Consider the following 285,542-nt stretch of genomic DNA (forward strand, 5'->3'; position numbering starts at 1 on the left):
TGCTAATCCCTCCACTAGCTAGCAGCGATGCTAATCACCCCACTAGCGAGCAGCGATGCTAATCCCTCCACTAGCTAGCAGTGATGCTAATCCCTCCACTAGCTAGCAGCGTTGCTAATCCCTCCACTAGCTAGCAGCATTATGCCCAACCCTCCAGACAGCATTATGTCCCACCCTCCATATGGAGCCTCCAGACAGCGTTATGTCCCACCCTCCATATGGAGCCTCCACACAGCATTATGTCCCACCCTCCAGACAGCATTATGCCCCACCCTCCGTATGGAGCCTCCAGACAGCATTGTGTCCCACCCTCCATGTCCCACCCTCCATACGGAGCTTCCAGACAGCATTATGTCCCACCCTCCATATGGCGCCTCCAGACAGCATTATGTCCTACCCTCCATATGGAGCCTCCAGACAGCATTATGTCCCATCCTCCATGTCCCACCCTCCATACGGAGCTTCCATACAGCATTATGTCCCACCCTCCATACGGAGCTTCCAGACAGCATTATGTCCCACCCTCCATATGGAGCCTCCAGACAGCATTATGTCCCACCCTCCAGACAGCATTATGTCCCACCCTCCATATGGAGCCTCCAGACAGCATTATGTCCCACCCTCCATATGGAGCCTCCAGACAGCATTATGTCCAACCCTCCATATGGAGCCTCCAGACAGCATTATGTCCAACCCTCCATATGGAGCCTCCAGACAGCATTATGTCCAACCCTCCATATGGAGCCTCCAGACAGCATTATGTCTCATCCTCCATATGGAGCCTCCAGACAGCATTATGTCCAACCCTCCATATGGAGCCTCCAGACAGCATTATGCCCCACCCTCCATATGGAGCCTCCCGACAGCATTACGTCCTACCCTCCATATGGAGCCTCCAGACAGCATTATGTCCCACCCTCTGTATGGAGCCTCCAGACAGCATTATGTCCAACCCATAATGCTGTCTGGAGGCTCCATATGGAGGGTGGGACATAATGCTGTCTGGAGGGTGGGACATAATGCTGTCTGGAGGCTCCATATGGAGGGTGAGACATAATGCTGTCTGGAGGCTCCATATGGAGGGTGGGACATAATGCTGTCTGGAGGGTGGGACATAATGCTGTCTGGAGGCTCCGTATGGAGGGTGGGACATGGAGGGTGGGACATAACGCTGTCTGGAGGCTCCATATGGAGGGTGGGACATGGAGGGTGAGACATAATGCTGTCTGGAGGCTCCGTATGGAGGGTGGGACATAATGCTGTCTGGGGGCTCCATATGGAGGGTGGGACATAATGCATGTCTGTATGGGCCAACCCAGCCGAGTCACGGTACCGGACAGATACGGCTAATGTTGCTATAGGATGTCGTTTATTCATCGCCCAGGGGTAATAGGAGAGATGTTTCCTGAAAACACTTTGAGATTAGGTAAACAAAACAAAACAAACGCATATCCTGGATGGCAGAGTAACAGTATTCAACGGGAACATTGAATGGACGTTGATTTATAGGTAGTTTAATGCTATGATACTAAAAGTACATTTACTTAACAACAAGAAACTGTGCGTCCTAAATCAGTCCATTTTTATATTCTTCGATTTCCAGGTTAAAAACAGTATCTCAGCTGTAATATGTCTCCAGTTCAGTCAAACAAAATGTGTCGTGTTCTGTGATAATGATGAGTCTAAAAAAAAAAACATTTACATGATTGTTGACGTTTTAGTTGTTCTGTTACCACTGAGATACAGATGTGTTTTCAGCCTTCGAACACAGAGGATGACCACCCAAGAACCTACTTAAACAGGCCACACACACACACCCACACACTCTCTCGCACACACTCTCTCGCACACACACACACACCCACACACTCTCTCGCACACACTCTCTCGCACACACACACACACACACACACACACACACACACACACACACACACACACACACACACACACACACACACACACACACTCTCTCGCACACACTCTCTCGCACACACTCTCTCGCACACACACACACACACACACACACACACACACACACACACACACACACACACACTCTCTCGCACACACTCTCTCGCACACACTCTCTCGCACACACACACACACACACACACACACACACACACACACACACACACACACACACACACACACACTCTCTCGCACACACTCTCTCGCACACACTCTCTCGCACACACACACACACACACACACACACACACACACACACACACACACACACACACACACACACACACACACACACACACACAATCAGGAGTAGGCTACAGAGCCACTTTAATAGACAAAGTGCATCCATGTGGATATTGAACAACGAATGGTGTGGATTTCACACTGAATTACTGTCTGCAGGAATGTGATGGGGTGATTGTCCCTTTGGAAATTATTCTCATGTTATTTCTGTATATTATGTTGTTTATATTATGTTGTTTCTGTATATTAGATTATAAAATCAAATCAAATTTTATTAGTCACATGCGCCGAATACAACAGGTGTAGACCTTACAGTGACATGCTTACTTACGAGCCCCTAAACAACAATGCAGTTAAAAAAAAAATTAAAACAAATAATTAAAGGTAACAGCAGTAAAATAACAATAGCGAGATATATACAGGGGGTACCGGTACAGAGTCAATGTGGAGGCTATATACAGGGGCTACCGGTACAGAGTCAATGTGGAGGCTATATACAGGGGGTACCGGTACAGAGTCAATGTGGAGGCTATATACAGGGGGTACCGGTACAGAGTCAATGTGGAGGCTATATACAGGGGGTACCAGTACAGAGTCAATGTGCGGGGGCACCGGTTAGTTGAGGTAATTGAGGTAATATGTACATGTAGTTAGAATTATTAAAGTGATATATAGATATAGATATAGATATAGATAGTAACAGAACGTTTTAGCGGTGTAAAAAGGGGGGGGCAATGCAAATAGTCTGGGTAGCCATTTGATTAGCTGTTCAGGAGTCTCATGGCTTGGGGGGGTAGACGCTGTTTAGAAGCCTCTTGGACCTAGACTTGGCGCTCTGGTACCGCTTGCCGTGCGGTAGCAGAGAGAACAGTCTATGACTAGGGTGGCTGGAGTCTTAGACAATTTTTAGGGCCTTCCTCTGACACCGCCCGGTATAGAGGTCCTGGATGGCAGGAAGCTTTGCCCCAGTGATGTATTGGGCCGAACACACTACCCTCTGTCGTGCCTTACAGTTGGAGGCAGTTTCCATACCAGGCAGCGATGCAACCAGTCAGGATGCTCTCGATGGTGCAGCTGTAGAACATTTTGAGGATCTGAGGACCCATGCCAAATCTTTTCAGTCTCCTGAATAGGTTTTGTCGTGCCCTCTTCACGACTGTCTTGGTGTGCTTGGACCATGTTAGTTTGTTGGTGATGTGAACACCAAGGAGCTTGAAGCTCTCAACCTGCTCCACTACAGCCCCGTCGATGAGAATGGGGGCGTGCTTGGTCCTCCTTTTCCTGTAGTCCACAATCATCTCCTTTGTCTTGATCTCGTTGAGGGAGAGGTTGTTGTCCTGGCACCACACGGCCAGGTCTCTGACCTCCTCCCTATAGGCTGTCTCGTTGTTGTCTGTGATCAGGCCTACCACTGGTGTCATCGGTAAACTTAATGATGGTGTTGGAGTCGTGCCTGGCCGTGCAGTCATGGGTGAAAAGGGGGTAAAGGAGGGGACTGGGCACACACCCCTGAGGGGCCCCTGTTTTGAGGATCAGCGTGGTGGATGTGTTGTTACCTACCCTTTCATTTATTTTTATTTTTATTTCACCTTTATTTAACCAGGTAGGCCAGTTGAGAACAAGTTCTCATTTACAACTGCGACCTGGCCAAGATAAAGCAAAGCAGTGTGACACAGACAACAACACAGAGTTACACATGGAGTAAACAATAAACAAGCCAATAACACAATAAACAAGTCAATGATACAGTAGAAAAAAAGAAAGTCTATATACAGTGTGTGCAAAAGGCATGAGGAGGTAGACAATAAATAGGCCATATTAGCGAATAATTACAATTTAGCAAATTAACACTGGAGTGATAGATGAGCATATTGTAGCGACCCGCACAGACAGTTGTGGGTTATGTGTTAGGCTATTAGTGGGTTGTGTCGTACTTACCAGTGTTCGTGGGGTCATGCCATTCAACCTGCTATCTGCCAATCACGGGAATGCCTGGAATGTTAGGATACCGGGCAGCCTGGTGGTTGGCGGAGTGGCGTGAAGGGGGGTTGGACAGGGGGATGGAGCATTGGAAGTTAAGACCGGGTTTAGCCATTGTTCTCTCTCTTACGTCTGGGCTTCACAAGAGAAGGTCACGGTTCGTTTGTAGTGTACCTTTCATTCATTTGGCGTTGGGCTACGGCCAAACAGTAGCCTGTGTTAAGTTGTGTTAATAAACCGTCCATTCGTTAACTCCATCCTCCGTCTGGACAATTGTTCCTTCATGATCTAGTCAGGTCATTACACTGGTGTCAGAAGTAAAAACGTGTATAAAAGTTAGCCAGCTAGCTGACTTCGGTGGCTAGCTAACATAGGTGAGAACGGGGTTGAAAATGCTTCAAGGGAATCCAAAAGTGAAGGTGGAGGTAGGGGACGATTATGGCCAAGGAGGTGCGTGTGCATGGACGTCGGAGGATCTGGCTGAGGAGATCGCCAGGGCGTCGGATCCCAGAGGCCGCTTGAGGGAGGACGTTAGAGTGATGGCCGCTGAAGCGGGCATGAGTGCTTCGTCTAATGTGTTTCGCGCGGATTCTGGTGGGCGGACCGAAGGGGTGACGTCGACGCGGCGGGACGAGGAATCTGGGGCTCAGGATGTAAACAAACATGGCGGCGCCCAGCCCCCGGCTGCGTCCGTATCCGTTAAGACCCCAAAGTATTCCGGTAAGGCGGATTGGGAAGCTTTTCATGCTCAGTTTGAACTGTTAGCTCATTTTAGGGGGTGGTCGAATGAAGATAGGGCACTGCAGTTGGCTTTATGCCTGACGGATGATGCACTGGCCTGTTTGATATTGATTAGCCCCGAGGACAGACGCGATTATGGTGCCTTAGTGGGAGCACTGAGGAGGCGCTATGGACAGTGTGTATAGCCCGGGCTGCTGCGCTCCGAACTGAGTAATAGACGCAGGCAGCCTGGAGAGCCTCTACGGGTGCTAGCTAATGACATTGAGAGCCTCTCTCGGCGGGCATATGCTCACATGCCCCCCTACGTGCAGAGCGAGCTAGCACGGGACCAGTTCATACAGGCGCTTTCTCCTACGGAGCTGCGCATACAGACCCAGCTGGCTCATCCTGAGTCATTGCAGATAGCCTTGGAGATGGCTTTGGAGAGGGAGCTGGTGTGGGCTGGGGCTTCAGCTGGGTCTTTGGTGGGGGCGCAGGGAGGCAGACCCTCTGGGAGAGCTGGGGGGCAGAGCAGCCCAGAGCCGGAAAAGCCTGCATGCGTGGCTGATATGACAGAACTCATTCGTGCTGTGTCGCTACAGGTGGAACGAAACACACGCCGTGGTCCCCGGGTCTGCTGGGGTTGTGGCCAGACAGGCCATCTGCGCCGAGATTGCCCCAAGTCCCCCGGAGCTCAGGGAAACGGCTCGGGGTCCGCATTGACCGGGTAGTGCGGACCCCTGGCTTTCTATCCCAACCACCACCATCTTCTTCAGGAGGAGCCCACCGGCCCAGACGGGGAAGCAAGGCTCCACTTCCCCCAGAAGCAGACGTGGGCAAGCGGACGGAGCCTGTTGTCGTGGTGGGCCGGACCTGTGTTGGGGACTTTTGTCATGTCCCTGTCACTGTGGAGGGGGTGCCCTGCTCTGCCCTGGTGGACACTGGGTCCACAGTAACCCTGGTGAGGCCAGATGTTGTACCAGGTTGGATTCAGTGTGAGCCCACAACTGTGCAGCTCCGCACAGTCACAGGTGAGCTGGCATCCATGAAAGGGAAGGGAATAATGACTCTGACAGTAGGGGGCAGGACTGTGCGTCATCCCGTGTGGGTGGCGGCTGTGCAGGACCCTTGCATCCTGGGGTTGGACTTTCTTAGGAGCACAGGCTGCCAGTTAGACCTAAATGGGGGCACACTGAGCTTCCAGGGAGGGCCTGCAGTCACCATGGCCCCCCCTAATATCACATACACTCAACCCAACAAACCCTTTACTCCAACAGTTAAAGCAGCAGAGACTCATGGCTGCCCCCCCTCCCCCACATCTGTGTGTGACTTTTCTCCAGCCTCCCTGTCACCTACGGCTGTGTGTTACATTCCCCCAGCTACCCCACGACACAGCCCTCCGTGAGCCTGGGCCGCACCCCCCCAGTCCAGCTACCCCAGATGGGAGAGGAGAGGACACTGTCTGCAGTGAGGGAGATATGGGGGAGGAACTGTGTTGGTCTTGACCCTGAGCAGCAGGAACGGTTGTGGCAGTTGCTGTTTGAATTCAGAGACAGCTTTGCGCTGAGTGAGGGAGAGGTGGGTCAGACTCATCTGGTGCAGCATGAGATCGACACAGGTGATGCTCGACCCATCAAGATGCGTCCCCGCCGTATCCCGCTGGCACGCCAGGAGGCGGCAGACAAGGCTGTGTTGGAGATGCAGCGGGCAGACTTCATCGAGCCCTCAGACAGCCCCTGGGCGGCGCCGGTTGTCATGGTTCCTAAGAAGGGGGGCAAGCTGAGGTTCTGTGCGGACTACAGGCGGCTGAATGAGGTAACCAGGAAGGACTCATACCCCATACCACGTATCGATGAGTCGCTGGACCTGGTTAGGGGGTCCTCCTGGTTCTCCTCACTAGACCTCCGCAGTGGCTACTGGCAGGTGCCCCTGTCCCCAGAGGCCAGAGCCAAAACTGCGTTCTCCACTAACAGAGGACACTGGCAGTTCAAGGTCCTGTGCTTCGGCCTGTGCAACGCTCCAGCTACTTTTGAGCGTTTGATGGACAGGGTGCTGGATGGCATCCCCCGACAGCAGTGTCTGGTATACCTCGATGACATCCTGGCCCATGGCAGCTCCTTCCAGTCAGCTCTGGTGGCGCTACGGAGTGTGCTGGAGCGGGTGGCTGCCGCAGGTCTGAAGCTCCACCCAGAGAAGTGCCACTTCATGAGGAGAGAGGTGTCCTTCCTGGGCCACCGAGTGGGGAAGGAGGGGATCAGCACCATGGAGGACAAGGTGGGGGCTGTCCGAGACTGGCCCACCCCCACCGACCAGCATCAGCTGAAGAGCTTCCTGGGCCTGGCCTCGTACTACAGGAGGTTTGTACGGGGCTTCTCAAGTGTCGCTGCTCCCCTGAACCGCCTGCTGCCGAAGGACAAGGCCTTCACTTGGACAGGGGAGTGTGAGGAGGCCTTCAACACCCTCAAATGTGCACTGATCGAGGCCCCTGTGCTCGCCCCCCCTGACCTCACCTTGCCCTTTATCCTGGACACAGACGCGAGCAATGTGGGCATGGGTGGGGTGCTGGCCCAGGTGGGGCCAGAGGGGGAGAGAGTGGTGGCGTACTTCAGCAGAACATTTGACAAACATGAGCGCCGCTACTGTGTCACCCGGCGGGAGCTCTTGGCTGTTGTGGCTTCCATCAAACACTTCAAGTACTACCTGGGTGGCCTGCCATTTACTGTGAGGACTGACCACTCTGCTCTCCAGTGGCTCATGTCGTTCAGAGAACCAGAGGGGCAGGTGGCACGCTGGTTGGAGGAGCTTCAGCCGTATGACTTCACAGTGGTGCACAGGGCAGGGGCACACCACTCCAACGCCGACGCCATGTCCCGTCGGCCCTGTACTGCAGATGGCTGCCGCCACTGTGAACAGAGAGAGGGACGGGAGAGAGCGCTGAGTGCAGAGGAGGGGGTCTGTGCCACAGTGTGTCGGGTGAGCGGCCCTGTCTGCTGTGAGCTGCAGACTGTCGACGTGGCTGAATGGGGGCAGCAGCAGGGACGGGACACAGACCTACAGCCAGTGCTACAGTGGGTAGAGGCACAGGTGAGGCCACCATGGGAAGAGGTGACAGCGCTCTCACTCGCGACCAAAGGGTTGTGGTCAAAGTTTGAGAGACTGCGGCTGGCTGATGGCGTGCTACAGCGGGCATGGAAGGAGTCAGCTACGGGAGAGGAGAGGTGGCAGGTGGTGGTCCCAAAAGCATTGCGGGAGGCGGTGCTCCAGAGTACTCATGGGGGGGTGGGGACTGGACACTTTGGGGTCACAAAAACACTCCGCCGCCTCCGTCAGGGCTTTTACTGGGTGCAGCACAAGAGGGATGTGGAGGACTTTTGCCGCCGCTGTGACAACTGCACAGCGAGAAAGGGCCCCCCAGGCCACTCTCATGCTCAGCTCCAACAGTTCCCAGTGGGGGCTCCCATGGAGAGGGTGGGAGTGGATGTAGTTGGGCCGTTCCCCACCACAGACAGTGGAAACCGCTGGGTGCTCACGGCTATGGACTATTTCACAAAATGGCCTGAGGCCTATGCTCTGCCTGACCAGGAGGCAGAGACCATCGTCGACGCCCTGACAGCGGGGATGTTCAGCAGGTTTGGAGCTGCGGAGTCCATCCACAGCGACCAAGGCAGAAACTTTGAGTCCCGTGTGTTCGCCACCATGTGTGAGAGGCTGGGTATGCACAAGACCCGCACTACTCCTCTCCATCCTCAAAGTGATGGCCTTGTGGAGCGCTTCAACAAAATGCTTGGACAGCAGCTGGCCATCGTCTCTGCCAAACACCAGCGTGACTGGGACAAGCACCTGCCTATGGTCCTCATGGCATGCCGTTCCGCTGTCCAAGACTCCACCTCCTGCACGCCTGCCCTCCTCATGCTGGGGAGAGAGATCCGCACCCCTGCGGAGATGGCGTTTGGTCGGCCCCTGGATAGCCCCTCATGTTCCCCCGGGGCCGGAGTATGCCCGGAGACTCCAGGACCGCCTGGAGACAGCCCACAACTTCGCCAGAGAGCAGCTGGTGAATGCAGGTGTGAGGCAGAAGAGGAACTATGACGTGCACACCCAAGGAAGGCACTTTGTGGCTGGGGAACTGGTCTGGGTCTACAGCCCCCTAAGGAAAAAAGGCAGATGCCCCAAGTTGGACAGTCACTGGCTGGGGCCCTGCAGCATCCTGGAGAGGGTAGGGGAGGTTGTGTACCGGGTGCAGCTTCCTTCCAGGGGGAGAAAGGTGGCACTGCACCGGGACAGGTTAGCCCCATACAGAGGGGCCGCTTCTCCCCAAACCTCAGGGACCCCCACAATTCCCCTCTCTGGCAAGGACATTCTCCAGGCGCCCACCCCCAGGGGCCGTCGACAAGGCTCCAGACGGCCCACTCCCCCTGTCTCCCTCCCTGTGTCACCGCGTGGTTCCCCGGAGCCACGGACTGTATTCCCCGTTCCCGCTTCCTTGTCCCCCATATCCCTTCCTTCATCCCCTGGGTCCCAGAGGGGCAGCCCCCTGCCACGGATGGAGCCCCCTGTTTCACATCTGGACACTCCGCGACCATCACGGCCACGCAGGCAAAGGAGACCTCCGGGTCGCTTCGGAGACTTTGTTTGTTCCCTCGGGGACGAGGGACTTTGTGGTGGGGGGGCTGTGTAGCGACCCGCACAGACAGTTGTGGGTTATGTGTTAGGCTATTAGTGGGTTGTGTCGTACTTACCAGTGTTCGTGGGGTCATGCCATTCAACCTGCTATCTGCCAATCACGGGAATGCCTGGAATGTTAGGATACCGGGCAGCCTGGTGGTTGGCGGAGTGGCGTGAAGGGGGGTTGGGCAGGGGGATGGAGCATTGGAAGTTAAGACCGGGTTTAGCCATTGTTCTCTTTCTTACGTCTGGGCTTCACAAGAGAAGGTCACGGTTCGTTTGTAGTGTACCTTTCATTCATTTGGCGTGGGCTACGGCCAAACAGTAGCCTGTGTTAAGTTGTGTTAATAAACCGTCCATTCGTTAACTCCATCCTCCGTCTGGACAATTGTTCCTTCATGATCTAGTCAGGTCATTACAATATGATGATGTGCAAGTAGAAATACTGGTGTGCAAAAGAGCAGAAAAGTAAATAAAATAAAAACAGTATGGGGATGAGGTAGGTAGATTGGGTGGGCAATTTACAGATGGACTATGTACAGCTGCAACGATCGGTTAGAAGCTCAGGTAGCTGATGTTTAAAGTTGGTGAGGGAAATAAAAGTCTCCAACTTCAGCGATTTTTGCAATTCATTCCAGTCATTGGCAGCAGAGAACTGGAAGGAAAGGCGGCCAAATTAGGTGTTGGCTTTGGGGATGACCAGTGAGATATTCCTGCTGGAACGTGTGCTACGGGTGGGTGTTGTTATCGTGACCAGTGAACTGAGATAAGGCGGAGCTTTACCTAGCATAGACTTATAGATGACCTGGAGCCAGTGGGTCTGGCGACGAATATGTAGCAAGGGCCAGCCGATTAGAGCATACAGGTCACAGGGTGATATAAGGTGATTTGGTAACAAAACAGATGGCACTGTTATAGACTGCATCCAGTTTGCTGAGTAGAGTAATGGAAGCTATTTTGTAGATGACATCGCCGAAGTTGAGGATCGGTAGGATAGTCAGTTTTACTAGGGTAAGTTTGGCGGCATGAGTGAAGGAGGCTTTTTTGCGAAATAGAAATCCGATTCTAGATTTGATTTTGGATTGGAGATGTTTAATATGAGTCTGGAAGGAGAGTTTACAGTCTAACCAGACACCCAGGTATTTATAGTTGTCCACATATTCTAGGTCGGAACCGTCCAGGATGGTGATGCTAGCCGGGCGGGCGGGTGCGGGCAGCGAACGGTTGAAAAGCATGCATTTAGTTTTACTAGCGTTTAAGAGCAGTTGGAGGCCACGGAAGGAGTGTTGTATGGCACTGAAGCTCGTTTGGAGGTTAGTTAGCACAGTGTCCAAGGAAGGGCCAGAAGTAGACAGAATGGTGTCGTCTGCGTAGAGGTGGATCACCGGAGAGGGAATTGCCCGCAGCAAAAGCAACATAATTGATATATACAGAGAAAGGAGTCGGCCCGAGAATTGAATCCTGTGGTACCCCCATAGAGACTGCCAGAGGTCCGGACAACATGCCCTCCAATTTGACACATTGAACTCTGTCTGCAAAGTAGTTGGTGAACCAGGCGAGGCAGTCATTAGAAAAACCAAGGCTATTGAGTCTGCCGATAAGAATACGGTGATTGACAGAGTCAAAAGCCTTGGCCAGGTCGATGAAGTGGCTGCACAGTACTGTCTTTTGTCGATGGCGGTTATGATATCGTTTAGGACCTTGAGCGTGGCTGAGGTGCACCCATGACTGGCTCGGAAACCGGATTGCACAGCGGAGAAGGTACGGTGGGATTCGAAATGGTCAGTGATCTGTTTATTAACTTGGCTTTCGAAGACTTTCGATAGGCAGGGTAGGATGGAAATAGGTCTGTAACAGTTTGGTCTGTAACAGACGGCAGCCTTACAACCCGCGGGTGGCCCGTTAGGATGTCCAGGATCCAGTTGCAGAGGGAGGTGCTTAGTCCCAGGGTCCTTAACTTATTTTTTTTGTTGAGGGGCATAATGACAGATTTTTACCTTGTCAGCTCAGGATTCGATCCAGCAACCTTTTGGTTACTGGCCCAACCTTTAAGCACCTGCCGCACCTTATTGATGAGCTTTGAGGGCACTATGATGTTGAAATCTGAGCTGTAGTCAATGAATACCATTCTCACATAGGTGTTCCTTTTTTCCAGGTGACAGAACAGGAACAGCGTCAGAACATGAGGGAAACAAAACGACATGACGACAATAATACAGAAGCGGGGAACAACCCAAGGAACAGACAGATATAGGGGAGGTAATGAGAGCAGGTGAATGAGTCCAGGTGAGTCCAATGAATCGCTGATGCGCGTGACGAGGAAAACAGGTGTGCGTAATGATGGTGACAGGAGTGCGTAGTGCTGGGCAACCTGGCGCCCTCGAGTGCAAGGGAGGGAGAGTGGGAGCAAGCATGACAGTAGCCCCCCTAGGGGCGCCACCCGGTGTCCGACCTGGGCGAGCATAATGCGCCGGCCGAAGTATGGGCGCTGGAAAGCCGGCTGGGGCGTAAAAGCCAGACGAACCGACAGAGGCGTGGGAGCCTGGCGAACCGGCTGAGGCATGGGAGCCTGACGAGCCAGCTGAGGCATGGGAGCCTGACGAGCCAGCTGAGGCATGGGAGCCTGATGAGCTGGCTGAGGCGTAAAACCTGGACGATCTGGCTGAGGCCTGACGTGGGATGGGAACCTGCCGAGCCAACCAGGGCAAGGAAACCTCTCGAGCCAGCTAGGGCGTAGAAGCCCGACTAGCCAGCTAGGTCATGGAAGCCCGACTAGCCAGCTAGGTCATGGAAGCCCGACGAGCCAGCTAGGTCATGGAAGCCCGACGAGCCAGCTAAAGCACCCCCGGTTCCATATTATGTTCTTTATATTATGTTGTTTCTGTATATTATGTTGTTTCTGTATATTATGTTGTTTATATTATGTTGTTTATATTATGTTGTTTATATAATGTTGTTTATATTATGTTGTTTATATCATGTTGTTTATATTATGTTGTTTATATAATGTTGTTTATATAATGTTCTTTATATAATGTTGTTTATATAATGTTGTTTATATAATGTTGTTTATATAATGTTGTTTATATTATGTTGTTTATATAATGTTGTTTATATTATGTTGTTTATATCATGTTGTTTATATTATGGTGTTTATGTTATGTTTTTTTTGTATATTATGGGTCTTTGCGCCGACAGAGATGGCCTCCTCGCTTCGTGTTCTTAGGAAGCTTTGCAGTATTTTGTTTTTTTAATGTATTATTTCTTACACTGTTACCCCAGGAAATCTTAAGTCTTATTACATACAGCCGGGAGGAACTATTGGATATAAGAGCAATGTCAACTTACCAACATTACGACCTGAAATACGACTTTCCTGAAGCGGATCCTCTGTTTGGACCACCACCCAGGACAATGGATCGGATCCCAGCAGGAGACCCAAAACAACGACGCCGCAGAAGAAGGGGCAGATGAAGCGGTCTTCTGGTCAGGCTCTGTAGACGGGCACATCGCGCACCGCTCCCGAGCATACTACTCAGCAATGTCCGGTCTCTTGACAATAAGGTAGACAAAATCCGAGCAAGGGTTGCCTTCCAGAGAGACATCAGAGATTGTAACATTCTCTGTTTCACGGAAACATGGCTCACTCGGGATACGTTATCAGAGTCGGTACAGCCACCCAGTTTCTTCACGCATCGCGCCGACAGAAACAAACATCTCTCTGGTAAGAAGAAGGGCGGGGGTGTATGCCTTATGATTAACGAGTTGTGGTGTGATCATAACAACATAGAGGAACTCAAGTCCTTTTGTTCACCTGACCTAGAATTCCTTACAATCAAATGCCGACCGCATTATCTACCAAGAGAAATCTATTCGATTATAATCACAGTCGTATATAGCCCCCCCAGGCAGACACCTCGACGGCCCTGAAAGAACTTCATTGGACTTTATGTAAACTGGAAACCACATATCCTGAGGCTGCATTTATTGTATCTGGGGATTTTAACAAGGCTAATCTGAAAACAAGACTCCCCAAATTTTATCAGCATATCGAATGCGTGACCCGGGCTGGCAAAACCCTGGATCATTGTTATTCTAACTTCCGTGACACATATAAAGCCCTCCCCCGCCCTCCTTTTGGCAAATCTGATCACGACTCCATTTTGTTGCTTCCAGGCTATAGACAGAAACTAAAACAGGAAACGCCCGTGCTCAGGTCTGTTCAACGCTGGTCCGACCAATCTGATTCCACGCTTCAAGATTGCTTCGATCACGTGGACTGGGATATGTTCCAGATAGCCTCGGACTACAACATTAATGTATTGGCTGATTCGGTGAGCGAGTTTATTAGCAAGTGCATCGGTGATGTTGTACCTACGGTGATTATTAAAACCTTCTGCAACCAGAAACCGTGGATTGATGGCAGCATTCGCGCAAAACTGAAAGCACGAACCACTGCTTTTAATCAGGGCAAGGCGACCGGAAACATGACCGAATATAAACAGTGTAGCTATTCCCTCCACAAGGCAATCAAACAAGCTAAGCGTCAGTATAGAGACAAAGTAGAGTCGCAATTCAACGGCGGACCCCGATGTCTTGCTCCCAGACAAACTTAACAACTTCTTTGCTAGCTTTAAGGACAATACAGTGCCACCGACACGGCCTGCTACCAAAACCTGCAGGCTCTCCTTCACCGCAGCCAACGTGAGTAAAACATTTAAACGTGTTAACCCTCGCAAGGCTGCTGGCCCAGACGACATCCCTAGCTGCGTCCTCAGAGCATGTGCTGGTGTGTTTAAGGACATATTCAATCAATCCCTATCCCAGTCTGCTGTTCCCACATGCTTCAAGAGGGCCACCATTGTTCCTGTTCCCAAGAAAGCTAAGGTAACTGAGGTAAACGACTATCGCCCCGTAGCACTCACTTCCGTCATCATGAAGTGCTTTGAGAGACTAGTCAAGGATCATATCACCTCCACCTTAGCAGATACCCTAGACCCACTCTAATTTGCTTACTGCCCCAATAGGTCCACAGACGACGCAATCGCAATCACACTGCACACTGCCCTAACCCATCTGGACAAGAGGAATACCTATGTAAGAAAAACAGCTCATCGACTACAGCTCAGCATTTAACACCATGGTACCCTCCAAACTCGTCATTAAGCTTGAGAACCTGGGTCTTGACCCCACCCTGTGCAATTGGGTCCTGGACTTTCTGACAGGACGCCACCCAGGTGGTGAAGGTAGGAAACAACATCTCCACCCCGCTGATCCTCAACACTGGGGCCCCACAAGGGTGCGTTCTCAGCCCTCTCCTGTACTCCCTGTTCACCCATGACTGCGTGGCCATGCACGCCTCCAACTCAATCATCAAGTTTGCAGACGACACTACAGTGGTAGGCCTGATTACCAACAACGGCGAGACGGCCTACAGGGAGGAGGTGAGGGCTCTGGGAGTGTGGTGTCAGGAAAATAACCTCACACACAACATCAAGAAAACAAAGGAGATGATCGTGGACTTCAGGAACCAGCAGAGGGAGCACCCCCCTATCCATATCGAAGGGACAGTAGTGGAGAAGGTGGAAAGTTTTAAATTCCTCGGCGTACACATTACGGACAAACTGAAATGGTCCACCCACACAGACAGCATGGTGAAGAAGGCGCAACAGCGCCTCTTCAACCTTAGGAGGGTGAAGAAATTTGGCATGTCACCAAAAACACTCACAAACTTTTACAGATGCACAATTGAGAACATCCTGTCGGACTGTATCACCGCCTGGTACAGCAACTGCTCCGCCCACAACCGTAAGGCTCTCCAGAGGGTAGTGAGGTCTGCACAACGCATCACTGGGGGCAAACTACCTGCCCTCCAGGACACCTACACCACCCGATGTCACAGGAAGGCCAAAAAGATCATCAAGGACAACAACCACCCGAGCCACTGCCTGTTCACCCCGCTAACATCCAGAAGGCGAGGTCAGTACAGGTGCATCAAAGCTGGAACCGACAGACTGAAAAACAGCTTCTATCTCAAGGCCATCAGACTGTTAAACAGCCATCACTAACATTGAGTGGCTGCTGCCAACATACTGACTCAAATCTCTAGCCACTTTAATAATTAAAAATTGGATATAATAAATGTATCACTAGTCACTTTAAACAATGCCACTTTATATAATGTTTACATACCCTACATTATTCATCTCATATGTATATACTGTACTCTAGACCATCTACTGCATCTTGCCTATGCCGTTCCTCCATCGCTCATCCATATATTTATATGTACATATTCTTATTCATTCCTTTACACTGTGTGTATAAGGTAGTTGTTGTGAAATTGTTAGATTACTTGTTAGATATTACTGCACGCTTGTAACTAGAAGCACAAGCATTTCGCTACACTCGCATTAACATCTGCTAACCATGTGTATGTGACCAATAACATCTGCTAACCATGTGTATGTGACCAATAACATCTGCTAACCATGTGTATGTGACCAATAAAATTTGATTTGATTTATGTTGTTTCTGTATATTATGTTGTTTATATAATGTTGTTTATATTATGTTGTTTATATTATGTTGTTTATATTATGTTGTTTATATAATGTTGTTTATATTATGTTGTTTATATTATGTTGTTTATATTATGTTGTTTATATTATGTTGTTTCTGTATATTATGTTGTTTATATTATGTTGTTTATATTATGTTGTTTCTGTATATTATGTTGTTTCTGTATATTATGTTGTTTCTGTATATTATGTTGTGTATATCATGTTGTGTATATCATGTTGTTTGTGGATATTATAGTTGTTTCTGTATATTATTGCATCTGCTTCCTGACTCACAGCCCCGTTATTATAGTTGTTTCTGGATATAATGTGGTTTTGAGGTTTGAAAGACAACATACTGTAAGTGGTTAGTCTCCTTCTTTTTTTTTTTTTTAGTTTGTCCGAGAAACCATAAAAACAATGCACTTAACCTTAATTGCTCCAGGGTTGCGTTGATAATGCAGAACCTGGCCGTGACCCCTCTCTCCCAGGTTGTCTCAGGGGGACTTGGGATATGCCAACGAAATACATTTCCAATTCACACATGCGTATTAATACACACTTGTACATGTGTGAAATAGGACAAATATAAGTACCCATCAAAATGATGATTATTATTATTATTAGATAACAAATGGAGAAGACAAATCCGGTTCAGTAAATGATGTAAAGTTTGAAGTGACAGTATAACGTGGCAGTAGATAGACTACTTCAGGTTTCATGTCAACTCTCTAATATTGATCCTCAGTTGTAGTTAACTAATACAATACCACAGTCTACAATCTCTCTCATTTCTTATTTGGATGTGTAGTGAAGGAGACAGCCGGATACTGTTCCAAATAACCACCATCACCCATCCTGCACCGCTCAGCCGGGTTCATAAAACTGCTCTGTCCATTTGGTTCAGGTTCTCCTCCCTCCCTCCGTGCCTCCCTCCCTCGTTCCCCCCCTCCCTCCCTCCCTCCCTGCCTCCCCCCCTCCCTCCCCCCTCCCGGCCTCCCCCTCCATTTTTTACATTTACATTTTAGTCATTTAGCAGACGCTCTTACCCAGAGCGACTTACAGTAGTGAATGCATACATTTCATACATTTTTTTTTTTTTCTGTGCTGGCCCCTCGTGGGAATCGAACCCACAACCCTGGTGTTGCAAACACCATGCTCTACCAACTGAGCTCCCTATCCCCCCTCCCTCCCTGCCTCCCTCCCTCCCTCTAAAGGAATGGATGAATAATGGATAAAGACAAGTGGTTGCTGAAGATAGGCCGTCCATCCATCTGAGGGAAGGATCTTTCAGGCATCATGGTGATGACTCGTTGTTACTTGCTGAACAAAAACCTTCAGCCTGGTTCCAGATCTGCTTGTGTCGTCTTGCCAACTCCAATGGCCGTACACAGCACAATCTGATCTGAGACGAGGCTCAACCTGGTAACCCCTAGTAACATCCAGGCTAAACCTGGTAACCCCTAGTAACGTCCAGGCTAACCTGGCAACCCCTAGTAACATCCAGGCTAAACCTGGTAACCCCTAGTAACATCCAGGTTAAACCTGGTAACCCCTAGTAACGTCCAGGCTAACCTGGTAACCCCTAGTAACGTCCAGGCTAACCTGGTAACCCCTAGTAACGTCCAGGCTAACCTGGTAACCCCTAGTAACGTCCAGGCTAACCTGGTAACCCCTAGTAACATCCAGGCTAAACCTGGTAACCCCTAGTAACGTCCAGGCTAACCTGGTAACCCCTAGTAACATCCAGGTTAAACCTGGTAACCCCTAGTAACGTCCAGGCTAACCTGGCAACCCCTAGTAACATCCAGGTTAAACCTGGTAACCCCTAGTAACGTCCAGGCTAAACCTGGTAACCCCTAGTAACGTCCAGGCTAACCTGGTAACCCCTAGTTACATCCAGGCTAAACCTGGTAACCACCTAGTAACATCCAGGCTAAACCTGGTAACCCCTAGTAACGTCCAGGCTAAACCTGGTAACCCCTAGTAACGTCCAGGCTAAACCTGGTAACCCCTAGTAACGTCCAGGCTAAAACTGGTAACCACCTAGTAACGTCCAGGCTAAACCTGGTAACCCCTAGTAACGTCCAGGCTAAACCTGGTAACCCCTAGTAACGTCCAGGCTAAACCTGGTAACCCCTAGTAACGTCCAGGCTAAACCTTGTAACCCCTAGTAACGTCCAGGCTAAACCTGGTAACCCCTAGTAACGTCCAGGCTAAACCTGGTAACCCCTAGTAACGTCCAGGCTAAACCTGGTAACCACCTAGTAACGTCCAGGCTAAACCTGGTAACCCCTAGTAACGTCCAGGCTAAACCTGGTAACCACCTAGTAACGTACAGGCTAAACCTGGTAACCCCTAGTAACGTCCAGGCTAAACCTGTTAACCACCTAGTAACGTCCAGGCTAAACCTGGTAACCACCTAGTAACGTCCAGGCTAAACCTGGTAACCCCTAGTAACGTCCAGGCTAAACCTGGTAACCCCTAGTAACGTCCAGGCTAAACCTGGTAACCCCTAGTAACGTCCAGGCTAACCTGGTAACCCCTAGTAACATCCAGGCTAAACCTGGTAACCCCTAGTAACGTCCAGGCTAAACCTGGTAACCACCTAGTAATGTCCAGGCTAAACCTGGTAACCCCTAGTAACGTCCAGGCTAAACCTGGTAACCACCTAGTAACGTCCAGGCTAAACCTGGTAACCCCTAGTAACGTCCAGGCAAAACCTGGTAACCCCTAGTAACGTCCAGGCTAAACCTGGTAACCCCTAGTAACGTCCAGGCTAAACCTGGTAACCCCTAGTAACGTCCAGGCTAAACCTGGTAAGCCCTAGTAACGTCCAGGCTAAACCTGGTAACCACCTAGTAACGTCCAGGCTAAACCTGGTAACCCCTAGTAACGTCCAGGCTAAACCTGGTAACCTCTAGTAACATCCAGGCTAAACCTGGTAACCCCTAGTAATGTCCAGGCTAAACCTGGTAACCCCTAATAACGTCCAGGCTAAACCTGGTAACCACCTAGTAACATCCAGGCTAAACCTGGTAACCACCTAGTAACGTCCAGGCTAAACCTGGTAACCCCTAGTAACATCCAGGCTAAACCTGGTAACCCCTAGTAACGTCCAGGCTAAACCTGGTAACCACCTAGTAACGTCCAGGCTAAACCTGGTAACCCCTAGTAACGTCCAGGCTAAACCTGGTAACCCCTAGTAACATCCAGGCTAAACCTGGTAACCTCTAGTAATGTCCAGGCTAAACCTGGTAACCCCTAGTAACGTCCAGGCTAAACCTGGTAACCACCTAGTAACATCCAGGCTAAACCTGGTAACCCCTAGTAACGTCCAGGCTAAACCTGGTAACCACCTAGTAACGTCCAGGCTAAACCTGGTAACCCCTAGTAACGTCCAGGCTAAACCTGGTAACCCCTAGTAACATCCAGGCTAAACCTGGTAACCACCTAGTAACATCCAGGCTAAACCTGGTAACCCCTAGTAACGTCCAGGCTAAACCTGGTAACCCCTAGTAACGTCCAGGCTAAACCTGGTAACCCCTAGTAACATCCAGGCTAAACTTGGCAACCCCTAGTAACATCCAGGCTAAACCTGGTAACCCCTAGTAACGTCCAGGCTAAACCTGGTAACCCCTAGTAACGTCCAGGCTAAACCTGGTAACCCCTAGTAACATCCAGGCTAAACCTGGTAACCACCTAGTAACGTCCAGGCTAAACCTGGTAACCCCTAGTAACGTCCAGGATAAACCTGGTAACCCCTAGTAACGTCCAGGCTAAACCTGGTAACCACCTAGTAACGTCCAGGCTAAACCTGGTAACCCCTAGTAACGTCCAGGCTAAACCTGGTAACCACCTAGTAACGTACAGGCTAAACCTGGTAACCCCTAGTAACGTCCAGGCTAAACCTGTTAACCACCTAGTAACGTCCAGGCTAAACCTGGTAACCACCTAGTAACGTCCAGGCTAAACCTGGTAACCCCTAGTAACGTCCAGGCTAAACCTGGTAACCCCTAGTAACGTCCAGGCTAAACCTGGTAACCCCTAGTAACGTCCAGGCTAACCTGGTAACCCCTAGTAACATCCAGGCTAAACCTGGTAACCCCTAGTAACGTCCAGGCTAAACCTGGTAACCACCTAGTAATGTCCAGGCTAAACCTGGTAACCCCTAGTAACGTCCAGGCTAAACCTGGTAACCACCTAGTAACGTCCAGGCTAAACCTGGTAACCCCTAGTAACGTCCAGGCAAAACCTGGTAACCCCTAGTAACGTCCAGGCTAAACCTGGTAACCCCTAGTAACGTCCAGGCTAAACCTGGTAACCCCTAGTAACGTCCAGGCTAAACCTGGTAAGCCCTAGTAACGTCCAGGCTAAACCTGGTAACCACCTAGTAACGTCCAGGCTAAACCTGGTAACCCCTAGTAACGTCCAGGCTAAACCTGGTAACCTCTAGTAACATCCAGGCTAAACCTGGTAACCCCTAGTAATGTCCAGGCTAAACCTGGTAACCCCTAATAACGTCCAGGCTAAACCTGGTAACCACCTAGTAACATCCAGGCTAAACCTGGTAACCACCTAGTAACGTCCAGGCTAAACCTGGTAACCCCTAGTAACATCCAGGCTAAACCTGGTAACCCCTAGTAACGTCCAGGCTAAACCTGGTAACCACCTAGTAACGTCCAGGCTAAACCTGGTAACCCCTAGTAACGTCCAGGCTAAACCTGGTAACCCCTAGTAACATCCAGGCTAAACCTGGTAACCTCTAGTAATGTCCAGGCTAAACCTGGTAACCCCTAGTAACGTCCAGGCTAAACCTGGTAACCACCTAGTAACATCCAGGCTAAACCTGGTAACCCCTAGTAACGTCCAGGCTAAACCTGGTAACCACCTAGTAACGTCCAGGCTAAACCTGGTAACCCCTAGTAACGTCCAGGCTAAACCTGGTAACCCCTAGTAACATCCAGGCTAAACCTGGTAACCACCTAGTAACATCCAGGCTAAACCTGGTAACCCCTAGTAACGTCCAGGCTAAACCTGGTAACCCCTAGTAACGTCCAGGCTAAACCTGGTAACCCCTAGTAACATCCAGGCTAAACTTGGCAACCCCTAGTAACATCCAGGCTAAACCTGGTAACCCCTAGTAATGTCCAGGCTAAACCTGGTAACCCCTAGTAACGTCCAGGCTAAACCTGGTAACCCCTAGTAACATCCAGGCTAAACCTGGTAACCACCTAGTAACGTCCAGGCTAAACCTGGTAACCCCTAGTAACGTCCAGGATAAACCTGGTAACCCCTAGTAACGTCCAGGCTAAACCTGGTAACCCCTAGTAACGTCCAGGCTAAACTTTTCAGTCCAGCTGTAATACTCTTGGCTGTGAGGACAGCTTTTCAGTCCAGCTGTAATACTCTTGGCTGTGAGGACAGATTTTCAGTCCAGCTGTAATGCTCTTGGCTGTGAGGACAGATTTTCAGTCCAGCTGTAATACTCTTGGCTGTGAGGACAGATTTTCAGTCCAGCTGTAATACTCTTGGCTGTGAGGACAGATTTTCAGTCCAGCTGTAATACTCTTGGCTGTGAGGACAGATTTTCAGTCCAGCTGTAATACTCTTGGCTGTGAGAACAGCTTTTCAGTCCAGCTGTAATACTCTTGGCTGTGAGAACAGCTTTTCAGTCATTGTTTCACTGTATTTCAAGTACTACTTAAGTCGTTTTTTGGGGGTATCTCCACTTTACTTTACTATTTATATTTTTGACAACTTTAACTTTGACTCCACTACATTCCTAAAGAAAATAATGTACTTTTTACTCCATACATTTTCCCTGACACCCAAAAGTACAAGAATGCTTAGCAGGACAGGCAAATTGTACAAATCACGTACTTATCAAGAGAACATCCCTGGTCATCCCTACTGCCTCTGATCTGGAGGACTCACTAAACAGAGAACATCCCTGGTCATCCCTACTGCCTCTGATCTGGAGGACTCACTAAACAGAGAACATCCCTGGTCATCCCTACTGCCTCTGATCTGGTGGACTCACTAAACAGAGAACATCCCTGGTCATCCCTACTGCCTCTGATCTGGAGGACTCACTAAACAGAGAACATCCCTGGTCATCCCTACTGCCTCTGATCTGGAGGACTCACTAAACAGAGAACATCCCTGGGCATCCCTACTGCCTCTGATCTGGAGGACTCACTAAACAGAGAACATCCCTGGTCATCCCTACTGCCTCTGATCTGGAGGACTCACTAAACAGAGAACATCCCTGGTCATCCCTACTGCCTCTGATCTGGAGGACTCACTAAACAGAGAACATCCCTGGTCATCCCTACTGCCTCTGATCTGGTGGACTCACTAAACAGAGAACATCCCTGGTCATCCCTACTGCCTCTGATCTGGAGGACTCACTAAACAGAGAACATCCCTGGTCATCCCTACTGCCTCTGATCTGGAGGACTCACTAAACAGAGAACATCCCTGGTCATCCCTACTGCCTCTGATCTGGAGGACTCACTAAACAGAGAACATCCCTGGTCATCCCTACTGCCTCTGATCTGGAGGACTCACTAAACAGAGAACATCCCTGGTCATCCCTACTGTCTCTGATCTGGAGGACTCACTAAACAGAGAACATCCCTGGGCATCCCTACTGCCTCTGATCTGGAGGACTCACTAAACAGAGAACATCCCTGGTCATCCCTACTGCCTCTGATCTGGAGGACTCACTAAACAGAGAACATCCCTGGTCATCCCTACTGCCTCTGATCTGGAGGACTCACTAAACAGAGATGCTTCGTTTGGAAATAATCTCTGAATGTTGAAGCGTGCCCCTGGCTAGCCATACATTTAAAAACAAGAAAATGGTGCCATCTGGTTTGCTTCATATAAGGGAATGTGAAATGATTTATACTTTTACTTTTGATACTTAAATATAATTTAGCAATTACATTTACAGTATATTTAAAACCAAATACTTTGACTTTTACTAAAATAGTATTTTACTGGGTGACTTTTTTCACTTTTACTTTTACTTGAGTCATATTCTATTAAGGTATCTTTACTTTCACTGAAGTATGAAGGTTGGGTTCTTTCCCCACCATTGTTATGTAGTCCACACCAAAGCCAGGATGCATGCAGATTCAGGTAAGAAACCGATGGAGCAAATCTTTGTGTTTGAGCATCCTATAATGTGTGGGGCTATTATGTGGACACACACACACACACACACACACACACACACACACACACACACACACACACACACACAATAGTAGTAGTAATAGTTTCAGTTGTGGTGGTCCGTGGTTGAGATGACTAAATATCTTGTGTGATTTAAAGAGGGGTTTTTGTCACAACATTGGACTGTTTCTTTTTGTCGATAAGAGTAGTCTATCATGGCTTGGCTCTGTTTACAGTCATTACAGTGGGAAGTGTCCCATCCTTCCTCTCCCTTATTACCAAGGGGGATAAACCACTTACACAGACAAGCCCGCGGAGTGGCTGAAACACCTGTCAATCACTTGGTGGTCCTGCGGAGTTCGATCGAGGAACCAGAGTCAAAACTGAAGTCGGGAAAGTCGCATTTCATCAATGCGTCAAAGCCTGTGTTTGACCAACTGAAGAGGGAATTATAATCATAACTTCATTAACCGGAGTTAAATAATAACGTTACCGTTTTTCTTGTGACGGCTGTGATCTATATGGTACAGCATTCTTTCCTTAAACATGTTATTTTGGCGTAAAATGTTTGTTACACATGACTAAATAACTTGTTGACCATTTGGAGTCTGAAGACTTTACTGGAAGGGAAGCCAGGCAACCAGCGTGCGTGAGACCATCCTCTCTCCTTGTACCTGGTGGTTATACCGACTGGCCAAAGCGATGGCGTCCGAGATGGTCTGCGGGCTCATCTTCAGATTGCTTCTTCCGATATGTTTAGCAACAGGTACGTTTTATGCATAAAAAAAGGTACCGCATCTCTTGCGCATCTAATGCGCCATCCAAATAGTCATGAAAAACAGTCTGCAAAAAAAAAAAAAAAAAAAAACTCACATGCATTGCAGATGACAGCCTGCAACAAAATATGAGTTTTATTATGTTTATTACCTTAATAATAACAGTCATATTTTTATGAAGGAATTAATATATATACCTATATTTTCTAAACGTTAGAGTAGGCTAATCAATGTCTGGGTACTGTGTTACATGTTTGTGATTCTTCTTCTACTGACACTAGAATTCAGTCTTTGATTTTGTACTAACCGTGTATTTCACTGAAATCCATTTATTTATGGAAAAAAAATAATAATTAATATGACCACGTGTTATTTCACAGTGGCTGTTGTGCCACACACTGAAACCTTTCAGTCGTATTCCATACCCTTCTGTTGATTGGCAGGTCAGGAAAATGTATTTTAGGGTACTTTATAAAGTTTATATCTTTTCCCATTCCTTCACCAAATGTTCAGATTAGGATGGGTCTATTGTCATAAACTGCATATGGACCAGTGGCGGTTCTAGACCATTTGAACTGCGGGGGGCCAAGCTGGGGCCAGTTGTACTGTTAGAGGGGCCAGTTGTACTGTTAGAGGGGCCAGTTGTACTGTTAGAGGGGGCCAGTTACATTAGACGTTATTGTTGTCATATCGTTTTCTTCACTGCATTAGCAGGCAAAAGACCATGTTCATAATCATTAGTGTTCCGCGTTGCCACTGTCTAATAACGGATGTAAAAAAACAGAACGATAGCAAAAATTAGTTATGGAAAAATTATTTCAAACTCCACATTTAGGGGGGGCAACAAGGGGGTCCAAAATGGTTGTCACAGGGGCACTGCCCCCCCAGAACCGCCCCTGGTATGGACGTCATGTGGAATTGATTGATCTTGAGCGTCTTTGGAGTGTTTTATTTCTCCAAGCATCTGAAAAACACTATGTGAGATTTAAAGTACCAAATATTATACCATTTGGTTATAACGTATAATAATTAGGAGATTGCTTGGGTTCATCTATTTTGAAGAGGCGTATTCAGTGTCAAAGAAACATTCGACTAAATGATGGATTTTTTTTGTAATTGTGTTTCTCAACCACAACTATCATTTGTAGTAGACCATATTACTGTAAACAGTTTCAGTATTAATTCAGTAAGCATGTCCAGTGTTTGATGAGCAACGTCATTGTCAGCATCGCCTAGGGCGGTAGGGTTAGGGTTAGGGGTCAGGGGTTAGGGTAGGTAGGTACTAGGTAGACAGATAGACCAGTAACTAGGGGGAAGGTAGACAGGTGGACCAGTAACTAGGGGGTAGTTAGTAGACAGGTGGACCAGTAACTAGGGGGTAGGTAGGTAGACAGCTAGACCAGTAACTAGGGGGTAGGTAGGTAGACAGCTAGACCAGTAACTAGGGGGAAGGTAGACAGGTGGACCAGTAACTAGGGGGTAGGTAGGTAGACAGATAGACCAGTAACTAGGGGTAGGTAGGTAGACAGGTGGACCAGTAACTAGGGGGTAGATAGGTAGACAGGTGGACCAGTAACTAGGGGGTAGGTAGGTAGACAGGTGGACCAGTAACTAGGGGTAGGTAGTTAGACAGGTGGACCAGTAACTAGGGGTAGGTAGGTAGACAGATAGACCAGTAACTAGGGGGTAGGTAGGTAGACAGATAGACCAGTAACTAGGGGTAGGTAGGTAGACAGGTGGACCAGTAACTAGGGGGTAGGTAGGTAGACAGGTGGACCAGTAACTAGGGGGTAGGTAGGTAGACAGGTGGACCAGTAACTAGGGGGTAGGTAGGTAGACAGGTGGACTAGTAACTAGGGGTAGGTAGGTAGGTAGACAGATAGACCAGTAACTAGGGGTAGGTAGGTAGACAGGTGGACCAGTAACTAGGGGGTAGGTAGGTAGACAGGTGGACCAGTAACTAGGGGTTAGGTAGGTAGACAGGTGGAACAGTAACTAGGGGGTAGGTAGGTAGACAGGTGGACCAGTAACTAGGGGGTAGGTAGGTAGACAGGTGGACCTGTAACTAGGGGGTAGGTAGACAGGTGGACCAGTAACTAAGGGGTAGGTAGGTAGACAGATAGACCAGTAACTAGGGGGTAGTTAGTAGACAGGTGGACCAGTAACTAGGGGGTAGTTAGTAGACAGGTGGACCAGTACCTAGGGGGGTAGGTAGGTAGACAGGTGGACCAGTAACTAGGGGGTAGTTAGTAGACAGATAGACCAGTAACTAGGGGGTAGGTAGACAGATAGACCAGTAACTAGGGGGTAGGTAGACAGATAGACCAGTAACTAGGGGGTAGGTAGACAGATAGACCAGTAACTAGGGGTTAGTTAGTAGACAGGTGGACCAGTACCTAGGGGGGTAGGTAGGTAGACAGGTGGACCAGTAACTAAGGGGTAGGTAGGTAGACAGATAGACCAGTAACTAGGGGGTAGTTAGTAGACAGGTGGACCAGTAACTAGGGGGTAGTTAGTAGACAGGTGGACCAGTACCTAGGGGGGTAGGTAGGTAGACAGGTGGACCAGTAACTAGGGGGTAGTTAGTAGACAGATAGACCAGTAACTAGGGGGTAGGTAGACAGATAGACCAGTAACTAGGGGGTAGGTAGACAGATAGACCAGTAACTAGGGGGTAGGTAGACAGATAGACCAGTAACTAGGGGTTAGTTAGTAGACAGGTGGACCAGTACCTAGGGGGGTAGGTAGGTAGACAGGTGGACCAGTAACTAAGGGGTAGGTAGGTAGACAGATAGACCAGTAACTAGGGGGTAGTTAGTAGACAGGTGGACCAGTAACTAGGGGGTAGTTAGTAGACAGGTGGACCAGTACCTAGGGGGGTAGGTAGGTAGACAGGTGGACCAGTAACTAGGGGGTAGTTAGTAGACAGATAGACCAGTAACTAGGGGGTAGGTAGACAGATAGACCAGTAACTAGGGGGTAGGTAGACAGATAGACCAGTAACTAGGGGGTAGGTAGACAGATAGACCAGTAACTAGGGGTTAGTTAGTAGACAGATAGACCAGTAACTAGGGGTAGGTATGTAGTAGCGGTGCGTGGGTAAAATGACTGGAGAATCCAACCCCCCCTCCCATGAAGAAGCCATCATGTTATTTACTATGTGTTGTGATAATTGCGTTGTTTTCTCTATAACCTGTTAGTTCATAGACCTAGACACTGTGATATATACAGGCCTAAAGGCCGAGACAATAAGAAGACAGCGGCAGAATAAATTCAATCAAACCTTTTGTTTCATCACATAACCGGAGGGCAACATCTGTCCGGTGAAGTCCACAAAACATATTACATGTAACCAACAAGTTACATGATCTACAGCAGGGGTCAAGCAAGGTAATGGTCCCGTGTGGCTCAGTTGGTAGAGCATGGTGTTTGCAATGCCAGGGTTGTGGGTTCGATTCCCACGCGGGACCAGTACTGGGGGAAAAATGTATGAAATGTATGCATTCACTACTGTAAGTTGCTCTGGATAAGAGTGTCTGCTAAATGACTAAAATGTAAAAATGTAAATGTAATGTTTCAGACATTTTCAGACCACTAAACAACTAGTGATTTAGAACTAAAGAGAGTTACCGCAAGTCACAAAGACAACAGGAGCTGCCTCCACTATTCCAGCACCACTTCAACATTTCAACATGTTTCCCGTGTCCAAGGGCATTGAAATATTTGATATTGATTTATACACTTTGTTCTGTTGGAATTTAGAATTCCCAAATCAAAGCTTTTGACAACTAAAAGATACCAAAAACTATTTAGTCCAATCAACGTAAGCTAAATATGATGTGGCTGTCCATGGTTCTGATTTCTGTGTACGTGTGCGCGTGCGTGTGCGCGTGCGTGCATGCGTGCGTGCGTGTGTGTGTGTGTGTCCGCTCGTTCGTGGAAGTATAGAAAACATATTGACACACCCTACTGGTAGGTTGCGCGGGGGATATGGTCGTTAGTGGAATTAGGAGGAGAGGCCTCATTTAACTCAGTAAATTCATCAGGTTTTAGCCAAAGTTTCAGACAGGCCAATCACATCATGTTTATGATCAGTGATTAGTTCATTGGCTATGACTACCTTGAAAGGGAGGGATCTAACATTAAGTAGTCCTGTTATCACAATCTCTTTCAGTTATCTACAAATTCTATCTTTTGGGGAGGTGCAGAAAACAGTTTTCAACTGTAGAGCTCATCACTCCCCCTAACTGGGAGGGGGCCAGAGACTCTCTGCTGTAGAGCTCATCACTCCCCCTAACTGGGAGGGGGCCAGAGACTCTCTGCTGTAGAGCTCATCACTCCCCCTAACTGGGAGGGGGCCAGAGACTCTGCTGTAGAGCTCATCACTCCCCCTAACTGGGAGGGGGCCAGAGACAATTAATCGATGCCGACACATCTTTCTAGCTGATTTACACGCTGAAGCTATGTTGCGCTTGGTGACCTCTGACTGTTTCATCCTAACATCGTTGGTGCCGACGTGGATAACAATATCTCTATACTCTCTACACTCACCAGTTTTAGCTTTAGCCAGCACCGTCTTCAGATTAGCCTTAACGTCGGTAGCCCTGCCCCCTGGTAAACAGTGTATGATCGCTGGATGATTAGTTTTAAGTCTAATACTGCAGGTAATGGAGTTACATGGGGTTTTCAATTTGTCAGAGCTAATGGTGGGATGCTTTGGCCTCTGACCCCGTAACGGGTGGAGGAGGAGGGACCAGAGAAGGATCGGCCTCTGACCCCGTAATGGGTGGAGGAGAGACCAGAGAAGGCTCGGCCTCTGACCCCGTAACGGGAGGAGGAGGAGAGACCAGAGAAGGCTCGGCCTCTGACCCCGTAATGGGTGGAGGAGAGACCTGAGAAGGCTCGGCCTCTGACCCCGTAACGGGAGGAGGAGGAGAGACCAGAGAAGGCTCGGCCTCTGACCCCGTAACGGGAGGAGGAGGAGAGACCAGAGAAGGCTCGGCCTCTGACCCCGTAATGGGTGGAGGAGAGACCTGAGAAGGCTGTCAATACTGTGTGAAACTCAACATTTCAAGGATGTTAAATATGTTGTTTTTTCTTTACTGTCACTACTTTTCATTACATTACTAATATCTGTGTGTGTGTGTGTGTGTGTGTGTGTGTGGTGTGTGTGTGTGTGTGTGTGTGTGTGTGTGTGTGTGTGTGTGTGTGTGTGTGTGTGTGTGTGTGTGTGTGTGTGTGTGTGTGTGTGTGTGTGTCTTTTACAGCTTGTTTGTTCCGGTACAATGGGCTATCATTCATCTACCTCATCTACCTCCTCCTTATTCCACTTTTCTCTGAGCCCACCAGCACAACCATGCAGGGTAAGTCTCCCTCTTTCTCTATCATCCTCTTCGCTCTACCTCTTCGCTCTACCTCATCTTCATCCTCCTCTACCTCCTCCTCCTCTACCTCATCTTCATCCTCCTCTACCTCCTCCTCCTCCTCTACCTCCTCCTCTAACTCCTCTACCTCCTCTGCCTCATCTTCATCCTCCTCTACCTCCTCCTCCTCCTCCTCTACCTCCTCCTCCTCCTCCTCCACTACCTCCTCCTCTACCTCCTCTACCTCCTCCTCTACCTCATCTTCATCCTCTTCCTCCTCCTCCTCTACCTCCTCCTCCTCTACCTCCTCCTCCTCTACCTGATCTTCATCCTCCTCTACCTCCTCTACCTCCTCATCCTCCTCTACCTCCTCCTCCTCTACCTCCTCCTCCTCCACTACCTCCTCCTCCACTACCTCCTCCTCTACCTCCTCATCCTCCTCTAGCTCCTCTACCTCCTCCTCCTCCACTCCCTCCTCCTCCACTCCCTCCTCCTCTACCTCCTCATCCTCCTCAGCCTCCTCTACCACCTCCTCTACCACCTCCTCTACCTCCTCTACCTCCTCCCTCACCTTTTCTCTCTACCTTCTCCTCCTCTTCGCTCTACCTCCTCCTCCTTCTCCTCTTCTCTCAACCTCCTCCTCCTTCTCTTCTTCTCTCTACCTCCGCCTCCTTCTCCTCTTCCCTGTACCTCCACATCCTCCTATACCGCTACCTCCTCCCCTTCTCTCTACCTCCTCCTTCTCCTCTTCTCTCTACCTCCTCCTTCTCCTCTTCTCTCTACCTCCTCCTCCTCTTCCATTTACCTCCTCCTCTTCCCACTTTTCACAGAACCAACCCGCCTGACAATCGACCTTGGACTTTGCCTCTAACTCATCTCTAAATGTCACATAGTCAATGGCGCTCAAAAATACATCACCTCCAGAACCATCCACCTTCACAGAACTCTCTGTTTCAGAAAAGCCAAAGGGGTCTGGAAAATGAAATCGTTTTTCCATAATTTCCTTTCCTCCAATAGAGATTAGGCTTGGAAATGATTGGATAATGCAGCTAATTTGGCCACTATGGTTTGTCCAAGAGAGAAATGTATTGCCTATTTGGGCTCCCGAGTGGTGCAGCGGTCTAAGACAATGCATCTCAGTGCTTGAGACGTCACTACAGACACTGTGGTTTGTATCCAGGCTGTATCACAACCGGCCGTGATTGGGAGTCACATAGGGTGGCGCACAATTGGCCCAGAGTCGTCCGGGTTTGGCCGGGGGGGTAGGCTGTCATTGTAAATAAGAATTTGTTCTTAACTTACTTGCCTAGTTAAATAAAGGTTACATTTAAAATGTAAAACATGTATTATTCAATTGAATTGGCCCTAATCAAATCAAATCAAATGTATTTATATAGCCCTTCGTACATCAGCTGATATCTCAAAGTGCTGTACAGAAACCCAGCCTAAAACCCCAAACAGCAAGCAATGCAGGTGTAGAAGCACGGTGGCTAGGAAAAACTTCCTAGAAAGGCCAAAACCTAGGAAGAAACCTAGAGAGGAACCAGGCTATGAGGGGTGGCCAGTCCTCTTCTGGCTGTGCCGGGTGGAGATTATAACAGAACATGGCCAAGATGTTCAAATGTTCATAGATGACCAGCATTGTCAAATAATAATAATCACAGTGGTTGTAGAGGGTGCAACAGGTCAGCACCTAAGGAGTAAATGTCAGTTGGCTTTTCATAGCCGATCATTCAGAGTATCTCTACTGCTCCTGCTGTCTCTAGAGAGTTGAAAACAGCAGGTCTGGGACAGGAAGCACGTCCGGTGAACAGGTCAGGGTTCCAGCAGGTCTGGGACAGCAGTTCTGGGACAGGTAGCACGTCCGGTGAACAGGTCAGGGTTCCAGCAGGTCTGGGACAGCAGTTCTGGGACAGGTAGCACGTCCGGTGAACAGATCAGGGTTCCAGCAGGTCTGGGACAGTAGGTCTGGGACAGGTAGCACGTCCGGTGAACAGGTCAGGGTTCCAGCAGGTCTGGGACAGCAGGTCTGGGACAGGAGGCACGTCCGGTGAACAGGTCAGGGTTCCAGCAGGTCGGGGACAGCAGGTCTGGGACAGGAAGCACGTCCGGTGAACAGATCAGGGTTCCAGCAGGTCTGGGACAGCAGGTCTGGGACAGGTAGCACGTCCGGTGAACAGGTCAGGGTTCCAGCAGGTCTGGGACAGGTAGCACGTCCGGTGAACAGGTCAGGGTTCCAGCAGGTCTGGGACAGTAGGTCTGTGACGGGAAGCTCGTCCGGTGAACAGATCAGGGTTCTATAGCCGCAGGCAGAACAGTTGAGGGGTTCTCAGAATTCAGATGAGGAGAACTGATGTAAAAGCTACTCAGCTGTTTTGAATACAGAATGAGATCTAAGAGGTCACTGCTCAGTGTATCATATGTAGAAGTTGTCCTGAACTTAATCGTGCAGCTGACCAATTAATGACATAAGTTCTGGGTTAACTTAGAATACCGTCCTCTCTATCTCTCCTCTGGTCCAGTGTGGTTTAGTGTGGCACTGTGGTCATGAAAGGAGCCTAGAGAGAGGTACTCCTTCCTTTACCACAGATGGATAGTAAACTGGATGGTTAAGATGGTTAGAAACCCCCCCCCACCCACCATACCTTAAACCACTCAACACTGTGCTTCCTGGAAAGACCACGTCAATGTTTAACAAATACATACAGCTAGATTGGCTCAGGAGAGGAGAGGACTCTGACGGTGTGTCCTCTCAGGAGGGACACGAAGGAGGGAGGGAGAGAGAGAGAGAGGGAAATAACAGCCTGTCTGTCAGGAAGTGAGAATAGATGAAAGGAGGGATGGATGGAATAGAGGGTTAGAAGGAAGGAGAGAAGAAGGGATGAAGGGAGGGAGATAGGGAAGGAGAGAGGGATGGAAGGAGGACGGGATGATGGAATGGAGGGATAGAGCGGTATGGAGGAAGGGAGAGAGAGAGAGAGAGAGAGAGAGAGAGAGAGGAGAGTCTTTAAAGTGTACTACTTACCTTTTAAAGTGTACTACTTACCGTGTCTCATCAATAGGTAATGAGAGAAGAAGACTTCTGAAAGGTAATGTCAGGGAATGTATGACTTCAGGATCACATAGTGTCACATAGGTCAGTCCAACATTATAGTTCTCCCCTCTGCCTGTAAAGATGTGGTGCTCTACCTGCTGGGGTCCATCCCCCATCCTCTACACATAGACTCTATTGAGCATCCTGGTCCTGGTCCCATCCTCTACACATAGACTCTATTGAGCATCCTGGTCCTGGTCCTGGTCCCATCCTCTACACATAGACTCTATTGAGCATCCTGGTCCTGGTCCTGGTCCCATCCTCTACACATAGACTCTATTGAGCATCCTGGTCCTGGTCCCATCCTCTACACATAGACTCTATTGAGCATCCTGGTCCTGGTCCTGGTCCCATCCTCTACACATAGACTCTATTGAGCATCCTGGTCCTGGTCCTGGTCCCATCCTCTACACATAGACTCTATTGAGCATCCTGGTCCTGGTCCCATCCTCTACACATAGACTCTATTTAGCATCCTGGTCCTGGTCCTGGTCCCATCCTCTACACATAGACTCTATTGAGCATCCTGGTCCATCCCCCATCCTCTACACATAGACTCTATTGAACATCCTGGTCCTGGTCCTGGTCCCATCCTCTACACATAGACTCTATTGAGCATCCTGGTCCATCCCCCATCCTCTACACATAGACTCTATTGAGCATCCTGGTCCTGGTCCTGGTCCCATCCTCTACACATAGACTCTATTTAGCATCCTGGTCCTGGTCCTGGTCCCATCCTCTACACATAGACTCTATTGAGCATCCTGGTCCATCCCCCATCCTCTACACATAGACTCTATTGAACATCCTGGTCCTGGTCCTGGTCCCATCCTCTACACATAGACTCTATTGAACATCCTGGTCCTGGTCCCATCCTCTACACATAGACTCTATTGAGCATCCTGGTCCTGGTCCTGGTCCCATCCTCTACACATAGACTCTATTGAACATCCTGGTCCTGGTCCTGGTCCCATCCTCTACACATAGACTCTATTTAGCATCCTGGTCCTGGTCCCATCCTCTACACATAGACTCTATTTAGCATCCTGGTCCTGGTCCTGGTCCATCCTCTACACATAGACTCTATTGAGCATCCTGGTCCATCCCCCATCCTCTACACATAGACTCTATTGAGCATCCTGGTCCTGGTCCTGGTCCCATCCTCTACACATAGACTCTATTGAGCATCCTGGTCCTGGTCCTGGTCCATCCTCTACACATAGACTCTATTGAGCATCCTGGTCCTGGTCCCATCCTCTACACATAGACTCTATTGAGCATCCTGGTCCTGGTCCATCCTCTACACATAGACTCTATTGAGCATCCTGGTCCTGGTCCCATGGCCCATCCTCTACACATAGACTCTATTGAGCATCCTGGTCCTGGTCCCATCCTCTACACATAGACTCTATTGAGCATCCTGGTCCTGGTCCTGGTCCCATCCTCTACACATCGACTCTATTGAGCATCCTGGTCCTGGTCCTGGTCCCATCCTCTACACATCGACTCTATTGAGCATCCTGGTCCTGGTCCATCCTCTACACATAGACTCTATTGAGCATCCTGGTCCTGGTCCCATCCTCTACACATAGACTCTATTGAGCATCCTGGTCCTGGTCCCATCCTCTACACATAGACTCTATTGAGCATCCTGGTCCTGGTCCCATCCTCTACACATAGACTCTATTGAACATCCTGGTCCTGGTCCCATCCTCTACACATAGACTCTATTGAGCATCCTGGTCCTGGTCCTGGTCCCATCCTCTACACATAGACTCTATTGAACATCCTGGTCCTGGTCCCATCCTCTACACATAGACTCTATTGAGCATCCTGGTCCATCCCCCATCCTCTACACATAGACTCTATTGAGCATCCTGGTCCTGGTCCCATCCTCTACACATAGACTCTATTGAGCATCCTGGTCCTGGTCCCATCCTCTACACATAGACTCTATTGAACATCCTGGTCCTGGTCCTGGTCCTGGTCCATCCTCTACACATAGACTCTATTGAGCATCCTGGTCCTGGTCCTGGTCCCATCCTCTACACATAGACTCTATTGAACATCCTGGTCCTGGTCCCATGGCCCATCCTCTACCCGTTTTACTGCCGATGCGGAGCCCCATCGGGTCTTCACGACTGGACCACCGACGTTATCTGCCCGAGGGAGTTATCCAACTGGCCCCTCCGTCGCGACGTAACCTGATCGCCCATCTGCGGCCCGCTAATCGTTAGCTGTCTTTTCGGCTGCGATCTGAATAGGTCTATCGGACACTTTTCTTGGGCCACTATAACTAACTATTTTGCCAACTTGGACTGGTCCCCCCTTCCACACGGAACCCCACTAACCCACAGACGGAAACGCACGAGGTGGCTAAAAACAGACCTCCCTCCCATCTTCCACCAGCTTGCTACCTATGGCCCGGCTAGCTGTCTGAATCTCACTGAACCCTTTGATCACTCGGCTAAGCATGCCTCTCCTTAATGTCAATATGCCTTCTCCATTGCTGTTCTGGTTAGTGTTTATTGGCTTATTTCACTGTAGAGCCTCTAGCCCTGCTCATTATACCTTATCCAACCTCTTAGTTCCTCCACCCACACATGCTATGACATCTTCTGGTTTCAATGATGTTTCTAGAGACAATATCTCTCTCATAATCACTAAATGCCTAGGTTTACCTCCTCTGTACTCACATCCCACCATACCTTTGTCTGTACATTATACCTTGAAGCTATTTTATCGCCCCCAGAAACCTGCTCCTTTTTCTCTCTATTCTGGACGTCACAGACGACCAATTCTTATAGCTTTTAGCCGTACCCTCATACTTATTCTTCTCTGCTCCTCTGGGGATGTAGAGGTGAATCCAGGCCCTGCAGTGCCTGGCTCCACTCCTACTCCCCAGGCGCTCTCTTTTGATGACTTCTGTAACCGTAATAACCTTGGTTTCATGCATGTTAACATTAGAAGCCTCCTCCCTAAGTTTGTTTTATTCACTGCTTTAGCACACTCTGCCAACCCGGATGTCCTAGCTGTGTCTGAATCTTGGCTTAGGAAGTCCACCAAAAACTCTGAAATCTTCATCCCTAACTACAACGTTTTCAGACAAGATAGAACGACCAAAGGGGGCGGTGTTGCAATCTACTGCAGAGATAGCCTGCAGAGTTTTGTCCTGCTATCCAGGTCTGTACCCAAACAATTTGAACTTCTACTTTTAAAAATCCACCTCTCCAAAAACAAGTCTCTCACCGTTGCCGCCTGCTATAGACCCCCCTCGGCCCCTAGTTGTGCTCTGGACACCATATGTGAACTGATTGCCCCCCATCTATCTTCAGAGCTCGTGCTACTAGGTGACCTAAACTGGGACATGCTTAACACCCCAGCCATCCTACAATCCAAGCTTGATGCCCTCAATCTCACACAAATTATTAATGAACCCACCAGGTACAAACCCAAAGCCGCAAACACTGGCACCCTCATAGATATCATCCTAACCAACGTGCCCTCTAAATACACCTCTGCTGTTTTCAACCAAGATCTCAGCGATCACTGCCTCATTGCCTGCACCCGTAATGGGTCAGCGGTCAAACGACCTCCACTCATCACTGTCAAACGCTCCCTGAAACATTTCAACGAGCAAGCCTTTCTATTCGACCTGGCCCTGGTATCCTGGAAGGATATTGACCTCATCCCGTCAGTAGAGGATGCCTGGTTATTTTTTTTAAATGCCTTCCTCTCCATCTTAAATAAGCATGCCCCTTTCAAGAAATTTTGAACCAGGAACAGATATAGCCCTTGGTTCTCCCCAGACCTGACTGCCCTTAACCAACACAAAAATATCCTGTGGCGTTCTGCATTAGCATCGAACTGCCCCCGCGATATGCAACTTTTTAGGGAAGTTAGAAACCAATACACACAGGCAGTTAGAAACGCCAAGGCTAGCTTTTTCAAACAGAAATTCGCTTCGTGCAACTCCAACTCTAAAAAGTTCTGGGACATTGTAAAGTCCATGGAGAATAAGAACACCTCCTCCCAACTGCCCACTGCACTGAGGATAGAAAACTCTGTCACCACCGATAAGCCCACTATAATTGAGAATTTCAATAAGCATTTTCTACGGCTGGCCATGCTTTCCACCTGGCTACCCCTACCCCGGTCAACAGCACTGCACCCCCCACAGCTACTCGCCCAAGCCTTCCCCATTTCTCCTTCTCCCAAATCCAGTCAGCTGATGTTCTGAAAGAGCTGCAAAATCTGGACCCCTACAAATCAGCTGGGCTTGACAATCTGGACCCTTTCTTTCTAAAATTATCTGCCGAAATTATTGCAACCCCTATTACTAGCCTGTTCAACCTCTCTTTCGTGTCGTCTGAGATTCCCATAGATTGGAAAGCAGCTGCTGTCATCCCCCTCTTCAAAGGAGGTGACACTCTTGACCCAAATTGCTACAGACCTATATCCATCCTACCCTGCCTTTCTAAGGTCTTCGAAAGCCAAGTCAACAAACAGATTACCGACCATTTCGAATCCCACCGCACCCTCTCCGCTATGCAATCTGGTTTCAGAGCTGGTCATGGGTGCACCTCAGCCACGCTCAAGGTCCTAAACGACATCGTAACCGCCATCGATAAGAAACAATACTGTGCTGCCGTATTCATTGACCTGGCCAAAGCTTTTGACTCTGTTAATCACCACATCCTCATCGGCAGACTCAGTAGCCTTGGTTTCTCAAACGATTGCGTCGCCTGGTTCACCAACTACTTCTCTGACAGAGTTCAGTGTGTCAAATCGGAGGGCCTACTGTCTGGACCTCTGGCAGTCTCTATGGGGGTACCACAGGGTTCAATTCTTGGGCCAACTCTTTTCTCTGTATACATAAATGATGTCGCTCTTGCTGCTGGTGAATCTCTGATCCACCTCTACGCAGACGACACCATTCTGTACACTTCTGGCCCTTCTTTGGACACTGTGTTAACAACCCTCCAGACGAGCTTCAATGCCATTCAACCCTCCTTCCGTGGTCTCCAACTGCTCCTAAACACAAGTAAAACTAAATGCATGCTCTTCAACCGATCGCTGCCTGCACCTGCCCGCCTGTCCAGCATCACTTCTCTGGACGGTTCTAACTTAGAATTTGTGGACAACTACAAATACCTAGGTGTCTGGTTAGACTGTAAACTCTCCTTCCAGACTCACATCAATCATCTCCAATCCAAAGTGAAATCTCGAAATGGCTTCCTATTTCGCAACAAAGCATCCTTCACTCATGCTGCCAAACATACCCTCGTAAAACTGACCATCCTACCAATCCTCGACTTCGGCGATGTCATTTACAAAATAGCTTCCAATACCCTACTCAACAAGCTGGATGCAGTCTATCACAGTGCCATCCGTTTTGTCACCAAAGCCCCATATACTACCCACCACTGCGACCTGTACACTCTCGTTGGCTGGCCTTCGCTTCATAATCGTCGCCAAACACATTGGCTCCAGGTCATCTACAAGACCCTGCTAGGTAAAGTCCCCCCTTATCTCCGCTCACTGGTCACCATAGCAGCACCCACCTGTAGCACGCGCTCCAGCAGGTATATCTCTCTGGTCACCCCTAAAGCCAACTCCTCCTTTGGTCGTCTCTCCTTCCAGTTCTCTGCTGCCAATGACTGGAACGAACTACAAAAATCTCTGAAACTGGAAACACTTATCTCCCACACTAGCTTTAAGCACCAGCTGTCAGAGCAGCTCACAGATCACTGCACCTGTACATAGCCCATCTATAATTTAGCCCAAACTACTACCTCTTCCCCTACTGTATTTATTTATTTTATTTATTTTGCTCCTTTGCACCATATTATTTATATTTTATCTCTGAACTTTCTTCAAACTACAAATCTACCATTCCAGTGTTTTTCTTGCTATACTTTATTTATTTTGCCACCATGGCATTTTTTTGCCTTTACCTCCCTTATCTCACATCATTTGCTCACATTGTATATAGTCTTATTTTTTTTATTTTTTTTCTTCTACTGCATCATTGATTGTATGTTGTTTTACTCCATGTGTAACTCTGTGTTTTTGTATGTTGTCGAACTGCTTTGCTTTATCTTGGCCAGGTCGCAATTGTAAATGAGAACTTGTTCTCAACTTGCCTACCTGGTTAAATAAAGGTGAAATAAAATAAAAATAAAATAAAAACATAGACTCTATTGAGCATCCTGGTCCTGGTCCATCCTCTACACATAGACTCTATTGAACATCCTGGTCCTGGTCCATCCTCTACACATAGACTCTATTGAACATCCTGGTCCTGGTCCCATCCTCTACACATAGACTCTATTGAGCATCCTGGTCCATCCCCCATCCTCTACACATAGACTCTATTGAGCATCCTGGTCCATCCCCCATCCTCTACACATAGACTCTATTGAGCATCCTGGTCCTGGTCCTGGTCCCATCCTCTACACATAGACTCTATTGAGCATCCTGGTCCATCCCCCATCCTCTACACATAGACTCTATTGAGCATCCTGGTCCATCCTCTACACATAGACTCTATTGAGCATCCTGGTCCATCCTCTACACATAGACTCTATTGAACATCCTGGTCCTGGTCCCATCCTCTACACATAGACTCTATTGAACATCCTGGTCCTGGTCCCATCCTCTACACATAGACTCTATTGAGCATCCTGGTCCTGGCCCATCCTCTACACATAGACTCTATTGAGCATCCTGGTCCCTGGTCCCATCCTCTACACATAGACTCTATTGAGCATCCTGGTCCTGGTCCCATCCTCTATACATAGACTCTATTGAGCATCCTGGTCCATCCCCCATCCTCTACACATAGACTCTATTTAGCATCCTGGTCCTGGTCCCATCCTCTACACATAGACTCTATTGAGCATCCTGGTCCTGGTCCTGGTCCCATCCTCTACACATAGACTCTATTGAACATCCTGGTCCTGGTCCCATCCTCTATACATAGACTCTATTGAGCATCCTGGTCCATCCCCCATCCTCTACACATAGACTCTCTGGTCCTGGTCCTGGTCCCATCCTCTACACATAGACTCTATTGAACATCCTGGTCCTGGTCCATCCTCTACACATAGACTCTATTTAGCATCCTGGTCCTGGTCCCATCCTCTACACATAGACTCTATTGAGCATCCTGGTCCTGGTCCATCCTCTACACATAGACTCTATTGAGCATCCTGGTCCTGGTCCCATCCTCTACACATAGACTCTATTGAGCATCCTGGTCCTGGTCCTGGTCCATCCTCTACACATAGACTCTATTGAGCATCCTGGTCCTGGTCCTGGTCCCATCCTCTACACATAGACTCTATTGAGCATCCTGGTCCTGTGAATAAATGTGGATTTTGACACTCTTATGTAGGTGTCATAACCAGTCATAAAATAATGCAATATACTGTATGGCACCACAGATGTAAATATATGGGTCCTGACAGTGTTATGACCATATTATGACACGGTTATGACAGTATCATAATGTGTTATGACTGTTATAATGTGTTATGACATATAATGTGTTATGACATATGTGTTATGACATATAATGTGTTATGACAGTGTTATAATGTGTTATGACAGTGTTATAATGTGTTATGACATATAATGTGTTATGACAGTGTCATAATGTGTTATGACAGTGTTATAATGTGTTATGACATATAATGTGTTATGACAGTGTCATAATGTGTTATGACAATGTTATAATGTGTTATGACAGTGTTATAATGTGTTATGACAGTGTTATAATGTGTTATGACATATAATGTATTATGCCAGTGTCATAATGTGTTATGACAGTGTTATAATGTGTTATGACAGTGTTATAATGTGTTATGACAGTGTTATAATGTGTTATGACAGTGTCATAATGTGTTATGACAGTGTTATAATGTGTTATGACACTGGGTGTCAGGTAAAGCGTTACCATTACTTTTGCCCGGAGAGCTATGGAATGACTACTGTACCTTTTAGCGCTACGTATACTTCTGTAGGTTCAAAAAGGCTCCTTAACAGCTTCTACCCCCAAGCCATAAGACTGCTGAACAATTCATCAAATGGCCACCTGGACTATTTACGTTGACCCCCCCCCCCCCCCCCCCCCACACACTCACACTCCAGTGTTTAAATAAGGCTGAATAGTAGAGATGTTGGTAGGTAGTATTTAATAGAGATGTTGGTAGGTAGTATTTAATAAGGCTGGCTAGGAGAGATGTTGGTAGGTAGTATTTAATAAGGCTGGCTAGGAGAGATGTTGGTAGGTAGTATTTAATAAGACTGGCTAGTAGAGATGTTGGTAGGTAGTATTTCATAGAGATGTTGGTAGGTAGTATTTAATAAGGCTGGCTAGGAGAGATGTTGGTAGGTAGTATTTAATAAGGCTGGCTAGGAGAGATGTTGGTAGGTAGTATTTAATAAGACTGGCTAGGAGAGATGTTGGTAGGTAGTATTTAATAAGGCTGGTTAGTAGAGATGTTGGTAGGTAGTATTTAATAAGACTGGCTAGTAGAGATGTTGGTAGGTAGTATTTAATAAGGCTGGTTAGTAGAGATGTTGGTAGGTAGTATTTAATAGAGATGTTGGTAGATAGTATTTAATAAGGCTGGCTAGTAGAGATGTTGGTAGGTAGTATTAATAAGGCTGGCTAGTAGAGATGTTGGTAGGTAGTATTTAATAAGGCTGGCTAGTAGAGATGTTGGTAGGTAGTATTTAATAAGGCTAGCTAGGAGAGATGTTGGTAGGTAGTATTTAATAAGGCTGGCTAGGAGAGATGTTTGGTAGGTAGTATTTAATAAGGCTGGCTAGGAGAGATGTTGGTAGGTAGTATTTAATAAGACTGGCTAGTAGAGATGTTGGTAGGTAGTATTTAATAAGGCTGGCTAGGAGAGATGTTGGTAGGTAGTATTTAATAAGGCTGGCTAGGAGAGATGTTGGTAGGTAGTATTTAATAAGACTGGCTAGGAGAGATGTTGGTAGGTAGTATTTAATAAGGCTGGTTAGTAGAGATGTTGGTAGGTAGTATTTAATAAGACTGGCTAGTAGAGATGTTGGTAGGTAGTATTTAATAAGGCTGGTTAGTAGAGATGTTGGTAGGTAGTATTTAATAAGACTGGCTAGTAGAGATGTTGGTAGGTAGTATTTAATAGAGATGTTGGTAGATAGTATTTAATAAGGCTGGCTAGTAGAGATGTTGGTAGGTAGTATTAATAAGGCTGGCTAGTAGAGATGTTGGTAGGTAGTATTTAATAAGGCTGGTTAGTAGAGATGTTGGTAGGTAGTATTTAATAGAGATGTTGGTAGGTAGTATTTAATAAGCCTGGCTAGTAGAGATGTTGGTAGGTAGTATTTAATAAGGCTGGCTAGGAGAGATGTTGGTAGGTAGTATTTAATAAGACTGGCTAGTAGAGATGTTGGTAGGTAGTATTTAATAAGACTGGCTAGGAGAGATGTTGGTAGGTAGTATTTAATAAGACTGGCTAGTAGAGATGTTGGTAGGTAGTATTTAATAAGACTGGCTAGTAGAGATGTTGGTAGGTAGTATTTAATAAGCCTGGCTAGTAGAGATGTTGGTAGGTAGTATTTAATAAGGCTGGCTAGGAGAGATGTTGGTAGGTAGTATTTAATAAGGCTGGTTAGTAGAGATGTTGGTAGGTGGTATTTAATAAGACTGGCTAGTAGAGATGTTGGTAGGTAGTATTTAATAGAGATGTTGGTAGGTAGTATTTAATAAGGCTGGCTAGGAGAGATGTTGGTAGGTAGTATTTAATAGAGATGTTGGTAGATAGTATTTAATAAGGCTGGCTAGTAGAGATGTTGGTAGGTAGTATTAATAAGCCTGGCTAGGAGAGATGTTGGTAGGTAGTATTTAATAGAGATGTTGGTAGGTAGTATTTAATAAGCCTGGCTAGTAGAGATGTTGGTAGGTAGTATTTAATAAGGCTGGCTAGGAGAGATGTTGGTAGGTAGTATTTAATAAGGCTGGTTAGTAGAGATGTTGGTAGGTGGTATTTAATAAGACTGGCTAGTAGAGATGTTGGTAGGTAGTATTTAATAGAGATGTTGGTAGGTAGTATTTAATAAGGCTGGCTAGGAGAGATGTTGGTAGGTAGTATTTAATAGAGATGTTGGTAGATAGTATTTAATAAGGCTGGCTAGTAGAGATGTTGGTAGGTAGTATTAATAAGCCTGGCTAGGAGAGATGTTGGTAGGTAGTATTTAATAGAGATGTTGGTAGGTAGTATTTAATAAGCCTGGTTAGGAGAGATGTTGGTAGGTAGTATTTCATAAGCCTGGCTAGGAGAGATGTTGGTAGGTAGTATTTAATAGAGATGTTGGTAGGTAGTATTTAATAAGGCTGGCTAGGAGAGATGTTGGTAGGTAGTATTTAATAAGACTGGCTAGTAGAGATGTTGGTAGGTAGTATTTAATAAGGTTGGCTAGGAGAGATGTTGGTAGGTAGTATTTAATAAGACTGGCTAGGAGAGATGTTGGTAGGTAGTATTTAATAAGACTGGCTAGTAGAGATGTTGGTAGGTAGTATTTAATAAGGTTGGCTAGGAGAGATGTTGGTAGGTAGTATTTAATAAGGTTAGCAGTCCCCACTTGCTGCTCGATGGTACTGCCAAACATGTACACACACACACACACACACAACACACACACACACACACACACACACACACACACACACACACACACACACACACACACACACACACACACACACACACACCTAGGCCAGGAATAAGATGATTAAGGACGTGGTGCCAAGTTTTCCCATGGTAACATAGCATATTAAAGTCCTAAGTGTTCCCATGGTAACACAGCATATTAAAGTCCTAAGTGTTCCCATGGTAACATAGCATATTAAAGTCCTAAGTGTTCCCATGGTAACATAGCATATTAAAGTCCTAAGTGTTCCCATGGTAACATAGCATATTAAAGTCCTAAGTGTTCCCATGGTAACACAGCCTATTAAAGTTGTAAGTGTTCCCATGGTAACACAGCATATTAAAGTCCTAAGTGTTCCCATGGGGCCATAGCATGTTAAAGTCTTAAGTGTTCCCATGGTAACACAGCATATTAAAGTCCTAAGTGTTCCCATGGTAACACAGCATATTAAAGTCCTAAGTGTTCCCATGGTAACACAGCATATTAAAGTCCTAAGTGTTCCCATGGGGCCATAGCATATTAAAGTCCTAAGTGTTCCCATGGTAACACAGCATATTAAAGTCCTAAGTGTTCCCAGTAAGGATGCATTGCATTTAATGTAACTGTTTGGGGCTGTTGCTGCTTGCTGCTCTGTGTGGAAGGATTACTGGATATCTGTCAGTCCGTCAGACCAGCGCTCATATGTATCCAGGTGAACAGGTTACCTCTTTCCTCTTTCTAGAGGAGAGACCATAAGAGTAGCCCATAGGGCAGAAGCCTGGTGGATTTTCATTTGATCACTCTTTTGTTGCTGAGGATTTTCCGGCACAGCAGGAAAATGCAAACTTGTAGTCTATTTGAGTTTTAAAGTTTGTAATTTCCACTTTGAAATATAAAACTTGATATGCCCTAATGAAAAATGTGTCAACCCCTACAAACATTTCCATGAATAATAATCCACATAATAATGTCTCAAACAGGCTCAAATTAAGATCCTGTTTCTGTAGCGAGACAGCTTGATGTACCAGTACACCCCCTGGACAGGACACTGTTACTGACTCACCTCCCATACACTGCTCCTGTTACTCAAGCATCATAACAGCTAACAATTATTCCAAATACCTGTAGGTCAATAATAAAACCCTGGAAATGTGTGGAGCATTTTCTTTCTCTCGCTCTGTCTCCCTCCACTCTCTCTCTCTCTCTCTCTCTCTCTCTCTCTCTCTCTCTCTCTGTCCCCCCCTCTCTCTCCCCCTCTCTCTCTGCCCTCCTCTCTCTCTCCCCATCTCTTTCTCTCTCTTGCTCTATCTCTCTCGTTCTCTCGTTCTCTCTTTATCTCTCTCTATCCTCTCTCTCTCTCTCTCTCTCAGTCTCTCTCCTTCCATCCCTCTCTCTTTCTATCTCTCTCTCTCTCTTTCTTTCTTTCTCTCTCTCTCTCTGTCTCTCTCTCCTTCCCTCCCTCTATCTGTCTCTCTCTCTTTGTCCCTCTCTATATGTCTCTCTCTCTCTTTCTATCTCTCTCTTTCTCTAAGTCTCTCTCTTTCCCTCCCTCTCGCTGTCTCTTTCTTTCTCTCATCCTCAATATGCAGTATGGGGATCCTGAGGCGATGAAGATTACATTCCTTCATTTCGTGATTCTGTTTCATCCTCTTCTCCCCACTTCTCCCTACTGACTGAACTCGTTCATTCTCTCCCACTCAACAATTTCATTTAAAATGCACTGGATTGGTTGTAGTATGCTGTATTGTGCTGTAGTGTGCTGTAGTCTGCTGTAGTATGCTGTAGTGTGCTGTAGTATGCTGTAGTGTGTTGTAGTGTGCTGCAGGGTGCTGTAGTGTGCTGCAGTGTGCTGTAGTGTGCTGCAGTGTGCTGCAGTATGCTGTAGTATTCTGTATTGTGCTGCAGTGTGCTGTAGTATGCTGTAGTGTGCTGTAGTGTGCTGCAGTGTGCTGCAGTGTGCTGCAGTTTGCTTTAGTGTGCTGCAGTGTGCTGCAGTGTGCTGCAGGGTGCTGCAGTGTGCTGCAGTGTGCTGCAGTGTGCTACAGTTTGCTGCAGTGTGCTGCAGTGTGCTGTAGTGTGCTGCAGTGTGCTGTAGTGTGTTGCAGTGTGCTGCAGTGTGCAGAGAATATAGTGTTTATTGAAGTCACATATGGTGAATGTCAGTAATAGATGTCACATACAGGTCCAAAGTCTGATCTCCTTCTCCTCCAGGCCACACGGGGCGCCTGCTCATGTCCCTGTGCTTCAGCAGTCTCAGCTTCCTGCTCTTTCACATCATCTATCAGATCACTGTCAACAGTCTACTGGCCGGGAACAACATAGACCCTGCCTTCAACTGTGAGTACTGAGTCTGTACCCTGATTTAACGCTAACTCTGTTTACCCCCGCATAAACTGTTAGTACTGAGTCTGTACCCTGATTTAACGCTAACTCTGTTTACCCCCGCATAAACTGTTAGTACTGAGTCTGTACCCTGATTTAACGCTAACTCTGTTTACCCCCGCATAAACTGTTAGTACTGAGTCTGTACCCTGATTTAACGCTAACTCTGTTTACCCCCGCATAAACTGTGAGTAACTTCACACCTTATGCCTAATTTACACCATAGGGCCAAACTGAGCCGAGCCAAGCAGAGCTATACTTGCCTGGTTAGTTCATGTAACCATTCTGGAAAGGACAAATACATTCGGCAACACTGTGGGGTTCGGGGTTACCCTATAGTAGGGCGGCTGGTTCAAATCCCAGAGCCGACGAGGTGAAAAACCTGTCGATGAGCCAGACACTTAACCCTAATTGCTCCTATCAGTCGCTCTGGATAAGAGTGTCTGATAAATGACTGAAATGGAATCGGGCTTGACCACAACAACAACAACAACAGCAGCTGTTCCATTCATTTCCTGTCCAGTATATGTGTAGCTTGATGCCTGACTTTTGACCCTCAGCATTGAGACGGTGTTCCAGAGTTGTTCCGGTAGTTGACTGAGAACACATTCTTAGTTACAGCAACAACCTGGGGAATAGTTTCAGGGGAGAGGAGGGGGGATGAATGAGCAGCCAGATTGGGAATTTAGCCAGGACACCAGGGTTAACACCCCTACTCTTACAATAAGTGTAATGGGATCTTTAATGACCTCAGAGAGTCAGGACACCCGTTTAACGTCCCATCAGAAAGACAGCAACCCCCCAATCACTGCCCTGGGGCATTGGGATATTTTTTAGACTAGAGGAAAGAGTGCCTCCTACTGGCCCTCCAACACCACTTCCAGCAGCATCTGGTTTCCCAACCAGGACCAACCCTGCTTAGCTTCAGAGGCAAGTCAGCAGTGGAATGCAGGGTGGTATGCCTCAGTACAGGTGTAGCTCTCCTCTGTCTCTCCTGAGGGTAGATTAGTTTCAGTCAGGACATGTACTCGCCACCAATGCAAGGAACAATAGGATCCAAGGCAGAGAAGGGTAACACATGTTTTCTCAAATATCATCTTAGACTAACCAGAACAGTACCGCTTGCTAGCATACCGCTTGCTATCTCCAGGAAGTGTTAATGTGAGGTATGTAGTCAGTCCAACTGACCTGTTCTCCCATACTGTTAATATATGACCTGTTCTCCCATACTGTTAATATATGACCTGTTCTCCCATACTGTTAATATATGACCTGTTCTTCCATACTGTTAATATATGACCTGTTCTTCCATACTGTTAATATATGACCTGTTCTCCCATACTGTTAATATATGACCTGTTCTCCCATACTGTTAATATATGACCTGTTCTTCCATACTGTTAATATATGACCTGTTCTTCCATACTGTTAATATATGACCGGTTCTCCCATACTGTTAATATATGACCTGTTCTCCCATACTGTTAATATATGACCTGTTCTTCCATACTGTTAATATATGACCTGTTCTCCCATACTGTTAATATATGACCTGTTCTCCCATACTGTTAATATATGACCTGTTCTCCCATACTGTTAATATATGACCTGTTCTCCCATACTGTTAATATATGACCTGTTCTTCCATACTGTTAATATATGACCTGTTCTCCCATACTGTTAATATATGACCTGTTCTCCCATACTGTTAATATATGACCTGTTCTTCCATACTGTTAATATATGACCTGTTCTCCCATACTGTTAATATATGACCTGTTCTCCCATACTGTTAATATATGACCTGTTCTCCCATACTGTTAATATATGACCTGTTCTCCCATACTGTTAATATATGACCTGTTCTCCCATACTGTTAATATATGACCTGTTCTCCCATACTGTTAATATATGACCTGTTCTCCCATACTGTTAATATATGACCTGTTCTCCCATACTGTTAATATATGACCTGTTCTCCCATACTGTTAATATATGACCTGTTCTTCCATACTGTTAATATATGACCTGTTCTTCCATACTGTTAATATATGACCTGTTCTCCCATACTGTTAATATATGACCTGTTCTCCCATACTGTTAATATATGACCTGTTCTCCCATACTGTTAATATATGACCTGTTCTTCCATACTGTTAATATATGACCTGTTCTCCCATACTGTTAATATATGACCTGTTCTCCCATACTGTTAATATATGACCTGTTCTCCCATACTGTTAATATATGACCTGTTCTCCCATACTGTTAATATATGACCTGTTCTCCCATACTGTTAATATATGACCTGTTCTCCCATACTGTTAATATATGACCTGTTCTCCCATACTGTTAATATATGACCTGTTCTCCCATACTGTTAATATATGACCTGTTCTTCCATACTGTTAATATATGACCTGTTCTCCCATACTGTTAATATATGACCTGTTCTTCCATACTGTTAATATATGACCTGTTCTCCCATACTGTTAATATATGACCTGTTCTCCCATACTGTTAATATATGACCTGTTCTCCCATACTGTTAATATATGACCTGTTCTCCCATACTGTTAATATATGACCTGTTCTCCCATACTGTTAATATATGACCTGTTCTCCCATACTGTTAATATATGACCTGTTCTCCCATACTGTTAATATATGACCTGTTCTCCCATACTGTTAATATATGACCTGTTCTCCCATACTGTTAATATATGACCTGTTCTCCCATACTGTTAATATATGACCTGTTCTCCCATACTGTTAATATATGACCTGTTCTCCCATACTGTTAATATATGACCTGTTCTTCCATACTGTTAATATATGACCTGTTCTTCCATACTGTTAGCATCTGACCTGTTCTCACATACAGTACATTCAGTGGATGAGGCAGAGTGCTGTTAATATCTATTTTTTGAGACGAGGAAGGAATACTTACCTTAGTTGCATGCTATGACTGTAAGTCGCTCTGACTGTAAGTCGATCTGACTAAGAGTGTCTGCTAAATTACCAAAATATTATGTAAATGTAGGAAAAATGACAACTTTTACTGCCTGTAAAGGGAAACAAGGACAACGTTTTGTCACGTCCTGACCATAGAGAGCTCTTATTTTCTATGGTAGAGTAGGTCGGGGCGTGACTGGGGGTTGATCTAGTTTATTTATTTCTATGTGGGGGTTCTAGGTTTGATTTTCTATGTTGGTGATTTGTATGATTCCCAATTAGAGGCAGCTGGTTATCGTTGTCTCTAATTGGGGATCATACTTAACCTCTTGGGGCTAGGTGGGACGCTAGCGTGCCACCCGTGGTGCACTCCATCAACAGCAGGTGCATTTCAAGAGCGGCAAATTTGAATCCAAATAAATGTCAAAATTCAAATTTTTCAAAAATACAACTATGTTACACCATTTGAAAGATAAACATCTCCTTAATCTAACCACGTTTTACGATTTCAAAAAGGTTTTACGGCGAAAGCATAAATTTAGAGTATGTTAGGACAGTACATTTACAAGAGTTGTAATGTTTTGTCAAGTCAAAGACAGGGTCACCAAAACCATAAAACCAGCTAAAATGATGCACTAACCTTTTACAATCTCCATCAGATGACACTCCTAGGACATTATGTTAGACAATGCATGCATTTTTAGTTCTATCAAGTTCATATTTATATACAAAAACAGCGTTTTACTATGGCATTGATGTTGAGGAAATCATTTCCCTCCAATAACCGGCAGTCAAGTCAGCGTCAGAAATTAAATAATTAAAATTAGAAAACATTGGTAAAATATTATATTGTCATTTAAAGAATTATAGATTTACATCTCTTGAACGCAATCAACTTGCCAGATTTAAAAATAACCTTACTGGGAAATCACACTTTGCAATAATCTGAGCACTGCGCCCAGAAAAATACGCGTTGCGATACAGACTAGACGTCATGTTGGGGAGATCTAAAATCGAAAATACTATGTAAATAATCCATTACCTTTGATTCTCTTCATCAGATGTCACTTCCAGGTATCACAGGTCCATAACGAATGTAGTTTTGTTCAAAAAAGCTAATCATTTATGTCCAAAAATCTCCGTCTCGTTAGCACATGATGTAAGCCAGCCGGACTTCTCGTCATGAACGAGGGGAAAAAATATATTTCCGTTCGTTCAAACATGTCAAACGTTGTATAGCATAAATCATTAGGGCCTTTTTTAACCAGAACATGAATAATATTCAAGGTGGACGAATGCATACTCTTTTATAACGTATTGGAACGAGGGTACCCAACATGAACTAGCGCGCCAGGTGTCTAATGGGACATCACCGTTCCATGGCTCTTGTTCGGTCAGATCTCCCTCCAGAAGACTCAAAACACTTTGTAAAGGCTGGTGACATCTAGTGGAAGCAATAGGAAGTACCAAAATATTCCTAAACCCCTGTGTTTTTCAATGGGATAGGTTTAAAGTCAATACAACACATCAGGTATCCACTTCCTGTCAGAAAATGTCTCAGGGTTTTGCCTGCCAAACGAGTTCTGTTATACTCACAGACACCATTCAAACAGTTTTGGAATCTTTAGAGTGTTTTCTATCCATATATAATAAGTATATGCATATTCTAGTTACTGGGTAGGATTAGTAACCAGATTAAATCGGGTACATTTTTTTTATCCAGACGTGCAAATGCTGCCCCCTAGACCCAACAGGTTAAGTAGCATTTTTTCCACCTGTGGGGTTATGGGATATTGTTAGTGCGCGTAGCATCTCTGTTAGTCACGGTTCGTTGTTAGTTTGTTTATTGGTTTTTGTCGTTGCTAAGTTTCACTTTCTAATAAATAATGTGGAACTCCACATTCGCTGCGCCTTGGTCCGACATTCATTATTACAACGAACGTGACACGTTTACTGCCTGTAAAGGGAAACGATGACAGCGTTTACTGCCTGTAAAGGGGAAACGATGACAACGTTTACTGCCTGTAAAGGGAAACGATGACAGCGTTTACTGCCTGTAAAGGGAAACGATGACAGCGTTTACTGCCTGTAAAGGGAAACGATGACAGCGTTTACTGCCTGTAAAGGGAAACGATGACAGCGTTTACTGCCTGTAAAGGGAAACGATGACAGCGTTTACTGCCTGTAAAGGGAAACGATGACAGCGTTTACTGCCTGTAAAGGGAAACGATGACAGCGTTTACTGCCTGTAAAGGGAAACGATGACAACGTTTACTGCCTGTAAAGGGAAACGATGACAGCGTTTACTGCCTGTAAAGGGAAACGATGACAACGTTTACTGCCTGTAAAGGGAAACGATGACAGCGTTTACTGCCTGTAAAGGGAAACGATGTGAGCGATACATTTTGTGGAGGTGTTGGGTGTGAATAGTTGGCCCTGGACTCACTGGAGCGCTCAGTAAAGCCAGTAGTCTGTCGGGGTAAAGCCAGTAGTCTGACAGGGTAAAGCCAGTAGTCTGACAGGGTAAAGCCAGTAGTCTGACAGGGTAAAGCCAGTAGTCTGACAGCGTAAAGCCGGTAGTCTGACAGGGTAAAGCCAGTAGTCTGACAGGGTAAAGCCGGTAGTCTGACAGGGTAAAGCCGGTAGTCTGACAGGGTAAAGCCAGTAGTCTGACAGGGTAAAGCCAGTAGTCTGACAGGGTAAAGCCGGTAGTCTGACAGGGTAAAGCCAGTAGTCTGACAGCGTAAAGCCGGTAGTCTGACAGGGTAAAGCCAGTAGTCTGACAGGGTAAAGCCGGTAGTCTGACAGGGTAAAGCCAGTAGTCTGACAGGGTAAAGCCAGTAGTCTGACAGGGTAAAGCCAGTAGTCTGACAGGGTATAGCCAGTAGTCTGACAGGGTAAAGCCAGTAGTCTGTCGGGGTATAGCCAGTAGTCTGACAGGGTAAAGCCAGTAGTCTGACAGGGTAAAGCCAGTAGTCTGACAGGATAAAGCCAGTAGTCTGACAGGGTAAAGCCAGTAGTCTGACAGGGTAAAGCCAGTAGTCTGACAGGGTAAAGCCAGTAGTCTGACAGGGTAAAGCCAGTAGTCTGACAGGGTAAAGCCAGTAGTCTGACAGGGTAAAGCCAGTAGTCTGACAGGGTATAGCCAGTAGTCTGACAGGGTAAAGCCAGTAGTCTGACAGGGTAAAGCCAGTAGTCTGACAGGGTAAAGCCAGTAGTCTGACAGGGTAAAGCCGGTAGTCTGACAGGGTAAAGCCAGTAGTCTGACAGGATAAATTATATTTCAGGATCAGTACATATCATAATATGACGGCTCAATTAATAAAAAGGGATTACAAATTATTCAGGGAATTTTAATTTAGTTTCAGAACAGGTGTTTTAATAACCATATCTCACCTAGCCTCAAATCTCTCTGGTCTCAGTGGAAAACAGCACTAGACCACCAAAGTTTATTGCTCATGTACACAGATCTGCAGTTGTTATAGCAGGGGCAGCGAAATGCTTATGTTACTAGCGCCAACAGTGTAGTAGAATGTCTAGCAAATACAGAAATAATCAAAAAATCGAACCAGGAAATCAAGAAATGTCAGAATGAGTCCAAATAACAATCCAGGGTAGACATACAGTTGAAGTCAGAAGTTTACATACACTTAGGTTGGAGTCATTAAAACTTGTTTTTCAACCACTCCACACATTTCTTGTTAACAAACTATAGTTTTGGCAAGTCGGTTAGGACATCTACTTTGTGCATGACACAAGTAATTTTTCCAACAATTGTTTCCATACTGATTATTTCACTGTATCACAATTCCAGTGAATCAGAAGTTTACATACACTAAGTTGACTGTGCCTTTAAACAGCTTGGAAAATTCAAGAAAATGATGTCATGGCTTTAGAAGCTTCTGATAGGCTAATTGAAATCTTTTGAGTCAATTGGAGGTGTACCTGTGGATGTATTTCAAGGCCTACCTTCAAACGCAGTACCTCTTTGTTTGACATCATGGAAAAATCAAAATAAATCATCCAAGACCTCAGAAAAAAATAGTGGACCTCCACAAGTCTGGTTCATCCTTGAGAGAAATTTCCAAACGCCTGAAGGTACCACGTTCATTGGTACAAACAATAGTACACCAGTATAAACACCATGGGACCACGCAGCCGTCACACCGCTCAGGAAGGAGACGCGTTCTGTCTCCTAGAGATGAACGTACTTTGGTGCGAAAAGTGCAAATCAATCCCAGAACAACAGTAAAGGACCTTGTGAAGATGCTGGAGGAAACAGGTACCAAAGTATCTGTATCCACAGTAAAACGAGTCCTATATCGACATAACCTGAAAGGCCGCTCAGCAAGGAAGAAGCTACTGCTCCAAAACCGCCATAAAAAAGCCAGACTACGTTTTGCAGATCGTACTTTTTGGAGAAATGTCCTCTGGTCTGATGAAACAAATATAGAACTGTTTGGCCACAATGACCATCGTAATGTTTGGAGGAAAAAGGGGAAGACTTGCAAGCCGAAGAACACCATCCCAACCATGAAGCACGGTGGTGGCAGCATCATGTTGTGGGGGTGCTCTGCTGCAGGAGGGACTGGTGCACTTCACAAAATAGATGGCATCATGAGGGGGGAAAATGTGTCAATATTGTGTGTGTAAATATTGTGTGTGTAAATATTATGTGGAAATATTGAAGCAACATCTCAAGACATCAGTCAGGAAGCTTGGTCGCAAGTGGGTCTTCCAAATGGACAATGACCCCAAGCATACTTCCAAAGTTGTGGCAAAATGGCTTAAGGACAACAAAATCAAGGTATTGGAGTGGCCATCACAAAGCCCTGACCTCAATCCTATAGAACATTTGTGGGCATAACTGAAAAAGCATGTGCGAGCAAGGAGGCCTACAAACCTGACTCAGTTACACCAGCTCTGTCAGGAGGAATGGGCCGAAATTCACCCAACTTATTGTGGGAAGCTTGTGGAAGGCTACCCGAAACATTTAACCCAAGTTAAACAATTTAAAGGCAATGCTACCAAATACTAATTGAGTGTATGTAAACTTCTGACCCACTGGGAATGTGATGAAAGAAATAAAAGCTGAAATAAGTAATTCTCTCTACTATTATTCTGGCATTTCACATTCTTAAAATAAAGTGGTGATCATAACTGACCTAAGACAGGGAATTTTTACTAGGATTAAATGTCAGAAATTGTGAAACACCTTAGCCAAATACATTTAAACTCAGTTTATGTAAACTTCCGACTTCAACTGTATTAGACTGAACAGTGTCAGAATCAGAATATAAATACGTGGTGTGTATTGACAGTATATCATTTGGAAAATAAATCCCTTTCCTCTGCTAGCTATCCTGGATGAGGCTTAATTCCCCTCACATTACCCTAAGACATGTTGCATGTTGCATGCATAATGCTGTGTTATGATGCTAATGGCGCTCTAACATGGCTGTTACAGAATGTTGTAGTGCCATGTTAATGGGGTTCTAACATGGCTGTTATAGAATGTTGTCATGTTAATGGGGTTCTAACATGGTTGCTATAGAATGTTGTAGTGTCATGTTAATGGGGTTCTAACATGGTTGCTATAGAATGTTGTAGTGTCATGTTAATGGGGTTCTAACATGGCTGTTATAGAATGTTGTAGTGTCATGTTAATGGGGTTCTAACATGGCTGTTATAGAATGTTGTAGTATCATGTTAATGGGGTTCTAACATGGCTGTTATAGAATGTTGTCGTGTCCTGTTAATGGGGTTCCAACATGGCTGTTATAGAATGTTGTAGTGTCATGTTAATGGGGAGTTAACATGGCTGTTATAGAATGTTGTAGTGTCATGTTAATGTGGTTCTAACATGGCTGTTATAGAATGTTGTAGTGTAATGTTAATGGGGTTCTAACATGGCTGTTATAGAATGTTGTAGTATCATGTTAATGGTTTTCTAACATGGCTGTTATAGAATGTTGTAGTGTCATGTTAATGGTGTTCTAACATGGCTGTTATAGAATGTTGTAGTGTTAATGAGGTTCTAACATGGCTGTTATAGAATGTTGTAGTGTGATGTTAATGAGCTCTAACATGGCTGTTATAGAATGTTGTAGTTTCGTGTTAATGGGGTTCTAACATTTTTTATCTACTACACTTGCTTTGGCAATGTTAACATGTGTTTCCCATGCCAATAATGCCCTTAAAATGACATTGAAATTGAGAGACAGAAAGAGAGTGAGAGACAGTGAGAGACAGAGAGAGAGAGAGGCAGAGCGAGAGAGAGACAGACAGACAGATAGAGAAATTGAGAGTGGTTGTGAGAATGAGAGCGATCGAGAGAGAGAGAGAGAGAGACAGAGAGAGAGAGAGAGAGAGAGAGAGAGAGTGAGTGAGACAGTGAGAGACAGAGAGAGGCAGAGCGAGAGAGAGACAGAGAGAGAGAGAGAGACAGAGAGAGAGAGACAGAGAGAGAGAGAGAGAGAGAGAGACAGAGAGAGAGAGAGAGATCACCAATTTGTAGAGCGAGAAGAGGTAGCCTAAAATGACTAAGACCTGTCAGAAGAAAGATGTGTCTGTGTTGAGATAAAACTGTCTGCCTATGTAGTGTCTGAACCATAGAGATGGAATGTATAGAGCTGACCTTCCCATTCAGGTCATAATGGGTGGAGATTCTATTTATTTTTATTATTATTATTTTACTTTTTATTTAATTTTTTTAGTCATTTAGCAGACGCTCTTATCCAGAGGGACTTACAGTAGTGAATGCATACATTTCATACGTTTTTTTTTTTCTTCCATACTGGTCCCCCGTGGGAATTGAACCCACAACCCTGGCATTGTAAACACCATGCTCTACCAATTGAGCCACACGGGTCTACAAATGCTTATTTACAATGACGGCCTACCCCAGCCAAACCGGGACGACGCTGGGCCAATTGTGCACCGCCCTATGGGACTCCCAATCACGGCCGGTTGTGATACAGCCTGGAATCGAACCAGGGTCTGTCGTGATGCCTCTTGCACTGAGATGCAGTGCCTTAGACCACTGCGCCACTCAGGAGCCCTATTTCAACGGTCTCCACAACAACACTACCATTAGTAGGATATTCAACACCTAACTACTCACATAATAAACCTCCACATTGATTTGTCATTAGTCTAGATTAGTCTGTAGTCTCCAGTCACAATGTGATGGTGTGTTTTCTCTGGAACTAAGGCATTATCAGCCGTGGGTCATTTCCTGTATGAGGTGAATAGAAAATAATAGAATACCTGGAAATGTGTCTTGAAATACACAACGGAGATCAGGAACACTTCAGGTAGCAGAGAAACATAGCCCTACCTGCAGAGAAACGAAGCCCTACCTGCAGAGAAACATAGCCCTACCTGCAGAGAAACATAGCCCTACCTGCAGAGAAACATAGCCCTACCTGCAGAGAAAACATAGCCCTACCTGCAGAGAAACATAGCCCTACCTGCAGAGAAACATAGCTCTACCTGCAGAGAAACATAGCCCTACCTGCAGAGAAACGAAGTCCTACCTGCAGAGAAACAAAGCCCTACCTGCAGAGAAACAAAGCCCTACCTGCAGAGAAACAAAGCCCTACCTGCAGAGAAACATAGCCCTACCTGCAGAGAAACATAGCCCTACCTGCAGAGAAACATAGCCCTACCTGCAGAGAAACATAGCCCTACCTGCAGAGAAACATAGCCCTACCTGCAGAGAAACATAGCCCTACCTGCAGAGAAACAAAGCCCTACCTGCAGAGAAAACATAGCCCTACCTGCAGAGAAACATAGCCCTACCTGCAGAGAAACATAGCCCTACCTGCAGAGAAAACATAGCCCTACCTGCAGAGAAACATAGCCCTACCTGCAGAGAAAACATAGCCCTACCTGCAGAGAAAACATAGCCCTACCTGCAGAGAAAACATAGCCCTACCTGCAGAGAAAACATAGCCCTACCTGCAGAGAAACATAGCCCTACCTGCAGAGAAACATAGCCCTACCTGCAGAGAAACATAGCTCTACCTGCAGAGAAACAAAGCCCTACCTGCAGAGAAAACATAGCCCTACCTGCAGAGAAAACATAGCCCTACCTGCAGAGAAAACATAGCCCTACCTGCAGAGAAAACATAGCCCTACCTGCAGGGAAACATAGCCCTACCTGCTCTGATGATGTTCTTCTGTGTTTTCTCTCCAGGTTCCAGGTGGGAGAGATCCATACGACAGATCGGCTTTGAGAGGTAAGAGATAAAGAAAACATGTACAGTACGTAGATAAAGTGAATAAAGTTATTATTATATACGGTATTTCTGCTGTATATCTCATGTGCATCATTTCTGACGTTAATAAAATATCAAACCTGAATCAAAATGTCACACATTAGATGACAGCAGAACGTACCACAGATGAGAATATACTGTGAAATATATCTCCCGCTATCTTTTTTTTTTGTGCGTATGGAACATTTCTGGGATCTTTTATTTCATCTCATGAAAAATGGGACCAACACTTTATTTTTGTTCAGTATAATTATTTAGGGCTCTGGTCAAAAGTAGTGCACTATGTAGGGAATAGGGTACAATTTGGGACACAGACTATGTTTCTAAATGCTTCTGATGGTTCTGACCTGTCCTTCTCAACCTGTGGTTTCTGTTGATGTTAAACCTCATTATGTCTGTTGATGTTAAACCTCATTATGTCTGTTGATGTTAAACCTCATTATGTCTGTTGATGTTAAACCTCATTATGTCTGTTGATGTTAAATCTCATTATGTCTGTTGATGTTAAATCTCATTATGTCTGTTGATGTTAAACCTCATTATGTCTGTGAGTCTGTTGACGTTAAACCTCATTATGTCTGTGAGTCTGTTGATGTTAAACCTCATTATGTCTGTTGATGTTAAACCTCATTATGTCTGTTGATGTTAAACCTCATTATGTCTGTTGATGTTAAACCTCATTATGTCTGTTGATGTTAAATCTCATTATGTCTGTTGATGTTAAACCTCATTATGTCTGTTGATGTTAAATCTCATTATGTCTGTTGATGTTAAATCTCATTATGTCTGTTGATGTTAAATCTCATTATGTCTGTTGATGTTAAACCTCATTATGTCTGTGAGTCTGTTGACGTTAAACCTCATTATGTCTGTGAGTCTGTTGATGTTAAACCTCATTATGTCTGTTGATGTTAAACCTCATTATGTCTGTGAGTCTGTTGACGTTAAACCTCATTATGTCTGTGAGTCTGTTGACGTTAAACCTCATTATGTCTGTCAGTCTGTTGATGTTAAAATCGATTAAATAAATCTATTTCCCTTATCAATCTACACAAAATAGCCCATAATGACATCACAACAGCCCATAATGACATCACAATACCCCATAATGACATCACAATACCCCATAATGACAAAGCAAAAACAGGTTTTTAGAAATGTTTTGAAAATTTTGAAAATATAAAAAACTGAAATACCTTATTTACATAAGTATTCAGACCCTTTGCTATGAGACTCAAAATTGAGCTCAGGTGTGTGCTGTTTCCATTGATCATCCTTGAGATGTTTCTACAACTTGATTGGAGTCCACCAGTGGTAAATTCAATTGATTGGACATGATTTGGAAAGACACACACCTGTCTATATAAAGGTCCCACAGTTGACAGTGCATGTCAGAGCAAAAACCAAGCCATGAGGTCGAAGGAATTGCCCGTAGAGCTCCGAGACAGGATTGTGTTGAGGCACAGATCTGGGGAAGGGTACCAAAAAAATATATATTCTGCAGCATTGAAAGTGTTGGATTCTAGCTTGAAATATACATATTCATGTTACCATAGTAGAACTAATTGATTACTGTACATGTATACAGAATGTTGGAATGTGTTGGGGTCAACGGAGGGTGGATAAGAACTAGGTGTATGGAGAGTTACTGAGACAAGAGGGAGTGCAGAAAGTCAAGCATTCTTTCAAACACGTTATTGTTAAAAAACCCATGGCTCCTAAGGAAGGAGGTGAAAGGCAACAGATAAGTTAATAACTGATAACTGATAAGGTCGGACAGCCGTGATTTAGGGAGGAGTGAGGAATTCGGGCCGAGATCAGGTCAGACAAAGTGAGTAGGAACAGTCCTATTATACACTTATACTTAATTATGCACTATACTTGCCCACGAAGGTTCTAGCATGAGGCAGGGCCATGACTACACCAGTGAGAGAAACCCATTATGTTCCTGACTAGCAACAGAGATGTATTGGCTGTCTAGATGTGCAAGGAGTAGGAGGGTATAAAAATATGTGTTTGTGTAATCATGTCTTTGTCTTTGCAGCTGTTTGACCCAGTGGGTGAATAAACTTGGTTTGAGCTTTTTTAAGTTGTCTGTGAGTTTAACTCTGTTTGTTCAGAACCCAACAAAGGTCCCCAAGAACACATTGGCCTCCATCATTCTTAAATGGAAGAAGTTTGGAACCACCAAGACTCTTCCTAGAGCTGGCCGCCCGGCCAAACTGAGCAGTCGGATGAGAAGGGCCTTGGTCAGGGAGGTGACCAAGAACCCGATGGTCACTCTGACAGAGCTCCAGAGTTCCTCTGTGGAGATGGGTGAACCTTCCAGAAGGACATCCATCTCTGCAGCACTCCCCCAATCAGGCATTTGTGCTAGGGTGGCCAGATGGAAGCCACTCCTCAGTAAAAGGCACATGACTGCCCGCTTGGAGTTTGCCAAAAGGCACCTAAAAGACTCTCAGACCATGAGAAACAAGATTCTCTGGTGTGATGAAACCAAGATTGAACTCTGATCGCCAAACGTCACGTCTGGAGGAAACCTGGCACCATCCCTACGGTGAAGCATGGTGGTGGCAGCATCATGCTGTGGGGATGTTGTTAAGTGGCAGGGACTGGGAAACTAGGATTGAGGGGAAAAATGAACAGAGCAAAGTACAGAGATCCTTGATGAAAACCTGCTCCAGAGTGCTCAGGACCTCAGACTGGGGCGTAGGTTCACCTTCCAACAGGACAACAACCCTAAGCACACAGCCAAGACAACGCAGGAGTGGCTTCGGGACAAGTCTCTGAATGTCCTTGAGTGGCCCAGCCAGAGCCCGGACTTGAACCCAATCGAACATCTCTGGAGAGACCTGAAAATAGCTGTGCTGTGACGCTCCCCATCCAACCTGACAGAGATTGAGAGGATCCGCAGAGAAGAATGGCAGAAACTCCCCAAATACAGGTGTGCCAAGCTTGTAGCATCATACCCAAGAAGACTCGAGGCTGTAATCGCTGTCAAAGGTGCTTCAACGAAGTACTGAATAAAGGTTCTGAATACTTATGTAAATATGATATTTCAGTTTTTTTTTATTAATTTGCAAGCATTTCTAAAATCCATTTTTTTGTCGTTATGGGGTATTGTGATGTCATTATGGGGTATTGTGATGTCATTATGGGGTATTGTGATGTCATTATGGGGTATTGTGATGTCATTATGGGGTATTGTGTTTAGATTGATGAGAATTTGTACATTTTTTAATCCATTTCAGAATAAGGCTGTAACGTAACAAAATGTGGAAAAAGTCAAGGGGTCTGAATACTTTCCGAACGCACTGTATATTATATCCATGAACCTATTGAACTGTCTCCATGTCCCAGAGAGGTTGTAAAGACAGACATAATGAAAAGTAATAACGGTAACTCTGATCTGTCTCTCTCTGTCTCTCTGTGTCCAGTGTGATACTGTAGGTGTAGGTATGACTGTACTGTTTGTCTGTCTGTGTGTCTGTCTACAGTGTGATCTGTGTAGGTATGACTGTACTGTCTGTCTGTCTGTGTGTCTGTCTACAGTGTGATCTGTGTAGGTATGACTGTACTGTCTGTCTGTCTGTCTGTCTGTCTGTGTGTCTGTCTACAGTGTGGTCTGTGTAGGTATGACTGTACTGTCTGTCTGTCTGTCTGTGTGTCTGTCTACAGTGTGATCTGTGTAGGTATGACTGTACTGTCTTTCTGTCTGTGTGTCTGTCTACAGTGTGATCTGTGTAGGTATGACTCAACTGTCTGTGTCTGTCTACAATGATCTGTGTAGGTATGACTGTACTGTCTGTGTGTCTGTCTACAATGATCTGTGTAGGTATGACTGTACTGTCTGTGTGTCTGTTTACAGTCTGTTTCTGTCTGTGTGTCTGTGTCCAGTGTGATCTGTGTAGGTATGACTGTACTGTCTGTGTGTCTGTTTACAGTCTGTTTCTGTCTGTGTGTCTGTGTCCAGTGTGATAGGTGCAGATGCAGGGAACGGGATTCGTGTGTTTCTCCCTGACATAGGGATGTTTCTAACTGGTCTGGGCTGCTGGCTGCTGTGTCACAGTCTGGTCCAAAAGAGACCACCGGAGGACGTGGTTTACGACTTCGAACCGGAGGACGGGGTGAGTGGAGGGACACGCGCGCGCACACACACACACACACACACACACACACACACACACTCGCACGCACTCGCACGCACACACACACACACACACACACACACACAGTCGCACGCACTCACACACACACACACACACACACACACACACACACACACACACACACACACACACACACACACACACACACACACACACACACACTTTTAGGTTTCTTCCATTTATTAAATTGAAGTTGAACTCTTAATGAAAACATTTACAACAATAAAACTTTATATTTTTCTATTATAAACTCAGTTTATTTCCTTTTATTAACATTAATTTATCATCACAACAATTACTTCACAAATGTTATGAATTGGTTATGAAATACCTCAATGCTTTAAAGGTTTATTAAACCTTATCAAATCAAGTTAAATCAAATTGTATTGGTCACATACACATGGTTAGCAGATGTTATTGGTCACATACACATGGTTAGCAGATGTTAATGCGAGTGTAGCGAAATGCTTGTGCTTCTAGTTCCCGACAGTGCAGTAATATCTAACAAGTAATCTATGCTACGGGGCGGTAGTCATTTAGTTTAGTTTATCTTTGCTTTCTTGGGTACAGGAACAATGGTGGCCATCTTGAACCATGTGGGGACAGCAGACTGGGATAGGGAGAGATTGAATATGTCCGTAAACACTCCAGCCAGCTGGTTTGCTCTGAGGACGCGGCTAGGGATGCTGTCAGGGCCGGCAGCCTTGCATGGTTTAACACGTTTAAATGTTTTACTCACGTCGGCCACGGAGAAGGGGGGGGGGGCAGTCCTTGTTAGGGGGCCGCGTCGGTGACACTGTATTGTCCTCAAAGCGGGCAAAGAATATGTTTAGTTTGTCTGTAAGCGTGATGTCGGTGTCCTTGACGTGGCTGGTTTTCTTTTTGTAGTCTGTGATTATATATATAGACCCTGCCACATACGTCTCGTGTCTGAGCCGTTGAATTGCGACTACACTTTGTCCCTGTACCAGCATTTCGCTTGTTTGATTGCCTTGTGGAGGGAATCTCTACACTGTTTATATTCAGCCATATTCCCAGACCTCTTTCCATGGTTAAATGCGGTGGTTTGTGCTTTCAGTTTTGCGCGAATGCCGCCATCCATCCACTGTTTCTGGTTAGGGAAGGTTTTAATAGTCACAGTGGGCACAACATCTCCAATGCACTTATTTATAAAACACACTCACCTAGTCAGCGTATAGGGCGATGTTGTTCTCGGAGGCTGACCGGAACATATTCCAGTCCACGTGATCAAAACAATCTTGAAGCGTGGCTTCCGATTGGTCAGACCAGCTTTGAGAGGTTCTAGTCACTTGTACATCCTGTTTGAGTTTCTGCCTATAAGACGGTAGGAGCAAGATGGCGTCATGGTTGGACTTGCCAAAGGGAGGGCTGGGGAGGGCTTTGTATGTATTGTGGAAGTTAGAGTAGCAGTGATCGAGTGTATTACCCCCGCGCGTAGTGCAATCAATATGCTGATCAAATTTAGGTAGCCTTGTTCTCGAATTTGCTTTGTTAAAATCCCCAGCTACAATAAATGCAGCCTCAGGATATATGGTTTCCAGTTTACATAGAGTCCAGTGAAGTTCCTTGAGGGACATCTTGGTGTCTGCTTGAGGGGGAATGTACACAGCTGTGAAGATAATTGGCGAGAATTCTCTTGGGAGGTAATATGGCCGGCATTTGATTGTAAGGAATTCTAGGACGGGTGAGCAGAAGGACTTGAGTTCCTGTATGTTGTTATGATTACACCATGAGTCGTTAATCATGAAGCATACACCCCCGCCCTTCCTCCTCCCAGAGAGGTGTTTATCTCTGTCGGCGCGATACATGGAGAAGCCTGGTGGTTGAACCGATTCCGACAACATATCCCGAGAGAGCCATGTTTCCGTGAAACAGAGAATGTTACAATCTCTGATGTCTCTTTGGAAGGCAACCCTTTTCTCGATTTTTGTCTACCTTGTTGTCAAGAGACTAGACATTGTCGATTAGTATACTCAGCAGCGGTGGCCGATGTGCACGTCTATGGAGCCTGACCAGGAGGCCACTCCGTCTGCCCCTTCTGCGGCGCCATAGTTTTTACTCGGCTTCTGGGATCTGATCCATTGTCCTGGGTGGTGGACCAAACAGAGGATCCGCTTCGGGAAAGTCGTATTTCTGGTCGTAATGATGGCAAGTAGACGTCACTCTTATATCCAATAGTTCTTCCCGGCTGTATGTAATAAGACTTAAGATTTCCTGGGGTAACAATGTAATAAATAATACATAAAAAAACTAAATACCGCATAGTTTCCTAAGAACACGAAGCGAGGCGACCATCTCTGCCGGCGCCATCTTGCTACGTAAAACGAAGTTGATATCCACCATGGATGTATAGTTAGCAACCTGTTTCAGAGTTCAGTTAAATAAGAACATTTGAGGTCTTGAATGTTTCCCGAATCTTAATGTGAACATTACGATGTATCTGAGGTGTTTTTCCTTGGAAAAGTTTGTCTCTCTCTCGCCGTTATTGCTCCTAGACATTTCCACTTCACAGTAACAGTGCTTACAGTTGTCCTGGGGCAGCTCTAGCAGGGCAGAAATTTGACAAACTGACTTGTTGGAAAGGTGGCATCCTATGACGGCGCCACGTTGGAAGTCACTGAGCTCTTCAGTAAGGCCATTCTACTGCCAATGTTTGTCAATGGAGATTGCATGGCTGCGTGCTCGATTGTATACACCTGTCAGTAACGGGTGTGACAAAAAAAGCTGAATCCACTCATTTGAAAAGGTGTCCAAAAACTTTTATATAATATACACAACCGGCCAAAAGAGGGGTATTCCAGCGTGTATGCATGTACAGTACCGGTCAAACGTTTGGACACACCTACTCATTCAAGGGTTTTTCTTTATTTGCACTATTTTCTAGGCGGGTCCCATTTAGTCATGTTTTAGAACCATTTAGTCGTGTTTCAGAACCATTTAGTCGTGTTTCAGAACCATTCAGTCGTGTTTTAGAACCATTTAATCGTGTTTCAGAACCATTCAGTCGTGTTTCAGAACCATTCAGTCGTGTTTTAGAACCATTTAATCGTGTTTCAGAACCATTTAGTCGTGTTTCAGAACCATTCAGTCGTGTTTCAGAACCATTCAGTCGTGTTTTAGAACCATTTAGTCGTGTTTCAGAACCATTCAGTCGTGTTTTAGAACCATTTAGTCGTGTTTCAGAACCATTTAGTCGTGTTTCAGAACCATTTAGTCGTGTTTTAGAACCATTTAGTCGTGTTTCACAACCATTTAGTCGTGTTTCAGAACCATTTAGTCGTGTTTTAGAACCATTTAGTTGTGTTTCAGAACCATTTAGTTGTGTTTCAGAACCATGGACAGCTCTAGCAACAAACTCAATGTGCCACACACTAAGGGAGTAAACGTTATTTATAATAAGGGTTACATGGAAGAAAATCAGATCTCTCTAATTAAAATGTATAGCCCTCCCTTCAGCAATATATATTTTACCTAAACCCTCCCTGAACACAAGTGACCATCTCCTATACACAAAATAATTATTAAAACATAAAATGGATAGTAGAGAACATGTCTACCGTTTACCCTCACCTCTTGGACAGACCAGAGCCTTAGATATGCAGTTTTAGAATCTGTTCTTCGTCCTGTCAGCGTTACATGGCAACGCAGGAATTTTGATAGCGCACAGGGCTGCGGGCCAGAAGGTTGTGAGTTCACAGACCACCGTGGACAAGAGTAGGGGTGGAAATATCTCCTTTATAGTAAAAGCATTGCATGAATCTATAATCCTATTTGCAGGTCCGAGAATGTAATTTTACGTAATTTTAATATTTTTTTATACCACACAAATTACAGAAATTACAGGCTAGGAACGGACAGAGAGATAGACCTGTGTTCATCTTATCATACTTCTCCAATGCCAAATCAGTGTGTCTTGTTAAATCTGAGACTTAATTAGGAAGCTGAGTACTTTTCAAACGTTAGTCCTACAGAGTAGGCCTACCGACACAGAAAAAAGTCAAGCTTTAACTGCTGGCTACTTTTCTTCTGTGGTTTAACCCAACGAGAGAAGTTCACAAGTGTTTCCCTAAAAGCTGTCTGGTTTAAAAATCTTAAAGTTTCAGGACCACAATATAAGTTACATGAATCTGGCTTATTGTGAGGTTAATAACTCTGAGAAATCCATCATGGGCAAGAAACATTGTTTTTAATCCCCCCAAAAATTGTACACTCAGTCTCAGTGTATAGACTAATAAGCAATTAATTCTAAAATACTGAGAAATATAGAAATGTCATCAACATGACCCTCCCTTGGACTAGATTAAAAAAACTAAGAATACTGAACCCTCGCCTTGACTGAGCATGTCCCTCCCATTTTTACTCGGGGTAAATGTACTATAGATCCATCCCTAACCAGTAGTTCTTCATGAGGAGGTTTGGCCACCTCTAACCAGTAGTTCTCTATGAGGAGGTTTGGCCACCTCTAACCAGTAGTTCTTCATGAGGAGGTTTGGCCACCTCTAACCAGTAGTTCTCTATGAAGAGGTTTGGCCACCTCTAACCAGTAGTTCTCTATGAAGAGGTTTGGCCACCTCTAACCAGTAGTTCTCTATGAGGAGGTTTGGCCACCTCTAACCAGTAGTTCTCTATGAAGAGGTTTGGCCACCTCTAACCAGTAGTTCTCTATGAGGAGGTTTGGCCACCTCTAACCAGTAGTTCTCTATGAGGAGGTTTGGCCACCTCTAACCAGTAGTTCTTCATGAGGAGGTTTGGCCACCTCTAACCAGTAGTTCTCTATGAAGAGGTTTGGCCACCTCTAACCAGTAGTTCTCTATGAAGAGGTTTGGCCACCTCTAACCAGTAGTTCTCTATGAGGAGGTTTGGCCACCTCTAACCAGTAGTTCTCTATGAGGAGGTTTGGCCACCTCTAACCAGTAGTTCTTCATGAGGAGGTTTGGCCACCTCTAACCAGTAGTTCTCTATGAAGAGGTTTGGCCACCTCTAACCAGTAGTTCTCTATGAGGAGGTTTGGCCACCTCTAACCAGTAGTTCTCTATGAAGAGGTTTGGCCACCTCTAACCAGTAGTTCTCTATGAGGAGGTTTGGCCACCTCTAACCAGTAGTTCTTCATGAGGAGGTTTGGCCACCTCTAACCAGTAGTTCTCTATGAGGAGGTTTGGCCACCTCTAACCAGTAGTTCTCTATGAGGAGGTTTGGCCACCTCTAACCAGTAGTTCTTCATGAGGAGGTTTGGCCACCTCTAACCAGTAGTTCTCTATGAGGAGGTTTGGCCACCTCTAACCAGTAGTTCTCTATGAGGAGGTTTGGCCACCTCTAACCAGTAGTTCTCTATGAAGAGGTTTGGCCACCTCTAACCAGTAGTTCTCTATGAGGAGGTTTGGCCACCTCTAACCAGTAGTTCTCTATGAGGAGGTTTGGCCACCTCTAACCAGTAGTTCTTCATGAGGAGGTTTGGCCACCTCTAACCAGTAGTTCTCTATGAGGAGGTTTGGCCACCTCTAACCAGTAGTTCTCTATGAAGAGGTTTGGCCACCTCTAACCAGTAGTTCTCTATGAAGAGGTTTGGCCACCTCTAACCAGTAGTTCTCTATGAAGAGGTTTGGCCACCTCTAACCAGTAGTTCTCTATGAGGTTTGGCCACCTCTAACCAGTAGTTCTTCATGAGGAGGTTTGGCCATCTCTAACCAGTAGTTCTTTATGAGGAGGTTTGGCCACCTCTAACCAGTAGTTCTCTATGAGGAGGTTTGGCCACCTCTAACCAGTAGTTCTCTATGAGGAGGTTTGGCCACCTCTAACCAGTAGTTCTCTATGAAGAGGTTTGGCCACCTCTAACCAGTAGTTCTCTATGAGGAGGTTTGGCCACCTCTAACCAGTAGTTCTCTATGAGGAGGTTTGGCCACCTCTAACCAGTAGTTCTTCATGAGGAGGTTTGGCCACCTCTAACCAGTAGTTCTCTATGAAGAGGTTTGGCCACCTCTAACCAGTAGTTCTCTATGAGGAGGTTTGGCCACCTCTAACCAGTAGTTCTCTATGAGGAGGTTTGGCCACCTCTAACCAGTAGTTCTCTATGAAGAGGTTTGGCCACCTCTAACCGGTAGTTCTTCATGAGGAGGTTTGGCCACCTCTAACCAGTAGTTCTCTATGAAGAGGTTTGGCCACCTCTAACCGGTAGTTCTTAATGAGGAGGTTTGGCCACCTCTAACCAGTAGTTCCCTATGAGGAGGTTTGTCCACCTCTAACCAGTAGTTCTCTATGAGGAGGTTTGGCCACCTCTAACCAGTAGTTCTCTATGAGGAGGTTTGGCCACCTCTAACCAGTAGTTCTCTATGACGAGGTTTGGCCACCTCTAACCAGTAGTTCTTCATGAGGAGGTTTGGCCACCTCTAACCAGTAGTTCTCTATGAGGAGGTTTGGCCACCTCTAACCAGTAGTTCTCTATGACGAGGTTTGGCCACCTCTAACCAGTAATTCTCTATGAAGAGGTTTGGCCACCTCTAACCAGTAGTTCTCTATGAGGAGGTTTGGCCACCTCTAACCAGTAGTTCTTCATGAAGAGGTTTGGCCACCTCTAACCAGTAGTTCTCTATGAAGAGGTTTGGCCACCTCTAACCAGTAGTTCTCTATGAGGAGGTTTGGCCACCTCTAACCAGTAGTTCTCTATGAGGAGGTTTGGCCACCTCTAACCAGTAGTTCTTCATGAGGAGGTTTGGCCACCTCTAACCAGTAGTTCTCTATGAGGAGGTTTGGCCACCTCTAACCAGTAGTTCTCTATGAGGAGGTTTGGCCACCTCTAACCAGTAGTTCTCTATGAGGAGGTTTGGCCACCTCTAACCAGTAGTTCTCTATGAGGAGGTTTGGCCACCTCTAACCAGTAGTTCTCTATGAGGAGGTTTGGCCACCTCTAACCAGTAGTTCTTCATGAGGAGGTTTGGCCACCTCTAACCAGTAGTTCTCTATGAGGAGGTTTGGCCACCTCTAACCAGTAGTTCTCTATGAGGAGGTTTGGCCACCTCTAACCAGTAGTTCTCTATGAGGAGGTTTGGCCACCTCTAACCAGTAGTTCTCTATGAGGAGGTTTGGCCACCTCTAACCAGTAGTTCTCTATGAGGAGGTTTGGCCACCTCTAACCAGTAGTTCTCTATGAGGAGGTTTGGCCACCTCTAACCAGTAGTTCTTCATGAGGAGGTTTGGCCACCTCTAACCAGTAGTTCTCTATGAAGAGGTTTGGCCACCTCTAACCAGTAGTTCTCTATGAAGAGGTTTGGCCACCTCTAACCAGTAGTTCTCTATGAAGAGGTTTGGCCACCTCTAACCAGTAGTTCTCTATGAGGAGGTTTGGCCACCTCTAACCAGTAGTTCTTCATGAGGAGGTTTGGCCACCTCTAACCAGTAGTTCTCTATGAGGAGGTTTGACCACCTCTAACCAGTAGTTCTCTATGAAGAGGTTTGGCCATCTCTAACCAGTAATTCTTCATGAAGAGGTTTGGCCATCTCTAACCAGTAATTCTTCATGAAGAGGTTTGGCCACCTCTAACCAGTAGTTCTCTATGAGGAGGTTTGGCCACCTCTAACCAGTAGTTCTCTATGAGGAGGTTTGGCCACCTCTAACCAGTAGTTCTCTATGAAGAGGTTTGGCCACCTCTAACCAGTAGTTCTCTATGAAGAGGTTTGGCCACCTCTAACCAGTAGTTCTTCATGAAGAGGTTTGGCCACCTCTAACCAGTAGTTCCCTATGAAGAGGTTTGGCCACCTCTAACCAGTAGTTCTCTATGAAGAGGTTTGGCCACCTCTAACTAGTAGTTCTCTATGAAGACGTTTGTCCTTCCCTTTCTTTATACACTGAATTGTTGAAAGAAATACAAAATAAAAGCCTGTGCACCGCAGTATGTCTAGAACCAGGTGCTGGTTTTTGCAGGAACAAGTATGTATCCATTTTGGATGGGCTTTGAATCGTTTAGGCACACTGTCTGTGAACTTTGAACTCTCTGTCTACCAACCAGGTGGAAGAGGAAGATCTTAGCCTTGATGACAATGTCCTGTTGGATGAAAACTTTGAGGCTGGGTACGAGGGCGGAGAAGAGGAGGAGGAAGAGGAGGAGGAAGAAATGGAGGAGGAGGAAGAGGAGGAGGAGGAAGAGGAGGAGGAAGAAGAGGAGGAGGAGGAAGAGGAGAGCACCAAGATGAAGATTCTGGGTCGCGTCGCTGCCGTGGCGTCCAAAGTGAAGGAGATCATTGGGAATCTGATCAGCACCGCAGGGAAAGTGGTGGTCACCATACTACTAGGACTAACAGGTCAGTGTCTTTCAGTGGTAGAATCAGCCTCCAACTATCTTACTGTGTACCAACCCTTTTTTATAACTGTTATTATATTTAGTGAAATAGTGAAAATAGTGAAACCAGGGCCCAGAGAGTTTGTATTTCTTAAATATGACTATAGTAAAAATAGGGCCCAGAGATTTTCTTAGTCAGGTCAGGTGGTCTGGAAAAACTTCTGGTCCTATCTGTTATATCTGAATGCTCACATCTCACCCACAGCGTAGCTTGCTGTATATAAACTTCTGGTCATATTTCTTATATCTGAATGCTTATTATTTTTTCTGTTTCCACCAGGTATAATTCTGCCCTCTATGACGTCGGCAGTCTACTTCTTCGTGTTCTTGTTCCTGTGTACATGGTGGTCGTTCTGTCGGACCTTCGACACCCTCATCTTCAGCTGTATGTGTGTCCTCATGGCCATATTCAGCGCTGGACACCTGGTCGTCCTTTACCTCTACCAGTTCCAGTTCTTCCACGAGTTCATCCCTCCAAAGGACAGCTACATCAGGTTAGATACTGGAACTTTCTTTCTTTTTAAATGACTGCATTAGGTGAGTTGCTCTACATGTACCCAGGCTGCCATGGTTCTAACTTTGTTTGATGACAGATCTTCAGTTGCTACTATGACTTCAGGGTGCACCACCTTGGATGGTTAGCATCGCTAACTATAGCATTAGCACCACCTTGGATTGTTAGCATCACTACCTATAGCATTAGCACCACCTTGGATTGTTAGCATCGCTACCTATAGCATTAGCACCACCTTGGATTGTTAGCATCGCTACCTATAGCATTAGCACCACCTTGGATTGTTAGCATCGCTACCTATAGCATTAGCACCACCTTGGATGGTTAGAAATGCTACCTATAGCATTAGCACCACCTTGGATGGTTAGCAACGCTACTAATAGCATTAGCACCACCTTGGATGGTTAGCAATGCTACCTAAATTATCAATGAACCTACCAGGTAAACACAGGCACCCTCATAGATATCATCCTAACCAACCTGCCCTCCAAATACATCTCTGCTGTCTTCATCCAGGATCTCAGCGATCACTGCCTCATTGCCTGCGTCCGTAATGGGTCTGCGGTCAAACGACCACCCCCTCATCACTGTCAAACGCTCCCTAAAACACTTCAGCGAGCAGGCCTTTCTAATCGACCTGGCCGGTGTATCCTGGAAGGATATTGACCTCATTCCGTCAGTAGAAGATGCCTGGTTATTCTTTAAAAGTGCTTTCCTCACAATCTTAAATAAGCATGCCCCATTCAAAAAATGTAGAACCATGAACAGATATAGCCCTTGGTTCACTCCACACCAGACTGCGCTTGACCAGCACAAAAACATCCTGTGGTGTACGGAATTAGCATCGAATAGCCCCCGTGATATGCAACTTTTCAGGGAAGTCAGGAACCAATATACACAGGCAGTTAGGAAAGCAAAGGCTAGCTTTTTCAAACAGAAATTTGCAACCTGCAGCACAAACTCCAAAAAGTTCTGAGACACTGTAAAGTCCATGGAGGGTAAGAGCACCTTCTCCCAGCTGCCCACTGCACTGAGGCTAAGAAACACTGTCACCACTGATAAATCCACAATAATTGAGAATTTCAATAAGCATTTTTCTACGGTTGGCCATGTTTTCCACCTTGCTACCCCTACCCCGGTCAACAGCACTGCACCCCCCACAGCAACTTGCCCAAGCCTCTCCCATTTCTTCACCCAAATCCAGATAGCTGATGTTCTGAAAGAGCGGCAAAATCTGGACCCCTACAAATCAGCAGGGCTAGACAATCTGGACCCTCTCTTTCTAAAATTATCAGCCGAAATTGTTGCAACCCATATTACTAGCCTGTTCGACCTCTCTTTCGTATCGTCTGAGATCCCCAAAGATTGGAAAGCTGCCGTGATCATCCCCCTCTTCAAAGGGGGAGACATTCTAGACCCAAACTGCTACAGGCCTATATCTATCCTACCTTGCCTTTCTAAGGTCTTCGAAAGCCAAGTTAACAAACAGATCACCGACCATTTCAAGTCCCACCGTACCTTCTCCGCTATGCAATCTGGTTTCCTAGCTGGTCATGGGTGCACCTCAGCCACGCTCAATGTCCTAAACCATATCATAACCGCCATTGATAAGAGACAATACTGTGCAGCTGTATTCATCGACCTGGCCAAGGCTTTTGACTCTGTCAATCACCACATTCTTATTGGCAGACTCAACAGCCTTGGTTTCTCAAATGACTGCCTCGCCTGGTTCACCAACTACTTCTCAGACAGAGTTCAGTGAGTCAAATCGGAGGGCCTGTTGTCCGGACCTCTGGCAGTCTCTATGGGGCTGCCACAGGGTTCAATTCTCGGGCCGACTCTTTTCTCTGTATACATCAATAATGTTGCTCTCGCTGCTGGTGATTCTCTGATCCACCTCTATGCAGACGACACCATTCTGTATACTTCTGGCCCTTCTTTGGACACTGTGTTAACAACCCTCCAGACGAGCTTCAATGCCATACAACTCTCCTTCCGTGGCCTCCAACTGCTCCTAAATACAAGTTAAACTAAATGCATGCTCTTCAACCGGTCGCTGCCCGCACCTGCTTGCCCGTCCAGCATCACTACTCGGTTCTGACTTAGAATATGTGGACAACTACAAATACCTGGTTAGTCTGGTTAGACTGTAAACTCTCCTTCCAGACTCACATTGAGCATCTCCAATCCCAAATTAAATCTAGAATCGGCTTCCTATTTCCCAACAAAGCATCCTTCACTCATGCTGCCAATCATACCCTCGTAAAACTGACTATCCTGCCGATCCTCGACTTTGGCGATGTCATTTACAAAATAGCCTCCAACACTCTACTCAGCAAATTGGATGCAGTCTATCACAGTGCCATCCGTTTTGTCACCAAAGCCCCATATACTACCCACCACTGCGACCTGTATGCTCTCGTTGGCTGGCCCTCGCTTCATATTTGTCGCCAAACCCACTGGCTCCAGGTCATCGATAAGTCTTTGCTAGGTAAAGCCCCGCCTTATCTCAGCTCACTGGTCACCATAGCAACACCCACCCGTAGCACACGCTCCAGCAGGTATATTTCACTGGTCATCCCCGAAGCCAATTCCTCCTTTGGCCGCCTTTCCTTCCAGTTCTCTGCTGCCAATGACTGGAACGAATTGCAAAAATCACTGAAGCTGGAGACTCATATCTCCCTCACTAACTTTAAGCATCAGCTGTCAGAGCAGCTCACAGATCACTGCACCTGTACATAGCCCATCTGTAAATATCCCATCCAACTACCTCATCCCCAATCTGTTATTTATTTTTTTGCTCCTTTGCACCCCAGTATCTCTACTTGCACATTCATCTTCTGCACATCTACCATTCCGGTGTTTAATTGCTAAATTGTAATTATTTCACCACTATGGCCTATTTATTGCCTTACCTCCCTTATCTTACCTCATTGGCACACACTGTACATATACTTTTTTTCACTATTGTATTATTGACTGTTTGTTTGTTTATTCCATGTGTAACTCTGTGTTGTTGTTTGTGTCGCACTGCTTTGCTTTATCTTGGCCAGGTCGCAGTTGTAAATGAGAACTTGTTCTCAACTGGCCGACCTGGTTAAATAAAGGTGAAATTAAAATAAATAAAAGTACCACCTTGGATGGTTAGCAACACTATCTATAGCTAGCGTTGCCGAGGTTAACCTTAATTTTCCTTCCATTCACTTGTCAGGGGAGAGGATAAGCCTTGGTTATGGTGTTGTGTCAACATGCTGCTATCTTATGTAAAAAGTTGCTTTCATCTTGAGAAGATCACCTTTGATATCAGTCGTGATAACTGTATCACAGATAAGAGGAGGAAAGTTATAGCTGTAAGAATGATAGCTTTAGGAATGATAGCTTTAGGAATGATAGCTTTAGGAATGATAGCTTTAGGAATGATAGCTTTAGGAATGATAGCTTTAGGAATGATAGCTTTATGAATGATAGCTTTAGGAATGATAGTTTTTAGGAATGATAGCTTTAGGAATGATAGCTTTAGGAATGATAGCTTTAGGAATGATAGCTTTAGGAATGATAGCTTTAGGAATGATAGCTTTAGGAATGATAGCTTTAGGAATGATAGCTTTAGGAATGATAGCTTTAGGAATGATAGCTTTAGGAATGATAGCTTTAGGAATGATAGCTTTAGGAATGATAGCTTTAGGAATGATAGCTTTAGGAATGATAGTTTTTAGGAATGATAGTTTTTAGGAATGATAGTTTTAGGAATGATAGCTTTAGGAATGATAGCTTTAGGAATGATAGCTTTAGGAATGATAGCTTTAGGAATGATAGCTTTAGGAATGATAGTTTTTAGGAATGATAGTTTTAGGAATGATAGCTTTAGGAATGATAGCTTTAGGAATGATAGCTTTAGGAATGATAGCTTTAGGAATGATAGCTTTAGGAATGATAGCTTTAGGAATGATAGTTTTTAGGAATGATAGTTTTTAGGAATGATAGTTTTTAGGAATGATAATTTTAGGAATGATAGTCTTTAACATTCATAGTTCATGTGACTCTTGGAAAGAGATAAGAAACATGTTTAATGTCGTTTTGTATATCGTGTCGTAAAATTATTCTAACCAGACATCGAATAATTAGTTAACGGATAAAACAAATAGACCCACTGCCGTGTTAATTTAAACAGATGATCATTTTGTTATGTTAATTGTTATGTTAATTTTCCATCAGTCTCTCTGATATCATCTGCTGTATTAAAAAACCTTGGCCTCAATGAGTTGATAACCTAACACCAATATATCTATGTGTGTATCCCAAATGGCACCCTATTCTCTATATAGTGCACTAGTTTTGACCAGGGTCCTAAGTGCACTATGTAGGGAATAGGGTGCCTGGGCCCTGGTCAAAAGTAGTGAACTAGATAGGGAATAGGGTGCCATTTGGGATGGACCATATGTCGTCTTCCACAGTATAGTTTCTTACCCTGCACCCAATCCAGCTCATTGTGTCACAGCTTACCTTGCCTGTGTTGTATTCAAACCTGGGTTCAAATACTATTCGAAATCTTTCAAATACTTTTAGTGTTTTCTCTGGCCTGCCTGGAGTGCGAAATGGGCGTTGTTTAGAATTCTCTTGGTTCCATTGCACCAGGAAATGGGCGTTGTTTAGAATTCTCTTGGTTCCATTGCACCAGGAAAGTGCTATCAATCTCAGGAAGTGTTGGAAAATATTTAGAATACTGCTTGAACCCAGGTCTGGTGCTGTGTTGTGATGTCCCTATGTGACAATAGGCCCCTGTGTCCTGTGGAAGTCCTAAATGTGTGTGCCGACAGAGGCCTGGCCTTGCCGCCTGGCTGACTGTGTGGCTGCCTGCCTGGCTGACTGTGTGGCTGCCTGCCTGGCTGTGTGGTGGTGCTGCCTGGCTGGCTGGCTGCCTGGCCTTGCCGCCTGGCTGACTGTGTGGCTGCCTGCCTGGCTGGCTTTGTGGCGGTGATGAGGGAGGGTGGTGACAGACTTAGCTTCCACATCGCTTCCTGCCCCATAAGCTCACAACAGACCAATCTGGAGTGAAGTTTACCCTATCTACAGATCTACGATCAGCTTCCCCTTCTCCAATTTTAGCCTTAAACATAAGTGGAGAAAATACAAAACTGATCTAAGATCGGTGTCTCGGGGCAACTTCAACCCATGCATTTAGATCGTCGAGGGGGAGTGAATGACCAATCCCATGCGTTTAGATCGTCGAGGGGGAGTGAATGACCAATCCCATGCGTTTAGATCGACGAGGGGGAGTGAATGACCAATCCCATGCGTTTAGATCGTCGAGGGGGAGTGAACGACCAATCCCATGCGTTTAGATCGTCGAGGGGGAGTGAACGACCAATCCCATGCGTTTAGATCGACGAGGGGGAGTGAACGACCAATCACATGCGTTTAGAGGGGGAGTGAACGACCAATCCCATGCGTTTAGAGGGGGAGTGAACGAGTGCGCACTTCAGGGGGAAGAGGGAGGAGATAGAGGAAGGAAATGTGGCTAATGGAATCAAATCAAATCTAATGTTATTGGGCGCATGCACATATTTATCAGATGTTATTGCGGGTGTAGCGAAATAAATGCTTGTGTTCCTAGCTCCATCAGTGCAGTAGTATCTAACAATTCACTACAATACACACAAGTCTAAAAGTAAAATAATTCAATTAAGAAATATATAAATATTAGGATGAACAATGTCGGATTCCGGAGTATATACTGTATAAACTCAGCAAAAAAAAGAAACGTCCCTTTTTCAGAATCGTGTCTTTCAAAGATAATTCGTAAATATCCAAATAACTTTACAGATCTTCATTGTAAAGGGTTTAAATGCTGTTTCCAATGCTTGTTCAATGAACCATAAACAATTAATGAACATGTACCTGTGGAACAGTCGTTAAGACACTAACAGCTTACAGAAGGTAGGCAATTAAGGTCACAGTTATAAAAACTTAGGACACTACAGAGGCCTTTCTACTGACTCTGAAAAACACCAAAAGAAAGATGCCCAGGGTCCCTGCTCATCTGCGTGAACGTGCCTTAGGCATGCTGCAAGGAGGCATGAGGACTGCAGATGCGCCAGGGCAATAAATTGCAATATCCGTACTGTGAGACGCCTAAGACAGCGCTACAGGGAGACAGGACGGACAGCTGATCGTCCTCGCAGTGGCAGACCACGTGTAACAACACCTGCACAGGATCGGTACATCCGAACATCACACCTGCAGGACAGGTACAGGATGGCAACAACAACTGCCTGAGTTACACCAGGAACGCACAATCCCTCCATCAGTGCTCAGACTGTCCGCAATAGGCTGAGAGAGGCTGGACTGAGGGCTCGTAGGCCTGTTGTAAGGCAGGTCCTCACCAGACATCACCGGCAAAAACGTCGCCTATGTGCCCAAACCCACCGTCGCTGGACCAGACAGGACTGGCAAAAACGAGTCGCGGTTTTGTCTCACCAGGGGTGATGGTCGGATTCGCGTTTATCGTCGAAGGAATGAGCGTTACACCGAGCCCTGTACTCTGGAGCGGGATTGACTTGGAGGTGGAGGGTCCGTCATGGTCTGGGGCGGTGTGTCACAGCATCATTGGACTGAGCTTGTTGTCATTGCAGGCAATCTCAACGCTGTGCGTTACAGGGAAGACATCCTTCTACCTCATGTGGTACCCTTCCTGCAGGCTCATCCTGACATGACCCTCCAGCATGACAATGCCACCAGCCATACTGCTTGTTCTGTGCGTGATTTCCTGCAAGACAGGAATGTCAGTGTTCTGCCATGGCCAGCGAAGAGATGTTCGATTAGGTTCAAGTCCGGGCTCTGGCTGGGCCACTCAAGGACATTCAGAGACTTGTCCCAAAGCCACTCCTGAAGTTTCACCTTCCAACAGGACAACGACCCTAAGCACATAGCCAAGACAACGCAGGAGTGGCTTTGGGACAAGTCTCTGAATGTCCTTGAGTGGCCCAGCCAGAGCCTGGACTTGAACCTGATCGAACATCTCTGGAGAGACCTGAAAATATCTGTGCAGCGACACTCCCCATCCAACCTGACAGAGCTTGAGAGGATCTGCAGAGAGGAATGGGAGAAACTCCCCAAATACAGGTGTGCCAAGCTTATAGCGTCATACCCAAGATGACTTGAGGCTGTAATCGCTGTCAAAGGTGCTTCAACAAAGTACTGAGTAAAGGGTCTGAATACTTATGTAAATATGATATTTCAGTTGTTGTTGTTTTTTTAAATGTGCAAATAAAATTATTAACTTGTTTTTGCTTTGTTGTTATGGGGTATTGTGTGTAGATTGATGAGGGGAAAACATGTATTTAATCCATTTTAGAATAAGGCTGTAACGTAACATAATGTGCAAAAAGTGAAGGGGTCTGAATACTTTCCAAATGCACTGGGCAGCAGCTTTTAAGGTGCTGGGTTGAGCATCCGGTTGGTAGCCGGCTAGTGACAGTGACTAAGGTTCTGGTCAGGGTACTGGTTGGTAGCCGGCTAGTGACAGTGACTAAGGTTCTGGTCAGGGTACTGGTTGGTAGCCGGCTAGTGACAGTGACTAAGGTTCTGGGCAGGGTACTGGGTGGTAGCCGGCTAGTGACAGTGACTAAGGTTCTGGGCAGGGTACTGGGTCGGGGCCGGCTAGTGACAGTGACTAAGTTTCTGGGCAGGGTACTGGGTCGGGGCCGGCTAGTGACAGTGACTAAGGTTCTGGGCAGGGTACTGGGTCGGGGCCGGCTAGCGACAGTGACTAAGGTTCTGGGCAGGGTACTGGGTGGGGGCTGGCTAGTGATGACTGTTTAACAGTCTGATGGCCTTGAGATAGAAGCTGTTTATCAGTCTCTCGGTCCCAGCTTTGATGCACCTGTACCGACCTCGCCTTCTGGATGATAGCGGGGTGAACAGGCAGTGGCTCGGGTGGTTGTTGTCCTTGATGATATTTTTGGCCTTCCTGTGACACCGGGTGCTGTAGGTGTCCTGGAGGGCAGGCAGTGTGCCTGTCTTCCCTCCAGGACACCAGGCACCACCCTCTGGAGAGCCTTGCGGTTGCGGGGCGGTGGAGTTGCCGTACCAGGCGGTGGAGTTGCCGTACCAGGCGGTGGAGTTGCCGTACCAGGCGGTGATACAGCCCGACAGAATACTTTCAATTGTGCATCTGTAAAAAATTTGTGAGGGTCATGTGACCAGTTATTACCAGTTGCAGGAAGAGAGTGAACAGGAGTAATATGGAGGGGCTGGGCGGTAACCGGCGGAAACCCGGTAACAGGCGGAAACCCGGTAACAGGCGGAAACCCCGTAACAGGCGGAAACCCCGTAACAGGCGGAAACCCGGTAACAGGCGGAAACCCCGTAACAGGCGGAAACCCCGTAACAGGCGGAAACCCCGTAACAGGCGGAAACCCGGTAACAGGCGGAAACCTTTAGTGCACATGGGCTTCATCTCAATTCTCTTGAGTAGCTTCCTCTACTCTCCTTGTCTCCTCTCCTTGTGTCCTATCCTTGTTTCCTCTCCTTGTCCATCTGCACTGACATAACAGAACTGGGCAAGTGAAAAAGACAAAAGCTGATAATATGACCTATTTCCACATAGGACGGAGGTGCAGACAGCAGCTATCTGACTTTGACTGTAAGACTGAAATCAATATTGTGTTTTGGACAACCAAAGGTTACTAATTGTAAATAATCGAATGTTCTGCTTGTTAGTTACTTCTGCTTGAATGTACCGGCAGGTAGATTGACAAATTTAAAAGACTAGGCCAACAAGAAACAGCCACAGTGCTTTACATTTTCTGTAACTTTTAGTCTTTACAAACAAAATGCGCATTTAAAATTGCCTCAACTATACCTCAAATGTATGTAACCTTTTATATATCGAGGTGCTGCAGGTTCAATAATATCTCTCTCTGTCTCTCTCCCCCTCCCCCACTCCCTCTCACTCCAGTCTGTTCGGCATCTCCTCCATCATCCAGACTGACTGCTCCTCTACATGGAGGATGATAGTTAACCCTGAGTTGGCCTGGCACCACTTTGTTAACCCCGTTATGCTGCTGCTGCTGTACTACACCTTGGCCACTCTCATACGCCTCTGGCTCCAGGAAGAGGTAGGTAACACCCTGGTATCTCTCATACTCCTCTGGTTCCAGGAAGAGGTAGGTAACACCCTGGTATCTCTCATACTCCTCTGGCTCCAGGAACCTATAGAGGTAGGTAACACCCTGGTATCTCTCATACTCCTCTGGTTCCAGGAAGAGGTAGGTAATACCCTGGTATCTCTCATACTCCTCTGGCTCCAGGAACCTATAGAGGTAGGTAACACCCTGGTATCTCTCATACTCCTCTGGTTCCAGGAAGAGGTAGGTAACACCCTGGTATCTCTCATACTCCTCTGGCTCCAGGAACCTATAGAGGTAGGTAACACCCTGGTATCTCTCATACTCCTCTGGCTCCAGGAACCTATAGAGGTAGGTAACACCCTGGTATCTCTCATACTCCTCTGGCTCCAGGAAGAGGTAGGTAACACCCTGGTATCTCTCATACTCCTCTGGCTCCAGGAACCTATAGAGGTAGGTAACACCCTGGTATCTCTCATACTCCTCTGGCTCCAGGAACCTATAGAGGTAGGTAACACCCTGGTATCTCTCATACTCCTCTGGCTCCAGGAACCTATAGAGGTAGGTAACACCCTGGTATATCTCATACTCCTCTGGCTCCAGGAAGAGGTAGGTAACACCCTGGTATCTCTCATACTCCTCTGGCTCCAGGAACCTATAGAGGTAGGTAACACCCTGGTATCTCTCATACTCCTCTGGCTCCAGGAACCTATAGAGGTAGGTAACACCCTGGTATCTCTCATACTCCTCTGGCTCCAGGAACCTATAGAGGTAGGTAACACCCTGGTATCTCTCATACTCCTCTGGCTCCAGGAACCTATAGAGGTAGGTAACACCCTGCCGCTTTCAAGGAGCGGGACTCTAACCCGGAAGCTGATAAGAAATCCCTCTATGTCCTCCAACGAACCATCAAACAGGCAAAGCGTCAATACAGACCTAAGATTGAACCGTACTACACCAGCTCCGACGCTCGTCGGATGTGGCTGGGCTTGCGAACCATTACGGACTACAAAGGGAAGCACAGCTGAGAGCTGCCCAGTGACACGAGCCTATCAGACGAGCTAAACTACTTCTATGCTCGCTTCGAGGCAAATACCACTAAAGCATGCATGAGAGCACCAGCTGTTCCGGAAGACTGTGTGATCACGCTCTGCGTAGCCGAAGTGAGTAAGACCTTTAAACAGGTCGACATTCACAAGGCCGCAGGGCCAGACGGATTACCAGGACGTGTACTCAGAACATGCGCTGACCAACTGTCAAGCGTCTTCACTGACATTTTCAACCTCTCCCTGTCCGAGTCTGTAATAACTACATGTTTCAAGCAGACCACCGTAACCTGCCTAAATGACTACCGACTCACGTCTGTAGCCATGATGGGCTTTGAAAGGCTGGTCATGGCTCTCACATCAACACCATGATCCCAGAAACCCTAGACCCACTCCAATTTGCATACTGCCCCAACAGATCCACAGATGATGCATTTTCTATTGCACTGAGTTTGGAACTCAGTAGTGAGTGTTGCAACCGAGGACAGACAATTTTGACATGCTTCAGCACTTCAGCATTCGTTCTGTGAGCTTGTGTAGCCTACCACTTCATGGCTGAGCTGTTTCCACTTCACAATAACAGCACTTACAGTTGACCGGGGAAGTTCTAGCAGGGCAGACATTTTGACTAACTGACTTGTTGGAAAGGTGGCATCCTATAAAGGTGCCACATTGAAAGTCACTGAGCTCTTCAGTAAGGCCATTCTACTGCCAATGTTTGTACAGAGGACCATGTTCTACCAACTGGTCTACAGAGGACCATGTTCTACTAACTGGTCTACAGAGGACCATGTTCTACTAACTACAGAGGTCCATGTTCTACTAACTGGTCTACAGAGAACCATGTTCTACTAACTACAGAGGTCCATGTTCTACTAACTGGTCTACAGAGGACCATGTTCTACTAACTACAGAGGACCATGTTCTACTAACTGAACTACAGAGGTCCATGTTCTACTAACTGAACTACAGAGGTCCATGTTCTACTAACTACAGAGGTCCATGTTCTACTAACTGGTCTACAGAGAACCATGTTCTACCCACTGAACTACAGAGGACCATGTTCTACCCACTGAACTACAGAGGACCATGTTCTACCAACTGAACTACAGAGAACCATGTTCTACTAACTGAACTACAGAGGACTGCAGTCTATGATGCATATGAATGTTCACATGACAAGGAAAACCTCTGGGCTCTAACCATAGTCCATATTGTTGCTGTGTTGTTCCACAGGGGTTGGTCGCAAAGTCCAACGAGACATCTTTTGACTACATCTCCACCCTAGACTCAGTGGAAAATGGACCGGTCCGCCAGGACCTGTACTCCACCCCACAGTATGAAATGGACCAAATCAATAACATTACAGGTGAGTTTTTACTGTACAAACACTGGACAAAAGTCTATTCTCGTAAGACACGTGCTGTGAGTAAACTCACTGTAACATTTTGAATATACAGGCAGAGTATATGGGACGACTGAAATTATAATCGGAAGCACGATTTATGTTCAATTATTTTTTTAAATGTTATTTCGGCATTATTTTGTTAAACTGGGCCCTGGTCAAAAGTAGTGCATTATATAGGGAATAGACTGCCGTTTGGGATGCCACCTTATCTGCTATATATCCTGTACTATATCACCCTGTATATACTGTACAATATCACCCAGTATATACTGTACTATATCAACCTGTATATACTGTACTATATCACCATGTATATACTGTACTATATCACCCTGTATATACTGTACTATATCACCCTGTATATACTGTACTATATCACCATGTATATACTGCACTATATCACCCTGTATATACTGTACTATATCACCCTATATATATACTGTATATACTATACTATATCACCCTGTATATACTGTACTATATCACCCTATATATACTGAACTATATCACCCTATATATACTGTATATACTATACTATATCACCCTGTATATACTGTACTATATCACCCTATATATACTCTATATACTATACTATATCACCCTATGTATACTGTACGATATCACCCTGTATATACTGTACTATATCACCCTATATATACTGTATATACTATACTATATCACCCTGTATATACTGTACTATATCACCCTATATATACTGTATATACTATACTATATCACCCTATATATACTGTACTATATCACCCGGTATATACTGTACTATATCACCCTGTATATACTGTACTATATCACCCTATATATACTGTATATACTGTACTATATCACCCTATATATACTGTACTATATCACCCTGTATATACTGTACTATACAACCCTGCATATACTGTACTATATCACTATATATCCTGTGTATACTGTACTACATCACCCTGTATATACTGTATATTCTGTACTATATCACCCTGCATTTAATGTACTATATCACCCTGTATATACTGTACTATATCACCCTATATCACCTGCATTTAATGTACTATATCACACTATATCTCCTGTATATACTGTACCATATCACCCTGTATCTCCTGTATATTCTGTACTATATCACCCTGCATTTAATGTACTATATCACACTCTATATACTGTACTATATCACCCTATATCTCCTGTATATAGTGTACTATGTCACCCTATAGCTCCTGTATATATTGTACTGTATCACCCTGTATATACTGTATTATATCACCCTGTATATACTGTACTATATTACCCTGTATATACTCTATATTCTGCACTATATCACCCTGCATTTAATGTAGTATATCACCCTGTATATACTGTACTATATCACTCTATATCTCCTGTATATACTGTACTATATCACACTATATCTCCTGTATATACTGTACCATATCACCCTGTATCTCCTGTATATTCTGTACTATATCACCCTGCATTTAATGTACTATATCACACTCTATATACTGTACTATATCACCCTATATCTCCTGTATATAGTGTACTATATCACCCTATAGCTCCTGTATATATTGTACTGTATCACCCTGTATATACTGTACTATATCACCCTGTATCTCCTGTGTATTCTGCACTATATCACCCTGCATTTAATGTAGTATATCACCCTGTATATACTGTACTATATCACTCTATATCTCCTGTACTATATCACCCTATATCTCCTGTATATACTGTACTATATCACCCTGCATATACTGTACTATATCACCCTATATCTCCTGTATACACTGTACTATATCACCATGTATATACTGTACTATATCACTCTATATCTCCTGTATATACTGTACTATAGCACCCCGTATATACTGTATTATATCACCCTATATCGCCTGTATATACTGTACTATATCACTCTATATATCCTGTATATACAGTACTATATCACCCTGTATATACTGTACTATATCACCCTGTATATACTGTACTATGTCACCATGTATATACTGTATTATATCACCCTATATCTCCTGTATATACAGTACTATATCATCCTGTATATACTGTACTATATCACCCTGTATATACTGTACTATATCACCCTGTATATACTGTACTATATCACCATGTATATACTGTATTATATCACCCTATATCTCCTGTATATACAGTACTATATCACCCTGTATATACTGTAGGTGTTGTACTATATGAAGTATCTGTGTCTTTATCTCAACAGAGAAGGATGGAGGACTGTATGCCTTCAGTCCAACCCTGCGAGGAGAGACTGCTGGGATGGAGGGAGCGGAGGAGGGGAAGGAACAGGAGGAAGAGGAGGAGGAGGAGGAGGAGGATGAGGGCAGAGTGAATGCTGTTGTAACAGTGTTCAGGTTCATTATGAAGCAGAGCTATATCTGTGCTCTCATAGCCATGATGGTGAGTAAACACAGTGACTGGTCCCTCTGGTGACTGTGGTCCATCTGGTGACTGTGGTCCCTCTGGTCCCTCTGGTGACTGTGGTCAAGTCAAGGCGAAAGAAAGCACCTGTGTGTGTGTGCGTGTGTGCGTGTGTGCGTGTGTATGCTCACATCACATCTAAAGAAAGCACCTGTGTGTGTGTGTGTGTGCGTGTGTGTGTGTGTGAGCGTGCGTGCGTGCGTGCGTGTGTGCGTGTGTATGCTCACATCACATCTAAAGAAAGCACCTGTCATCTAATAAAGGACCAGAAGTGTTTACTTGATTGTGATTGTAGGAAGGCCTAGCTATGCTTTTGTTTTGAGTCACTGTAGATTGAGGTTTTGAGGCCTTCCCAGCTAGCACATTTGGTTCCTTGAAAGTTGTGGGAATGTACGTTTTTGGTTTCACAATTGGTTGTGGGAACAAAGCTATACGTTTCCCGACCGGTATAAATTGAAAGTCTTTTTAAACATTCTGAGAACAGAAGTGAACATTTCGCCAGTTCTGGGAACGTTTATTTTTAGTTTGCAGGGAGGATCTGAGAACACTGGTTTACTCTGGTTCCATGAAAGTTTCCTGGGAGGTCTTATTAAAACTCAGACAATGGACATTTTAGTTTTTTAATAATTTCCTTAACTTTCACTGAATCTTTCAATAAGAGTTTTTTTCTGTGATATTTTATTTTAGTATTTTTTACCTTTTTTAATTGTCTTTTATGTCAATATACTGTATCTATTTTATTGTACTTTTACCCCTTTTTATCCCCAATATCCAATTGGTAGTTACAGTCTTGTCCCACTCCTGTACGGACTCGGGAGAGGCGAAGGTCGAGAGCGATGCGTCCTCCAAAACACGACCCTGCCAAGCCGCACTGCTTCTTGACACACTGCTAGCATTAACCCGGAAGCCAGCCGCACCAATGTGTCGGAGGAAACACCGTACAACTGGCGACCGAAGTCAGCTTGCCAAACCCTCCCCTAACCCGGATGACGCTGGGCCAATTGTGCGCCCCCTCATGGGTCTCCCGGTCAGGGCCGGCAGTGATACAGCCTGGGATCGAACCCGGGTCTGTAGTGCAGTACCTTAGACCGCTGTGCCACTCTGGTGGCCCTTTACTTTTTCTTTACAATTGAACAAAAACATACATAGACAAAAACATACATAGACAAAAACATACATAGACAAAAACATACATAGACAAAAACATACATAGACAAAAACATACATAGACAAAAACATACATAGACAAAAACATACATAGACAAAAACATACATAGACAAAACATACATAGACAAAAACATACATAAACAAAAACATACATAGACAAAACATACATAGACAAAAACAACTACATGGCCAAAAGTATGTGGACATCACTTAAAATTTTTGGATTCGCTATTTCAGTCACGCCCAATGCTGACAGGTGTATACAATTCAGCACACAGCCATGTAATCTCCATAGACAAACATTGGCTGTAGAATGGCCCGTACTGAAGAGCTCAGTGACTTTCAACGTGGCACGTTCATAGCATGCCACCTTTCCAACAAGTCAGTTTGTCAAACTTCTGCCCTGCTAGAGCTGCTCCAGTCAACTGTAAGTGCTGTTATTGTGAAGTGGAAACGTCTAGGAGCAACAACGGCTCAACCACGAAGTGGTAGGCCACACAAGCTCACAGAACAGGACTGCCGAGTGCTGAAGCAAGTAGCTTGTAAAAATCGTCTGTCCTCGGTTGCAACACACACTGCCTCTGGACGCATCGTCGTCCCAAGAAGTGTTCGTCGGGAGCTTTATGAAATGGGTTTCCATGGCCAAGCAGCCGCACACAAGCCTAAGATCAACATGCGCAGCAGTGGAAACACGTTCTCTGGAGTGATAAATCACGCTTCACCATCTGGCAGTTTGATGGACGATTCTGAGTTTGGCAGATGCCAGGATAATGCCACCTGCCCCAATGCATACTGCCAACTGTAAAGTTTGGTGGAGGAAGAATAATGTTCTGGGGCTGTTTTTCATAGTTCGGTCTAGGCCTCTTAGTTACAGTGAAGGGAAATCTTAACGCTACAGCATACAATGACGTTCTAGACGATTCTGTGCTTCCAACTTTGTGGCAACAGTTTGGGGAAGGCCCTTTCCTGTTTCAGCATGACAATGCCCCATGCAAAAAGCAAGGTCCATACAGAAATGGTTTGTCGAGATCGGTGTGGAAGAACTTGACCTGCCTGTACAGAGCCCTGACCTCAACCCCATCGAACACCTTTGGGATGAATTGGAACGCCGACTGCGAGTCAGGCCTAATCGCCCAACATCAGTGCCTCGACCTCACTAATGCTCTTGTGGCTGAATGGAAGCAAGTCCCAGCAGCAATGTTCCAACATCTAGTGGAAAGCCTTCCCAGAAGAGTGGAGGCTGTTATAGCAGCAATGTTCCTACATCTAGTGGAAAGCCTTCCCAGAAGAGTGGAGGCTGTTATAGCAGCAATGTTCCAACATCTAGTGGAAAGCCTTCCCAGAAGAGTGGAGGCTGTTATAGCAGCAATGTTCCAACATCTAGTGGAAAGCCTTCCCAGAAGAGTGGAGGCTGTTATAGCAGCAATGTTCCTACATCTAGTGGAAAGCCTTCCCAGAAGAGTGGAGGCTGTTATAGCAGCAATGTTCCAACATCTAGTGGAAAGCCTTCCCAGAAGAGTGGAGGCTGTTATAGCAGTAATGTTCCAACATCTAGTGGAAAGCCTTCCCAGAAGAGTGGAGGCTGTTATAGCAGCAATGTTCCAACATCTAGTGGAAAGCCTTCCCAGAAGAGTGGAGGCTGTTATAGCAGCAATGTTCCAACATCTAGTGGAAAGCCTTCCCAGAAGAGTGGAGGCTGTTATAGCAGTAATGTTCCAACATCTAGTGGAAAGCCTTCCCAGAAGAGTAGAGGCTGTTATAGCAACAAAGGAGGGGGAACCAACTCCACATTAATGCCCGTGATGTTGGAATGAGATGTTCGACGAGGAGATGTCCACATACTTTTGGCCATGCAGTGTACATTTCAACTAACATGAATGAAATCCCGCTTACTCAGACCCACATGTTCCCCCAATATCCACACCATAATGTTGTTTCTAATGCTTGTAAGACTCTATGTTTCTGTCTGTAGCCAGATTTCTTTCAACATTTAAATAATAAAGCATTTTATTTTTCCATTCTCTTAATAACAACGTTGAGCTATCATTTGACTTCCAGTATTTAAGCGTCTGCAATATAAGAGACGGATATAATATCGTCCAATCCATCGGGTATCTCACCGCACCCTCATATGCCAAGTCTTGAAATATGCAGATGGACACATTAAAAGTAAACTTACCATCGTAAAACTTCTGACAGCCATCTTTCTAACTCTGCCCATAACTATTGGAATTTATAGCACTCCCAGAAGGCATCAATTATTGACTCACTGTTAGTACACTTGAGGCATTAATCTGCCATTGTGCTGTAGAATTTCGTCTCTTGTATAATAAATTATATATATTAATTTATACTGGATTAAGTATAGATTTTCATTAACTGTGTAGTATTTTCATTCGTTATATTCCAACACTTCATCTTGTGCCAATATCAGTTATTTTTTAAGTCTTGGATCCAATTTATATTTTATAGTTTATCTTTTCTTCTAAGAGATTGTCAGTTGGGAAGGCTCTCTGCGGATTTTCTACATTTTAACTATGATATGACTATCTTTTTATGACTAAAATAGGATTCCCTCAATATTTCTCCGATGTCCAAAAGCTTTCACGTGAACATTTTGTCATCTAAATTTATTGTAAATCATTATTTATTTAGTTTCATTTTCTTTTTGTAAAATATATATTTTTGTACTTTTACAAAAAAATGTCACCCCAATTTCGTGATATCCAATTGGTAGTTACAGTCTGGTCTCATCGCTGCAACTCCCGTACGGACTCGGGAGAGGTCGAAGGTCGAGAGCCATGCGTCCTCTGAAACACGACCCTGCCAAGCCGCACTACTTCTTGACACACTGCCCGCTTAACCCGGAAGCCAGCCGCACCAATGTATCGGAGGAAACACCATACAACTGGCGACCGAAGTCAGCTTGCAGGCGCCCGGCCGAAGTTGAATATATTTGAAAATGTCTACATTGGTCAGTCCAAAATGGCTTTTTTGAATTCTGTCATGGAAATGTTTTTATTTCCTATTACCAGTAATTTATTTATGATTTCTATGCTTTTTAGTTTTCCATGTTGACCAATTTATCAGTGAATTCTGAAAAACTATTCAAGGGTCCAATAGGGGTTTAGGATTTAGGGGATGATATTGGTTCTCTAGAATCCATTTCATGTTCTTCTATACTGGTATAGCGTTCTTAACTATGAAGTTGTTTATGTTTTTAGCTTAATCTTTCTATATGATTATTATTATTATTTTCTCCCCAATATCGTGATATCCAATTACGTTCTTGTCTCATCCCTTCAACTCCCCAACGGGCTCGGGAGAGGCGAAGGTCGAGTCATACGTCCTCCAAAAACATGACCCGCCAAACCGCGCTTCTTAACACCCACCTCGCTAAACCCGGAAGCCGGCTGCACCAATGTGTCGGAAGAGAACACTGTTCAACTGACGACCGTGGTCAGCCTGCAGTTTCAGGGTTCGCCACAAGGAGTGGCTAGAGTGCGATGAGCCAAGTAAAGCCACGCCCCCCATTTTAGCCTATTCAAAGAGACCGCATTTCAAAGGAAACAATAACTTATTAAGATCAGGTGTGGATAATTAGTTTGGCCAACAGACCTGAACACACATAACAAGATGGAAGATAGTTTTGTTGATGCTGAGAATGGAATGTATCCATTTTTAGATAACATTCTTAGAACGTTCTCTGAACGTTACCAAAGTTTTGTTGTGTTTTAAAAAAATATATTTTTATATAACTTTTTTTTTTAACGTTCTCTGAACAATTTGAGAACATGACTTTTAAATAGAACCATGAGAAAAAACATGAAGGAAACGTTATGCTGAAGTATTGAAAATCACAAAGAAGAACGTTGTTTCTTAACGTTCTTGAAACAATTCGAGAACATTACTTTAATCCTTTAAATCTAATTAGCATGATACAAAATCCCCATCAAAATCTGTCTGTTTAAGCTAGAGATAGATATCTGTTTGTTTGCATGGGCTGTGTCTCAATCCACCTCATCCTCCTATGTCGGCCTTCCGCATCTGTGGTGGAAGGTGGCAGAGCTAAAGCGGTGTTTGTCAGACCAGGAGACATCCCCAAAAAAATCGGTCTTCTCTCAAATGTCTGTAGCATCCAAACCGTTTGGGCTAGAAACTATTATGGAAAGATGAGACTCTCACAAACACGTCATGTTTTGCTGTAGGACTCCCACAGGCCTCACAAAGCTCATCTGAAGGTCCCCCGCTTCCAGTTTAAAAAATGTATGGAAGTACAGTACCAGTCAAAAGTTTGGACACCTACTCAATCCAGGTTTTATCTTTATTTTGACTATTTTCTACATTGTAGAATAATAGTGAAGACATCAAAACTATGAAATAACACATATGGAATCATGTAGTAACCAACAAAGTGTTAAACAAATTCAAATATACATTATATTTGAGATTCTTCAAAGTAGCCACCCTTTGCCTTGATGACAGCTTTGCACACTCTTGGCATTCTCTCAACCAGCTTCATTAGGTAGTCACCTGGAATGCATTTCAATGAACTGGTGTGCCTTGTTAAAAGTTCATTTGTGGAATTTCTTTCCTTCTTAATGCGTTTGAGCCAATCAGTTGTGTTGTGACATGGTAGGGGGGGTATACAGAAGATAGCCCTATTTGGTAAAAGACCAAGTCCATATTATGGTAAGAACAGCTCAAATAAGCAAAGAGAAACGACAGTCCATCATTACTTTAAGACATGAAGGTCAGTCAATGAGGAAAATGTCAAGAACTTTGAAAGTTTCTTCAAGTGCAGTCCCAAAAACCATCAAGATTTATGATGAAACTGGCTCTCATGAGGACCGCCACAGGAAAGGAAGACACAGAGTTACCTCTGCTGCAGAGGATAGGTTCATTAGAGTTACCAGCCTCAGAAATTGCGGCCAAAATAAATGCTTCACTGAGTTCAAGTAACAGACACATCAACAGTTCAGAGGAGACTGTGTGAATCAGGCCTTCATGGTCGAATTGCTGCAAAGAAACCACTACTAAAGGACACCAATAAAATAAGAGACTTGCTTGGGCCAAGAAACACGAGTAATGGACATTAGACCGGTGGAATTTATTTAGAATTCAAGGCACACTTAACCAGCATGGCTACCACAGCATTCTGCAGCGATACGCCATCCCATCTGGTTTGGGCTTGGTGGGACTATCATTTGTTTTTCAACAGGACAATGACCCAACACACCTCCAGGGTGTGTAAGGGATATTTGACCAATGAGAGTGATGGAGTGCTTCATCAGATGACCTGGCCTCCACAATCACCCTTCCTCAACCCAATTGAGATGGTTTGGGATGAGTTGGACCGCAGAGTGATGGAAAAACAGCCAACAAGTGCTCAGCATATGTGGGAACTCCTTCAAGACTGTTGGAAACAGATTCCAGGTGAAGCTGGTTGAGAGAATGCCAAGAGTGTGCAAAGATGTCATCAAGGCAAAGGGTGGCTATTTGAAGAATCTCAAATATAAAATAGAACAACCTATGGTTATTTTGTATACAACTTTACCACAACTTTCTGGGAATGATGCAGGATGTGGAACATTCTAAGCACATTTTAAGGAACTTGACAAAAAAGAAAAAGTTATTTTCTTGGTATTGAATTACTTTAACAGAACGTTTCCTAAAAGTTCAAGACATGGTTACATTTTATTTCAGTTTTGGTAAGAACATTCTCCAACTGGTTTGACATTGGGAATTGTCTCAAACTGTTCAGAGAACCTTGAGAAACAATGTTCTTCTGTGGAAATGTCAGTACCTCAGCATACTGTTTCCTACAGGTTTCCTAATGTTATAAGAAACATATGGTTCTCAGAATGTTATGTGCTAGCTGGGTTATTTCTATATGTGTCTCCATGTCTCTTTGACCCTCTCTCTCCCTCTCTCTCTATGTCTCCATGTCTCTTTGACCCTCTCTCTCCCTCTCTCTCTATGTCTCCATGTCTCTTTGACCCTCTCTCTATGTCTCCATGTCTCTTTGACCCTCTCTCTCTGTCTCCATGTCTCCTTGACCCTCTCTCTATGTCTCCATGTCTCTTTGACCCTCTCTCTCCCTCTCTCTATGTCTCCATGTCTCTTTGACCCTCTCTCTCCCTCTCTCTATGTCTCCATGTCTCTTTGACCCTCTCTCTCCCTCTCTCTATGTCTCCATGTCTCTTTGACCCTCTCCCTCTTTCTATGTCTCCATGTCTCTTTGACCCTCTCTCTCCCTCTCTCTATGTCTCCATGTCTCTTTGACCCTCTCTCTATGTCTCCATGTCTCTTTGACCCTCTCTCTCCCTCTCTCTATGTCTCCATGTCTCTTTGACCCTCTCTCTCCCTCTCTCTATGTCTCCATGTCTCTTTGACCCTCTCTCTATGTCTCCATGTCTCTTTGACCCTCTCTCTCCCTCTCTCTATGTCTCCATGTCTCTTTGACCCTCTCTCTATGTCTCCATGTCTCTTTGACCCTCTCCCTCTTTCTCTCCCTCTCTCTCTCTCTCTCTGTTACTCCCCTCCCCTCTCCCTCTTTCTGTCTCTCCCTCCCCAGGCGTGGAGCATCACGTATGTTAGCTGGCTGACGTTTGTGTTCCTGATGTGGTCGTGTATGTTGTGGATGGTGAGGGACCGTCGTCGTTACACCATGCTAACCTCTCCCTTCATGGTGCTCTATGGGAACCTGCTCATTGTGCTGCAGTACATTTGGAGCTTTGAGCTGCTGGAGCCCGTACCTGGACTCTTCCTCAAGATGGACGTGCCTTTCAGGCAACTGGGTTCCAAGGTAAACTGGTAGAGAGAGAACTGGTAGAGACAGAACTGTACTGAGTAAACTGGTAGAGAGAGAACTGTACTGAGTAAACTGGTAGAGAGAGAACTGTACTGAGTAAACTGGTAGAGAGAGAACTGTACTGAGTAAACTGGTAGAGAGAGAACTGTACTGAGTAAACTGGTAGAGAGAGAACTGTACTGAGTAAACTGGTAGAGAGAGAACTGTACTGAGTAAACTGGTAGAGAGAGAACTGTACTGAGTAAACTGGTAGAGAGAGAACTGTACTGAGTAAACTGGTAGAGAGAGAACTGTACTGAGTAAACTGGTAGAGAGAGAACTGTACTGAGTAAACTGGTAGAGAGAGAACTGTACTGAGTAAACTGGTATGTCTAACTGCTGAGGATGTGAAACTGCTGCCATCTTGGATCAATCAGGTCTCTTTCTAAAATAACATTTATGTGGCAGTCTCTCTTGATTCCATTTTATCTCAGTGCTGTTGTCTGTACTTCCTGTGTCTGTAATGATGTCTGTTGTCTGTACTTCCTTTGTCTGTAATGTTATCTGTTGTCTGTACTTCCTGTGTCAGTAATGATCTCTGTTGTGTGTACTTCCTGTGTCTGTAATGATCTCTGTTGTGTGTACTTCCTGTGTCTGTAATGATGTCTGCTGTCCGTACTTCCTGTGTCTGTAATGATGTCTCTTGTCTGTACTTCCTGTGTCTGTAATGATTTCTGTTGTCTGTACTTCCTGTGTCTGTTAAAGATGTCTGTTGTCTGTACTTCCTGTGTCAGTAATGATGTCTGTTGTCTGTACTTCCTGTGTCTGTTAAAGATGTCTGTTGTGTGTACTTCCTGTGTCAGTAATGATGTATGTTGTCTGTACTTCCTGTGTCTGTTAAAGATGTCTGTTGTGTGTACTTCCTGTGTCAGTAATGATGTATGTTGTCTGTCTTTAGATCCTATGCCTGTTGAGCTTTTGGCTGTTGCTGATACAGACTCTGACAGAGAGACAGGAGGAGCAGAGAGAGGAGGCTGCTGTACTCACTGACGTACGTGTGGATAACCAACCCAAGAAGAAGAAGAAAGGTCAGAACTAATGTCACAGCTGCTCAACAACATACTGTTTTTATCATGTGTGGCCGACTGGGTTCGAACCCAAAGACTGTGTTAGCCAGCTGACCTAAAGGGTCAGAACTAATATCACAGCCCGTCAATAATACACAATGTTTTATCATGTGTGGCCGACTGGGTTCAAACCTGGGTTTCCTGCATGCCACAAAATTGTGTTAGCCCGCTGAGCTGAAGCCTAGGCATTAGCTCAGGGAGCTAACACAAGTCTTCAGGTCTCAGGCAGCGTTATCACAGGAATGACATTACAGCAAATGCTACAATATCCTGTTATCTACGCTGCAATCATTTACATACAATATCCTGTTATCTACGCTGCAATCATTTACATACAATATCCTGTTATCTACGCTGCAATCATTTACATACAATATCCTGTTATCTACGCTGCAATCATTTACATACAATATCCTGTTATCTACGCTGCAATCATTTACATACAATATCCTATTATCCACTCTGCAATCATTTACATACAATATCCTATTATCCACTCTGCAATCATTTACATACAATATCCTGTTATCTACGCTGCAATCATTTACATACAATATCCTATTATCCACTCTGCAATCATTTACATACAATATCCTGTTATCCACTCTGCAATCATTTACATACAATATCCTGTTATCTACGCTGCAATCATTTACATACAATATCCTATTATCCACTCTGCAATCATTTACATACAATATCCTGTTATCTACAGTCGTGGCCAAAAGTTTTGAGAATGATACGAATATTAATTTTCACAAAGTCTGATGCCTCAGTTTGTATGATGGCGATTTGCATATACTCCAGAATGTTATGAAGAGTGATCAGATGAATTGCAAAGTCCCTCTTTGCCATACAAATGAACTGAATCCCCCAAAAACATTTCCACTGCATTTCAGCCCTGCCACAAAAGGACCAGATGACATCATGTCAGTGATTCTCTCGTTAATACAGGTGTGAGTGTTGACGAGGACAAGGCTGGAGATCACTCTGTCATGCTGATTGAGTTTGAATAACAGACTGGAAGCTTCAAAAGGAGGGTGGTGCTTGGAATCATTGTTCTTCCTCTGTCAACCATGGTTACCTGCAAGGAAACACGTGCCATCATCATTGCTTTGCACAAAAATGGCTTCACAGGCAAGGATATAAGATTGCACCTAAATCAACCATTTATCGGATCATCAAGAACTTCAAGGAGAGCGGTTCAATTGTTGTGAAGAAGGCTTCAGGGCGCCCAAGAAAGTCCAGCAAGCGCCAGGACCGTCTCCTAAAGTTGATTCAGGATCGGGGCACCACCAGTACAGAGCTTGCTCAGGAATGGCAGCAGGCAGGTGTGAGTGCATCTGCACGCACAGTGAGGCGAAGACTTTTGGAGGATGGCCTGGTGTCAAGAAGGGCAGCAAAGAAGCCACTTCTCTCCAGGAAAAACATCAGGGACAGACTGATATTCTGCAAATGGTACAGGGATTGGACTGCTGAGGACTGGGGTAAAGTCATTCTCTCTGATGAATCCCCTTTCTGATTGTTTGGGGCAGCCGGAAAAAAGCTTGTCCGGAGAAGACAAGGTGAGCGCTACCATCAGTCCTGTGTCATGCCAACAGTAAAGCATCCTGAGACCATTCATGTGTGGGGTTGCTTCTCAGCCAAGGGAGTGGGCTCACTCACAATTTTGCCTAAGAACACAGCCATGAATAAAGAATGGTACCAACACATCCTCTGAGAGCAACTTCTCCCAACCATCCAGGAACAGTTTGGGGACGAACAATGCAGCATGATGGAGCACCTTGCCATAAGGCAAAAGTGATAACTAAGTGGCTCGGGGAACAAAACATCGATATTTTGGGTCCATGGCCAGGAAACTCCCCAGATCTTAATCCCATTGAGAACTTGTGGTCAATCCTCAAGAGGCGGATGGACAAACAAAAACCCACAAATTCTGACATACTCCAAGCATTGATTATGCAAGAATGGGCTGCCATCAGACAGGATGTGGCCCAGAAGTTAATTGACAGCATGCCAGGGCGGATTGCAGAGGTCTTGAAAAAGAAGGGTCAACACTGTAAATATTGACTCTTTGCATCAACTTCATGTAATTGTCAATAAAAGCCTTTGACACTTATGAAATGCTTGTAATTATACTTCAGTATTCCATAGTAACATCTGACAAAAATATCTAAAGACACTGAAGCAGCAAACTTTGTGGAAATTAATATTTGTGTCATTCTCAAAGCTTTTGGCCACCAATGTACACTATAGAGACACTATATACACTATACACTACTGCAATGATTTACATAGAATATCCTCTTGTCCACACTGCTATCATTATCCACACTGCTATCATTTACATCCTGTTGTCCACGCTGCTATCATTATCCACGCTGCTATCATTATCCACGCTGCTATCATTATCCACACTGCTATCATTTACATCCTGTTATCCACGCTGCTATCATTATCCACACTGCTATCATTATCCACACTGCTATCATTTATATAATGTTGTCCACGCTGCTATCATTATCCACACTGCTATCATTATCCACGCTGCTATCATTATCCACGCTGCTATCATTATCCACGCTGCTATCATTATCCACGCTGCTATCATTATCCACGCTGCTATCATTATCCACGCTGCTATCATTATCCACGCTGCTATCATTATCCACGCTGCTATCATTATCCACGCTGCTATCATTATCCACGCTGCTATCATTATCCACGCTGCTATCATTATCCACGCTGCTATCATTATCCACGCTGCTATCATTATCCACGCTGCTATCATTATCCACGCTGCTATCATTATCCACACTGCTATCATTATCCACGCTGCTATCATTATCCACGCTGCTATCATTATCCACGCTGCTATCATTATCCACGCTGCTATCATTATCCACGCTGCTATCATTATCCACACTGCTATCATTATCCACGCTGCTATCATTATCCACACTGCTATCATTATCCACACTGCTATCATTATCCACACTGCTATCATTATCCACGCTGCTATCATTTACATCCTGTTATCCACACTGCTATCATTATCCACACTGCTATCATTATCCACGCTGCTATCATTATCCACACTGCTATCATTATCCACACTGCTATCATTTACATCCTGTTATCCACACTGCTATCATTTACGTACAATTCATCATGTAGGACCACTTACTCAGTATCTCCTGTCTGTTACCTTGTTTATAGAGGAAGAGGAGGATGAGGAAGGATGGGAGCAGGACATCATGCAGGTTCTGGGGAACATGGTGATGGAGATGCTGGTGAAATACTGGATTTATATCTGTGGAGGAATGTTCTTCTTCGTCAGCTTCGAGGGACGCATGGTCATGTACAAGATCATCTACATGATGCTCCTCCTCTTCTGTGTGGCGCTCTATCAGGTACACACACACACACACACACACACACACACACACACACACACACACACACCACACACACACACACACAGACACACACACACACACACACACACACACACACACACACACAGATACACACACAGATACACACACACACACACACACACACACACACACACACACACACACACACACACACACACACACACACACACACACACACACACACACACACACACACACACACACACAAACCCTTTTGCAATGATGTTAGCACAGCTGAAAACTGTTGAAGCAATAAAACTGTCCTTCTTTAGACTAGTTGAGTATCTGGAGCATCAGCATTTGTGGGTTCGATTACAGGCTCAAAATGGACAGAAACAAAGAACTTTCTTCTGAAATTCGTCAGTCTATTCTTGTTCTGAGAAATGAAGGTTATTCCATTACGTACACACAGGATGTTACACGTGTTTATATACAGAACACACAGGATGTTACACGTGTTATATACAGTACACACAGGATGTTACACGTGTTATATACAGAACACACAGGATGTTACACGTGTTATATACAGAACACACAGGATGTTACACGTGTTTTATACAGTACACACAGGATGTTACACGTGTTTTATACAGTACACACAGGATGTTACATGTGTTATATACAGTACACACAGGATGTTACACGTGTTATATAGAGTACACACAGGATGTTACACGTGTTAATCCCTCAATGATCTGGGAAAACAACACAGAAAAACATTTAAACCAATCTGTCTGTCTGTCTGTCTGTCTGTCTGTCTGTCTGTCTGTCTGTCTGTCTGTCTGTCTGTCTGTCTGTCTGTATTGTCTCCAGGTGCACTATGAGTATTGGAGGAGAATCCTGAAATACTTCTGGATGTCTGTGGTGGTCTACACTATGCTGGTCCTCGTCCTGGTCTACACCTTCCAGTTTGAGACCTCCCTTCCCTTCTGGTCTAACATGACTGGCCTGAGTAAAGAGAAGTGAGTCCTGACCCCTGACCCCTAACCCCTGACCCTCCCTACCCTTCTGGTCTAACATGACTGGCCTGAGTAAAGAGAAGTGAGTCCTGACCCCTGACCCCTAACCCCTGACCCTCCCTACCCTTCTGGTCTAACATGACTGGCCTGAGTAAAGAGAAGTGAGTCCTGACCCCTGACCCCTAACCCCTGACCCTCCCTACCCTTCTGGTCTAACATGACTGGCCTGAGTAAAGAGAAGTGAGTCCTGACCCCTGACCCCTAACCCCTGACCCTCCCTACCCTTCTGGTCTAACATGACTGGCCTGAGTAAAGAGAAGTGAGTCCTGACCCCTGACCCCTAACCCCTGACCCTCCCTACCCTTCTGGTCTAACATGACTGGCCTGAGTAAAAAGAAGTGAGTCCTGACCCCTGACCCCTAACCCCTGACCCTCCCTACCCTTCTGGTCTAACATGACTGGCCTGAGTAAAAAGAAGTGAGTCCTGACCCCTGACCCCTAACCCCTGACCCTCCCTACCCTTCTGGTCTAACATGACTGGCCTGAGTAAAGAGAAGTGAGTCCTGACCCCTGACCCCTAACCCCTGACCCTCCCTACCCTTCTGGTCTAACATGACTGGCCTGAGTAAAAAGAAGTGAGTCCTGACCCCTGACCCCTAACCCCTGACCCTCCCTACCCTTCAGGTCTAACATGACTGGCCTGAGTAAAAAGAAGTGAGTCCTGACCCCTGACCCCTAACCCCTGACCCTCCCTACCCTTCTGGTCTAACATGACTGGCCTGAGTAAAAAGAAGTGAGTCCTAACCCTGAACCCTGAACCCTGACCCTGACCCTGACCCCTAACCCTAAAGTTCACAAAATAGCTAAAGAGAATATTTTCAATGCTCAGACACCTACATTTCTCTGTACATTTAGTCCTGCATTAGTGAGAGATGTGATGTGGTCTGTCTCTCCCCCCTCTCCTCTCTCTCCTCCTCTCTCCCCTCCTCTCTCTCCAGACTGAAGGACCTGGGGTTGAGATGTGATGTATGATTTGGTCTGTCTCTCTCTCTCTCCCCCCTCTCCTCCTCTCTCCCCCCTCTCCTCCTCTCTCCCCCCTCTCCTCTTCCTCTCCCCCCTCTCCTCCTCTCTCCCCCCTCTCCTCCATCTCCTCCCCTCTCCCCCCTCTCCTCCTCTCTCCCCCCTCTCTCCCCCCTCTCCTCCTCTCTCTCCCCTCCTCCTCTCTCCCCCCTCTCCTCCTCTCTCCCCCCTCTCCTCTCTCTCCTCCTCTCTCTCCTCCTCTCTCTCCAGACTGAAGGACCTGGGGTTGAGATGTGATGTATGATGTGGTCTGTCTCTCTCTCTCCTCCTCTCTCTCCCCCCTCTCCTCCTCTCTCTCCCCCCTCTCCTCCTCTCTCTCCTCCTCTCTCTCCAGACTGAAGGACCTGGGGCTAGAACGGTTCTCTGTATCGATGCTCTTCACACGTATCTTCATCCCCACCTCCTTCCTCCTGGTGTGTATCCTCCACCTTCACTACTTCCACGACCGCTTCCTCCTGCTCACTGACCTGAAGGCTGTGGCCCAAAAACAGGACAGCGCCATCTACAGGTGAGACAGACCAAGGGGCTTTGAACCATGTGTTACGTTAGCCCACTGAGCTAAAGCCTAGGCATTAGTTTGGGGGAGCTAACATGAGTTTCAGCACCATCTACAGATGAGCTGACTGGGGGTTGAGCCCTGCTACTGCTCTAGACTGTGTTAACCCACTGAGCTAAAGCCTAGGCATTAGTTTGGGGGAGCTAACATGAGTTTCAGCACCATCTACAGATGAGCTGACTGGGGGTTGAGCCCTGCTACTGCTCTAGACTGTGTTAACCCACTGAGCTAAAGCCTAGGCATTAGTTTGGGGGAGATAACATGAGTTTGTGGCAGAATCTAAAGGTGAGTTGGGTGACTGGCTCTGAAGCCAGCGATGGTCCAACTCATTTTGACATGTTTATGGGATTAATTTGGTGGTCTGGGGTTCTGATATCACACTGTCATTATAACTACCTCATTTGGGGGTTTCTTTCACACTGAGAAACAGTAGTGGTCTGTGGTGGTGGTCTGTGGTGGTCTGTGTGGTGGTCTGTGTGGTGGTCTGTGGTGGTGGTCTGTGTGGCGGCTTTCCCTGTGGCTCAGTTGGTAGAGCATGGTGTGTGCAACGCCAAGGTTGTGGGTTCGATTCCCACGGGGGGCCAGTACAAAAAAATGCATGAAATGCAGAGGTGGTCTGTGTGGGGGTCTGTGTGGGGGTCTGTGTGGGGGTCTGTGACCCTACTTGATGATCATCCTGCCTCTTTTCTGCTTCTCTTGTCGTTGTAATCTGCTGCCATCTGTCATCTCTCCATTCCTTCCTCTCCTCATACAGTCATGCTAAAGTCAATGGCCGTGTGTATCTGATCATGAATAGGTGGGTAACTGCCTGCTTTCTGTTCCCTCCCTCGTTCCCTCTCTCCCTCATCATCCTTCCCTCCCTCATCATCCTTCCCTCCCTCCCACCTTCCCTCCCTCCCACGTTCCCTCCCTCCATCATCCTTCCCTCCCTCCCACGTTCCCTCCCTCCCTCCATCATCCTTCCCTCCCTCCCACGTTCCCTCCCTCCCTCCATCATCCCTCCCTCCCTCCTACGTCCCCTCCCTCCATCATCCTTCCCTCCCTCCCACGTTCCCTCCCTCCCTCCTACGTTCCCTCCCTCCCTCATCCTTCCCTCCCTCCCTCCCACGTTCCCTCCCTCTCTCCCACGTTCCCTCCCTCCCTCCCACGTACCCTCCCTCTCTCCCATGTTCCCTCCCTCCCACGTTCTCTCCCTCCATCCTCATCCCCACCATTAGTTTGATTTACCTTCTTCTTCCTCAGTCAACTTCTCCTCTCCATCATCTCTTCTTCTCTCATCCTCTATACCTCCAGTCCCCCTAGCATCTGAATAGCCCTGTCCTACAGCCCTTCCCTCTGAAACGGTTTGCTCCTACAGCCCTGTCTTTCCCTGCCCTGGTACCTACCTTCCCTCTGAAATGGAAAAGCCAACCTACTCTCCTGAAAAACCACTGTTAACCTCCAAGCCAATCTACTCTCCTGAAAAACCACTGTTAACCTCGAAGCAAGTTCTGCAGCTGCACCATTGAGAGCATCTTGACTGGCTGCATCACCGCTTGGTATGGCAATTATACCGCCCTTGACCGCAAAGCGCCCTGGTATTCTGGCCTTGTGGTTGTTAACCTGTTTTTCTCACATCGGCCATGGAGAGCGAGATAACACAGTCATCCGGAAAAACAGGAGCCCTCACGCAAGGCACAGTGTTATATTCCTCGAATCGAGCATAAAAGGCATTTAGCTCGTTTGGGAGTTCTGCGTCACTGGGCAGCTCACGGCCGGGTTTCCCTTTTGTAATCTGTTATCGTCTGAAAGCCATGACACATACGACGAGCGTCGGATTTCACCTTCCTTCTATATTGTTCTTTTTCCTGGTTGATGTGTCGGTGGTCATAACAGGCTTTCCGTGTCCCTGTCCCGTTCCATGTAAGTGGCAGCTCTAGCCTTTGATTACAGGCCACATCAACACTGAGCTAATGGTTTTTTGGTTGGGATACTTTCTTATAGTCACTGTGTGGGACGAAGTCGTCTATGCACTTATTTGATGAAGCCTGCGACCGATGTGGTTAACACCACAATGCTATTGGATGAATGGCGGAACATATCCCAGTTCTGTACTAGCAAAGCAGTCGTGTAGCCTCCCGATCACTTCTGTACTGAGCGCATCACTGGTACTTCCTGTTTGAGCGTTTGTTTGTAAACAGGAAGCAGGAGAATATGGAGTCATGGTCAGATTTGTCAAAGGGAGGACCAGGGAGGGCCTTGTATGTGTTTCTGTGGGTAGAATAAAAGTGGTCTTGACGTTTAGCGGCACAGTGGCGTAGGGAACGAGTCGTGTTGGTAAAAGTGAGGTAGAACGGTTTTAAGTCTCCCCTCGTTAAAGTCTCTGCGCCCACCAGAAACGCTGCTTCTGGGTGAGCGGTTTCTTGTTTTGTTTATCCTCAAAGTCAACCTACTTTCTTGGAAAAACACTGTTAACCTCTAACCAATCTACTCTCCTGAAAATGAGTATTAAAACACTCCAAAACTCACCCTTCCCTTGTAGCACGTTCCTCTTCAAAAACCAATCCTCTCCCTGAAACTGTTCCCCTGGTCTTCTGTGGCCAGAAGTAGGAACATGTAGCATGTTAGCATGAAGTAGCATGTTAGCACCAACCTAATGATCTCTAACCTACACTGAGTCTGTCAATCAACTGTTTGTTGACAATCTCTTTGCTTTCTCTCTCCGTCTCTCTCGCTCTCTCTCTTTGTTGATCTCTCTCTTTCTTTCTCTCTTTCTCTCTTTCTCTCTTTCTCTCTTTCTCTCTCTCTCTCTCCTGTGTTAATCGTTCTCTTTCTCTCTCTCTCTCTGTAACATTGTTGTTATCTGAGCAGCATCAAGGAAACATTTTTTCCTCCACAGAGCAAGTAAGTCTGAATCTCCAATGGGAAATGAAATGCTTGCCCTGACCTCTAGCCTCTGATCCTGTGACACATTGCCCGAGTCTGAGGGAGATCTTCTGTTTAGAGTTGCTTCCCAAGTGGCTCCCTATACTCTATTAGTGCACTGCTTTAGACCAGGGCCCACATAGTGCTCTGCTCAAACGTAGTGCAGTATGTCAGGAGTAGGGTGCCATTTCATGTGCAGCCCAGGTGTCTCCCTCTCTTCTCTCCTATTATCATTGATCTATATTGAGAGAAGAAGAAACTGAAGTATGTAAAACTGAGGACTTTTATTTTGAAGTATGCTAGGAATGTGCTTATTGCCTTATATTGAACACGATGCTGTTGAATTCTTCTCTGCTGTTAGTGGCCATATACGCACATGGCTGTTACTCCCATCCTAACATCTGCTTGATACTGTATGAGGGTCAGTTGTGTGTGTGTGTGTGTGTGTGTGTGTGTGTGTGTGTGTGTGTGTGTGTGTGTGTGTGTGTGTGTGTGTGTGTGTGTGTGTGTGTGTGTGTGTGTGTGTGTGTGTGTGTGTGTGTGTGTGTGTGTGTGTGTGTGTGTGTGTGTGTGTGTGTGTGTGTGCGTGCGTGTTGTGAATCTTAACACTGTCTCCCGCCCCAGATTGGTACACCAGGATGGAAGCCTGGTTGACATCACCATGCTCCAGTCTGGAGAAGGGGTGATACGGGTGGAGGACGAGAAGGAGGGAAACCTGATGAAGGATGGAGGGAGGAAGCAGAAAGGAGGACTCCGTCAGTCTATAGATCTGTGTCGGTCGTTCAATAAGTCTTTTGAGTCCAAATCCAGTGCAGGGCCAGGGAAGAGTGGCGATTGCAGTGTGGGAACTGGGCCAGAGCCCTCCACAGAACACACAACCTCAGGTATACAGAACATAGAACATAGAATATAGAATATAGAACAGACTACCTCAGGTACACAGAACACAGAACATATAATATAGAATATAGAACAGACTACCTCAGGTACATAGAATATAGAATATAGAACAGACTACCTCAGGTACATAGAATATAGAATATAGAACAGACTACCTCAGGTACATAGAATATAGAATATAGAACAGACTACCTCAGGAACACAGAACATAGAATATAGAATATAGAACAGACTACCTCAGGTACATAGAATATAGAACAGACTACCTCAGGTACACAGAACATAGAATATAGAATATAGAACAGACTACCTCAGGTACACAGAACATAGAATATAGAATATAGAACAGACTACCTCAGGTACACAGAACACAGAACATAGAATATAGAACAGACTACCTCAGGAACACAGAACATAGAATATAGAACAGACTACCTCAGGTACACAGAACATAGAATATAGAACAGACTACCTCAGGAACACAGAATATAGAATATAGAACAGACTACCTCAGGAACACAGAACATAGAATATAGAATATAGAACAGACTACCTCAGGAACACAGAACATAGAATATAGAACAGACTACCTCAGGAACACAGAATATAGAATATAGAATATAGAACAGACTACCTCAGGTACACAGAACATAGAATATAGAACAGACTAACCTCAGGTACACAGAATATAGAATATAGAATATAGAACAGACTACCTCAGGAACACAGAATATAGAATATAGAATATAGAACAGACTACCTCAGGAACACAGAACATAGAATATAGAACAGACTACCTCAGGAACACAGAACACAGAACATAGAATATAGAACAGACTACCTCAGGTACACAGAACATAGAATATAGAATATAGAACAGACTACCTCAGGTACACAGAACATAGAATATAGAACAGACTACCTCAGGTACACAGAACATAGAATATAGAATAGACTACCTCAGGAACACAGAACATAGAATATATAATATAGAACAGACTACCTCAGGAACACAGAACATAGAACATATAATATAGAACAGACTACCTCAGGAACACAGAATATAGAATATAGAACAGACTACCTCAGGTACACAGAACATAGAACATATAATATAGAACAGACTACCTCAGGAACACAGAACATATAATATAGAACAGACTACCTCAGGTACATAGAATATAGAACAGACTACCTCAGGTACATAGAATATAGAATATAGAACAGACTACCTCGGGTACACAGAACATAGAACATATAATATAGAACAGACTACCTCAGGAACACAGAACATAGAATATAGAACAGACTACCTCAGGAACACAGAATATAGAATATAGAATATAGAACAGACTACCTCAGGAACACAGAACATAGAATATAGAATATAGAATAGACTACCTCAGGAACACAGAACATAGAATATAGAACAGACTACCTCAGGAACACAGAACATAGAACATATAATATAGAACAGACTACCTCAGGAACACAGAACATAGAATATAGAATATAGAACAGACTACCTCAGGAACACAGAACATATAATATAGAACAGACTACCTCAGGAACACAGAACATAGAATATAGAACAGACTACCTCAGGAGCACAGAACATATAATATAGAACAGACTACCTCAGGAACACAGAACATAGAATATAGAACAGACTACCTCAGGTACACAGAACATAGAATATAGAATATAGAATAGACTACCTCAGGAACACAGAACATAGAATATAGAACAGACTACCTCAGGAACACAGAACATAGAACATATAATATAGAACAGACTACCTCAGGAACACAGAACATAGAATATAGAATATAGAACAGACTACCTCAGGAACACAGAACATATAATATAGAACAGACTACCTCAGGAACACAGAACATAGAATATAGAACAGACTACCTCAGGTACACAGAACACAGAACATAGAATATAGAACAGACTACCTCAGGTACACAGAACATAGAATATAGAATATAGAATAGACTACCTCAGGAACACAGAACATACTTTCTACCTTATGTTCTTTCTCATGCCATACATTTTGACCAGATTTTGCAGCTCTTGTTAAAGGTAGTCCACTATATGGGGGAATATGGGGTCATTTCTGATTAGCCTTCAGCCTTCAGCCTGGATTAGGTGTATTTTGAGACAGAGCCACTCTGTTCTGTTCAATATACACTGCTCAAAAAAATAAAGGGAACACTTAAACAACACAATGTAACTCCAAGTCAATCACACTTCTGTGAAATCAAACTGTCCACTTAGGAAGCAACACTGATTGACAATACATTTCACATGCTGTTGTGCAAATGGAATAGACAACAGGTGAAAATTATAGGCAATTAGCAAGACACCCCCAATAAAGGAGTGGTTCTGCAGGTGGGGACCACAGACCACTTCTCAGTTCCTATGCTTCCTGGCTGATGTTTTGGTCACTTTTGAATGCTGGCGGTGCTTTCACTCTAGTGGTAGCATGAGACGGAGTCTACAACCCACACAAGTGGCTCAGGTAGTGCAGCTCATCCAGGATGGCACATCAATGCGAGCTGTGGCAAGAAGGTTTGCTGTGTCTGTCAGCGTAGTGTCCAGAGCATGGAGGCGCTACCAGGAGACAGGCCAGTACATCAGGAGACGTGGAGGAGGCCGTAGGAGGGCAACAACCCAGCAGCAGGACCGCTACCTCCGCCTTTGTGCAAGGAGGAGCAGGAGGAGCACTGCCAGAGCCCTGCAAAATGACCTCCAGCAGGCCACAAATGTGCATGTGTCTGCTCAAACGGTCAGAAATAGACTCCATGAGGGTGGTATGAGGGCCCGACGTCCACAGGTGGGGGTTGTGCTTACAGCTCAACACCGTGCAGGACGTTTGGCATTTGCCAGAGAACACCAAGATTGGCAAATTCGCCACTGGCGCCCTGTGCTCTTCACAGATGAAAGCAGGTTCACACTGAGCACATCTGACAGACGTGACAGTGTCTGGAGACGCCGTGGAGAACGTTCTGCTGCCTGCAACATCCTCCAGCATGACCGGTTTGGCGGTGGGTCAGTCATGGTGTGGGGTGGCATTTCTTTGGGGGGCCGCACAGCCCTCCGTGTGCTCGCCAGAGGTAGCCTGACTGCCATTAGGTACCGAGATGAGATCCTCAGACCCCTTGTGAGACCATATGCTGGTGCGGTTGGCCCTGGGTTCCTCCTAATGCAAGACAATGTTAGACCTCATGTGGCTGGAGTGTGTCAGCAGTTCCTGCAAGAGGAAGGCATTGATGCTATGGACTGGCCCGCCCGTTCCCCAGACCTGAATCCAATTGAGCACATCTGGGACATCATGTCTCGCTCCATCCACCAACGCCACGTTGCACCACAGACTGTCCAGGAGTTGGCGGATGCTTTAGTCCAGGTCTGGGAGGAGATCCCTCAGGAGACCATCCGCCACCTCATCAGGAGCATGCCCAGGCGTTGTAGGGAGGTCATACAGGCACGTGGAGGCCACACACACTACTGAGCCTCATTTTGACTTGTTTTAAGGACATTACATCAAAGTTGGATCAGCCTGTAGTGTGGTTTTCCACTTTAATTTTGAGTGTGACTCCAAATCCAGACCTCCATGGGTTGATAAATTGGATTTCCATTGATTATTTTTGTGTGATTTTGTTGTCAGCACATTCAACTATGTAAAGAAAAAAGTATTTAACAAGATTATTTCATTCATTCAGATCTAGGATGTGTTATTTTAGTGTTCCCATTTTTTTGAGCAGTGTATAAACATGGGTGCTTCCTGGACTGACTGGCTGGCTGGCTGACTTACTAGCTGTCTGGCTGATCGGCTGACTGACTGGCCAGTTGGCTGGCCGACTGATTGATTGACTGACTGGCTGATGACTGACTGGCTGACGGGCTGATTGATGGGCTGACTGACGGGCTGATTGACTGGCTGACTACTGGCTGACTGACTGACTGACTGACTGGCTGACTGATTGCTTCCTGTCTCGTCCTGTTCCTGTCAGACCTGCAGAATAAGTGGCCCTTGGTGGTGGACCGTCTGACTGTGCTGTTTCTCAAGTTCCTGGAAAACATCCACAAGCTGCAGCTCTTCATCTGGTGGCTCCTAGAGATGCACATCGTCAAGATCGTCTCTTCGTGCATCATACTGGTCTCTGTCAAAGAGGTAACGCTGTCACTATTTCGTTGATTCGTTTATGCTTTACTTAACCAGGAAGTCCCTGTACATGAGAATCTCTTTGGGGTTTTTTTCGAGGAAAACCTGTCCTATTGAAGCAACGTACAGTCGAGTGTTAAAAAGTGACATTTCCCGCATGTCACAAGACTGTGTTCGCTCACTGAGCTGAAGCCCCTGTACTCTTGGAAGTTGATGTGTTATGTCTCTGGCAGGTGTCCTTGTTCAACTACGTGTTCCTGGCGTGCTGGGTCTTCGCCCTACCATTCAGTCAGTTCAGACCCTTAGCCTCCAGTATCTGTACAGTCTGGACCTGCGTTATCATCGTCTGTAAGATGCTGTACCAGTTGGAGTCTATAAAACCTGCCTCTTACTCCAAGAACTGCTCCATGGTGAGTAGGGTGGGTGGGTAGGTGGGTGGGTGGGTGGGTAGGTGGGTGGGTAGGTCGGTGGGTGGGTGGGTGGGTAGGGTCGGTCGGTCGGTAGGTGGGTGGGTAGGTAGGTAGGTAGGTACGTGGTTGGTTAGTTTGTGGATTGGTGGGTTGGTTGGTTGGTTGGTTGGTTGTTGGTGGTTGGATTGGTGGTTGGATTGGTGGGTTGTTGGTTGGTAGGTGGGTGGATTGGTGGGTTGGTTGGTTGGTTGGTTGGTTGGTTGGTTGGTTGGTTGGTTGGTTGGTGGTTGGATTGGTGGGTTGTTGGTTGGTGGTTGGATTGGTGGATTAGTGGATTGGTGGGTTGGTGGATTAGTGGATTGGTGGGTTGGTGGATTAGTGGATTGGTGGATTGGTGGGTTGGTGGGTCGTTGATTGGTTGGTTGGTGGGTGGATTGGTGGGTTGTTGGTTGGTTAGTGGATTGGTTGGTTGTTGGTGGGTTGGTGGATTAGTGGATTGGTTGGTTGGTGGGTGGATTGGTGGGTTAGTGGATTGGTGGGTTGGTGGATTGGTGGGTTGTTGGTTGGTTGGTTGGTGGGTTGTTGGTGGGTTGGTGGGTTGGTTGGTTGGTGGGTGGATTGGTGGGTGGTTGGTTGGTGGATTGGTGGGTGGTTGGTTGGTGGGTTGTTGGTTGGTTGGTGGATTGGTGGGTTGTTGGTGGATTGGTGGGTTGGTGGGTTGGTTGGTTGGTGGGTTGTTGGTGGGTTGTTGGTGGGTTGTTGGTTGGTTGGTGGATTAGTGGGTTGGTGGATTGGTGGATTGGTGGATTGGTGGGTTGTTGGTGGGTTGGTGGGTTGTTGGTTGGTGGATTGGTGAGTTGTTGGTGGGTTAGTGGGTTGGTGGGTTGGTGGATTGGTTGGTGGATTGGTGGGTTGTTGGTGGGTGGGTGGATTGGTGGGTTGGTGGGTTAGTGGGTTGTTGGTTGGTTGTTGGTTGGTGGGTTGGTTGGTTGGTTGGTTGGTGGGTGGATTGGTTGGTTGGTGGGTGGGTGGATTGGTTGGTTGGTGGGTGGGTGGGTGGATTGGTTGGTGGGTGGGTGGATTGGTTGGTTGGTGGGTGGGTAGGTAGGTAGGTAGGTAGGTAGGTAGGTAGGTAGGTAGGTAGGTAGGTAGGTAGGTAGGTAGGTAGGTAGGTAGGTAGGTAGGTAGGTAGGTGGGTTGTTGGTTGGTTAGTTTGTGGATTGGTGGGTTGTTGGTGGGTTGTTGGTGGGTTGGTTGGTTGGTTGGTGGGTTGGTGGATTGGTTGGTTGGTTGGTGGGTTGTTGGTGGGTTGGTGGATTGGTTGGTGGATTGGTGGGTTGGTTGGTGGGTTGTTGGTGGGTTGTTGGTGGGTTGGTGGATTGGTTGGTGGATTGGTGGTTTGGTGGATTGGTGGGTTGGTGGATTGGTGGGTTGGTGGATTGTTGGTGGGTTGGTTGGTTGGTTGGTGGATTGGTGGGTTGTTGGTGGGTTGGTTGGTTGGTTGGTGGGTTGTTGGTGGGTTAGTGGGTTGTTGGTGGATTGGTGGGTGGTTGGTTGGTGGGTTGTCGGTCGGTGGGTGGGTAGGTAGGGAGGTAGGTAGGTAGGTAGGTAGGTAGGTAGGTAGGTAGGTAGGTAGGTAGGTAGGTAGGTAGGTAGGTAGGTGGGTTGTTGGTTGGTTAGTTTGTGGATTGGTGGGTTGTTGGTGGGTTGTTGGTGGGTTGGTTGGTTGGTTGGTGGGTGGGTTGGTGGATTGGTTGGTGGATTGGTTGGTTGGTGGGTTGTTGGTGGGTTGGTTGGTTGGTGGATTGGTGGGTTGTTGGTGGGTTGGTTGGTTGGTGGGTTGTTGGTGGGTTGGTTGGTTGGTGGGTTGTTGGTGGGTTGGTTGGTTGGTTGGTGGGTTGTTGGTGGGTTGGTGGATTGGTTGGTGGATTGGTGGGTTGGTGGATTGGTTGGGTTGGTGGATTGGTGGGTTGGTGGATTGTTGGTGGGTTGGTTGGTTGGTTGGTTGGTGGATTGGTGGGTTGTTGGTGGGTTGGTTGGTTGGTGGGTTGTTGGTGGGTTGGTTGGTTGGTTGGTGGGTTGTTGGTGGGTTGGTGGATTGGTTGGTGGATTGGTGGGTTGGTGGATTGGTGGGTTGGTGGATTGGTGGGTTGTTGGTTGGTTGGTTGGTTGGTGGGTTGTTGGTGGGTTGGTGGTGGGTTAGTGGGTTGTTGGTGGATTGGTGGGTGGTTGGTTAGTGGGTTGTTGGTGGATTGGTGGGTGGTTGGTTGGTGGGTTGTTGGTTGGTGGGTGGATTGGTGGGTGTGGTCAATCGATTGATTGGTTTCAGTGTCTTAGAGAGCAGGTACTAAAAGTAGAGTTTCTCAATTCAGATCCTCAAGCAAAAGACTCAGAAGATATTTAAACATACTTATTTAAATCTAAACATGGAAATAGATAGCAAGAAGGCCGTAACCATACGTATGACTGACTCCCGTTCTGACTCATCTTCCTCACCAGCCAATGAACTACACAGAGAAACAGAGAGAAGAGATGAGAGACTCTCTGCTGTACAAGGACCCAGTAGACCCGTCCAACTGGGTCGGGCTCATCAAGTTCAACCCTCTACTGGAGAACCTCAGGGTGAGCTAATGTCTATTTATCTAACAAGATATATACATATATATATTCATATAATATATATATATATATTCATATAATATAGCATCAAAATGGGGACGTGCAAACAAAGCAAAGAGTTATCAAACAAGATAGAAAACTCATACACTCAGTTTTTCCTTAATCTGATTTCGATATATCTCGGAATCCAGGAAGTTCGGGAGAAACTAACTTTTGATTATCTGTCTGGAAGGACCAGCCTGAGTTAGAGTTTTACTGAGCGTCTACCTCTATGAACTGAGTCAGAGTTATACTGAACATCTACCTCTATGAACTGAGTCAGAGTTATACTGAACATCTACCTCTATGAACTGAGTCAGAGTTATACTGAACGTCTACCTCTATGAACTGAGTCAGAGTTATACTGAACATCTACCTCTATGAACTGAGTCAGAGTTATACTGATTATACTGAACATCTACCTCTATGAACTGAGTCAGAGTTATACTGAACGTCTACCTTTATGAACTGAGTCAGAGTTATACTGAGTCAGTACAGTAACAGCAAAAATAACAATTGGTCAATAAGGGATCTATTCTATTCTACCTCCTCTCCACTCCCCCCTCCCCTCCCTTCCCCTATCCTCCTCTCCTCCCCTCTCCTCCTACCTCCCCACATCCTCCCCTGCCCCCTCCTCCTCTCCTCCCCTCCCCTCCTTCCTCCCCCATCCTCCCCTGCCCCCTCCTCCTCTCCTCCCCTCTCCTCCTACCTCCCCACATCCTCCCCTGCCCCCTCCTCCTCTCCTCCCCTCCCCTCCTACCTCCCCCATCCTCCCCTGCCCCCTCCTCCTCTCCTCCCCTCTCCTCCTACCTCCCCCCATCCTCCCCTCCCCTCTCCTCCTACCTCCCCCCATCCTCCCCTGCCCCCTCCTCCTCTCCTCTCCTCCCCTCCCCTCCTACCTCCCCCATCCTCCCCTCCCCTCTCCTCCTACCTCCCCCATCCTCCCCTGCCCCCTCCTCCTCTCCTCCCCTCTCCTCCTACCTCCCCCATCCTCCCCTGCCCCCTCCTCCTCTCCTCCCCTCCCACTCCTGTCCTCTACTCCTTCTCCAATCTCCCTTCCCCTCCACCCTCCCCTCTCTTCCTCATCCGCCTCCTCTCCTCATCCTCTCATCCCCCTTCCTCATCCTCATCCTCTCCTCCCCTCCTCTCCTCTCCTCTCCTCTCCTCTCCTCTCCTCTCCTCTCCTCTCCTCTCCTCTCCTCTCCTCTCCTCTCCTCTCCTCTCCTCTCCTCTCCTCTCCTCTCCTCTCCTCTCATTTCCTCTCCTCTCCTCTCATTTCCTCTCCTCTCATTTCCTCTCCTCTCCTCTCCTCTCTTCTCCTCTCCTCTCCTCTCCTCTCCTCTCTTCCTGCTCCAGAACAACCTCTTGATGTTGGCCATGCTGGCGTTTGAGGTGACCATCTACCGTCACCAGCAGCACTACAGGCTGAGGAACAAGCTCGCCGCGCCCGCCGCTCGCATCATCTTCCATGACATCACGCGGCAACACCTCGACAACGGCATCGTCAACTGTGCCAAGTACTTCATCAACTACTTCTTCTACAAGTTCGGGCTGGAGGTAGGTAGAAACGATTATATTCAGAGAGATCACTTGGGCTGGAGGAAGGTAGAAACGATTATATTCAGAGAGATCACTTGGGCTGGAGGTAGGTAGAAACGATTATATTCAGAGAGATCACTTGGGCTGGAGGAAGGTTGAAACGATTACAGTGGGGGAAAAAAGTATTTGATCCCCTGCTGATTTTGTACGTTTGCCCACTTACAAAGAAATGATCAGTCTATAATTTTAATGGTAGGTTTATTTGAACAGTGAGAGACAGAATAACAACAAAAATATCCAGAAAAACGCATGTCAAAAATGTTATAAAATGATTTGCATTTTGATGAGGGAAATAAGTATTTGACCCCTCTGCAAAACATGACTTAGTACTTGGTGGTAAAACCCTTGTTGGCAATCACAGAGGTCAGACGTTTCTTGTAGTTGGCCACCAGGTTTGCACACATCTCAGGAGGGATTTTGTCCCACTCCTCTTTGCAGATCTTCTCCAAGTCATTAAGGTTTCGAGGCTGACGTTTGGCAACTCGAACCTTCAGCTCCCTCCACAGATTTTCTATGGGATTAAGGTCTGGAGACTGGCTAGGCCACTCCAGGACCTTAATGTGCTTCTTCTTGAGCCACTCCTTTGTTGCCTTGGCCATGTGTTTTGGGTCATTGTCATGCTGGAATACCCATCCATGACCCATTTTCAATGCCCTGGCTGAGGGAAGGAGGTTCTCACCCAAGATTTGACGGTACATGGCCCCATCCATCGTCCCTTTGATGCGGTGAAGTTGTCCTGTCCCCTTAGCAGAAAAACATCCCCAAAGCATAATGTTTCCACCTCCATGTTTGACGGTGGGGATGGTGTTCTTGGGGTCATAGGCAGCATTCCTCCTCCTCCAAACACGGCGAGTTGAGTTGATGCCAAAGAGCTCCATTTTGGTCTCATCTGACCACAACACTTTCACCAGTTGTTCTCTGAATCATTCAGATGTTCATTGGCAAACTTCAGACGGGCATGTATATGTATTCTTGAGCAGGGGGACCTTGCGGGCGCTGCAGGATTTCAGTCCTTCACGGCATAGTGTGTTAACAATTGTTTTCTTGGTGACTATGGTCCCAGCTGCCTTGAGATCATTGACAAGATCCTCCCGTGTAGTTCTGGGCTGATTCCTCACCGTTCTCATGATCATTGCAACTCCACAAGGTGAGATCTTGCATGGAGCCCCAGGCCGAGGGATATTGACAGTTCTTTTGTGTTTCTTCCATTTGCGAATAATCGCACCAACTGTTGTCACCTTCTCACCAAGCTGCTTGGCGATGGTCTTGTAGCCCATTCCAGCCTTGTGTAGGTCTACAGTCTTGTCCCTGACATCTTTGGAGAGCTCTTTGGTCTTGGCCATGGTGGAGAGTTTGGAATCTGATTGAATGATTGCTTCTGTGGACAGGTGTCTTTTTTACAGGTAACAAACTGAGATTAGGAGCACTCCCTTTAAGAGTGTGCTCCTAATCTCAGCTCGTTACCTGTATAAAAGACACCTGGGAGCCAGAAGTCTTTCTGATTGAGAGGGGGTCAAATACTTATTTCCCTCATTAAAATGCAAATCAATTTATAACATTTTTGACATGCGTTTTTCTGGATATTTTTGTTGTTATTCTGTCTCTCACTGTTCAAATAAACCTACCATTAAAATTATAGACTGATCCTTTCTTTATCAGTGGGCAAACGTACAAAATCAGCAGGGGATCAAATACTTTCCCCCCCCAATGTATATTCAGAGAGATAATTTGGTTTGGTGGTAGGTAGAAACCATTATATTCAGAGAGGTCACTTGGGATGTGTCTTGTCTATTTGTAATAAAAGCAAACCGCTGCTAATGTATTTGAGAATGACATCAATGTCATGTCACAATCACTAATCTCTCTCTCTCTTTCTGTCTCTCTCTCTCTCTGTCTCTCTCTCTCTCTCTGTCTCTCTCTCTCTCTCTCTCTGTCTCTGTCTCTGTCTCTCTCTCTTTCTCTCTCTGTCTCTTTCTCTCTCTGTCTCTGTCTCTCTCTCTCTGTCTCTGTCTCTCTCTCTCTGTCTCTGTCTCTCTCTGTCTCTGTCTCTCTCTCTCTGTCTCTGTCTCTCTCTCTCTGTCTCTGTCTCTCTCTGTCTCTGTCTCTCTCTCTCTGTCTCTCTCTCTCTCTGTCTCTCTCTCTCTATTTCTCTCTCTGTCTCTCTCTCTGTCTGTCTCTGTCTGTCTCTCTCTCTCTCTGTCTCTCTCTCTGTTTCTCTCTTTCTCTCTGTCTCCCTCCCTCCCCCTCGTTGTCTCTCTCTCTCCCTCTCTTTCCTCTCCCTGCTCTAGATGTGCTTCTTACTGGCGGTGAATGTGATCGGGCAGCGTATGGATTTCTATGCCATGCTGCATGCCTTCTCTCTGATAGTCGTTATGTACAGACGCAGGAGGAAAGCTATAGCTGAGATCTGGCCTAAATACTGTTGTTTCCTGGCCTGTATGCTAACCTGGCAGTACTTTGTCTGCATCGGGATACCACCTGCAGCCTGTAAAGGTAAGGGTATGTGTGTGTCTGTATTATTTAGAAAAATTAAAGTCGGGATCCGCTCTCTTCACGGAAACTGTTTTATTGAAATTCAGTAAGGACCTTCTGTTGGCTGCCGGTGCTGTTGAATATTCTATTGTTGTTCTTCTGGACCTCAGTGCCAGAGGCTCTACCAATCAGAAGAGTGGACAATCTTACCTGATTTCCTCTGGATTATTGGGACTGTGGAGTTTCTATTTGTGATAATAGCAACAAAAAACTGCTAATTGTATTTGAGATCAATATCAGTACTTGATCATAATCATTGATCATCAGTACTTGATCATAATCATTGATCATCAGTACTTGATCATAATCATTGATCATCAGTACTTGATCATAACCTCTTTGTTGATCAGCTGGAGAGGTGGGTGGGAATCTCTGGCGTTGCCCTCGACTGGTTCAGCTCATATCTATCTATTCACTACGGTGTCCCTCAGGGGTCAATTCTGGGCCACATCTTTTTTTTCTTCTGTATATGCTTCCCTTTAGTGACATAATCTGCAATCATAACATTCAGTTTCACTGCTAAGCGGAAGTACCCTTCACCATTAACCAAGCTAGCGTAGCTACCATTCATCATTAACCAAGCTAGCGTAGCTACCCTTCACCATTGACCAAGCTAGCGTAGCTACCCTTCACCAGTGACCAAGCTAGCGTAGCTACCATTCATCATTAAACAAGCTAGCGTAGCTACCCTTCACCATTAACCAAGCTAGCATAGCTACCCTTCATCATTAACCAAGCTAGCGTAGCTACCCTTCACCAGTGACCAAGCTAGCGTAGCTACCCTTCATCATTAACCAAGCTAGCATAGCTACCCTTCATCATTAACCAAGCTAGCATAGCTACCCTTCACCATTAACCAAGCTAGCGTAGCTACCCTTCATCATTAACCAAGCTAGCGTAGCTACCATTCATTATTAACCAAGCTAGCATAGCTACACTTCACCATTAACCAAGCTAGCGTAGCTACCCTTCATCATTAACCAAGCTAGCGTAGCTACCCTTCATCATTAACCAAGCCAGCGTAGCTACCCTTCATCATTAACCAAGCTAGCGTAGCTACCCTTCACCATTGACCAAGCTAGCGTAGCTACCCTTCACCAGTGACCAAGCTAGCATAGCTACCCTTCATCATTAACCAAGCTAGCGTAGCTACCCTTCATCATTAACCAAGCTAGCGTAGCTACCCTTCATCATTAACCAAGCTAGCGTAGCTACCCTTCATCATTAACCAAGCTAGCATAGCTACCCTTTATCATTAACCAAGCTAGCGTAGCTACCATTCATTATTAACCAAGCTAGCGTAGCTACCCTTCACCATTAACCAAGCTAGCGTAGCTACCCTTCATCATTAACCAAGCTAGCATAGCTACCCTTCATCATTAAACAAGCTAGCGTAGCTACCCTTCATCATTAACCAATCTAGCGTAGCTACCCTTCATTATTAACCAAGCTAGCGTAGCTACCCTTCATCATTAACCAAGCTAGCGTAGCTACCCTTCATCATTAAACAAGCTAGCGTAGCTACCCTTCATCATTAACCAAGCTAGCGTAGCTACCCTTCATTATTAACCAAGCTAGCGTAGCTACCCTTCATCATTAACCAAGCTAGCGTAGCTACCCTTCATCATTAACCAAGCTAGCGTAGCTACCCTTCACCAGTGACCAAGCTAGCATAGCTACCCTTCATCATTAAACAAGCTAGCGTAGCTACCCTTGACAGGTGTCTTGCTGACATCAAATGTTGGATGTCTGACAGTTTTCTCCAGCTCCATGAGAAGAAATCAGAGGTTGTTTTATTTGGCCCCCACCTTGAAGGAACTCAGATTGTAGATAACCTTAGTACTTTTTCCACAAATGTAAAGCATACGTCCAGAAACCTTGATGTCTTCTTTGACCCTAACCTAAACCTCGAGCTGCGTGTAAAGAAAGGTTGTCCAATCCTGCTTTTATCATCTAAGAAATAGAGCTAAAGTCAAGTCTTTTATTTCAGTCACTGATCTGGAGGAAGTTACACAGGCTTTTATTTCCTCATGCTTAGATGACTGTAACTCTTTGTATACTCGTCTGAGTCAGAAATCACTCCATCGCCTACAGTTAGTTCCAAACGCTGCAGCTCAGCTTTCAACAGGAAATAGGAAATTCAGGAACTAGGAAATTCAGGAACCAGGAAATGCAGGAACCAGGAAATGCAGGACCAGGAAATGCAGGAACCAGGAAATGCAGGAACCAGGAAATGCAGGAACCAGGAAATGTAACCATATCACACCTATTCTAGCTTCTCTACACTGACTTCTAGTCATTTTTAGGTACATTTTAAAATGTTATTAATCATGTTTAAGGCTTGGTTCAGCCCCATCCTATATCTCAGATCTTTTATCTCTACTACGAGCCAGGACGCAGCCTGAGATCCTCTGGCAGGGTACTGTTGTCCATTCCAAAGTCAAGGTTGAAAACTAAAAGAGTCTGGGAATGTGTCATTAGGGTCCTAGACTGTGGAATGGTCTGCCAGAGGACATCAGGCTTACATATTCAATCCCTGCTGAAGACACACTTTTATAAAGAGGCGTTTAATGTATGATAAAAAAAAAAATATTAACAAATATATTCTCCTTCCTCCTGTCTTTGTTTCTTTGTTAGTACTTGTGTTTTATTATTTAATGATGTGAAGCACTTTGTTACTTGTATTGAAAAGCGCTATACAAATACTTAATCTCATTATTATCATTATTATGTGTATGTCTTGTGCATTATACGGTTTACATGTATTATGTGCTTGTTTAAATTGAGCTTAATTATGAAATGTATGGGATTTTCGGTGTTGATGATTTGGCCATTGAGGTGTTGTTGCCCCCTTCGCTCCCTGGCGGCCCTCTCGCCTTCAGACTACCCATGGCGGTTCCCTAACTCTGCAATGGACTCCAATGTCATCAAGTGGCTATATTTCCCTGACTTCCACACCAACCCCAACCCGATCTTTCTTGTCTGTATGTATCATATTGCTGCTGGTGTATTAGGGATCGGTATGGACAGGGTTGATTGAATGGATTATATTGCCTCAGTCTCTATCTACTTTTTGGTTAGCTATAACATTTTTATGAAGCTAATATATGCTTTCCTAAATCCTCCCCTTGCCACGCCCCCCCCCCCCCCCCCCCCCCCCCCCCCCCTCCCTCCCCCTCTCCTCTCCCTCCTCTCCTCTCCCTCCTCCCTCTCCTCTCCTCTCCTCTCCTCTCCTCTCCTCTCCCTCCCTCCTCTCCTCCTCCTCTCCTCTCCTCTCCTCTCCTCTCCTCTCCTCTCCAGATGACTTCATGCTCCTTCTCTGCGCCTCACTCCAGAAGAGTATATTTGAAGAGGAAAACAAAGCAGCTGTCCGTCTCATGGCCGGAGACAACGTGGAGATATGTAGAGACCTAGACACAGCCTCCTTCAGCGTCCACAACCCTGTACCCGACTTCATACACTCCAGGTAGTGACTATACCATTATTCCATAGAGATTGATGCATATGAGCATGTATGTTAATGTATGTTACAGTATGTTACTGTATGCAGAGGTGCAGCCCAGTGAAGTGCCAACCAGAGGCTCTCACCTTGATTGCGTGGGGCAGCGAGCGAGGAAGGCAGATCTGATGGGAGGAAAGGGAGACACAGGAAAAGAGGATGGCCATTGATTGTGTCCAGTTCTAACATTAAAGTGTTTTGATGCTCAGAGTGGAGAGCTGTTTCATTATGGCACTCTGTGTCCATCAACAGCAGTAGTTAAGGACAGAGCACTAGCACACTACCTTCCATCCCAAACCATGCTCTGGCCTGCGTCCCAAACCATGCTCTGGCCTGCCCCCCAGCCGGCCGCGTCCCAAACCATGCTCTGGCCTGCATCCCAACCAGCCGGCCGCATCCCCCTGCTCTAGTCTGCATCCCAAACCATGCTCTGGGCTGCATCCCAAACCATGCTCTGGCCTGCGTCCCAAACCATGCTCTGGCCTGCATCCCAAACCATGCTCTGGCCTGCATCCCAAACCATGCTCTGGCCTGCATCTGGCCTGCATCCCAAACCATGCTCTGGCCTGCATCTGGCCTGCGTCCCAAAACCATGCTCTAGCCTGCATCCCAAACCATGCTCTAGCCTGCATCCCAAACCATGCTCTAGCCTGCATCCCAAACCATGCTCTGGCCTGCATCCCAAACCATGCTCTGGCCTGCATCCCAAACCATGCTCTGGTCTGCATCCCAAACCATGCTCTGGCCTGCGTCCCAAACCATGCTCTAACCTGCATCCCAAACCATGCTCTGGCCTGCGTCCCAAACCATGCTCTGGCCTGCGTCCCAAACCATGCTCTAGTCTGCGTCCCAAGCCATGCTCTGGCCTGCAACCCAAACCATGCTCTAACCTGCATCTGGCCTGCATCCCAAACCATGCTCTGGTCTGCATCCCAAACCATGCTCTGGCTTGCATCCCAAATGGCACCCTATTCCCTATAGTGTACTACTGTTGACCAGGGCCCGCTCAGCCATCAGCCCTTGTTTCCCGGCACTTATACCTCTGGTATTTCAATGTATCAGATTCCTGATATAGAGGTAGAGAGAAATCCATCATCTATAAGACATTCTGTCCAATCAGTGTCTGCCACTATGGCCCAGTCTCCAGACCCCCCCTCTCTCTCTCTCTCTCTCTCTCTCTCTCTCTCTCTCTCTCTCTCTCTCAATTAAATTTTCAATTCAATTTAAGGGGCTTTATTGGCATAGGAAACATGCCAATAGATAATAAACAAAAGTGAAATAAAGAATAAAAATGAACAGTAAACATTACACTCATAGAAGTTCCAAAAGAATAAAAACATTTACAAAAGTCATATTATGTCTATATACAGTGTTGTAACGATGTGCAAATAGTTAAAGTACAAAAGGGACAATAAATAAACATAAATATGGATTGTATTTACAATGGTGTTTGTTCTTCACTGGTTGACCTTTTCTTGTGGCAACAGGTCACAAATCTTGCTGCTGTGATGGAACACTGTGGTATTTCAACCAGTAGATATGGGAGTTTACCCTGGATAGCCAGGGTCACAGTTCAACATTCAGACATAATTTACAAACGAAGCACTTGTGTTTAGTGAGTCCGCCAGATCAGAGGCAGTAGGGATGACCAGGGATGTTCTCTGTTTAGTGAGTCCTCCAGATCAGAGGCAGTAGGGATGACCAGGGATGTTCTCTGTTTAGTGAGTCCTCCAGATCAGAGGCAGTAGGGATGACCAGGGATGTTCTCTGTTTAGTGAGTCCTCCAGATCAGAGGCAGTAGGGATGACCAGGGATGTTCTCTGTTTAGTGAGTCCTCCAGATCAGAGGCAGTAGGGATGACCAGGGATGTTCTCTGTTTAGTGAGTCCTCCAGATCAGAGGCAGTAGGGATGACCAGGGATGTTCTCTGTTTAGTGAGTCCTCCAGATCAGAGGTAGTAGGGATGACCAGGGATGTTCTCTGTTTAGTGAGTCCTCCAGATCAGAGGCAGTAGGGATGACCAGGGATGTTCTGTGTTTAGTGAGTCCTCCAGATCAGAGGCAGTAGGGATGACCAGGGATGTTCTCTGTTTAGTGAGTCCTCCAGATCAGAGGCAGTAGGGATGACCAGGGATGTTCTCTGTTTAGTGAGTCCTCCAGATCAGAGGCAGTAGGGATGACCAGGGATGTTCTCTTGATAAGTGTGTGAATTGGACCTTGTTCCGGTCCTGCTAAGCATTCAAAATGTATCAAGTACTTTTGGGTGTCAGGGAAAATGTATGGAGTAAAAAGTACATTATTTTCTTTAGGAAGTAAAAGTTGTCAAAAATATAAATAGTAAAGTAAAGTACAGATACCCCCCAAAAAAACAAGTTAACTTAAAAGTATTTTTACTTAAGTACTTTACACCACTGGTCTTTCGTTCCAAATATTGGAGAAGATGCCAGAGCTAAGGATGATGTTAAAGAGTTTTAGTATAACCAATTGGAATTTGTGGTCTGTATATTTTATCATTTCATTTAGGATACCATCAACACCACAGGCCTTTTTGGGTTGGAGGGTTTGTATTTTGTCCTGTAGTTCATTCAATGTAATTGGTGAATCCAGTGGGTTCTGGTCGTCTTTAATAGTTGATTCTAAGATTTGTAGTTGATCAATGTTTTTGCTGTTTGTTCTTTGTTATAGAGCCAAAAAGATTGGAGAAGTGGTTTACCCAGACATCTCCGTTTTAGATAGATAATTCTTGGTGTTTTTGTGGATAGATAAAAATGGATAGATAATTATTTGTGTTGTTGTTTGTTTAATGTTTTCCAATTTTCCCAGAAGTGGTTAGATTCTATGGATTCTTCAATTACATTGAGCTGATTTCTGACGTGCTGTTCCTTCTTTATCCGTAGTGTATTTCTGTATTGTTTTAGTGATTCACCATAGTGAAGGAGTAGACTCAGATTTTCTGGGTCTCTATGTTTTTGGTTAGACAGGTTTCTCTATTTCTTTCTCAGTTTTTGCATTCTTCATCAAACCATTTGTCATTGTTGTTAATTTTCTTAGGTTGTCTTCTTGAAATGTTTAGATTTGACAGGGAACTGAGAGGTTAAATATACTGCCGAGTTTACACCTTTACTATTACAGTGGAACGTTTTGTCCAGGAAGTTGTTCTAAAAGGGATTGAATTTGTTGTTGTCTAATGTTTTTTTTGGTAGGTTTCCACACTACTTTCCTTCTATCTATAGCATGTCTTAATATTACTCAGTTCCTTTGGCTTTGATGCCTCATGATTGATCATAACTCTGTTCGTGTAGACTGTGATTTTGCTGTGATCTGACAGGGGTGTCAGTGGGCTGACTGTGAAAGCTCTGAGATACTCTGAGTTCAGGTCAGTGATAAAGTAGTCTAAAGTACTACTGCCAAGAGATGAGCTATAGGTGAACCTACCGTAGGAGACCCTTCAAAGCCTACCATTGACTATGTACGTACCCAGCGTCCGACAGAGCTGCAGGAGTTGTGACCCGTTTTTTTGTTGTTGTTGTTGTTATGTTGTGCTAGAGGGGCGAGGGAATGCTGTCACCTCCAGGCAGGTGTTTGTCCCCCCTGTGTGCTGAGGGTGTCACCCTCCCAATTGGTTTCAGGTTTTGCGGCCGGAGTCCGCACCTTTGGGGGGGGGGTACTGTCACGCCCTGACCATAGAGAGCCCTTGTTTCTCTACGGTGTAGTAGGTCAGGGCGTGACGAGGGGGTGTTCTAGTTTAAAATGTCTATGTTGGGGTTTTGGTTTGGTTCCCGATTAGAGTCACGTTTCGTTGTTCGTTTATTGATTTATTGATTTATTTATTTATTTATTTATTTATTTATTTATTGATTGATTTATTGTTTATTGATTTATTTGCTTTTGCTTAAAGTTTCACTTTGTAAATAATATGTGGAACTCAACATCCGCTGCGCCTTGGTCCCGTTCTTACGACAACCGTGACAGTTCTGCTCTATAACAAATCAGCATAGCCCCTGAGTCTCTTCCCTGTTTCACACCTGGTAGTGTGGTGGATGGGACTACCAGCTCTCTGTAACCTAGAGGACAACCAGTGGGTCCATCTCCTCTATACCACCTGGTCGTGTGGTGGATGGGACTACCAGCTCTCTGTAACCTAGAGGGCAACCAGTGGGTCCGTCTCCTCTATACCACCTGGTAGTGTGGTGGATGGGACTACCAGCTCTCTGTAACCTAGAGGACAACCAGTGGGTCCATCTCCTCTATACCACCCACCTGGTAGTGTGGTGGATGGGACTACCAGCTCTCTGTAACCTAGAGGACAACCAGTGGGTCCATCTCCTCTATACCACCTGGTAGTGTGGTGGATGGGACTACCAGCTCTCTGTAACCTAGTGGACAACCAGTGGGTCCATCTCCTCTATACCACCCACCTGGTAGTTTGGTGGATGGGACTACCAGCTCTCTGTAACCTAGAGGACAACCAGTGGGTCCATCTCCTCTATACCACCTGGTAGTGTGGTGGATGGGACTACCAGCTCTCTGTAACCTAGAGGACAACCAGTGGGTCCATCTCCTCTATACCACCTGGTAGTGTGGTGGATGGGACTACCAGCTCTCTGTAACCTAGAGGACAACCAGTGGGTCCGTCTCCTCTATACCACCCACCTGGTAGTGTGGTGGATGGGACTACCAGCTCTCTGTAACCTAGAGGGCAACCAGTGGGTCCATCTCCTCTATACCCCCCACCTGGTAGTCTGGTGGATGGGACTATCCCTATTTCTCTCTCTCCCTATCTCTATCTCTCTCTCTCTCTCCCTCTCTATCTCACTCTCTCTCTCCCTCTCTATCTTGATCTCTATCTCTCCCTCTCTATCTCGCTCTCTCTCTCCCTATCTCTCTAGCTCTCTCTCTCGCTCCCTCTCTATCTCGCTCTCTCTCTCCCTATCTCTCTATCTCGCTCTCTATCTCTCTCTCTCTCTCTCTCTCCCTCTCTCCCTATCTCTCTCCCTATCTGTCTCTCTCTCGCTCTCTCTCTCCCTATCTCTCTGTCTCTCTCCCTCCCTCTCTCTCTTTCTCTCTCTCTCTCATACAGTAGATACCTGTAGTGATATACATGGATCGGGTTTCAAGTCAACCCCATATATTATATTATCCACTGTAGGCTGCAATTATTGATCTATCATCAGACGTTTACTGTAAGCCTGGCCATTATTGATCTAGTTAAGATGATGTGATTGATGGATATATGACAGATTATATTACAGAACATGATGCTTTTTCCTATTGCAGCTCAATGGCTTAATGATGTATCTGTTATGATGACAGACAGCAGGGTGTTTTCTCATACAGGTAAAGTGGTCAGACTAACTGGGTTTGAACCCGCACTACAAGACTGTGTTAGCCCCCTGAGCTAAAGCCTAGACCACATTGTTGCTTTATTTCCCCTTCTCATTTTCTATTTGAGTCATTTAACAGACTCTCTGATCCAGAGCCACTACAGTAGAGAGTCATTTAGCAGACTCTCTGATCCAGAACCACTACAGTAGAGAGTCATTTAGCAGACTCTCTGATCCAGAGCCACTACAGTAGTGAGTCATTTAGCAGACTCTCTGATCCAGAGCCACTACAGTAGTGAGTCATTTAGCAGACTCTTTTATCCAGAGCCACTACAGTAGTGAGTCATTTAGCAGACTCTCTGATCCAGAGCCACTACAGTAGTGAGTCATTTAGCAGACTCTCTGATCCAGAGCCACTACAGTAGTGAGTCATTTAGCAGACTCTTTTATCCAGAGCCACTACAGTAGTGAGTCATTTAGCAGACTCTCTGATCCAGAGCCACTACAGTAGTGAGTCATTTAACAGACTCTCTGATCCAGAGCCACTACAGTAGTGAGTCATTTAGCAGACTCTCTGATCCAGAGCCACTACAGTAGTGAGTCATTTAGCAGACTCTCTGATCCAGAGCCACTACAGTAGTGAGTCATTTAGCAGACTCTCTTATCCAGAGCCACTACAGTAGTGAGTCATTTAACAAACTCTCTGATCCAGAGCCACTACAGTAATGAGTCATTTAACAGACTCTCTTATCCAGAGACACTTACAGCAGCGATTAGGGTTAAGTGCCTCTGTACATGGGCACACGGTCTGATTATTCACCTAGTTGGCTTTGGGATGAACCGCTAGTCTACCTGGGATTAACCGCTAGGCTACCTGGGATTAACCGCTAGTCTACATGGGATGACCGCTAGTCTACATGGGATTAACCACTATGCTACCTGGGATTAACCACTAGTCTACCTGGGATTAACCGCTAGTCTACATGGGATGAACCGCTAGTCTACCTGGGATTAACCACTAGTCTACCTGGGATTAACCACTAGTCTACCTGGGATTAACCGCTAGTCTACATGGGATGAACCGCTAGTCTACATGGGATTAACCACTAGGCTACCTGGGATTAACCACTAGTCTACCTGGGATGAACCGCTAGTCTACCTGGGATTAACCACTAGTCTACCTGGGATTAACCACTAGTCTACCTGGGATTAACCACTAGTCTACATGGGATTAACCGCTAGTCTACCTGGGATTAACCGCTAGTCTACCTGGGATTAACCGCTAGTCTACCGGGGATTAACCGCTAGGCTACCTGGGATTAACCGCTAGTCTACCTGGGATTAACCGCTAGTCTACCTGGGATTAACCGCTAGTCTACCTGGGATTAACCACTAGTCTACCTGGGATTAACCGCTAGTCTACCGGGGATTAACCTCTAGTCTACCTGGGATTAACCGCTAGTCTACCTGGGATTAACCGCTAGGCTACCTGGGATTAACCGCTAGTCTACCTGGGATTAACCGCTAGGCTACCTGGGATTAACCTCTAGTCTACCTGGGATTAACCGCTAGTCTACCTGGGATGAACCGCTAGTCTACCTGGGATTAACCGCTAGTCTACCTGGGATTAACCGCTAGTCTACCTGGGATTAACCTCTAGTCTACCTGGGATTAACCGCTAGTCTACCTGGGATTAACCGCTAGTCTACCTGGGATTAACCGCTAGTCTACCTGGGATTAACCACTAGTCTACCTGGGATTAACCACTAGTTTACCTTGGATTAAGTCTACATGCATGTTCTCTTCTTTCCTCTCCTTCTCTCCTCCTCCAGGTCCTACCTGGACATGCTGAAGGTCATCATGTTTAGCTACCTGTTCTGGTTCGTCCTCACCATCATCTTCATCACCGGCACCACCCGTATCAGCATCTTCTGTTTGGGCTATATAGTGGGATGTTTCTACTTCCTGCTGTTCGGCGGGGAGCTGCTGCTCAAACCAATCAAAAAGATCCTCCACTACTGGGACTTCCTGATCGCCTATAACGTGTTTGTGATCACCATGAAGAACATACTGTCTGTGAGTAGGACAAACACAGACACACACACACACGCACGCACGCACGCACGCACGCACGCACGCACACACACACACACACACACACACACACACACACACACCATGAAGAACATCTCTGTGAGTAGGACAAGTGCACACACACACACACACACACACACACACACACACATACACAGTAGGATATACAATTCCACTTTAAACGAACAACAACTCATAAAGGCTTCATAGAGCATTCGTAAAGTCTTCATAAGCACTACATAGATGCTTCACATATATCATAAGAAATGTCATACTACTGAGATGGTGATCTGAAAAGGTCCTTCCGTCCGGCAGTGTGACATAAAGACTTTTTGCTTCCATTTATCTGAAGTAGTGCACTTTAAAGGGAATAGGGGGGGGAGGGGATGTGAGATATGGTATCTGATATCTTGTCTCCGTGATCAGATCCTGGCCTGTGTATTTAATTCTGTGTTGTGATCAGATCCTGGCCTGTGGCTACATCAATGTCCTGATGGTCAACAACTGTTGGCTCATCCAGCTCCTCAGTCTGGTCTGCACCATCAAGGAGTATAAGGTCATCACTAACAGAGACTTCAACCGTAAGTCCCTCACTGTCATGAAGCAATGAAACCATGTTTTATGAACGGGACGAAATGTAGAAATTATCTTACTAAAGGTGTTTCTGTCTGCTCCATCTGTCTTCTCCATCTGTCTTCTCCATCCATCCTAACTATCTGTCTGCTCCATCTGTCTTCTCCATCTGTCTGCTCCATCTGTCTGCTCCATCTGTCTTCTCCATCTGTCTTCTCCACCTGTCTTCTCCATCCATCTTCTCCATCTGTCTTCTCCATCCATCTACTCCATTTGTCTGCTCTGTCTGTCTTCTCCATATGTCTTCTCCATATGTCTTCTCCATCCATCTTCCATCTATCTTCCTCATCTTCTCCATCTGTCTTCTCCATCTGCTCCATCTGTCTACTCCATCTGCTCCATCTGTCTGCTCCATCCATCTGCTCCATCTGTCTTCTCCATCTTCTCCATCTGTCCGCTCCATCTATCTGCTCAATCTGTCTTCTCCATCTTCTCCATCTGTCTGCTCCACCCATCTTCTCCATCTGCTCCATCTGTCTGCTCCATCCATCTTCTCCATCTGCTCCATCTGTCTCTCCATCCATCTGCTCCATCTGTCTGCTCCATCTGTCTCTCCATCCATCTTCTCCATCTGTCTCTCCATCTGCTCCATCTGTCTGCTCCATCCATCTGCTCCATCCGTCTGCTCCATATGCCTGCTCCATCTGTCTGCTCCATCCATCTGCTCCATCTGTCTGCTCCATCGGTCTGCTCCATCTGCTTCACCTGTGTTCTCCATCTGTCTGCTCCATCTGTCTGCTCCATCCATCTTCTACATCTGTCTGCTCCATATGTCTGCTCCATCCATCTTCTACATCTGTCTGCTCCATATGTCTGCTCCATCCATCTGCTCCATCTGTCTGCTCCATGTGTCTTCTCCATCTACTCCATACGTCTGCTGGTTGTGTATTGTCTGCGTGTCTGTCTGTCCGTGTTGTCTCTAGCTGCGGATGGTGGTAAGAAGTGTGATCTGCCCAGCGACGAGGCTGGGATCATCTGGGACAGTATCTGTTTCGCCTTCCTGCTGTTGCAGAGACGAGTCTTCATGAGTTACTACTTCCTACATGTGGTGGCTGACATCAGGGCCTCACAGATACTGGCCTCCAGGTATACACTTACTGTGTGTGTGTGTCTTCAGGAAGGTAATACTTCCTAAGCTTTGTGTCCAAACTACCTCCATTATACCAGCTAACCCTTTGTATCTGTGATGTCATCGTGTATCTGTTCTTACCCTGCTGTAGTACTGTGATGTCATCATGTATCTGTGATGTCATCGTGTATCTGTTCTTACCCCGCTGTAGTACTGTGATGTCATCATGTATCTGTTCTTACCCCGCTGTAGTACTGTGATGTCATCATGTATCTGTGATGTCATCGTGTATCTGTTCTTACCCTGCTGTAGTACTGTGATGTCATCATGTATTTGTTTTTACCCTGCTGTAGTACTGTGATGTCATCATGTATCTGTTCTTACCCTGCTGTAGTACTGTGATGTCATCATGTATCTGTTCTTACCCTGCTGTAGTACTGTGATGTCATCGTGTATCTGTGATGTCATCATTTATCTGTTCTTACCCTGCTGTAGTACTGTGATGTCATCATGTATCTGTTCTTACCCTGCTGTAGTACTGTGATGTCATCGTGTATCTGTGATGTCATCATGTATCTGTTCTTACCCCGCTGTAGTACTGTGATGTCATCATGTATCTGTTCTTACCCCGCTGTAGTACTGTGATGTCATCGTGTATCTGTGATGTCATCATGTATCTGTTCTTACCCTGCTGTAGTACTGTGATGTCATCGTGTATCTGTGATGTCATCATGTATCTGTTCTTACCCTGCTGTAGTACTGTGATGTCATCATGTATCTGTTCTTACCCTGCTGTAGTACTGTGATGTCATCGTGTATCTGTGATGTCATCATGTATCTGTTCTTACCCTGCTGTAGTACTGTGATGTCATCGCGTATCTGTGATGTCATCATGTATCTGTTCTTACCCTGCTGTAGTACTGTGATGTCATCGTGTATCTGTGATGTCATCATGTATCTGTTCTTACCCTGCTGTAGTACTGTGATGTCATCGCGTATCTGTGATGTCATCATGTATCTGTTCTTACCCCGCTGTAGTACTGTGATGTCATCATGTATCTGTGATGTCATCATGTATCTGTTCTTACCCCGCTGTAGTACTGTGATGTCATCATGTATCTGTTCTTACCCTGCTGTAGTACTGTGATGTCATCATGTATCTGTGATGTCATCATGTATCTGTTCTTACCCCGCTGTAGTACTGTGATGTCATCATGTATCTGTTCTTACCCTGCTGTAGTACTGTGATGTCATCATGTATCTGTGATGTCATCATGTATCTGTTCTTACCCTGCTGTAGTACTGTGATGTCATCATGTATCTGTTCTTACCCCGCTGTAGTACTGTGATGTCATCGTGTATCTGTGATGTCATCATGTATCTGTGATGTCATCGTGTATCTGTTCTTACCCCGCTGTAGTACTGTGATGTCATCATGTATCTGTTCTTACCCCGCTGTAGTACTGTGATGTCATCGTGTATCTGTGATGTCATCATGTATCTGTGATGTCATCGTGTATCTGTTCTTACCCTGCTGTAGTACTGTGATGTCATCGCGTATCTGTTCTTACCCTGCAGTAGTACTGTGATGTCATCGCGTATCTGTTCTTACCCTGCAGTAGTACTGTGATGTCATCATGTATCTGTTCTTACTCTGCTGTAGTACTATGATGTCATCATGTATCTGTGATGTCATCATGTATCTGTTCTTACTCTGCTGTAGTACTGTGATGTCATCATGTATCTGTGATGTCATCATGTATCTCTTCTTACTCTGCTGTAGTACTGTGATGTCATCATGTATATGTGATGTCATCATGTATCTGTGATGTCATCATGTATCTGTTCTTACCCTGCTCTAGTACTGTGATGTCATCATCATGTATATGTGATGTCATCATGTATCTGTGATGTCATCATGTATCTGTTCTTACCCTGCTGTAGTACTGTGATGTCATCATGTATCTGTTCTTACCCCGCTGTAGTACTGTGATGTCATCATGTATCTGTGATGTCATCATGTATCTGTGATGTCATCATGTATCTGTGATGTCATCATGTATCTGTGTGTTTCAGAGGGGCTGAATTGTTCCAGGCTACTATAGTGAAGGCAGTCAGAGCCAAACTGGAGGAAGAGAAGCAGTCTATGGAACAGCTGAAGAGACAGTAAGTCCAGGTGTTTCTGTACATTCGGCGCTGCAGAGATTCAATAACCATGAAAAGGCACAGACTTTTCAGAGTTGGATTGGTGCAACGTGATATAAAGTACACTGGACCCTCTCCGATTCGCCTACCGCCCTGACAGATTCACGAACGGTGCAATCACCATTGCGCTTCACACTGCCCTCACCCACCTGGATCAGATGAATGCATATGTGAGGATGTTGTTCATTGACTACAGCTCGGCTTTCAATACCATATTAGCTCATTAGAAAGCTCACGGCGCCCCCCCAGGTGATGAAGGTAGGCAACATCACCTCCTCGACACTGATTCTCAACACGGGGGTCCAGTCCCCTCCTGTACTCCCTGTAATACCCACGACTGACTGGCCTCACACGGTTTCAACTCCATCGACAAGTTAGCTAACGACATCGACAACGTCGGCGTGGTGCCAGGTAAACAACCTCTCCCTCAACATCTGCAAAACAAAGGAGGCTGATTGTGTACATCAGGAGGAACCAGGCTGGACACGCCCCCCCCCATCCTCATCAACGGGGGCCGCCGTGGACACGGTCAATAACTTCAAAAATTCCTTGGCATCCACGTCTCAGAGAAGCTGAAATGGTCTAAACACACGGACACCTTTAGTGACGAAGGCACTGTCCCTGAGGGCCCTCACAGTGTTCTACAGGAGCACCATCGAGAGCATACTGTCAGGCTGCATCACAGCCTGGTACAGCAAACTCTACCGCGGCTGACCGCAAGGCTCTTCAGAGGGTGATACGTGTAGGCGAACGCACCATTGGGTGTACACTGTCTGCCCTACAGGACACCTATACAACACCAGATGTCGCAGGAAGGAAAGGAAGATCATCAGGGACCTCAAGCTTTTACATTTACATTTAAGTCATTTAGCAGACGCTCTTATCCAGAGCGACTTACAAATTGGTGCATTCACCTTATGATATCCAGTGGAACAACCACTTTACAATAGTGCATCTAAATCTTTTAGGGGGGGGGTTAGAAGGATTACTTTATCCTATCCCAGGTATTCCTTAAAGAGGTGGGGTTTCAGGTGTCTCCGGAAGGTGGTGATTGACTCCGCTGCAGCGAACAGTTTTGACTGGGCTGAGCGGGAACTGTGCTTCCTCAGAGGTAGGGGGGGGCGAGCAGGCCAGAGGTGGATGAACGCAGTGCCCTTCGTTGGGTGTAGGGACTGATCAGAGCCTGAAGGTACGGAGGTGCCGTTCCCCTCACAGCTCCGTAGGCAAGCACCATGGTCTTGTAGCGGATGCGAGCTTCAACAGGAAGCCAGTGGAGAGAGCGGAGGAGCGGGGTGACGTGAGAGAACTTGGGAAGGTTGAACACCAGACGGGCTGCGGCGTTCTGGATGAGTTGTAGGGGTTTAATGGCACAGGCAGGGAGCCCCGCCAACAGGGAGTTGCAGTAATCCAGACGGGAGACGACAAGTGCCTGGATTAGGACCTGCGCCGCTTCCTGTGTGAGGCAGGGTCAAGCCACTCAAACCATGCCCTGTTCTCCCCACTTCCGTCACGCAGACACGGGCAGTGACCGTGAACTCTCCCTGACCTGCTGCTCCCACATGGACGGTCTTTCCCCTGTTGTAGTGGTTCATATGTGTATATATAGTATGTATATTAGTATATATAGTATATATAGTATGTATATTAGTATATATAGTATGTATGTATATTAGTGTATATAGTATGTATGTATATATAGTATGTATATTAGTATATATAGTATGTATATATAGTATATATATTAGTACTAAATTAACTTCTGTATTGTTTTTATTTCACTCGGGGCTCATGCTGTTCCCCCCTATGGTCATTCCCCCCACCCCCATGGTCATCCCCCCCTATTGTGTCACAACCCTGTCACAACTCTGTCACAATTCTGTTCTCCCCACACCTGTCTCTCTCTCTCTCTCCCCCTCTCTCTCTTTCTCTCTCTCTCATCCCACCCCGTCTCTCTATCTCCCCCCTCTCTCTTCAACCCCCCTCTCTCTCTCCCCCCTCTCTCTCTACACCCCACTCCCCTCTCTCTCCACCCCATCCCCCCTCTCTCTTTATCTCCCCCCATACCCCACGCCCCCTCTCTATCTCCCCCCTCTCTCTCTCTCTCTTTCTCAGGATGGACCGTATAAAGCAGCGCCAGGAGAAGTTTAAGAGAGGGAAGAAGATGTTGAGCCAGGAGTCAGGAGACAGAGAGAACCCCATCCATCCACAGGAGTCAGGAGACAGAGAGAACCCCATCCATCCACAGGAGTCAGGAGACAGAGAGAACCCCATCCATCCACAGGAATCAGGAGACAGAGAGAACCCCATCCATCCACAGGAGTCTGGAGACAGAGAGAACCCCATCCATCCACAGGAGTCAGACAGAGAGAACCCCATCCATCCACAGGAGCCAGACAGAGAGAACCCCATCCATCCACAGGAGCCAGACAGAGAGAACCCCATCCATCCACAGGAGTCAGGAGACAGAGAGAACCCCATCCATCCACAGGAATCTGGAGACAGAGAGAACCCCATCCATCCACAGGAATCAGGAGACAGAGAGAACCCCATCCATCCACAGGAGTCAGACAGAGAGAACCCCATCCATCCACAGGAATCTGGAGACAGAGAGAACCCCATCCATCCACAGGAGTCTGGAGACAGAGAGAACCCCATCCATCCACAGGAGTCAGACAGAGAGAACCCCATCCATCCACAGGAGTCAGACAGAGAGAACCCCATCCATCCACAGGAGTCAGGAGACAGAGAGAACCCCATCCATCCACAGGAGCCAGACAGAGAGAACCCCATCCATCCACAGGAGTCAGACAGAGAGAACCCCATCCATCCACAGGAATCAGGAGACAGAGAGAACCCCATCCATCCACAGGAGCCAGACAGAGAGAACCCCATCCATCCACAGGAGTCAGACAGAGAGAACCCCATCCATCCACAGGAGTCAGACAGAGAGAACCCCATCCATCCACAGGAATCAGGAGACAGAGAGAACCCCATCCATCCACAGGAATCAGGAGACAGAGAGAACCCCATCCATCCACAGGAATCTGGAGACAGAGAGAACCCCATCCATCCACAGGAGTCAGGAGACAGAGAGAACCCCATCCATCCACAGGAGTCAGGAGACAGAGAGAACCCCATCCATCCACAGGAACAGAAGGGTGAGAATTTATGATGAGGATGATGACTCACGATCATTATATGATATAATCACTGTAAACAATGTTGTGGTACCGGTGCTTATGTTTTTTTTATTGTTAGAGTTTTTTTTTAAACATATTTATATATATAAAAAAAAAAAAGAGTTGTTTAATTTGCACGAGCTCTGAATGAAGCATTGATCTACCTGTGAAACTATTTGTATTTTAGGAGCAGAGCGAGAGAGAAGGAACAAAAACAAGAACAATCTAAGACCAAAAAAAAAACAGTGGTGGCGGCCTTGGGTTGACCACGCCTCCAGTAGGTTGACCACTCCTTTTTTTTCTTCTCCGCTCTGATTGGCTATTGTGTCCTTGACCAGAACTCACAGAGGATTTCCATACTGCACCTGGGCTCCAGACGACCTGAAAACATTACGTCATGACCTCAGTCCTTTTCTGACTCTATTTAAGGCCCCTTGTTTGATTGGTTGATTGGTTGATTGATCTATTTGTTTATTGGTTGGTTGGTTGATTGATTGGTTGGTTAATTGATTGATTGATGAACCCCAAAACATCAGAAATTGTCAGACAGGATACTGTTCTGATTTCCTTAAATGAAATAAGACAATACTACAATATGCCTCAACTAATGGCAATGAAATCATGCATTTGTGCATAAAATGGGGCCTTAAAAGAGACTAGAATATTCCCCCGAGAGAAATTAAAAGAACTGATTTCTGTTTATGTTTTTGGGTGTGGTTCTGAGGAAACAAATACCCTTCTGCCACGTCCTGACCAAACTATAATACAAATACTCCCTCTACTGGTCAGGACGTGACAACAATACCCCTTAATGACATCACAATACCCCTTAATGACATCACAATACCCCATAATGACATCACAATACCCCTTAATGACATCACAATACCCCTTAATGACATCACAATACCCGCTAATGACAAAGCAAAATAGTTTTTTTTTTTTAACTGAAACTGAAATATCACATTTACATAAGTGTTCAGACCCTTTACTCAGTACTTTGTTGAAGCACCTTTGGGAGCAATTACGGCCTTGAGTCTTCTTTGGTATTACGCTACAAGCTTGGCACACCTGTATTTGGGGAGTTTCTCCCATTCTTCTCTGCAGATCCTCTCAAGCTCTGTCAGGTTGGATGGGGAGCGTCATTGCACAGCTGTTTTCAGGTCTCTCCAGAGATGTTCGATCAGGTTCAAGTCCGGGCTCTGGCTGGGCCACTCAGGGACATTCAGAGACTTGTCCCGAAGCCACTCCTGCGTTGTCTTGGCTGTGTGCTTAGGTTCGTTGTCCTGTTGGAAAGTGAACCTTCGCCCCAGTCTGAGGTCCTGAGCACTCTGGAGCAGGTTTTCATCAAGGATCTCTCTGTACTTTGCTCCGTTCATCTTTCCCACGATTCTGACTAGTCTCCCAGTCCCTGCCGCTGAAAAACATCCCCACAGCATGATGCTGCCATCACCATGCTTCACTGTAGTGATGGTGCCAGGTTTCCTCCAGACATGACGCTTGGCATTCAGGCCGAAGAGTTCGATCTTGGTTTCATCAGACCAGAGAATCTTGTTTCTCATGGTCTGAGAGTCTTTTAGGTGCCTTTTGGAAATCTCCAAGCGGGTTGTCATGTGCCTTTTACTGAGGAGTGGTTTCCATCTGGCCACTCTCCCATAATGGCCTGATTGGTGGAGTGCTGCAGAGATAGTTGTCCTTCGGAAGGTTTTCCCACCTCCACAGAGGAACTCTGGAGCTCTGTCAGAGTGACCAGCGGGTTCTTGGTCACCTCCCTGACCAAGGCCCGTCTCCCCCGATTGCTTTGTTTGGGCGGGCGGCCAGCTCTAGGAAGAGTCTTGGTGGTTCCAAACTTCTTCCATTTAAGAATAAAGGATGCCACTGTGTTCTTGGGGACCTTCAATGCTGCAGACATTTTTTGGTACCCTTTCCCAGATCTGTGCCTCGACACAAGTTGTAGAAACATCTCAAGGATGATCAATGGAAACAGGATACACCTGCGCTCAATTTTGAGTCTCATGGCAAAGGGTCTGAATACTTATGTAAATAAGATATGTTTTTTTATTTTTAATACATTTAATTTTTATTCTAAAAGATTGTTGTCATTATGTGTGTAGATTGATGAGGATTTTTTTATTCAATCCATTTTATAATATGTTATATATGTCATGGCTCTCCTGTGACAATCTGAAGGATCAGGTTACAGCCTGCTCCCTCTCGTAGACGGAGGGGGGGGGGGGGGGGGGGAGTCAGCTGTTTTATGGGCGGTCATAAAATACGCTACCTATATGCTCTGTAGTGTTCGAGGTTGGAATGTAAACTGCAGAACACAGAGAGACCCTTTGACATCAAAAGTTGGAATAATTAAACAATATTTATATTTTTGAGAATGTGGGAATGGTCCGTGGACACCTAATGGACAGTCATGACGAGTGTGTTTCATTTGGTGATCTCTGTCACGACTTCCGCCGAAGTCGGTCCCTCTCCTTGTTCGGGCGGCGTTCGGCGGTCGACGTCACCGACCTTCTAGCCATCGTCGATCCACTTTTCATTTTCCATTGGTTTTGTCTTGTCTTCCATCATACCTGGTTCCAATTCCATCAATTACATGTTGTGTATTTAACCCTCTGTTCTCCCCCATGTCCTTGTCCGTAATTGTTTGTTGTAGTGCTTGTGCATGGTATGCTGGTATTTACCGGGTTTGTTTGACCGATTGATTGTATTATTCTGTTGACGGTGGTTTATGGTTATTAAACACAACCATTGTAAATCAGTTTCCTCTCTCCTGCGCCCGACTTCTCTGCCGCCAGTAGCATCGCATTACAGAATTACGGACCAATACTATGGAGTCAGCAGGAGCAGGTACCCCGGGTATAGGGGTGGAGGAACGCGTCCGAGAGCACGCAGCAATGCTCCAACATCTTGGCACCGCCATGGACCACGTTGTCCAGACGATGGACCGCTGGGAGAGACAGGCAGTTCTTCCAGCGCCTCCACCAGCACAACTGGGGTCTCCACTGAGCGCCCCTCTTCATCCTGGTCCCAGTGGGATTCGTCTCTCCCTGCCCCAGGAATACGATGGGAAGGCTGCGAACTGCCAGGGGTTCCTTCTACAATTGGACCTATACCTGGCCACCGTCCACCCGGCTCCGTCGGGCCGTGAGAGGGTGTCCGCCCTCATCTCGTGCCTCACCGAGAAAGCCCTGGAGTGGGCCAACGCCGTGTGGAGAGAGGGAGATGCGGCGTAGGAGCAGTTTGAGGAGTTAACCCGCCGTTTCAGGGAAGTCTTCGACCACCCGCCCGAGGGTAGAGCGGCGGGTGAGCGCCTCTACCATCTGAGGCAGGAGACGAGGAGCGCCCAGGAGTTCGCCTTGGAGTTTAGGACTGGCTGCCAGCGCGGGATGGAACGACAGGGCCCTGATCGACCATTACCGCTGCAGTCTGCGCGAGGACGTCCGTCGGGAGTTGGCCTGCAGAGACACCACCCTCACGTTTGACCAGCTGGTGGACCTGTCCATCCGGCTGGACAACCTGCTGGCTACCTGCTGACGTTCAGGTCGGGGTCTGGTGGTTCCATCCCCAGCACCCCCTCTCCGATACCCATGGAGCTGGGAGGGGCGGTGCGCAGGGAGACCGAAGGGGATTCCCGCTTGGGATTCCCCAGGTGAGCCGGTACCATTCTCACCCAGAGCCCTCTGTTCAAATCAAATCAAATCAAATCAAATTTATTTTTATATAGCCCTTCGTACATCAGCTGATATTCTCAAAGTGCTGTACAGAAACCCAGCCTAAAACCCCAAACAGCAAGCAAAGCATGTGAAAGAAGCACGGTGGCTAGGAAAAACTCCCTAGGAAAAACTCCCTAGAAAGGCCAAAAACCTAGGAAGAAACCTAGAGAGGAACCAGGCTATGAGGGGTGGCCAGTCCTCTTCTGGCTGTGCAGGGTGGATATTATAACAGAACATGGTCAAAATGTTAGAATGTTAAAATGTTCATAAATGACCAGCATGGTCAAATAATAATAATCATAGTAGTTGTCGAGGGTGCAACAAGCACGTCCGGTGAACAGGTCAGGGTTCCATAGCCGCAGGCAGAACAGTTGAAACTGGAGCAGCAGCACGGCCAGGTGGACTGGGGACAGCAAGGAGTCATCATACCAGGTAGTCCTGAGGCATGGTCCTAGGGCTCAGGTCCTCCGAGAGAAAGACAGAAAGAGAGAAAGAGAGAATTAGAGAGAGCATATTTAAATACACACAGGACACCGGATAAGACAAGAGAAATACTCCAGATGTAACAGACTGACCCTAGCCCCCCGACACATAAACTACTGCAGCATAAATACTGGAGGCTGAGACAGGAGGGATCAGAAGACACTGTGGCCCCATCCGATTATACCCCCGGACAGGGCCAAACAGGCAGGATATAACCCCACCCACTTTGCCAAAGCACAGCCCCCACACCACTAGAGGGATGTCTCCAACCACCAACTTACCGTCCTAAGACAAGGCCGAGTATAGCCCACAACGATCTCCGCCATGGCACAACCCAAGGGGGGGGGGGCGCCAACCCAGACAGGAAGACCACGTCAGTGACTCAACCCACTCAAGTGACGCACCCCTCCCATGGACGGCATGGAAGAACACCAGTAGGCCAGTGACTCAGCCCCTGTAAAAGGGTTAGAGGCAGAGAATCCCAGTGGAAAGAGGGGAACCGGCAAGGCAGAGACAGCAAGGGCGGTTCGTTGCTCCAGCCTTTCCGTTCCTCTTCACACTCCTGGGCCAGACTATACTTAATCATAGGACCTACTGAAGAGATAAGTCTTCAGTAAAGACTTAAAGGTTGAGACTGAGTCTGCGTCTCTCACATTGGTAGGCAGACCATTCCATAAAAATGGAGCTCTATAGAAGAAAGCCCTACCTCCAGCCATTTGCTTAGAAATTCTAGGGACAATTAGGAGGCCTGCGTCTTGTGACCGTAGCGTACGTGTAGGTATGTACGGCAGGACCAAATCGGAAAGATAGGTAGGAGCAAGCCCATGTAATGCTTTGTAGGTTAGCAGTAAAACCTTGAAATCAGCCCTTGCCTTAACAGGAAGCCAGTGTAGGGAGGTTAGCACTGGAGTAATATGATCAAATTTTTTGGTTCTAGTCAGGATTCTAGCAGCCGTATTTAGCACTAACTGAAGTTTATTTAGTGCTTTATCCGGGTAGCCGGAAAGTAGAGCATTGCAGTAGTCCAGCCTAGAAGTAACAAAAGCATGGATTAATTTTTCTGCGTCATTTTTGGACAGAAAATTTCTGATTTTTGCAATGTTACGTAGATGGAAAAAAGCTGTCCTTGAAACAGTCTTGATATGTTCTTCAAAAGAGAGATCAGGGTCCAGAGTAACGCCGAGGTCCTTCACAGTTTTATTTGAGACGACTGTACAACCATCCAGATTAATTGTCAGATTCAACAGAAGATCTCTTTGTTTCTTGGGACCTAGAACAAGCATCTCTGTTTTGTCCGAGTTTAAAAGTAGAAAGTTTGCAGCCATCCACTTCTTTATGTCTGAAACACAGGCTTCTAGCGAGGGCAATTTTGGGGCTTCACCATGTTTCATTGAAATGTACAGCTGTGTGTCGTCCGCATAGCAGTGAAATTTAACATTATGTTTTCGAATGACATCCCCAAGAGGTAAAATATATAGTGAAAACAATAGTGGTCCTAAAACGGAACCTTGATGAACACCGAAATTTACAATTGATTTGTCAGAGGACAAACCATTCACAGAGACAAACTGATATCTTTCCGACAGATAAGATCTAAACCAGGCCAGAACTTGTCCATGTAGACCAATTTGGGTTTCCAATCTCTCCAAAAGAATGTGGTGATCGATGGTATCAAAAGCGGCACTAAGATCTAGGAGCACGAGGACAGATGCAGAGCCTCGGTCTGACATCATTAAAAGGTCATTTACCACCTTCACAAGTGCAGTCTCAGTGCTATGATGGGGTCTAAAACCAGACTGAAGCGTTTCGTATACATTGTTTGTCTTCAGGAAGGCAGTGAGTTGCTGTGCAACAGCTTTTTCTAAAATTTTGGAGAGGAATGGAAGATTCGATAGAGGCCGATAGTTTTTTATAATTTCTGGATCAAGATTCGGCTTTTTCAAGAGAGGCTTTATTACTGCCACTTTTAGTGAGCTTGGTACACATCCGGTGGATAGAGAGCCGTTTATTATGTTCAACATAGGAGGGCCAAGCACAGGAAGCAGCTCTTTCAGTAGTTTAGTTGGAATAGGGTCCAGTATGCAGCTTGAGGGTTTGGAGGCCATGATTATTTTCATCATTGCGTTAAGAGATATAGTACTAAAACACTTTAGTATCTCCCTTGATCCTAGGTCCTGGCAGAGTTGTGCAGACTCAGGACAATGGAGCTTTGGAGGAATACCCAGATTTAAAGAGGAGTCTGTAATTTGCTTTCTAATGATCATGATCTTTTCCTCAAAGAAGTTCATAAATGTATTACTGCTGAAGTGAAAGCCATCCCCCATTTGCGAAGGCTGCTTTTTAGTTAGCTTTGCGACAGTATCAAAAAGAAATTTCGGATTGTTCTTATTTTCCTCAATTAAGTTGGAAAAATAGGATGATCGAGCAGCAGTAAGGGCTCTTCGATACTGCACGGTACTGTCTTTCCAAGCTAGTCGGAAGACTTCCAGTTTGGTGTGGCGCCATTTCCGTTCCAATTTTCTGGAAGCTTGCTTCAGAGCTCGTGTATTTTCTGTATACCAGGGAGCTAGTTTCTTATGACAGATGTTTTTAGTTTTTAGGGGTGCAACTGCATCTAGGGTATTGCGCAAGGTTAAATTGAGTTCCTCGGTTAGGTGGTTAACTGATTTTTGTCCTCTGACGTCCTTGGGTAGGCAGAGGCAGTCTGGAAGGGCATCAAGGAATCTTTGGGTTGTCTGAGAATTTATAGCACGACTTTTAATGCTCCTTGGTTGGGGTCTGAGCAGATTATTTGTTGCAATTGCAAACGTAATAAAATGGTGGTCCGATAGTCCAGGATTATGAGGAAAAACATTTAGATCCACAACATTTATTCCATGGGACAAAACTAGGTCCAGAGTATGACTGTGGCAGTGAGTAGGTCCAGAGACATGTTGGACAAAACCCACTGAGTCGATGATGGCTCCGAAAGCCTTTTGGAGTGGGTCTGTGGACTTTTCCATGTGAATGTTAAAGTCACCAAAAATTAGAATATTATCTGCTATGACTACAAGATCCGATAGGAATTTAGGGAACTCAGTGAGGAACACTGCATATGGCCCAGGAGGCCTATAAACAGTAGCTATAAAAAGTGAGTGAGTAGGCTGCATAGATTTCATGACTAGAAGCTCAAAAGACGAAAACGTCATTGTTTTTTTTTTTTTTGTAAATTGAAATTTGCTATCGTAAATGTTAGCAACACCTCCGCCTTTGCCGGATGCACGGGGGGTATGGTCACTAATGTAACCAGGGGGTGAGGCCTCATTTAACACAGTAAATTCATCAGGCTTAAGCCATGTTTCAGTCAGGCCAATCACATCAAGATTATTATCAGTGATTAGTTCATTGACTATAACTGCCTTGGAAGTGAGGGATCTAACATTAAGTAACCCAATTTTGAGATGTGAGGTATCACAATCTCTTTCAATAATGGCAGGAATGGAGGAGAGATTAGTGAGATTGCTAAAGCGAACACCGCCATTTTTAATTTTGCCCAACCTAGATCGAGGCACAGACACGGTCTCAATGGGGAAAGCTGAGCTGACTACGCTGACTGTGCTAGTGGCAGACTCCACTAAGCTGGCAGGCTGGCTAACAGCCTGCTGCCTGGCCTGCACCCTATTTCATTGTGGAGCTAGAGGAGTTAGAGCCCTGTCTATGTTCGTAGATAAGATGAGAGCACCCCTCCAGCTAGGATGGAGTCCGTCACTCCTCAACAGGCCAGGCTTGGTCCTGTTTGTGGGTGAGTCCCAGAAAGAGGGCCAATTATCTACAAATTCTATCTTTTGGGAGGGGCAGAAAACAGTTTTCAACCAGCGATTGAGTTGTGAGACTCTGCTGTAGAGCTCATCACTCCCCCTAACTGGGAGGGGGCCAGAGACAATTAATCGATGCCGACACATCTTTCTAGCTGATTTACACGCTGAAGCTATGTTGCGCTTGGTGACCTCTGACTGTTTCATCCTAACATCGTTGGTGCCGACGTGGATAACAATATCTCTATACTCTCTACACTCGCCAGTTTTAGCTTTAGCCAGCACCGTCTTTAGATTAGCCTTAACGTCGGTAGCCCTGCCCCCTGGTAAACAGTGTATGATCGCTGGATGATTAGTTTTAAGTCTAATACTGCGGGTAATGGAGTCGCCAATGACTAGGGTTTTCAATTTGTCAGAGCTAATGGTGGGAGCCGTCGGCGTCTCAGACCCCACAGCGGGAGGAGTAGAGACCAGAGAAGTCTCTGCCTCCGACTCCGACTCGCTTAATGGGGAGAACCGGTTGAAAGTTTCTGTCGGCTGAATAAGCGACACCGGTTGAGCATTCCTACAGCGTTTCCCTCCAGAAGCCATGAGAAAGATGTCCGGCTGCGGGGACCGTGCGAGGGGGTTTATACTAACGTTACTATCTGTACTTACTGGTGGCACAGACGCTGTTTCATCCTTTCCTACACTGAAATTACCCTTGCCTAACGATCGCGTCTGAAGCTGGGCTTGCAGCACAGCTATCCTTGCCGTAAGGCGATCGTTCTCCTGTATATTATAAGTACAACGACTGCAATTAGAAGGCATCATGTTAATGTTACTTAGCTTCGGCTGTTTGAAGTCCTGACGAACCATGTCCAGATAAAACCTCCGGGGTGAAAAAGTTGAATGAAAAAAGTTGAGTGAGGGAAAAAGTAAAAATATACGGTAATGAAAAAGTTAAAAACCGTCAGGTATCAAAGTAAGATCGGCAACAAAAACGCACAGCAGCGTAAACAAGTCTGCAAGTTGTGACCGGAAACAGGAAACAGGTTGTGAGGTCTGGGGGTGCACATATGTTTGTGTCTGTCACGTTCCCTGAGTTTTCATCCTCCCGCACCCCCTCTCTGTGGAGCTGGGAGGGGCGGTGCGCAGGGAGACCGGAGGGTGTGCACCATCTGTGGCCGCAGAGGTCACACTGCCGGTCGGTGCCGGGTTGGTTCCTCTGGGGATCGAGGCAAAAGGCAGGGCACTCTGGCATCACCCCAGGTGAGCTGGCACCATTCTCACTCAGAGCCCTCTGTTGCTCATATGTTTGTCTATGTCACTTTTTTCCCCGCATTCCCAGCATAAGGCGCTCCTCGGTTCAGGCGCAGCTGGGAACTTTATAGATAGATCGTTTGCCCATAGTTTAGGGATCCCCATTGTTCCCGTGGCTGTGCCCTTCCCCGTTCATGCCTTAGATAGTCGACCATTAGGGTCAGGTTTGATCAGGGAGGCCACCGCTCCTCTGGGCATGGTGATGCAGGGGGGAGCTCTCACGGGGTGGTCGCGGGAGTGCTCGGGGAAGTGTTTAGGGGTTTCCGTTGGTGCTACCACGGTGGAAAGTCCAGACCAGGTCTCCACCGTGCGCATTCCCCCTGAATATGCCGATTTGGCTCTCGCCTTCTCCAAAAAGAAAGCGACTCAATTACCACCCCATCGACGGGACGATTGTGCGATAAATCTCCTGGTAGACGCTGCACTTCCCAGGAGTCACGTGTATCCCCTCTCACAAGCGGAGATGGAGGCTATGGAAACACATGTCTCCGAATCCCTGCGTCAAGCGTACATTCGGTCCTCCACTTCACCCGTCTCCTCGAGTTTCTTTTTTGTGAAGAAGAAGGAGGGAGGTCTGCGCCCGTGTATTGACGATCGGGGTCTGAACCAGATCACTGTGAGGTATAGTTACCCGCTACCACTCATAGCCACAGCGATTGAGTCAATGCATGGGGTGCGCTTCTTCACCAAACTAGATCTCAGGAGTGCTTACAACCTGCTGCGTATCCGAGAGGGAGACGAGTGGAAGACGGCTTTCAGTACCACCTCAGGGCATTATGAGTACCTCGTTATGCCTTACGGGTTGATGAATGCGCCATCAGTCTTCCAAGCCTTTGTAGACGAGATTTTCAGGGACCTGCATGGGCAGGGTGTAGTGGTGTATATTGATGACATTCTGATATACTCCGCTGCACGCGCCGAGCATGTGTCCCTGGTGCGCAGAGTGCTTGGTCACCTGTTGGAGCATGACCTGTACGTCAAGGCTGAGAAATGCCTGTTCTTCCAACAGTCCGTCTCCTTCCTAGGGTATCGCATTTCCACCTCAGGGGTGGAGATGGAGAGTGACCGCATTTCAGCCGTGCGTAATTGGCCGACTCCCACCACGGTAAAGGAGGTGCAGCGGTTCTTAGGGTTTGCCAAGTACTACCGGAGGATTATCCAAGGTTTTGGTCAGGTAGCGGCTCCCATTACCTCACTGCTGTAGGGGGGCCCGGTGCGTTTGCAGTGGTCGGCTGAGGCAGAGAGGGCTTTTAGTCACCTGAGGGCTCTGTTTACCTCGGCTCCCGTGCTGGCCCATCCGGATCCCACTTTGGCGTTCATAGTGGAGGTGGACGCGTCCAAGGCTGGGATAGGAGCGTTGCTCTCTCAGCGCTCCTGTACGCCACCGAAGCTCCGCCCCTGTGCCGCCTTCTCGAAGAAGCTCAGCTCGGCGGAGCGAAACTATGACATGGGGGACCGGGAGCTGTTGGCTGTCGTCGAGGCCTTGAAGGCGTGGAGACATTGGCTAGAGGGGGCTAGACACCCTTTTCTCATCTGGACTGAACACTGCAATCTGGAGTACATCCGGGCAGCGAGGAGACTGAACCCTCGCCAGGCAAGGTGGGCCATGTTTTTCATCCGTTTTGTGTTTACCCTTTCCTACAGACCAGGCTCCCAGAACGTAAAGGCAGACGCATTGTCCCGGCTGTATGACACAGAGGAGCGGCCCGTGGATCCCACTCCCATACTCCCGGCCTCCTGCCTGTTGGCGCCGGTAGTGTGGGAGCTGGACACGGACATAGAGCAGGCGTTACGTGCAGAGCCCGCTCCCGTCCAGTGTCCTGCTGGGCGTCTGTACGTCCCCGTCTGCTGTTCGTGACCGGTTGATCTATTGGGCCCACACGTCACCCTCCTCTGGTCATCCTGGGATCGGTCGGACAGTGCGCTGTTTGAGCGGGAGGTACTGGTGGCCCACCTTGTCTAAGGACGTGAGGGTTTATGTTTCCTCCTGCTCGGTATGCGCCCAATGTAAGGCTCCTAGGCACCTGCCCAGAGGTAAGCTACACCCCTTACCCGTTCCACAGCGGCCTTGGTCGCACCTGTCGGTGGATTTTCTGACTGATCTTTCACTCTCACAGGGTAACACCGCGATCCTGGTCGTTGTGGATCGTTTCTCTAAGTCCTGTCGTCTCCTCCCTCTGCCCGGTCTCCCTACGGCCCTACAGACTGCGGAGGCCTTGTTTATGCATGACTTCCGGCACTACGGAGTGCCTGAGGATATAGTGTCTGATCGGGGTCCCCAGTTCACGTCTAGGGTCTGGAAGGCGTTCATGGAACGTCTGGGGGTCTCAATCAGCCTTACTTCAGAGTTTCACTCCGAGAGTAATGGGCAGGTAGAGAGAGTCAACTAGGATGTGGATAGATTTCTGCGGTCCTATTGCCAGGACCGGCCGAGGGAGTGGGCGGCGTTCGTGCCCTGGGCCGAGATGGCACAGAACTCGCTCCGCCACTCCTCCACCAACCTCTCTCCCTTCCAGTGCATACTGGGGTATCAGCCGGTTCTGGCGCCTTGGACCCTTTAATGCTGCAGGAGTTCCACCGTCTTCGTCCGGATCGCCCTGCGCCTCGCCCTCCGGGTCGGGTCGCTCTCCTGCGCCTGACTTCTCTTGCCGCCAGTAGCATCGCATTACAATCTCATGAAGGACAGGAAACACACAAAACTGTATCTCTTAAAGTGTACATTTCCCAGTTGTCAGGTTTACATCTAGATGTTGGATAAAATGAATGAGTAAAATATGAAACTATTTGTGACAAGATGTAATGGCTTTCTAAAGTTTTAATTAGTCAATGGTGAGGCCAAACATTACATCAGGCGTTATGGAATCGTCCCTTTTTCCACAGAGTATAAAACCACTTCCTACAAAATTTACATTAAGTCAGAGAACGCCGGGACGGAGTCCCCACGTTGGAATGGCTACAATTCTATAGACAACGTGTAGTTTTGGCTACACGGCTTCAAATGGTTAAACTCTGAGACTATCGATCACTACAGAATAAGAGCACATCCTAGATGTATAATTACTAGTCTGCAGCTGGAAATTGCGTAAGTCTAGTACGAGAATACCGACAACTGACGAAGCATCTATTCTATGCAACGACCATCGGTACGCCTGACGTATCCATTACAACAGATAATATCCAGAGCCGCGGAGAAAGCTACAACTACGAAAGATATTGTGACTTCTGGGGAAGTTACCCAGAGACTCTCTGATGAACTGAACTCTCCAGCAGACGGACCGGCGATTCCAACAGAGAAGACAACAACAGCATACGGGCGTAAATATATACATTGCAATTATTTTCGAATGAGCGGTCGTTCATGTGCAAAGGATTAGCATTTCAATTAATATAATTATAGACTGTGTATAGTGAATCCATTTAGTCTTTCCCGCTCTTTCTCAGTCCCCACCCCTTTCCCTTCTCTACCAAGCCGCCATATCGGCTTCAGCCGCTAAGGACTTTTTCTTTGTATCATTTAGTAACCCAAATACCTACTGTTAGTTTGTTATGTAATTCTGTGTGATTAGGTAGTTGGTTAGTAAATAAATAATTAAGCCAATTTGTATATCGCTGATTCATCATTTAGGCTAGGGTTCGTGCAGATATCCAAGGGTTTGCGACGTTCAGTAACGAGAACTGATGAGGTAATAATACATTAATGAGAATGACTAATCGATAAGATAATAAAATATCTGAAGAGTTATATTCGGGAAATTGACACTCTATAAACAACATTTTTCCGTGTCCTCAGCATGTCTTCCCAATTTAACCTAACCCAACATTGTTCCATTTTTCCATTTTTCCATTTTTCCGACTTCCTAGTTAATTAAAGTTACATGTTTAGTTTAATCGCATAATTAAATTACACACAGAGAATTGATTTGATAAAATAACAGTCTTCACATTTAATGATAGTCACAGACACGACAGCTGTAACGTAACAAAATGTGGAAAAAGGGAAGGGGTCTGAATACTTTCCGAATGCACTGTATTACCCAGCATCCTTTACTCCTGTTCCCCTACTGTGGCTCTTCTGTTCAAGGACATAATTCCGTTTCACCAATTACAATACTTTTAAAGTCTCTGCCAAAGTCACCTCAAACCTGTGCCATGTCTTACCAAACAAACTAATGCTATTATTCTGTGTCTAACTTTGTGTGTGTTTTCCCTACCCTCATCAACTTCATCCCTCTAGTAGGCTTTTTGAATCAAACCAACCTCTGCTGCCTGACATTTACCTCGTTTACAGACTCTCGACACCCCAAAACATCACCCGCTTTCAAGCCCTTTTCCTCCAGTTAATATTAACAGCACCTTGCTCTCTACTCCTCAGTGGTGAGAAGTGGAGATTATTACTTGTTTGAAACCGACAGTGAAGAAGAGGAGGAAGAGATGGAAAGAAGAGAGGGCCTACAGCCTCCCAAGAAGTCAGCGTTTCAGGTGAGGAATAGAACAACGCTAACATTTTTCTAAAGTAGTTACCGGTATTACTGATATGTTGAATATTATATTGTCTTTATTGTTCAGTTTTAGTATTAAGATCATCTGTTGCTAGTTGGAAAATGTGTAGATACCTTGTTCTTTCTGCTCTGACACTTTCATCAATATAATCTAATTCTGTTTTCTACTAACTCTCCCACCACCTTTTGTCCCTCCTCTTCAGCAAGCTATTGGGAAGTTTGCCTCAGCCTTTATAGCTCTGCCCAGATCTATCATTAAACTTCCAAAAGCCATCCTTCAGTATGTAATCAGGGCAGCCAAGGTACAAAACAATAGATTCAGCATCTCCTCTTACCATAGCCTGTGAGACTGTATCCTCAGTCTGTGTAGACTGTATCCTGTATCCTCGGCCTGTGTATCCTGTATCCTCAACCTGTGTATCCTGTATCCTCAGCATGTGTATCCTGTATCCTCAGCATGTGTATCCTGTATCCTCAGCATGTGTAGACTGTATCCTGTATCCTCAGCCTGTGTATCCTGTATCCTCAGCCTGTGTAGACTGTTTCCTGTATCCTCAGCATGTGTATCCTGTATCCTCAGCATGTGTATCCTGTATCCTCAGCATGTGTAGACTGTTTCCTGTATCCTCAGCATGTGTATCCTGTATCCTCAGCATGTGTAGACTGTTTCCTGTATCCTCAGCATGTGTAGACTCTATCCTGTATCCTCAGCATGTGTAGACTGTTTCCTGTATCCTCAGCATGTGTAGACTGTATCCTGTATCCTCAGCATGTGTATCCTGTATCCTCAGCCTGTGTATCCTGTATCCTCAGCATGTGTAGACTGTATCCTGTATCCTCAGCATGTGTAACCTGTATCCTCAGCCTGTGTAGACTGTTTCCTGTATCCTCAGCATGTGTATCCTGTATCCTCAGCATGTGTAGACTGTTTCCTGTATCCTCAGCATGTGTATCCTGTATCCTCAGCATGTGTATCCTGTATCCTCAGCATGTGTAGACTGTTTCCTGTATCCTCAGCCTGTGTATCCTGTATCCTCAGCATGTGTAGACTGTTTCCTGTATCCTCAGCATGTGTAGACTCTATCCTGTATCCTCAGCATGTGTAGACTGTTTCCTGTATCCTCAGCATGTGTAGACTGTATCCTGTATCCTCAGCATGTGTATCCTGTATCCTCAGCCTGTGTATCCTGTATCCTCAGCATGTGTAGACTGTATCCTGTATCCTCAGCATGTGTATCCTGTATCCTCAGCCTGTGTATCCTGTATCCTCAGCATGTGTAGACTGTTTCCTGTATCCTCAGCCCATGTAGACTGTAACCTGTATCCTCAGCCTGTGTATCCTGTATCCTGTATCCTCTGCCTGTGTATCCTGTATCCTCAGCCTGTGTAGACTGTATCCTGTATCCTCAGCATGTGTAGACTGTATCCTGTATCCTCAGCCTGTGTAGACTGTTTTCTGTATCCTCTCCCTGTGTATCCTGTATCCTCAGCCTGTGTAGACTGTATCCTGTATCCTCAGCCTGTGTAGACTGTTTCCTGTATCCTCAGCATGTGTATCCTGTATTCTCAGCCTGTGTATCCTGTATCCTCAGCATGTGTATCCTGTATTCTCAGCCTGTGTAGACTGTTTCCTGTATCGTCAGCATGTGTATCCTGTATTCTCAGCCTGTGTATCCTGTATCCTCAGCATGTGTATCCTGTATTCTCAGCCTGTGTATCCTGTATCCTCAGCATGTGTATCCTGTATTCTCAGCCTGTGTAGACTTTTTCCTGTATCCTCAGCATGTGTATCCTGTATCCTCAGCATGTGTATCCTGTATCCTCAGCCCATGTAGACTGTTTCCTGTATCCTCAGCATGTGTAGACTGTCTCCTGTATCCTCAGCCTGTGTATCCTGTATCCTCAGCATGTGTAGACTGTTTCCTGTATCCTCAGCATGTGTAGACTGTTTCCTGTATCCTCAGCCTTATCCTCAGCATGTGTAGACTGTTTCCTGTATCCTCAGCCTGTGTATCCTGTATCCTCAGCATGTGTAGACTGTTTCCTGTATCCTCAGCATGTGTAGACTGTTTCCTGTATCCTCAGCCTTATCCTCAGCATGTGTAGACTGTTTCCTGTATCCTCAGCCTGTGTATCCTGTATCCTCAGCCTGTGTATCCTGTATCCTCAGCATGTGTAGACTGTTTACTGTATCCTCAGCCTGTGTAGACTGTTTCCTGTATCCTCAGCCTGTGTAGACTGTTTCCTGTATTCTCAGCCTGTGTATCCTGTATCCTCAGCATGTGTATCCTGTATCCTCAGCATGTGTAGACTGTTTCCTGTATCCTCAGCATGTGTATCCTGTATCCTCAGCATGTGTAGACTGTTTCCTGTATCCTCAGCATGTGTAGACTGTTTCCTGTATCCTCAGCCTGTGTAGACTGTTTCCTGTATCCTCAGCATGTGTAGACTGTTTCCTGTATCCTCAGCATGTGTAGACTGTATCCTGTGTCCTCAGCCTGTGTAGACTGTATCCTGTGTCCTCAGCATGTGTAGACTGTTTCCTGTATCCTCAGCATGTGTAGACTGTTTCCTGTATCCTCAGCCTGTGTAGACTGTATCCTGTATCCTCAGCCTGTGTAGACTGTATCCTGTATCCTCAGCCTGTGTAGACTGTTTCCTGTATCCTCAGCCTGTGTATCCTGTATCCTCAGCCTGTGTATCCTGTATCCTCAGCATGTGTAGACTGTTTCCTGTATCCTCAGCCTGTGTAGACTGTATCCTGTATCCTCAGCCTGTGTAGACTGTATCCTGTGTCCTCAGCATGTGTATCCTGTGTCCTCAGCCTGTGTTTCCTGTATCCTCAGCCTGTGTAGACTGTATCCTGTGTCCTCAGCATGTCTTCCCCATTTAACCTAACCCCTCTGATTCATTCCTTTGATTGGATTGAATCCTAACTTAAAATCAGTGTGCGTTTCTAAAGTTTTTGTACAAATCTGTCTCTTTATGTTCAAACTCTAACATTGTGCTTCCTGTACTATACTGTCCCAGTTTGTCTACCATGTCTGGATAACAAACTCCAAGACAGCCATGAAGAAACGAAGCAAAGAGAAGCACAAGTTCTGGAAGAGGTACACCAAGAGATACAAACACAAGAAGGACAAGATGGATGGTGAGTGTGGGTCCTGGAAGAGGTAGACCAAGAGATACAAACACAAAAAGGACAAGATGGATGGTGAGTGTGGGTTCTGGAAGAGGTAGACCAAGAGATACAAACACAAGAAGGAAGGTTAGTTAATCAGGAGTAGGGTTGTAAAAGTCTAGTAACTTTCCCAAAACGACCAGGTTTCCCAGAAATCCCCGTTTGGAGGATTCCTCGATTTTCTGCTTATTCCATCCTGATTCCAAGAGTATTCCAACCTGGATTTTTGGAAAAACCTGTGAATTTTGGCCAAGTTAGCAGAATTGTGCAAGCCTAATCAGAAGGGTAAGCCAGAGTCTGTGGTATAAAGAAGCAGACACAATATATTCTTGATTACCAGTCTATTCATTAATGTAAGTAATGTACTGTGGAGGCCTTCAACCCTATCAAAAGAGGCTTGGTTGTGAAAAGGCGGGGTGAGAGTGGGCAGCCCAGACGTGTACCCCAGAATATCTAGTAGACTGGGTGCTTACTGCTCATACATGCACAGTAATTATAATCCAAATCTACTCTGTTATGTGCATTAAGTTATTGTATCGTTGTGTTATTCTCTGTAAGTTATTGTTTTGTGTTATTCTCTGTAATTTATTGTTTTGTTCTGTTGTCCTTTGTAAAGTTATTGTTTTGTGGTGTTGTCCTCTGTAAAGTTATTGTTTTGTGGTGTTGTCCTCTGTAAAGTTATTGTTTTGTGGTGTTGTCCTCTGTAAAGTTATGGTTTTGTGGTGTTGTCCTCTGTAAAGTTATGGTTTTGTGCGTGTTGTCCTCTGTAAAGTTATGGTTTTGTGGTGTTGTCCTCTGTAAAGTTATTGTTTTGTGGTGTTGTCCTCTGTAAAGTTATTGTTTTGTTCTGTTGTCCTTTGTAAAGTTATTGTTTTGTGGTGTTGTCCTCTTGTAAAGTTATTGTTTTGTGGTGTTGTCCTCTTGTAAAGTTATTGTTTTGTGGTGTTGTCCTCTGTAAAGTTATGGTTTTGTGGTGTTGTCCTCTGTAAAGTTATGGTTTTGTGGTGTTGTCCTCTGTAAAGTTGTTGTATTGTCCTCTGTAAAGTTATTGTTTTGTGGTGTTATTCTGTAGGTCATGTGACTATAGAGTTAGGAGAGACAGAGGAAGATCAGAAGGGAGGAGAGGAGGAAAAGTCCGATGGACCAGGTGGGTGCCACAGCCCCTTTGAATGAAATACTGTAGTATATTGAAGCAATAAGGCCTGAAGGGCTGTGGTATATGGCCAATATACCACGGCTAAGGGCTGTTCTTACGCACTACGTAATGCGCATACAGCCCTTAGCCGTGGTATATTGGCCATATACCACAAACCCCCGAGGTGCCTTATTGCTATTATAAATTGGTTACCAACGTAATTAGAGCAGTAAACAAGTAGTTATGCCTCATAACCATGGTATATTGTCTGTTTTAAACTGGGTGGTTCACGCCCTGAATGCTGATTGGCTGACAAACTAACTGCCAACAGCATTCATGAGCCCAACTACCTGGTTTATAGTTATATCCAAAACACATGTCAAAACCACATACATGGAGAGACAATGACCAACCTCGATTCAATATAAAACATTTAAATACATATATTATCCTTACTGTAGTTTACTCAGAGTCAATGACAGTCAATAGCAATGTGATTGTGAGTGTTGCTGTTATGACTACTTTAGGTTGAATAGACTGGTGTTATGACTACTTTAGGTTGAATAGACTGGTGTTATGATTACTTTAGGTGGAATAGACTGGTGTTATGACTACTTTAGGTTGAATAGACTGGTGTTATGACTACTTTAGGTTGAATAGACTGGTGTTATGACTACTTAGGTTGAATAGACTGGTGTTATGACTACTTAGGTTGATAGACTGGTGTTATGACTACTTTAGGTTGAATAGACTGGTGTTATGGCTACTTTAGGTGGAATAGACTGGTGTTATGACTACTTTAGGTTGAATAGACTGGTGTTATGATTACTTTAGGTTGAATAGACTGGTGTTATGACTACTTTAGGTTGAATAGACTGGTGTTATGACTACTTTAGGTTGAATAGACTGGTGTTATGACTACTTTAGGTTGAATAGACTGGTGTTATGACTACTTTAGGTTGAATAGACTGGTGTTATGACTACTTTAGGTTGAATAGACTGGTGTTATGGCTACTTTAGGTTGAGTAGACTGGTGTTATGACTACTTTAGGTTGAATAGACTGGTGTTATGACTACTTTAGGTGGAATAGACTGGTGTTATGACTACTTTAGGTTGAATAGACTGGTGTTATGACTACTTTAGGTTGAATAGACTGGTGTTATGATTACTTTAGGTGGAATAGACTGGTGTTATGACTACTTTAGGTTGAATAGACTGGTGTTATGACTACTTTAGGTTGAATAGACTGGTGTTATGACTACTTTAGGTTGAATAGACTGGTGTTATGGCTACTTTAGGTTGAGTAGACTGGTGTTATAACGACTTTAAGTTGAATGAACGGATTGTACGTCGCTTTGACTATAGAGTGTACGGTAAATGTAACTTCTCTTTCCCACGTCCCACCAGACAACATCCTGAAGCGAGTGTTCGACATCATCAAGTTCACCTGGGTGTTGTTCCAGACGACGGTGGAGAGCTTCACCGAGTGGATGAACGACGTGTGTAGAGAACACATAGACATCTCCACCGTGCTGCGTATCGAGAGATGTATGCTCACTAGAGAGGTCAAAAAGGTACTGCTTTCTGTCGCTCTCTCTCTCTCTCTCTCTCTCTGTCTTTTTTTACACACTTAGAAATAGTTACATTTTGACTTTAATATACAACAAACTATCAAAAAAGATCAGATGCAGTAGGGATGACCAGAGGTAAGTGGAAGTGGTAAGATGGCGGACTGAACACAGCTATCGAGACCACCTCAAGATAAAAACGCGATTATTCAATATTGTTAAGTTAGACTAAATATTAGCACTACACAATCTGGTGGGTGATAACCTTCAATCTGGATAACAACACAAAACAAATCATAAGACTAGAGAAATGTATCGACAAATATTACGGAAACAAGCAACAGCCAAACATGACGGAGAGTAAGACAGGGGAACCCATCTCAACTCGATTTAGCCTTCCCTGTAGCTCAGTTGGTAGAGCATGGTGTTTGCAACGCCAGGGTTGTGGGTTCGATTCCCACAGGGGGCCAGCACAGAAAAAAAAAGAAAAAAATGTATGAAATGTATGCATTCACTACTGTAAGTTGCTCTGGATAAGAGTGTCTGCTAAATGACTAAAAATGTAAAATGTAAAAAATGTAAATAGCTGTAAAATAGTCATATGTTTGAGAAATTGAAGTAATAGGATTTTTAAGGTTTTGAAAATCGCGCCACAGGCTTCAAGTGGCTGTTACGTAGGTGGGACGAATTCGTCCCGCCTAGCCCAGAGAGGCTAAACAGTAAGGATATAAAAGAGTTGAAGGCCTCGAGATGACTGGTGAAAAAGCTGCGATATCGGAGAAAGACACAAACAAGCTAAAAGGGACAGTGAATAAGATTGAAACCGAAGTGAATGAACTTAAAAAGGAGAACATCGTTCTGAGAGACGCCTTACTGGACATGCAGACTAGATCCATGAGAGAGAGAATCTGGTACTTACAGGTATCCAAGAGAAAGAAGGAGAAGTTCCTGAATGTGTAGTTAGAGAGTTCCTCCTTACAGCGCTTCAGATTCCACGCGAAGCTATCGACAAAATCCAACTCCAACGTGAACACCGCTTCGGACAGAGAGGGCAGAGGTATGAACGCCCAATCGTTGCCAAATGTGCTTCCTTTAGAGATAAAATAATGGTTAAAATCCTGGGGAAAAGACTTGCTGGCACGAAAATAGGCATGAATGACCAGTTCCCGAAGGAAATTGCAGAACGGGCGTAAAGTTCCGTATCTAATTTTCAAGGAAAATAGATTGAAAGGGAAACGAGTAGCTCTCGTCGTCGATAAACTATATATTGATAACCAGTTGTTCAGAGACACACAGGCTACTTACTCCATGTGTCACAGGCATCAAAGTGAGTAGACCAAGGTGCAGCGTGGAACATGTTCATCTTGAGTTTAATGAAGAAAGAATGAACACTTTACAAATTAAACAAAATTGACAGCAGACAGTTCCGTCAGGTACTTACAACTAAACGGAAAACAACTACCCACAAAAAAACAAAGGAAAAACAGGCTGCCTAAGTATGGTTCCTAATCAGAGACAACGATAGACAGCTGCCTCTGATTAGGAACCATACTCGGCCCAAAAACAAAGAAATACAAAACATAGAATGCCCACCCCACACCCTGATCTAACCACATAGAGAAGCAAACCCTCTCTCTCAGGTCAGGGCGTGACACCATGGCTATTTTAAAAATTACAAATAAGGAAACACACAATTCTTGCCCGGTTCTGGATTGTAATAACACAACAACAAAAATATAGAGCTTTTCTGTCTATCTTCAATGCTAACTAATTGGAACAGAAAAGCACTAATTTAACATGACGGAGATATAAACACAGTAAACAGAAGGAACAGTATGTGTGGATGTTGTGGTGTGTGTTTTATTAGTGTTTGGGAAAGTGTAGTGTTGAGTGAAGAAGGAAATGGTTGCATATCCCAGAACCAATGTATTGCTGTGAGCAGGGGGGGTTGATTAGAGAGCTTTCAATGTTGTTCAGATGATGGATATACTTTTATAATGAATTATACATCTTGTTTATTTATGGTCCTATCATAGTGGAACAGCGTTTTTTAAAATAAATTATACATAGAATTTATTTATTGTCCTATCACGGGGAACTACATTTTAAAAATAAATTATACATAGAATTTATTTATTTATGATCCTATATTGATGGAACGGTCCACAACCCTATACCCTAGACACCCACCTGAACGACCCAGATACTAAGGAGAAGTCCCTAACTGTTTTATGGGCCTGCTGTAAGCGGTCTGTATGCAGCCATAATGCGGTCAGAGTCCTTCTAGAGCAGCACTGCCCCCTCAAGATTCTGAGCCTGCCTGGCAGGGTTGGTCCTGCAAAGCCAGAGCCCCCTAAATTGAGAGGAAAATTCTCAAAGCTGCTAACGAGAACCTTGACGACCTTTTACCTAGACGGTGGGAATTCCGGTGGGGTGCCCCCCCACCCAGGAAGTGGTAGTGTTGGCAACACTAGCTACAGTAACCCATGGGGAGGGGGTCACACTCTGACATTCAGAGAGGGGGTATATTATTGTGGCCTTGGTGGCACATAATCAAAGGTCTGACTGCATGGAGATGCTTAGGGAATATGGTCAATACGGGGGACCGTGTTGTGGGTGTTTCACGGGGAAGGGGGGGTATATCTGACCTCCATCATCTAGGACGTGACAATGGTTAATCAAATCTCCCCATTTCTGCCCATTTTTTTTTCACGGTCTTTCTCATACAGCTGCAACTGTATATGCATTTGTAAATCAAGACTTTTCTTGAGTTGGGCTCTGGGATGGTGCAACTGAGAATCTGAGTCTATGGTTGTTGTGGGGGAAAGGGGTTGAGTGTGTGTGTGTCTGTGTGTGTGTGTGTGTGTGTGTGTGTGTGTGTGTGTGTGTGTGTGTGTGTGTGTGTGTGTGTGTGTGTGTGTGTGTGTGTGTGTGTGTGTCCCACAACTGTTGCAAGGGAGTAAAAGATGTTAGGGACAATATAGGATGATTCACAATAATTGTTTGCTAATATAATAATTGCTTGCCATAATGTAATTTTGGTAATGGGGAGTCAGGTGAGAGGTAAAATTGCCTACATTACTACAAATATTAATAGCTAATTATGGAAAATAATATAAACAGGATTTTTTAAATATATATATATATATATATATATATTAAAAATGGGATACGGGGGGTTGGGGGTGGTCTGCCGGGCATTGGGGTGACAACCCAACTCGGGATGAGGAGGGCTTTTTAGCAGGTGGAATAGTGGGGACCAATTGGAGGTTTACTTAGTAGCAATGCAGATATCATGGTACAGCTATATAGACACTCGATCATCATGTTACTATATAATGGTACGTTTACAAACATATATTTTCATAAATAGAATTTAAACTTGTGTCTCATTATGGTAAGTGGTGAAATATATTTCTCCCATGGGGCAAAGAAATTCAAAAAGGTGTGATGATATTAATTAACAGTAATTTTGATCCAAATATGCAAATTGTCCAAAACAGATCCTCAAGGTAGATGGATTATTTAAAATATGTTATTGGACAATAAACAGATATGGCCTATTAACCTATACGGTCCGAATAATGATGATCCAAACCCCTTTGAAAATATATATACGAATTGATCAACTCTACAAGCAACACTGGACTCTGCTATTATGGTGGGAGATTTCAATACGGTCTTAAATACCTCTCTGGACCGGAAAGGAAATCACACTACAAACTATCACCCTCAGGCACTTAAGCAAATGATGAATGTCATGGATATATTGGAATTAGTGGATATATGGAGACTTAAATACCCCGACCTAGTGAGATATACATGGAGGAGGTTTAATATCCTGACCTAGTGAGATATACATGGAGGAGGTTTAATATCCTGACCTAGTGAGATATACATGGAGGAGGTTTAATATCCTGACCTAGTGAGATATACATGGAGGAGGTTTAATACCCTGACCTAGTGAGATATACATGGAGGAGGTTTAATACCCTGACCTAGTGAGATATACATGGAGGAGGTTTAATACCCTGACCTAGTGAGATATACATGGAGGAGGTTTAATATCCTGACCTAGTGAGATATACATGGAGGAGGTTTAATATCCTGACCTAGTGAGATATACATGGAGGAGGTTTAATATCCTGACCTAGTGAGATATACATGGAGGAGGTTTAATATCCTGACCTAGTGAGATATACATGGCGGAGGCTTAATACCCTGACCTAGTGAGATATACATGGAGGAGGTTTAATATCCTGACCTAGTGAGATATACATGGAGGAGGTTTAATATCCTGACCTAGTGAGATATACATGGAGGAGGTTTAATATCCTGACCTAGTGAGATATACATGGAGGAGGTTTAATATCCTGACCTAGTGAGATATACATGGAGGAGGTTTAATATCCTGACCTAGTGAGATATACATGGCGGAGGCTTAATCAAGCTAGTCGTCTTGATTACATTCTTATGTCATTCTCTCTGGCACCAAAAGTTTTAAAAAGTGTTGATAGGGGACAGAATGCGGTCGGATCTTCACATAATTCACATAATCACACTACTCTTACAGAATTTCCACATGGGCGAGGATATTTGAAATTTAATCAAAGTCTACTAGAATGATAAATTGTTTATAACTAGGACAGAAGAATTTATAACTGACTTTTTCCAGATATAACATAGGTACAGCAGATCCCCTTATTGTATGGGACACTTTAAAATGTCCCTTTTAGAGGCCTTGCAATTCAGTACTCATCTATTAAACAAAAGCAATTTAGACCAATAGACTCCATATTAACAAAGGAAATAGTACAGTTAGATAGCAATAACAACTGTACCATAGAGGCACAGGATAAGTTAGAGGAAAAACAAAAAGAAATGGAGGAACTTATTCAAGAAAGAGTGTAATATAGTGTAATATATTATAAAAAATAAAGCGAAATGGATGGAATATGGGGAAAAATGCACCAAATTCTTTTTCAATTTTCAACATAGAAATGCTACCAGAAAAAAATGTATTGAAACTTGTTATAAATGATGGAGTCGCGTATGATTCACCTAATGATATTTTGAAAGAGAAAAGTAAAGTACTTTATATGTTTTCATTTCAGTCTCCTCCATCTCCACTAACCGGAGCTAATTGTATGGATTTTTTTAACCTATTAATAATGTAAACTTAACATCTGTACAGAAAGACTCATGTGAAGGCCAAATTACAGAGGAAGGACTTCTTGGTGTAATTAAAGCCTTTAAGGATGGGAAAACTCCAGGGCTGGAGGGCATACCAGTGGAAGTATACCAAACTTTTTCTGATATACTCAGAGGACCATTATTAGCATGTTTTAACCACTCCTATATAAATGGTAGATTATCGGACACTCAACAAGAGTGTCCGATATTACTGAAACAGGATCCAAGTGGTATATATGTAAAGATCCAGTCCATTAAAACAATTGGAGGCCTCTTACACTACAGCGTTGTGATGGGAAAAAAAAATCACTTTTCACTTAGGAGGTGTACTCACTTTTGTTGCCAGCGGTTTAGACATTAATGTCTGTGGGTTGTGTTATTTTGAGGGGACAGCAAATTTACACTGTTATACAAGCTGTACACTCACTACTTTACATTGTAGCAAAGGGTCATTTCTTCAGTGTTGTCACATGAAAAGATATACTCAAATATTTACAAAAATGTGAGGGGTGTACTCACTTTTGTGAGATACTGTATATATATATATACGGTATTTATATATATATTTACCTCCTAAATATAAGGGGGTTTGGAAATGATGCAGACAATTACATTGATGGCAGCAACAATCTTTCGGCAATATTAAAGCTGATTCACCCCTTAAAAAAAAACTGGGAAAAAAACTATCAAAATAGAGAATCAGTGACGATCTTGATCCTAACCATCAAACCACTCCCTAGAGGGTAACATCCTGTCCAGAGTCAGTATCCATGTGTTTTACCAGAAGCAGATCAATCAATGACAACATATATATATATATATATATATATATATAACCTATATGTAACCTATATTGATGTGTAATTCCCCTACAGGGTAATGTCCCGTCCAGAGACAGTATCCATGTGTACTACCAGAAGCAGATGCGTATGTACATGTCGCAGGGTTCCAGTCTGGACCGGCTCATTGAGGAGGACAGTGTGTCGTGGTCGCACAGAGTCCGTAGAAGGAGAGGTATCTATCGTATGGAGAGCCAGGACTCTGTTGTATCTATGGTCTCCAGGGATAGTATATCCAGGTAAGCAGGGTTGCCTAGGTTACTTTCTAAATGTAATCCGTTACAGTTACCAGTTACCTGTCCAAAATTGTAATCTGATTACATTCGGCTACTTTTAGATTACTTTCCCCTTAACCGCCGTTAACACTTTGTTGAGCTTCCTCACTAGCGTGAGGGAACACAGCCGACGAATCGGTGCAACTACAAAGGTGTCCTCAATTGGAAACCCAGTCGAGTCACGCCTGCGGTGTCGATAGTTAAGAGGCATTAGAAGAAGATACGAATGTGGCTCTGTTGGTAGAGCATGGTGTGTGCAACGCCAGGGTTGTGGGTTCGATTCCCACGGGGGGCCAGTACAAAAAAAAAAAAAAAAAATGTATGAAATGTATGCATTCACTACTGTAAGTTGCTCTGGATAAGAGCGTCTGCTAAATGACTAAAAATGTAAATGTAATATGTGTTACCAATTGAACCACGTCTATTGCGGGATAAATCAATGTTAAAGTTTATATAGCTGGCCATATATATGGATGTTAAATTTGACTTCATGGGTTGGTTATGTAGGCTTCTTCTAACCCTTTGGGGACCTTTAACAGAATGTGACTGGCAGAACGGGTGTTGTGTGTAGAGGATGAGGGCTGCAGTAGATATCTCAGATAGGGGGGGAGTGAGGCCTAAGAGGGTTTTAGAAATAAGCATCAACCAGTGGGTCTTGCGACGGGTATACAGAGATGACCAGTTTACAGAGGAGTATAGAGTGCAGTGATGTGTCCTATAAGGAGCATTGGTGGCAAATCTGATGGCTGAATGGTAAAGAACATCTAGCCGCTCGAGAGCACCCTTACCTGCCGATCTATAAATTACGTCTCCGTAATCTAGCATGGGTAGGATGGTCATCTGAATCAGGGTTAGTTTGGCAGCTGGGGTGAAAGAGGAGTCCGCATTCAGTCAGCTGTATAAGGAAATAAGCAAACAGGAAACCGTTCACCCAGAGGCGGCGAAAGGTTAAATAGGTCAACATTCACAAGACCGCAGGGCCAGACGGATTACCAGGACGTATACTCCGAGCATGCGCTGACCAACTGGCAAGTGTCTTCACTGACATTTTCAACCTGTCCCTGCAGACAACCATAGTCCCTGTGCCCAAGAACACTAAGGTAACCTGCCTAAATGACTACAAACCCGTAGCACTCACGTCCGTAGCCATGAAGTGCTTTGAAAGGCTGGTCATGGCTCACATTAACACCATTATCCCAGAAACCCTAGACCCCACTCCAATTTGCATACCGCTCAAACAGATCCACAGATGATGCATTCTCTATTGCACTCCACACTGCCCTTTCCCACCTGGACAAAAGGAACACCTACGTGAGAATGCTGTTCATTGACTACAGCTCAGCGTTCAACACCATAGTGCCCTCAAAGCTCATCAATAAGCTAAGGACCCTGGGACTAAACACCTCCCTCTGCAACTGGATCCTGGACTTCCTGACGGGTCGCCCCCAGGTGGTAAGGGTAGGTAGCATCACATCCACCACTCTGATCCTCAACACAGGGGTCCCTCAGGGGTGAGTGCTCAGTCCCCTCCTGTACTCCCTGTTCACCCACGACTGCATAGCCAGGCACCAACTCCACCACCATCATTAAGTTTGCAGACGACACAACAACGACCAGACAGCCTATAGGGAGGAGGTCAGAGACCTGGCCGGGAGATGATTGTGGACTACAGGAAAAGGAGGGCCGAGCACGCCCCCATTCTCATCAACGGGGCTGTAGTGGAGCAGGTTGAGAGCTTCAAGTTCCTTGGTGTCCATATCACCAACAAACTAGAATGGTCCATACACACCAAGACAGTCGTGAAGAGGGCACGATAAAACCCATTCCCCCTCAGGAGACTGAAAAGATTTGGAATGGGTCCCCGGATCCTCAAAAGGTTCTACAACTACACCATCGAGAGCATCCTGACTGGTTGCATCACTGCCTGGTATGGCAACTGATCGACCTTCGACCGCAAGGCACTTCAGAGGGTGGAGCGCACGGCCCAGTACATCACTGGGGCTAAGCCTGCCATCCAGGACTTCTACACCAGGCGGTGTCAGAGGAAGGCCCTAAAAATTGTTAAAGACCCCAGCCACCCTAGTCATAGTCTGTTCTCTCTGCTACCGCACGGCAAGCTGTACCAGAGCACCAAGTCTAGGACCGAAAGGCTTCTCAACAGCTTTTACCCCCAAGCCATTAGACTGCTGAACAGGTAATCAAATGGTTACCCAGATTATTTGCAATGATCCAAAACTCACATTCAAGTCTACATGAAAATGTCTAAAAAGCAACAAATTTGAAGTTTTGGAATTGCCTAGTCAAAGTCCAGACCTAATCCCAATTGAGATTTTGTGGCAGGACTTGAAATGAGCAGTTCATGCTTTTAAAACCCACAAATGTCCCTGAGTTAAAGCAGTTCTACATGGAAGAGTGGACCAAAATGTCCTCCACAGCGATGTGAGAGACTGATCGACAACTACAGGAAGTGTTTGGTTGGAAACATTACAGCTAAAGGTGGCGCAACCAGTAATTGAGTGTAAAAGGGGGCAATTACTTTTTTCACACAGGGGATTTTGCATAACTTTATTTATGAAATAATATATACAAGTATGTAATTGTTGTCTTATTTGTTCACTCGGGTTCTCTTTATCTAATACCTGAGACTTGCCTAGTTAAATATAGTGTCACATCTCCTGCCGAGGGTGACTGGGTGGCGCTCGGCGGTCGTCGTCACCGGCCTACTAGCTGCCACCGATCTCTTTTTCCCCTTTCTGTTTGTATTGTCTAATTAGTTTCACCTGTTTTCAATTAGGCTTGTTAATTGGGCTATTTAAGCCAGTAGGCCACGCCTGTTCTTTGTGCGGGCTTGATGATCCTTCCACTGTGTTCTGGATAGTATATTTTGGGCGTTTTGTATTTTGGTGCGCCCGGCATTTTGGGCGAAATACTTTTGTGCGTAATAAAGCGCTGCATTGAACTTTCTGTCTCCTGCGCCTGACTCCACACCCACTACGCCCAGACCGTTACATAAAGATTCAATACAAATTAAAATAAATTCGGTTTTGGTTGAAGATCTAATAACATTCGGTATTAAAAATATGCAAATAATCGAGAAAATTTGAAAGGCGGCAAATACTTTTTCACGGCACTGTATCTTCGAGAGACCCAGTAGAGTGCTTGAGATTTTCTATTATTGCTTTCTCTACGTAATTCTACTGCTTGATCAGTATCTTCAGCATGAGAGAGAGGAGGATACAGGCTGAGAGATGAGGAATCACATTATACATCACCCGGCCATAACCTCCCCACCAACTTTACCATTTGGAAACTTCCACATCGTTAGCTGTGTCATGTGAAAGCCATGTTGTAACCATTGTGTCATTTCAATCGTTTATTTCTCATCCCATCCACCAGTGGCTACACTGAAGCCACCATGCTGTTCTCCCGCCAAGACACGCTGGACGAGCTGGACGGAATGCCGTCAGACCTTCCTATTCCCAAAACCAGCGAGCGTGTCCGGCCCAAACTCTGTAAGATTTACGGCCTGGACGCCTCCAAGTCGACTGACAGCAGCAGCAGCCAAGTGTCCAGGTGCCTGGTCTAAGCCAAAAACACTCTTCCTCTTATTCCTCCTCATCTTCCTTTTACTCCCCTCACACACCCCTGTCCTGTTTATGGGTTGTTTATTACCACCCATGTTCTGTTAATGGGTTGTTTATTACCACCCATGTTCTGTTAATGGGTTTGCTTATTATCACCCATGTTCTGTTAATGGTTTGCTTATTACCACCCATGTTCTGTTAATGGGTTTGCTTAATATCACCCATGTTCTGTTAATGGGTTGTTTATTACCACCCATGTTCTGTTTGTGGGTTGTTTATTATCACCCATGTTCTGTTAATGGGTTTGCTTATTACCACCCATGTTCTGTTAATGGTTTGCTTATTACCACCCATGTTCTGTTAATGGGTTGTTTATTACCACCCATGTTCTGTTAATGGGTTTGCTTATTACCACCCATGTTCTGTTAATGGGTTGTTTATTACCACCAATGTTCTGTTAATGGGTTTGCTTATTATCACCCATGTTCTGTTAATGGTTTGCTTATTACCACCCATGTTCTGTTAATGGGTTGTTTATTACCACCCATGTTCTGTTAATGGGTTTGCTTATTATCACCCATGTTCTGTTAATGGGTTGCTTATTACCACCCATGTTCTGTTAATGGGTTTGCTTAATATCACCCATGTTCTGTTAATGGGTTGTTTATTACCACCCATGTTCTGTTTGTGGGTTGTTTATTATCACCCATGTTCTGTTAATGGGTTTGCTTATTCAAATCAAATCAAATCAAATTTATTTTTATATAGCCCTTCGTACATCAGCTGATATTCTCAAAGTGCTGTACAGAAACCCAGCCTAAAACCCCAAACAGCAAGCAAAGCATGTGAAAGAAGCACGGTGGCTAGGAAAAACTCCCTAGGAAAAACTCCCTAGAAAGGCCAAAAACCTAGGAAGAAACCTAGAGAGGAACCAGGCTATGAGGGGTGGCCAGTCCTCTTCTGGCTGTGCAGGGTGGATATTATAACAGAACATGGTCAAAATGTTAAAATGTTAAAATGTTCATAAATGACCAGCATGGTCAAATAATAATAATCATAGTAGTTGTCGAGGGTGCAACAAGCACGTCCGGTGAACAGGTCAGGGTTCCATAGCCGCAGGCAGAACAGTTGAAACTGGAGCAGCAGCACGGCCAGGTGGACTGGGGACAGCAAGGAGTCATCATACCAGGTAGTCCTGAGGCATGGTCCTAGGGCTCAGGTCCTCCGAGAGAAAGACAGAAAGAGAGAAAGAGAGAATTAGAGAGAGCATATTTAAATACACACAGGACACCGGATAAGACAAGAGAAATACTCCAGATGTAACAGACTGACCCTAGCCCCCCGACACATAAACTACTGCAGCATAAATACTGGAGGCTGAGACAGGAGGGATCAGAAGACACTGTGGCCCCATCCGATGATACCCCCGGACAGGGCCAAACAGGCAGGATATAACCCCACCCACTTTGCCAAAGCACAGCCCCCACACCACTAGAGGGATGTCTCCAACCACCAACTTACCGTCCTAAGACAAGGCCGAGTATAGCCCACAACGATCTCCGCCATGGCACAACCCAAGGGGGGGGGGGGGGGGCGCCAACCCAGACAGGAAGACCACGTCAGTGACTCAACCCACTCAAGTGACGCACCCCTCCCATGGACGGCATGGAAGAACACCAGTAGGCCAGTGACTCAGCCTCTGTAAAAGGGTTAGAGGCAGAGAATCCCAGTGGAAAGAGGGGAACCGGCAAGGCAGAGACAGCAAGGGCGGTTCGTTGCTCCAGCCTTTCCGTTCCTCTTCACACTCCTGGGCCAGACTATACTTAATCATAGGACCTACTGAAGAGATAAGTCTTCAGTAAAGACTTAAAGGTTGAGACTGAGTCTGCGTCTCTCACATTGGTAGGCAGACCATTCCATAAAAATGGAGCTCTATAGGAGAAAGCCCTACCTCCATGTTCTGTTAATGGTTTGCTTATTACCACCCATGTTCTGTTAATGGGTTTGCTTATTACCACCCATGTTCTGTTAATGGGTTGTTTATTACCACCAATGTTCTGTTAATGGGTTTGCTTATTATCACCCATGTTCTGTTAATGGTTTGCTTATTACCACCCATGTTCTGTTAATGGTTTGTTTATTATCACCCATGTTCTGTTAATGGGTTTGCTTATTACCACCCATGTTCTGTTAATGGTTTGCTTATTACCACCCATGTTCTGTTTATGGGTTGTTTATTAACACCCATGTTCTGTTAATGGTTTGTTTATTATCACCCATGTTCTGTTAATGGGTTTGCTTATTACCACCCATGTTCTGTTAATGGGTTTGCTTAATATCACCCATGTTCTGTTAATGGGTTGTTTATTACCACCCATGTTCTGTTTGTGGGTTGTTTATTATCACCCATGTTCTGTTAATGGGTTTGCTTATTACCACCCATGTTCTGTTAATGGTTTGCTTATTACCACCCATGTTCTGTTAATGGGTTGTTTATTACCACCCATGTTCTGTTAATGGGTTTGCTTATTACCACCCATGTTCTGTTAATGGGTTGTTTATTACCACCCATGTTCTGTTAATGGGTTTGCTTATTATCACCCATGTTCTGTTAATGGTTTGCTTATTACCACCCATGTTCTGTTAATGGTTTTGCTTATTATCACCCATGTTCTGTTAATGGGTTTGCTTATTATCACCCATGTTCTGTTAATGGTTTTGCTTATTATCACCCATGTTCTGTTAATGGGTTTGCTTATTACCACCCATGTTCTGTTAATGGTTTGCTTGTTATTCTCATCATTATATGTGGTTTGTTTCTGTTCCTCAAACTTCACAAACTACTGTCAATATGATTATTTTGATGAATAGGATTTTTACCTTCACGTTGAGTAAGATGTCAGTTTGTCAATCTTTCTGTTCTCTCAACCAATGTTTGAAACTACACAACGATACATTGGGCTGTTGAGTGAGTGTCACCCAAATACTCTCAACTGTGTGAATACAGTACTGAGGAGTGACAGTAACTGTGTGAATACAGTACTGAGGAGTGACAGTAAATGTGTGAATACAGTACTGAGGAGTGACAGTAACCAGTAACTGTGTGAATACAGTACTGAGGAGTGACAGTAACTGTGTGAATACAGTACTGAGGAGTGACAGTAACCAGTAACTGTGTGAATACAGTACTGAGGAGTGACAGTAACCAGTAACTGTGTGAATACAGTACTGAGGAGTGACAGTAACCAGTAACTGTGTGAATACAGTACTGAGAAGTGACAGTATCTTTGTGAATACAGTACTGAGGAGTGACAGTAACCAGTAACTGTGTGAATACAGTACTGAGGAGTGACAGTAACTGTGTGAATACAGTACTGAGGAGTGACAGTAACCAGTATCTTTGTGAATACAGTACTGAGGAGTGACAGTAACCAGTAATTGTGTGAATACAGTACTGAGGAGTGACAGTAACTGTGTGAATACAGTACTGAGGAGTGACAGTAACCAGTAATTGTGTGAATACAGTACTGAGGAGTGACAGTAACCAGTAACTTTGTGAATACAGTACTGAGGAGTGACAGTAACCAGTAACTTTGTGAATACAGTACTGGACATTGACAATAACCAGTAACTTCCTCTCTGTGTCTGTCTGTCTGTCTGCCTGCCTGTCCCCCACAGCGAGGCGACTCAGTGCATCACTCTCTACTCACGGCAAGGCACAAATGACACCATCGAGGAGGTGGAGGACGAACAGGACCAGGGGGAGGACAGGCAGAACGAACCCTTGGGACCCCCACATCCGGAGGCAGAGGGGTCTGAGGGAAGCCCCTGGTGGAGTGGTGGTGGAGTGACCACTGAGGAGGAGGAGAGGGACCAGGGACAGTGGGATCCATGGAGGACTCCAGGCCCAGGGGAGGTCCCCTCCTTCAGGGTAGACGGTCCAACTTCGACCCTCCTGGCCCTTCGATCAGGGTCCCAGGACTGTACCACTGACAGTGACGATGGGGGTGTCCGGCAAGAGTACCGGAAGACAGAGGAGCGGGACCGGGCAGGTCAGCTGGACATCTCGGATGCCCCAAACACCTCGGACACTGACGTGCCTTCCAGCTACAACAAGGTTGCTTCTCTATGTCCCTTGTCACTCTGAGCCGGGTTCAATTCTAGATTTCTTCCTTCTAGGGAGATTTTCCTGGCCCCTGCTTTCACTTCTGCTTTGCTTGCTTTTTGAGGTCGGGCCGGGTTACTGTAAAACACTTTGTGACAACTGCTCATGTTAAAACGGTTTTATAAAATACATTTGATTGATTGATTGATTGATCATTTCATTGCTCACACGGTAGGTAGCCCTTGGTAATTGTTGTATAATGAAAAGTGCAAACTAAATGAATTATTATTATTTTTGTCATGAAAGGCGGTGAGCTTCGACCGACTGGAGGTGAGTGAGGATGAGAGCGACAGGGACGATAAGAGGAGGATGGTGATGACCCCAGACACCAGCCGGTCAGACTATCTGGACGGCCCCTTGCTGCTCTCATCTACCGCTGAGCTGACCGCCAGCGAACTGCTGCTCAACAAGTAAGTGGATGAGACACACTTATGTCTAATTATAGTTATATAGATCTAATCTATAGAGTGGAATTGAGTCCCAAACATTATTTGTTGAACTGTGGAAAATCTTGGTGGGTTAAAACATTCTGTTCCATATCTAAAATGTCCTTATTAATGTATTTAGTGGTAATGACCTGCCATCTCATCTGATCCATACTGCAAATCATCTATTTTCTGTGACAAACGTTCGTTTTTTTTTTATAGATTAAATGTATTTTTTTGAACTATTGTTATTGTTCCTAACTCATAATGATTCATTTCCCCTTTAAGAGCGTCCCACAAATCTGCACCAAAAAAAATACACAACATGGCCAAAAGTATACACCTGTTTGTCAAACATCTCATTCCAAAATCATGGGCGTTAATATGGAGTTGGTCCTCCCCCTTTGCTGCTATAACAGCCTCCACTCTTCTGGGAAGGCTTTCCACTAGATGTTGGAACATTGCTGCAGGGGACTTGCTTCCATTCAGCCACAAGAGCATTAGTGAGGTCGGGTACTGATGTTGGGCAATTAAGCCTGCCTTGCAGTCTGCGTTTCAATTCATCCCAAAGGTGTTCAATGGGGTTGAGGTCAGGGCTCTGTGCAGGCCAGTCAAGTTCTTCCACACCAATCTGAACAAACCATTTCTGTATGGACCTCGCTTTTTGCATGGGGCATTGTCATGCTGAAATAGGAAAGGGCCTTCCCCAAACTGTTGCCACAAAATTGGAAGCACAGAATCGTCTAGAATGTCATTGTATGCTGTAGCATTAACAGAACTAAGAACTAAGGGGCCCGAACCATGAAAAACAGTCCCATACCATTATTCCTCCTCCACCAAACTTTACAGTTGGCACTATTCATTGGGGCAGGTAGCGTTCTCCTGGCATCCGCCATAACCAGATTAGTCCGTTGGACTACCAGATGGTGAAGTGTGATTCATCACTCCAGAGAACGTGTTTCCACTGCTCCAGAGTCCAATGGCGGCGAGCTTTACACCACTCCAGCCGATGCTTGGCATTGCGCATAGTGATCTTAGGCTTGTGTGCGGCTGCTCGGCCATTGAAACCCATTTCATGAAGCTCCTGACCCATTCTGTGAGCTTGTGTGGCCTACCACTTCAGCACTCTGCAGTCCCGTTCTGTGAGCTTGTGTGGCCTACCACTTCAGTACTCCGCAGTCCCGTTCTGTGAGTTTGTGTGGTCTACCACTTCAGTACTCTGCAGTCCAGTTCTGTGAGCTTGTGTGGCCTACCACTTCAGCACTCTGCAGTCCAGTTCTGTGAGCTTGTGTGGCCTACCACTTCAGCACTCTGCAGTCCCATTCTGTGAGCTTGTGTGGCCTACCACTTCAGCACTCTGCAGTCCAGTTCTGTGAGCTTGTGTGGCCTACCACTTCAGTACTCTGCAGTCCCGTTCTGTGAGCTTGTGTGGCCTACCACTTCAGTACTCTGCAGTCCCGTTCTGTGAGTTTGTGTGGCCTACCACTTCAGCACTCAGTGGCCCCGTTCTGTGAGTTTGTGTGGTCTACCACTTCAGTACTCTGCAGTCCCGTTCTGTGAGTTTGTGTGGCCTACCACGTCAGTACTCTGCAGTCCCGTTCTGTGAGCTTGTGTGGTCTACCACTTCAGTACTCTGCAGTCCCGTTCTGTGAGCTTGTGGGGCCTACCACTTCAGTACTCTGCAGTCCCGTTCTGTGAGCTTGTGTGGCCTACCACTTCAGTACTCTGCAGTCCCGTTCTGTGAGTTTGTGTGGCCTACCACGTCAGTACTCTGCAGTCCCGTTCTGTGAGCTTGTGTGGTCTACCACTTCAGTACTCTGCAGTCCCGTTCTGTGAGCTTGTGGGGCCTACCACTTCAGTACTCTGCAGTCCCGTTCTGTGAGCTTGTGTGGCCTACCACTTCAGTATCCTATGACGGTGCCACGTTGAAAGTCACTGAACTCATCAGTACGGGCCGTTCTACTGCCAATATTTGTCTATGGAAATCGCATGGCTGTGTTCTCGATTTTATACACCTGTCAGCAACTGATGTGGCTGAAATAGTCGAATCCACTCATTTGAAAGGGGTGTCCACATATTTTGTTTTTTAGCTCTGGTAATATAGGCCTTTCATTATGAACAGTTTGGGTTAGAGACCAGCGGTTTTCTGCATTTTAAAGATGCAACCCTGGACACAAAGTCATGCTCCATTTGTTTCTGTAGCAGAGGCTGTAGTTCAGCTAAGACCAGAGACATACAGTACCAGAGGCTGAGGTTCAGCTAAGACCAGAGACATACAGTACCAGAGACATACAGTACCAGAGACATACAGTACCAGAGACATACAGTACCAGAGGCTGTGGTACAGCTAAGACCAGAGACATACAGTACCAGAGGCTGTGGTTCAGCTAAGACCAGAGACATACAGTACCAGAGACATACAGTACCAGAGACTGTGGTTCAGCTAAGACCAGAGACATACAGTACCAGAGACTGTGGTTCAGCTAAGACCAGAGACATACAGTACCAGAGGCTGTGGTACAGCTAAGACCAGAGACATACAGTACCAGAGACATACAGTACCAGAGGCTGAGGTTCAGCTAAGACCAGAGACATACAGTACCAGAGACATACAGTACCAGAGACTGTGGTTCAGCTAAGACCAGAGACATACAGTACCAGAGGCTGTGGTTCAGCTAAGACCAGAGACATACAGTACCAGAGACATACAGTACCAGAGGCTGAGGTTCAGCTAAGACCAGAGACATACAGTACCAGAGGCTGTGGTTCAGCTAAGACCAGAGACATACAGTACCAGAGGCTGTGGTTCAGCTAAGACCAGAGACATACAGTACCAGAGACATACAGTACCAGAGACATACAGTACCAGAGACATACAGTACCAGAGGCTGTGGTTCAGCTAAGTGTCACGGTTGTCGTAAGGAGAAGCGGACCAAAGTGCAGCGTGTGTGTCGTTCCACATTTTATTTACACTGTGAAACTATGCAATACATAAACTAAAGAACAAAACAACAAACCGTGATGCAGAGTTGAAAACAGACACTACTCAAAAAACAATCTCTCACAAACCCAGGTGGAAAAAAAAAACCTACTTAAGTATGATCTCCAATTAGAGAAAACGAGGACCAGCTGCCACTAATTGGAGATCATCCCAAACAAAACCCCAACATAGAAATACAAAACTAGAACATGAACATATAAATACAAAACTAGACCCTGACAACATAGAAATAGAAAACATAGAGAGAAAAAACCTGTCACGCCCTGACCTACTCTACCATAGAAAATAACATCTTACTATGATCAGGACGTGACAATAAGCCTAATCAGATTTGCTTGTGCAAAAAAGTTTTCACAGGCGAAATGAAATGAGTTTTGCCTTGAGGAACTTTACCTGAGGAATTATTTTGCTCGTGATGCGCTCTCCTCAAATGATACACCTTACTTAAAACAACCACACAGATGTAACCATTTGACATGTTTACTGTTTTATCTGACCTCCACTAGTGCTCCCAAGTCAACAGTCCAATGTGCATTCTACAGGTCACGTTTATCAGTGAGTGATTATATTATCAAGATTAGAAGAAGTTTTGTGGCTGAGAGTTCCTCAAGGCAAAACACCTGAGAGTTCCTCAAGGCAAAACACCTGAGAGTTCCTCAAGGCAAAACACCTGAGAGTTCCTCAAGGCAAAACACCTGAGAGTTCCTCAAGGCACAACACCTGAGAGTTCCTCAAGGCCCAACACCTGAGAGTTCCTCAAGGCAAAACACCTGAGAGTTCCTCAAGGCAAAACACCTGAGAGTTCCTCAAGGCAAAACACCTGAGAGTTCCTCAAGGCAAAACACCTGAGAGTTCCTCAAGGCAAAACACCTGAGAGTTCCTCAAGGCCCAACACCTGAGAGTTCCTCAAGGCAAAACACCTGAGAGTTCCTCAAGGCCCAACACCTGAGAGTTCCTCAAGGCCCAACACCTGAGAGTTCCTCAAGGCCCAACACCTGAGAGTTCCTCAAGGCAAAACACCTGAGAGTTCCTCAAGGCCCAACACCTGAGAGTTCCTCAAGGCAAAACACCTGAGAGTTCCTCAAGGCCCAACACCTGAGAGTTCCTCAAGGCAAAACACCTGAGAGTTCCTCAAGGCCCAACACCTGAGAGTTCCTCAAGGCCCAACACCTGAGAGTTCCTCAAGGCCCAACACCTGAGAGTTCCTCAAGGCAAAACACCTGAGAGTTCCTCAAGGCCCAACACCTGAGAGTTCCTCAAGGCCCAACACCTGAGAGTTCCTCAAGGCAAAACACCTGAGAGTTCCTCAAGGCAAAACACCTGAGAGTTCCTCAAGGCCCAACACCTGAGAGTTCCTCAAGGCAAAACACCTGAGAGTTCCTCAAGGCCCAACACCTGAGAGTTCCTCAAGGCAAAACACCTGAGAGTTCCTCAAGGCCCAACACCTGAGAGTTCCTCAAGGCAAAACACCTGAGAGTTCCTCAAGGCCCAACACCTGAGAGTTCCTCAAGGCCCAACACCTGAGAGTTCCTCAAGGCCCAACACCTGAGAGTTCCTCAAGGCAAAACACCTGAGAGTTCCTCAAGGCCCAACACCTGAGAGTTCCTCAAGGCCCAACACCTGAGAGTTCCTCAAGGCAAAACACCTGAGAGTTCCTCAAGGCCCAACACCTGAGAGTTCCTCAAGGCCCAACACCTGAGAGTTCCTCAAGGCAAAACACCTGAGAGTTCCTCAAGGCAAAACACCTGAGAGTTCCTCAAGGCACAACACCTGAGAGTTCCTCAAGGCACAACACCTGAGAGTTCCTCAAGGCCCAACACCTGAGAGTTCCTCAAGGCACGCCGGTGTGGCGCGACACCGTGCTTGAAAACCCGTTTCCTATAGAGTATGGGTGAATATGGGTGAAACACAGCACATCTCAACATGACTACTGTGACTACCTAGAATTATACAACATCGGTTATCCAATACATTTTTAAGTCTGAACATCATTCAACTTCCTTCAAACGCAAACCTTAGGGTCCATGATTACTTTAAACATCAGCTATCCGAGCAGCTAACCGATCGCTGCAGCTGTACATAGCCCATCTGTAAATAGCCCATCCAACTACCTCATCCCCATATTGTTTTTATTTACTCTTTTGCACACCAGTATCACTACTTGCACATCATCATCTGCTCATCTATCACTCCAGTGTTAATCTGCTAAATTGTAATTACTTTGCTACTATTGGCCTATTTATTGCCATACCTCCTCACGCCATTTGCACACACTGTATATAGACTATATATACTTAATTTTTTCTTCTACTGTATTATTGACTGTATGTTTGTTTTACTCCATGTGTAACTCTGTGTTGTTGTTTGTGTCGCACTGCTTTGCTTTATCTTGGCCAGGTTGTAAATGAGAACTTGTTCTCAACTAGCCTACCTGGTTAAATAAAGGTGAAATAAATAAATAAATACATAAAAAATAAATAATAAATAAATGATTCTAATAGAAAACATTCACACCTCCGTCCTAGCTGGTCGCCAGATCATTTTTTGCGCTTTAGCTAATATCTCCCCCCCTGCCCTCTCTCTCCCCCCCGGCGCCCTCTCTCTCCCCCCCGGCGCCCTCTCTCCCCCTCTCTCTCCCCCTCTCTCTCCCCCCCCGGCGCCCTCTCTCCCCCTCCCTCTCCCCCCCTGCCCTCTCTCCCCTCTCTCTCCCCCCCCGGCGCCCTCTCTCCCCCCCGGCGCCCTCTATCCCCCCTCTCTCTCCCCCCCGGCGCCCTCTCTCTCCCCCCCGGTGCCCTCTCTCTCCCCCCTCTCTCTCCCTCTCTCCCCCTCTCTCCCCCTCACCCGGCGCCCTCTCTCCCCCTCTCTCTCTCCACCCGGCGCCCCTCTCTCTCCCCCTCTCTCTCCCCCCCCCTCCATCAGGATGTTCCATGATGAGGAGTTAAAGCGGTCGGAGCGGTTCTATATGGGCCAGCCCCTGGCGCTCCAGCTGGTCTATGCCCTGTATAACATGCTGGTGGCCCACTCTGAGATGGTGTGTTACCTAGTCATCATCCTCAACAACATGCTGTCAGCCTCCTGTATCACCCTGGTCCTCCCCATCCTCATCTTCCTCTGGGCCATGCTGTCCGTACCTAGACCCAGTAAGAGGTTCTGGATGACTGCCATCGTTTATACAGAGGTAATGTAGCCCTGCATCCAAACCGGTACCCTATTCCCTATTTAGTACACTACTTTTAGCCAGGGGTCCAATTTGGGACACAGGCCTAGTTAATAATGTATACTGCAATATGCTACATAGAACTACTGCACATTAAACACATTACACTGCTATAGTCTATGACAGACAGACACTGCTATAGTCTATGACAGACAGACACTGCTATAGTCTATGACAGACAGACACTGCTATAGTCTATGACAGACAGACACTGCTATAGTCTATGACAGATGTAAACACTGCTATAGTCTATGACAGACAGACACTGCTATAGTCTATGACAGACAGACACTGCTATAGTCTATGACAGACAGACACTGCTATAGTCTATGACAGACAGACACTGCTATAGTCTATGACAGACAGACACGGCTATAGTCTATGATAGACAGACACTGCTATAGTCTATGACAGACAGACACTGCTATAGTCTATGATAGACAGACACTGCTATAGTCTATGACAGACAGACACTGCTATAGTCTATGACAGACAGACACTGCTATAGTCTATGGCAGACAGACACTGCTATAGTCTATGACAGACAGACACTGCTATAGTCTATGACAGACAGACACTGCTATAGTCTATGATAGACAGACACTGCTATAGTCTATGACAGACAGACACTGCTATAGTCTATGACAGACAGACACTGCTATAGTCTATGACAGACAGACACTGCTATAGTCTATGACAGACAGACACTGCTATAGTCTATGACAGACAGACACTGCTATAGTCTATGATAGACAGACACTGCTATAGTCTATGACAGACAGACACTGCTATAGTCTATGACAGACAGACACTGCTATAGTCTATGACAGACAGACACTGCTATAGTCTATGACAGACAGACACTGCTATAGTCTATGACAGACAGACACTGCTATAGTCTATGACAGACATAAACACTGCTATAGTCTATGACAGACATAAACACTGCTATAGTCTATGACAGACATAAACACTGCTATAGTCTATGACAGACAGACACTGCTATAGTCTATGACAGACAGACACTGCTATAGTCTATGACAGACAGACACTGCTATAGTCTATGACAGACAGACACTGCTATAGTCTATGACAGACAGACACTGCTATAGTCTATGACAGACAGACACTGCTATAGTCTATGATAGACAGACACTGCTATAGTCTATGACAGACAGACACTGCTATAGTCTATGACAGACAGACACTGCTATAGTCTATGACAGACAGACACTGCTATAGTCTATGACAGACAGACATTGCTATAGTCTATGACAGACATAAACACTGCTATAGTCTATGACAGACAGACACTGCTATAGTCTATGACAGACAGACACTGCTATAGTCTATGACAGACAGACACTGCTATAGTCTATGACAGACAGACACTGCTATAGTCTATGACAGACAGACACTGCTATAGTCTATGACAGACGCAGGTCCCACGGCCGAGTTAGAGGTTTTGGAACACCTTCATTGTACACCGGCGTATGGGATGCTATGCTATGGGATGCTATGCTATGCCATGGGATGCTAATCCATGGGAAGCTATGCTATGGGATGCTACGCTATGCTATGTGAGCTGCGGGTGCTTGCTATGGGATGCTATGCTATGGGATGCTATGCTCTGGGATGCTATGCTATGGGATGCTATGCTCTGCTATGGGATGCTATGCTCTGGGATGCTATGCTATGGTATGCTATGCTATATAGAAGTATTAATTGAATATAATGCTCATGTACTTTCTATGATAGTTTTACAGGTGTTACAATCCTTTAGATGAATATGTATTGTCTATGACCCTACACAATGGGTGTCTCTAAATTAATACAAAGATTATGATACTCATCTCTAAGGAACCCCCTGAAGAAAAATACAATCTTTATGGTGATATAATCCCAGATATAATCCCAGATATAATCCCAGATATAATCCGATGAACAGTCAGTTCATTCATTTGAAGAACAGTCAGTCATTCGTCTGAAGACTGTGTTGTCATGTGTTGATACCTTGCTGTGTTGTCATGTGTTGATACCTTGCTGTGTTGTCATGTGTTGCTAGCATGCTGTGTTGTCATGTGTTGCTACCATGCTGTGTTGTCATGTGTTGCTACCATGCTGTGTTGTCATGTGTTGCTACCATGCTGTGTTGTCATGTGTTGCTACCTTGCTGTGTTGTCATGTGTTGCTACCATGCTGTGTTGTCATGTGTTGCTACCATGCTGTGTTGTCATGTGTTGCTACCATGCTGTGTTGTCATGTGTTGCTACCATGCTGTGTTGCCATGTGTTGCTACCATGCTGTGTTTCTACCATGCTGTGTTGTCATGTGTTTCTACCATTCTGTGTTGCTACCATGCTGTGGTGCTACCATGCTGTGTTGTCATGTGTTCCTACCATGCTGTGTTGTCATGTGTTGCTACCATGCTGTGTTGTCATGTGTTGCTACCATGCTGTGTTGTTGTCATTTCAGCCCACCCATTGCTGACAGGTTTATAAAATGGAGCACACAGCCATGCAATCTCCATAGACAAACACTGGCAGTAGAATGGCCTTACTGAAGAGCTCAGTGACTTTCAACGTGGCACAGTCATAAGATTCTATCTTGCCAACAAGTCAGTTCGTCAAATTTCTGCTCTGCTAGAGCGGCCCCGGTGAACTGTAAATGCTGTTATCGTGAAGTGGAAACGTCTAGGAGCAACAACGGCTCAGCCGCGAAGTGGTAGGCCACACAAGCTCACGGAACGCGTAAAAATGGTCTGTCGTCGGTTGCAACACTCACTACAGAGTTCCAAACTGCCTCTGGAAGCAACGTCAGCACAAGAACTGTTCGTTGGGCGCTTCGTGAAATGGGTTTCCATGGCCGAGCAGCCGCACACAAGCCTAACATCACCATGAGCAACGCAGTGGAAAAGCATTCTCTGGATTGATGAATCACGCTTCACCATCAGGCAGTCCGATGGGCGAATCTGGGTTTGGCGGATACAAGGAGACCGTTACCTGCCCGAATGCATAGCACCAACTGTAAAGTTTGATGGAGGAGGAATAATGGTCTGGGGCTGTTTTTCGTTTTTCAGGCCCCTTAGTTTCAGTGAAGGGAAATCTTAACTCTACAGCATACAATGACGTTCGAGACAATTCTGCGCCTCCAACTTTGTGGCAACAGTTTGGGAAAGGCTCTTTCCTGTTTCAGCATGACAATGCCCCCGTGCACAAAGCGAGGTCCATACAGAAATGGTTTGTCGAGATCGGTGTGGAAGAACTTGACTGACCTGCAGAGAGCCCGGACCTAAACCCCATCGAACACCTTTGGAATGAATTGGAACGCCGGTTGCGAGCATAGGCCTTAATCGCCCAACATCAGTGCCCGACCTCACTAATGCTCGTGTGGCTGAATGGAAGCAAGTTCCCAGAAGAGTGAAAGCCAGTATAGCAGCAAAGGGTATAGCAGCAACTCCATATTAATGCCTATGATTTTGGAATGAGATGTTCGACAAGCAGATGTCCACATACTTTTGGTCATGTAGTGTATCTCATATACATAAATATTCACACCTCTGAGTCAATACATGTTAGAATCACCTTTGGCAGCGATTTCAGCTATGAGTCTCCCTTAAGAGCTTTGCACACCTGGATTGTACAATATTTGCACGTTTATTATTTTTTACAATTCTTCAAGCTCTGTCAAGTTGGTGGTTGTTGATCATTGATAGACAGCCATTTTCAAGTTTTCCCATAGATTTTCAAGCCGATTATTAAGTCAACTCTGTTACCAGGCAACTCAAGAACATTCAGTGTCTTCTTGGTAATCAACACCAGTGTAGATTTGTCCTTGTGTTTTAGGTTATTGTCCTGCTAAAGGCTAATTCACCTCCCAGTGTCTGTTGAAAAGCAGACTGAACCAGGGTTTCCTCCAGGATTTTGCATGTGCTTAGCTCTATTTCCATTTCTTTTTATCATAAAAAAACTCCCTAGTCCTTGCCGATGACAAACATACCCATAACATGATGCAGCCACCACCATCCTTGAACATATGAGGAGTGGTACTCAGTAATGTGTTGTGTTGGATTTGCCCCAAACAAAATGCTTTGTATTCAGTGTCTTATTACAAGATAGAATATTTTTAATTCTGTTCCTTATTTTCACTCTGTCATTTAGGTTAGTATTGTGGAGTAACTACAATGTTGTTGATCCATCCTCATTTTTCTTCCATCACAGCCATTAAACTCTGTAACTGTTTTAAAGTCACCATTGGCCTAATGGTGAAATCCCTGAGCGGTTTCCTTCCTCTCTGGCTACTGAGTTAGGAAGGACGCCTGTATCTTTGTAGTGACTGGGTGTATTGATACACCATCCAGAGTGTAATTAGTCACTTCACTATGCTCAAAGGGATATTACATTTTATTATTTTTCTACCAATAGGTGCCCTTCTTTGCGAGGCATTGGAAAACCTCCCTGGTCTTTGTGGTTGGATCTGTATTTTACATTTCCTGCTCGACTGAGGGACTTTACAGATAATTGTGTGTGTGGGGTACAGAGAGTAGGTAGTCATTCAAAAATCATGTTAAACACTACTATTGCAGACAGAGTGCTTCCATGCATTGTATTATGCGACTTGTTAAGCACATTTTTTTACTCCTGGACTTATTTAGGCGTTGCCATAACAAAGAGGTTGAATACTTGTTGACTCAAGACATTTCAGCTTTTCATTTTTTATTTATTTGTAAAAATGTGTAAAAACATAATTTCACTAGGCTACTGAGAAGGCAGGCAGCACTTAAAGTAGATGGCCCTTAATAGCAAAACCAAAAAACATACTTACCACTTATCACTCAGGAGTCCTCTAGCTATAGAACTAACGCCCAAAGGTTTGGCCTGGAGGCTAATGTTCTGGCCTGGAGGCTAATGTTCTGGCCTGGAGGCTAATGTTTTGGCCTGGAGGCTAATGTTTTGGCCTGGAGTCTAATGTTCTGGCCTGGAGGCTAATGTTCTGACCTGGAGGCTAATGGTCTGGCCTGGAGGCTAATGTTTTGGCCTGGAGGCTAATGTTCTGGCCTGGAGGCTAATGTTTTGGCCTGGAGGCTAATGTTCTGGCCTGGAGGCTAATGTTCTGGCCTGGAGTCTAATGTTCTGGCTTGGAGTCTAATGTTTTGGCTTGGAGGCTATTGTTCTGGCCTGGAGGCTAATGTTCTGACCTGGAGGCTAATGGTCTGGCCTGGAGGCTAATGTTCTGGCCTGGAGGCTAATGTTTTGGCTTGGAGGCTAATGTTTTGGCTTGGAGGCTAATGTTTTGGCTTGGAGGCTAATGTTTTGGCCTGGAGGCTAATGTTTTGGCCTGGAGGCTAATGTTTTGGCCTGGAGGCTAATGTTTTGGCCTGGAGGCTAATGTTCTGGCCTGGAGACTAATGTTTTGGCCTGGATTCTGTGTCATTAGGAATCCTATGTGTTGGAATTGTTGTTTAATGTTACATTCTGACACCGATTAAAACGTCTGACTGATGCCAGGCCAGAATTAAGCATACGTATTCTCATAAAATAACTGTAATACATGCAGTAAAGAGATCAATGGACCGCAGACCGTGGGGAAAGAACAAGGTCACTGTCGTTGGCGAACAGTTCAACAAATGTGATCAAATTTGTCATGATTTTTGTGTTGTAACAGGCCCACAATATAAATCAGTTATGGATATATTTGGCTGTTTTCGCTGCATAATATTTAGAAATAGTCATTTTCGAGTTAGAAAAAAACGAGTGCAGAATGCTAACTCCCGTTCGTGTAAGCTGTTAGCATAGCTAGTTATATACAAACCAGTGATGGTACTTTGTCTAAGTGTAATACAGTTGATGATGACATCAACATGTATTGGGGGTTGACCTCTATACCGTTATATACTCTGATTTTTACCTCAACATAGTGTGAAAGACACATAGAAACAGTAGCCTAAATGTAGGCTAATTTTTGTGTGTGGGGGGGGGCAATCAGGACATTCTAAATCGTTCCCTCATTGGGGGGGGGGGGGGGGGGGAATGTGTGAGTGGCGTTGCCATTGCATTTCCATTGTTTCAGTGAAATTCGATGGATCTCTTTACTGCATCTATACTATTGTCTGGTTTTTCCTTGCACATGTCTTCTCTTCTAGGTCGCCATCGTCATCAAGTATTTCTGCCAGTTTGGCTTCTTTCCCTTCAACCAGAACCCGAAGGTGAACGGGAATAAACCCTACCACCCTCCCAACATCATCGGAGTGGAGAAGAAAGACGGATACGTGGTCTATGACCTCATACAGCTTCTGGCGCTCTTCTTCCACAGGTCCATCCTGAAGGTACGTCTCAGAGAAGGAGTGCTGATTCTAGGATCAGGTCTTCATTATCCACAGCTCTGGGCTGATTCTAGGATCAGGTCTTCATTATCCACAGCTCTGGGCTGATTCTAGGATCAGGTCTTCATTATCCACAGCTCTGGGCTGATTCTAGGATCAGGTGTTCATTATCCACAGCTCTGGGCTGATTCTAGGAACAGGTCTTCATTATCCACAGCTCTGGGCTGATTCTAGGATCAGGTCTTCATTATCCACAGCTCTGGGCTGATTCTAGGATCAGGTGTTCATTATCCACAGCTCTGGGCTGATTCTAGGATCAGGTCTTCATTATCCACAGCTCTGGGCTGATTCTAGGATCGGGTCTTCATTATCCACAGCTCTGGGCTGATTCTAGGATCAGGTCTTCATTATCCACAGCTCTGGGCTGATTCTAGGATCAGGTCTTCATTATCCACAGCTCTGGGCTGATTCTAGGATCAGGTCTTCATTATCCACAGCTCTGGGCTGATCTAGGATCAGGTCTTCATTATCCACAGCTCTGGGCCTGTAATTCATAAAGCGTTTCAGAGAAAGAATGCTTGTCACAGTTGTCTTCGTCTTCAGAAGAAATAGAAAAGTCCTCATCTGACAAAGTAGACCAATATGCAGCGGAGGTCGTGTTCATCTTTGAATTTAATTAATCGCTAACGTGAACACTATACAAAAACAAGAACCAACGACAGTGCAACAGTTTTGCAGGCTATACAAAAACGCAGTGCAAAAACAACTACCCACAAACACACAGACAAACACACCCAACTAATATAGGACTCCCAATCAAAGGCAACACCACACACCTGCCTTCAATTGGAAGTCCACCCCAATTAACTATACATAGAACAACAAACCTAGAACCTATACCCACAACTAACTAACTAAACCTAGAAATACATAAACACAGAGCAGTGCCCAAAACCCCCGGAATACATAAATAAAACAACCTACTACCTACACCACCACCCCGAACCATATAAAACAAATACCCTCTGCCACATCCTGACCAAACTACAACAACACATAACCCTTAACTGGTCAGGACGTGACAATGCTGATCTAGGACCAGTTTTAACTTTTGAATCATAATGAAGGAGATCAAATGGAGTGTATTGTATGAGTGATCATACTAAACTGGGAATTTGGTCAGTTAACTGATCAAGATGAATATGATAGAACTGTTATTATCAAATAGTTATTACTTACATCTCTTGGTCTCAGATCGTAATACAATGTGATTGTTTTGTTTCATACTCTATTGGTACCCTACCTTTCCTCTACACTCTCCCGTCGTAGTGTCATGGTCTCTGGGACGAAGACGACCTTAAGGACACCAAGAAAGAGATCCTTCGCCAGGACACTGAGTCGAAGGAAGACGAGAAGGAGAGGGACGCCACTCCCGTGCCGTCCAACCCCCGCGAGAGGAATAGGTCGCCACAGACCCTCGGGTCTATAAATCTGGGCATGGGCACCTCCATGGACTCTGTGCACATCCCCATGCACTACCTCCAGCAACAGCAGCAGACCTACCAGAGAAGGAAGAGCTCCAGTGGAGGGTCTCATATCTCCCACCGCTCTGTACGCTCCAAGAGAGGTCAGGACACATACTTTACTTGGCTACTTTATATTTACATTCTACATGTTAGTCATTTAGCAGACGCTCTTATCCAGAGCGACTTACAGTAGTGAGTGCGTACATTTTCATATTTGTTTGTGCTGGTCCCCTGTGGGAATCGAACCCACAACCCTGGCATTGCAAGTGCCATGCACTCTATACTGTACTTTACTTGGCTACTTACTGTACTTGGCTACTTTCTGTACTTCACTTGGCTACTTTCTTTACTTTACGTGGCTACTTACTCTACTTTACTGTATGTGGCTACTTACTGTACTTTATTTGGCTACATACTGTTGTTTACTTGACTACTTACTGTACCTTACTTTACATGGCTACTTACTGTACCTTACTTTACATGGCTACTTACTGCACTTTACATGGCTACTTACTGTACTTGACTTTACCTGTCTACTTAGCTTTACTTTACCTGTCTACTTACTTAGCTTTACTTTACCTGTCTACTTAGCTTTACTTTACCTGTCTACTTACTTAGCTTTACTTTACCTGTCTACTTACTTAGCTTTACTTTACGTGTCTACTTAGCTTTACTTTACCTGTCTACTTAGCTTTACTTTACCTGTCTACTTAGCTTTACTTTACCTGTCTACTTACTTAGCTTTACTTTACCTGTCTACTTACTTAGCTTTACTTTACCTGTCTACTTAGCTTTACTTTACCTGTCTACTTACTTAGCTTTACTTTACCTGTCTACTTACTTAGCTTTACTTTACCTGTCTACTTACTTAGCTTTACTTTACGTGTCTACTTAGCTTTACTTTACCTGTCTACTTAGCTTTACTTTACCTGTCTACTTAGCTTTACTTTACCTGTCTACTTACTTAGCTTTACTTTACCTGTCTACTTACTTAGCTTTACTTTACCTGTCTACTTACTTAGCTTTACTTGGCTACTTACTTAGCTTTAATTTACTTGGCTTTAATTTAGTTGACTACTTACTGAACTTTACTTGGCTACTTAATGTACTGTACTTTACTTGGCTACTTAATGTACTTTACTTTACTTTGCCAGGCTACTTAGTTTACTGTACTTTACTTGGCTACTTACTGTATTTTACTTGCCTACTTACTTAACTTACCAATTTATTTTACTTAGCTAATTAGCCACTTTCCTTTACAATAGGGATGGGGCCTCGCTCAATACATTCAGAGATGTAAACTCATTAAATCTAGCCTTTATCTCGTTGACATGCGTCACCATCGTTTCCCCAGGCAGCACCAACTCCAGGAACAGTAACCGTAGAGATGGGAGTGAGGTGTCAGTTCAGCAGAAGACCAAGAAACAGCTGATCATGGAGAAACTCAAAGAACAGATGATCAAAGCCAAGACCTTCACTATCAAGAGGTGGGCTTGGTTGGTTGGTTGATTGATTGATTAAATGGCTCTTTGACATAAAATGAACCTAACATAGTATTATTGTACATTTGTTTTGTATTCTCTCCAGGACCATGAAGGTCTACCTGCCCATTCGTCAGTTCTTCTACAACCTGGTCCATCCAGAGTACAGCGCTTTGACAGATGTCTATGTGCTCATATTCCTGGCCGACACCGTCGACTTCATCATCATCCTCTTCGGTTTTTCTGCTTTTGGGGTACGTACGTGTTGCTAGTCTCTTTACATTTGACATGATCTTATCATCCTGTCGGGAAACAGTCAGCAGGGTCCCGTGTGCCTCAGTCGGTAACCATGTGGTCTTAGCAACACCAAAGTTATGGATTCAATTCCCGCAGGGATCACATATTAAAAATGTGACATCAATTACTTCTTCTTCTTCTCAGAAACACTCAACGGGAGCCGACATCACGTCATCTCTGTCGGAGGACCAGGTTCCTGGAGCCTTCCTGGTGATGGTTCTGATCCAGTTTGGGACCATGGTGGTGGACCGGGCCCTGTACCTCAAGAAGACAGTGCTGGGGAAGGTCATCTTCCAGGTGGTCCTGGTATTCGGAATTCATTTCTGGATGTTCTTTATCCTCCCCGGACTCTCTGATAGGTAAATACTCACCTCATTATGTTAATTAGTTAATTAGTAATGGGATCCATTTCTGGATGTTCTTCATCCTCCCCGGACTCTCTGAGGTAACAACCATGCCTAACACTTCCTATAAATACCCTCTTCATAATGCATTATAATCACATGTATGATGCTTTATATGCTAATGGGAATAATCTATTTCTGGATGTTCTTCATCCTGCCTAGAGTCGCTGAGAAATAGACTTCTCTTCTTTCTGTGTTAATTAGTTAATTCATCTGATATAAATGAATTAATTTGTAAACATCCAGTTTTTTCAGATCTGCATGAGTCCCTATGGGGGTAGGGGCTTGTGATCGATTAAGGATGTATCATTAGTAACTGTCTTTGGCATTAGTAACCGTGTTCATCATTAGTAACCGTGTTCATCATTAGTAACCGTGTTTAGCATTAGTAACCGTGTTTAGCATTAGTAACTGTCTTTAGCATTAGTAACCGTGTTCATCATTAGTAACCGTGTTTAGCATTAGTAACCGTGTTTAGCATTAGTAACCGTGTTCATCGTTAGTAACCGTGTTCATCGTTAGTAACCGTGTTCATCGTTAGTAACCGTGTTTAGCATTAGTAACCGTGTTTAGCGTTAGTAACCGTGTTTAGCATTAGTAACCGTGTTTAGCGTTAGTAACCGTGTTCATCATTAGTAACCGTGTTCATCATTAGTAACCGTGTTCATCATTAGTAACCGTGTTTAGCATTAGTAACAGTGTTTAGCATTAGTAACCGTGTTCATCATTAGTAACCGTGTTTAGCATTAGTAACTGTGTTTAGCATTAGTAACCGTGTTCAGCATTAGTAACCGTGTTTAGCATTAGTAACTGTGTTTAGCATTAGTAACCGTGTTCAGCATTAGTAACCGTGTTTAGCGTTAGTAACCGTGTTTAGCGTTAGTAACCGTGTTCATCGTTAGTAACCGTGTTCATCATTAGTAACCGTGTTCATCATTAGTAACCGTGTTTAGCATTAGTAACCGTGTTTAGCGTTAGTAACCGTGTTCATCGTTAGTAACCGTGTTCATCGTTAGTAACCGTGTTCATCGTTAGTAACCGTGTTCATCGTTAGTAACCGTGTTCATCATTAGTAACCGTGTTTAGCATTAGTAACCGTGTTTAGCATTAGTAACCGTGTTTAGCATTAGTAACCGTGTTTAGCATTAGTAACCGTGTTTAGCGTTAGTAACCGTGTTCATCGTTAGTAACTGTGTTCATCGTTAGTAACCGTGTTCATCGTTAGTAACCGTGTTCATCATTAGTAACTGTGTTTAGCATTAGTAACCGTGTTTAGCATTAGTAACCGTGTTTAGCATTAGTAACCGTGTTTAGCATTAGTAACCGTGTTTAGCGTTAGTAACCGTCTTCATCGTTAGTAACCGTCTTCATCGTTAGTAACCGTGTTCATCGTTAGTAACCGTGTTCATCGTTAGTAACCGTGTTCATCATTAGTAACCGTGTTTAGCATTAGTAACCGTGTTTAGCATTAGTAACCGTGTTTAGCATTAGTAACCGTGTTTAGCATTAGTAACCGTGTTTAGCGTTAGTAACCGTGTTCATCATTAGTAACCGTGTTTAGCATTAGTAACCGTGTTTAGCATTAGTAACCGTGTTCATCGTTAGTAACCGTGTTCATCGTTAGTAACCGTGTTCATCGTTAGTAACCGTATTTAGCATTAGTAACCGTGTTTATCATTAGTAACCGTGTTTAGCGTTAGTAACCGTGTTTAGCGTTAGTAACCGTGTTCATCATTAGTAACCGTGTTCATCATTAGTAACCGTGTTCATCATTAGTAACCGTGTTTAGCATTAGTAACAATGTTTAGCATTAGTAACCGTGTTCATCATTAGTAACCGTGTTTAGCATTAGTAACTGTGTTTAGCATTAGTAACCGTGTTCAGCATTAGTAACCGTGTTTAGCATTAGTAACTGTGTTTAGCATTAGTAACCGTGTTCAGCATTAGTAACCGTGTTTAGCATTAGTAACCGTGTTCATCGTTAGTAACCGTGTTCATCGTTAGTAACCGTGTTCATCGTTAGTAACCGTGTTTAGCATTAGTAACCGTGTTTAGCGTTAGTAACCGTGTTCATCGTTAGTAACCGTGTTCATCGTTAGTAACCGTGTTCATCGTTAGTAACCGTGTTCATCGTTAGTAACCGTGTTCATCGTTAGTAACCGTGTTTAGCGTTAGTAACCGTGTTTAGCATTAGTAACCGTGTTTAGCATTAGTAACCGTGTTTAGCGTTAGTAACCGTGTTTAGCATTAGTAACCGTGTTTAGCATTAGTAACCGTGTTTAGCATTAGTAACCGTGTTTAGCATTAGTAACTGTGTTTAGCATTAGTAACCGTGTTTAGCATTAGTAACTGTGTTTAGCATTAGTAACCGTGTTTAGCGTTAGTAACCGTGTTTAGCGTTAGTAACCGTGTTCATCGTTAGTAACCGTGTTCATCGTTAGTAACCGTGTTCATCGTTAGTAACCGTGTTTAGCATTAGTAACCGTGTTTAGCATTAGTAACCGTGTTTAGCATTAGTAACCGTGTTTAGCATTAGTAACCGTGTTTAGCGTTAGTAACCGTGTTCATCGTTAGTAACCGTGTTCATCGTTAGTAACCGTGTTCATCATTAGTAACCGTGTTCATCATTAGTAACTGTGTTTAGCATTAGTAACTGTGTTTATCATTAGTAACCGTGTTTAGCATTAGTAACCGTGTTTAGCGTTAGTAACCGTGTTCATCGTTAGTAACCGTGTTCATCATTAGTAACTGTGTTTAGCATTAGTAACCGTGTTTAGCATTAGTAACCGTGTTCATCGTTAGTAACCGTGTTCATCGTTAGTAACCGTGTTCATCGTTAGTAACCGTGTTCATCATTAGTAACTGTGTTTAGCATTAGTAACCGTGTGCTTAGCCGGAGCGTTAGTAACTGTGTTTAGCATTAGTAACCGGGCGTCCGTTTCAGCATTAGTAACCGTGTTTAGCGTTAGTAACCGTGTTCATCGTTAGTAACCGTGTTCATCGTTAGTAACCGTGTTCATCGTTAGTAACCGTGTTTAGCGTTAGTAACGGCTAGCATTAGTAACCGTCTTCAGCATTAGTAACCGTGTTCATCGTTAGTAACCGTGTTCATCGTTAGTAACCGTGTTCATCATTAGTAACCGTCTTCAGCATTAGTAACCGTGTTTAGCATTAGTAGCCGTGTTTAGCGTTAGTAACCGTGTTTAGCATTAGTAACTGTGTTTAGCATTAGTAACCGTGTTTAGCATTAGTAACCGTGTTTAGCATTAGTAACCGTGTTCATCGTTAGTAACCGTGTTCATCATTAGTAACCGTGTTTAGCATTAGTAGCCGTGTTTAGCATTAGTAACCGTGTTTAGCATTAGTAACCGTGTTTAGCATTAGTAACTGTGTTTAGCATTAGTAACCGTGTTTAGCATTAGTAACCGTGTTCAGCATTAGTAACCGTGTTTAGCATTAGTAGCCGTGTTTAGCATTAGTATCCGTGTTTATCATTAGTAACCGTGTTCATCGTTAGTAACCGTGTTCATCATTAGTAACCGTGTTTAGCATTAGTAGCCGTGTTTAGCATTAGTAACCGTGTTTAGCATTAGTAACCGTGTTCAGCATTAGTAACCGTGTTTAGCATTAGTAGCCGTGTTTAGCATTAGTAACCGTGTTCAGCATTAGTAACCGTGTTCATCGTTAGTAACAGTGTTTAGCATTAGTAACCGTGTTTATCAGGGTTTGTACCTCTGTCCACTTTGCAGGCGTTTCAATGAGAACACAGTAGCCAAGCTGTGGTACTTCATCAAGTGTATCTACTTTGGGCTGTCAGCCTATCAGATCCGCTGTGGCTACCCCACCAGAGTCCTGGGTAACTGTATCACCAAGAGCTACAACTACACCAACCTCTTCCTGTTTCAAGGGTGAGTTGGGACACAGTAGGATGTAGTAAGACATTCAACTCATATGTTCAAGTCACATTCAACATACAGTGACTTGGGAAATATTTTCCCAGACTCCTTTTTGTTACCTTACAGCTAAAATCTATACACAATACCTCATAATGACAATGCGAAAACCTTTTTAAATGTTTTATTATTGCAAATTTATGAAAACATTATTTACATAAGTATTCAGATCCTTTGCTATGAGACTCGAAATTGAGCTCAGGTGCATCCTGTTTCCATTGATCATCCTTGAGATGTTTCTACAACTTCTTTGGATTCCAACATTGGAAAACCTGCTCCAGAGCGCTCAGGACCTCAGACTCGGGTGAAGGTTCACCTTCCAACAGGACAACGACCCTAAGCACACAGCCAAGACAACACAGGAGTGGCTTCGGGACAAGTCTCTGAATGTCCTTGAGTGGCCCAGCCAGAGCCCGGACTTGAACCTGATCGAACATCTCTGGAGAGACCTGAAAATAGCTGTGCAACGACGCTCCACATCCAACCTGACAGAGCTTGAGAGGATCTGCAGAGAAGAATGGGAGAAACTCCCCAAATACAGGTGTGCCAAGCTTGTAGCGTCATACCCAAGACGACTCGAGGCTGTAATCGCTGCCAAAGGTGCTTCAACAAAGTACTGAGTAAAGGGTCTGAATACTTATGTAAATGTGATATTTACGTTTTTTTATTTTTGTAATATTTGCAAAATGTTCTACAAACCTGTTTTTGCTTTGTCATTATGGGTTATTGTATGTTGATTGATAAAGGGGGAAAAAACTATTTAATCCATTTTATAATAAAGTTGTAACGTAACAAAATGTGGAAAAAGTCAAGGGGTCTGAATACTTTCAGAATGCCCTGTATATCACTGTTGCACAGGTGTACAAGTCTCAAATTGTGCACCAGGGTTGTAGTACTCGAGTCCAGGACTCGTAACTTGACTCAGACTCGACCAGTAGTCACAAAATCTCACTCCCTTACATAATTCAACAGGCTATATATGAGAAATAGGCTAATGCTATATAGCATCTGGGTCGCTGAGCTACCCCACCCAGCGAGCTACAAGTTACTCCCGGCCAACTAACACCGACACAGTGTCCTAACCTCAGTGTTCCCCTTCCAGGTTCCGTCTGATCCCGTTCCTGTCTGAGTTGCGTGCGGTGATGGACTGGGTCTGGACCGACACCTCTCTGTCTTTATCTTCTTGGATCTGTATGGAAGACATCTACGCTCACATCTTCGTCCTCAAGTGCTGGAGGGAGTCAGAGAGGGTAGGTTGTGTATCCTCCACCGGAAGCTTCAGAAAGTATTCACACCTCTTGACTTTTTCCACATTTTGTTGTGTTACAGATGGATTAAATTGGGATTTATTTTTTTGTCACTTGCCTACACACATTACCCTATAATGTCAAAGTGAAATTATGTTTATAGACATTTTTACAAAATTAATTAAAAAAATGAAAACCTGAAATGTCTTGGGTGACTAAGTAAACCCCTTTGTTATGGCAAGCCTAAATAAGTTCAGGAGGTTCCCTCAGTCCATAACTATAGTCCTCTCCTCTCCAGTGGTATCCTCAGTCCATAACTATAGTCCTCCTCTCCTCTCCAGTGGTATCCTCAGTCCATAACTATAGTCCTCCTCTCCTCTCCAGTGGTTCCCTCAGTCCATAACTATAGTCCTCCTCTCCTCTCCAGTGGTATCCTCAGTCCATAACTATAGTCCTCCTCTCCTCTCCAGTGGTTCCCTCAGTCCATAACTATAGTCCTCCTCTCCTCTCCAGTGGTATCCTCAGTCCATAACTATAGTCCTCTCCTCTCCAGTGGTATCCTCAGTCCATAACTATAGTCCTCCTCTCCTCTCCTCTCCAGTGGTATCCTCAGTCCATAACTATAGTCCTCCTCTCCTCTCCAGTGGTATCCTCAGTCCATAACTATAGTCCTCCTCTCCTCTCCAGTGGTATCCTCAGTCCATAACTATAGTCCTCCTCTCCTCTCCAGTGGTATCCTCAGTCCATAACTATAGTCCTCCTCTCCTCTCCAGTGGTATCCTCAGTCCATAACTATAGTCCTCCTCTCCTCTCCTCTCCAGTGGTTCCCTCAGTCCATAACTATAGTCCTCCTCTCCTCTCCAGTGGTATCCTCAGTCCATAACTATAGTCCTCCTCTCCTCTCCAGTGGTATCCTCAGTCCATAACTATAGTCCTCCTCTCCTCTCCAGTGGTATCCTCAGTCCATAACTATAGTCCTCCTCTCCTCTCCAGTGGTTCCCTCAGTCCATAACTATAGTCCTCCTCTCCTCTCCAGTGGTTCCCTCAGTCCATAACTATAGTCCTCCTCTCCTCTCCAGTGGTATCCTCAGTCCATAACTATAGTCCTCCTCTCCTCTCCAGTGGTTCCCTCAGTCCATAACTATAGTCCTCTCCTCTCCAGTGGTATCCTCAGTCCATAACTATAGTCCTCCTCTCCTCTCCAGTGGTATCCTCAGTCCATAACTATAGTCCTCCTCTCCTCTCCTCTCCTCTCCAGTGGTATCCTCAGTCCATAACTATAGTCCTCTCCACTCCAGTGGTTCCCTCAGTCCATAACTATAGTCCTCCTCTCCTCTCCTCTCCAGTGGTATCCTCAGTCCATAACTATAGTCCTCCTCTCCTCTCCAGTGGTATCCTCAGTCCATAACTATAGTCCTCCTCTCCTCTCCAGTGGTATCCTCAGTCCATAACTTTAGTCCTCCTCTCCTCTCCAGTGGTATCCTCAGTCCATAACTATAGTCCTCCTCTCCTCTCCAGTGGTATCCTCAGTCCATAACTATAGTCCTCCTCTCCTCTCCTCTCCAGTGGTATCCTCAGTCCATAACTATAAACCTCCTCTCCTCTCCTCTCCAGTGGTTCCCTCAGTCCATAACTATAGTCCTCCTCTCCTCTCCAGTGGTATCCTCAGTCCATAACTTTAGTCCTCCTCTCCTCTCCAGTGGTATCCTCAGTCCATAACTATAGTCCTCCTCTCCTCTCCTCTCCAGTGGTATCCTCAGTCCATAACTATAGTCCTCCTCTCCTCTCCAGTGGTTCCCTCAGTCCATAACTATAGTCCTCCTCTCCTCTCCAGTGGTATCCTCAGTCCATAACTATAGTCCTCTCCTCTCCAGTGGTATCCTCAGTCCATAACTATAGTCCTCCTCTCCTCTCCTCTCCAGTGGTTCCCTCAGTCCATAACTATAGTCCTCCTCTCCTCTCCAGTGGTATCCTCAGTCCATAACTATAGTCCTCTCCTCTCCAGTGGTATCCTCAGTCCATAACTATAGTCCTCCTCTCCTCTCCAGTGGTTCCCTCAGTCCATAACTATAGTCCTCCTCTCCACTCCAGTGGTATCCTCAGTCCATAACTATAGTCCTCCTCTCCTCTCCAGTGGTTCCCTCAGTCCATAACTATAGTCCTCCTCTCCTCTCCAGTGGTATCCTCAGTCCATAACTTTAGTCCTCCTCTCCCCCCTTCCCTTCCAGAGATACCCCCAGCCGCGGGGCCAAGCGAAGAAGCCGGTGGTGAAGTATGGGATGGGAGGGATGATCGTCATGCTTCTGATCTGTATCATCTGGTTCCCTCTACTCTTCATGTCTCTGATCAAGTCTGTGGTGGGGGTGGTCAACAGACCACTGGACGTCTCTTTCTCCATCACCCTGGCCGGGTTCCAGGTACCGTAGCAGCTCAGAACTAAGGTTCTACTACTGATAGGACCATCAGTTGATCGGGATCAGTCAGTCAGTCAGACAGTTTTTTTGTTTGTTCTGTAGATGATATCTTTACGTTATGTTTTTCAGCCAATCTTCACTATGAGTGCTCAGCAGAACCAGCTCAGAGAAGTCTCCAAACATGACATCCATGGCACCTTCATGAGGTCATACCAGTCCTATCCTGTAAGTACACGGTTACAAGTATTTTATGCGACTACTATGTGTGTCGTCTCACTGGGTTGGTAGCCAAGCATAGGACAAATCTCCATAGTAACAGAGGGACATTCTCATCCCTCCTGTCGTACCCCCCCCCCCCCCCCCTGAACAGGAAGCGATGCAGTGGTTGGAATACTACATGCCAGAGGATCTGACCATCGCTGAGTTGGAAGGCAGCTCTAACAGTCTGTGGACCATCAGTCCTCCCAGTAGAACAAACATCATGGAGATGCTCAGCTCCAAGGAACAGTTCCCCATCACTGTAGCTTGGTCTATCCAGCGGTAAGAACACTCCCCCATCACTGTAGCTTGGTCTATCCAGCGGTAACAGTTCCCCATCACTGTAGCTTGGTCTATCCAGCGGTAACAGTTCCCCATCACTGTAGCTTGGTCTATCCAACGGTAAGAATAGTTCCCCCATCACTGTAGCTTGGTCTATCCAGCGGTAAGAACACTCCCCCATCACTGTAGCTTGGTCTATCCAGCGGTAACAGTTCCCCATCACTGTAGCTTGGTCTATCCAGCGGTAACAGTTCCCCATCACTGTAGCTTGGTCTATCCAGCGGTAAGAACAGTTCCCCCATCACTGTAGCTTGGTCTATCCAACGGTAAGAATAGTTCCCCCATCACTGTAGCTTGGTCTATCCAGCGGTAAGAACAGTTCCCCATCACTGTAGCTTGGTCTATCCAGCGGTAACAGTTCCCCATCACTGTAGCTTGGTCTATCCAGCGGTAACAGTTCCCCATCACTGTAGCTTGGTCTATCCAGCGGTAACAGTTCCCCATCACTGTAGCTTGGTCTATCCAGCGGTAAGAACACTCCCCCATCACTGTAGCTTGGTCTATCCAGCGGTAACAGTTCCCCATCACTGTAGCTTGGTCTATCCAACGGTAAGAACACTCCCCCATCACTGTAGCTTGGTCTATCCAACGGTAAGAATAGTTCCCCCATCACTGTAGCTTGGTCTATCCAGCGGTAACAGTTCCCCATCACTGTAGCTTGGTCTATCCAGCGGTAAGAACAGTTCCCCATCACTGTAGCTTGGTCTATCCAACGGTAACAGTTCCCCATCACTGTAGCTTGGTCTATCCAGCGGTAAGAATAGTTCCCCATCACTGTAGCTTGGTCTATCCAGCGGTAAGAACAGTTCCCCATCACTGTAGCTTGGTCTATCCAGCGGTAACAGTTCCCCCATCACTGTAGCTTGGTCTATCCAGCGGTAACAGTTCCCCATCACTGTAGCTTGGTCTATCCAGCGGTAAGAATAGTTCCCCCATCACTGTAGCTTGGTATATCCAGTGGTAAGAACACTCCCCCATCACTGTAGCTTGGTCTATCCAACGGTAACAGTTCCCCATCACTGTAGCTTGGTCTATCCAACGGTAACAGTTCCCCATCACTGTAGCTTGGTCTATCCAGCGGTAAGAACAGTTCCCCATCACTGTAGCTTGGTCTATCCAGCGGTAAGAACACTCCCCCATCACTGTAGCTTGGTCTATCCAGCGGTAAGAATAGTTCCCCCATCACTGTAGCTTGGTCTATCCAGCGGTAAGAACAGTTCCCCCATCACTGTAGCTTGGTCTATCCAGCGGTAACTGTCCCCATCACTGTAGCTTGGTCTATCCAGCGGTAACAGTTCCCCATCACTGTAGCTTGGTCTATCCAGCGGTAACAGTCCCCCATCACTGTAGCTTGGTCTATCCAGCGGTAACTGTCCCCATCACTGTAGCTTGGTCTATCCAGCGGTAACAGTTCCCCATCACTGTAGCTTGGTCTATCCAGCGGTAACAGTCCCCCATCACTGTAGCTTGGTCTATCCAGCGGTAACAGTTCCCCATCACTGTAGCTTGGTCTATCCAACGGTAAGAACAGTTCCCCATCACTGTAGCTTGGTCTATCCAACGGTAAGAATAGTTCCCCCATCACTGTAGCTTGGTCTATCCAGCGGTAACAGTTCCCCATCACTGTAGCTTGGTCTATCCAGCGGTAACAGTTCCCCATCACTGTAGCTTGGTCTATCCAGCGGTAACAGTTCCCCATCACTGTAGCTTGGTCTATCCAGCGGTAACAGTTCCCCATCACTGTAGCTTGGTCTATCCAGCGGTAAGAACAGTTCCCCCATCACTTGTAGCTTGTTGGGTAGAGTAGAGTAGAGCAGTATAGTAGGGTAGAGTAGAGTAGAGCAGTATAGTAGGGTAGAGTAGAGTAGAGCAATATAGTAGAGTAGAGTAGAGTAGAGCAGTATAGTAGAGTAGAGTAGAGCAGTATAGTAGGGTAGAGTAGAGTAGAGTAGAGCAGTATAGTAGGGTAGAGTAGAGTAGAGCAGTATAGTAGGGTAGAGTAGAGTAGAGTAGAGCAGTATAGTAGAGCAGAGTAGAGCAGTAGGGTAGAGTAGAGTAGAGCAGTAGGGTAGAGCAGTATAGTAGAGTAGAGTAGAGTAGAGTAGAGTAGAGCAATATAGTAGAGTAGAGTAGAGTAGAGCAGTATAGTAGAGTAGAGTAGAGCAGTATAGTAGGGTAGAGTAGAGTAGAGCAGTATAGTAGGGTAGAGTAGAGTAGAGCAGTATAGTAGGGTAGAGTAGAGTAGAGCAGTATAGTAGGGTAGAGTAGAGTAGAGTAGAGCAGTATAGTAGAGTAGAGTAGAGCAGTAGGGTAGAGTAGAGTAGAGCAGTAGGGTAGAGCAGTATAGTAGAGTAGAGTAGAGCAGTATAGTAGTAATCTAGCATGGGTAGGATGGCCATCTGAATCAGGGTCAGTTTGGCAGCTGGGGTGAAAGAGGAGCGATTACGATAGAGGAAACCAAGTCTAGATTTAAATTTAGCCTGCAGCTTTGATATGTGCTGAGAGAAGGACAGTGTACCGTCTAGCCATACTCCCAAGTACTTGTATGAGGTGACTACCTCAAGTTCTAAACCCTCAGAGGTAGTAATCACACCTGTGGGGAGAGGGACATTCTTCTTACCAAACCACATGATCTTTGTTCTGGAGGTGTTCATAACAAGGTTAAGGGCAGAGAAAGCTTGTAGGACACTAAGAAAGCTTTGTTGTAGAGAGTTTAACACAAAATCCAGGGAGGGGCCAGCTGAGTATAAGACTGTATCATCTGCATATAAGTGGATGAGAGAGCTTCCTACTGCCTGAGCTATGTTGTTGATTTAAATTGAGAAGAGCATGGGACCTAGGATCGAGCCTTGGGGTAGTCCCTTGGTGACAGGCAGTGGCTGAGACAGACGATGTTCTGACTTTATGCACTACACTCTTTGAGAGACGTAGTTAGCAAACCAGGCCAAAGACCCCTCAGAGACACCAATACTCCTTAGCCGGCCCACAAGAATGGAATGGTTTACTGTATCAAAAGCTTTGGCCGAGTCAATAAAAATAGCAGCACAACATTGCTTAGAATCAAGGGCAATGGTGACATCATTGAGGACCTTTAAGTTTGCATTGACACATCCATAACCTATGCAGAAACCAGATTGCATACCAGAGAGAATACTATAGACATCAAGAAAGCCAGTCAGTTGATTATTGACAAGTTCTTCCAACACTTTTGATAAACAGGGCAAAATAGAAATAGGCCTATAACAGTTAGGATCAGCTTTATCTCCCCCTTTAAATAAAGGATGAACCGTGGCTGCCTTCCAAGCAATGGGATCCTCCCCAGAGAGGAGAGACAGGTTAAAAAGGTCAGAGATAGGCTTGGCGATGATAGGGGAAGCAGCCTTAAAGAAGAAAGGGTCTAAACTATCTGACCCAGATGGTTTTGTGGGGGTCAAGTTTAAGGAGCTCCTTTAGCACCCTGGACTCAGTGACCGCCTGCAGGGAGAAACTTTGTAGCAGGGCAGGGGAAAAAGAGGGAGGAGCATCGGGGCTAGTCACATTAGAAAGGGTGGGAGATGAGGAAATGTTGGACAGGCATGGCTGAGTCAAATTGGAATCCTGACTTAATGAAGTGGTGATTAAAGAGCTCAGCCATGTGCTCCTTGTCAGTGTCAACCACATCATCAACATTAAGGGACATGGGCAGCTGTGAGGAGGAGGGATTATTCTCCAGGTCTTTAACCATTTTCCAGAAATTCTTGGGGTTAGAGACCCACAGAGAGAGAGAACTGCTCCTTACAGTAACTAACTTCCGAAGAGCCCGAGTGCATTTATCAGGACAAGTCCTTTCTCATTTGTCTGAACGAGAGCCAGTCAGCCTGAGTATGCGTGTGCCAAGCCTTTCGCCAAATGGAATTGTTGAGGTGGAGTAACTCTGCAAGATCACGGTTGAACCAGGGTCTGAACCTGTTTTTAGTTATATTTTTCTTTATGGGGTTGTTGTTTTTAGTTCTCATGTTCTTTATGTGTTTGTTAATAATACCACTGAAAATATCAAAAAAGAAGGTCCAAGCGTCTTCGACAGAAGGGATCAAGCTGATCATATACCATTTAACAGAGGGGATCAAGCTGATCATATACCATTTAACAGAGGGGATCAAGCTGATTCTCTACCATTTAACAGAGGGGACCAAGCTGATTCTATACCATTTAACAGAGGGGATCAAGCTGATTCTATACCATTTAACAGAGGGGATCAAGCTGATTCTATACCATTTAACAGAGGGGATCAAGCTGATTCTATACCATTTAACAGAGGGGATCAAGCTGATTCTCTACCATTTAACAGAGGGGATCAAGCTGATTCTATACCATTTAACAGAGGGGATCAAGCTGATTCTATACCATTTAACAGAGGGGATCAAGCTGATTCTATACCATTTAACAGAGGCCAGGTCATGAAGGAAGACTTGCTCATTAAAGTTTTTTAGCAAGCGTCTATGACAAATCAGGACAGGTCGTTTCACTGAGCAGCCATTACGAACACAGGCTGTAAAACAGTGATCACTAAGGTCATTACAGAAAACACCAGACTGATACCTATCAGGATTATTTGTGAGGATAACATTAAGGAGAGTAGCCTTTTCTGGGTGTTTGGAGTCATACCTTGTGGGTTTTGTAATGTTCTGAGAAAGATTTGGGAGTCCCATTGCTTTAGGACTTGGTCAGGTGGTTTAAGCATGTCCCAGTTTAGGTCACCTAGCAAGACAAATTCAGACTTAGTGTAAGGGGCCAGGAGAGAGGTTAGGGCAGGTAGGGTACAGGCCGGTGCTGATGGAGGACGATAACACCCAGCAACAGTCAACAAAGAGCTATTTGAAAGTGTAATGCTTAAAACCAGCAAATCAAATTGTTTGGGGACAGACTTAGTGGAGACAACCGAGCACTGAAGGTAATCCTTGGTAAAGATTGTCACTCCACCACCTTTGGAAGATCTGTCTTGCCGAAAAAGGTTATAACCAGAAAGGTTAACATCAGTGTTCAAAACATTTTTCCTTAACCACGTCTCAGTAATGACCAACACATCTGGATTGGAGCTGTGAACCCACACTTTCAATTGATCCATTTTAGGTAATAGCTTCTAGTGTTAATGTGCAGAAATCCCAGGCTTTTACGAGAGCAGAAATCAGTGAAGCAGATATCAGAGCACAAGTCAGAATTGGGGCTGGCAACAGTAGATGGGCCAGGGTGTACATGCACGTTTCCCGATATCATCATCAGCAGTAATACAATCAGGGCACGGCAGAGGACAGGGAGAGCTCTGCAGTGTTGATTTATGACATTTGAATGTGCATTAGATGGCAACAAGATCATATTGTACAGCAATTTCATCAGGTAACATGAATACAGAGCCGGCGAGAGGTGGTTAGAATAGGATGGGAGGCCAAGAGTCTTTGTAACCAATAGAGAGTGCCCACGGTTGGGTAAACAATAAAGTTCATAGACAACAAAGCATGCAGGAGTCATGATGCAAATAGCATAAACGACAAGTAAAAAATATAACGGCTTGGGGCTAGCCATTGTAAGTTCAGAGTCACTCGCCCCAACAGTGTGTGTGTGTGTGCTGGAGGCGAGCGAAAGCTCGGGAGAGAGGTGGGAGTGTGGCGGGGGTACCTGTACCAGACGGGGTGACAGGCCAGGGTAGACGGTGAACAGATCGCCAGGTGGAATCCAAGTAGCAGTGCAGCAGGCAATGGGAGTAGGTGTCACACCCACTTGGGAGAAGCTTTTATTTGTGGAGGCGGATTCCTTATAGAAAATGCCAGTGGATGGTCTCTGAACAGCAGGAGGGGGCTTTATTAGCCTCTGGCTTTGGGTGGGGTAGGCTGTGAGAGACTCTGCCATTGTTGGGCTCAAAGGCTTTGACACCTCTCACTTCACACCTCAGTGCTAATTGAAGTTGTATCTGTTCTGTCCTAGCAGGCTTGGCAGCCTGAATTTAGCGTTCAGTCCACATAAAGTAATATATAGCATTGTAATGTACTTTATTTTATTATTTTTCATCTTGGCTTTCAAAATAGCATCAGACCAAACACTACTCACTCAGTTCCAGGTTGGATGGTCTCCTCAGGTCTCTGCTGTTTGTTTGCCAGAGCACCCTCTGTATAGCTTGGAAAAAGGAATCCTTGGTAGTAGGAATCCTTCCAGGTAATTTTGTCCAAAATCAGGTTGTAGGTTTGGAGTTTTGATCTGGAGTGAAGGTTATGCTGTGGAAAGTAGCATCCTGTATATGTCCCTGCCCAAAGAAATCCAAGTTTATCTAACTCCAAATCTATCTTTTTATAAAAACATGCTGAAAAATGCAGGAGCTCACATGCAGCTGTGTGTCTCTCTCTCTCTCCCCTCTGGAATAAATAAATACATAGAGTAGAGATTAGTAGAGTAGAGATTAGTAGAGTAGAGATTAGTAGAGTAGAGTAGAGATTAGTAGAGTAGAGTAGAGATTAGTAGAGTAGAGATTACTAGAGTAGAGTAGAGATGAGTAGAGATTACTAGAGTAGAGATTAGTCGATTAGAGTAGAGATTAGTCGAGTAGAGATTACTAGAGTAGAGATGAGTAGAGATTACTAGAGTAGAGTAGAGATTAGTAGTGTAGAGATTAGTAGAGTAGAGATTACTAGAGTAAAGATTACTAGAGTAGAGTAGAGATTAGTAGAGTAGAGATTAGTAGAGTAGAGATTAGTAGAGTAGAGATTAGTAGAATAGAGATTAGTCGAGTAGAGTAGAGATTACTAGAGTAGAGATTACTAGAGTAGAGTAGAGATTACTAGAGTAGAGATTAGTAGAGTAGAGATTAGTAGAGTAGAGATTAGTCGAGTAGAGTAGAGATTAGTCGAGTAGAGATGAGTAGAGTAGAGATTAGTCGAGTAGAGTAGAGTAAAGATTAGCAGAGTAAAGATTAGCAGAGTAGAGATTAGCAGAGTAGAGATTAGCAGAATAGAGATTAGTCGAGTAGAGATTAGTAGAGTAGAGTAGCGATTAGTAGAATAGAGATTAGTCGAGTAGAGTAGAGATTAGTAGAGTAGAGATTAGCAGAGTAGAGATTAGCAGAGTAGAGATTAGCAGAGTAGAGATTAGCAGAATAGAGATTAGTAGAATAGAGATTAGCAGAGTAGAGTATAGATTAGCAGAGTAGAGTATAGATTAGCAGAGTAGAGTAGAGATTAGCAGAGTAGAGTAGAGATTAGCAGAGTAGAGTAGAGATTAGCAGAGTAGAATATAGATTAGCAGAGTAGAGATTAGCAGAGTAGAGTAAAGATTATTCGAGTAGAGATTAGCAGAGTAGAGTAAAGATTATTCGAGTAGAGATTAGTCGAGTAGAATAGAGATTAGCAGAGTGGAGTAGAGACGAGGATCTTTATTTTCTCAGCCATAGAGATTCATTTTAAATCACATAAACGTGTCGTATTACTTTTTTTGCTTTATAATCTCATAAACCTGTTTGAGATGAGAAATGATCTGATCATTTCAATCAGGAACCTGACTCTGGGAGCGAAGGCTGAGTTCGCGACTGGGAAGAAAGTGACGTTCCTGGATGATGCAACCAAACTAGAGCTGAGCCTACTGCTCAACGGGACCAGACGAGACAGAGTGTGAGTGTACTTTCTATGTATTTGTCAAGTAATTCAAAAAATATATAGATATATATCAAACTACTTTTATTTTATAGCTCGAATCTGGAGTTGAAACAATAATAAACCTCAGAGTCTCTGTTTTGGAAAAAAAGCGGAAGGATGGGCCTGGAGAAATGTAACCACTTTCAAAATTGTAACAATGTTTTAAGCCTATGCAGTGTTTGTTTACATACATATATTTTGGGTTCTGATGAGGTATGACAGTTGAATTAAGCTCATGAGACATTTATACCTGTAAAACTTCAACGCTGAGTCTCAAAAAGCATGCAGTTCCATTTTAATAGCCGGACAACAGCACACATTTCAGCAAATAAACGTTTGTTTCACATTAATGCCGGGTCTAAATGAATTATTTACGAGGTTACCATTAAGGTTTCATGTTTGATTTGTTACATTCAGTGGTGGAAAAATTACCCAATTGTCAAACTCAAGTATAAGGAAAGACTCAAGTAAAAGTGAAAGTCACCCAATAAAATACTACTTGAGTAAAAGTCTAAAAGTATTTGGTTTAAAATATACTTAAATGAACAAGTATAAATCATTTCAAATTCCTTATATTAAGCAAACCAGACGGCCACATTTTATATTTTATTTACGGATAGCCAGGGGCACACTCGAACATAATTTACAAACGAAGCATTTGTGTTTAGTGAGTCCACCAGATCAGAGGCAGTAGGGATGAACAGGGATGTTCTCTGTTTAGTGAGTCCTCCAGATCAGTGGCAGTAGGGACGACCAGGGATGTTCTCTGTTTAGTGAGTCCGCCAGATCAGAGGCAGTAGGGATGACCAGGGATGTTCTCTTGATAAGTGTGTGAATTGGACCTTGTTCCTGTCCTGCTAAGCATTCAAAATGTAACAAGTACTTTTGGGTGTCAGGGAAAATATATGGAGTAAAAAGTACATCATTTTCTTTAGGAATGTAGTGAAGTAAAAGTAAGTCAAAAATATTAATAGTAAAGTACAGATACCCCAAAGCACGACTTAAGTAGTACTTTAAAGTATTTTTACTTAGGTACTTTACACCACTGGTTACATTTAATAATGGCTCGAAACAAATATTGTAATCATCTGTTGTTATCGCCAGTAAGAAACTGCAAGTCATTGGCTGCTAACAGCTGAGAAGCAAGCTAACTGGCAAGCACAACAACTCACAATTTCGGGAGTACAGAAACCTAGAAAGTAAGAACTGCCAAAAATGCGCAGTCAAAGAAAGAGATGTGATTCCATCAAATTGACTTGTTGCGGATGACGTAGTGCACATAAACATTAATTTTGCGGTTAAATTCACATTGTTTACATTGCATTTTGTCACAAGAAATGTTGCGTTATATAGTGAAATGTATTGGAAAGGAGCATCAAGCTCATCACCTTGCACTTTCACCACCCTGTGAAGTTCATCATTCCCTACATGACCAAAAGTATGTGGACACCTGCTCATCGAACATCTCATTCCAAAATCACGGGCATTAATATGGAGTTGGTCCCCCCTTTGCTGCCATAACTATCAAGTTTTAGGGAAGACCCAGATGCAGACAGTGTCGAAGGAACAAAAGTTTATTACTAGAACAGGGGGAAGGCAAAAGGACAGGTCAAGGTCAGGCAGAGGTCAGTAATCCAGATCAAAGTCCAAAAGGTACAGGACGGCAGCCAGGCTCAGGGCAGGCAGAATGGTCAAAACTGGGAAAACTAGAAAACAGGAACTATAGAAAAGACAGGAGCAAGGGGAAACCGCTGATAGGCTTGACGAACAAAACGAACTGGCAACAGACAAACAGAGAACACAGGTATAAATACACAGGGGATAATGAGGGGAGATGGGAGACACCTGGTGGGGGATGGAGACAAGCACAAAGACAGGTAAAACAGATCAGGGTGTCACAATGACAGTGTCCACTCTTCTGGGAAGGCTTTCCAATAGATGTCGGAACAATGCTGCGGGCATTGTCATGCTGAAACAGGAAAGGGCCTTCACCAAACTGTTGCCACAAAGTTGGAAGCACAGAATCGTTTAGAATGTAAATGTATGCTGTAGTGTTAAGATTTCCCTTCATTGGAACTAAGGGGCCTAGCCCCAACAATGAAAAACAGCCCCAGACCATTATTCCTCCTCCACCAAACTTTACAGTTGGTGCTATGCAGTTGGACAGGTAGCGCTTTCCTGGCATCCGCCAAACCCAGATTCGTCTGTCGGACTACCAGATGGTGAAGCGTGATTCATCACTCCAAAGAACGGGTTTCCACTGCTCCAAAGTCCAATGGCGGTGAGCCATGGAAACCCATCCCGACAAACAGTTATTGTGCTGACGTTGCTTCCAGTCCACATACTTTTGTGTATAATAGTGTAACATATTTCATCTAATAAGCTGCATGCAATCCCGAGTCATAGTGGGAGGACCACACAACATGTTATCGCGTGACTCCAAGTTTTCTTCCATATGATGGTTATAATATCAATATTTGCACATAAAATCATTTCCACCGCCATTTCTCACATAATTAATTTTACTGACACAAAAAGATTCCACCTTGTCTAGCGTATGTTATCTTGTTGACATTTGGAAAGTTTACCGAAAAAATTGCTGTTTCCATCAGGCCTGTTGTGACATTTTGTGTCCAACCTACTCTACTCGCATAAAAAGGTTGGATGGAAACCTAGTTACGGTGTGTAAATGATAACAGGTTAGTGCAGGAAAATAAAGAAATTGATTAAAATGCTGGAATTAAACAATTAACTATGAGCAAATGAGCAAAAGCTGTGTGCATTAAGGAAATAGACGCCTGGCTCAAATAGAAGCCTGTCTTTAATATACTAAACATTAGGACCAACTCCCCTTCATCTACACTGATTGAAGTGGATTTAACAAGTAACATCAATAAGAAATCATAGCTTTCACCTGGATGCACCTGGTCAGTCTATTGTATGTCATGGAAAGAGCAGGTGTTCTTAATGTTTTGTACACTCAGTGTACATAATTTATTTATAAATCCAAAAATGGATGTCGTAAGTATTCTAGCTTTAAAAAACAAATCTGAAATATTTTTCTGTGATAACTGTTGTCAGTAACAAACAGCCTGTTGTGTTCTTCTGTTACCAGGGTGATAAAACATGTGTTCCCGCGATACCTCCGAGCCCCTAGTGACTCCGAGGCCAAGCCCATAGAACAGCTGTATAAAGGTAAAGCAGTGTGAATTACACCGTGATATTTTTTTTGGGGGGGTCTCTATTGAGGGCAAGCGCTTGGATTAAAGATGGTTTCCAAGAATAAAGATGACTTCCAAGAATAAAGATGGTTTCCAAGATTAAAGATGGCTTCCAAGATTAAAGATGGCTTCCAAGAATAAAGATGGTTTCCAAGAATAAAGATGGCTTCCAAGAATAAAGATGGCTTCCAAGATTAAAGATGGTTTCCAAGATTAAAGATGGCTTCCAAGATTAAAGATGGCTTCCAAGAATAAAGATGGTTTCCAAGAATAAAGATGGCTTCCAAGATTAAAGATGGCTTCCAAGATTAAAGATGGTTTCCAAGATTAAAGATGGTTTCCAAGATTAAAGATGGCTTCCAAGAATAAAGATGGCTTCCAAGAATAAAGATGGTTTCCAAGAATAAAGATGGTTTCCAAGAATAAAGATGGTTTCCAAGATTAAAGATGGCTTCCAAGAATAAAGATGGCTTCCAAGAATAAAGATGGCTTCCAAGATTAAAGATGGCTTCCAAGATTAAAGATGGTTTCCAAGAATAAAGATGGCTTCCAAGAATAAAGATGGCTTCCAAGAATAAAGATGGTTTCCAAGAATAAAGATGGTTTCCAAGATTAAAGATGGCTTCCAAGAATAAAGATGGCTTCCAAGAATAAAGATGGTTTCCAAGAATAAAGATGGTTTCCAAGAATAAAGATGGTTTCCAAGATTAAAGATGGCTTCCAAGAATAAAGATGGCTTCCAAGAATAAAGATGGCTTCCAAGAATAAAGATGGCTTCCAAGAATAAATATGCAATTTAAACTGTAAACATGTATTACCTTTTAATGTGGCATGAACACAACCAGTCATGATATTTTCATCTGATTGTCAAAACAAATCACTTCTAAAAGGCAGGCTACCTGTGCATGTTCGTCCATGTTCGTCCACTCCAAAATAATTCCAGCATCCTAACTACATGTGTACTCGTGCCATTTGATGAATGGAAATAGACATCTGTTACAGAACACCTGGAGTGTTCCTAATTACATTTAGCTATTGATTAGGTCTATATTGATAAGGTCTATATTGATTAGGTCTATATTGATTAGGTCTATATTGATATATTGATTAGGTCTATATTGATTAGGTCTATATTGATTAGGTCTATATTGATTAGGTCTATATTGATTAGGTCTATATTGATTAGGTCATATATTGATTAGGTCTATATTGATTAGGTCTATATTGATTAGGTCTATATTGATTAGGTCATATATTGATTAGGTCTATATTTATTAGGTCTATATTGATTGATGCGTCTTGCTGACAAATTGAACTTTTTGTAGCCTGAAAAGTCAGGACAACTGAAATGGAGCTGAAACTGTCCCGGGAAAAATGTGATGGTCACCCTAACACACAGTCAACCTACTAGACTAGACTACAATGTGTCTTACCATGATCTTCAAACAGGCCTACCAGTAGTGGTAAACAAATAGAGGGTAAGCTGTGTGGGTGGACCATTTCAGTTTGTCTGTGATATGTAAAACGAGGAACTTAAAACTTTCCACCTTCTCCACTGCTGTCCCTTCGATGTGGATAGGGGGGCTGCTCCCTCTGCTGTTTCCTGAAGTCCACGATCATCTCCTTTGTTTTGTTGACGTTGAGTGAGAGGTTATTTTCCTGACACCACACTCTGAGGGCCCTCACCTCCTCCCTGTAGGCTGTCACGTTGTTGTCGGTAATCAATCCTACTACTGTTGTGTCGTCTACAAACTTGATGACTGAGTTGGAGGTGTGCATGGCCACGCAGTCGTGGGTGAACAGGGAGTACAGGAGGGGGCTGAGAACGCACCCTTGTGGGGCCCCAGTGTTGAGGATCAGCGGGGTGGAGATGTTGTTTCCTACCCTCACCACCTGGGGGCGACCCGTCAGAAAGTCCAGGACCCAATTGCAGAGGGCGGGGTCGAGACCCAGGGTCTCGAGCTTAATGACGAGTTTGGAGGGTTCTATGGTGTTCAATGCTGAGCTGTAATCAATGAACAGCATTCTTACATAGGTATTCCTCTTATCCAGATGGGTTAGGGCAGTGTGCAGTGTGATGGTGATTGCGTCGTCTGTGGACCTATTGGGGCAGTAAGCAAATTGGAGTGCGTCTAGGGTGTCAGGTAAGGTGGAGGTGATATGGTCCTTGACTAGTCTCTCAAAGCACTTCATGATGACGGAAGTGAGTGCTACGGGACGATAGTCATTTAGTTCAGTTACCTTTGCTTTCTTGGGTACAGGAACAATGGTGGCCATCTTGAAGCATGTTGGGGACAGCAGACTGGGATAGGGATTGATTGAATATGTCCGTAAACACACCAGCCAGCTGGTCTGCGCATGCTCTGAGGACCCGGCTAGGGATGGTTGAAGAGTTCTGTATAACACGTAAATCGTGAAAGTGTCTAAATTTGACCCCCCCCCCCCTTGACCCCCGTTAGGGTACTTAAGGGTGTAAAATGAATCTGCAGGTGGCGTCCTGACATTCACCCGACCATTTCGGTTCGTAACAGGATGTTGGGAACAGTGGTCTGTTTGTCTTGAGGTAGGCTTGACAGGGCCGCTTTCAATTACAGAATCTGTAAATCTTGGCATGGAATGTCGTGAGTTATCTACTCGTGGGCTTAACTACACAACAAAATGTTAAATATAATGCGGTGGAATCAAGGCATTTTCGTGTTGTGTTACTGCGTTTGTGGTCAATCATATTATTTTGAAGCCAAAAGGTACCTTTCCACATTGTGTGGACAACAACAAAAATGCTCATTCTGCTCCTCCTCTAGAGCATTAAATACAATATTTTTTATTTTATTGTATTCAATTTTGTTATATTTTCTTATGTTCTATTTTATTATATTAATTCAGAGAAGGTGTACATGAGCATCACTTTGGCGTTGGAGCGTTCCCATAACAACTCAACGGAAGTCCAGGAGTGGTGGATCGTGAACCAGACAGAACCGGGACAGATCAACGTTCGTAGGCCCAAGCACCTCTACGACGCTGGGCTGGAGCTCTATGTCTTCAGTGACCAGGTCAGCCCTCCTAGTCTGGGTTTCCTGGCTGGATACGGGTGAGTAGACAGAAACATAACATAGCGTAGCATGGAATGGCATAATATAGTATAGCATGGAATGGCATAATATAGTATAGCATGGAATGGCATAATATAGTATAGCATGGCATGGCATAACATAGAATAGCATGGAATGGCATAACATAGAATAGCATGGAATGGCATAACATAGTATAGCATGGCATGGCATAACATAGAATAGCATGGAATGGCATAACATAGTATAGCATGGCATAACATAGCATAACATGGCATGGCATAACATAGAATAGCATGGAATGGCATAACATAGTATAGCATGGCATAACATAGCATAGTATAGCATGGAATGGCATAACATAGCGTAGCATGGCATGGCATAACATAGTATAGTATAGCATGGCATAACATAGTATAGCATAGCATGGCATGGCATAACATAGTATAGCATGGAATGGCATAATATAGCGTAGCGTAGCATGGAATGGCATAACATAGCATGGCATGGCATAACATAGTATAGTATAGCATGGCATAACATAGTATAGAATAGCATGACATGGCATAACATAGTATAGCATGGAATGGCATAACATAGTATAGCATGGCATAACATAGCATAGTATAGCATGGAATGGCATAATATAGCGTAGCATGGAATGGCATAATATAGTATAGCATGGAATGGCATAACATAGCATAGCATGGCATGGCATGGCATAATATAGTATAGCATGGCATAACATAGTATAGCATAGCATGGCATGGCATAACATAGTATAGTATAGCATGGCATAACATAGTATAGCATAGCATGGCATGGCATAACATAGTATAGCATGGAATGGCATAATATAGCGTAGCGTAGCATGGAATGGCATAACATAGCATGGCATGGCATAACATAGTATAGTATAGCATGGCATAACATAGTATAGCATAGCATGACATGGCATAACATAGTATAGCATGGAATGGCATAACATAGCATAGCATGGAATGGCATAACATAGCGTAGCATGGAATGGCATAACATAGCATAGCATGGCATGGCATAATATAGCGTAGAATGGTACGGCATAACATAGCATAGCATAGCATGGCATAACATAGCATAGCATGGAATGGCATAATATAGCGTAGCGTAGCATGGAATGGCATAATATAGCGTAGCATGGAATGGCATAATATAGTATAGCATGGAATGGCATAATATAGCGTAGCATGGAATGGCATAACATAGCGTAGCATGGAATGGCAAAATATAGCGTAGCATGGAATGGCATAATGTAGCATAGCATAGAATGGCATAATATAACGTAGCATGGCATGGCATAACATAGCATAGCATCACATCACACAAGTATTTAATTTGATCTCATGAAACTATCGGCTCCTATAAGTCATCCACTAACCATGCAGTAGCTTGTGTCCATCCCATCACATAGCAGACAGGCCCTGTAGTGCAGGTGTACCAGTCAATGTTTTATTTCTTTATTTTATTTCACCTTTTATTTAACCAGGTAGACTAGTTGAGAACAAGTCCTTTATTTAACCAGGTAGACTAGTTGAGAACAAGTTCTCATTTACAACTGCGACCTGGCCAAGAATAAAGCAAAGCAGTGCGACACAAACAACACACACAGAGTTACACATGGAGTAAAACAAACGTACAGTCAGTAACACAATAGAAAAGTCTATTTACAGTGTGTGCAAATGTAGAAAGAATTGGGAGGTAAGGCGATAAATAGGCCATGGAGGAGAAATAATTACAATTTAGCATTAACACTGGAGTGATAGATGTGCAGATGATGATGTGCAAGTAGAGATGCTGAGGTGCAAAAGAGCAACATGATCGTTTTCTCATTACTCCAACACAGATACAGTTAGTCAAGTAACCATAGATGTTGAATAAGAAAACGTATAGTCTGTACTGTGCTGTGTATAATGGGCATAACTACATTAACTACGTATATGTTATGTATGGATCTTTCCCTCCAGGATCATGGGTCTTTATGCGTCCGTGGTGCTCGTCATCGGTAAGTTTGTCCGTGAGTTCTTCAGCGGTGTCTCCCACACCATCATGTTCGAGGAGCTGCCCAACGTGGACCGCATCCTGAAGCTGTGCACCGACATCTTCCTGGTCCGAGAGACGGGAGAGCTGGACCTGGAGGAAGACATGTACGCTAAACTCATCTTCCTCTATCGCTCGCCTGAGACTATTATTAAATGGACCAGGGAAAAGACTCAGTGAGCCTGGCTGTAAAAAGGCTAGAAGTTATCCCCCTTTCAATGTGGATAGAAGTTTAACAGTGTTTCTTAACCTCTGACTAGTTTGTGAATACTTGACCAGTCTCTGGGACGTTGACGTTACCGACTGACTTGAGAACTATTCTTAAGTGTCATTGATTTTTATGGAAGGAAGGAAGGAAGGAAGGAAGGAAGGAAGGAAGGAAGGAAGGAAGGAAGGAAGGAAGGAAGGAAGGAAGGAAGGACCAAAGGTTGCCGGTTCCTGTTGAGAAAACGGTTGAGAAACACTGCCTTAGAACAACACAATTGCTAAAATAACGTGACCGAGGCGTCAGGAAACAATGAAAGTTGGGACAAAGAACGGGGTCTTCACTGAGAGGACATATGGGTGAGGTTGTTGTTAAATACTATCTACAAAGCTCTGGTGGTATGAGATTTCAAGTATTGGCGTGACTATTCTACTTTAGACCAATGATGTGTCAAATACTACAAGTAACTCCCTGTGCCTGTATCGTTCCTCGTTGTCTTTTCCCGACAGCAGTGTGGATTATACAGGTCAGTGTTTTAAAAAGGGCTTCCCACCAATGGATGATGACCATGAGGAGGAACTTACACAGGATTGGTCTGTTTAGATTGCCAACCTTTTTCTGATTGGAGCTCCTGGTTCATGGGATTGTGCAATATTATAGAGCTCTTCTTCATGTCCTCCGAGACGACCATTTTGAAGGATGTTGTCATTGCTACATACGAGACGGCCATTTTGACTAAGATTGCAGGCGACTACGCCATCTTGTTAATGTCTAAAACCGAGAGCTACTTTTAAAGACGCTAACGACAATCTATACTTGCATTATTTAGTTTGTTTGTATGAGAAACTAAACCTGTGTTAATGATTTCTCAGCAAAAGACAAGAGTTGTTGTTTCACCAAGAAAGGGTTCACTTTTACTCAATGTAATGTTTAAAGTATAGAAACTTTAATATGTTGTTTTGGTAGCTAATAGACGGTTGAATTGATTTACCTACTTAAAGGTCATAAAAAGATGAGAAGATATAAAAAAAACTAAAAAACTGATAGATTCAAGATTGATGTTGGTCTATTTCCTGTTGGTCTATTTCCTGTTGGTCTATTTCCTATTTCCTGCATATTAGCCAGGGGGAGAACCACTCCAGACTGTCTGTAAATAATTGAGAAGAAGAACCTGTCTTTATCCATATTGGAACCCGATTCCAGTATGTTTTTATCAAGGCCCATATAAGGATCTGGTCAAATGTAGTTCAATACATATTAACGCATCTTTTGACCAATGGGTACAATAATATGTTAATTGTGTAGATGCTCCTCTAAGAAAACCAATGGTCCAAACCTCATGGTGTTTTTACCCTTGTAGGATGGCCAGAATTAGGGTGACTAAATCAGTGGAGGCCAGAGAGAAAAAGTGGTCAAAAATCAGGAAAATTATACTGCATGGTGTCAGCGAGGCTGGATTCTGTGAAAGAATGAAATTTAACTGACAGGCTCACTGTTGAACTCCTCATCTTTCTTCTAGACTTCACCGGACATAAAACAATATAAAAGTAAGAAAGATATCGATTTTGTGACATGTACTAGGTCAACAGAGCACAGAGCGTACCGCTCATGTCATGGTCATTAGGCTTTTTTGTGACCCGCGGAAACAACTTTTGAAGTTGACCACCACAACATTGTAAAATCCCCCAAAGTTGCTGCGAGAAAGCTGCACCACTCAGCTTGTTGCTTATTATCGCATGTATTAGGATGCAAAATCCAACTTGTTGGATATACTGTTAATGAAATGTTAAGAGAAAGAACTCCACTGAACGATTCTTTGTAAAAAAATGTACTTCATAACATAAGGAAGTGAAATTTCATCCCCAAAGCGCGTTTTCACCCACTCAGGGCAGAATTGCTGGAATTGGGCTGGTACTAAACCCTCAGATCTTCTCCTGATTGAGTCCTGGCACCTCTTATAGAAAATTGTCTTCAAAGTATTGCAGAGTACCGGCATCTATATATGAAGAGTACCGGCACCTACAGTGGGAGAAAAAAGTATTTGATCCCCTGCTGATTTTGTACGTTTGCCCACTGATAAAGAAATGATCAGTCTATAATTTTAATGGTAGGTTTATTTGAACAGTTGAGAGACAGAATAACAACAACAAAAAATCCAGAAAAACGCATGTCAAAAATGTTATAAAATGATTTGCATTTTAATGAGGGAAATAAGTATTTGACCCCCTCTCAATCAGAAAGATTTCTGGCTCCCAGGTGTCTTTTATACAGATAACGAGCTGAGATTAGGAGCACACTCTTAAAGGGAGTGCTCCTAATCTCAGCTTGTTACCTGTAAAAAAGACACCTGTCCACAGAAGCAATCAATCAATCAGATTCCAAACTCTCCACCATGGCCAAGACCAAAGAGCTCTCCAAGGATGTCAGGGACAAGATTATAGACCTACACAAGGCTGGAATGGGCTACAAGACCATCGCCAAGCAGCTTGGTGAGAAGGTGACAACAGTTGGTGCGATTATTCGCAAATGGAAGAAACACAAAAGAACTCGGCCTGAGGCTCCATGCAAGATCTCACCTCGTGGAGTTGCAATGATCATGAGAACGGTGAGGAATCAGCCCAGAATTGACTTAAATGTAAATGTAGAACTACATGGTAGGATCTTGTCAATGATCTTAAGGCAGCTGGGACCATAGTCACCAAGAAAATAATTGGTAACACACTACGCCATGAAGGACTGAAATCCTGCAGCGCCCGCAAGGTCCCCCTGCTCAAGAAAGCATTTACATTTTTACATTTTACTCATTTAGCAAACGCTCTTATCCAGAGCGACTTACAGTAGTGAATGCATACATTTCATAAATGTTTTTCTCCGTTCTGGTCCCCCGTGCGAATCAAACCCACAACCCTGGCGTTGCAAACACCATGCTCTACCAAGTGAGCCACACGGCCACATGGCACATATACATGCCCGTCTGAATTTTGCCAATGAACATCTGAATGATTCAGAGGACAACTGGTGAAAGTGTTGTGGTCAGATGAGACCAAAATGGAGTTCTTTGGCATCAACTCAACTCGCCGTGTTTGGAGGAGGAGGAATGCTGCCTATGACCCCAAGAACACCATCACCACCGTCAAACATGGAGGTGGAAACATTATGTTTTGGGGGTGTTTTTCTGCTAAGGGGACAGGACAACTTCACCACATCAAAGGGATGAGACCCAAAAGGCATGACAATGACCCAAAACACACGGCCAAGGCAACAAAGGAGTGGCTCAAGAAGAAGCACATTGGTCTTCCATGTGGCGCAGTTGGTAGAGCATGGTGTTTGCAATGCCAGGGTTGTGGGTTCGATTCCCACGGGGGGCCAGTACAAAAAAATAAAAGAAATGTATGAAATGTATGCATTCACTACTGTAAGTCGCTCTGGATAAGAGCGTCTGCTAAATGACTAAAAATGTTTTGTAAAAATGAATGATGGATGGGGCCATGTACTGTCAAATCTTGGGTGAGAACCTCCTTCCCTCAGCCAGGGCATTGAAAATGGGTCGTGGATGGGTATTCCAGCATGACAATGACCCAAAACACACGGCCAAGGCAACAAAGGAGTGGCTCAAGAAGAAGCACATTAAGGTCCTGGAGTGGCCTAGCCAGTCTCCAGACCTTAATCCCATAGAAAATCTGTGGAGGGAGCTGAAGGTTCGAGTTGCCAAACGTCAGCCTCTAAACCTTAATGACTTGGAGAAGATCTGCAAAGAGGAGTGGGACAAAATCCCTCCTGAGATGTGTGCAAACCTGGTGGCCAACTACAAGAAACGTCTGACCTCTGATTGCCAACAAGGGTTTTGCCACCAAGTACTAAGTCATGTTTTACAGAGGGGTCAAATACTTATTTCCCTCATTAAAATGCAACTCAATTTATAACATTTTTGACATGCGTTTTTCTGGATTTTTTTGTTGTTATTCTGTCTCTCACTGTTCAAATAAACCTACCATTAAAATTATAGACTGATCATTCTTTTGTAAGTGTGCAAACGTAGAAAATCAGCAGGGGATCAAATACTTTTTTCCCCCACTGTATGTATAAAGAGTACTGACATGTATTGCAATCCACTTCAAGCGCTGAATACAGGCTCTGTTCAGGACACAGCTGCTATTAGATCATGTCATTATATATACTATATACTATATATTATACTATATATTATATTATCTCTCTGGCTCCAAGGACACATTTAGAGAGGAGATGGGCTTCTCCTCAACACACACACACACACACAGTTTATCTGCTACAGTTTGACCCAAGCCCAAGGAAGTGAGTGTATTTTGAATCAAGAGTAAATACTGTATATCATGAAGCGACTGGACTGTCTGCAGCGTTCTCATGGACACTGTTGCTGGACTCATCCATTGTTCAACTTCGTCCACCGATTTACAGAACTCTCACCTCCTCATGTACAGAATGACTTCCGTAGGACTTCAATAGGAAGTATTAATTGAGTTTCATCAACATTCAAAGATAAGAAATGGAGAAAAAAAAACAGCCATTCATACAAAACACAAACACACATTGTTTTGTTTGGACCTTTGGTTCCGAGCTATGCATCAGAGGACATTGTAGCATGAAAGAAAACGTCCAGTATTGTCATGAGTAATTTCCCATTACGTACATAACAGTTTTAGGGAGGGAGGGAAGGGGGTGAGGGAGGGAGGGAAGGGGGTGGGTGAGGGAGGGAGGGAGGGAAGGGGGTGGGTGGGGGGGTATTAAATGTAAACTGTTATTTTGTCTCTGTCTTAAAGGAGCTTTAATAAAAATAGTTGTATGTTTAAAGGTATAAAACATGGTATATCTATGATCCAGATTTAAAGGGATGGTTTTAATGGTCCTGTTGTATGTTTAACCCTTGTTTGGGTCTGTGGGACCCATTTTCAATGTTTACAAAAAGAAAAATTATACAATGAATTAATATTTTCAACCTGAGACTCATTGGCTTTGGCTCATTTTCTGTGAAGAACATGTAAAAATAAACACATTTTCATTGAGTGAACACTAGACTCCCCTACACATTTATATTACATATGTGGTGTTCTGGACCCCCCTACACATTAATATTACATATGTGGTGTTCTGGTCCAGTGGACCCCCCTACACATTAATATTACATATGTGGTGTTCTGGACCTCCCTACACATTAATATTACATATGTGGTGTTCTGGTCCACTGGACCCCCCTACACATTTATATTACATATGTGGTGTTCTGGTCCACTGGACCCCCTACACATTAATATTACATATGTGGTGTTCTGGTCCACTGGACCCCCCTACACATTAATATTACATATGTGGTGTTCGGGTCCACTGGACCCCCCTACACATTAATATTACATATGTGGTGTTCTGGTCCACTGGACCCCCCTACACATTAATATTACATATGTGGTGTTCTGGACCCCCCTACACATTTATATTACATATGTGGTGTTCTGGACCCCCCTACACATTTATATTACATATGTGGTGTTCTGGTCCACTGGACCCACCTACACATTTATATTACATATGTGGTGTTCTGGTCCACTGGACCCGAGGGTAATACAAGTTTGGAAAAGTGTGTGTGTAGGTGAAAACAAGTAAAAATGAAACAAAAAGGTTTGCTGCCTTCACTCCGTCTTCCTCCTCCCTGAACCTGCTGTTTCAACATAGCACCAATAACCTGTCTGTCTCCCTGCCTACCTGTCTGTCTGTCTCCCTGCCTGTCTCTCTGCCTGTCTGTCTCTCTGCCTGTCTGTCTCCCTGCCTGTCTCCCTGTCTGTCTGTCTCCCTGCCTACCTGTCTGCCTGTCTCCCTGCCTACCTGTCTGCCTGTCTCCCTGCCTGTCTCCCTGTCTGTCTGTCTCCCTGCATACCTGTTTGCCTGTTTCCCTGCCTGTCTCCCTGTCTGTCTCCCTGTCTACCTGTCTGTCTGTGTCCCTGCCTGTCTGCCTGTCTGTCTGTCTCCCTGCCTACCTGTCTGCCTGTGTCCCTGCCTGTCTGCCTGTCTGCCTGTCTCCCTGCCTGTCTGTCTCCCTGCCTGTCTGCCTGTCTCCCTGTCTGTCTGTCTGTCTGTCTGTCTGTCTGTCTGTCTGTCTGTCTGTCTGCCTGTCTGTCTGTCTGTCTGTCTGTCTGTCTGTCTGTCTCCCTGCCTGTCTCCCTGCCCTGTCTGCCTGTCTCCCTGTCTGTCTGTCTGTCTGTCTGTCTGTCTGTCTGTCTGTCTGTCTGTCTGCCTGCCTGCCTGTCTGTCTGCCTGTCTGCCTGTCTGTCTGTCTGTCTGCCTGTCTGTCTGTCTCCCTGCCTGTCTGTCTGTCTGTCTGTCTGCCTGTCTGTCTGTCTGTCTGTCTGCCTGTCTGTCTCCCTGCCTATCTGCCTATCTGCCTGTCTCCCTGTCTGCCTGTCTGTCTGTCTGTCTGTCTGTCTGTCTGTCTGTCTGTCTGTCTGTCTGTCTGTCTGTCTGTCTGTCTGTCTGTCTCCCTGCCTGTCTCCTGCTTTTCTCGCACTCTTTACCCTTTGTAGTGTGTGAAACTACACAATGTCTTGCGGTAACCTGCACAATGTTATTACAATATATTATTGCAATACATTGTAAAAACAAAATCTGTATTTTCCCTACACTGTACCCCAGCAGGTGCAAATTGGGGGAGGGACATAACAAATAAATAGCTTTGACTGTGTGGCTCCTTACCACAATCAGTACGGCAAAAATAATCTCTGCTCAGAGGATCTTAGAAATATTTTTTGGCAGAGAGAGAAGCTAGTGTGGAAAGAGTCTTCCACTTTGGAAGATGAAGAATTTTCAGAATATGAGGAATACATGTCTCTGTCCATTCGCAGTCTGACAGTGAGTTGGAAGAAGAGGATGAGATTGACCCTCAGCCAGCCCCAGGACTAGCCCATCAGCAACCAGCCCCAGGACCAGCCCATCAGCAACCAGCCCCAGGACCAGCCCCAGGACCAGCCCATCAGCAACCAGCCCCAGGACCAGCCCGTCAGCAACCAGCCCCAGGACCAGCCCCAGGACTAGCCCATCAGCAGCCAGCCCCAGGACCAGTGCATCAGCAACCAGCCCCAGGACCAGCCCCAGGACCAGCCCCAGGACCAGCCCATCAGCAACCAGCCCCAGGACCAGCCCATCAGCAACCAGCCCCAGGACCAGCCCGTCAGCAACCAGCCCCAGGACCAGCCCGTCAGCAACCAGCCCCAGGACCAGCCCGTCAGCAGCCAGCCCCAGGACCAGCCCATCAGCAACCAGCCCCAGGACCAGCCCCAGGACCAGCCCATCAGCAACCAGCCCCAGGACCAGCCCATCAGCAGCCAGCCCCAGGACCAGCCCGTCAGCAACCAGCCCCAGGACCAGCCCCAGGACTAGCCCATCAGCAGCCAGCCCCAGGACCAGTGCATCAGCAACCAGCCCCAGGACCAGCCCCAGGACCAGCCCATCAGCAACCAGCCCCAGGACCAGCCCGTCAGCAACCAGCCCCAGGACCAGCCCCAGGACCAGCCCATCAGCAACCAGCCCCAGGACCAGCCCGTCAGCAACCAGCCCCAGGACCAGCCCGTCAGCAACCAGCCCCAGGACCAGCCCGTCAGCAACCAGCCCCAGGACCAGCCCGTCAGCAGCCAGCCCCAGGACCAGCCCATCAGCAACCAGCCCCAGGACCAGCCCCAGGACCAGCCCATCAGCAGCCAGCCCCAGGACCAGCCCCAGGACCAGCCCATCAGCAACCAGCCCCAGGACCAGCCCCAGGACCAGCCCATCAGCAACCAGCCCCAGGACCAGCCCATCAGCAGCCAGCCCCAGGACCAGCCCGTCAGCAGCCAGCCCCAGGACCAGTCCATCAGCAACCAGCCCCAGGACCAGCCCCAGGACCAGCCCGTCAGCAACCAGCCCCAGGACCAGCCCGTCAGCAACCAGCCCCAGGACCAGCCCGTCAGCAACCAGCCCCAGGACCAGCCCCAGGACCAGCCCATCAGCAACCAGCCCCAGGACCAGCCCATCAGCAGCCAGCCCCAGGACCAGCCCGTCAGCAACCATCTCATCAGCACCCTGCAGGAGGAGAAATATGGATGTAAAACAAATTGTGAAATTGAATGGTCTTCTTGCCCAAGGAATGAGCCACCCTGCATGGCTGTCAATGTGATAAGGATGCAACTAGGGCCGACGCGGATGGTGGTTATTCACGTGCAGGACATAAAGTCTTCTTTTCAACTGTTCATCCCAGACACCATCCAGACAATCATTCTGGACTGCACCATGTTGGAGGGAAGGGGGGTTTTTGGAGAGAGATGGAAAGAGATGGACCAAACTCATTTACATGCATGCATAGTTTGGGGGTTGTTTATCCTTGCTGGTGTTTTCAGATCCAATGGGGAATCCACAGAATCCGTGTGGGATTCAGAAAATGACAGAGAACTTTTCCGTGCAACAATGTCTCTGGAAAACTTCCACATTATTTCCAGGATTATCCGCTTCGATAACCGAGACACCAGACCAGCTCGGCGGCAGAGAGACAAGCTAGCTGCAATCAGGTCAGTGTGGGACAAGTGGGTGGGCCTCCTTCCCCTGTTTTACAACCCTGGGCCCAACGTTACTGTTGATGAGCAGCTTATGCCATTTAGGGGCCGCTAACCCCTTCAGACAGTTCATACCGTCTAAACCCACAAAATATGGAATCAAGATCTGGGCTGCCTTTGATGTTGCTTCATCATATGCGTTGATCTTGCAAGTGTATACGGGGAGGCCAGATGAAGAAGCCCCTGAGAAGATCCAAGGGATGCAGGTTGACCTGGACGTGACACAGGTATCTTCTTCATGGCCACATCACATGCGATATCTTTTCTACTTCGCACAAGCTGGGACAGGATCTCCTCAAGAGGAAGCTGATGATGGTCGGAACAGTATGAAAAAACAAGCCTGAGTTCCCACCTCAGCTGTTGAATACACAGAACAGGCCGAATCAATTCCTCTAAGTTTGTGTTCACCGCAGACACGTCCCTAGTGTCCTACATACCAAAGAAAGACAAAAACATGGTACTCATGAGTACGCTGCATTAGGGATGAGAGAATCTGTAGCCAGGGACATCAGAAACCAGAAATCATAATGGATTACAATGCAACAAAAGGAGGGGTGGACATTTTAGACAAGCTGGTGACTGGCTACAGCTGCAAAAGAAGAACCCTACGCTGGACACTTGTGATATTCTTCAACATCTTGGACATCTCAGAGTACAACACGTTTGTCATCTGGACGGCGTTGAACCCAGATTGGAACAGAGGGAAGCTCCAGAGGAGACGGCTCTTTCTCCAGGAGCTGGGCTATGCATTGGTAAGACCTCAAATCCAGAGGAGGCAACATATCCCAAGGACCCCAGCTTCTGCAGCCATGGTGAGGAGGATTCAGGAGGAGGATGTTGGTGCACCATCCGCCCCGACCCACAGAACCAACAACTCCAATACAGGAAGTAAGTGTGAATGATGTTATTGCATGTGTGTGTGTGTGTGTGTGCTGACTCTCCTACCTTGGTCTGCTGTAACTATATATGTGAGTGAGTGAGATGTTAGTAAAATTCCTGAACAAAGTGTTTTTTTATCATTCTAGATTGCAGCCGGTAGCAACAAGAAGCACTGCGATGTGTGTGGACCCAAAGGAGGACAGGAAGACACGGTACACGTGCAATAAATACATTAGCAACACACACATAGTAAAACTCCGTCCCTCATGTGGTGTGTAGACCGGCCCTAATTAGTGTTTAATGGGGCTCATTTATACATTTCCATATAATACTCTATGTAAAATTTGTCCTTCCAATTCGTTCAGTTCAAAGCAATAAACATCAATAGTGATGAAAACCTTTTTTCATTTATATTTGTTCATGATAAACATGATTTATTCCACCCATGTCTTGATATATTTCTATTTATATATATATATATATAAAAATAGCACTTTTATTGATAAATGTGATCTAGCAGAGGTAAATGGCAAACATGAACCATGTATGATCTTTATATTGCTTGTAATTGATATAAGTCAACATCTAAGTATTAAGTATTTTTATGTAAATTGTTATGGCTGTGTAGTTGTAAAAACCCAATCATGTTGTGGGTCCATCAGACCCGTGAACATTAGGTGAATAGCAAAAACATGAACAACACATAAGGTTTAAACATGGTATGGCTATGGGCCAGTTGTATATTTAAAGGTATGGCTATGGGCCAGTTGTATATTTAAAGGTATGGCTATGGGCCAGTTGTATATTTAAAGGTATGGCTATGGGCCAGTTGTATATTTAAAGGTATGGCTATGGGCCAGTTGTATGTTTAAAAGGTATGTCTATGGGCCAGTTGTATGTTTAAAAGGTATGTCTATGGGCCAGTTGTATATTTAATAGGTATGGCTATGGGCCAGTTGTTTGTTTAAAAGGTATGGCTATGGGCCAGTTGTATATTTAAAAGGTATGGCTATGGGCCAGTTGTATGTTTAAAAGGTATGGCTATGGGCCAGTTGTATATTTAAAAGGTATGGCTATGGGCCAGTTGTATATTTAAATGGTATGGCTATGGGCCAGTTGTATATTTAAAAGGTATGGCTATGGGCCAGTTGTGTATTTAAAGGTATGGCTATGGGCCAGTTGTATATTTAAAGGTATGGCTATGGGCCAGTTGTATGTTTAAAAGGTATGGCTATGGGCCAGTTGTATATTTAAAGGTATGGCTATGGGCCAGTTGTATGTTTAAAAGGTATGGCTATGGGCCAGTTGTATGTTTAAAAGGTATGTCTATGGGCCAGTTGTATATTTAATAGGTATGGCTATGGGCCAGTTGTTTGTTTAAAAGGTATGTCTATGGGCCAGTTGTATATTTAATAGGTATGGCTATGGGCCAGTTGTATATTTAAAAGGTATGGCTATGGGCCAGTTGTATGTTTAAAAGGTATGTCTATGGGCCAGTTGTATATTTAAAAGGTATGGCTATGGGCCAGTTGTATATTTAAAAGGTATGGCTATGGGCCAGTTGTATATTTAAAAGGTATGGCTATGGGCCAGTTGTATATTTAAAAGGTATGGCTATGGGCCAGTTGTATGTTTAAAAGGTATGGCTATGGGCCAGTTGTATGTTTAAAAGGTATGGCTATGGGCCAGTTGTATGTTTAAAAGGTATGGCTATGGGCCAGTTGTATGTTTAAAAGGTATGGCTATGGGCCAGTTGTATATTTAAAAGGTATGGCTATGGGCCAGTTGTATATTTAAAAGGTATGGCTATGGGCCAGTTGTATGTTTAAAAGGTATGGCTATGGGCCAGTTGTATGTTTAAAAGGTATGGCTATGGGCCAGTTGTATGTTTAAAAGGTATGGCTATGGGCCAGTTGTATGTTTAAAAGGTATGGCTATGGGCCAGTTGTATATTTAAAAGGTATGGCTATGGGCCAGTTGCATGTTTAAAAGGTATGGCTTTAATGGCCAACAATTAAAACAAGGTCAATTTACAGAATAACTTTTCTTTGTTTTAGTTCCAAACCAGTATTACTTACAGGTGTAGAAGTCATGAATTGTCAGTCAGAATTTATTGGCCTTTATTGATAAGCCATTACAGATGAATATAAATGCTTTGTAATGCTAGAGTTAGCAGAATTCAGCGTTCACTAGCAACACATGGAGACGGAGGAACTTTCCATTTACAAGATAAGAGATTTATCCCTTTTTATTTTCACTGGATTGACACATTTATTGTACACTCCTAATTTTTTGATTGTGGCTAACGCACAAATACAGAACACACTTGGTGTGGGAAACATCACAACAGAAGCAGCACTGGTGCGCATTAAAACCAGGACGATGCTTAGGAGAGGACAGAGGCATTGGTAGACGATCTAACTCTCTCATGAAAATACACACAAAAGATTTAAGAAGCTCGACATCCATTAACAAGGTCCTTCCTTTCCACGGTACATTTCTGGAAGAACCTCGTTAGAATTAACTCTCAGGTTACGTCCCAAAATAGCACCCTGTTCCCTATATAGTGCACTTCTTCTTGACCAGAGCCCTTAGCAGAGCACGATGTAGGGCCCTAGTCAAAGGTAGTGCACTACGTAGGGATTAGGGTGTCATTTGGGACGCAAACTTTTTTTAAAAACAGTCACGCAAACATCTAGTATTCTCAGGGACAACAACAACATGACACGGCTGTTACCACGGTACTGTAGGTACAGGGACAACATGACACGGCTGTTACCACGGTACTGTAGGTACAGGGACTACAACATGACACGGCTGTTACCACGGTACTGTAGGTACAGGGACTACAACAACATGACACGGCTGTTACCACGGTACTGTAGGTACAGGGACTACAACATGACACGGCTGTTACCACGGTACTGTAGTTACAGGGACTACAACATGACACGGCTGTTACCACGGTACTGTAGGTACAGGGACAACATGACACGGCTGTTACCACGGTACTGTAGGTACAGGGACTACAACATGACACGGCTGTTACCACGGTACTGTAGGTACAGGGACTACAACATGACACGGCTGTTACCACGGTACTGTAGGTACAGGGACTACAACATGACACGGCTGTTACCACGGTACTGTAGGTACAGGGACTACAACATGACACGGCTGTTACCACGGTACTGTAGGTACAGGGACTACAACATGACACGGCTGTTACCACGGTACTGTAGGTACAGGGACTACAACAACATGACACGGCTGTTACCACGGTACTGTAGTTACAGGGACTACAACATGACACGGCTGTTACCACGGTACTGTAGGTACAGGGACTACAACAACATGACACGGCTGTTACCACGGTACTGTAGGTACAGGGACAACAACAACATGACACGGCTGTTACCACGGTACTGTAGGTACAGGGACAACATGACACGGCTGTTACCACGGTACTGTAGGTACAGGGACTACAACATGACACGGCTGTTACCACGGTACTGTAGGTACAGGGACAACAACATGACACGGCTGTTACCACGGTACTGTAGGTACAGGGACTACAACATGACACGGCTGTTACCACGGTACTGTAGGTACAGGGACTACAACATGACACGGCTGTTACCACGGTACTGTAGGTACAGGGACAACAACATGACACGGCTGTTACCACGGTACTGTAGGTACAGGGACAACATGACACGGCTGTTACCACGGTACTGTAGGTACAGGGACTACAACATGACACGGCTGTTACCACGGTACTGTAGGTACAGGGACTACAACATGACACGGCTGTTACCACGGTACTGTAGGTACAGGGACTACAACATGACACGGCTGTTACCACGGTACTGTAGGTACAGGGACAACATGACACGGCTGTTACCACGGTACTGTAGGTACAGGGACAACAACAACATGACACGGCTGTTACCACGGTACTGTAGGTACAGGGACTACAACATGACACGGCTGTTACCACGGTACTGTAGGTACAGGGACAACAACATGACACGGCTGTTACCACGGTACTGTAGGTACAGGGACTACAACATGACACGGCTGTTACCACGGTACTGTAGGTACAGGGACTACAACATGACACGGCTGTTACCACGGTACTGTAGGTACAGGGACAACAACATGACACGGCTGTTACCACGGTACTGTAGGTACAGGGACAACATGACACGGCTGTTACCACGGTACTGTAGGTACAGGGACAACAACATGACACGGCTGTTACCACGGTACTGTAGGTACAGGGACAACAACAACATGACACGGCTGTTACCACGGTACTGTAGGTACAGGGACTACAACATGACACGGCTGTTACCACGGTACTGTAGGTACAGGGACTACAACATGACACGGCTGTTACCACGGTACTGTAGGTACAGGGACAACATGACACGGCTGTTACCACGGTACTGTAGGTACAGGGACAACAACATGACACGGCTGTTACCACGGTACTGTAGGTACAGGGACTACAACATGACACGGCTGTTACCACGGTACTGTAGGTACAGGGACAACATGACACGGCTGTTACCACGGTACTGTAGGTACAGGGACTACAACATGACACGGCTGTTACCACGGTACTGTAGGTACAGGGACTACAACATGACACGGCTGTTACCACGGTACTGTAGGTACAGGGACTACAACATGACACGGCTGTTACCACGGTACTGTAGGTACAGGGACTACAACATGACACGGCTGTTACCACGGTACTGTAGGTACAGGGACTACAACAACATGACACGGCTGTTACCACGGTACTGTAGGTACAGGGACAACATGACACGGCTGTTACCACGGTACTGTAGGTACAGGGACAACAACATGACACGGCTGTTACCACGGTACTGTAGGTACAGGGACTACAACAACATGACACGGCTGTTACCACGGTACTGTAGGTACAGGGACTACAACATGACACGGCTGTTACCACGGTACTGTAGGTACAGGGACTACAACAACATGACACGGCTGTTACCACGGTACTGTAGGTACAGGGACAACATGACACGGCTGTTACCACGGTACTGTAGGTACAGGGACTACAACAACATGACACGGCTGTTACCACGGTACTGTAGGTACAGGGACTACAACATGACACGGCTGTTACCACGGTACTGTAGGTACAGGGACAACAACATGACACGGCTGTTACCACGGTACTGTAGGTACAGGGACAACATGACACGGCTGTTACCACGGTACTGTAGGTACAGGGACAACATGACACGGCTGTTACCACGGTACTGTAGGTACAGGGACTACAACATGACACGGCTGTTACCACGGTACTGTAGGTACAGGGACTACAACATGACACGGCTGTTACCACGGTACTGTAGGTACAGGGACTACAACATGACACGGCTGTTACCACGGTACTGTAGGTACAGGGACTACAACAACATGACACGGCTGTTACCACGGTACTGTAGGTACAGGGACAACATGACACGGCTGTTACCACGGTACTGTAGGTACAGGGACAACATGACACGGCTGTTACCACGGTACTGTAGGTACAGGGACTACAACATGACACGGCTGTTACCACGGTACTGTAGGTACAGGGACTACAACATGACACGGCTGTTACCACGGTACTGTAGGTACAGGGACAACAACATGACACGGCTGTTACCACGGTACTGTAGGTACAGGGACTACAACATGACACGGCTGTTACCACGGTACTGTAGGTACAGGGACTACAACAACATGACACGGCTGTTACCACGGTACTGTAGGTACAGGGACTACAACATGACACGGCTGTTACCACGGTACTGTAGGTACAGGGACAACAACATGACACGGCTGTTACCACGGTACTGTAGGTACAGGGACAACATGACACGGCTGTTACCACGGTACTGTAGGTACAGGGACTACAACAACATGACACGGCTGTTACCACAGACGATGAGGTTTATTAAATAAATCAATTAAATGGGAGGTAATTTTTCTTTAAAGGAATGCACATGAAATACATATACTACATGACCAAAAGTATGTGGACACCTGCTCGTCAAACATCTCATACTAAAATCATGGGCGTTAATATGGAGTTGGTCCCCCTCCTTTGCTGCTATAACAGCCTCCACTCTTCTGGGAAGGCTTTCCACTAGATGTTGGAACATTGCTGCAGGGGACTTGCTTCCATTCAGCCACAGGAGCATTAGTGAGGTCGGGCACTGATGTTGGGCGATTAAGCCTGGCTCTCTGACCCTGTTCCTGGAGAACATCCTTCCTGTAGGTTTGAACTCTGACCCTGTTCCTGGAGAGATACCTTCCTGTAGGTTTTAACTCCAACTCTGTTCCTGGAGAACATCCTTCCTGTAGGTTCACTCCAACCCTGTTAAAACCTACAGGACGGAAGCTCGAACCGGGTTGGTGTTCAAACCTACAGGAGCGATGTTCTCCAGGAACAGGGTTGGAGTTAAAACCTACAGGAGGGATGTTCTCCAGGAACAGGGTTGGAGTTAAAACCTACAGGAGGGATGTTCTCCAGGAACAGAGTTGGAGTTAAAACCTACAGGAGGGATGTTCTCCAGGAACAGAGTTGGAGAGCCCTGGTCTATATATACATTTCTTTTAAACATAGATCTCTGCCTAGATGTCTATTTTGCTTGCTTGAATAAGTCCAGTTGCTCGCATGTGCATTTACACAAGAGACGCTAGAACCTCTAGTGAGATAACAACATCATTTTCCAATTAGAGCATTATAATGAGAATACACAATGGAATCAAAAATCACATTTTCATGGTCTCACTTTTACAGTCTCCAGGAATTGACCAACAATATGGAACAAAGATACATTATTATTCTTTTTTAAGTATCCTACAAAGACATATCTTCACCATATGCTACACACCATCTCCAAGGTAGATGAACTAAAAACTTGCTTTGCTATGCCTCATCTTACTCAGGACTCTTGTTGTATATCCATTATCCATTCCAAACACAAACGGTATTCAGCCGTCACAACGGTATTCAGCCGTCAATACACTTCTGTTTCTCTTCCTTCACACACACACACACACACATCATTTACAATCCCACTACACTATATCTGTATTGCATATTGCCCCAGCAACTGTTATCTTTGACATTTCAAAGCCTTAAACAACTGTACAGACACACATAAACATACATTAAACCATACTGAACATGTAATATATATACAACACACACACACACACACGCTACCGTTCAAAAGTTTGGGGTCACTTTTTGAGTTCCTCTGTCCAGTGTCAACAGTGAAGAGGCGACTCCGGGATGCTGCCCTTCTAGGCAGAGTTCCTCTGTCCAGTGTCTGTGTTCTTCTGTCCATCTTAATCTTTCCTTTTTATTGGCCGGTCTGAGATATGGCTTTTTCTTTGCAACTCTGTCTAGAAGGCCAGCATCCCAGAGTCGCCTCTTCACTGTTGACGTTGAGACTGGGGTTTTGTGGGTACTATTTAATGAAGCTGCCAGTTGAGGACTTGTGAGGTTTCTGTTTCTCAAACTAGACACTCTAATGTACTTGTCCTCTTGCTCAGTTGTGCACCAGGGCCTCCCACTCATCTTTCTATTCTGGTTAGAGCCAGTTTGCGCTGTTCTGTGAAGGGAGTAGTACACAGCGTTGAACGAGATCTTCAGTTTCTTGGCAATTTCTCACATGGAAAAGCCTTCAATTCTCAGAACAAGAATAGACTGACGAGTTTCAGAAGAAAGGTCTTTGTTTCTGGCCATTTTGAGCCTGTAATAGAACCCACAAATGCTGATGCTCCGGATACTCAACTAGTCTAAAGAAGGCCAGTTTTATTTCTTCAACAGTTTTCAGCTGTGCTAAGATAATTGCAAAAGGGTTTTCTAATGATCAATTAGCCTTTTTAAAATGATAAACTTGGATTAGCGAACACAACGTGCCATTGGAACACAGGAGTGATGGTTGCTGATAATGGGCCTCTGTACGCCTATGTAGATATTCCATAAAATAATCTGCCGTTTCCAGCTTCAATAGTCATTTACAACATTAACAATGTCTACACTGTATTTCTGATCAATTTGATGTTATTTTAAAATGGACAAAAAAAAATAGCTTTTCTTTAAAAAACAAGGACATTTCTAAGTGACCCCAAACCTTTGAACGGTAGTATATGTATATATATATGTATATATATATATATATATATATATATATATATATATATATATATATAAAATTTTTATTTCCCCACTCTATATGACAATAATACTGATCAGTCACTACAATATAAACAATATATTAATAAATCATTTTTTTTTTATCTGTACACATACCTACAAAAACTGCACCATTTACAGCAGGGTTATCATACAGATCCGGTCCTCGAGCCCATTCAAATCCTTTTTATGTATTTTTTTTAGGGGTGAGGAAAAGAGGGTTTTGTTTTGAGGAAAACAATCTCAACTGATATTGAAACTGTAGAAGTGATAATGAACCTATATTTATAGTCTCTTTACTCTGTCCAACGTGCTAACAGTAATCAAAAACAAAAAAGCTAGACAGTCAGGGAGCATCGAATATCCAAAAGCGATGGACGGTAGACATTTTTGCAAATATAACCAATTCTAAAGTGCAGCCCTCCGGATCTCGCTGAAGAAACGAATGCGGCTCGTTGGTCCAAAATATGTTTGAAAACCCTGATTTACAGTTAAGAGAATTCATGATCAACAAAATAAGAACATTTACAACATGGAATTTATGTTCAATAGGACATCTTAAAAACACACAGGTGAAATGTCGTCGTCACACTGAATAAAACTGTAGACAAAGTATACTATCTATAGTATAGATATAGATCTAGTCAAAACTATCATTTTTATGACAACTTGGAATTTAATCTAGTTTTTTTGGGGAAAAGGAGAGTATGTTTGATGTAAACACATTAAAAGATGTTGGACCCACACATATGATGAGTATACTTTGCTGATATCGACATATTTCACACTGAGGGGAATGGAGGGAATTAGACACCTAGTTCAGGAGGGGAGCAACATATTGGGGTCTAGTTCAGGAGGGGAGCAACATATGGGGGTCTAGTTCAGAGGGGAGCAACATATTGGGGTCTAGTTCAGGGGGGAGCAACATATTGGGGTCTAGTTCAGAGGGGAGCAACATATTGGGGTCTAGTTCAGGAGGGGAGCAACATATTGGGGTCTAGTTCAGGGGGAGCAACATATGGGGGTCTAGTTCAGGAGGGGAGCAACATATTGGGGTCTAGTTCAGGAGGGGAGCAACATATTGGGGTCTAGTTCAGGAGGGGAGCAACATATGGGGGTCTAGTTCAGAGGGGAGCAACATATTGGGGTCTAGTTCAGGAGGGGAGCAACATATTGGGGTCTAGTTCAGGAGGGGAGCAACATATTGGGGTCTAGTTCAGGAGGGGAGCAACATATTGGGGTCTAGTTCAGAGGGGAGCAACATATTGGGGTCTAGTTCAGGGGGGGAGCAACATATTGGGGTCTAGTTCAGGGGGGGAGCAACATATTGGGGTCTAGTTCAGAGGGGAGCAACATATTGGGGTCTAGTTCAGAGGGGAGCAACATATTGGGGTCTAGTTCAGGAGGGGAGCAACATATTGGGGTCTAGTTCAGGAGGGGAGCAACATATGGGGGTCTAGTTCAGGAGGGGAGCAACATATTGGGGTCTAGTTCAGGAGGGGAGCAACATATGGGGGTCTAGTTCAGAGGGGAGCAACATATTGGGGTCTAGTTCAGGAGGGGAGCAACATATGGGGGTCTAGTTCAGAGGGGAGCAACATATTGGGGTCTAGTTCAGGAGGGGAGCAACATATTGGGGTCTAGTTCAGGAGGGGAGCAACATATTGGGGTCTAGTTCAGGAGGGGAGCAACATATTGGGGTCTAGTTCAGGAGGGGAGCAACATATTGGGGTCTAGTTCAGGAGGGGAGCAACATATTGGGGTCTAGTTCAGGAGGGGAGCAACATATTGGGGTCTAGTTCAGGGGGGGAGCAACATATTGGGGTCTAGTTCAGGGGGGGAGCAACATATTGGGGTCTAGTTCAGGGGGGGAGCAACATATTGGGATCTAGTTCAGAGGGGAGCAACATATTGGGGTCTAGTTCAGAGGGGAGCAACATATTGGGGTCTAGTTCAGGAGGGGAGCAACATATTGGGGTCTAGTACAGGGGGGAGCAACATATTGGGGTCTAGTTCAGGAGGGGAGCAACATATTGGGGTCTAGTTCAGGAGGGGAGCAACATATTGGGGTCTAGTTCAGAGGGGAGCAACATATTGGGGTCTAGTTCAGAGGGGGAGCAACATATTGGGGTCTAGTTCAGGGGGGGAGCAACATATTGGGGTCTAGTTCAGAGGGGAGCAAATATTGGGGTCTAGTTCAGAGGGGAGCAACATATTGGGGTCTAGTTCAGGGGGGGAGCAACATATTGGGGTCTAGTTCAGGGGGGGAGCAACATATTGGGGTCTAGTTCAGGGGGGGAGCAACATATTGGGGTCTAGTTCAGGGGGGGAGCAACATATTGGGGTCTAGTTCAGAGGGGGAGCAACATATTGGGGTCTAGTTCAGAGGGGGAGCAACATATTGGGGTCTAGTTCAGAGGGGGAGCAACATATTGGGGTCTAGTTCAGGAGGGGGAGCAACATATTCTGAGAGTTTCACCTCAATGAGCAGGACTTCCTGGTGTGTTTAGCGTCGGGTGTATTTAGCGGTCAGTGTTTTCTTATGTGCGGCTAACACAGCCCTCCCTCGTAGTCATCGTCATCCTCAGCGGAGGCAGCGGGTGCTCCGGCGCCCCCCTGTGGTGGCTTTGCAGTCTTCTTCTTCGCTCCTCCTCCAGGAACCTTCAGGGAGATGGCCAGCTTGGCATACTGAGAGTAGAGGGGGATAGATTACATCAAGAGGGTTTGTTTCCGACTTCTTGTATTGTTTCTTCAAGTGTATGAAACTTGTGGAATTGGATCTTAAAAAGCATGGTTTCAAATACTGTTAGACAGTGGTAGCAGATTGGCATACTGGCAGTGTAAAATACTCTTGTATAGAGGGTTACCCTCTGCAGGTTAAGTGTCAACATCACTAGACAGCGTGAGGGTTTGGTCAGGGACCCATCGCTAGACAGCATGAGGGTTTGGTCAGGGACCCATCGCTAGACAGCGTGAGGGTTTGGTCAGGGACCCATCGCTAGACAGCGTGAGGGTTTGGTCAGGGACCCATCGCTAGACAGCGTGAGGGTTTGGTCAGGGACCCATCGCTAGACAGCGTGAGGGTTTGGTCAGGGACCCATCGCTAGACAGCGTGAGGGTTTGGTCAGGGACCCATCGCTAGACAGCGTGAGGGTTTGGTCAGGGACCCATCGCTAGACAGCGTGAGGGTTTGGTGAGTGACCCATCGCTAGACAGTGTGAGGGTTTGGTCAGGGACCCATCGCTAGACAGTGTGAGGGTTTGGTGAGTGACCCATCACTAGACAGTGTGAGGGTTTGGTCAGTGACCCATCACTAGACAGTGTGAGGGTTTGGTCAGTGACCCATCGCTAGACAGTGTGAGGGTTTGGTGAGTGACCCATCGCTAGACAGCGTGAGGGTTTGGTCAGTGACCCATCGCTAGACAGTGTGAGGGTTTGGTCAGTGACCCATCGCTAGACAGTGTGAGGGTTTGGTGAGTGACCCATCGCTAGACAGTGTGAGGGTTTGGTCAGGGACCCATCGCTAGACAGCGTGAGGGTTTCGCAATATGAGCTGGGTATAGTTGAGACATTCAAGGACAACTGAACTGTCGACTTGTGATAACGTTGAAACTAATAACTGGAAAGAGGCCTCCCCACCCTAGGGAGGAGAAAAACTGTTAGAAATGGCTAGGCTTGCAGAAGATGATGAAACATGTTGCAGAAGGGTGATAACCAATGTATGTGAACTTTGGAAAAATACAGCCCACCTAAAGAGAGGTGGAGTTTCTACTGATGTGAGTTCATTTGTGTGTGTGTGTGTGTGTGTGTGTGTGTGTGTGTGTGTGTGTGTGTGTGTGTGTGTGTGTGTGTGTGTGTGTGTGTGTGTGTGTGTGTGCATGCTATAAAAAGATTGTGTTCTCATTTTGAAGTCAGAGCGCTCTCTGAATAAAGGACTGATCTATTGCAGAATCTGAGACTTTGTCTAATTCTTTATTAAACCGGAGATTTACGACCTCTGGGGAAATAGACAAAGCTTGAGTGATAGTTGAGTTCAACCACTGGGATAAAAAAAAATCTCGTGACAACCGTACAGTTGTGTGAAGTGTTAACTCACGTCATTGTCCATGTACTTCAGCAGAGCAGAGTTACACACGCGATGCACCTGGTCCTCGTCCTGCTCGTCATATCCCTGCAGTAACGTCTCCATAGCCACGCAGTCTTCACTCCCACTGTAGCCTGGGAGGCTGCAGGAAACATGAAATTATATCACCAGACTACAATCCATAGTCTATAGCCCAATTACGGTTTTCAGGGGTTTCCACTGTATTTATTACACCTGTTGGTTCCTTCTAGATCCAACAGTGGGAGTGTAACAATTCAGATAGACATTTCTGTGGCTCTAGACAAATGTATTCAGTCATAAAGAAGTTCTTACCTGTAACTCTCTCTGACACACTTGTCTGCAGCCACAAAGTCATTTCTGTGAAGATGAACCAGAACCTGTGCTGTTGTTTTCTAAGAGAAAAGACCAAGATCCAACATTTAATGATCTATATTTTACACCTCTACCAATACCATGAACCACATAGCTGAAAAGGGCAATGCTGGAAGACACCAAATAGGATATTATTCCAATAGATCATCAAATGCATATGCAAATGACATAAGAACGTACCTTAAAGCAAGTGGGATAATTCTCTATATCTTTATACATGTTCTTCTCTTTTTGGAGGGCGGTTGCCGCTTCATCCAGTCTGTCATCAAGTTCACAAAGACAGAACAGTGTTAGAACAGCGAGTCAGGACCAGCCACAATACTTTGCTGCTTATAAATGCTTTGTGAAGCATCTATGTAGTGCTTATGAAGCCTTTATGATGTCCTATGAAGCTTTTTTTTTAAAGCTGTTATTCGTTGTCTTTACCTGCGTAATCTGACCAGCAGTCTGGAAGCTTTCCCCAGGAGCTCAGCTGACTGACGTAAGCGGTCCTCATTCTACACACAAAACAATCCGTTAAATCAACTCAACTTATTAAAAGCAACTTCCCTGTGGTTCAGTTGGTAGAGCATGGTGTGTGCAACGCCAGGGTTGTGGGTTCGATTCGCAGGGGGGGGGGGGGGGGGGGGCAGTACAAAAAAATCAAAAATAAATGCATAAAATGAAATGTATGCATTCACTACTGTAAGTCGCTCTGGATAAGAGCGTCTGCTAAAATGAGTAAAAATGTAAAATGTAACTTCTCTTACTTAGAATATGCTATTAAAACGTCCAACTTACCTCAAACACACCCGCCGCCTGTTGATACAAGTCCACAGCTTTCTCTAAACTCACAGGCTCGATAAGTCTAGATAGGAAAAAGTATGATTCAGGAACATATCAAAAACACCAAATCAATAAAGTAGACAGAGGTGTATAGTCTGGAGTAGTACTTACTTCCCGGCCCTGTCCAGAGCCATGGCAGCGGTGTCTGGAGTACCGTTCTCTACGTAGATCATACTGGCCTTCTCTATGTACTGGATCGCCTCAGGCATCTTCTTCAAGTCCTGTCACACAGCAGAGGACATGGAGCAATGACTACCTATTTTTACACGTGCTATTTTGTTGTAGAGTATCAATATTATTTTTTTTGGGGGGGGGGGGGGGGGGGGGGTGAGTCAATGATGCTCTCGATCATATGGTACACAGCATATAGTGTCAAAAAAATGTAAAATTAAAAGGCTTGTTCCTTCCCATATTTGTCCGCGGTTGTATATTAGGTATTATGCAGATATTACATGGACATTGGGGAAACTCACCTTCATCATCATACCTGCTTGTTCGATTGCTCTGAAAAATAAATGCATATCTTAGAAAAAGGGAGTAAAAAAAAAAAGTCTCACATATAAAAGTATTGAATGGTATTAATAAACAAAAAGTCTCACATATAAAAGTATTGAATGGTATTAATAAACAAAAAGTCTCACATATAAAAGTATTGAATGGTATTAATAAACAAAAAGTCTCACATATAAAAGTATTGAATGGTATTAATAAACAAAAAGTCTCACATATAAAAGTATTGAATGGTATTAATAAACAAAAAGTCTCACATATAAAAGTATTGAATGGTATTAATAAACAAAAAGTCTCACATATAAAAGTATTGAATGGTATTAATAAACAAAAAGTCTCACATATAAAAGTATTGAATGGTATTAATAAACAAAAAGTCTCACATATAAAAGTATTGAATGGTATTAATAAACAAAAAGTCTCACATATAAAAGTATTGAATGGTATTAATAAACAAAAAGTCTCACATATAAAAGTATTGAATGGTATTAATAAACAAAAAGTCTCACATATAAAAGTATTGAATGGTATTAATAAACAAAAAGTCTCACATATAAAAGTATTGAATGGTATTAATAAAAAGGCCTTGTGGAGTCCAAAAAAATGTGATTTTTCTCTGTTGGAAAAGACAGCCTGAGATTTCTGCCTGTTTTGGTGGGATGGAGTTTTTGGTCTGCCTGGTGACATCACCAGGTAAATTAATTAATAGACCAATAAGAAAGAGTTCCAAACCACTCAACCAATTAGAGCTATTTTTCAGTTTCCCCCTCCCCGACAGTCCTAGCAAAATTCTTGCTTGAGAAATTGTTCGTTGCTAAGAAGCTATTTTTATTTATTTTTGACCATTTTAAAATTGACAACAATCACAGTAAGGTAGTTAATTGTTACCCAGAAATGATTTGATATTGAAATAAAAACATCTGCATTGGCCCTTTAATCTCAAGTATTCATATGGAAAACCTTACTTTGCTGCATGAAACAACGCTTTGTTTTCTGTGTGGTACTCTGCCTCCTTCAGGTAGGCATCCTTAGCTTGCTCAAACTGTTTGGCATTCTTGAAGCACACCGCTGGGAATGCAAACACAGATTGTTTATCAGACTGTAAATACATGGTATGGAGTGTTATCCTTCCTATACGTTTACAGAATGTGAACATACTAACCAGCTTTGGCATATTCTGATGCAGCACTGTCAAAATCTGGCTTCCATTTTGTCATGCTTGTCTTTAAACTGCAAAATGACATGCAAGAAAAATTTATATTTTCAGGGGTTAACAGCACACACAGCAGCCATAACAATAGACCTCGACAGAAGAGCTAACAACATCAAGTTAGTCACAAACACAGTAGTGATGGGAAGTTCGCCTCTGTTTACCGACTCGGATCTTTTCAAACTCGTTCAGCCAAAAATAACTCATCTTTCAACTAATGTTGTTCATTTGATTCAATACCACCCAGCACACCCCTATTTGCAAACGATTAAAAACTCGAAAGAATCATGATTCTACAAGTCTCGTGCACCATAGGGTTTTTGTTTTTCAGTTCAATAACTCAAGCATAGATTGTTTTTAATTTAGAAGAAAAAAAAAGTTACCAAACTAAAAGCCATGAGTAACTTGGTCTAAAAGAATGGCACTAATTGGTCTTTTTGGTGGTGCTGTTATAAGCAGTCTCACTTAAACCTTCATATCCGATGCCCTGTTTGACCTAGACATGAAACTTTGAATGTAGGAGTCTTTCCTCACAGTGAACAAATTTGCCTCAAGGACCCATAAGGTCCATCAGAATTGATTTTTTTCCTCCATCTTGGAAATGTTGGAAAACCTTTTGAAAAGCGTATTCTCATGAAATAAGTCCAAATAACATAAAATTCTGTATGTAATAAGTTAAATATGTAAGTTATGCTTAAAAATAATAATGAAGAAAAAAAAAATTGTATTCTTATGCACTAAGTCAGATTCAGTCCAAACGCAATATTTTGACTCATCACAATAGTCCCCAAACAGTTTGAGAAAATAACACTGACGCATTCCAAGATGGCCACCCTATAACAGTAGACTGCATATTAGCACTTACACAAACAAAATACTTCATAAATGGTCTCCTCATGAACCACAGTACCAAATGACACCATATTTACAATGTAGACCCATGGTACATGTCTTAACACAGTTTGAAGCTAAGGGATTGGTCAAAAGATGTCTTGAGTTATTGACAAATCAACGCGTCCATTCAAATCACTGTGAATCCACTCCACTCAACAGTGGTTTATAAACTTGAAACTTGTCATCGCTGTCATGGACGTCCCTAAAATTGACCACCATTTGGTATTGATATCAAAAAAAATAAAAATAAATCTAGATAAATATTTTACTCTAATGTTCAAAATCATTTGCAATCATCTCCTCATTAACCATACATCAGATTCCTAACAGATTTTGATTGCACATCAAGCAAAAATAGTTCCTACACGAGTGCTTGCTTTGTTATCCAACTAATCTTCTGTCATCCTGTCCATTGCTGTCGCAGGCAGCTATATTTGGAGTTGTTGTTTGTGACAGACTTATAAAAAAAGTGTGCTTCAAACAATGTCCATTTGTGATTACTAGACATACAAATAAGATTATTTATAGATGCCTTTTAAAAAACGAGATATAGTTGCGGCCACAACCGGACTAGACTGTGAACGACTCTTGGCGGACTGTGAACGACTCTTGGCGGACTGTGAACGACTCTTGGCGGACTGTGAACGACTCTTGCCGGACTGTGAACGACTCTTGGCGGAATGCAACTGCTTGACCGCGAAAGATTGGTTCTCGAGTGTTGAGCAGAGGATGGCTGTGTATGTTTTGGTTCTACAATGAGGTGTAATATCAATAACATGCATTCATTCTTGCACCATGTTGCTATCAATTATCAGTGTCTTTTTCTTCTCTATGCTGCCTGCAACATGATCGATTTATTTTTTCTGCGTGCATGATACAGGTCGGAGCACATCTCCGGAGCCGCTGAGCGAGTATTATGCTGTGTAGTCGAAATAATTACGGTCAGGTCAAACGAACAAATCACTTGGGAGAAAACGAATCATGACTCTCGAGTCAGTAAACAGAGTCGTTCAAAAAAAAATTATAATAAAGAATCGTTTGCGAACAGCATATCACTATAACACAGTGGCCTTGTTGTGGTTTGCAATGGATAAGGATATTACAATGGAAAGGCATGCACAGCCACTGAGCGGGCAGCGAAGTACCGTTACCGTACCGTTACCGCAGCTAGCTGGCTAACATTAACTAGCTGATGAATGAATACATCCGCTGACTGGCCAGATTAGAAGGATAGCTAGCTACTTCCTACAAATATAGCTAACTAATTAACTGTAATTCAAGGACAATGTCGTAATGTTAAGTAAATTCTGGTTATTTCACATCTTGTCAACAACTAAAAAGGTCAGATATTTTTTTGGACAATGTTACTAGCTAGCTAGAATTCGTAGAAGCATCTAACAGGGTCAGCGATGCTAGCTACAGTACCGTTAGTTACCGTTAGCTAAATCAAAAACAACCGCGACTTGACATACTTTTTCTCCGCTTTAGCGATGTGTTCATGGGCTTCGTTTATTTTGGACGCCATGGTCAAGGGTGCTGTCGTGATCTTCGACAAAATCTGTCGAGCAGATGTTATTTGTGGAGAAAAATATCTAACCGAGGACGATGATAAACAAATTCTGTTGGTGTTTTGGATAGCAAAAAAAATGTCCACAACGTCAAACTACAGATTCCCGGATGGCACGGCGCAATGCACCACAGTCCTTATAGATTAGACTGGAAGGAGAGAGAAATAGTAATGGCGTCTTTTTGTAGGCAGAAACAACGCCATGGTTACTACAGATTCCCGGACAGAGAAATAGTAATGGCGTCTTTTTGTAGGCGCTAACAACGCCATGGTTACTACAGATTCCCGGACAGAGAAATAGTAATGGCGTCTTTTTGTAGGCAGTAACAACGCCATGGTTACAACAGATTCCCGGACAGAGAAATAGTAATGGCGTCTTTTTGTAGGCGCTAACAACGCCATGGTTACCACAGATTCCAGGATGGCATTGCGCAATGCACCACAGTCCTTATTTTTTATTTTACTTTTATTTTGTAATCTTTTTTTTTTTATTGACAGTAACATGCAAAACATAAACATAACAGCCAGAGGGATTCCAAAGAAATGAGAAAAAATGTAATAAAACTATTCCACATTATATCAAATCAAATACAGACATATAGCGAATAAATTTTTTGGACATTTTGTTTTGTATACGTTTTAAAGACTCTAAATAGTTTTCCACATCAGATAAAAAAAATAAGAAAAGGGGCTTTTTCTTCATAAATTTTGATTTGTGTATGAAACATTTTCCTAATAAAATAAAGAGATTTATGACATACTCACGTTCAATTGTGGAATCAGTGTAGTAAAAAAATATGTCAAACTTAGAAATTTCAATGGTTGTATGCAATTTGAGGCCAAGATATAGTTTTACATCAGTCCAGAACAACCACAGTCCTTATAGATTAGACTGGACGGACAGAGAAATAGTAACGGCGTCTTTTTGTAGGCGCTAACAACGCCATGGTTACTACAGATTCCCGGACAGAGAAATAGTAATGGCGTCTTTTTGTAGGCGCTAACAACGCCATGGTTACAACAGATTCCCGGACAGAGAAATAGTAATGGCGTCTTTTTGTAGGCGCTAACCACGCCATGGTTTGTCGGACAAAATGAATGGGGCATTGTAGAGCTTTTGGATAAACACCGAAATAAGGTATGTAGAAAACACAGGGTTAGATATTATAAGTTTTGTTTTATGAGATTATATTCATCAGCTAACTTCACTTTTTTTTGTAAAATTTGAAGAATTTATGTAATATATATATATTTTTTAATCATAAAAAGGTCATGTTAACTGACTGCTATTATCTCATAGAACAAATTGTACAAGCTCTCTTTAGCCTGTGTTAAACTCCGACCTTATTCTCGGCGTTTATTCCAAAACCCTATTCTTTTCCCATTAATTTTTGTCATAGGGATGGCTGAAAGAACCAGAGGTCACTCATTTCCGGGTTCTAGGACTACAAACTGGCGAGCTCTATTCAGCATAAACATTTCAACATCAAAATGGTTGTAATATCTTTTGCTTTTTGAGGAAACTTGAGTATACAGATTTGAGACAAGGTTATAATAGTAGGAAAGATGTATGTGCTAGTCAATAGAAAATATATATATTTAGAGCCAAAAGATAGTATTTCCTTGTCAGAGAGATCTGATAACATTGTGTTTACAGTCATCACCCCCAGTCCCTCTCTCACATGACATCTATTTTCATTCAACAAAATAGTTATTCAACTAAACTGTACTCATCAAAATGTATGTCTCTGTGGCATAGTAATGCACGTGCTTTTTATTAGGATCATTTAAAGCCCCCCCATGCAGTTTTTTTTAATAATCATTTGAAATCATCACTGTATGTCTAATACATCGCTGTTTTTATTTTATTTTTATAATATCATTTTTATTATTTATTTTTATTTGTTTTATTATTATGAACAAAACAAATACAAAAACAGAAATATACAAACGAGTACATAAACTTAATAACAGACAGGGGTATTGCATATTGAATACATTTTCAATTTGTCAAAAAGTTTTATGGTGCGTATTACTTTTTTGTTTTTAAAATTTACTGATCATTTCAAAAATTATATTACAATGATATCTTAAATAATGTGAAGAGGGGTTTGTTCTCTGCCACACTTCATTTTATGGATAAAGAATCTTGAATGAAAGATAAAGAAATGAACAATGAAAGTTAAATCAGGGTGGATCATTTGGATCAAAATGAAACATCATATCAGAGTCTCTCAGATTAACATTAATAGTCGTTTATTTTAAAATAAAATCTTCTAACACACTCCAAAATCTTCTGACATAAGAACAGTCCCGAAATAAATGGTTGAGTTTCTGAGTCACAACCACAAAATACACATTTGTTATCGGTAGCTATTTTGAATCTGTGTATAATGAAAGGTCTTTACAGGGTAGATTCTATGAATGAGTTTGTATGATACTTCTTTCACCTTATTAGATATACAATATTTTGTCAGACAACGAGACTTTGTTCCAGTTCTCTTAAGTCGCTCTGGATAAGAGCGTCTGCTAAATGACTTAAATGTAAAAATGTAAATGTCTTATCTTAGGGCAGCATTCCAGTACATTTTAGCAGAGGGAATAGTAACATCTTGACATAGCTCTCTTACATATATGTTATCACATTTAGTTTAAAACGTCAATTCCTTCTAGCTGTATTGAGGCTACAAAATCCTCAACAGTTGCACTTGGAGTATTGTTATATTCTCCTAAAAGAAGAATAGCACCTTTAGGGACGGCTCTAACAACAATGTGATAGTCCTCAGGAGTGAATGTAACATTGTGTGTTCTAATAAATTCTGGATAATCATATAATTGTCCATCATTATTCAATAATTGTTTAACCCAGATAATGATGTTGTCAAATCAGTTCTGGAAAAACAAAGACTTGTTTTTGTATTTTATGTCTTTATTATTCCAGATTGTATATCTATGTGGGGGGAAAATTATGTTTGTACATGAGGTTCCAATTTAGAAGTACTTGTTTATGAAAGTGAGCAAGCTTAATAGGGATTTTACCCAAATCAAATTTGCATTTGAGTAAGAATTCTAGACCAACAATCTGTTGGAATATTAAATTAGGGATTATATTCCAAATGCACATCCTTATTTCTTTAATAGTTTTGTATCCATTTAATCTTAAAGATTATATTAGAGGTTTTAAAATCCAGAGCATTCAACCCTCCCTCACTTTGGGTAATACGTATTACCGCTTTTAATCAAACATTTTAGTTACTGACAGAGAAACATCAAAGGCAAGGAAGGTATAAACTAATCTGGACAGACCTTCAGATTTTGACAAAAGTACACGTCCAGATAAGGAAAGATCTCTTAATAACCACAATAGGAGAGAAATTTAAGTTGGCCCTTTCTTTCTGATCTTTGATAACTTTAATACCAAGATATGTGATCACATCTTTTACAGGGATATTACATACTGAGTTTAAGTCCCATCTTTTACAGGGATATTACACACTGAGTTTAAGTCCCATCTTTTACATGGATATTACACACTGAGTTTAAGTCCCATCTTTTACATGGATATTACACACTGAGTTTAAGTCCCATCTTTTACATGGATATTACACACTGAGTTTAAGTCCCATCTTTTACAGGGATATTACATACTGAGTTTAAGTCCCATCTTTTACAGGGATATTACACACTGAGTTTAAGTCCCATCTTTTACATGGATATTACACACTGAGTTTAAGTCCCATCTTTTACATGGATATTATATACTGAGTTTAAGTCCCATCTTTTACAGGGATATTACACACTAAGTTTAACTCCCATCTTTTACAGGGATATTACATACTAAGTTTAACTCCCATCTTTTACAGGGATATTACATACTAAGTTTAACTCCCATCTTTTACAGGGATATTATATACTGAGTTTAAGTCCCATCTTTTACATGGATATTACACACTGAGTTTAAGTCTCATCTTTTACAGGGATATTACACACTGAGTTTAAGTCCCATCTTTTACATGGATATTACACACTGAGTTTAAGTCCAATCATCATTCTCCCTCGCTTGGGACATTTAAGGTACATTTGGATGTGACGATGTAAAACGTCATTCAAGATTAGCGGTTAAAACACCTAAAAGACACCCTCGTCCATTTACCCTCGCCTTATGCCCTTGGAGGAATCCACATGGCCATTTTGGAGGGTGGTCCAAATTATTATGTGTGTGTGTGTGTGTGTGTGTGTGGCCTATCAGTGGAGTAAGCTGGGGATGTTTCTTGAGTTTGATAAGTTTATTTAAGTTTGTTTGACAGGGCAACTCGGAGGTCATGCTGGCTGTCCAGTTTGTTTCTGCTTTTAGTTTTCAGCACGGCCATAGCAGAGAAGCCCCTTTCAGAGCTAGGTGGTGCTGAACGGTAACATGATTCTGATTGCATGACAGGCGAGAGAGCAGGATCCTCTCCCACTACGCTGCACTAAATGACAGTGTCATTTCCGGGAAGCGCATGTTCAGTCCGACATCAAATCCACCAGCTGATCCTCTTCGTTGCTTGGCAACGTGACACTTCCAATCTCCACTCGAAAGGGGTCCCGATGACATCACAATATAATTATATAATCAATCCCAATGTTGTCTATTTGGAAGTCAGCGTATGTGTTATTCCAATCTGTGAGATGATGATGACGTACTTGGCTTTCTAGTCTTGCGGCATGTCCACTTTGCTTTTGCCTGTTGTTGTTTTTTTGTGTGATTTTTACATCTTATTTTCTAGGAGCTGTATTCTCTTAAAAAACTAAACATTTGTATGAGATTAACTTTTGTGATATTTTTTGTTTCAATGTGTGTGCAAGGAATCCCTGTGGGTATATAATATATTATTATCATTTACATTTTAGTCATTTAGCAGACGCTCTTATCCAGAGCGACTTACAGTAGTGAATGCATACATTTCATACATTTTTTTTTTCTTTCAGTACTGGTCCCCCGTGGGAATCGAACCCACAACCCTGGTGTTGCAAACACCATGCTCTACCAACTGAGCCATCAATAATAATACGATAGACCTCCGTCTATTGGATGATAGCCTTCTCCTGCATAACATCTGTGCTACATGCTTCTTCCAGTATGCTCGTGAGGACGCCTCCTTCTGTCATCAGAGCTTCCTGTATGCTCGTGAGAACACCTCCTTCTGTCACCAGAGCTTCCTGTATGCTCGTGAGGACGCCTCCTTCTGTCACCAGAGCTTCCTGTATGCTCGTGAGAACACCTCCTTCTGTCACCAGAGCTTCCTGTATGCTCGTGAGGACGCCTCCTTCTGTCACCAGAGCTTCCTGTATGCTCGTGAGGACGCCTCCTTCTGTCATCAGAGCTTCCTGTATGCTCGTGAGGACGCCTCCTTCTGTCACCAGAGCTTCCTGTATGCTCGTGAGGACGCCTCCTTCTGTCACCAGAGCTTCCTGTATGCTCGTGAGGACGCCTCCTACCACCTCTGTCACCTGACAGACCACCTCCTACAGACCACCTGAACTAAACTCCTACATCTGCTTCCCTGTCCTCTCCTTTAAAAACAGACAATTCAAGACTTTACACCTGTTGTATTGATATAAAACAATAACTTTGTAATTGGTTCACTTCTTCTTTTTCTACAATGCCGTGCATCTGTTGCAGATTGATGGGGGGTGGATTCATGCAATGTATTCTGGTAGGTACCGCCTCGGATGACAGCGTCATCCGTGAACGCTGTTGAAAGAGACATTATGACCAGAAAAGTATCATATGAGTGAAATGTATTTTTATTGATAAAAGATAGTAGCTGTATCTTTAATCAGAATAAAAAAACACTATTCATAGTGTTCCTCTCACACAGCATGACCCCTATTTCTTCAGGTCCTTGAAGGACTTCTTCTGACTGATGTCCCTACGCCTGTTTCTCAGCCATATCTTCCTCCTGAATCATAATGCAAAAAGTGTGTAAGATTTAATCTCACATTTTATTGAATTCACCATTTTGGGGTGAATTTCATGCTTAGTTTTTTTTTATTTTATGGAAATATTTTTATTTATTTCACCTTTATTTAACCAGGTCGGCAAGTTGAGAACAAGTTCTCATTTACAATTGCGACCTGGCCAAGATAAAGCAAAGCAGTTTCGACAACATACAACAACACAGAGTTACACATGGAGTAAAAACAAACATACAGTCAATAATACAGTAGAAAAATAAGTCTATATACAATGTGAGCAAATGAGGAGAGATAAGGGAGGTAAAGGCAAAAAAAAAGGCCATGGCTGACCATTATCTCGAGCATTACAAGAGCAGCTTCTACCCTTTCCCAGGAGTAGAAGAGGCCTGAGCAGTTTCTGGGAATCTAAAACATCTGTTTTAACGTTCTTCTCTGGGACTCCAAGCCATTGTGTGTGTGTGTGTATATATAGGTCAGTGCTCCGTTTAAATTTGATGGTTGTGTTCTCAGATCCTTGTTCTCGTATACCTCTACACACTACACTGAAGTTTTAAATCGTCCTTTAGATGCTTGTGAGTCTGAGGACACCTCCTCCTTTGTCACCTGAACCTCCTGCAGACCATCTGAACTACATTTTTGGCATCATTTGCTGGATGTTGGGTCTATACTTAAGGTCTCCCGTTCTCTTTCTCACCTCTACTCTAGTTTCTGCTGGATGTTGGATCTATGCTTAAGGTCTCCTGTTTCATAGTTCATTTAGTAGTGTAGTGGTTGTTATAACATCTGTGGTTGTATATTGTAGTTTGTAGATAATAGTTTATGTCCTCTATCCCTGTTATTCACCCTGATTTGTTTTTAATAGTACTCTACGGTTCATTTAAACGGCAGCCATTTTGTTTTTCTCTCTCTCTGTATGTGTAAGAGGAGCGTCATGTAGAAGCCAGAAGAAAAGCAGCCATGTTTTTCTCTCTCTCTGTATGTGTAAGAGGAGCGTGATGTAGAAGCCAGAAGAAAAGCAGCCATGTTTTTCTCTCTCTCTGTATGTGTAAGAGGAGCGTAATGTAGAAGCCAGAAGAAAAGCAGCCATGTTGTTTTTCTCTCTGTATGTGTAAGAGGAGCGTGATGTAGAAGCCAGAAGAAAAGCAGCCATGTTGTTTTTCTCTCTGTATGTGTAAGAGGAGCGTAATGTAGAAGCCAGAAGAAAAGCAGCCATGTTGCTACTCCTCTAACATTCTTACTGATTGTGTCCTGCTATAGTTAGTAGTGTATATGGACTCTATCCCTGTAGACTTCTGGGGGTTTCCAACAGACGTTAAAATGTATGTAATAAATCACGAGAAGATGCAATTTAGAGTAATTATTGCATTGCATGGTGAGGCACACGTCGTTGGCTGTATAATCAGTAGAGTGCTGTATCCATGACTACCCATCAAAATCAAATCACCAAAGCAATGATCACTGATAGATAAAACATGCTAGCTACCAGTAACGAAACAAAACTATAGCTGGGTTTAATACAATTAGCATGAGGTAGCATGGCTAGCTACCAGTAACGAAACAAAACTATAGCTGGGTTTAATACAATTAGCATGCGGTAGCATGGCTAGCTACCAGTAACGAAACAAAACTATAGCTGGGTTTAATACAATTAGCATGAGGTAGCATGGCTAGCTACCAGTAACGAAACAAAACTATAGCTGGGTTTAATACAATTAGCATGAGGTAGCATGGCTAGCTACCAGTAACAAAACAAAACTATAGCTGGGTTTAATACAATTAGCATGAGGTAGCATGGCTAGCTAACGTTAGTTTACCAACGTGTCTAGCTATATTACATCCAAGTCTAATCCCAGGGCACGCTGCACAATCAATAGAAGCCATCATTTGTTACACTGGGTCATAGCAATGCCATTTATCAAGCTGTAAAACACCATTGTTTTTTTTGTTGGGTTAATCCATACGTGGTTGGGTGAAGGAGAGGTTGGGGACTGTTGAGTTGGTGAAGGAGAGGTTGGGGACTGTTGAGTTGGTGAAGGAGAGGTTGGGGACTGTTGATATGGTGAAGGAGAGGTTGGGGACTGTTGATATGGTGAAGGAGAGGTTGAGGACTGTTGATATGGTGAAGGAGAGGTTGAGGACTGTTGATATGGTGAAGGAGAGGTTGGGGACTGTTGATATGGTGAAGGAGAGGTTGAGGACTGTTGATATGGTGAAGGAGAGATTGAGGACTGTTGATATGGTGAAGGAGAGGTTGAGGACTGTTGATATGGTGAAGGAGAGGTTGGGGACTGTTGATATGGTGAAGGAGAGGTTGAGGACTGTTGATATGGTGAAGGAGAGGTTGGGGACTGTTGATATGGTGAAGGAGAGATTGAGGACTGTTGATATGGTGAAGGAGAGGTTGAGGACTGTTGATATGGTGAAGGAGAGGTTGGGGACTGTTGATATGGTGAAGGAGAGGTTGGGGACTGTTGATATGGTGAAGGAGAGGTTGAGGACTGTTGATAAGGTGAAGGAGAGGTTGGGGACTGTTGAGTTGGTGAAGGTATCTTGGAGTGGACATGACGATTTATTGCGTTTCCTCCGTCCAGAGGGAAAGGGCATCTACGGATTGCTTTTCTCTCTGGAGCAGGGCGCCGTTGAAAGGAATGATAACGGGGGTGGTGTTGAGTGTTGAGGAGGAGCAGTTGAAAGTGAAGATTCCTGGTGTCTTTGACACCTGTCGTTTGGTGATACGTAAATACGGTGGGGGAAACGGAGAAGACAATTGTCACGTCCTGACCAGTAATAGGGGTTATTTGTTATTGTAGTTTGGTCAAGACGTGGCAGAGGGTATTTGTTTTATGTGGTTCGGGGTGGTGGTTTATTTAGTAAGGCGTTTGATTTATTATTTCCGGGTTTTTGGATAATGTTCTATGTTTGTATTTCTATGTGGTCTCTGGTCTTTTGTATTTCTATGTCTGGTTTATTGGGGTTGGACTCTCAATTGGAGGCAGGTGTTTTCTCGTTGCCTCTGATTGGGAGTCCTATATATGGGTATGTGTTTGGTTTAGTGTTTGTGGGAGATTGTTTCTTGTTTTGCCTGTGTGAGCCTCACAAGACTGTTTTGTTGTTCGTGAGTTCTTCTCTTGTTATTTTGGTGTTTTTCTTGGTTTAAAATAAATACAAGATGAGCATCCACATTCCTGCTGCGTTTTGGTCCTCCATTCCCGATGACAACCGTTACAACAATATCTATCATGCTGAGGTTTGATGTAGATTGATAAGGTCAAGGTAGGAAGTGTTAGTTATCACGTGAGAGTTTTTATGTTCACGAAAATATGACAGTGTTTTAGGTGTCAAATTTATGGACGTGTGTTGGAGGGAAATGTCTAGATGTGAGAAGTGTGCAGAAGGGCATGAGACAAAGGCATTTGTGGTATCGGTGGAGAAAGTTGTGTGTGTGTGTTAGTTGTGGGGGTGATCATAGGGCTGGAGATCGGAGGTGTCCGGTGAGAGAAAGGAAGGAAGATTGAGGTCGCCAGGGTTACAGTAGTACAGAAAGTGTTCTATGACGGAAGCAGTGAAGAGAGTGGTAGAGGAAGATGGATACAGGGTGAGGGATCCTGAGAGGATTCCTGTGAGTAGGCAGAGAGACCAAGAGACAGTGATGGGAAGAATAAGTGCTTCAGTAAAGTGTTTTTATTTTTTTTATTTAAAAAAAAAATCATTTATAGCCATAGTTGTTAATTATACTGCAGAAATGGATCAAAGTCACAGAAAATAGAGGTTGTGGTGGCAGCGGCTGAGAAGTACTTGGGATTGTGATGATTTACTGCAGAACAGCGCTGCTGGGTAGTGATACATCTTCAAACCGTTGGTCTGGAGTCAGATTAGATAGGGTTATTAAATAGTGGAATGGGTGGTGGGTTTTATAGGGTTATTAAATAGTGGAATGGGTGGTGGGTTATTAAATAGTGGAATGGGTGGTGGGTTATTAAATAGTGGAATGGGTGGTGGGTTTTATAGGGTTAAATAGTGGAATGGGTGGTGGGTTTTATAGGGTTAAATAGTGGAATGGGTGGTGGGTTATTAAATAGTGGAATGGGTGGTGGGTTTTATAGGGTTATTAAATAGTGGAATGGGTGGTGGGTTATTAAATAGTGGAATGGGTGGTGGGTTATTAAATAGTGGAATGGGTGGTGGGTTTTATAGGGTTAAATAGTGGAATGGGTGGTGGGGTTTATAGGGTTATTAAATAGTGGAATGGGTGGTGGGTTATTAAATAGTGGAATGGGTGGTGGGTTTTATAGGGTTAAATAGTGGAATGGGTGGTGGGGTTTATAGGGTTAAATAGTGGAATGGGTGGTGGGTTTTATAGGGTTAAATAGTGGAATGGGTGGTGGGGTTTATAGGGTTAAATAGTGGAATGGGTGGTGGGTTATTAAATAGTGGAATGGGTGGTGGGTTTTATAGGGTTAAATAGTGGAATGGGTGGTGGGGTTTATAGGGTTAAATAGTGGAATGGGTGGTGGGTTTTATAGGGTTAAATAGTGGAATGGGTGGTGGGGTTTATAGGGTTAAATAGTGGAATGGGTGGTGGGTTATTAAATAGTGGAATGGGTGGTGGGTTTTTATAGGGTTAAATAGTGGAATGGGTGGTGAGTTTTTTTTAGAGAGGGCTAATAGTTGGCAGGGCAATTCCCCCCCCCCCCCCCCCCAATGTTGTATTATTGTATCAAAATAATATAATGTTGATAGGACGTGAATGGCCTCACACACCAGTACAGTAGGTGGCGATGTATTCACCTGAAAGTTGGGATGCGATCCGCACAACCAAATCCCAAAGAAGAAGCCTGGCCAGGTTCGTACTGAAAATGCTCCTAGGAACCCGCTTGACAGGAAGCAGCTAAACAACAACTTGGAAGTTTAAAAAAACAACTTTCCTTTAACTAAACTAATTTAAAGACTATAGAAAAAGTTACCAAAAGTAAACCCACATAGTTATTTTCTCCCCATTTTTAAAGCGTATATAGCTAAGGGTTCAAATGTGGAATTATTGATGGATTCGAGGTATGAAATCAAGCGGATGGCCGGTGGCGGAGGATCAGCGAATGCTTCCCCGGCTCTGGGAGCACAGTCTCGCCGCAGGAAGATGCCGCCGAGGCCCGCTGATTATAAACTTCAAATTATCATTATCGGTTCCCGTGGCGTGGGAAAAACCAGTCTAATGGAAAGATTTACAGACGACACCTTCTGTGAAGCATGCAAATCAACTGTTGGTAAGAAATGGTTATCTTATGTTAGTCAAAACTATCTGATAGCAGTTATGTTGTTTTGTTCCAAGGTTAGTAATGTTAGGTAGTCATGTTTTCGCTGCATGACTTGTCAGTAAATAATGTAGCCAACCTTTTTTTAATATAGTTTAACATCTAACTACTGTAGGGGTGGGTATAATTTGTGGAACCTTCCAACAGGAATCTGTTATAAAAACGTGGTAAATAAACAAGGTTGTTCAACAAACAAGGAATATAAAGTTGTATAGCGGCAGAACAACATGCCAGGGGCAGGGAGTTGGGTTATTTCATGGGAGTTTTTCCACTCATCACGTTTATTCCCGGAAAAATGTCTGTCCTTACTCCTGGTAGCCTATGGACAAACGTTAAGAATAAACTACGTGGTGAGTTGATGCCTATTCGTTAACTAGTTGTATTGATCATGCTATTTTTGTATGCGTTGTTTGTTGGCAACTTTATACTTTACGAAGTTTTGGAACAGATTCCTGTTGGAATGTAAATACAAATTATACCCACCCGCTACTGTGTTGACAAAAGTTGTAGTAAAATGTTATCTGAAAAGTAGAAGTTGATAAATAACTAAAGGGAAAGACTGCCATATGGTGAATTACCCTTGAGAATGTGTTGACACTAATCTGTCCAACAGAGCCAGTACTACTGTAATATGAGCCCTGTCCAGCAGATGTAGCAGTACTACCACAGATAAAACAACGACACAGATATGTCACCGGATGTAGAAATATGAAGCATCCGCTTGACATTTCCACTCACTACCTAAATATGGCCGACAGTGGAAGAAGCTGGAATCGAGAGACATTTTTTTTACCGAAATTATGCAAATTTCTATGATCGATGAAACATTTGCTCGCAATTACAGTTTTCTGTCTCTAAAACTACACACTGTTATGAACAGAGTGGACTAAGTTATGTAGACTTTACCCATTGCAAAAGTAAAATAAATAAATCACGTTTAGGAGTGCAAAGGCGAATTGAGTTATCACGCATGCGCACTTCACAGAGGAGGCGTTCCCGGAAATATGCAGATGAATTCTAGAACGCGGTCAATAGGAATTCGCTGTGTCGTGATTGGCTCTGCCCACTATGACTCGGTAGTTCCCGTTGGAGAAGACAGGCTGTGGTGTATCTGGGTTTAGTTTGGCAGATCTTTGGTCCTACTGACCGAGGAGAACGAGCTGTTCTCGAGCTGGAGATGGTTGTTGTTGTTATTGCTGAGCGATCACTGGGTTTTTTTTTAAGGTCTGATTGGTTTCGGTTCGATAATAATAATAATTTAATCGATAATTAGAAAATATACATGAAGTACATTATGAAATAATGATGTTACAATGATTTTAGAACTTGTTAAAGTGAATTCCTAAAACCAAAAATAGTGAACATTCAATTGCCAAAACATTGAAAATATTATATTGTCTCTGTCAGGTCCACATTGGAAAGACATCAATGGGGGGGGGAATTACTATGAAATAATACAATATTTAGTTGTGTATATTACTTTGTTTTTTTTATTTGATGACTTCATTATTTTTAATTCCTTAAAGTCATCTCAACTCTGCTCAGGCAGTAGCAGTCAGTCAGCCAGACCAACTAGTTATGTGCTTCCCATACTGTCTGTCTGACTAAATCATTTTTTACTAGTTCATCAAAGTAGATAAGGTATACTTTCACTAGCTGTCTCTGTCCCTCTCGTCGTTGTGTTGTGTACATTCCCCTCATGTGGTCTGTGTGTCTCTAACCTAACATAGAAGGCGTAAAAGTGTATCTGTCCAGAGATCTGTATATAATGAGGAGATTCCCTGATAAACTAAGGTCCAAAATAAGCCCATAGAAACGCATTGTTTTATTTTGGACAGAAACCTCTCGCTTCTCCTCTTCATCTCTGATCCGTCTACTTGAGAAGGAAAAAACTGACGCCATGGATTATGGTCATTGTAGTTAATTACCACGTTTCTGTGCTGAACTAAGTGGAATATTTGCTTCATGAAAACTACAACTCCCTTCAACCCAGTGTCCCACGTAGTTCCGCTAGGTGTCTCTTGTTGAAGGTTGTGCGTCTTCCAATAGGACAACAACCCCAAACAGGAAGGGCACCCCCATAAACATTGAAGAATTAGTGCAGTTGGCTGCTGAAGAGTGGGACAAATTGCCAGTAGAAGGGTACCTGAAGCTCATTGATGGCTACAAGAACCATTTGTCTGCATTTAGGGGCGGCAGGTAGCCAAGTGGTTAGAGCAACAAGTGTTCCTCCTCCTTGGCTCAGGCAGCAGCCATGTCTGGCCTCCATCTTTTTCAAATCAAATCAAATGTTTTTATATAGCCCTTCGTACATCAGCTGATATCTCAAAGTGCTGTACAGAAACCCAGCCTAAAACCCCAAACAGCAAGCAATGCATGTGAAAGAATCACGGTGGCTAGGAAAAACTCCCTAGAAAGGCCAAAACCTAGAGAGGAACCAGGCTATGAGGGGTGGCCAGTCCTCTTCTGGCTGTGCCGGGTGGATATTATAACAGAACATGGTCAAGATGTTAAAATGTTCATAAATGACCAGCATGGTCAAATAATAATAATCACAGTAGTTGTCGAGGGTGCAACAAGCACGTCCAGTGAACAGGTCAGGGTTCCATAGCCGCAGGCAGAACAGTTGAAACTGGAGCAGCAGCACGGCCAGGTGGACTGGGGACAGCAAGGAGTCATCATGCCAGGTAGTCCTGAGGCATGGTCCTAGGGCTCAGGTCCTCCGAGAGAAAGAAAGAAAGAAAGAAAGAGAGAAAGAGAGAATTAGAGAGAGCATATTGCCTTGTCATCCTGGTGACACAGCTTTCTGTCTCTCTCTCTCTCTGTGTCTCTCTCTCTCTCTGTGTCTCTCTCTCTCTCTCTCTGTCCCTCTCTCTCTCTGTCCCTCTCTCTCTCTGTCCCTCTCTCTCTCTGTCCCTCTCTCTCTCTGTCCCTCTCTCTCTCTGTCGCTCTCTCTTTCTCTCTCTCTGTCTCTGTCTCTGTCTCTGTCTCTCTCTCTGTCCCTCTCTCTCTGTCCCTCTCTCTCTCTCTCTCTCTCTCTCTCTCTCTCTCTTCATATTGGTCCTCTGAGGGTGTCCGTCTGTCTAGCTGTTCATTGTGTTTTGATGAACTGAGAAGGAAAACCTCTGTGGTGTTACAGACAGATTTGATTAGTCTCTGAAAAGTGTAATCAGCCAACACCTGTTCTAAACAAAACATTTAATCTAAAAGATACTCCTCTCTGCCACAGACGTTTGTGATAATGGCAACTTTTTCCACTGGAATTACGCTTTGTCTCAGTTTTTTGTTTTTTTCACTTTAAAAACAAAAATTATTGATTTCAAAGTTTAACAAGCCATACCACTCTATGCAGAAGGACTAATTTTAACAATTTCCACAGAAAAATATTCTTAAATTTACTTTAGTGGAAGAACTCCCTCTGGTTTTTATTTGACCACATTTGATTTTACACTGCTGCTACTCTCTGTTTATTATCTCTGCATAGTCACTTTACCTCTACCTACCTACATGTACATATGACCTCGACTTACCTGTACCCCCGTACATTGACTCCGTACCAGTATCCCCTGTATATAGTCTCATTACTAACCTGTACCCCCGTACATTGACTCTGTACCGGTACCCCCCTGTATATAGTCTCATTACTAACCTGTACCCCCACACATTGACTCTGTACCGGTACCCCCCTGTATATAGCCTCATTACTAACCTGTACCCCCACACATTGACTCTGTACCGGTACCCCCCTGTATATAGTCTCATTACTAACCTGTACCCCCACACATTGACTCTGTACCGGTACCCCCCTGTATATAGCCTCATTACTAACCTGTACCCCCACACATTGACTCTGTACCGGTACCCCCCTGTATATAGCCTCATTACTAACCTGTACCCCCACACATTGACTCTGTACCGGTACCCCCCTGTATATAGCCTCATTACTAACCTGTACCCCCACACATTGACTCTGTACCGGTACCCCCCCTGTATATAGCCTCATTACTAACCTGTACCCCCACACATTGACTCTGTACCGGTACCCCCCTGTATATAGCCTCATTACTAACCTGTACCCCCACACATTGACTCTGTACCGGTACCCCCCTGTATATAGTCTCATTACTAACCTGTACCCCCACACATTGACTCTGTACCGGTACCCCCCTGTATATAGCCTCGTTACTAACCTGTACCCCCACACATTGACTCTGTACCGGTACCCCCTGTATATAGCCTTATTACTAACCTGTACCCCCTGCACATTGACTCTGTACCGGTACCCCCTGTATATAGTCTCATTACTAACCTGTACCCCCACACATTGACTCTGTACCGGTACCCCCCTGTATATAGTCTCATTACTAACCTGTACCCCCACACATTGACTCTGTACCGGTACCCCCCTGTATATAGCCTCATTACTAACCTGTACCCCCACACATTGACTCTGTACCGGTACCCCCCTGTATATAGTCTCATTACTAACCTGTACCCCCACACATTGACTCTGTACCGGTACCCCCCTGTATATAGCCTCATTACTAACCTGTACCCCCACACATTGACTCTGTACCGGTACCCCCCTGTATATAGCCTCATTACTAACCTGTACCCCCACACATTGACTCTGTACCGGTACCCCCCTGTATATAGCCTCATTACTAACCTGTACCCCCACACATTGACTCTGTACCGGTACCCCCCTGTATATAGCCTCATTACTAACCTGTACCCCCACACATTGACTCTGTACCGGTACCCCCCTGTATATAGCCTCATTACTAACCTGTACCCCCACACATTGACTCTGTACCGGTACCCCCCTGTATATAGTCTCATTACTAACCTGTACCCCCACACATTGACTCTGTACCGGTACCCCCCTGTATATAGCCTCGTTACTAACCTGTACCCCCACACATTGACTCTGTACCGGTACCCCCTGTATATAGCCTTATTACTAACCTGTACCCCCTGCACATTGACTCTGTACCGGTACCCCCTGTATATAGTCTCATTACTAACCTGTACCCCCACACATTGACTCTGTACCGGTACCCCCCTGTATATAGTCTCATTACTAACCTGTACCCCCACACATTGACTCTGTACCGGTACCCCCCTGTATATAGCCTCATTACTAACCTGTACCCCCACACATTGACTCTGTACCGGTACCCCCCTGTATATAGTCTCATTACTAACCTGTACCCCCACACATTGACTCTGTACCGGTACCCCCCTGTATATAGCCTCATTACTAACCTGTACCCCCACACATTGACTCTGTACCGGTACCCCCCTGTATATAGCCTCATTACTAACCTGTACCCCCACACATTGACTCTGTACCGGTACCCCCCTGTATATAGCCTCATTACTAACCTGTACCCCCACACATTGACTCTGTACCGGTACCCCCCTGTATATAGCCTCATTACTAACCTGTACCCCCACACATTGACTCTGTACCGGTACCCCCCTGTATATAGCCTCATTACTAACCTGTACCCCCACACATTGACTCTGTACCGGTACCCCCCTGTATATAGCCTCATTACTAACCTGTACCCCCACACATTGACTCTGTACCGGTACCCCCCTGTATATAGCCTTGTTATTGTTATTTTATTGTGTTTTTAAAAAAAAATGTTTTACTTTAGTTTATTTTAGTAAATATTTTCTTAACTATATTTCTTAAAACTGCATTGTTGGTTAAGGGCTTGTAAGTAAGCATTTCACGGTAAGGTCTAAACCTGTTGTATTCCACACACTTGACTAATAAAGTTTGATTTGAAGAATCTGCTCCGAATAAAGAGTCAACGATGTCTGCAGAAAGAATGTCAGTATGACATGACAGAGTAGGGTAGAGCAGAACACTGGAGCTCTGCAGTAGAGCAGAACACTGGAGCTCTGCAGTAGAGCGCTAGGGTAGAGCGCTAGGGTAGAGCACTAGGATAGAGCACTAGGGTAGAGTAGAGTAGAGCGCTAGGGTAGAGTAAAGTAGAGCGCAAGGGTAGAGTAGAGTAGAGCGCTAGGGTAGAGCACTAGAGTAGAGCACTAGGATAGAGTAGAGTAGAGCGCTAGGGTAGAGTAGAGTAGAGCGCTAAAGTAGAGCGCTAGGGTAGAGCACTAGGATAGAGCACTAGGGTAGAGCACTAGGATAGAGCACTAGGATAGAGCACTAGGGTAGAGTAGAGTAGAGCGCTAGGGTAGAGTAGAGTAGAGCGCTAAAGTAGAGCGCTAGGGTAGAGTAGAGTAGAGCGCTAGGGTAGAGCACTAGAGTAGAGTAGAGCTCTAGGGTAGAGCTCTAGGGTAGAGCACTAGGGTGGAGCACTAGGGTAGAGCAGTGCAGTAGAACACTAGAGTAGAACAGAGCAGTAGAGCACTAGAGTAGAACACTAGAGTAGAACAGTGCAGTAGAACACTAGAGTAGAACAGTGCAGTAGAACACTAGAGTAGAACACTAGAGTAGAACACTAGAGTAGAACACTAGAGTATAACAGTGCAGTAGAACACTAGAGTAGAACACTAGAGTAGAACAGTGCAGTAGAACACTAGAGTAGAACACTAGAGTAGAACAGTGCAGTAGAACACTAGAGTAGAACAGTGCAGTAGAACACTAGAGTAGAACAATGCAGTAGAACACTAGAGTAGAACACTAGAGTATAACAGTGCAGTAGAGCACTAGAGTGGAGCAGAGCAGTAGAGCACTAGAGTGGAGCAGAGCGGTAGAGCACTAGGGTAGAGCACTAGGGTAGAGCACTAGGGTAGAGCACTAGGGTAGAGCACTAGGGTAGAGCACTAGGGTAGAGCACTAGGGTAGAGCACTAGGGTAGAGCACTTGAGTGGAGCAGAGCAGTAGAGCACTAGAGTAGAGCACTAGAGTATAACAGTGCAGTAGAACACTAGAGTAGAACAGTGGAGTAGAACAGAGCAGTAGAGCACTAGAGTAGAGCACTAGAGTAGAACAGAGCAGTAGAGCACTAGAGTAGAGCACTAGAGTAGAGCACTAGAGTAGAACACTAGAGTAGAACAGAGCAGTAGAGCATTAGAGTAGAACAGTGCAGTAGAGCACTAGAGTAGAACACTAGAGTAGAACAGAGCAGTAGAGCACTAGAGTAGAACACTAGAGTAGAACACTAGAGTAGAGCACTAGAGTAGAACAGAGCAGTAGAGCACTAGAGTAGAACAGAGCAGTAGAGCACTAGAGTAGAACAGAGCAGTAGAGCACTAGAGTAGAACAGAGCAGTAGAACACTAGAGTAGAACACTAGAGTAGAACACTAGAGTAGAACACTAGAGTAGAACAGTGCAGTAGAACACTAGAGTAGAACAGTGCAGTAGAACACTAGAGTAGAACACTAGAGTAGAACACTAGAGTAGAACACTAGAGTAGAACAGTGCAGTAGAACACTAGAGTAGAACACTAGAGTAGAACAGTGCAGTAGAGCACTAGAGTAGAACACTAGAGTAGAACAGAGCAGTAGAGCACTAGAGTAGAGCACTAGAGTAGAGCACTAGAGTAGAGCACTAGAGTAGAGCACTAGAGTAGAACAGAGCAGTAGAACACTAGAGTAGAACAGTGCAGTAGAACACTAGAGTAGACCACTAGAGTAGAACAGTGCAGTAGAGCACTAGAGTAGAACACTAGAGTAGAACAGAGCAGTAGAGCACTAGAGTAGAACACTAGAGTAGAACACTAGAGTATAACAGTGCAGTAGAACACTAGAGTAGAACAGTGCAGTAGAACACTAGAGTAGAACACTAGAGTAGAACAGTGCAGTAGAACACTAGAGTAGAACAGTGCAGTAGAACACTAGAGTAGAACACTAGAGTAGAACAGTGCAGTAGAGCACTAGAGTAGAACACTAGAGTAGAACAGAGCAGTAGAGCACTAGAGTAGAGCACTAGAGTAGAGCACTAGAGTAGAGCACTAGAGTAGAGCACTAGAGTAGAACAGAGCAGTAGAGCACTAGAGTAGAACAGAGCAGTAGAACACTAGAGTAGAACAGTGCAGTAGAACACTAGAGTAGACCACTAGAGTAGAACAGTGCAGTAGAGCACTAGAGTAGAACACTAGAGTAGAACAGTGCAGTAGAACACTAGAGTAGAACACTAGAGTAGAACACTAGAGTAGAACACTAGAGTAGAACAGTGCAGTAGAGCACTAGAGTAGAACACTAGAGTAGAACAGAGCAGTAGAGCACTAGAGTAGAGCACTAGAGTAGAGCACTAGAGTAGAGCACTAGAGTAGAGCACTAGAGTAGAGCACTAGAGTAGAACAGAGCAGTAGAGCACTAGAGTAGAACAGAGCAGTAGAACACTAGAGTAGAACAGTGCAGTAGAACACTAGAGTAGACCACTAGAGTAGAACAGTGCAGTAGAGCACTAGAGTAGAACACTAGAGTAGAACAGAGCAGTAGAGCACTAGAGTAGAGCACTAGAGTAGAACAGAGCAGTAGAGCACTAGAGTAGAACACTAGAGTAGAACACTAGAGTAGAACACTAGAGTAGAGCACTAGAGTAGAGCACTAGAGTAGAACAGAGCAGTAGAACACTAGAGTAGAACAGTGCAGTAGAACACTAGAGTAGAACACTAGAGTAGAACAGTGCAGTAGAACACTAGAGTAGAACACTAGAGTAGAACACTAGAGTAGAACAGTGCAGTAGAGCACTAGAGTAGAACACTAGAGTAGAACAGAGCAGTAGAGCACTAGAGTAGAACACTAGAGTAGAACACTAGAGTAGAACAGTGCAGTAGAGCACTAGGGTAGAGCACTAGGGTAGAGCACTAGAGTAGAGCACTAGAGTAGAGCAGAGCAGCAGAGCAGAGCACATTATTCCTTCTCTCTCTCTCTCTCTCCCTGCAGGAGTAGATTTTAAGATCAAGACGGTGGAGCTGAGAGGGAAGAAGATCAGGTTGCAAATCTGGTGAGTCAAAAGGAACAGGAAGTCATCGTCAGTCATCTTTAATAACTTCCTGGTGCGTTTGTTCTGTCTCACTACCTCACACAGACTGATTTACGGCACAGTAGTGAACTGTACCCTTTAATCTGGGCTCCACCACTGGCAGTCAGCCTCCATGTAACCCTGTAATCACATTGTATTAGTCACATGCGCAGAATACAACAGGTGTAGACCTCACAGTGAAATGCTGACTTATGACCCCCTAACCAACAATGCAGTTTAAAAACAATACGGATAAGAATAAGAAATAAAAGTAACAAGTAATTAAAGAGCAGCAATAAAATAACAATAGTGAGGCTATATACAGGGTGTACCGGTACAGAGTCAATGTGGAGGCTATATACAGGGGGTACCAGTACAGAGTCAATGTGGAGGCTATATACAGGGGGTACCGGTACAGAGTCAATGTGGAGGCTATATACAGGGGGTACCGGTACAGAGTCAATGTGGAGGCTATATACAGGGGGTACCGGTACAGAGTCAATGTGGAGGCTATATACAGGGGGTACCGGTACAGAGTCAATGTGGAGGCTATATACAGGGGGTACCGGTACAGAGTCAATGTGGAGGCTATATACAGGGGGTACCGGTACAGAGTCAATGTGGAGGCTATATACAGGGGGTACCGGTACAGAGTCAATGTGGAGGCTATATACAGGGGGTACCGGTACAGAGTCAATGTGGAGGCTATATACAGGGGGTACCGGTACAGAGTCAATGTGGAGGCTATATACAGGGGGTACTGGTACAGAGTCAATGTGGAGGCTATATACAGGGGGTACCGGTACAGAGTCAATGTGGAGGCTATATACAGGGGGTACCGGTACAGAGTCAATGTGGAGGCTATATACAGGGGGTACTGGTACAGAGTCAATGTGGAGGCTATATACAGGGGGTACCGGTACAGAGTCAATGTGGAGGCTATATACAGGGGGTACTGGTACAGAGTTAATGTGGAGGCTATATACAGGATGTTACGGTACTGAGTCAATGTGCGGGGCCACCGGTTAGTTGAGGTAGTATGTACATGTAGGTAGAGTTAGTAAAGTGACTATGCATAGATGATAACAACAGAGAGAAGCAGCAGTGTGAGAGGTGGAGGGGCACTGCAAATAGTCTGGGTAGCCATTTTGATTAGGTGTTCAGCAGTCTTATGGCTTGGGGGTAGAAGCTGTTAAGAAGCCTCTTGGACCTAGACTTGGCGCTCAGGTACCGCTTGCTGTGCGGTAGCAGAGAGAACAGTCTATGACTAGGGTGACTGGAGTCTCTGACAATTTTTAGGGCCTTCCTCTGACACCGCCTGGTATAGAGGTCGTGGATGGCAGGAAGCTTGGCCCCAGTGATGTACTCGGCTGTTCGCACTACCCTCTGCAGTGCCTTGCGGTTGGAGGCAGTTTCCATACCAGGCAGTGATGCAACCATTCAGGATGCTCTCGATGGTGCAGCTGTAGAACCTTTTGAGGATCTGAGGACCCATGCAAAATCTTTTTCAGTCTCCTGAGGGGGAATATGTTTTGTCGTGCCCTCTTCACGACTGTCTTGGTGTGCTTGGACCGTGTTAGTTTGTTGGTGATGTGGACACCAAGGAACTTGAAGCTCTCAACCTCCTCCACTACAGCCCCGTCGATGAGAATGGGGGCGTGCTTGGTCCTCTTTTTCCTGTAGTCCTCTGGATCCCTGCACAGTCTCATTTAAGATCTTAATCACTTTTCTAGCCTCTCTGGACTAAAGCCTAATTATGACAGGTGTACCATATTACGTATTGGACCGTTAAAAAATACAGTGTTTACACTACCTTGCAGTTTACCAATAAAATGGGCGGATGGTGAAGTAGATATACTTGGTATTCACATCTCAAAAAATATAAATGAATTTACCACAATTCATTTCAATAGAAAGTTAGCAAAAATAGATAAGATTCTCAAACCATGGAGAGGTAAATAATTATCTATTTATGGAAAAATTACGTTGATTAACTCTTTGGTCCCAGTTTACTAACTTACTATTGGCATTGCCTTCTCCGGATGATTCGTTTTTAAAATCATATGAGCAAAAAAATATAACATTTTATTTTGGAATGCTAATCCAGACAAAATTAAACGTGCCTCTTTTAATATAATGAATATGAGTTTTGGGGGGTTAAAATGATTTTAATATTTGACGAGCCGTACAAAGCTGGTTACAATTTCACTTTTATCCTCCGGAAAAGATACAACAAATATTATGGTTAAACTCAAATATATTGATTTAATTAAAAATCTTTATGGATTCTTTTTTTAAAAATGGTATTATATTTATTAATGATATTATAAATAGTAATGGAGTTATGTTGCATATGCAGTTATTGAAAATATATGGGAATATCTACTCAATCCAAATTTACAACCAACTGATTGCAGCACTACCATAAAAAAGGTAAGTGGAAAAGGGAGAAGGTAGGGAACTTGTTATATTAAAGATACAAATTGGCTGAAAGAAACTGGCACAAATAGAAAAATATACCAGTTTCATCTGAGGACAGAAATGTTGACAGCCGCGCCATACAGGTTGCAAGCCTATAGACCCAAGCCACTAATAATAATAACAACAACAATACAAGCCTATAGACCCAAGCCACTAATAATAACAACAACAACAATACAAGCCTATAGACCCAAGCCACTAATAATAACAACAACAACAATACAAGCCTATAGACCCAAGCCACTAATAATAATAACAACAACAATACAAGCCTATAGACCCAAGCCACTAATAATAACAACAACAACAATACAAGCCTATAGACCCAAGCCACTAATAATAACAACAACAACAATACAAGCCTATAGACCCAAGCCACTAATAATAACAACAACAACAATACAAGCCTATAGACCCAAGCCACTAATAATAACAACAACAACAATACAAGCCTATAGACCCAAGCCACTAATAATAACAACAACAATACAAGCCTATAGACCCAAGCCACTAATAATAACAACAACAATACAAGCCTATAGACCCAAGCCACTAATAATAACAACAACAATACAAGCCTATAGACCCAAGCCACTAATAATAACAACAACAACAATACAAGCCTATAGACCCAAGCCACTAATAATAACAACAACAACAATACAAGCCTATAGACCCAAGCCACTAATAATAACAACAACAACAATACAAGCCTATAGACCCAAGCCACTAATAATAACAACAACAACAATACAAGCCTATAGACCCAAGCCACTAATAATAACAACAACAACAATACAAGCCTATAGACCCAAGCCACTAATAATAACAACAACAACAACAATACAAGCCTATAGACCCAAGCCACTAATAATAACAACAACAACAATACAAGCCTATAGACCCAAGCCACTATTAATAACAACAACAACAATACAAGCCTATAGACCCAAGCCACTAATAATCAACAACAACAACAATACAAGCCTATAGACCCAAGCCACTAATAATAACAACAACAACAATACAAGCCTATAGACCCAAGCCACTAATAATAACAACAACAACAATACAAGCCTATAGACCCAAGCCACTAATAATAACAACAACAACAATACAAGCCTATAGACCCAAGCCACTAATAATAACAACAACAACAATACAAGCCTATAGACCCAAGCCACTAATAATAACAACAACAACAATACAAGCCTATAGACCCAAGCCACTAATAATAACAACAACAACAATACAAGCCTATAGACCCAAGCCACTAATAATAACAACAACAACAATACAAGCCTATAGACCCAAGCCACTAATAATAACAACAACAATACAAGCCTATAGACCCAAGCCACTAATAATAATAACAACAACAACAACAATACAAGCCTATAGACCCAAGCCACTAATAATAACAACAACAACAACAATACAAGCCTATAGACCCAAGCCACTAATAATAACAACAACAATACAAGCCTATAGACCCAAGCCACTAATAATAACAACAACAACAATACAAGCCTATAGACCCAAGCCACTAATAATAACAACAACAACAATACAAGCCTATAGACCCAAGCCACTAATAATAACAACAACAACAATACAAGCCTGTAGACCCAAGCCACTAATAATAATAACAACAACAACAATACAAGCCTATAGACCCAAGCCACTAATAATAACAACAACAACAATACAAGCCTATAGACCCAAGCCACTAATAATAACAACAACAATACAAGCCTATAGACCCAAGCCACTAATAATAACAACAACAACAACAACAATACAAGCCTATAGACCCAAGCCACTAATAATAATCAACAACAACAACAATACAAGCCTATAGACCCAAGCCACTAATAATAACAACAACAACAATACAAGCCTATAGACCCAAGCCACTAATAATAACAACAACAACAATACAAGCCTATAGACCCAAGCCACTAATAATAACAACAACAATACAAGCCTATAGACCCAAGCCACTAATAATAACAACAACAACAATACAAGCCTATAGACCCAAGCCACTAATAATAACAACAACAACAATACAAGCCTATAGACCCAAGCCACTAATAATAACAACAACAACAATACAAGCCTATAGACCCAAGCCACTAATAATAACAACAACAACAATACAAGCCTATAGACCCAAGCCACTAATAATAACAACAACAACAATACAAGCCTATAGACCCAAGCCACTAATAATAACAACAACAACAATACAAGCCTATAGACCCAAGCCACTAATAATAACAACAACAACAATACAAGCCTATAGACCCAAGCCACTAATAATAACAACAACAACTACAAGCCTATAGACCCAAGCCACTAATAATAACAACAACAACAATACAAGCCTATAGACCCAAGCCACTAATAATAACAACAACAATACAAGCCTATAGACCCAAGCCACTAATAATAACAACAACAATACAAGCCTATAGACCCAAGCCACTAATAATAACAACAACAATACAAGCCTATAGACCCAAGCCACTAATAATAACAACAACAATACAAGCCTATAGACCCAAGCCACTAATAATAACAACAACAATACAAGCCTATAGACCCAAGCCACTAATAATAACAACAACAATACAAGCCTATAGACCCAAGCCACTAATAATAACAACAACAATACAAGCCTATAGACCCAAGCCACTAATAATAACAACAACAACAATACAAGCCTATAGACCCAAGCCACTAATCATAACAACAACAATACAAGCCTATAGACCCAAGCCACTAATCATAACAACAACAATACAAGCCTATAGACCCAAGCCACTAATAATAACAACAACAACAATACAAGCCTATAGACCCAAGCCACTAATAATAACAACAACAACCAATACAAGCCTATAGACCCAAGCCACTAATAATAACAACAACAACAATACAAGCCTATAGACCCAAGCCACTAATAATAACAACAACAATACAAGCCTATAGACCCAAGCCACTAATAACAACAACAACAACAATACAAGCCTATAGACCCAAGCCACTAATAATAATAACAACAACAACAATACAAGCCTATAGACCCAAGCCACTAATAATAATAACAACAACAACAATACAAGCCTATAGACCCAAGCCACTAATAATAACAACAACAACAACAATACAAGCCTATAGACCCAAGCCACTAATAATCAACAACAACAATACAAGCCTATAGACCCAAGCCACTAATAATAACAACAACAACAATACAAGCCTATAGACCCAAGCCACTAATAATAACAACAACAACAATACAAGCCTATAGACCCAAGCCACTAATAATAACAACAACAACAATACAAGCCTATAGACCCAAGCCACTAATAATAACAACAACAACAATACAAGCCTATAGACCCAAGCCACTAATAATAACAACAACAACAATACAAGCCTATAGACCCAAGCCACTAATCATAACAACAACAATACAAGCCTATAGACCCAAGCCACTAATAATAACAACAACAACAATACAAGCCTATAGACCCAAGCCACTAATAACAACAACAACAACAATACAAGCCTATAGACCCAAGCCACTAATAATAACAACAACAACAATACAAGCCTATAGACCCAAGCCACTAATAATAACAACAACAACAATACAAGCCTATAGACCCAAGCCACTAATAATAACAACAACAACAATACAAGCCTATAGACCCAAGCCACTAATAATAACAACAACAACAATACAAGCCTATAGACCCAAGCCACTAATAATAACAACAACAATACAAGCCTATAGACCCAAGCCACTAATAATAACAACAACAACAACAATACAAGCCTATAGACCCAAGCCACTAATAATAACAACAACAACAATACAAGCCTATAGACCCAAGCCACTAATAATAACAACAACAACAATACAAGCCTATAGACCCAAGCCACTAATAATAACAACAACAACAATACAAGCCTATAGACCCAAGCCACTAATAATAACAACAACAACAATACAAGCCTATAGACCCAAGCCACTAATAATAACAACAACAATACAAGCCTATAGACCCAAGCCACTAATAATAACAACAACAACAATACAAGCCTATAGACCCAAGCCACTAATAATAACAACAACAATACAAGCCTATAGACCCAAGCCACTAATAATCAACAACAACAATACAAGCCTATAGACCCAAGCCACTAATAATAACAACAACAACAATACAAGCCTATAGACCCAAGCCACTAATAATAAAACAACAACAACAATACAAGCCTATAGACCCAAGCCACTAATAATAACAACAACAACAATACAAGCCTATAGACCCAAGCCACTAATAATAACAACAACAATACAAGCCTATAGACCCAAGCCACTAATAATAACAACAACAACAATACAAGCCTATAGACCCAAGCCACTAATAATAACAACAACAACAATACAAGCCTATAGACCCAAGCCACTAATAATAACAACAACAACAATACAAGCCTATAGACCCAAGCCACTAATAATAACAACAACAACAATACAAGCCTATAGACCCAAGCCACTAATAATAACAACAACAACAATACAAGCCTATAGACCCAAGCCACTAATAATAACAACAACAACAATACAAGCCTATAGACCCAAGCCACTAATAATAACAACAACAACAATACAAGCCTATAGACCCAAGCCACTAATAATAACAACAACAACAATACAAGCCTATAGACCCAAGCCACTAATAATAACAACAACAACAATACAAGCCTATAGACCCAAGCCACTAATAATAACAACAACAACTACAAGCCTATAGACCCAAGCCACTAATAATAACAACAACAACAATACAAGCCTATAGACCCAAGCCACTAATAATAACAACAACAATACAAGCCTATAGACCCAAGCCACTAATAATAACAACAACAATACAAGCCTATAGACCCAAGCCACTAATAATCAACAACAACAATACAAGCCTATAGACCCAAGCCACTAATAATAACAACAACAACAATACAAGCCTATAGACCCAAGCCACTAATAATAACAACAACAACAATACAAGCCTATAGACCCAAGCCACTAATAATAACAACAACAACAATACAAGCCTATAGACCCAAGCCACTAATAATAACAACAACAACAATACAAGCCTATAGACCCAAGCCACTAATAATAACAACAACAACAATACAAGCCTATAGACCCAAGCCACTAATAATAACAACAACAACAATACAAGCCTATAGACCCAAGCCACTAATAATAACAACAACAACAATACAAGCCTATAGACCCAAGCCACTAATAATAACAACAACAACAATACAAGCCTATAGACCCAAGCCACTAATAATAACAACAACAACAATACAAGCCTATAGACCCAAGCCACTAATAATAACAACAACAACAATACAAGCCTATAGACCCAAGCCACTAATAACAACAACAACAACAATACAAGCCTATAGACCCAAGCCACTAATAATAACAACAACAACAATACAAGCCTATAGACCCAAGCCACTAATAATAACAACAACAACAATACAAGCCTATAGACCCAAGCCACTAATAATAACAACAACAACAATACAAGCCTATAGACCCAAGCCACTAATAATAACAACAACAACAATACAAGCCTATAGACCCAAGCCACTAATAATAACAACAACAACAATACAAGCCTATAGACCCAAGCCACTAATAATAACAACAACAACAATACAAGCCTATAGACCCAAGCCACTAATAATAACAACAACAACAATACAAGCCTATAGACCCAAGCCACTAATAATAACAACAACAATACAAGCCTATAGACCCAAGCCACTAATAATCAACAACAACAATACAAGCCTATAGACCCAAGCCACTAATAATAACAACAACAACAATACAAGCCTATAGACCCAAGCCACTAATAATAACAACAACAACAATACAAGCCTATAGACCCAAGCCACTAATAATAACAACAACAACAATACAAGCCTATAGACCCAAGCCACTAATAATAACAACAACAATACAAGCCTATAGACCCAAGCCACTAATAATAACAACAACAACAATACAAGCCTATAGACCCAAGCCACTAATAATCAACAACAACAATACAAGCCTATAGACCCAAGCCACTAATAATCAACAACAACAATACAAGCCTATAGACCCAAGCCACTAATCATAACAACAACAATACAAGCCTATAGACCCAAGCCACTAATAATAACAACAACAATACAAGCCTATAGACCCAAGCCACTAATAATAACAACAACAACAATACAAGCCTATAGACCCAAGCCACTAATAATAACAACAACAACAATACAAGCCTATAGACCCAAGCCACTAATAATAACAACAACAACAACAATACAAGCCTATAGACCCAAGCCACTAATAATAAAACAACAACAACAATACAAGCCTATAGACCCAAGCCACTAATAATAACAACAACAACAATACAAGCCTATAGACCCAAGCCACTAATAATAACAACAACAATACAAGCCTATAGACCCAAGCCACTAATAATAACAACAACAACAACAATACAAGCCTATAGACCCAAGCCACTAATAATAACAACAACAACAATACAAGCCTATAGACCCAAGCCACTAATAATAACAACAACAACAATACAAGCCTATAGACCCAAGCCACTAATAACAACAACAACAACAATACAAGCCTATAGACCCAAGCCACTAATAATAACAACAACAACAATACAAGCCTATAGACCCAAGCCACTAATAATAATAACAACAACAACAATACAAGCCTATAGACCCAAGCCACTAATAATAACAACAACAACAATACAAGCCTATAGACCCAAGCCACTAATAATAACAACAACAACAATACAAGCCTATAGACCCAAGCCACTAATAATAACAACAACAATACAAGCCTATAGACCCAAGCCACTAATATAACAACAATACAAGCCTATAGACCCAAGCCACTAATAATAACAACAACAACAATACAAGCCTATAGACCCAAGCCACTAATAATAACAACAACAACAATACAAGCCTATAGACCCAAGCCACTAATAATAACAACAACAACAATACAAGCCTATAGACCCAAGCCACTAATAATAACAACAACAACAATACAAGCCTATAGACCCAAGCCACTAATAAAAAACAACAACAACAATACAAGCCTATAGACCCAAGCCACTAATAATAACAACAACAACAATACAAGCCTATAGACCCAAGCCACTAATAATAACAACAACAACAATACAAGCCTATAGACCCAAGCCACTAATAATAACAACAACAACAACAATACAAGCCTATAGACCCAAGCCACTAATAATAACAACAACAACAACAATACAAGCCTATAGACCCAAGCCACTAATAATAACAACAACAACAATACAAGCCTATAGACCCAAGCCACTAATAATAACAACAACAACAATACAAGCCTATAGACCCAAGCCACTAATAATAACAACAACAATACAAGCCTATAGACCCAAGCCACTAATAATAACAACAACAACAATACAAGCCTATAGACCCAAGCCACTAATAATAACAACAACAACAATACAAGCCTATAGACCCAAGCCACTAATAATAACAACAACAACAATACAAGCCTATAGACCCAAGCCACTAATAATAAAACAACAACAACAATACAAGCCTATAGACCCAAGCCACTAATAATAACAACAACAACAACAATACAAGCCTATAGACCCAAGCCACTAATAATAACAACAACAACAATACAAGCCTATAGACCCAAGCCACTAATAATAACAACAACAACAATACAAGCCTATAGACCCAAGCCACTAATAATAACAACAACAACAATACAAGCCTATAGACCCAAGCCACTAATAATAACAACAACAACAATACAAGCCTATAGACCCAAGCCACTAATAATAAAACAACAACAACAATACAAGCCTATAGACCCAAGCCACTAATACATAACAACAACAACAACAATACAAGCCTATAGACCCAAGCCACTAATAATAACAACAACAACAATACAAGCCTATAGACCCAAGCCACTAATAATAACAACAACAACAATACAAGCCTATAGACCCAAGCCACTAATAATAACAACAACAACAATACAAGCCTATAGACCCAAGCCACTAATAATAACAACAACAACAATACAAGCCTATAGACCCAAGCCACTAATAATAACAACAACAACAACAATACAAGCCTATAGACCCAAGCCACTAATAATAACAACAACAACAATACAAGCCTATAGACCCAAGCCACTAATAATAACAACAACAACAATACAAGCCTATAGACCCAAGCCACTAATAATAACAACAACAACAATACAAGCCTATAGACCCAAGCCACTAATAATAACAACAACAACAATACAAGCCTATAGACCCAAGCCACTAATCATAACAACAACAACACAAGCCTATAGACCCAAGCCACTAATAATAACAACAACAACAATACAAGCCTATAGACCCAAGCCACTAATAATAATAACAACAACAATACAAGCCTATAGACCCAAGCCACTAATAATAACAACAACAACAATACAAGCCTATAGACCCAAGCCACTAATAATAACAACAACAACAATACAAGCCTATAGACCCAAGCCACTAATAATAACAACAACAATACAAGCCTATAGACCCAAGCCACTAATCATAACAACAATACAAGCCTATAGACCCAAGCCACTAATCATAACAACAACAATACAAGCCTATAGACCCAAGCCACTAATAATAACAACAACAATACAAGCCTATAGACCCAAGCCACTAATCATAACAACAACAATACAAGCCTATAGACCCAAGCCACTAATAATAACAACAACAACAACAATACAAGCCTATAGACCCAAGCCACTAATAATAACAACAACAACAACAATACAAGCCTATAGACCCAAGCCACTAATAATAACAACAACAACAATACAAGCCTATAGACCCAAGCCACTAATAATAATAACAACAACAACAATACAAGCCTATAGACCCAAGCCACTAATAATAACAACAACAACAACAATACAAGCCTATAGACCCAAGCCACTAATAATAACAACAACAACAATACAAGCCTATAGACCCAAGCCACTAATAATAACAACAACAACAATACAAGCCTATAGACCCAAGCCACTAATAACAACAACAACAACAACAACAACAATACAAGCCTATAGACCCAAGCCACTAATAATAACAACAACAACAATACAAGCCTATAGACCCAAGCCACTAATAATAATAACAACAACAACAATACAAGCCTATAGACCCAAGCCACTAATAATAATAACAACAACAACAATACAAGCCTATAGACCCAAGCCACTAATAATAACAACAACAACAATACAAGCCTATAGACCCAAGCCACTAATAATAACAACAACAATACAAGCCTATAGACCCAAGCCACTAATAATAACAACAACAACAATACAAGCCTATAGACCCAAGCCACTAATAATAAAAACAACAACAATACAAGCCTATAGACCCAAGCCACTAATAATAACAACAACAACAATACAAGCCTATAGACCCAAGCCACTAATAATAACAACAACAACAATACAAGCCTATAGACCCAAGCCACTAATAATAACAACAACAACAATACAAGCCTATAGACCCAAGCCACTAATAATAACAACAACAACAATACAAGCCTATAGACCCAAGCCACTAATAATAATAACAACAACAACAATACAAGCCTATAGACCCAAGCCACTAATAATAACAACAACAATACAAGCCTATAGACCCAAGCCACTAATAATAACAACAACAATACAAGCCTATAGACCCAAGCCACTAATAATAACAACAACAACAATACAAGCCTATAGACCCAAGCCACTAATAATAACAACAACAACAATACAAGCCTATAGACCCAAGCCACTAATAATAACAACAACAACAATACAAGCCTATAGACCCAAGCCACTAATAATAACAACAACAACAATACAAGCCTATAGACCCAAGCCACTAATAATAACAACAACAACAATACAAGCCTATAGACCCAAGCCACTAATCATAACAACAACAACAATACAAGCCTATAGACCCAAGCCACTAATCATAACAACAACAATACAAGCCTATAGACCCAAGCCACTAATAATAACAACAACAATAATACAAGCCTATAGACCCAAGCCACTAATAATAACAACAACAATACAAGCCTATAGACCCAAGCCACTAATAATAACAACAACAACAATACAAGCCTATAGACCCAAGCCAATAATAACAACAACAACAATACAAGCCTATAGACCCAAGCCACTAATAATAACAACAACAATACAAGCCTATAGACCCAAGCCACTAATAATAACAACAACAACAATACAAGCCTATAGACCCAAGCCACTAATAACAACAACAACAATACAAGCCTATAGACCCAAGCCACTAATAATAACAACAACAACAATACAAGCCTATAGACCCAAGCCACTAATAATAACAACAACAACAATACAAGCCTATAGACCCAAGCCACTAATAATAACAACAACAACAATACAAGCCTATAGACCCAAGCCACTAATAATAACAACAACAACAATACAAGCCTATAGACCCAAGCCACTAATAATAACAACAACAACAATACAAGCCTATAGACCCAAGCCACTAATCATAACAACAACAACACAAGCCTATAGACCCAAGCCACTAATAATAACAACAACAACAATACAAGCCTATAGACCCAAGCCACTAATAATAACAACAACAATACAAGCCTATAGACCCAAGCCACTAATAATAACAACAACAATACAAGCCTATAGACCCAAGCCACTAATAATAACAACAACAATACAAGCCTATAGACCCAAGCCACTAATAATAACAACAACAACAATACAAGCCTATAGACCCAAGCCACTAATAATAACAACAACAATACAAGCCTATAGACCCAAGCCACTAATAATAACAACAACAATACAAGCCTATAGACCCAAGCCACTAATCATAACAACAACAACAATACAAGCCTATAGACCCAAGCCACTAATAATAACAACAACAACAATACAAGCCTATAGACCCAAGCCACTAATAATAACAACAACAATACAAGCCTATAGACCCAAGCCACTAATAATAACAACAACAACACAAGCCTATAGACCCAAGCCACTAATAATAACAACAACAACAATACAAGCCTATAGATACACTTTCCTACTCATTCATTACTGCTGCAGTGCTTGTTGTAGCGCTGAGTGGAAATAGGAAGAACGTACATTTTATTTCTTATAGAAGTGTTGAATACAAGGTGTTGACAGTGCTGAGTAACAACTTAAACATGAACTCATTAATAAAAACAGCAGCTCTTTACTGTATTCATTGACAGTCTCTCTCTAGTCGTGGTTTTAAACATTTTGAAATCTCACAGTATCAATTTTGCTGTAACTTTCTTTTATGGTTGCTACGTTACTGCAGACACGGTCATCTGAGACATCCGATTGGCCAGCGGTAGGCCTATACTGCACTTGATTTGCTTTCTGGGCCCGGCGGGAAGGAAAAATGTGTATCTTTTTAGACACATGAAATTGTTCAAAATGGCGACAGTTGGCCTACCCAGCGCTCAGGGAAGCTGAATCGGGTTCACCAACCGCCAACAGCCCCGAGACGAAATAAAACAAAGTAGGAACACGAGGCTATATCGTTGGATGTTTTAACAGAAATGATTGGAGATCGACTAGGAAGGCCTTAGAGATCGACTAGGAAGGCCTTAGAGATCGACTAGGAAGGCCTTAGAGATGGAGATCGACTAGGAAGGCCTTAGAGATGGAGATCGACTAGGAAGGTCTTAGAGATGGAGATCGACTAGGAAGGTCTTAGAGATGGAGATCGACTAGGAAGGTCTTAGAGATGGAGATCGACTAGGAAGGCCTTAGAGATGGAGATCGACTAGGAAGGCCTTAGAGATGGAGATCGACTAGGAAGGCCTTAGAGATGGAGATCGACTAGGAAGGCCTTAGAGATGGAGATCGACTAGGAAGGCCTTAGAGATGGAGATCGACTAGGAAGGTCTTAGAGATGGAGATCGACTAGGAAGGTCTTAGAGATGGAGATCGACTAGGAAGGCCTTAGAGATGGAGATCGACTAGGAAGGTCTTAGAGATGGAGATCGACTAGGAAGGCCTTAGAGATGGAGATCGACTAGGAAGGTCTTAGAGATGGAGATCGACTAGGAAGGCCTTAGAGATCGACTAGGAAGGTCTTAGAGATGGAGATCGACTAGGAAGGCCTTAGAGATGGAGATCGACTAGGAAGGTCTTAGAGATGGAGATCGACTAGGAAGGCCTTAGAGATGGAGATCGACTAGGAAGGCCTTAGAGATGGAGATCGACTAGGAAGGTCTTAGAGATGGAGATCGACTAGGAAGGCCTTAGAGATGGAGATCGACTAGGAAGGCCTTAGAGATGGAGATCGACTAGGAAGGTCTTAGAGATGGAGATCGACTAGGAAGGCCTTAGAGATGGAGATCGACTAGGAAGGCCTTAGAGATGGAGATCGACTAGGAAGGCCTTAGAGATGGAGATCGACTAGGAAGGTCTTAGAGATGGAGATCGACTAGGAAGGTCTTAGAGATGGAGATCGACTAGGAAGGCCTTAGAGATCGACTAGGAAGGCCTTAGAGATCGACTAGGAAGGCCTTAGAGATGGAGATCGACTAGGAAGGCCTTAGAGATGGAGATCGACTAGGAAGGTCTTAGAGATGGAGATCGACTAGGAAGGCCTTAGAGATGGACCAGTCAATCACGTTCCACCGGTTGGTGACCACTGCTCTTGAAAATTGAGTGAAGTTCAATCTCATGCTTCTCTCTTTGGGCTGATATTTGTGCTAGGTAGTTCTGGTGGAGGTGCATGCCAGTCTTGGCCTACTGCTGGGTAGTTCTGGAGGAGGTGCATGCCAGTCTTGGCCTACTGCTGGGTAGTTCTGGAGGAGGTGCATGCCAGTCTTGGCCTACTGCTGGGTAGTTCTGGAGGAGGTGCATGCCAGTCTTGGCCTACTGCTGGGTAGTTCTGGAGGAGGTGCACGCCAGTCTTGGCCTACTGCTGGGTAGTTCTGGAGGAGGTGCACGCCAGTCTTGGCCTACTGCTGGGTAGTTCTGGAGGAGGTGCACGCCAGTCTTGGCCTACTGCTGGGTAGTTCTGGAGGAGGTGCACGCCAGTCTTGGCCTACTGCTGGGTAGTTCTGGAGGAGGTGCACGCCAGTCTTGGCCTGCTGTGCATGCAGATTAGAGAGAACATTGTAATAAATTATATAGGCAAATATTTACCTCTGCTCTGTAGCTGGTTAGATTTTAAAGTTTACGAATGGAAATCAAATTTACATGAAGTTCCATCCTTTCTTAGCTTTGTATATGAATATCTATACAAACTGATGAAACCTGTTGGGGGGTCCGTCATTCTTATCATGGGCCATCTTTGGTTCACTTTAATTATTCTCTTTTTTTACTGACGAGTAAAGTAGTTTGATCAACAGATGATAATCGTTCTGTCTGAGAAGAAAAAACAGATTTTAAAATGATTTAGATCAAACTTTATAATTCAGTAGACTAATCATCAGGCAAGTTTTAAATAAATCATATATGAGCTTCTGCAGATACAGGAGTTTTCCTTCCTGCCCATGTGACATGGGCCCCGCCCCGAGTGGCGCAGCGCTCCAAGGCACTGCATCTCAGTGCAAGAGGCGTCACTACAGTCCCTGGTTCGAATTGTAGGCTGTATCACATCCAGGCCGTGATTGGGAGTCACGTAGGGTGGCGCACACTTGGCCCAGCGTCGTCCGGGTTTGTCCGGTGTAGGTCGTCATTGTAAATAAGAATTTGTTCTTAACTGACTTGCCAAGTTAAATAAAGGTAGGACAGATGGTCTGGAAAACCTCCTGGCCCTAATTCGTCATTCAGGACAGATGGTCTGGAAAACCTCCTGGCCCTAATTCGTCAGTCAGGACAGATGGCCTGGAAAACCTCCTGGCCCTAATTCGTCAGTCAGGACAGATGGCCTGGAAAACCTCCTGGCCCTAATTCGTCAGTCAGGACAGATGGCCTGGAAAACCTCCTGATTCTAATGGATCCAGTCTGATATGTGATGTGTCCTGTCTCTAACTCATGGATCCAGTCTGTGATGTGTCCCGTCTCTAACTCATGGATCCAGTCTGATATGTGATGTGTGTCCTGTACCTCCAGGGATACAGCAGGTCAGGAGAGGTTCAACAGTATAACCTCAGCCTACTACCGTGGGGCCAAGGGAATAGTACTGGTCTATGACATCACCAAGCAGGAAACGTTCGATGACCTTCCCAAGTGGATGAAGATGATCGACAAGGTCAGACTAAAAACTCTTGGAACAGCTTTTGTTAGTTTGGTGGGTTTTCAGAGAGTGAGTTTTACAATCCTAATGTAGTAGAGCAGCGTTTCCCAACCCTGGTCCTACAGTTACCCCGGTTGGGGGGAAACTGGAGGACCAGGGTTGGGGGGAAACTGGAGGACCAGGGTTGGGGGGAAACTGGAGGACCAGGGTTGGGGGGAAACTGGAGGACCAGGGTTGGGGGGGGTAGTGGAGGACCAGGGTTGGGGGGGGTAGTGGAGGACCAGGGTTGGGGGGGTACTGGAGGACCAGGGTTGGGGGGGTACTGGAGGACCAGGGTTGGGGGGGTACTGGAGGACCAGGGTTGGGGGGGTACTGGAGGACCAGGGTTGGGGGAGTACTGGAGGACCAGGGTTGGAGGGGTACTGGAGGACCAGGGTTGGAGGGGTACTGGAGGACCAGGGTTGGAGGGGTACTGGAGGACCAGGGTTGGAGGGGTACTGGAGGACCAGGGTTGGAGGGGTACTGGAGGACCAGGGTTGGGGGGGTACTGGAGGACCAGGGTTGGAGGGGTACTGGAGGACCAGGGTTGGGGGAGTACTGGAGGACCAGGGTTGGGGGGAAACTGGAGGACCAGGGTTGGGGGGAAACTGGAGGACCAGGGTTGGGGGGAAACTGGAGGACCAGGGTTGGGGGGGGTACTGGAGGACCAGGGTTGGGGGAGTACTGGAGGACCAGGGTTGGGGGAGTACTGGAGGACCAGGGTTGGGGGAGTACTGGAGGACCAGGGTTGGGGGAGTACTGGAGGACCAGGGTTGGGGGAGTACTGGAGGACCAGGGTTGGAGGGGTACTGGAGGACCAGGGTTGGAGGGGTACTGGAACTGGAGGACCAGGGTTGGAGGGGTACTGGAACTGGAGGACCAGGGTTGGGGGAGTACTGGAGGACCAGGGTTGGGGGAGTACTGGAGGACCAGGGTTGGAGGGGTACTGGAGGACCAGGGTTGGAGGGGTACTGGAGGACCAGGGTTGGAGGGGTACTGGAGGACCAGGGTTGGGGGGGAACTGGAGGACCAGGGTTGGGGGGTACTGGAGGACCAGGGTTGGGGGGAAACTGGAGGACCAGGGTTGGGGGGTACTGGAGGACCAGGGTTGGGGGGGAACTGGAGGACCAGGGTTGGGGGGTACTGGAGGACCAGGGTTGGGGGGGAAACTGGAGGACCAGGGTTGGAGGGGTACTGGAGGACCAGGGTTGGGGGAGTACTGGAGGACCAGGGTTGGAGGGGTACTGGAGGACCAGGGTTGGAGGGGTACTGGAGGACCAGGGTTGGGGGGGTACTGGAGGACCAGGGTTGGAGGGGTACTGGAGGACCTGGGTTGGGGGGTACTGGAGGACCTGGGTTGGGGGGTACTGGAGGACCAGGGTTGGGGGGGAACTGGAGGACCAGGGTTGGGGGGTACTGGAGGACCAGGGTTGGAGGGGTACTGGAGGACCAGGGTTGGGGGAGTACTGGAGGACCAGGGTTGGGGGAGTACTGGAGGACCAGGGTTGGGGGAGTACTGGAGGACCAGGGTTGGAGGGGTACTGGAGGACCAGGGTTGGGGGAGTACTGGAGGACCAGGGTTGGGGGAGTACTGGAGGACCAGGGTTGGAGGGAAACTGGAGGACCAGGGTTGGGGGGAAACTGGAGGACCAGGGTTGGGGGAGTACTGGAGGACCAGGGTTGGGGGAGTACTGGAGGACCAGGGTTGGGGGGAAACTGGAGGACCAGGGTTGGGGGGTACTGGAGGACCAGGGTTGGGGGGGAACTGGAGGACCAGGGTTGGGGGGTACTGGAGGACCAGGGTTGGGGGGAAACTGGAGGACCAGGGTTGGGGGAGTACTGGAGGACCAGGGTTGGGGGGGAACTGGAGGACCAGGGTTGGGGGGTACTGGAGGACCAGGGTTGGGGGGGAAACTGGAGGACCAGGGTTGGAGGGGTACTGGAGGACCAGGGTTGGGGGAGTACTGGAGGACCAGGGTTGGAGGGGTACTGGAGGACCAGGGTTGGAGGGGTACTGGAGGACCAGGGTTGGGGGGGTACTGGAGGACCAGGGTTGGAGGGGTACTGGAGGACCTGGGTTGGGGGGTACTGGAGGACCTGGGTTGGGGGGTACTGGAGGACCAGGGTTGGGGGGTACTGGAGGACCAGGGTTGGAGGGGTACTGGAGGACCAGGGTTGGGGGAGTACTGGAGGACCAGGGTTGGGGGAGTACTGGAGGACCAGGGTTGGGGGAGTACTGGAGGACCAGGGTTGGAGGGAAACTGGAGGACCAGGGTTGGGGGGAAACTGGAGGACCAGGGTTGGGGGGAAACTGGAGGACCAGGGTTGGGGGAGTACTGGAGGACCAGGGTTGGGGGAGTACTGGAGGAAACTCCCGAAACTTTTCTCATCTGACTACCCTGTCTGTCTGTCTCTGTCTGTCTGTCTGTCTGTCTGTCTGTCTGTCTGTCTGTCTGTCTGTCTGTCTGTCTGTCTGTCTGTCTGTCCCTCTGTCCCTCTGTCCCTCTGTCCGTCTGTCTCTCTGTCTCTCTGTCCGTCTGTCCGTCTGTCTCTCTGTCCGTCTGTCCGTGTCGTCAGAACTTATCCCTGATCTCCTCTTTCATTGGTCAGTATGCTTTTTAGAGGTCATACTACTGCACTAATCTCTCCTCTTTCATTGGTCAGTATGCTTCAGAAGAGGCGGAGCTGCTGCTAGTGGGGAACAAGCTGGACTGTGAGACAGACCGCATCGTCACTAAACAGACTGCTGAGAGGGTGAGTTACACACTGATCTAGGATCAGATAACCGACTGTGAGACAGACCGCATCGTCACTAAACAGACTGCTGAGAGGGTGAGTTACACACTGATCTAGGATCAGATAACCGACGATATCCTCACCTGAATCGTTAGAGGGAGGAAATGAGGTCAGAGTTCAGGCTCTCCGGTTCACAGCCCTGTATGGGGTTTGACTGACAGCCGCTCTGAACCTGAGCACCACGCGAGAACCCCATCCCGCCCGTTCATTGGGTAACTTTTGCACATTTTGTTGTTTTCTAAGCGAGGGGGAAACGCTGAAAATCAAAGAGGAGGCGATGTATTCTGAAAGATGAGAAGTTGAGAGATATTATAATAAATACCGCTTTGATATCAGACAAGCAAACCACACACCCACGAGTCCAAATATTCACTTGATAAATATGTCATTTACAGTATCAACGTGTTTTATGATCGCTAGGTTTGATCCACAGTTACAAGGACGACATGTTGTTATAACCCCAGGGTTGTCCTGAAACAGAATAAACCTGTTTGTTGTATTGTGAAGACAATGTGCAGCGGACCACACATCAGAATGCACTCGTGACTTCTATTCTCACCAAATTTACAATCTTGTCTGAAGTGCCTCTTCAAAAGCCTAACACTGTAAGTTTTTTGTATTTTATATCTTAGCTAGCACACCTGACCCAGATGGTGATTTTATAATGGACCGTTTTTTTTTTAGGATTGTGTAAAACAGCAACAGTAATTGTGTGATGGTGAGGATGCAGAGCTGTATTCCAAAACAAAAAAAAGACAAATGTGCTTTTGCTTCAGTTCCTCAATGGCAAAACTACGAGAGCTAAAAAAAAAAAACGTTTTTTATAATTGGAGGATCTTTCTTTGAGTCATAAAACTACATTGAAATGACTTAGAAACTGTGAACACTTTGGACAGTCATGTGTCCACTTGGAGACACCAGTTAGTCCTCTCACTCAAACCCTTGTAGTCATTTTTGTTGTTTTGTGTTGCACCTACCCCACATTTGTCCAGGAATATTCTTATGTCACTGAATGTATCACAGTATATTCAGATGTCGTTATTAATAAACGCTGTGAAAAGTACAGTAAATGTAACATTCACATAAAATCAACAGTGTGATGTTTGGATTCTGGTCTGTTCAGGTGAACTGTTGCGTCTTCACCTTTTTTTTAGTCGAATCATTTCCCCATTATCTCCAAACTGTTCTCTTTCAATTGCTACCGTTGTTATACATCTGCTTTTATAGTTCTTCTGGTACAAACGTTTCAGTTTGGCCCTATCCATATATAGGCCAATTCCCACGAGTGTAAAGGGTTAATTCCTCTCTAGATTAAACACGGACGTTGCTCTTGCTCCTGTTACAATAGCTCACCTCATCAGAGGAATGTGTAGGAAGCAGTGACATTTTCACTTTTACATTGTGCTTTTGAAGAGCCACTGAAGAATCTTGACAGTTAATGGAAAAACCTTCAGTTGAAAATTACCCAGAGTTCTGAGTGCTTTAAAGTTTGGTCAGGAGCCTCCCAAGTGGCACGGCGGTCTAAGGTACTGCATTGCAGTGCTTGAGGCGTCACTACAGACCCGGGTTCAATCCCAGGCTGTGTCCACAGCTGTCCGTGACCCATGAGGCGGCGCACAATTGGCCCAGCGTCGTCCGGGTTAGGGGAGAGTTTGTCCGGCCGGGATTTCCTTGTCCCATCGCGCTCTAGCGACTCCTTGTGGCGGGTCGGGCGCCTGGCAAGCTGACACAGTCGCCAGCTGTACGGTGTTTCCTCCGACACATTGGTGCGGCTGGCTTCCGGGTTAAGCGACCAGTGTGTCAAGGCGCAGTGCGGCTTGGCAGGGTCGTGTTTCAGAGGAAGCATGTCTCTCGACCTTCGCCTCTCCCGAGTCCTTAGGGGAGTTGCAGCGATGGGACAAAACTGTAACTACCAATTTGGATATCACGAAATTGAGGAGAAAAATTGAAATTGAGGAGAAAAACTACATAAGTTCTGTTTCTGTCCGCAGTTTGTCGCAAGGATATCTGGGATGCGTTTCTGCGAGGCTAGTGCCAAGGATAACTTTAACGTGGAAGAGTGCTTTCTGAAACTAGTGGACGACATTCTAGCAAAGGTGAGTAGGAATCCTCACGGTGCTCTTGTTGTCTCTGCTATAACTAAAATATACATTTTATTATTTTCAGTGTAAGAATTTTTTTTCTTCAGTATTTGTTAGGAAATCAATATTTTCCTGTAACTGTAAATATATTATTAAGCTATAAATAGTCTACAATGTGTTTTATAGTATTGTGATTAGTCTTTTTTGGTTTGCCACACCAACTGCTGCATTGACTCAGACAAGGAAGGATGTCCTGTCTTCTTCCTGTCTTCTTCCTGTCTTCTTCCTGTCTTCTTCCTGTCTTCTTCCTGTCTTCTTCCTGTCTTCCTGTCTCACCAGATGCCTATGGAGATTTCCTAGAATGTTTTTCTATAATTCCCAATATTGTCTCGGGTGTGCTGCCTGGCAGCGGCGGCGTAGCCTGGACAGCGGCGGCGTGCCTGGACAGCGGCGGCGTGCCGGCAGCGGCGGCGTGCCTGGCAGCGGCGCGTGCCTGGACAGCGTGCGACTCACCACAGCCTGTAATAAAGACGTTCTGTTTCTACAGTCAACTTCCTGTTCTCTGTTGTGTCTTCCTGTCTCATCAGATGCCTCTGGAGATTCCCAGTAGGGATCTTTCCAACAGTATCCTGTCTCTGCAGCCTGAACCAGATGTTCCTCCTGAGCTCAACCCGCCACGCATGCGCTGTTGCTGAGACCCTTTACCCCTCCACCATCCTCCCTCCACCCTGCTGAGACCCTCTACCCCTCCACCATCCTCCCTCAACCCTGCTGAGACCCTCTACCCCTCCACCATCCTCCCTCAACCCTGCTGAGACCCTCTACCCCTCCACCATCCTCCCTTAACCCTGCTGAGACCCTCTACCCCTCCACCATCCTCCCTCCACCCTGCTGAGACCCTCTACCCCTCCACCATCCTCCCTCCACCCTGCTGAGACCCTCTACCCCTCCACCATCCTCCCTTAACCCTGCTGAGACCCTCTACCCCTCCACCATCCTCCCTCCACCCTGCTGAGACCCTCTACCCCTCCACCATCCTCCCTCCACCCTGCTGAGACCCTCTACCCCTCCACCATCCTCCCTTAACCCTGCTGAGACCCTCTACCCCTCTACCATCCTCCCTCCACCCTGCTGAGACCCTCTACCCCTCCACCATCCTCCCTCAACCCTGCTGAGACCCTCTACCCCTCCACCATCCTCCCTCAACCCTGCTGAGACCCTCTACCTCTCCACCATCCTCCCTCCACCTCCACCATCCTCCCTCCACCCTGCTGAGACCCTCTACCCCTCCACCATCCTCCCTTAACCCTGCTGAGACCCTCTACCCCTCCACCATCCTCCCTCCACCCTGCTGAGACCCTCTACCCCTCCACCATCCTCCCTCCACCCTGCTGAGACCCTCTACCCCTCCACCATCCTCCCTCAACCCTGCTGAGACCCTCTACCCCTCCACCATCCTCCCTCCACCCTGCTGAGACCCTCTACCCCTCCACCATCCTCCCTCCACCCTGCTGAGACCATCTACCCCTCCACCATCCTCCCTCAGCCCTGCTGAGACCCCTCCTGTCCACCATCGGAGGGGCAGCAGAACGGAAGCAGCATCATTATGGGGAGACTGAGGGTGCGTCCCAAATTGCACCATTCTCTTCATAGTGCACTTTTGACCAGCCTTTATAGGGAATAGGATGCCATTTGGGACGGATGCTCAGGTGTTCCTGCCAGGAGCTTAGACACGTCTGCTGTGATAGACGTCCTCCCAGTTCTACTTCTGGAGCTGTATGATGGTTACACACACACACACACACACACACACACACACACACACACACACACACACACACACACTAACTAATACAGAGACCTGGTTACACACACACACACACACACACACACACACACACACACACACACCACACACACACACACACACACACACTAACTAATTCAGAGACCTTGTTACACACACACACACACACACACACGCTCACAGTGTCACAGACACGCACACACACACACACACACACACACTCACATACATGTACAGTATACACCTGTACACACACGTACAGCACACACCGACACACACGACAGCACACACACGACACACACGACAGCACACACACAGCACACACATGTACAGTATACACCTGTCCCCACACACACGACGACACCGACACACACACACACACACACTAACTAATACAGAGACCTGGTTCACACACACACACACACATGGAGACAATTAGAGAAAAGAAGCACTCAGCTGATGTGACTGAGGGAGTGGAGCTCCTCCTACACTACATATTAACTGTAAGGACTATGAATCTCTACTGTACAACATGGAAAAGGGACACGTGATATTGCACAAATTCTTTCTTAGGTACATTTTGATGGAAATGTATTTTTGTACATAGTTTCATATAGGCAGTTTTTAAAATGATGATTATCATGTAGTAACTTTACTTGGGTCAATAATACAAGAAGACACAATAGTTGGTGTAGAATCAGATGTACAGCACCAGTCAAAAGTTTGGACACACCTACTGATTCAAGGGTTTTTCTTTACTTTTTACTATTTTCTACATTGTAGAATAATAGTGAAGACATCAAAACTATGAAAGAACACATATTGAATCATGTAGTAACCAAAAACAAGTGTTAAGCAAATCAAAATATATTTTAGGTTTTAGATTCTTCAAAGTAGCCAACCTTTTCCTTGATGGGGCAGCAGCGTAGCCTAGTGGTTAGAGTGTAGGACTAGTAACCGAAAGGTTGCAAGATCGAATCCCCGAGCTGACAAGGTTAAAATCTGTTGTTCTGTCCCTGAACATGGCAGTTAACCCACTGTTCCTAGGCTGTCATTGAAAATAAGAATTTGTTCTTAACTGACTTGACTAGTTAAATAAAAAATGTTTAAAAAAATTACAGCTTTGCACACTCTTGGCATTCTCTCAACCAGCTTCACCTGGAATGCTTTTCCAACAGTCGTGAAGGAGTTCCCACATATGCTGAGCACTTGTTGGCTGCTTTTCCTTCGCTCTGCGGTCCAACTCATCCCAAACCATCTCAATTGGGTTTCGGTTGGCTGATTGTGGAGGCCAGGTCATCTGATGCAGCACTCCATCACTCTCCTTCTTGATCAAATATCCCTTATACAGCCTGGAGGTGTGTTGGGTCATTGTCCTGTTGAAAAACATATGATAGTCCCACTAAGCCCAAACCAGATGGGATGGCGTATTGCTGCAGAATGCTGTGGTAGCCATGCTGGTTAAGTGTGCCTTGAATTCTAAATAAATCACAGACAGGGTCACCAGCAAAGCCCCCCCACACCATCACACCTCCTCCTCCATGCTTCACGGTGGGAACCACACATGCAGAGATCATCTGTTCACCTACTCTGTGTCTCACAAAGACACGGCGGTTAGAACCAAAAATCAGAAATTTGGACTCATCAGACCAAATGACAGATTTCCACCGGTCTAATGTCCATTGCTCGTGTTTCTCAGCCCAAGCAAGTCTCTTATTTTTATTGGTGTCCTTTAGTACTGGTTTCTTTGCAGCAATTCGACCACGAAGGCCTGATTCACACAGTCTCCTCTGAACAGTTGATGTTGAGATGTGTCTGTTACTTGAAATCTGTGAAGCATTTATTTGGGCTGCAATTTCTGAGGCTGGTAACTCTAATGAATTTATCTTCTGCAGCAGAGGTAACTCTGGGTCTTTCTTTCCTGTGGCGGTCCTCATGAGAGCCAGTTCCATCATAGCGCTTGATGGTTTTTGGGACTGCACTTGAAGAAACGTTCAAAGTTCTTGAAATGTTCAGGATTGACTGACCTTCATGTCTTAAAGTGACGATGGACTGTTGTTTCTCTTTGCTTATTTCAGCTGTTCTTGCCATAATATGGACTTGATCTTTTACCAAATAGGGCTATCTTCTGCATACCATCCCTACCTTGTCACAACTCAACTGATTGGCTCAAATGCATTAAGAAGGAAAGATATTCCACAAATGTAACTTTTAACAAGGCACAGCTGTTAATTGAAAAGCATTCCAGGTGACTACCTCATGAAGCTGGTTGAGAGAATGCAAAAGAGTGTGCAAAGCTGTCAAGGCAAATGGTGGCTACTTTAAAGAATCTCAAATATAACTTTTTTTTCTACATATTGGGTTACTACATGATTCCATATGTGTTATTTCATAGTTTTGACGTCTTCACTATTATTCTACAATGTAGAAAATAGTAAAAATAAAGAAAAACCCTTGAATGAGTAGGTGTGTCCAAACTTTTGACTGGTGCTGTATTTGTTGTCATTTTTGGGGGTGACGTTATGGATATTCAATCAGAAAACCGCCTAGCAGCCATTTTGTTTTTGACAACAACAATTTCACCGTGTGTATTTTTACGGCCAAATAGCCTGTGTCATGTTAATATGTCAGTATTGGTTTGTGTGTCATGTTTATATACGGTGTATTCGTAAAGTATTCAGACCCCTTCACTTTTTCCACATTTTGTTAAAGTTACAGCCTTATTCTAAAATAGATTAAATATAAAAATGTCCATCCATCAATCTAACGACAATACCCCATATTGACAAAGCGAAAACAGGTTTTTTTTAAATCTCTGCACATTTACTACAATTAAAAATAACTTAAATACCTTATTTACATAAGTATTCAGACCCTTTGCTATGAAACTTGAAGTTGAGCTCAGGTGCATCCTGTTTCCATTGATCATCCTTGAGATGTTTCTACAACTTGATTGGAGTCCACCTGTGGTAAATTCTATTGATTGGACATGATTTGGAAAGGCACACACCTGTCTATATAAGGTCCCACAGTTGACAGTGCATGTCAGAACAAAAACCAAGCCATGAGGTTGAAGGAATTGTCTGTAGAGAGCCGAGACAGGATTGTGTCGAGGCACAGATCCGGGGAAGGGTACCAAAAAATGTCTGCATCATAGAAGGTCCCCAAGAACACAGTGGCCTCCATCATTCTTAAATGGAAGAAGTTTGGAACCAGCAAGACTCTTCCTAGAGCTGGCCGCCTGGCCAAACTGAGCAATCGGGGGAGAAGGGCCTTGGTCAGGGAGGTGACCAAGAACCCGATGGTCACTCTGACAGAGCTCCAGAGTTCCTCTGTGGAGATGGGAGAACCTTCCAGAAGGGCAATCATCTCTGCAGCACTCCACCAATCAGGCCTTTATTGTAGAGTGGCCAGACGGAAGCCACTCCTCAGTAAAAGGCACATGACAGCCCGCTTGGAGTTTGCCAAAAGGCACCTAAAGGACTCTGACCATGAGAATTACGATTCTCTGGTCGGATGAAACCAAGCATCACGTCTGGAGGAAGCATCGTGGTGGCAACTAGTCAGGATTGAAGGAAAGATGAACGGAGCAAAGTACAGAGAGATCCTTGATGAAAACCTGCTCCAGAGTGCTCAGGACCTCAGACTGGGGGTGAAGGTTCATCTTCCAACAGGACAACGACCCTAAACACACAGCCAAGACACCGCAGGAGTGGCTTCGGGACAAGTCTCTGAATGTCCTTGAGTGGCCCAGCCAGAGCCCGGACTTGAACCTGATCTAATATCTCTGGAGAGACCTGAAAATAGCTGTGCAGCGACGCTCCCCATCCAACCTGACAGAGCTTAAGAGGATCTGCAGAGAAGAATGAGAGAAACTCCCCAAATACCGGTGTGCCAAACGTCATACCAAAGAAGACTTGAGGCTGTAATCGCTCCCAAAGGTGCTTCAACAAAGTACTGAGTAAAGGGTCTGAATACTTATGTAAATGTGATATTTCAGTTTTGAAAAAAAAATTCTAAACCTGTTTTTGCTTCATCATTTTAATACATTTTAGAGTAAGGCTGTAATATAACAAAAAGTGAAGGGGTCTGAATATTTTGCCTTACGTTATTATGAGTGGCTTGATTGGTTTTCTGTTGCGTTTGTGTTCATTGTAATGTTTTGCACTACAATCCATGATAGCTAGTTAAGGTCCTATGCTGAAGTGAGGCAGGCAGTGTAAAAAGGATACAGTATTAAACTAGTTAGCAGCACTAATAATGCCCATACCTTATCCTGGGTCATATTCATTAGTGCACACTATAGCAAAACGTTTTGCAACAAAAACTGTCACCAAGCCGGACTGTCACCAAGCCGGACTGTCACCAAGCCGGACTGTCACCAAGCCGGACTGTCACCAAGCCGGACTGTCACCAGTTGGACTGTCACCAGCCGGACTGTCACACCAGCCGGACTGTCACACCAGCCGGACTGTCACACCAGCCGGACTGTCACACCAGCCGGACTGTCACACCAGCCGAACTGTCACCAAGCCGGACTGTCACCAAGCCGGACTGTCACCAGTTGGACTGTCACCAAGCTGGACTGTCACCAAGCTGGACTGTCTGTCACCAAGCTGGACTGTCTGTCACCAAGCTGGACTGTCTGTCACCAAGCTGGACTGACTGTCACCAAGCTGGACTGTCACCAAGCTGGACTGTCACCAAGCTGGTCTGTCACCAAGCTGGACTGTCACCCGTTGGACTGTCACCCGTTGGACTGTCACCAAGCTGGACTGTCACCAGCTGGACTGTCACCAAGCTGGTCTGTCACCAAGCTGGACTGTCACCCGTTGGACTGTCACCCGTTGGACTGTCACCAAGCTGGACTGTCACCAAGCTGGACTGTCACCAAGCTGGACTGTCACCAGCTGGACTGTCAGGCTATGATAACATTAACTCTAATTTAACCCTTTGATCTGTCCTGCTATTGTTATTGTTCTCTTTGTCGTATTTATTTGTGGAAGGGTTTCTGGTGCTTATGGGTTAGGGGTTAGGGGTTAGGGGTTATGGGTTAGGGGTTATGGGTTAGGGGTTAGTGGTTAGGGGTTATGGGTTAGGGGTTAGGGGTTATGGGTTATGGGTTAGGGGTTACATACAGGGGTGGAATTGACATGTAAAAATCTTTATCATTTTTGTTGCTGAATCCCCAGTAATACAACAGTTGTGACTTGCCTTTTTCCCACCTTCAGTTCCACTCCTGGTTACATGTTTTAGACCGTTAGATTGAGAAGGAGTCTGATCAAGTATCAATCAATCAATCAATCAATCAAAAGATCGATAGATTGATTGAGATCAAGTATTAAATAAATGTACACTACCCCCCCACACACACAGTCTATCTATCCTCTCTGGTATCTCACTATAACCATCTCTGTTCAGATGTCTATCTATCCTCTCTGTTCTACAGAGATGTCTATCTATCCTCTCTGGTATCTCACTATAACCATCTCTGTTCAGATGTCTATCTATCCTCTCTGGTATCTCACTATAACCATCTCTGTTCAGATGTCTATCTATCCTCTCTGTTCTACAGAGATGTCTATCTATCCTCTCTGGTATCTCACTATAACCATCTCTGTTCAGATGTCTATCTATCCTCTCTGGTATCACACTATAACCATCTCTGTTCAGATGTCTATCTGTCCTCTCTGGTATCTCACTATAACCATCTCTGTTCAGATGTCTATCTATCCTCTCTGTTCTACAGAGATGTCTATCTGTCCTCTCTGGTGGTGGGGGTTCAGAAGAGGAGAGGGATTGGCCTATTATGTTACTTGATGCTGGTGTTTCCTTTTGTTTTAGCAGTTACCTGTACACGCATCCTTTTTAAAGCTGTAATGTACTCAAACTGCCACGTCTGTTTTGAGATATTACAACAATAACAAAGTGATTTGCAAACAACCAAAAGTTTTGTTTTTTCTCTCCCTCTGACATCATTGCACGTGCGATTAGAACAGCAGCCATATTTACTGTTATTTTTCCCTTGATGGTCCTCACCACGGCTTCATCAACAACATAAAACCAATAACAACGCCGCTGGGGGGGGGGGGCGGACAGTGGCCATGTTTACCCTGCTGCAGAGTCCATCTTTGTAAAGATGAAAGGCCGTACTATGTATTAGAGTTGTGTTTTGTTTTGTATTAAAGTCAAGTCACTTAAGGAAGTGATATGAATTTAAAATTATATATTTTTTTTTTAATAAGTTTTCATATAAATGTTTTTTTTTTTTCCAGCTTACTTAGAAGTAATTGAAAACAGATGCCCTTGTTATTTTTTTAATTATTGAATTGGTATTACAGTTTACTTCCTGAATTGACTGACTTCAATATGAATTGACCTCAATCCTGCTTTTATATTAAACAAGTTTTGAGTTATTTGGAAAATAAAAACCAGTTGTCATGTTTTGAAGTGGATTTTGTTATTGATAACTTTTAATTTTTTTTGGCGTTCTTTAACTAATGAAGTGCGAATAAAGATATATATATATATTTATTACCCAAACTGCTCTGTTGTTCAATGTATTGATGCATGCTGCTGTTTCACAGTTAGACCACCTTCCATTGGTTTTGCTCTCCTTTAAGTTGAAATGCAGAGTCCCTCCATAGAGATTTAAGCAAAAAGACCGCTTGATATATGGCCAATATATCATGGCTAAGTGCTGTTAGGGGTTCAGAAATGTTATTACCAAAACTACAGAGTGAGGATGACATTAGACCACCTGACAGTGCTGTTTGATAGTGAATATAAACACTAGTAAAATGTATTTTCTTCTATGAATGTGAAGGATTTATGTGAATGAAATGTTTTTCTGTCTCCGTTTGCTATTTCCAACTGAGTTTGTTGACGTCGTTATGTAGGTATATAGAAACCATTATAAACCCACAGCACCTGTTTCAGCACCGCCTCTTGAGTATTTATTTCCCCCTTTTAGCACTTGCTCATTTCTAAAAAAAAAAACAAGTTGTAGTCGGACAATATAAGTATCTTTATAATCGAATTTAACAGGGTATGGAGATGTAGTGGATGAGTGATTCACTTCGTGATATCTTGTCATCTTAATTAAATTGTGTGTGCTAGTGTTTGTCTCCCGTGTGTGATATTGGGACATGCGCACGAAGGCACGTCTGACCTGGGTGCCGTTTAAAAAAAAAAAAAAAAAAAAAAAACGAGGGGTGTTTTCGGTATTTGTGAGAAATAACGCGCATGCGCCCTGGTAGGAACCACCGCACGGCCGGCGTCAGGCTCCAGACGGAAGCGATTGCAGATTTTTCCCCCTGTCAGATAGACGGAAGGAATGAGAAA

General features: G+C 44.6%; 4 protein-coding genes across 6 annotated transcripts in view; 3 read left to right on the plus strand and 1 right to left on the minus strand.

The window, feature by feature from the left end:
• Positions 1-69,081: 69,081 nt before the first annotated feature.
• On the plus strand, positions 69,082-207,233 carry LOC106596600 (piezo-type mechanosensitive ion channel component 2). Its single transcript, XM_082973020.1, has 53 exons — positions 69,082-69,344; positions 69,663-69,876; positions 78,856-79,063; positions 79,160-79,165; positions 79,262-79,267; positions 79,364-79,423; positions 79,574-79,633; positions 79,730-79,795; positions 81,307-81,439; positions 83,718-83,914; positions 91,681-91,911; positions 92,855-92,984; positions 96,249-96,436; positions 97,280-97,428; positions 98,840-99,013; positions 102,590-102,849; positions 106,885-107,045; positions 107,270-107,446; positions 109,946-110,068; positions 111,461-111,661; positions 113,992-114,196; positions 117,118-117,219; positions 117,536-117,701; positions 124,889-125,132; positions 125,614-125,706; positions 126,724-126,869; positions 128,929-129,018; positions 131,170-131,290; positions 132,453-132,513; positions 145,913-146,019; positions 146,243-146,341; positions 149,070-149,190; positions 150,293-150,367; positions 151,764-151,930; positions 157,993-158,195; positions 161,628-161,804; positions 165,494-165,932; positions 166,227-166,390; positions 172,326-172,584; positions 178,766-178,948; positions 180,275-180,572; positions 181,826-181,958; positions 182,059-182,206; positions 182,394-182,608; positions 186,403-186,561; positions 187,709-187,856; positions 190,082-190,270; positions 190,397-190,492; positions 190,638-190,807; positions 198,382-198,498; positions 201,638-201,717; positions 204,627-204,831; positions 206,815-207,233. The coding sequence occupies exons 1-53, from the start codon at positions 69,158-69,160 to the stop codon at positions 207,065-207,067; spliced, it is 8,364 nt and encodes a 2,787-aa protein (XP_082829146.1). The 5' UTR covers positions 69,082-69,157; the 3' UTR covers positions 207,068-207,233.
• Positions 207,234-222,547: 15,314 nt separating this feature from the next.
• On the minus strand, positions 222,548-234,480 carry napgb (N-ethylmaleimide-sensitive factor attachment protein, gamma b). The gene is made up of 11 exons (XM_045714416.2): positions 234,214-234,480; positions 231,800-231,867; positions 231,603-231,705; positions 230,601-230,631; positions 230,239-230,348; positions 230,083-230,149; positions 229,729-229,799; positions 229,483-229,561; positions 229,243-229,322; positions 228,922-229,051; positions 222,548-227,513 (listed from the first exon to the last, which is right to left on the minus strand). Exons 1-11 carry the CDS (start codon positions 234,264-234,266, stop codon positions 227,376-227,378), a joined length of 930 nt encoding a protein of 309 aa, XP_045570372.1. The 5' UTR covers positions 234,267-234,480; the 3' UTR covers positions 222,548-227,375.
• Positions 234,481-245,123: 10,643 nt separating this feature from the next.
• Positions 245,124-278,297, plus strand: LOC106596615 (ras-related protein Rab-12). The gene is made up of 6 exons (XM_045714417.2): positions 245,124-245,527; positions 254,451-254,511; positions 271,352-271,490; positions 274,179-274,268; positions 276,302-276,406; positions 276,979-278,297. Exons 1-6 carry the CDS (start codon positions 245,308-245,310, stop codon positions 277,084-277,086), a joined length of 723 nt encoding a protein of 240 aa, XP_045570373.1. The 5' UTR covers positions 245,124-245,307; the 3' UTR covers positions 277,087-278,297.
• Positions 278,298-278,570: 273 nt separating this feature from the next.
• LOC106596607 (microtubule cross-linking factor 1) overlaps positions 278,571-285,542 on the plus strand; it is a 131,659-nt gene continuing 124,687 nt past the window's right edge. For all 3 annotated transcript variants that reach the window (XM_045714418.2, XM_045714419.2, XM_045714420.2), the window contains exon 1: positions 278,571-285,542. This exon is cut by the window's right edge and continues 1,450 nt beyond it. The gene's annotated coding sequence lies outside the window, so the exon portion shown is untranslated.

The sequence above is a fragment of the Salmo salar genome, chromosome 03 (assembly GCF_965601325.2).
Source record: "Salmo salar chromosome 03, fSalSal1, whole genome shotgun sequence".
NCBI classification, from domain to species: Eukaryota; Metazoa; Chordata; class Actinopteri; order Salmoniformes; family Salmonidae; genus Salmo; species Salmo salar.

What these genes read in the sequence shown, in the direction of transcription:
- LOC106596600 (XM_082973020.1), top strand. Translation starts at nt 69,158, where the DNA reads ATGGAGGAGGAGGAAGAGGAGGAGGAGGAAGAGGAGGAGGAAGAAGAG. An exon ending in TGCCTTCCAGCTACAACAAG is followed by an intron (nt 165,933 to 166,226) that starts GTTGCTTCTCTA and finishes TTGTCATGAAAG; the next exon opens with GCGGTGAGCTTCGACCGACT. An exon ending in TCCACAGGTCCATCCTGAAG is followed by an intron (nt 178,949 to 180,274) that starts GTACGTCTCAGA and finishes CTCCCGTCGTAG; the next exon opens with TGTCATGGTCTCTGGGACGA.
- napgb (XM_045714416.2), bottom strand. Translation starts at nt 234,266, where the DNA reads ATGGCGTCCAAAATAAACGAAGCCCATGAACACATCGCTAAAGCGGAG. An exon ending in AAGCAGGTATGATGATGAAG is followed by an intron (nt 230,349 to 230,600) that starts GTGAGTTTCCCC and finishes GCTGTGTGACAG; the next exon opens with GACTTGAAGAAGATGCCTGA. An exon ending in CTGCTGGTCAGATTACGCAG is followed by an intron (nt 229,562 to 229,728) that starts GTAAAGACAACG and finishes ACTTGATGACAG; the next exon opens with ACTGGATGAAGCGGCAACCG.
- LOC106596615 (XM_045714417.2), top strand. Translation starts at nt 245,308, where the DNA reads ATGGATTCGAGGTATGAAATCAAGCGGATGGCCGGTGGCGGAGGATCA. An exon ending in CTAAACAGACTGCTGAGAGG is followed by an intron (nt 274,269 to 276,301) that starts GTGAGTTACACA and finishes TTCTGTCCGCAG; the next exon opens with TTTGTCGCAAGGATATCTGG. An exon ending in TGGACGACATTCTAGCAAAG is followed by an intron (nt 276,407 to 276,978) that starts GTGAGTAGGAAT and finishes CTGTCTCATCAG; the next exon opens with ATGCCTCTGGAGATTCCCAG.